Source organism: Carassius auratus, chromosome 18, assembly GCF_003368295.1.
Source record: "Carassius auratus strain Wakin chromosome 18, ASM336829v1, whole genome shotgun sequence".
Classification (NCBI taxonomy): domain Eukaryota; kingdom Metazoa; phylum Chordata; class Actinopteri; order Cypriniformes; family Cyprinidae; genus Carassius; species Carassius auratus.
Genome location: NC_039260.1, coordinates 12,261,759 through 12,534,626, shown reverse-complemented (window position 1 = coordinate 12,534,626; position 272,868 = coordinate 12,261,759). Strand labels below are relative to the sequence as shown.

The 272,868-nt window shown below is 38.0% G+C and overlaps 1 protein-coding gene across 1 annotated transcript; it reads left to right on the top strand.

Moving 5' to 3' along the window:
- Positions 1-89,119: 89,119 nt before the first annotated feature.
- Positions 89,120-224,637, top strand: LOC113118476 (leucine zipper protein 2). The gene is made up of 12 exons (XM_026287688.1): positions 89,120-89,655; positions 173,578-173,689; positions 190,675-190,745; positions 194,719-194,800; positions 197,915-197,977; positions 200,956-201,018; positions 202,402-202,464; positions 205,707-205,781; positions 206,000-206,167; positions 213,348-213,452; positions 221,725-221,796; positions 223,168-224,637. Exons 1-12 carry the CDS (start codon positions 89,594-89,596, stop codon positions 223,270-223,272), a joined length of 1,041 nt encoding a protein of 346 aa, XP_026143473.1. The 5' UTR covers positions 89,120-89,593; the 3' UTR covers positions 223,273-224,637.
- Positions 224,638-272,868: the final 48,231 nt, after the last annotated feature.

Here is a 272,868-nt window from a genome sequence, read left to right as displayed (position 1 = left end):
GAGCGAGCGCGCGAGAGAGATTATTATTGCTATTATTGCCTATTATTGTTATTATTGTTTTTCTTTCTGTATAAGTATTCTAAGCTTTGGCGATGTTGTATCATTTACATTCATGTCAATAATCCAATATTGAATTGAATTGAATTGAATTGAGAGAGAGAGAGAGAGAGGCTAAATAAGCTTATAGATCAGTGGTAAGAACCGAATATGTTCTCCCATATTTTCCAGTTTGTAAGTTTTTGTATGAAGTAAACGGTGAGTTAGTGCAGTTTTAGTCCGTTTTAAATATTTTCCTCGTATATTTTGATTAATCACTCACTACCTCTCCTCCCAGTATATTAAATTACTATATTAAATTTAATACAATTTTATACAGCGCTTTTTACGATACAAATCGTTGCAAAACAACTTTACAGAAAAGTATGTTTCTACAATATTTAGCAGTAGTTTATAAGTGATGACTGTCAGTTAATGCACATATGGCAGAAATGTACGGAAAAATAAACTAAGATGTAATCAAACAGATGATGAACACTATTAACAGCAATTATTATATGATGCAATCAAAATTAAAGAATCATTTTGTTGTTCTGATTGTTGCTTCAGGGTTGGCATCATCTAGGGTCATCTGAGGGGTGGGCATCATCTCTTCTCAGGTGTTCTGGATCCAGAGCTTGTGTAAATCCTGGTTACCACGGGATGTCAATCCCATTGTACAAGTAATTAGCAAAGCTGCTGTTCCAACCAAGTAAAATTAATTACTTTAACCCAAGCTAAAGAATAATAATTCACATTTGATCAGATATAACTGCAGTCCAAGATGATGAGATGCATTATTTGAATGCTTGGCCAAAGATATGTGTCTTTAATCTAGATTTAAACAGAGAGAGCGTCCCTCAGAAACTATTTAGGATTAAAAGAGCATAATGCACCTGTTAAATGTCTTGAAATGTAGACATCTGAAGTAGACTAAGGAATTAAATCCACGAAGGTTTTGTTTCGTTGTGTATTTGTGTGTGACATACAGCTAGATTAGACAACTATATAGATTGGTTTTAAAAAACTTAAACACAGCTCAATATAACACTCAGTTCTAGACCAAATCAACATAGCCTAAGTTAAATATGGCTTTTATAGTGATTGCATTGTAGTCTGTTGCTGTATCCTTAGATAATGGGAGGGTTCGTTATAAAATATTTCCGTATCATTTGCAATGTATACATCTAGCCATTAGATGGCACTTTAAGTCTACCAATGAAATACCGCAGTTTAAACATGAGTAGATACAGTATCAAGCGCTTGTCAATGTTTATGTAACTGAAAGTAAAGGCACATACAAGTTTAAGTTTTTCTTTTCAAAAGGTCATGAAACCATAAACGTTAAATCTGAGATTTTAACCGAGGTATATGTGTTGAACATCACTGAATACAATGTTAGATTTAATTGTAGGGGAAAGTGGTCAATTTTGCGATTTCCCCCTCTATTTTCGATGAAGCGTCCGTGTGTCTATTATTAATGAGACTGAGTTTTCTTATCTTCTATCAGAAGACATCAGTCTCTTAATTATTCAACTATTCTTTCAAATGACAGACATGTAAAACTGTTAGATTGTGCAGTAGAATAATGGCTTGAATCACCATGAAATATATAATGATTTAAATGGCATACTTAAAAAAAGTAGATCTGTTTAACAGGATTTAGAAGGTTTATTTTTATTTATTCATTGATTGATTGATTTAGTTCTTCCCATTCCATCAATGGTCCACACTCCAGTCCGTAGATAGCGGGAATGCACCTGTCGTTTGTTTGCCAACCGCCATAAAACTCCAAAAGAAGAAGAAGAAGAAACAGCTTGCGCAGTAGATGAGAGAGGCGGTCATGGGGCGCAAGTGTTTGTTTTCGTGGTGTAAAAGTTCGGGTGTGTTGCATGGCTTTCCCCACGATGCTGCTAGGGCTAGACTGGCTGCGGGAGGTTGTTTGGCCATCAGCTACCGACACATCGAAATAGTTTGTCTGTAACAAGCATGTCTCTCGGTAGAGCTGCGAGAACATCAGAAAGGTGGACTTTGGCCTTATTTATTTGAGCAGTTTGCGTCTTATGAGTGATGCTGTACCAAGTCTCGAGGACTTTTCTATCCTTTCAAATGAGGTCTGTCTAAAATTCAAATAAGCACTCGTTATACAAATCTTTATATTTTGATAATACCTCAATTGTATGGATCAATCAAACTTTTAATACAGACTCAAGGTACCAAAAAAAAAAAAAAAAAAATCCACTATGGGAGAACATACAACCCATAGCAAATAGCACACAGAATAAAGAGTTCCACAATACAGCAGTACCAATGTCTCCACAGCTGTGGCTGATACCATGTAGTACTAACTAAAAACTTTATAGAAGCATTAAGTCGGCAGATAAATCTATACATAAGATTTCATAACAGCATTTTAAGAGTGATTACTCTTGCAATCAGAAACATTTCACCTGCGCTATGCCAGGGTCAAGTTCGGTTTTAGAGACGCAGATCTCAGCTTCAACCCTAATCAAACACAACTGAACAAGCTCATCAATAATGTCTTCAGGATTACTAAGTTTTTTTTTTTTTAAGGGTTGGAGCTGAACTCTGCAGAACTACGTCTCTCCAGGACCTAACTTGCCTACCCCTGCGTTATACCATCTAGGTATCGTTAGTAAAATTCTCATTGCGTCATTTTAAGCTACTTGCAGCTTCGGTAAACTGGATGTTCTATAGTTGAGCCACAAATGAGCCGTATAAATTGTACGGTATGCTTTAAAAAGTGACACCTACACCTCATCTGAACAGAAACTAAACTTACCTAAAAGTATATTCGCCTGCATATGCATCATCTGGCGTTGCCTTTCAATATCATAACCTGTCATGAGTTCAGTGATAAAATGTCCAAGGTATTTTACTTTCGCACACACAGTGAGACTCTTATTAGGCAAATTGAAAACCAGAAAATTTTTAGTTTTATTTTGGGGACACTATTACAAACCCCAAAAGAGCCATTATATTGGGGGCATACCAATAAACCAGGATTCTCACAATGTATTCTGGCACCCCTCTTTGTCTCATGTAAAGAAAATCATTGGAGCGTTTGCTAATTAGTGTAATTACTCGTATAGTCCTATATATATTTAATATATTTTACATTTGTTTGGGAAATATGTCTTTGGAAAATAATATAACTGTACTGTCAGCCTAAAGTGTGTCTGATATGTATTGTCAGTCTGAGATGTGTTGTGAGATGGCATGTCAGACCGAGGAGCCCGCCAAAAAAAGATGCTGCATGTCAAACCCATGCAGACATAAAGCACATGTCAACGCAACACCACTGGAAACCCGATCGAAGGAGCAAGAGTTTATTGTACACTTTACAGTATTTAACAACAAAAATCGTAACCAGTTACATAGTATTTAAGATTAAAATATATTGGGCACTAATGTATTTATTTTATTTTGAAATATCTAATATCATAGGCACTCAGCTGAAGAGAAAAGGCATGTCGGTTGCAACACTCATTCCACATCATTCATAGCACTAGAGAAAGGCCCTCTTGCTAACCCTACCCCTTCGAAAAGGCCCAGAAGAGAGGTGTGTGATTCTGATCCTTGTTTTCAACCAGGAGTGACTGACAGCTAGGGATGGGGAGTTGACTCCAAATGAGTCGATTCCTCAACTCTGAATAGCAGTGGGATCGATTCTTGTTGTCGACTCCGAAATCGCGGATGTCTTCACTAATTCTCAAATCTCTATATAGTGTCTGACAATTAAGTGCAGTATATCAGCAAAGAGTGAACAACATTAAAGTGAAGATCCGTTTGCAGTGTAGTCGGTGAGTGGAGCAGAATCAGCAGTGTGGGTTCATTGTGCTTTCACAGAAAGACACTTAATTTTAGTGCGCTATGATTTGTGGCTGCTTGAAATGGACCATGCAAGTGTTTTTCGGATAACTGGCAAAAAAATAAATATTTTCCCCATTCTTTTATCTTTCGGAAGGTTACTTTTGAAATAAATAACAGTCATAGTAAATTTAGTTTGTAATTATACATGCTTCTGTGATAGCTTTGTACTGTAGTTTAATTGAATCTTTGTTATGCAATGTTATGTTTAATGAAATGCAATTTGGTTTTCTGTGGTTAACTTAGGCTATTTGTGTTCATTCATTAACCTTAAATCTCTAAAGTTACATTCTTAGACATTTACTAATTTACTAACTAGGCTACTTGTTTTCTTATCTTTTTGTATTCTACTTGTTTTCTTTTTATTTATTGTACAATTAACAAAAGCAACAAAGCCCTCTAACACCAGCTTGCTCTTTTCTTTTTCTATTCTATATATTTTCTTTCTATTGTGTAATAAAAAAATTCTACGTGTACTGCATCAAGCTAACTGAGACTTGTAATAGCACTTGCATATCATTGCTGTTTTATTGTTTTTAATTGCTTCCATTGTTCCAATTTGTAAGTGCTAAATGACTAAACTTAAGTGCATTTTATTTATTTTTTTAATAACAATGCTGTTTAAGACAATAGCGCCATCCCCTGACTGTTATAATGTGAGGAGTCAATTCCATCGACTCCTATGTTGCGTGTCAGAGTCGACTCAGAAAAACCTGGTACTCATAGAAAATTCATGCTTTTTAAAATAAATTTATTTTAAAACAATTATTAATAAATATTTATTCTTAATAGCATTTATTTAAATCTCTACTGGTGTACCACTTTAATTACAACACCACCCCAAAACATGAAGAAATTAATTGTTTATGAGGAGAACTTCATGGAAGTGTTCCAAAATTGCCCCGTGCAATTCAGAGTAGAACAGTGGGAACAGTGTAGATGTGGACCAGATGTGTGCTCATTGCGACCATCACAAAAGTTGGGGCAGCCAGCCGTATGTCGAGATCATAACAGCTGGAAATCTACAGCTTGCTGTGCTCTTTAGTGGCTCATCCTTTTGCAAGTCACTAAGGTAAGATTTTTTTTTCTTTTTTAATTGCATATGTTTATTTCATTGGATCTCAACTTTGCTAGCTATAAAAATCTTCAATTTCCCAGATTTTTTTTTGTGAGAGTTGGCCTGAGTCACTGAAAGATGACAGTTGCTTGTCCGCCTCCCTTTTTCTCCCCTGCATTGCCTTGCCAAACTCACTCCCCTCCATTGTCTTCACAGCCATCCTCGCCCATATAAGTTGTATTTTTTTAAAGGGATGGTTGATTGAGATTTCACTTTTTTAAGTTACAAAGCTAAAAGTTCAATGCAAACCAGGGTTGCCAGTTTTTCACAAGAAAACCCTCCCAATCATTACTCAAAACTAGCCCAATCACATTTGAAGGGGGGTCTCCAGTTAAAAATTGCATTCCTGGGGGTAAAATAAAAAGTTTTTTGGCGTGGTTACCCTGCTAATATTCACATTCCATGGGGATAAATATCAAGTTATATAGCATTCCAGGGGATAACTATCATGTTATTGGAGTCGCTTCAACCCACGGACATGGAAAAACAACCAGCGGCTACAGTGTTAAAGTAGCCCAATTCTGCTGCAAAAAAAAAAAAAAAAAAAAAAAAAAAAGAAAAAAAAAAAAAACAACAACCTTGGACTTTGCAACACTAATAGAAATGTAGAGATCTTTTAAAATTTTTTAATTCATTTTATTGCCTACAAAAATGGTTGGTAGGGACTACAAGATTTTTTTTATGATGTAACAAACATAAATAATCACCGCCCACGGGAAAAGGCAACAAAGGGGGCGATAATTCTATTCATATATGAATTGTGATTCTTTCTTTAACAATTCTAATTGAAGTTTCAAAATCAGTGTTCTAAAGCAGCGGTTCTTAAAACTGTTCCTCGCGTCACCCGGCTCTGCACAAGCTTTGCATCTCTCTCTCTCTTTCTCATATCTAAAAGTCCATCCATCCATCCATCATCTTCCGCTTATCCGGGGCCGGGTCGCGGGGGCAACAGTCTAAGCAGAGACGGCCAGACTTCCCTCTCCCTAGCCACTTCTTCCAGCTCTTCCGGGGGGACCCCGAGACGTTCCCAGGCCAGCCGGGAGACATAGTCCCTCCAGCGTGTCCTAGGTCTTCCCCGGGGCCTCCTCCTGGTGAGACGTGCCTGGAACATCTCCCTGGGAAGGCGTCCAGGAGGCATCCGAAATAGATGCCCGAGCCACCTCAGCTGGCTTCTCTCGATGTGGAGGAGCAACGGCTCTACTCTGAGCTCCTCCCGAGTGACCGAGCTTCTCACCCTATCTCTAAGGGAGCGCCCAGCCACCCGACGGGGAAAGCTCATTTCGGCCGCCTGTATCCGGGATCTTGTCCTTTCGGTCATGACCCACAGCTCATGACCATAGGTGAGAGTAGGAACGTAGATTGACCGGTAAATCGAGAGCTTTGCCTTACAGCTCAGCTCCTTCTTCACCACGACAGACCGGTACAGCGACCGCATTACTGCAGAAGCTGCACCGATCCGTCTGTCAATCTCACGTTCCATCCTTCCCTCACTCGTGAACAAGACCCCAAGATACCTGAACTCCACCACTTGAGGCAGGAACTCTCCACCAACCTGAAGTGGGCAATCCACCCTTTTCCGACTGAGAACCATGGCCTCGGACTTGGAGGTGCTGATTCTCATCCCAGCCGATTCACACTCGGCTGCAAACCGTCCCAGTGCACGCTGAAGGTCCTGGTCTGAGGAGGCCAACACGACAACATCATCCGCAAAAAGCAGCGACGAAATCGTATGGTCCCCAAACCGGACACTCTCCGGCCCTTGGCTGCTCCTAAAAATTCTGTCCATAAAAATTATGAACAGAACCGGTGACAAAGGGCAGCCCTGCCGGAGTCCAACATGCACCGGGAACAGGTCTGACTTACTGCCGGCAATGCGAACCAAGCTCTTGCTCCGGTCGTACAGCGACCGAACAGCCCTAAGTAGGGAGCCGCCGACCCCATACTCCCGGAGCACCCTCCACAGGATGTCACGAGGAACACGGTCGAATGCCTTCTCCAAGTCCACAAAACACATGTGGACTGGTTGGGCAAACTCCCATGAACCCTCCAGCACCCTGGAAAGGGTATAGAGCTGGTCCAGTGTTCCACGACCAGGACGAAAACCACACTGTTCCTCCTGAATCCGAGGTTCCACTATCGGCCGAATTCTCCTCTCCAGTACCTTGGCATAGACTTTCCCAGGGAGGCTGAGAAGTGTGATCCCCCTATAGTTGGAACACACTTTCCGGTCCCCCTTCTTGAAAAGAGGGACCACCACCCCGGTCTGCCAGTCCAGAGGTACTGTCCCCAACCGCCATGCGATGTTGCAGAGGCGTGTCAGCCAAGACAGCCCCACAACATCCAGAGACTTGAGGTACTCGGGGCGGATCTCATCCACCCCCGGTGCCTTGCCACCGAGGAGCTTTTTAACTACCTCGATGACTTCAGCCCGGGTGATGGACGAGTGCTCCTCCGAGTCCCCAGCCACTGCTTCCTCAACGGAACACAAGTCGGTGGGATTGAGGAGATCCTCGAAGTATTCCTTCCACCGCCCGACGATATCCCCAGTTGAGGTCAACAGGTGCCCATCTCTACTGTAAACAGTGTTGGTAGGGCACTGCTTCCCCCTCCTGAGGCGTCGAACAGTTTGCCAGAATCTCTTCGAGGCCAACCGATAGTCTTTCTCCATGGCCTCACCGAACTCTTCCCAGGCCCGAGTTTTTGCCTCCACGACTACCCGGGCTGCATATCTAAAAGTATGAAACAAAAACAAACAAGATACATAGTCCTACCAATAAAAGTCTTGCTTGCACAGGTTCTGCACGATCCTCTTCAATAATCTTCTCAATCGGGCTCAAATTGATAAGCGATATTAAGGATACCATTGTTTACAATACAATCTGAGCACCTGCTGGGGGGGGGGGGGCATTAATCCAGATACATTAAAAAAAAGGCATTTTTGTTTTAAAAATGTTCTCCATCCACACTTGATTATCATCAAATGTTTCTAAAATGCTTCTAAAATGTGCAACAACCTTTTTAGGAATACTTTGTGGCTTGGTCCTTTGTTAGTGACTTCCTAACCTTTCACAGATTTAGGAGTTAGTTTTAGAGCTAAAACACTTAGTGAACTACTCTTAGAACAAACATTTAGGAATCCTAAAGTTAGAATTGACATGGCCATTATTTTAAAGATTGTCTCCTAAATCGGCGAGTTATGAGCTTCTTTTAGCCTTAAGATGTTTTGTGAATAGGGGCCCGGGTTAGTTGAAAAGCAGGCTGTATTTTTTTTTTTTTTTTTTTTTTTTGACATTTTAAGTGTAATATTATTTGTATTTTTATAATGCGTTTGACTTTTGCTGATTTTTTTGTTTTAATTTAATTTATTTATTTTAAATGCGTTACTTCTTAGGTAATATAGTCAGGAAAATCAGCTTTATTAATTGTATTTAGAGTCAGATTATTTTCAAAACATTATTACAGGTCCTGCTTCTGTAATACTGCATTTGGCCATCATCTAGAACAGTATCACCATTCTTATTTGTTCTCACCTTGACTAACCCTGAGCATATGGTGTTCTCATAACCTCCTGAAAACAGCTGCTGTTTAAAGAATTGTATCTACAGATAAAGTCAGTAGAGCCATCTGGTGGTTCTTTGTATGTTTAATCTACAAAACAACAAAGACATTTGAGTAATATAATTAAACTGGCTGTTTCTGTGTTTGGAAATACATGAATAAAATTAATACTAGAATATAAAATCCACTGGTGAAAATCCTTCAGTTTTACATATTTCTAATTTAATATATTTAAATTATATAAAAACTTATATACATTCTTATTGCAAATCTATTATGTGAATGTATATAATTTAATACAAACATAAATACTATATCATACTATAAATATATATGTATATATGTATATATATATATATATATATATATATATATATATATATATATATATATATATATATATATATATAGTACTTTTCAAAAGTTTGTCATTGAGATCAGTTTGAATAAATTAATGGCTACTTTTGAACTAATAATTAATTAATTATAATTAAAAAAATTGTCATAGATACAGTGAAGACTTTTTACAATGTGAATGCTGTTCTTTCTATTCATAAATACATTTTGAATTATGGTTTCCAAAAAAAAATAAGCAGTACGTAGTACATAGCATGATAAAAATAAATGTTGAGCAGAAAATCTGCATTTTCCAAATGATTTATGTGACACTGAAGACTGGAGTAATGGGTGCTAAAAATCCAGCTTTGCCATCACAGCTATAAATTACATTTTAAAATATATAAAAAACAGAAAACAATCAATTTAAATCGTAGTATATATGTATTTAACATTGTTACTGTTTTTATTGTTCAGATAAATTAATCATTAATACATTTGATCAAAGAAATGTATTGGTGATCATGAGATACATATTTCAAAACATTAAAAAAATTGTCTACATTTTTGGAAAGGTTGTATATACGTAATAAATTTTTAAGTATAACAATTTTGAGTGAAAAGCTGAATGCAGAATCTGAAATATTTCCCCATTATAACAAATGTTCAAAATCCTGAAAACTTTATTTCCAGTTTTAAATGAGATTATGATTTACAGGCTCTGTGATCTTATATTTATGACCCCTATTGTATTTATTGTTCAGTAGTGACAATTCAGCAATTCATATACATATACATTATTATAAATGAATAGAATAAGGCCTATAAAACATTTTGAATCAAAGAGCAAAAATAGTGGGAGTTTAGTGGGAAGTTCTAAGTTTCTGTACTGACACACTTTAATAATACACCGAAGACCAAAAGTGTGGCATATCCCTGCAGTACCGCTCCAGCGCTTCAAGGTGCAGGAATCAACCCATATTTCCATAACTAGACGGCCTCTGTGATGTTGCATGGCTGTAGCAATTTACCACTAAACACCCCACACAGATGCAAAAGGTGCTGTCTGTGCAGGCGTATAAATAAGGCATAAGCCTTTGTGATTGGAATGAATATATACATGTGGGTCTGAGGAGTCGCAGAAGTACCTCTGTGTGAAGTGCTGACAAGGCTGTGGGGCCAAACGGACGGCAAGAACTCCACAATGCAGATGGATAGAGGAGGAGTTCTGCTTCAGCTAGGCTATGATTTATAGGCCCTGAGAGGAGACTGTGCATCTTTTTGTCTGTGTGTGTGTGTGTGTGTTTGTGTGTATACTGTGTTGTTGTGAGCAAGATTTATGAATTCTAACTTGTTGATGTGACAAACGTTACTTTTCCCTACAAGCTTCTTTAAGAGATATACTAGAAGGGGTGTTTAAGGTAGTGTATACGCTGCTAGCCAAAGGTTTGGAAGAGTTATGATAAAAACAAAATAAATAAATTGGGATAAAGTCTCTTGTGCTCACCAAGGCTAAATTCATTCAAATACATTCCAAAAATATACAGTAAAAACAGTACTACTGTAAAATATTTGTGTGATGGCAAAGCTGAAATTTCAGCAGTCCTTGTGCTAATTTTCAGTGTCACATCCTTCAGAAGTAATTGCAGTGTGGTGATTTGGTGCTCAGTTTTTAATATAAATTATTAACAATGCTCCTTATAATTAATGGTTCATATATGGTTCATATATATATATATATATATATATATATATATATATATATATATATATATATATATATATACATACATATATATATATATATATATATATATATATATATATATATATATATATATATATATATATATATATATATATATATATATATATACACACATTATAAGAGAAAACAGTTTCAGGGGCATGTGATTGATATTACGATATGATGTGCCTATTTTGCACATTAACATTTTTTTTTTTTTAATTGACTTACAAATGCAACATGGGCAATTAATTAAACTTTCTGGAAATTGCAAATCCTATATCCCAGTCAAGACATATCAAACAAAAAAAAACAAACAAACAAATAAATAAATAATAAAAGCTGTTCAATTTTCAAATAAAATATTAGTAAAATAGTAGAATGCTCACTAGTGAAATAACATGAGTTTAAATATAAAAAAATAGATTTATATGATCAATGCAACAATTCATATCGATATATCCCAAAACCCAATATATGACCATGGACCACAAAACCAGTCAAGTGTAAATTGATACATCATCTGAAAGCTGACTAAATAGGTTTTCCATTGATGCATGGTTTATTATAATCAGACAATATTTGGCCAATATACAACTATTTGAATATCTGGAATCTAAGAAAAAAAATTGAAATACTGAGAAAATCGCATTTGAATTTGTCCAAATGATATATTTACGGTAGGAAATTTACAAAATATCTTCATGGAACATGATCTTTGCTTAATATCCTAATGATTTTTGTCATAAAAGAAAAAGTGATAAATTTGACCCATACAATGTTTTTTTGGCTATTGCTAAAAATATACCCCAGCGACATAAGACTGGTTTTGTGGTCCAGGGTGACATATGTATTTATATTTGTATGCTTTTGAAGGAGGAGAGAGATTTATTTTTCAAAACTGTTTGATTTATGAATACTGGTCTGTAAAGTGTTGTTTAATACCTTTTTTATATTAGTACAGGCGTCAGAAGTCTATTATTGTTTACAGGATTAAAGATGTTCATTTTCAGCATCTAGATTTTCCAGCACTCCAGAACTCTTCCTGCTAAATGGTGTCTCTGTCTTTAATGGACTTCTTTCGTGTGCCAACAGGTCTGTTTTCCCATCATGCATTTGCCGTTCTGTTTGGTGTTCCTTTAAAGTAAACCACTTCTGCTTTCCCAAGCAATACCTCAAACAAATCAAACTCAATATACAAAGAGCCACAGTGGATGCTGCTGCTTCTTCAGTTTGTGCCAACCCATGATTGACTATTTGAGGTAATTGATTGTAGACTACTGTGTATCCTCTCTCATCTGGACTGCTTGATCAGCATGAGGTGGACAAATCTGGCAATAAATAGTAAACATACCATGAAAACAGCTATCCTGAAATGCTTTGCTAGCATTTAAATGACATTAATCAGATATATACACAACATTAAAGTATTTATATAAAAGTATTATTATTATTATGGAAATGCTGAATTCTTATTTTGAATGAAATGAGACTCTAAATAAGAAAATAAAACTTCCATCAGGTTGCAGTCAATGTCTTAATGAGTGAGTCATTCATTCATTCGATTCGTTCAAATGGCTGATTCATTCAGCAATTAAATAAATGACTGTATAGGCCATTGAATCATTGGTTCACCCAATTCCTTTTATATAAATGTTTTATATAATTGCATTAAGGTGTGCTTTGATCTGTTAATTCATTCACTAGGAATTGAACCATAATCTTGTGTTTGATTCCCAAGACCTTATCATGTTGAATGAACTGGAAAATCTCAATACGTAAAAAACCTCCAAAAGTGATTTTAGATGTAGGCCTACTTGATTTTTTTTTTTTTTTTATTCAACCTTTTAAATGAAGCTTTACTCTTTATGACTAGACATAATTGGATGAAAGAATTTAATTAAAGTCTCACTCACATGTCATTGCCTCCAAGTTACCTTAGAATTCACCATCTGGAGCCAAGAGGGGTGTCTACACAGCTTCAATGAGAATATCAAAGACGCTCAGAAAAGATCTGGTGTCTTACAATAAAACAGAGAAGCTTTTGAAGTGTCACTGTTCAAATATGGCATTTGGCTTTCAAATAAAATTCAAGTGACTTGGAATGCTGCTCTCTAGGAAAGGACCGCAGTGCATTTCAAATATACGCCTTGACACTTTGCTGAGGAGTGATTTCACTTGGAAATTGGTAGGAAAATAGTCAGACCCTTTTGACAAATGGCAGTTGTCTTTGTCAGACAAGAGACAAGCATAATTTTGCCTTTCTGCTCATGCTGCAACACTGTATTGTGTTTGTATGAGAATTTCATCACCATTTAACACCAACAAAGTGATTGCGTGTGTTTCTGAAGAGAAATCTCACAGCATTGTCTTTGTCTTTTCGACAAATTGTCCAGTGTTTTATGCTTTTGATCCCCCCTCATCTCTTAATGGGATGGTGCTCTTCTGCCCTAGAGCACTGACTGTAACATTTGACACATAGTACATTAGACCTGTGTTAGCAGTGTGAGGAGAAAGAGCGAGACGGAGGGAGCATGTGCATTAAGTCCTCTCGTAATGGGTCAGGCCTCTTAAACAGTCTGGCTGTGCTTTATTCCACATTAGTTATTTGTTAGCCGCTAGAAATAGATTTCAGGCCTGCGGCATCACGGTGTGAATGCTGATTATTCTGGACAATAAAACAATCTCAAACCGTTTGCCAAGGTAAAGGCAGTGGAGATGGTCACACATACACAAACACACACCTGTGTTCTATTCATTATTGTTCCTACCAAATGCTGGAAGCACATGCAGGATCAGCAGTAGCGGTCACAGCTCCGCTCATTATTATTCCATACAAAAAGAACACCGACCTCACATCGTTCCCTTCATACACAGCCAGTCAGCTTACAAAATAGGGTCAGGCTTCGTAAATGGAAGTCTCTCCTGCACTGCCAGTATTGCCCCAGTGCAATTTGGTTGTGCACTTTTCCTTGTCCAACTGACCGTTTGCACAGGCTTTAAGTTGCAACATCTAATAAAACAAAAGAGTGATTCTAGCATATGGGGAATGTAGCTAGGCAGGCCGATAATTATATTCAATTATTAAGAAATAATTCACCTGAAAATGAAAATTAGATGAAAATTCACCCTCAGGCAATTCAAGATGTGGATATGTTTGTTTCTTCATTGGACAAATTTAGCAATAGATCACTTGCTTAACAGTTGATCCTCTCCACTGAATGAATTTTCAATGGTGAGCAAGGGATGGTCTGAGGGTGTGTACATTTTCAGAAGAGTTTCATATTTTTAAGTCAAGAGACCTTCAAATGTTAAAGGGGTCATCGGATGCCCATTTTCCTCAAGTTGATATGATTCTTTAGGGTCTTAATGAAAAGCCTATGGCATACTTTGGTTGAAATTTCTCAGTGGTAGTGTAAAACCTCTGCTCTGTTCACAGCAAGCCGTTTCAGTGCATGTCCCATTAAATGCTAATGAGCTCTGCTGCCCCTGCCCCTCTCTTTTGTGGATGATGAGCTATACTGTTTACTTTAGCTACGAAACTCGCTAACTAGCACATTATTAGGAAAGGCGATTCGCAAAAATTCATAATTAAAAAAAAAAAAAAAAAAACGTATACTCACTTCTTCTGTGGGTGAAGCTGGATCATGAATGATTTGCGCGGACATTGACGCATTTAAGTAGATTGGGGGGGGGGGTGTATTCCCTTCAAAAACAAAGGTAATCTATTGCGTCTTCACAGGAGTAAATGTCGACTGCAATGTTAATTATTACATCCAATAACAGTACACCTTAATCACTTAGAAGACATATTTGTCTACCCCTGCTCCAGCGTTGAAAACAGTGGCAGACCGTTGAAAGCTCACTCAGGGCGGGTCTAAGGTAAAACACCAGTGTCAATCAACAATCATGGGAGGGGCCTGGGTATATGTGATGTCATGCATACATACAAGAACCTGAGAATGACTTGATTTGTCAGTGAAACAACCTAATTTCTGTAGTTTATTTTTGTGACGGAAGTTAAAAATGAAATGAATAAGTTGTATACACTATTCATTTTTGTAGTGTCATTTATTTGTAAATTAGCCTTCTGTACATTTTGTATTTTGTTATGCATATTCATGTGTAAATAAAAGAATTATGTACATTGTAAAATTTTTTTAATGCATCTTATTCTTTTTCACAAAACATTCTTCTAAACATTTATTTTTTTGTCCTGTAAATAATAATAATAACATTACTGAAAATACTTTTTACAACTATTCTCAACCTAGGTTTTCACATCAGAAAAACAAAAGCCCTGCCTCCTGCCTCCATGTTTTCTGGGGTCTTCAGGAGGTGAATTACTCCTCAGTGACTCGGAGCACAATGCGGTGGACAGTGGAATGAAGCACATGTCAAACACTCTGGAGACCAGTCTGTATGATGTACCACTGGCCAGACAGAAAAAAAGACCAGGGTCTGGATTGTGGCACCCCATGGCTGTTGCCGTTCACTTCTCAGAAGATCCAGCAGCACAGTCAGGGCCTCCTTGCTCATCTGAAAACTGCTAAAAACCTGTCCAGCGCTGCCACATTCAGCTTTATCCTGCAGAACATGGGTCTGGTCTGATTTAGGGAAAGAATGAAAAGAGAAATTGCTTAGAGCTATGACAAAGTAGTTAGTAAAATAAACATTAAGGTACTTTAGTAAACTACTTTTAGTATCTACTAATAAAAAGTACTAGTCACATTTAAAACTTGAAAACTCAAACCCAAAAATGAAAACTTGAGGGTGATTTCAGGATTTTTATTTGTGGGTGAACTATCTTTTAAAGTATTATCTTGCATACTCTAATGTACTTAAGGTATTAAGAGTAGAAGTAAAGATACGTATAGTATTCTTCTGAAAAAAAATAATTAGGATGGGTTTACATTAATATTTCTGCTGCACTACTGTGTGTGTTGCATTTTACTTCTGAATATGATCAAGGTTATTAAATATCAAGTTGCCTACTACACATATTATGTTGGATAGTTTAATCTACGACAATGCATCATGTTGTAAAGACCATATTTTTGTAGTGTTGCGTTCCTGTGGAAAAATAGAAAGAAAACTTTGCACTTCACATTTGTACAAGAATATTTAAAGAATGTACTTCCTTACAGTCCACCTCTGATTTTGAAAATTAAAGTAACAACATGTATTGTCAGAATATTAACAAATTGTTGCTAATTATATCAAAGGCTGCATCTGATGGACTCAGATTTGCAAACCTGTCTACATATGATCACCATGTTCAAGACAATAAACTATATTAAATCGCACCTTTGTAAGATGTCGGTCAGCATTTGAACTGCAGTGTGTATTTTGTAGTTTTTCATATGTATGATTACATTATTCAAGCAAGTTCCATGCCAATACCTACATTTCAAGTTGATGTAGCAGACCAGTTTACCTGGTTGAGCTAAGCTCGAGGTACAGCACCAGCGCCGCTATGGATGAAACATTCCTAACGTCTCTTTGTCATTGTGATATAAAACATAAAAACACCTGTCCTGTCAGGATGGCAGCTCTCCTCTCGCACCATTGCTATGCGACAGAGCATTAATTGGGAACCCCTGGTGGCGGAATTAAAAAAAATCCTGCAAAGCCAGAGCGTCTCATGCACTTTTGAGGGATCTTATGCACTTTGGAGGCATGGCCTTCGAAGTCCATACACTTCAGAGTCTGCGCACTTCACTGTGAGATTTCCTTTAGGGGTAGGTGAAGAGGTATAAAATAGAATTGGCCTAAATGAACAGGATATTTTTTCTAAAGAAACAAAGATTTTGACTAAGTCAAAGAATTATGTAAAAAATAAACACAAAATAGAGTCAAGCTTCATAAAAGAAAGCCATGCTAGAGTCTCTCCTGCACTGCCAGTATTGCCCCAGTGCAATTTGCTTGTGCACTTTTCTGGCTGTCCAACTGACCGTTTGCACAGGCTTTGAGTTGCAACATCTAATAAAACTCCAGAGTAATTCAAGCATATGGGGAATGTAGCTTGGCAGGCACTGTAATTAATTAAGTTTCCTTTTTAATCTACATGTAGTTTTATGATGCTCTATCAGAGAACTTTGCTGAGAACGACACGGTTGGCAGAATTTTAGAGGAACTTATAAAAGAGTGATTGTAGAAAGCAAATTTGTAATAGGCCCTGTGGCCTACATTACAGAATGTTCTTTAAAAAAAAATTATATTCAATGCTCATATTTTGTGGCTCTTGATCTTCCTTCTACCTTAGTCGGTTGTTCACTTAATCATATAGTAAATTAATGTCATTTTTCACCCTGGGAAGGTTCCGTTCTCAATTAAGATAAATTACTTCCATGATGAGTCAGTTCACATGACTGTATCAATATATGTCTCTCACCATCTGTTTTCAAATGTACAGGGAATGGGTGCACTCTACTGCGCAGAGGGGGATGAAATTGAGAATAGTAATGACAGTGGGGCAACAGTTTATTGTTGAGGAGGTTTGCTTTGGGTAGCCTAATGATGTGTAAAAAATTACATTGCGTCTTTATGGAACTCTCAAGGGATGTAGTCTATCATAGTCAGGGTGCAGATGCCTCGCAATTGTGATTTAGGACATTTGTGAAGTCGGCAACTAAATGGATCAGATTATCCAAAGTACTTTTGTTCATAAAGTCTGCAGAACTTATTAAATAATATACTTAATATATTTAAGTAAGAACTGAATGTGATGTTTTCGGATACTGCATGTTTTTTAAAATGAAATCAAAATATATTATAGTTTAAATATATATGAAATGCTGTTAACTTAACAAAGTGCTTTCTTTATAATCAATTAAGTAATTCTAATGTGTTTGAAATATAGTTAGTGTGCTGCCGAATGTACTGACAAAGACTTATCAGAATTATACTTTTACGTCTTTTCTATTAAAACTTGTGTATTTGTATTTAAATATCTGTATAATAACACACTTTTACTGATGAATTTGCAATTAAGAACATATGAAATAGATTAACTTTAAATGTAATAGTTTGTTCAATACATGTGTACTTATTTAAAAGCATGTTCAAAGATGATTAAAACAATGATTTAAAATGTATTTTGATGTAAAACTTTTAATTTGAGATTATGAAGTGCAATTCTGCACAAGTGCATTTAAGTAAGCTAAGAAACATCTGTAACGACTGGGAACACAGGAGACGAGAGATCCAAAAACAGTGAGAGTTTTAATGGGTAATCCAAAATCAGAATCCAACAAGCAGGGGGTCAAAACCAAAAATCAATCCAAAACAAACAAACAAACAAACAGGGATAGGAACAGGAACTTGAAACTAGAAACGCGAGGAAACTGGGTGACGGAAAGTAAGGACTCCATGCAAACAAACAGAAAAAGACTGGTTAATTTAATATAGGCAGGGTAATGACTATCAAGTGAAGACACCTGAGTGCAATTAACAGGAGTGCAATTACTGTGATGAAGGGACAAGGCATTGTGGGAATTGTAGTGCCTGTGGTGAGGTGCCTATGGGAAAGTAAGACCACTAGTGGAGACCCAGGGAAACAGAGACCAGACACCGTGACAACATCATGAAATTGTCACAACAGTCATGAAAAGTTTTTTTCATTAATATTAAGCCATTTTCAAGTACGATTTGAAGTGCACATTCAAAACTATTAACACTTATTTTATTTGAGAGTCCTAGTCATGCCCTTAAATTGAAATTCTTGCTGATATACCAATGAGCAGATTCATTTTATTTCATACTTTAATTATAGCTAGTTGCTATTATAAATGTATACTACTTAAACTGAAAATTCTAAACAGCATTATAAGAAGAAATTAAGTGCGTATAGAGAAAGCAGCTCTGAAATGTTGGTTTATAGCAGTATACTAGGGTATTATGCAAGAAAGTGTGCGTGCTTATATGTGTGTGTGAACTGTAAAAAAAAAAAAAAAAAATTGGTAGCACTTTATTTTACAGTCCTGTTCACCATGTACATACTATGTACTTATTATAGTAAATACAATAGCTATGTAATAACTAGGTACTAACCCTGAACCTACCCCTAAACCTAGCCCTACCCCATGTAGTTACCTTGTATTACCAGAACTTTCTTAGATAAATACACTGTAAGTACACTATAAGTACATGTAAGTACACGTACTGTAAAATAAAGTGCAACCAAAAAATTTGGTTGTACTTTTAATTTTTTCAAGAAATTAACTTTTATTCACTGTTATGCACAAATGCAAAACTATCTGCTATCATAACGTATGTGTGACAACTTAGAACTGCCCTAAAGAGTACACTAAAGAAAATGAAATGAAACCCCAAACTCTCTAATTTACTCACCCTCACATTGTTAGAAATTATGTTCTTTCTCCTGTGCATCAAAGAAGAAAAACAAATGCCATGTCATATCATTTGAGACTAATTATAAAAGTGAGATTTCTAGACCTGGAAAAGTCATGCAACCGAATAAAAACTAAAACCGACATTCTGGCATTTTATGTCTTTATACTATACATCTTTAATCCTTATCCAGAGAATCAAAAACAATTGAATACATGGGACCTTTGAATAATTTTGTGGACAATGAGGGGCCAAGGAGTCAACTGAGAATTCTTTGGTATATATATCACTATGATTATAATTTAGTGCTAGATAATGGAAAAAGCTATCCAAATCTTAAAACCGGTGAAAACAATTAAATATCCAATATCTGTACAGCATGGTACTGATATATTGTGCATCCCTAGAGAGGTCTACACTCTTATTGATTGTTGAAAGCATAATAAAAACTGGCTAAAAATATGCCATAAACAAACATTCATGGTGCATGCGGGGGATGTGTAAAAATGTATGAATGCTTGGATTTCTGCAGAGATTTGCGTAGGTCTCTGTGTGGGCCTAATCAGTTAAATTTTTCATCATCTCCAACAGGCTCTCATTACAGCGCTGATACAGCAGAGTGGTGCAAGATGTAGACTTTGTCTTATTAAAACAGATATGTATATAAAAATCAACCTCATAAGTCATATACATCACAGTTTTTTTATTTTTTATTTAATTTTTGTACATATTTTTGACAATTATGTCAATGTGATGAATACTGTGCAGGTTGTCTGACTGAAGCACAGTTCCTTTGTGCTAATTAGACAATGAAATATTAATTGACAGAGATGCTGTTAATTAAAATACCTAAATGTGCACTGAAGTGTACAACTCCTGCCAAGGTTTGCTGCTATGTGTTGGCTGATGAGGTGCAGTTGGTAGCCAGTGATCTTTTTTGAAGAACAGAGCCACGGCCTCATGCTTTGATACGGTTTCATATCTAGGTATCACACGCTTCTCTGGCTCTCAGGCGGTTTGATTAGCACTTGCAAGATGTTCTATTAGATCCTCTGACTCCACATAAACAAAAGTTCTTTAACTACCGTGGGGGAGGAGGTAGATGTCGTGGGAAGATATACTACAGATGAATAAAGCGATGGTGCTGCAAGGACGCAGTAAGCAGTGCCATTCAGATCTAGATGTAAACCTAACACGATTTTCCAATTGACCCAAGCCGAACGAATGCTGCAAGTCCCAGTGCTACAGAAGTGACTCAGACATCTTTGAAATATGTCTCGCTTTAGCAGTCATAGCTGCTGCTCTGTGACATCAAACTCTCGGAGAAAGCTGATTGCAGCATGTCAGCTCTTGCTAGAGAATTTTGATGGGATAAATATGTTTGCGTTGACATTTTGGGATAAAATACCAAATCTAATGTTTGTATGGTGTATCCCGCTGTGATTTGAAAGAAAATTAACCGTGCTAGTGCAGGATGTTAGTCATCCGTGGATCTCTCACACAATTGTTTTTTCAGAACTCACACAATAAAAATGGGGACGAATCTATCTTACTATCTTGACTCCTGCTCAAAAGAATATGGCAGATTGGCCAAATAAGCCAGCGTTTTTTTTTTCTGCTTTGTGCCGAGTTGAATGATAATGATCATTTACTTCAAGTACAATAGGACGAGCAGGACGCAGGAACTGACCTGCAGTTCCTCACTGTATTGGAGGTACTGTGAGTGTTCCTCTGGGAATTAATTAAACTTCCTCTTCAAAGCTGACATGGCACAAACAATCCTGCACTGAGCTGAGCTGTTTGTAATCAACCATATAGTGTGATCTGTGTTATTTAACTGGATGGGTAAATTTAAGCATTAACCTCTGGTACAGTGACCAAGCCTCGGCCCAAACAAATATTAGTCAATATTATGGCTGAGATTCCTAAATTGTGCTTAAAATGTCTTTGTTTTCTTATTGATGTGCTTTAATAGTCTGCATACATTATGTGTATGTGTATATGCATTGCTTTAAAAATACTCTGTAGAAACCACCTTCTGCATGCCATGATTGGTCAGTTATGTCCAATGCTTGCATGCCATTGGCCAAACTATTTTTCAGTCATTACCTTTACCCAGCAAGTATTAAATATATAAAGTGATGTACAGATAGATTATTTCTCAATATTTCTTTTTAATGACCCTACAAGATCAAAATATATTGGGGGAAAGACACTGACTTGGTTAAGGTATTTAAATGACAAAATTATTTGACAAAAAGCACACAAATATTAGTTTATTTTACAATGTAAAAAACGCATAGAAATATGTAAGAATGAAATCTTACATAGAATAAAACAATATAATTAGTTAATAATTTGTTGGTTCCTTCTAGTTTTTGATTAATACTGAGTAATACTCAATAAGTTTTGCTAATGTATTCTGTGTGTAATTTCTTTGTATGTCACAATTTGTTTGATTAAATAAAACACTTTAGTTTGTGCAGTAGTTTTATGCTCCAAGCATAACTGTGCAATATGTTTACAAAATGCTTAATAATAAAATGTTTGAATAAAAGGTAAAGGATGTACATTTTCCTATGCCAGGCATCACTTTTGGCCACTGCTGTATTGTCACCCTAATTGTCAGACAATTCAATGCAATGCATTATTGCGACTAATAAGAATCACATGTTTTATAAATGCAGTTGAATCATTTATCAAACTCAGTGATTCATAAATGAGTCCGTTTAAATGATCTTTGTATTATTGCTTAGTCAGCATGCTCTTTAAAATGTGTTTAAAAAAAAAAAAAAAACAGCACATATTGTGCCGGCGTGCAATTTCCGTGCAGTTATTCAAGAACATTCTGACATGCTAAGAATTTATCCTCATTCTATTCACAGGATGTCAGAAGTGTCCCATTCTCCAGGGGCAAACAAATCTCACTCTAACATTGATTTATTGACTGAAACTGATGGAAGCTTTTAGAGGCTCAGTCCAGAGTTTAGTAAATACAGTAGAGGGATTTTCTTGAATTGCATTGACCAGTAATTGTGTTAAAAACCAGTTTGGGCCAAGGACTGGTCACTGCACTAGAGGTCAGAAGGTATGTTTACAGTACAGTCATGGTGTTCATTAATCATTGTGTATGTTTTGAGACATATTTGATATATTTAATTCAAATTAAAATGATTCAAGTTATCATTTTGGCATAATCTATTATTGAATTTTCAGTGTTTTTTGTTTTTACTTTTTGTTATTGGGGTAACACTTTAGTATAGGGACCAACTCTCACTATTAACTAGTTGATTATTAGCATGCCTATTATTAACATATTGTCTGTTTATTAGTTCATATAAAGCATATATTCTGCATGACTATATTCTACATCCCTAATCCTACCCAATACCTAAACTCAGCAACTACCTTACCAACTCTTAATAAGCAGCAAATTAGGACTTAATTGAGGTAAACATCATATTGAGTGGTGTTAATAGTGAGAACTGGATCTTAAAATAAAGTGTGATCATTATTACCTTCAATTTTTCAATTTATTTTTAATTAATTAATCATAAAATTGTATTGCCAAAATGTAACAATTTACCTTGGCTGTGCATTTTGTCATAGATGAGAAATTAACTTTCATAAATATATACAGTATATATATATATATATGAGAGTTTCAGGCCCATTCCTGTGACTCTTGGAATGTACTCGATGTATCTTATTCAAATAAGGTTTTTCAACCAAGTAAATGTGTTTCTACTGGTAGCCATCTACAAAGGATAATGGGATTTCAGTGCAGTTGTTTGGACAGAGCCCTTCTTGTGATCTGCTTTATCCCTGTCTCTATCTTCCTCTAGGGTGTCAGTTGAATAGCTCTGACTGTTATGGCCTTCCATCGCGTGTATCTCTGACTCCAGTACAATCTGTATTTCATGCATTTCAGAGCCTTTAAAGCAATGAAAGATAACCTAACTGAGGTTTACGCTGGGCCAGTGAACCCCCAGATTTTGGGCAATTTTCATGCTCCCTTAGGCGCTTCAGCATGTTTAGTGTGAAGGATGAGCGTTCCCTGTAAGTGTGCAGGTAGCTTTCAAATTTCACAAACGGTGATACTAACTCCCTTTTTACTTCAAGAAAATGTGTTTCACTTTTAGATCAGTTGTAAAATCAAAAGAGGACCAGCAGCCCATGAGCAGACATAAATAAATAACATTTTATGCATGAATTATTTATATTAACGGGTAATAAGAATACTGCGATGGAACTCAAAAGGGAAACATTCATAATCCATAACTGAAGAGGACAGAAAATGTTAATATTTTTCACAAACTCAAAAGGAAAAATGGCTCATTATTTTGGGGGACATAACGTTATTTGCCCAATAAACCCTGCTGTCCTAGATATTTCAGCAAAGATAACACCATCCATTGATTTCAGCCACATAAATCTAGCCTTCGGCCAATTACAGCCACAAAGATTTTATTTATAGCTTTGATCTGTAAATGAACACTGAACGCAAGAGGAAAAAATGCATCTGACATCCTCTTTTCAGACTGTTTCACAACAAATTACTGAGTCATTTATTCTATTAAAATTCTCACAAAAGTAAATTGCAAGCAATGCATTGTACATAATGGCACATTATTCATCTTTGTTTCAATCAATGCATACAGTCATGCGGAAAAAAAAAGTTTATTCAACATGGCAAAATATCAACACTGGACAATATCAGCTGGAATACTCCGTAGATTATTATGATACCCTTCTCTAGCTGTCCTTTTCGAGAAAACCTCAAAAAATGATTGCTATTTTCACTAAATTAATTATTCAGGATGTCATGTTCTTTTACTGCGCTCTTCATTGTATGTTGCATTTGAGAGACAGGGAACGGCCTCAGACATGAACAGTGGAAAAGGCGTTTAATTCATGGTATTACTATAGTGGAGGACTCTCTGGGGCAGCATGTAATGCTGATTGCATTTCCTGCACCTGTCAGGGAAGAGCTGTGCAGCGATGGCTTTAGATTAAAGCGGCTCTCTGGAGGAGGTGAGGAGAGGACTTCATTAAATCATTGACGCGCCTCCTCTCTCTACTGCATGGCATTAGATTCAGACATGCCAACCTTCCTCTCCAACTCTCCAAAGCACTAACCATCTGTTTTTTCTGCCCACTCTGCCTGCCTTTTTTACTGCCACCATTAGGACTTTATCTCCCTCCTACGTAAACAGCTCGGTATTTATAACCCAATCTGGTCAAGTTCGGGTAATTAGTTACAAGATGAAACATAATATAATTGTAAATTGTTCATGTTTCAGCGGCAGAAAATCAACTGAGGACAAAGCTGACTGTTCCTTGGCCTGAAAATAAAATAAACAAATAAACAAAAAAACTCTAACGTTACGGTGTACTATTTGTAATTAGTCAAAGTGTAATGAGATAATTTATACTTTCTTGTAGCACAAAAGAACACATGGTCTAATACACCAACCGTACATATGAACAAATTTGTGTGGGTAATCTGTGCACAAATGTTTTCACTTACAAATCATGAATCAGCAATAACTTATTTAAATATGTATTGTAAAATAATGAAACCACACATAAGCTCATACACAAAGTACACTGTACATAGACATTTCATCTTGAATATATTTTGCAAATGTGTGTATATGAATTTACAGATTGCTTTGCTGCAGAATTTCAACACCGTTAACATCAGTTCCATGAAACAATATTAAATCTAGAGTATAATTTTGACAATGAATAGGACCTGACATGTATTTTCTATACATGGGGTTATGCCGATCTGCTCCAATAACACTTCACAAATAAATGTTCAGACCATATGATGCAAATGCAAAAATAATATCTTTTTTTTTCAGTTACTTCCATGAATGAACAATGGCCATTTTCTCTCCTTTTTCTTAATTTATTTTTTGCTAAATAGTGACTTGATATTGATACAAATGATAAATTAATACATTAACTCTAAACATTTTCTATTTTTTCCCTTGCAATTTACGCTGTAAAGCAGTGGTCGCAGACTGTTTTACAAACGCTTGAATGCATAGCCTACTAAAACAGTAGGTAACACTTTAGTATAGGGTCCAATTCACACTAATAACTAGTTGCTTATTAGCATGTCTATTATTAACATATTGGCTGTTTATTAGTGCTTATAAAGTACATATTATGCATAACATCCATAATCCTACCCAATACCCTAAACTTAACAACTACCTTATAAACTATTAATAAGCAGCAAATAAGGAGTTAATTGAGGCAAAAGTCATAGTTAATGGTTAGTTAATAGTGAGAATTGGACCCTAAAATAAAGTGTGACCAAACAGTAACACTGACGGTTTTCCAAATTCAGTACATCCCTTATTAATAAAGTATATTTTTATAAGTAAAATAGTCCAGAATATGGAAGCACACACTGCACACTAAGTGCATTAAGCGATATATAAAAAGTGATATAAAAAGCCCAAATTCGGTATACAGTTTATTAATAAAATATAAAGCCAGATTAAACCAGATTAAACAACAATATGAACGCAACGTACTGAATGGCACGTTAAGATTTCCCCCCATACTGTATAAATAAACAAACATGGCTTTATAGAAGAAGACAGTGTTGCAAAAAGGCCAAATTCAGTATAAACATTGTTTATGTTGCAAACTATATACAGACAAGCAGCTGTGGCCGGTATATGGACGTGCAAAATCTGACATTAAGTGTTTTCCTCATATAAAAACCATTATCTAAAAATGCTTATGCATTAAGGCAGTGATATTAAAATAAGAATCTCGTAAATTCTGATTAAATATTACAACCACAATGGCTCGCACAGTAAATTTCTGACAACATTGTGAATATCATTAACAGCAACAGAATGTACTTCAACTCAGTAATGAAATGTTAGTGAATATTATCTATAGCAGCAGTAGCATAAGTATTGTTGAGTTGGCCGTATCGCACTGCATACATTGTGGCGACTACCTATCGTAACGGGTCTGTTGACTGTGTCATGTTGGATGTTGAGTCTGGCGTAGACACCATGTTAGAGTAAAATAGGCATTAGCCTAACTACTTATATGCCTAATTTATGGAGCTCTCAGCAGTTCAGTCTCTTGTGCAGTAGCAGCAGCTTGCATAGGCATTCAGTCATCAAGATTTTTCTTAGCAGCAGCATGCACAGCATTTCTATGTTGCAAATTTTAAATTGGACACAATTAATATAAAAGCAGACAACTGCATTTCAATAAAGTCACTGTAGTGTCTTGCTTAAGACCATCTTGGAGCATGCCATGGATTTAGTATTGTGTTCATACAATGCAAACATTATTGTTCTTGATATTCAATATAATTATTTTTAATTATCAAAATAAATGAGCAGCTGCTTTTGAGGCAGAATTAGTCCTGGGCATATGATATCACAACTACAGGGTGTACAGTGATTTATTCTTTCGCCAAATATTTTATTAGCTTATTAATAAGTTAAAGGTATGTATTTCCATTGCAGTAACGTTGATCAAAGTCAATGGGGGAAAAATACAAATTACAACTCTTGAATGACAAATTTAAAACTATTTGCTCAGGCCAGCCAAGCCTGAGTCAGGTGGTTGCTGGGGGTTACTTCATCTTTCAGCCTACAGTGTGATTCCCGATTGATAACACACACATCGTGCATGTTTCTACCTAGGTAAGCTTGAGGTATTGGCTCAGGCCCTGTCCATATGCGGGTATTTTCAAAACCTCAGCTTTTTCTATGCGGATTGGCCATTCGTTCACACGAAACACAGCATCAGGACTCTGATTTTATATGCTATTTGTGCAGCAGCAGTAGCCTATGTCTTAAATAATTATGGCACTGTATTGCCATATGCATTGGGAGTAGCAAGTTCCTGTACTTGTTTGCAGCAGCAGCAATAATCTACAACTAAAGCAATAACCAACAGTAGCAGCAATTCAGCAGCAGCATAGCAGATCTATTCTGCCAAGACCAAATACATTAACATGGTCATATCCATCACCATGCTAAAATCTTCAGACAGTTGTCATGATTGAAATATATTTTCTTTCTTTTTGTATTTTATATCAGTATGGTACAAAATATTCCTATTCAGCACACACACACACACACACACACACACACACACACACGCACACACAAATAGAAAGATTGATTGTCACATATTTGCTTAGAGAGATTAAAGAAGCAAAGGAATTGTTGAATGGAAAGCCATATGGAGATGGTTTGGGCATGCATTATGCAAATGACTAACCTCCTGCACTCAGGTGCTCATTAATGCTCCAAATGCATATTGAGGTTAAGAACAAATTCATGTGCATATGCACGTGTTGTTTATTATCTGATTTCCTCTTGTAAGTTCTTCTGTGCATACAAATAATCCCCACAATTTTCCTATTAGAGAAAAAACCCCACTGACTTTCTGGACTCCACTGACTTTTACTGTGGACACTATGACCGTTTTCAAAACATATTTTGAGTTGCACATACATACAGATTCATAATGACATGAAAGTGAGTAAACGTACTAGGCTACTTAACATAACCTTGGTTCTCTAAGATACGGGAACAAGTACTGCGTCTTGCTAGACGCATATGGGAAAAATCCTTTTTTCTCCAGAACTGAAGCCTTTCTTCATTCACACAGTGAAATTGCTCAGCCAGTGGTTTCTGCAGTGTGTTAAAAAAGGAACCAATGGCTAAACAACAGTGCTGCATAAACTGATGACGATGTAGTCCACCAAGACTGCCAAAGCCTGCCAGAATTGCTATACACATATTAAATTAAATTAAATTAAATTAAATTAAAGTTTATTTGTATAGCGCTTTTTCCGATGCAAATTGGTGCAAAGCAGCTTTACAGAAAATTAAGTTTCTTCAATATTTAGTAGTAGATTATCAGTGATGACTGTCAGTTTATATACATATGGCAGAAATGTATGGAAAAATCAATTAAAGACGTAATCAAACAAACGAACACTTATTGCAAAATCTGGTAGTTCTGTATGTTGTTGTATATCTGGGTTCCTCTGAGGTGTTGGCATCATCTCTTCTCAGTTGTTTTGGATCCAGACTGAAGGTTGTGTAAATCCTCGTTACCACGCGATGTCAATACCGTGGCAAAATAGAGGAATAAATAGAAACATAGTTAGCGTAGCTGCTGTTCCAACCAAGTAATATTAATTTGTTTAACCCAAGCTAAAGAATGATAATGCGCATTTGATCAGTTTGAACAGCAGTCCAATATTATGAGATGGATTATTTGAATGCTTGGCCAAATAAATATGTTTTTAATCTAGAATTAAACAGAGAGAGTTTGTATGAACCCCATTATCAGGAATTATAAGTTTGGGAGCCAAATGCTTTAAAGCTCTACCTCCTTTAGTGGACTTGGCTATCCTAGGTACTACCAAAAGAACCCAGAGTTTTGCGACCTTAGGGAGCATGACTCCAGTTGCGAAGGCATGTCAACGGCGAGTAGGCTTTCAGGATCAGCGATGAGTGTAGAGTCATCGCTGAAGGAAAATAAATTTGAGAATCCTGTGGCGAACACCCGCTTATATTGCCAGACGCCCCGCCCATTCTGGCATGCTTTGGCAGGCTTGGCGAGCTTCATCGCCATAGGCTCGTGCAGCCGTGCATGAATGAAGAAAGGCTTCAGATCTGGAGTAAAAAGGCTTTTTCCCATATGTGTCTAGCAAGACATGAGTGTAGGATCGAAAGGTAACAATGAAATTTTCTTTCTTTTTTGGTGTACTGTGACTGTACCTTTAAGTGCATTAAGTACACTGTTATCCAAACTCATTTATTTCTTTACCAGTGCAGCAGGCCTACAATTCACCTACATAAACAAAAAACAGACAAAATACTGTAGTTATCCAGGAACAATGCCACTCAACAGAAGTACAGCACTACACCAGCCTATTAACTCAGATTGCTGAGGGATCCAGGGTTAATAGCAGTGTCAAGTGCAATTTTAATGAAATGCTATATAGCCAGTGATCAATATGTGATTACCCTCAACTTAACAAAGCATAACTTAAACCCCCAAATGGTCAAGAGCTCCTGGACACATTTTTTTAGTGTTTTTAAATTACTCATACATACCAAGTGTTTAAAATCAATAATAGAACTGGAAGTAACAATGTACAAAGGAAAACAAAGTAAATATCGAGCAATATATTCAAGTCAACCAGCTGAAGGGACAGAAAAGTTTCTTTGTGTGTTGCGAGATACTACACAACACTATTTTATCTCTTTGAGATAAAATCATAAAGGCATAGTTCACCCAAAATGAGAATGGTCATTATTTACTCATCATGTTGTTCCAAACCTTAATGACTTATTTTCTTATGTGGAACATAAAAGAAGGTATTCTGAAGAATGATTTAAATGTTTTTATATACACAGTGAAAGTTAATGGGGTCCAAAACAACACAGCTTTTCCACTCTTTCCTCACTTGGTAAACTGTCCCTATATCATTACTCAGAAATTCGGCTCTGTTTTAACAGGATTTAATAGAGCTTTATCATTCTGTATTTCCAGTAGTTTTGGGTATTTTTAGAATTAACAACATGCTTAAATGCTGTGTGGGTTGTTTGAATTGCTAATAAAGCCAGTAATCCCAAATTGTATTTTTCTGCCAACCAGCTGAATAAGAAGGTTTAAAGAAGACAGCTGTGAATATAAGCCATTCAGCGAAGGTGAAAAGGACACCTGCAGAATCACTCATTTAAATGTGTCTGCAGCAGATCTTATTTAGCAAATTTAATTAACAAGGTGAAATAAATACAGGAGTTAATTCAGTCTGATGGGGTCATTGCTCCTGACAACAGTATATGACAAGCTGCAGATGATGGTACTGTATATTATCAGTATTATTGGTTATTGGGGTGTGTACACACATACACAGTGTTTTTGTGAAAAGTGGGGACTTTATCCCATAGGCATAATGGTTTTTATACTGTAAAAACTGTATATTCAATCAAACTACACCAGCCCTACACCTAACCCTAACCCTCACAGGAAACTTTGTGCATTTTTACTTTCTCAAAAAAAAAAAAAAAAAAAAAAAAAAAAAAATTCTCGGGGTCATCACATGTGCTTGGCTGCTCCTTCATCATCCACTGGCTGCTCCTTCATCGAATCCACTGACCGCGCCATTCTCAAATCCACCGGCTGTTCCTCACTCAAGCCCACCGTGTGTGATGCTGTTTATATCATTGTGAAAGTGAAAATCTATGATTAAGTTGAATTTACAACACTATTCCAGAACAGTTCAACTTAAATATTCAGATGCATTTTATGGAGTACTGTTTCCTGAACCTAGGGCTGTTTGTATAAAGTGGGGCAGTTCCAACTTTGCTAGGACAATCTGGTGCTTCTGACTGACAGCCTGGAAGTACATTTTTTATATGTAAAGAATTTGCCACTGATGATTCAAACACGAGTTTTAGGGCTTGTTGTTTGTCGTTTCTCTGATCACAAATGCAGACATGGTTTTATGTTTACGCAGTGCGATATGTAACTCATAAACCGAGTATAAGTCATTATAATCAGTAATTATGTCCTCACTGACCCATTCATGAGAGAGCAGTTTACTTCATTCCTGAACAAATCAGCCCTTGAATGAATGACTCAAAGACATTTACCACCATTTCATAAAAATGTATTTCATTAAAACAAATTATAATAATAATTAAATAAATAAATAAATGAATAAATAAATAATAAAATAATAATAATAAACATTAGAGAGATGGTTTATCCCCAAAAAATACTTCTTTCATCATTTACTCACTCTCGTGTAATTTCAAACCTTTCTTTTGTGAAACATAAGAGAAGGTATTTTTAAGATTGTAACAATTGTTTTGGGTAATAACTTTCATTCTATGAACAAAAATACTGAAATGTTTCTCAAATTATCTTCTTTTTTGTTCCATAGTTTATGTTTATGAGGTTTGTGAGAAAACTGTAGGTGGATGGTTAGTTAGATAAAAAGCTACTAAGTATGAAAATGTAAAATTAAAATAGAGAAACTACTTTTTTTATATACACCTACTAAAATAATATGAAAATGTATGTTTACCTGCATGTCATTTGACTATTAAAAACATTGGGGAATCGTGAACATTCAAAAGTGTTGTTAAATTATTGAAATATTAAGTTTAAATCCCATGGGAAATTTAAAATAAACATTTCAGGTAAAAAAAAAAGAGTTAATATTTTAGGTATTGCTTCAAACAAAAACCCATCTAGATTTAGCAAATAGGGTGAATTTTACCCATGAGACCATTATTCTGGGCTTAATCTTGTGAACTTCTTATAGCAAGGTATGTTGCCGTGGATACAAGTGATTTCTGAATGGCAGGCCTGCCATAAATGTCAGTTTTATGAAGCTCAATGTACAGTTTTTGTGGTGATTGGGTCACAGAGGACCTTATTTATTTTTGTGGTCATTTCTGAGGCTGTGATTTTGTGGCACTTAGCAACCAGGCTGTGAAGTGTCGGTCTGTCTATTGATGAGCTTTGGATTGCCACCACTGGTGCCTTTCACCACTGCTGTTTCTCCATATTTGGCTCTCTCACTGGAGGCATTAAGGGATGATTTTCTCTAAAGCTGCTGTGAAACAGTATGTATTACGGAAGCTCTATACAAATAAAATGGATTTGGCTGGAATTTGATGTCATTATTTATGAAAATGCTCTATTTATCACTGAAATAACTGGCATTTCAGGCACAGATTGTTTGTCCTCTGTAGAATAATTTTTTAGTTGCCTCATGAGGATTTGAAAACTTGCATATCAAAGTGCTAATTGTCACACTTTTTAAATTGCTGCCACATACAAATGAACCTGAAGTAATTAATGTGACTCATCTTTGCAGCTGCATTTGTAATTGTGATATAATTATTTCAATGTGAAGCTGTTGTGTTTCTGTTATTCTGTGTAGCTTCCGAATGTACTGTATATTATACATACTGCGTTTTCAGCTGCCCACTGAACAATACAGCTACAGTAACTAGCATGTAGGCTTATTATGTGTTGTTTGCTGTTGTATTCGCTTAATAAGATCACTTTTGTTGTGTTATTGTTGAACTTACTGTAAGCTACATTTGACTAAATCTTCATTCTTCTTTATCTGTTGTTCTGCATAAATCCATAAGACCTGGTATTGATGATTACTATATTAAGATAATTTCATTGTATAATAGTACAGTTCAGATGTTTGGGGACTGTAAAAATGTTTGCAATATTTTTGAAAGAAGAGTTTTGTGCTCACTAAGCCTGCATTTATTTGAACAAAAACTGAAATCTTGTGAAATATCATTACAATTTAAAATAATGGTTCAATTTTAAAAGATTGTAAAATATAAAATGTCTTCAGTGTGACATAATCCTTTGCAAATCATTCTAATATACTGAAGTATTTGTGAATGAGACCCACTGACTTTCACTAAAAACACTGTGATCATTTTCAAAATATATTTTGAGTTGCACATAAATACAGGTTCATAATGACTTGGAATTTAAATGTTTTGGTGTACTGTCCCTTTAAGCGTAAAGCATGCTGTTATGCAAACTCATTAATTTCCTTACTGGTACTATTTTAATATATTTGAAAAGGTAAAATGTTTTGGTGTCTCGAAAGCAATCCTGATGTTATGTGTTTATTTGTAAGACTGACAATAAGAGCCTTCTTTTTCTCCTAACATATGAGCTGCTGAGGATGCTTTGGATTACTTAAATTTTTCAAAAAATCTACCTTAATTCTTGTATCACTTCTGACTCCTTTGTGAATGTCATGTTGTTATAGTGCTTAGCATTTTAACTGTATTTGTGTGCGTACATTAAGTAAAAGTATTTTTTATGTTGTTCATTTGTTTATGTGGTGTAAAAGAGGGGTGGGGTGGCAAGTTCGGGAGTGAGTTCAGCTTCCTGACAGCCTGATGGATGAAGCTGTGTGACGGGTGGGTGGGATCACATGCAATGCAGAGGGCTTTGCGGGTGAGAAGGGTTCCATAAATTTCCTGGAGAGAGGGGAGATCCGGCAGGACGCGTTGCAGGTGCCATACCACACAGTTATTCAGCTCGTCAGGATGCTCTCAATGGTGCCTCTGTAGAAGGTGTACATGATGGGGGTTGGGGCTCTGGCTCTCCTCAGTTTGCGGAGGAAGTAGAGACGCTGTTGTGATTTCTTGGCCAGTGCTGCAGTGTTTTCGGTCCAGGAGAGATCCTCTATGATGTGCACACCCAGGAACTAGGTGCTGCTCACTCTCTCCACAGTCACACCATTGATGGTCAGAGGAGCATACTGAGTGTGTGCTGTCCTTTAGTCAACAACAATCTTCTCCACATTCAGAGAGAGATTGCTGTCACTGCACCACCCGGCCAGACGGCTCGCTTCTGTAGTTTGTCTCATCCTTGTTGCTAATGAGCAATGCAATGAGTCATCTGCAAACTTGATGAAGAGCTTGGAGTTGTGTGATGGTGTGCAGTCGTGGGTCAGAAGAGTGAAGAGGAGGGGGCTCAGCACACGTCCTTGGGGGGGGGGCCCTGTGTTCAGTGTGATGGTGCTGGATGTGTTGCTGCCAACCCGTACTGCCTGAGGTCTTCCAGTCAGAAAATCCAACAGCCAGTTGCACAGCAAAGTGTTGAGTCCCAGCTCGACCAGTTTGTGAATGAGCTGTTGACGGATGATTCTGTTGAATGCTGAACTGAAGTCTATGAACAACATTCTGACGTATGAGTCCTTCTTGTCTATATGTGTGAGTGTTGAGTGGATGGCAGTGGCGATGGCATCAACGGTCGACCGGTTGGACCGATATGCAAACTAGAAGGGGTCCAGGGAGGTGGGGAGGGCAGATTTGATGTGGTGCATGACTAGCCATTCAAATCACTTCATGAGGATGGGAGTGAGTGCTACAGGATGGTAGTCATTGAAGCAGGATGGAGATGGCTTCTTCAGGACTGGAATAATAGTGGTAGTTTGGAAACATGTGGGAACAACAGCCTGACTGTGAAGACATCAGTGAGTTCTGCTGCACAGTCTCTCAGTTGATCCTGCTGAAGGATCTCCTTACGCTGTCTGGGGTCAGTGTCATCACCTTGTCATCGGGAGGAGGTGGAGTCTTCTGTGCAGTGGAGTTGTTTTGTTTCTCAAAGTGAGCGATGAAGGTGTTCAGCTCATTCAGCAGAGAGATGTTGCTGTAACAGGTCCATGGTGGGGGCTTGTAGTCTGTAATAGTCTGTATCCCCTGCCACAGCTACGAGCGTTCCGCATCTCCAGGAGTCTGTAGACCTCCCCTGTCATCCACGACTTCTGGTTGGCCTGGACAGTGATGGTTTTTGTGACTGTTACAGCATCAATACACTTGGTGATGTAGGCAGTGACAGTTTCTGAGTACTTCTGGAGGTCAGTGCTGTTATTGTATGTGGGAGCATGCTTAAACATATTCCAGTTAGTTGTGTCAAAGCAGTCTTGAAGATCCTCTGACGATCCTTCCGACCACACTTGAATCTGTTTTTGAACTGGTTTGGTGACTTTAATGAGTGGTCTGTATGCAGGCATTAGCATGACAGTGATGTGGTCTGAGGCTCCAAGGTGGGGAACAGGGATGGCTTTGTGAGCTCCTTTGTGTGATGTGTAAACAAAGTCTAAAATGTTTTTACCTCATGTTGGAAAGTGCATGTGTTGATGTATTTTTGGAAACAAACTCTTTAAGTCTGCATGCTTGAATTCCCCAGCTATGATGAGAAAAGCATCAGGGTGTACTGGCTGGTGCTCACTGATGTGCTGGTGCAGTTCATTTAGTGCATTGTTCCTGTTGTAGTTGTTTTTGTTCTGGGGGTAATGTAAACCGAGACGAGCAGTATGGCAGTATATTCCCTCGGCAGATAAAACAGCCGGCACATAATAATCATAAACTCCAGCAGGGGTGAGCAGTATTTGCAGATCACAACAGCATCGCAGCACCACGCATCATTGATGTAAACACAAAGCCCGGCACCGTAGGTTTTTCCTCCCGTGACGAGAGCTCTGTCCGCTCATGTGCTGTAGTAATGTGACAATAAAACTGATTTGACTTGACTTGACTTCTTGTGCTAACAGAATGATCGTAAATAGGAATGTGGTAGTTAAAGATTGCCTTTGGAAGCAATGTGAGGTCAGTGAAATGGTTACCAGCAGTTATACCATAACACTGGTATGCTTGCGAGCATGAGCTCTTGAAGCTCAGCATTCTTCTGAAAAGGGAGGTGCAGCAGAAGCTCATTTTCATTTAAAGGGGGCAAACACAAAAATAGTGCGTTTTGGTTCATACCCTAAAAGTGGCAATTTCAGCAAGCTATAAAAAAAATCTCTGTGGTATTTTGAGATAAAACGTCACATACACAATCTGGGGCCATCAGAGAACAATTTAAAATATTGTATCAACTGAGGTAGGACGATACATGTATTCGTACTGAACCGTCACGGTTCGGTCATATCAGTTCGGTACATGAGACCTAACATCGAATACAGGCAATTCACCCCCAATCCAGAAGGGGGTGTCCGCAGCAATGCAACACAGTTTTAATAACCGGCAGAAGAACAGCGAATTAGTAATGGGAAGTTCAGATAATTTTACCGACTCAGACATTTGAGTCTCATTCAGCAATATGAATAAATCCTTTTTCGAATCATTTCGTTCATTTTATCAAATATAATTAAAATGTTACCTGTTACTTCCCTAACATCTACTAGTACTTAAGCACACGTTGATTACACTACAAACAACAAAGATTAACTCATTGTTTACCTGGGTCTTCAGTCTATGATTACCTCACTTCACCTCTTATCTGACAAGTCTTCGGGTTTGAGTTAACCAATGCAGTCTGAGCTGAATAAAGCTGGGTCTGTCACGTGATAAAGGAACAACTCAAACCCAAAAGACTCATTAGATGAACTAATCAATTCTCTTTCTGGCTCAGACTGCATTAACTGAAACTAGACTAATTCCAGTACAAATATCTAAATAGTATTTATTTACAGAGGCATATTATGTCATACTTCAAACTTTTCTCTAGTAAGTTTCGTCTGTGTGTGAAGACGCTGAGACAAATCCATGAATGAATGTTCTGAAGTGAAATAAACTTCAATGGATTTCCTCTGCTCACAGGGATTAGGAATCAATGAACACTGTGTAGGGATCATATCCATTGGAAAACAGTTCATAAACGTAGCTCACTTACGTGCTAGTTATCTGAATTGGGTGTGTTAACTAAGCGAGGAATTGGGAACCGTTGGGCTACATGTGTCATGTGTCATACACCAGTGAGAAAACTTTAAAGTACTACAATACCAGGAAGGAAGATCTGGTTGTTGATGTTTGCCTGCCATTCTCGCTCTGTCAGCACAGCATGCATGAACGCGCTGATGACGTATCCTATCTGCGCGAACTGGGTGCGCAGAGGTGTGCAGATACATACGTTGACCGGCAGGTAGGAAAGCAAATTTAAACGCTCGGACCGAGCATTTTGATTGGACGTACATTTCTTGGTCCTACACCTTCTACATAATATATAAATACAGATAAATACATTTAGATCACTTAACTTAATGATTGGTATTGGAATGTGACGACTTTCAACCAGCATAACAAAATTTTTTTCTGGAGACAATCACCTATTGCACAACAAACATTGGAGTCTTCAAGACATGCTGAGGACACAACATTGTTAAGTAAGTAACTTTAACGACTGTTGCAGTATCCACTATAGTTGTCTGTTAGTAAAAACAGTTTTATCAGTCATTATCCTTGGATCAGGAGGCCCTGACTGGTGTGACTGAGTGGAGGCAGTGCTAATTTGCATATTCATAGATCCGCATAAAGTAAATGAGGCAAAGATGTTATTTCAAGGCATGAAAATGTATTTTCACGAGAAAAAAAAAACATCTGAATATGTCATTTTGATGATCAAATATAAGTTTTAGGGGATACATATTTTGACTAAAGGTGGACCTGTATTCGCTCAGATTCACTCAGTAGCATGGTCGTGCCAATGACAGGTCTGCACGGCTCAAGCTCTGTAACACTGCACTGTGTCGTCCCACTTTTAGTGCATTTGGCTTCCTATATGATTGGATAAACCCTGGTTCTCTTACTCTCAGTTACAGTATGTTGCTTCTACTGGCTGTTGTTGCTGTAGATATGCAATGCAGAAAGATCCATTGGGTATTTTGGGCTGAAACTTCACAGACACATTCTGAGAAAATCCTAGACCAATATTATATTTTTAAAAAGGGGCATAATTGGTACTCTTTAACTAAAAAAAGAATAAAAAAAACAAATAAAATTAAAAATCTTACTGACCAAAAAGTTTTAAATGGTAGTGTATACAAAGTTTAGAATGGCATTAATAGTATTTTATGGAACTCTTTGAGTTTTGTGTATAAGGTGAATTTTATAATGAGCCTAATTTTGTCATGGTATCTGGTCTGTGTTGCCCTGGGTGTCCACTAGTGGTCTCACTTCCCAATAGGCATGCCACTGCAGGCACTACATTTCCCACAAAGCCTTGTCCCTTCATTACGGTTAATTGCACACCTGTTAATTGCACTCAGCTCGTTAATTGCACGTTCCCTCGTGTTTTGTAGTTCCTAGTTTCTTGTTTGTTTTGTTTCTGAAATGGAAGCTTTAGCATAAGTTCTGTCAGGAAGACTCAATTGTTAGCGTCACCTATTACCTTTTCAATTGTCCAATCAAGTTCTAATAATAGAAGTATAAAAGAACCTGTGCTTACACTTGTCTGAGTTTGCAGATGCTGAACGCTTCACTCAGTTGCTCGCGTTCAGTTGCCGACCAAAAATGTCTCAAAACTCGCAATATATTTGCGAATACTCCGACTCTGACAATGAAATTGTCCTGCCATCTCCTGTTACCGCTCGCCGAAGTTCGCGTTTACAGTGCCGCACTTCACCATGGGCACAGTGGTCTTCGGAAAATATATACAAAGCTCTCAAAAATGCCGGAAAACCAATAAGCCAAGGTCTCTCAAGAGAAGATATACTTTCTCTCGCCTATAACACGCTAGGCTATCCCCCGGTTCCTACCCAAGCAACTCCAAAACCTTCAAACATCGACAACTCAGACAAAACAGTCTGGAAGGAAAAGAATGGCTAAATCATCTTCACCCGTTTCCGCAAAAAGAATATCACAACCTGCCAGAGCACCATCTCACCCTCAATTCAACGAATCCACCGATACGAATCTCCATCTCATCTCTGCTGTTTAAAATCTCTCCAAAACAGTCAAAGAACTACAATCAAAAATGACTAACCTCGAACATTCTTTTACCAGTTCCCACTCAAGTACAGATCCGGCAATACACTCCTCAGCTATTCCACAATCTCGTCCTCCTCCTTCTGGAATTAGTAACTATCAGAGTATGCCATAGACTTCAGCTTCCTCGCCACCTTCTCAGCTCACTATCCAGACGCCTTTTCAAAATGTCTCCGCTTCACCGGCTTCCTCAAACTTCAACCTTTCCACAGCAACTCCAGCACAAGCATTCGGTAGGCGTTTTGTTCCACCAGCTGCCGCAACAGTGTCTAACCATTTAAGAAGCAATATCATCCAAGGTAAGGACATCAATCTTGCTACCTTACTGCTTCCTTCGCCTGCTGCCGACAGGAAAATGGTTGACTGTGGTGACATGGCAGTACTTAAAACTTCCGATCCCCGTTTACAACGAAATCTCTCGTTTGGCGAATTCGTCATTGCATTCAGTATTTACAGAGACATTCTGTGTCAAACCTACCCCGAGAGAAGGGAAGAGCTAGATCTTTATCTATCAATGATGGCGGACTTCAGTCAAAGATACAGGGGAACTCTATTTTACGAGTACCACAAGTCCTTCTCAGCGAAATCTGCCTCCTTTATCTCACTTTTTAATTCAAGACTAGACTGGTCAGTTACCGACACCGAACTGCTCGTCCGCCATTTCGGAGGCCAAAAAAGCTTAACTTGCGCCATTTGCAGCGCTCACTGCACAAGGCTTCATTTTGCCCTAAAGCGTTTGCTAGTAACGATCCAGCTGCTGTCCACGGTCCTGAAAATGTAAGCCTCTCTTCAAACTCCAGAGGTCGCTCTACTACGGCAGAATTCAATAACGTACCTCTATGTTTTCAATTTAATGAGGCCGTTTGTTCTTTACCTAATTGCAAATTTGCTCATATTTGTAGTGTCAAGGATCCACACCCGAAATCTGTTTGTCCACGCCGGTACAAACCTGCACCCCGAGGGAAAGCCCTAATTCGGAAAAAAATTTGAATAAACACCCATCTACTCCTATTAATATTCCCAACCTTTCAAGCTACCTCTCTTCTCACCCCGATCCGGTATTTGTTGATTATTTAATCACCGGTTTGTCCCAAGGGTTTCAGGTGGGTAATCCTCTCTCCTCTTTCTGCCTCTTTTAATGCAAAAAATTTGCAATCTGCTAGAGACAAACCTGATGTGGTTTCAGTTCTTTTAGATAAAGAGGTTAATAAAGGATATGTTATCGGCCCCTTCACTTCTCCTCCTTTTTCTCTTTTTTGGATTAATGCCATCGGCATCGCAACTCGCAAATATTCCGGTAAAAAACGTCTAATCTTTGATATGTCTTCTCCACATTCCTCCAACATAGCTAGCGTTAACGAAAACATTCCCCTAACACCTTTTTCTTTTCATTACGCTACAGTGGATAACGCCATCCAGTTAATTAAATTAGCTGGTCCTGGCGCTTGGTTAGCCAAAGCTGACATTACCAACGCTTTTAAAATTATTCCAATTCACCCATCTGATTGGCCGTATTTTGGAGTGAAATGGAACTCAAAATTCTACTTCGCTGAGAGGCTGACGTTCGGTTGTAGAAGTAGCCCGCATATTTTCAACAGCCTCTCAGAAGCTCTGTGTTGGATTCTACTGAACATCTGTAAGCTTCCTTTCGTTTTGCATTTACTAGACGATTTTTTGCTAGTCGACTTTCCATCTTCACAATCTTCCATCCTTAGTATTCTTAAACAAATATTTAGCGACGTCGGCGTTCCACTCTCTGCCAAAAAAACATTAGGCCCTTCTACTTCGTTAGAATTCTTAGGCATTTCCCTTGACACAGTCAAAATGCAAGCATCCTTGCTACAAGAGAAACTCCTAAGGATCAGGTAATTTCTGGAAACTTTTTCCTCCCTACGCTGCGTCACGAAACGAGACATGCTCTAACTGCTCGGTCACCTCAATTTCGCCATGAGCATCATACCACAAGGCAGAACATTTATCTCTCGGCTGTTAACTATGGCCCATTCCGTCCAAAAATTAAGCGATCCAATCCAGGTAGATGACGGTTGTCTCTCCGATATAAAATTTTGGACTCAGTTGCTTAATGATTGGAACGGTATTTCTTTCTTTTACAATGACGCCTTTGAATCCTCCGCAGACCTTCATTTATTTACCGATGCTGCCCCATCTATCGGCTTCAGTGGGTTTTTTCGAGGGCAATGGTTCGCAGAGAAGTGGCCAAACAAATTCCCTAAGAAAGAATCAGGTTCCGTGTCTTCTGCGCTCTACGAGATTTATCCTCTAGTAGTTGCTAGTGTAATCTGGGGTTCAGCGTGGTCAAGGAAACGCATTTTGCTGTTTTGCGATAACGAAGCCACTGTTGCCATAATCAATAAAGGCAGGTAATCGTGCCAAACGATCATGCCTTTTTTGAGATGTTTAATCTGGCAATCAGTCACTTTCAATTTTATTATTAAAGCTGCTCATATACCAGGGCACTGCAACGTTATTGCTGACGCGCTCTCCCACTTTCGTTTTCAGACGTTCAGACGACTTTGCCCTTCAGCCAATACAGAACCAACACCCTGCCCTCCCCTATCAGCAACTATGTTAAATTAGACGATTTGCAAAGATCAGCTAGGCATTACATGTCTAAAGGAGTTGCTCCTTCAACTTTTAAAGCTTACACTTCAGCTTGGTCTTCTTTTCTAATGTTTTGCTACTCCTTCCAGTTACCTTTATTTTCTATTTTGGTTACCACGGTTTGCTCGTTCCTTGTTTTTAATTTCGAAAATCGCAATTTAAAAATTTCCTCAATTCGCAGATTGCCCGCTGGGATTCAATTTTATGCTAAATATTTTAATCCCGATTTTCCAAGTCTCTTCACTGATTCTTCCGTTCAATTACTGCTCAAAGGCTTCGCTAAATCCTCCACGAATTCCCCCGACAAAAGGTTGCCTTTTTCTTTGCCTCTGTTGCAAAGATTAATCCTTTCCCTACGCAATGGCCTTTTTTCCATATACTCTAATATTCTGCTAGAAGCAGTGTTCTTAACTGCTTTCTATGGATTTATGCGCCCAGGCGAATTCACTTCAGCATATAAACGTTTTGATCCTGTCCGTGGTCTCTGTATCTCTGACTTACATTTCTCTCCTAACTTCTTTACACTTTTTCTTAAACACTCTAAAAATGACTCTTCTGGTTCTGGTGTTTCCATAACAATATCCAAAATAAGCAATAATTTCTGTCCCTTCACATCTATGATTAGATTCCTCAAAATTCGCCCTAGATCCTCAGATCACTCACCCCTATTCTCACTCTCTAACGGAGCTCCTCTTTATAAAACCTGGTTCAGATCTCATCTAGTTTCCGTCCCTAAAAACTGTAGCCTATCCCCTTCCCTGTATACTGGACAATCATTTAGGATAGGAGCAGCTACTACAGCAGCCGAACACAGCGTTCCTACAGCAGCTATTAAGATCCTGGGAAGATGGTCTTCCTCCGCTTTTGAGTCTTACATAAGACCTGATCTTAAGACCATCCTCGAAGCTCAGCAAGCTCTGCAATAATAATTCAGGTAAATTCCTATGCAACTACTGGTGGTGGTGCCATGCTCTATCTATCTGTCATAGTACAGTTTTCATAATGTGTGGCTCAGCGTGGCCTAGTCTATGTGTGGCTCGTCACATGTTATTAAAATATATAAATAAATAAATAAATATATATATATATATATATATATATATATATATATATATATATATATATATATATATATATATATATATATATATAATTTTTTTTTATTAATAAATGGAACCCTATTATAATCTGTTAAAACAAGAGTATTGAAGTTTTCAAGTCTATCATGCGTGTTCATTGCTAATTATTTTCTTTTTTCTTTTTAGGTACGTCAAGATAGACAGCCGGCAAGTATATTAATTTTCCATTTGTGGGGGTAGGCTCCATTCCAATAGAATTATTCTTCCACTAGTTTTTGGGGGTCGGCTGCGCCCCTGCCTTCATCTTCAGGCAGGAAATACTGAATCCGTACCCTCGGACAGCTATTTACTGATGGGGCCTACGCCAAATACAAACATACAGCTTGCTGGGTCATAAATAAATGTATGAATTGTTACAATATCTTCTCCGAGTCTTTCTGGTAGAAATGGAAGCTTTAGCATAAGTTCTGCCAGAAAGACTCAATTGTTAGCGTCACCTATTACCTTTTCAATTGTCCAATCACGTTCTAATAATAGAAGTATAAAAGAACCTGTGCTTACACTTGTCTGAGTTTGCAGATGCTGAACGCTTCACTCACCACCACCCACCCCTCCACCACCAAGATCGGCTCCTCCCTCACCAATAACAAGCATCTTCTCTCCATCTCCCTTACCACCACAGGATGTTCTTCCCCTCCAACCATCCCACCACCACCAGGATGGTCCCTCCTAAAACGTCACGGGAATTCTTGACCCTGCAGGTAGGATTTGGGTATAATGATGCGGCCTTGAATGACTTTTTCAACATCTGTCTGGACAACCCTGAGCCGGAAAGGGAAACGAAGGAGCTGGAGATCTTTGATTTTTAGGGGTTTATACTGTACCTGCAACTTCGGTCTCAGTGGGATACCCCAGCCACTGTCTCTCCAGGTGGGATGTCCGACTCTAGACCGGGGTCTCCAGACAGGAGGATCACCACTGCACAAGATGGCCGCCAGCCCAGCGCCACTGCGCAAGATGGCCGTTGGCCCAACGCCACTGCGCAAGATGGACTGCCGGCCAAGTGCCACTGCACAAGATGGCTGCCGGCCCAGCGCCTCTGCACAAGATGACAGCCACAAGTGACCCTCCAGAGTCGAGTCAGGTCCCTGTTGACCTTCCAGAGTCAGGTCAAGTCACCATTAACACTGATGAGTTAAGCACTACCACATTTTGACCTCGGGAGTCAATTCAAGTCACCGTTGATCTTCATGAGCAAAGGCAAGTCACCATTGATCTTCATGAGCAAAGGCAAGTCACCACTGATCTCAATGAGCAAAGGCAAGTCACCACTGATCTTCATGAGCAAAGGCAAGTCACCACTGATCTTCATGAGCAAAGGCAAGTCACCATTGATCTTCATGAGCAAAGGCAAGTCACCACTGATCTTCATGAGCAAAGGCAAGTCACCACTGATCTTCATGAGCAAAGGCAAGTCACCACTGATCTTCATGAGCAAAGGCAAGTCACCACTGATCTTCATGAGCAAAGGCAAGTCACCACTGATCTTCATGAGCAAAGGCAAGTCACCACTGATCTTCATGAGCAAAGGCAAGTCACCACTGATCTTCATGAGCAAAGGCAAGTCACCATTGATCTTCATGAGCAAGGGCAAGTCACCAATGATCTTCATGAGCAAAGTCAAGTCACCGTTGATCTTCATGAGTAGAGTCAAGTCACCGTTGAGTCTCTCCATGTCTCTGCTGAACTACAAGAGCTTCTCCACGTCTCTGCGGAACTTCCAGAGCCTCGTCACATCTCAGCCGAACTCCCTGAGTGCTCGACTTATCCTGTCGTGGCCATGGAGGCCATCCAGGAACTCACCGCCTGCCCTGTCATGGCCATGGAAACCATCTACCATCTCCTCAGGGCCACTGAGCCCTGTTCATGTTCTCTATTTCAGGCTTACCTAACCAGACTTGCTCTCCTGTGCCATCGATCCCACTGAACTTATCTGAATATGCTTATCTGAATGTCAATTATAACATTTGATTAAATGATGGTAAAGCAAATGTAGTCACATTACCAAAACTCTATTGTTTAAAGCTGTGAAAAATTCTGATTTTTAATTAATTTTATTTTAATTAGTTATTATATAAATTAAATGCTTCACATTTATTCTGAATTCATAATATGTTAAACTTTTTAAAGATTACACATTCAATTTAATTACATTAATTAATGGAACTTTAAATGAATCTGAGTGTTCATGATTCCATGTTATTTCAGTCCATTTAGCATTTAAGCAGTGAATATGCCATTGGTATTTAAACTGAAATCTTGTGCAGCTGGCATGGTGAATTCATTTCTGAGATATTTATCCAAAACTTAAGTGGACATTTAGAAGGAATTGCTTTCTTTCGTTAATATCACATAATTTCCATAGCACTTCAACTGCATTTTACTGCCTTAATAACAAAAACCTTGTAATGCTTCACTCTTCATTCTGCAACACCAGCTGTTTGGTCTCCCTCTCAGGGACGTTCTTCAACTCCTCCTCTGCATGCCCTCATGCAAAACTTAACATTCTGCTGCCTCTGCTGTCCCTGCATCCCTGACATTCTTGTGCTGTTCACAAGAAAGATTTCTGCAAGGTTATAAATTTGCCTAATGATTCATTACTCATCATTGTAGCTATTACAGTATTTGGGACATCAGTTGCTTGCTATGGAAGCCTGTGCCATCGAATAAATAAATAAAATAGGCAAATGCAAATTTTAATCTCAAAATTCAGGATTTACAATTCTGAGAAAGAAAGTCAAATTTGCAAGATATAAACCCAGAACTGTGAAAACAAAGATTTTTGACTTTATTTTTCACAATTCTATGTTAACATCTCACAATTCGGAGCGTACCTCTAGTTTGACTTGTTTTCTCAGAATTTTGAGTTTGCATCACACACTTGTTTTTTGTTTATGCAAAAAAAAAGTGAGTTTCTCAGAATTGCGAGGGAAAAAAGTTGTGAAATATAATTTAAAAAGGTAAAAAGGTAAAAAGACACAGTTACCCTTTCAATTTTGTTATTTTTGGCAGAAACAGTCTTCCACAATAAAGACACGCTGGCATTGTACTTTGTACTCCAGTCTCATTCCAGGACCTCTCTCACTTCTTGCTTGCTTTCTTTAGGGAACTTTATGCTTACCACAACCTTTTCCTACACAGCTGGAACTATCCTTTCTCCACTGATCAAAAGACTGCCATGCTGATAAATGGTCACTGTAAAATGCATCTCTATTAGTTATGCTCAAAGGTTGAATACCTGACTGAAAACTAGTTCCAGGAAATCCAAGGAAACATCACCTCATAGTTAGAGATTAAATACTTTTGTGGTGCTCAGATACCTTTATGGATTATGCACACCAAGCACAATTATTCATTGCAAATATGATTGTATATATCTCTGGGCAGTGTATTCTTACAGTACAAAAAAGCAAAAAAAAATTCATTAAAAAGATTGTATTTGGTTTATAAATAAAAGTATAAATTGCCATATAGTTCTGAGTTTAAATCTTTATAATATTTTACAATAAATGTTTACATTTTTTACAGCAAGCTGTCAATTTTTTTTGTAAAATTTCTTTAGTAAAATTCACACCAAAAGAGTAAAAAGATGTTCCCAGATGTTCCTGTGTGATTCATTCTGTATGATTATATTTCAATTAAAAATGTTATTAAAAGTGTATTTATTTATTTATTTTTTAATAATTTATCCTGTAAATGTGTATATGAATAAATGAACTGGACAAAAGGACACTGTAAAAAAAAATAATAATAATAATCAAAAAAAGAAAAATCCTGTTTAATTAATGTTGAAAAACAGCCAACTGTGGTTGCCAGATATTCATTGAAAAAAATAAACAAACAAAAAAACAGTGAAAGTGTTACAATATATGCGATTTCATATTGGTCCTTGTATCTTTAAATAATTCATTATTTTTATCTTGACATTAACTGGTATTTATAATAATACAGATGGTAAAGCAACATGATGAATACGGGTTCATTGTAGATGGCTTGTTCATATTAAACCATACAGTTTTTCATAGTATTCTTTATATTCTGTAACTTTTTTTTTCTTATAAAGCTTCCATGGTTTTTGTTTTGTGTCTGTCTGCGCCGATAGCCTTGTTTGCAGTTTGCAGACATACAGCACTGTTGCACAATGGGCATTCCATGTTCAAGTCCAGCTCATGATCCTGTCCCTTAGCTCTCTTCCACTTTGCTTCCTGTCAGTTATGATCATCTGTCCAGTTAAAATAAAGGCAAAATCTTAATGAATCTTAAAAAAAGGATTAAATTTTTAAACATTTAGATTTCTGTCTGATTTTTATCTGTAGACCAACAGATACCTAAGGGCCCTATGATTTCCACAATTCGGAAAACATGGACAAAATCACAGAATCCAGTCATAAAACATAATTCACAGTTTAAGGTGGAATGCCACAGAATTGGTAAAATTTTGAATGAATTAATCAAAAGTAGGTCATTGCACTTAAATTAAATCACGATATGGGCTAGTATCTGTAAATATTATGCCACAAAAGTTGATTTAAATACGAATTCTGTATTTTCGGTGTATCATTATGTTAATGAATGACGCAGACCCACGGTTTCATTCACTACACACATACTGAAGCACTCATGACACTTACTGTAATTTCAGCATCTGCCGTCTAACCAGTGTTGGGGGTAACGAGTTACAAAGTAACGGATTACAGTAACTATTTTACTTTTTGGGTAACGAAGTAAAGTAACGCATTACACTAATACAATTGGTAACTACACTTTACTAGACTATAGGAATGCTCTGTTTGCCTGTGTGTAAAGTTCTGGGTCAGGTTTCCTGATAACGATTGATCTTAGCGCTTAACAGTGTTTTCTATGAGTAATTTTACGATCATTCGTTATTGTTTGACATGCGTTTCCCAACTTTGCACGTAAAGCAATCCCACGCAGCTGTGCTTCAAGTGCTACTTAGGAGTCGTTCTCCATTTGTCAAGTGGTGAAATGTCATCTTATAGACGGTTTCATCTGCACACGCCTGGCCCTAAGTTAAGTTCCGGTCTGTGTTGTGTATATCGGTCTGGCTGCAGTGCCTTCAAACGCAATTCAAGTTAAGGTGATGAGCAGACTGAAGTTGGGCTCAGGTGGTTGTGATGTGGGATGTGTTTCCCATACATTTATTTATTTTTGGAGACTCGCCACGATTTAAAAACTAAACGATTTTCCAAAAGGCTTTGTTGAATAAACATGAGCATGCACTGCACGTTTAATAATAATAATAATTCCTTACATTTATATGTTTAAATATCAAAACGAGGCACAGGTGTTTTTATATCACTGTATTATTGAAGGAAGACTTGCATGTTATATGCCTGATAAAGCAACATTTGTGAGCTCAGCGCTGCTTTGTTTATAGCTGTTACTGGGGAAACCTCTATATCTCGCGCTTTAAAGCATCTCCTGCTTAACATTTCTTCCATGTTTTATTTTTAATAGTAAATGCCCTTTTTTACCAACAAATAAAGTTTGCTTAATGGAATTTGGAAAAAATATAATGGATTTTATAGGGCCCTAAAAAAAGTAGAGTAAGGTAAGTATTTTTCAGTATAATGTAGCTACATAGCCTACTATTAAAATGTTTTAATGTTTTAATTTGAATAGGAAATCCCCTTTGTTTGCCAAAAAAATAAAAATAAAATAAGTTTGTTTAATTTTCAATAATTAAAAGATAAATTAAATTAAAGTTTTATGCCTACACTTGATAACCAGATACACAACAAAGAATTTCTGAGAATTCTTTTAATAAAAATCATCAGGCTACTTAAAAAAAAAAAAAAAAATAGAACAAAAAGTTATAACAAATAATAAGACGAGCTAAAAACCGAATTTAGTAACAATAAAAAATATAGTGGGAAAAGAATTAAGCATTCATAGGGCCCTAAACATGTTATTTTTGTTAAACCTTTAATAAACTGTTGTGAAAATGTATACGTTTCAGCATTTTAATTAACTAGACATGGTTTTTCATTAATACAGTTTTATTTAACTAAATAAAGGAGTTAAGAAAAAAATAAAACGGAATCCAGAAAAATGAAAATGGAAAAAATGCAACGAAAAATAAAAAATAAAATTTAGGAAAAATAAATAAAACAGATTTCATAGGGGCCTAGATATTGTCACGGGAGGAGCACAAGACAGACACAGTGGGCGTGGCGTCAGGCCTCGGAGAGGCTTTTATTAACAGAAATAATAAAACACAGGGAATAAAAGTGGCCAAAGGGGAAAAGTGTCCAAAATAACAGGGGATCTGGTGTCCTCGTCGTGCTGCGGGATTTGTGTAGGTCGGGCAGTGTTCATCAAGGAAGGGTCCAGGCAAGGGGCGGAGTCCGGCGGCCGCACGCGCTCCCCTCCTTGGTCCGGGGCGCGAGGGGCGGCGGCTTCTCCTAGCGGCCGCGTCTCTCTCGTTGGCCGCGGCGCTGGTAGGGGATGGACGGCCCGGCATCCTGGCCCGTCGGCCGTGTATACGGGTGCGGTTCCCATCCGGATCGCGGGTCCGGCAGCTCACGTCTTGGTGGCGCGGGAGTCCCTCAACGCACCCTTCCTGGACCCACGAGGACACCAGTGTGCATGCACGGGGAAGAGACCGGTCTCCTGAGGAGAGGCGCGTTGGGCTTTTAAACAGCGGCGGTAATGAGGCTCCACTTCCTTCAGGTGTGCCCCATCACACGCCGCCAGCCCTGACTCGTCCAGTGCCCCTCCTCTCACACACCCACTCCAGTCGGGAGCCTGGTGAAGGGCGGCGATTTAGGACGGGGGTGCCGGTGATAATCAGGGAGGAGGCAGCTGACTCGTCACATTCCCCCTCCCAAGCGACATCCCCGTCATCAGGGCGCCGCCCACACGGGAGTGCTACCATCCTCAACCAGGCTCCAAACGGTCGGAGTGGGCGGGGCTTCCTCTCCGGGCGGTCCTCCCTCTCGCAGCGCACCAGAACAGGGACAGAGAAACCGGGTTTTAGTGACAGCCTCAACCAACCACAGGGTAAAATGACAATGGAAAAGTCACTTACCCCTTGTGTGGCTGGGAGGCTGTCCCCAGTTTTCCTCCGTCCCAGTCTGGGTTCTCACGAACATTTGCAAGCGAGAGGGGGTGACGTCACCAGACGTTTCCCAACTGCGCTGTCTAGGCTCCGCCTGCCCGCATTCTCCACCAGTGTCACGGGAGGAGCACAAGACAGACACAGTGGGCGTGGCGTCAGGCCTCGGAGAGGCTTTTATTAACAGAAATAATAAAACACAGGGAATAAAAGTGGCCAAAGGGGAAAAGTGTCCAAAATAACAGGGGATCTGGTGTCCTCGTCGTGCTGCGGGATTTGTGTAGGTCGGGCAGTGTTCATCAAGGAAGGGTCCAGGCAAGGGGCGGAGTCCGGCGGCCGCACGCGCTCCCCTCCTTGGTCCGGGGCGCGAGGGGCGGCGGCTTCTCCTAGCGGCCGCGTCTCTCTCGTTGGCCGCGGCGCTGGTAGGGGATGGACGGCCCGGCATCCTGGCCCGTCGGCCGTGTATACGGGTGCGGTTCCCATCCGGATCGCGGGTCCGGCAGCTCACGTCTTGGTGGCGCGGGAGTCCCTCAACGCACCCTTCCTGGACCCACGAGGACACCAGTGTGCATGCACGGGGAAGAGACCGGTCTCCTGAGGAGAGGCGCGTTGGGCTTTTAAACAGCGGCGGTAATGAGGCTCCACTTCCTTCAGGTGTGCCCCATCACACGCCGCCAGCCCTGACTCGTCCAGCGTGATAATCAGGGAGGAGGCAGCTGACTCGTCACAATATCCATTCCAATCTTGGTGTGAATAGACCATGGAAGCATTTTGTTTCACTTTTTAGTTTTTCATTTGGTGTGAAAAGGTCTTTATGCATAAATCAGGATATTTTTGGTATTTAAGAGCCTGCTCTACAAGTGCAGTTTGTTTATGCAGACATCTGCCTGCTTGTCACAGCTGATTATAGTCCTCAGCAGTTCGCTTTATTTAGATTCCTATAAATGTCACTGGACATTTAATGATATTTCGGGTTCAAAGTGAAAACATATCTCTGTTAAATTAGACCTGTTTTTAAAAGCACCATTATCTACTTTCATTCTCTTTCAAGCTCTATATCCTACACTTTAAAAAAATACTGTGAATTCAACAGTAAAAATGCTACAGTAAAAAAAAAAAAAGGTTAACATTAAAGTCCCTATCATACGCCTGGCACAATGCGATGCAAGGTGCAGCGCAAGTGTGTTTGCTAGTTTCAGTCCAGCACAGTTCGCATTTTCCCATCCAGCACCACGTCATTTAATTAGCACATGCATTTGCGCCCATTTGTGCTCCTGGGCGTGCTGGTCTAAAAAAGAGTTGTGTTCAGGCGCATTGCTATTGTAATGAACTGACGTGGTAAAGATGCATTGTTATGATTGTTGTGTGTGGGGGGGAGGGATTTGAGGGAAGAGGGGCTTGAGTAAATAATTGTTGCACTTGACCATTGATTAGCGTGAAGGAGAGAGAACGATAAATAGAGAGGCACAGTGAAGCGTGAGAGGGTCTGGGAAGCAGTGTTTTTGCCAAACGCAGAGCTGCACTCAAGGTTGGGGGCTGGGTGCCGTTCGCATGCTGTTTAGGGCTGCCAGGCGGTGAAAATAGTTTAGCGGGCTAACCTGTAGATAAGGCCGGGTGTAGGAGTGTGTTGGGCGGAGCGGCTTCTCAGAAAAGGGGTGCTCCGTTTTCGCTACAGTCGCGAGAGCGCTGGACTGATGTCTGCTTTTTCCCTTCTACCAACCACCGCCAAAGCCTAGACCCCGGGGGAGGGTCTCGCATCCCGGGAGACTTAAGTCTTTAACTCTTTGTGTGTGTGTAATTTTAAATCCCTAGAAGATGCAATTGATATTGCTTCAGAATTAGAGCTTCTTAGGAATATGGAGCAAACCCATCTAATGCCTGATGCAAAAGTAAAGGGAGGAGTAGAGAATAAAACTAAAAGCGAAGAACAAATGCAAAGGATGTTAGGAATGGTGAAGGAATTGAGGCAGGAAGTCAAATCTCTTCGTACAACAGTGAGTAACATTCAACAGTCTATGGTAAACCCTCCTACTTTTCAATTTTTCAGGGAACCTGTACGAGAGCCCAGGAATAGTGGTTCACAAGGGGCCGTAGATCGAGCCAGAGGGGTGGGGGGTGGTTGCTGGGAGTGTGGGTGTACCAGACATATAAAACAAGACTGCCCATACTCGCAGGGAAACTACAGGGGGCAGGTACTGTAGGCCCACTGCCTGCCCCCTGGCATGTTGGAACATATGCGGCCTCTGCAAGCAACCAGGGTGGCTCTGAATACATCGGAGCCAAAATAGGTGTGTCAGACTCCCTTCTCTTGGTAGATAGTGGGGCAACATTATTTAAGTTTATTTGGATAGGGACAGATACAATAACATAGATAAACTTTGACAGTCATCTGATGCATGTATCATAATGTTTTTAGCTAAAGCTAATTTACAACACTTGTCCCTAAGTAGGGCTTTTTGGTAAAAAAAAAAAAGGAAACAAACAAATATAGTTTCATTCACATTAACATTAATATAATAACGGAAAAGAAAAAGGCTAAAAATGCAATACAATGGGAAGTAATACAAAAGTACTAAAAGTATACATAAAGGACAATCTAAGAAGACTAAATATGAGAGCAACTTTGTTCCTGAATTAACCACAATTTGATTTTTTTTTTGAAGGTGGCTAATGTTGGGATGCATTTAAGATGATCTGGCAGAGCATTCCATAATTTTGCCCCTTTCACTGAAACAGCAACCTGGCCAAATGATGTTCTACGAAAAGGGATGTAACAATTGATTTTAGATGCAAATCTGGTGCATCTAGTACTTTGCTGTCTTGTTATTATTTTGCAGAGCAGTAGTGGAGAAGCATCATTTAAGCATTTGAAGACCAGTTTAACCAGATGCAGAGAAATAAAATTAGCAAAACTTAAGATCTTATATTTACTTAGAATTTGGCAGTGATGGTACCTTATTCTCTTCTTGTCTAGAACTTTCAAGGCTCGGTTGTAAAGACACTCTATGGGTTTGACTGATAACTGATGAGCTTGAGACCATGTGGTTAAGCCATAAGATATGTGTGAAAGAATCATAGAATTAAAAAAAATAAAAGCACAGTCGAGAGTCAGACAGTTTCTTATCATCATAAAACAGCTCAAATTGGCCCTAATGGTTTTACAGATTTTCTTAATATGACTTTTAAAATTCAACTGATAATCTATATTTATTCCAAGATACTTCACTTCAGGTACTTGTTCAATAAGTTCCCCATTAATTTTTATGTTCAAAAGTTGTGTTGGAGGTAGTTTTTGAATAGAGAAGCAGACAGAGTTTGTTTTTTTAGTATTAAGAGTTAAACAAGATGAGGCCAGCCAAGATGATATTCTTGCTAAATTAGCATTAAGTTTGTCAGCCACAGAGATACATGCATCAGCAGATGCATACACCACTGTGTCATCTGCATACATCAGTAGACCTATATCTGGACATACTACGTCTGGTAAGTCATTAATATATAGACTGAAGAGTATAGGTCCCAAGACCGTGCCTTGAGGAATGCCTGTTTTAATTTTAAGAAAAGTGGATCTCACACTATTAATCACAACACACTGTTCACGGCCCTTTACATATGATTCAAACCAGGACAATGTTTTTTTGGATAAGTTGAATTTAGCTAATTTTGAAATTAATATGTTGTGATTTACTGTATCGAATGCTTTTTTAAAATCTAGAAACACAGCACCAGCTACATTTCCCTGGTCAAGTGATTGTTTGATATTTTCAGTTAATAGACAGATTGCAGATTCTGTGGAATGGTTGTGCCTGAATCCAAATTGCATAGGACTCAGATACTGGTTTGTCTCAAGATAGTGCATGAGTTGTTCTGAAACAATCTTCTCTAAAACTTTAGATAAAGCTGGGAGAAGACTGATAGGTCTGTAATTACAAGACATTTTGTCATCTCCTGATTTAAAAATTGGTATAACTAGAGCATTTTTCCAACCATCTGGGAATTGTCCTGATTTAATGGATATATTAACAAGATAGGTGAGAGGCTGGACCAAAATGCTGCTATATTTTTTAAGAAAAGCTGTATCTAAATTAAAAATATCTTTTGAGAACGTGGTGTTAAGGTCCTGTATAGCTTTCAAAACAGCTGTCTCACTAACCTCCCTGAGCTGAAATGAGTTATCTTGACCTTCAAACAGGTCTACTTTTGTTAGGCCTATATCGTTACAGCATGGAAAGCTTGATGCTAGGTTGCTAACTGATTGTATAAAAAAGTTATTGAATTCATTAGCAACTTGTGCATTATCATTGATGGTGTGTTCACCCATTTTAAGTTCATATTTTGTTTGGGTGAGATTACCCTTTGGATTTAGTAGGCTGTTTATTTGTTTCCACATTAATTTGCCGTTCCCTTTAGCCTCTGTTAGAGCTTGAATATAATAATTTGATTTAGACATTCTAAGTTCTTTGACAACTTGGTTACGCAAACCTTTAAATAGTTTCAAATCAGTGTCCCTTCGGGTCTTAATAAAAGTTTTCAAGGCAAGGTCTCTCCTTTTCATCAGTTTTCGAATATTATCGTTCATCCATGGTAGCTGAAATTTCCTCTGGGATTTCTTTTGCTTTTTAATGTATTTATCAACAATACTCCCAATAGTAGACATAAGCTTATTACAGCAATCGTTTACTTTATCATATTGTTGAAGCTCATCCCAGTTAACACCCTTTAACTCTTTCTCAAATTCAGTCTGCTTTTTACGAGGTATTTCAAGTTTAAATAAGTACCGATTTGAATTTAAAAATCTACTCATTCTTTTCTTTGTCAGTTTTCTTGCAATTAAAATCATATTATGGTCAGATAGACCAGTAACCAAATTATATGTTTTTATGATTCTGTCAGGTTTGTTAGCGAAAATTAAATCTATTAGTGTTTGAGTATTCCTGGTGATACGCGTAGGGGTTTCAATCATTTGAATAAAATCATGTTTAGACGCAAGATTTTTCAGTTTTTTCCTGCAATGTTTGTCTATCCAATTTATATTAAAATCACCGAAGACGAGCACCTCATTCTTCTGCTTAAAATTTTTAAACATCGCATCCAAGTTTTCACAAAGCGTTGTAGTGCATGCCGAGGGAGGATTATATACCACTAAAATATAAAATTGCATACTTTGCGACAATATTACATTAATACATAGACATTCAGTTGACATATCAACAGTTGGATACATTTGCTTTGCGTTGAACGTGTCCTTAATATAGATCAGTACACCCCCACCCCTTCCCACAGTTCGGTCCCTTCTAAAACATGTATACCCCGGAACATCGATTATACTAGTTGGAATTTTATCATGCAGCCAAGTTTCGCTAATACATAGAAAATCGACGTTGGACTCAGACAACAATATCCTGATCTCATCTCGCTTGGGAAATAAGCTTCTGATATTTAAATGACCTCCTAAAATACCTTTAGGCTTTGCCGTGGAGTCCCAAACAACTCTGGCATGATTAACAGTCTGAAAGAATAAAGTTTGTCTCTGTTTAGTCAATACTTGTGTTTGGAGTGATCTTACTTTGTCGGGGACAGTTCTTATTCGCCGACCAGCACTGTTAGCTGAGCGGTTCAGGGAACTCGCAAAGGCCAGCTTGTTATCCACCGTCGCGCCGGCCCCAGTCAACCCCTCAACCGCGCAGGTCGTTCTCTCCGCCTGCTCCGCCGTCCCTCCAACATCGCGGAGCTGCACGTTCAGGTCCCCGCGCCAGGCTCCGTCCTCGCCGGCGAACAGAGACCGTCCATCCGCGAGCACTCCAGGTAGTAAGGAGCCGATCGAACCAGTGTCATCCAGGGCAAGAAACTCCACTCGCTGGCGGGGAAGGAGGCCCGCCGCGCCATCAACAGGTGCACCCACAGATGCACCCACAATGCCCGGGCCTGGATTGAGCTGCACATCTCCCGCCAGCAGTACCAGAAGGAAAAGGTATGATGCCGCATAGGATTTGTTTGCTTTAATGCAGTTGGAGTAACATTTTGTTGTGCGTAAAGTGCGCCTTGGATCAAAGATTAAAAAGGAACGGTAAATGATGAGTTGTCCATATCCGAAGTTGTACAGTTGTATTTTCTGGGGAAAAAGGCTTATTTGATAATTTCTTACAAACTCTGATTGGGTTCTGGATTTTAAGAAACCAGTCTTAGAGGCAAAAAATGTGAAAAATACCGCTGTAGTGCAGATGAACAGCAGGTAGAGACTCAAGTAGAGACTCAGATGGCATTGATTGTTTGTGTGCCGTCTCTGGCGTTCAGGTTGTTTCTGATCAAAACGCGCACATATACTTTGATTTGTGTTAGATATCAGCGGTGATTGCATCGGTGTTAAAAGCTTGACCAACCAATATTTAAGATGTGTGGATCTAACGAAGAGATGAGTAAGTCTGGAAGAAAGTGCAGCAAACACGGAGCCCCACCAACCGTGTATGCGCGCCATATTCCTGGAAACAGTTAAACCACTGTCACTATCAGTTATACCAAAACAACGTTGGCTTGAAATCACTAAAGGGGGAACAGAACTGTCTGGACATCATGGTGAGGTGTCGGCAGCTAATGGAGGGTTGATGGGGATTTTGGGAAAATGGCAAACCGTATGCCAGTTTGATATTGAATAGGCTTCATTTTCATTCAACACTACCATGCATTCATAAACATTCAGTTTCCTTAAACCTTTATTACGTGATAACTTGAGGCAACTGAATATTGATTATTTTTCTACTTGTTTAACACTGGATTTCCATCCACATATAAAATAGTCAATCAAATGTCACTCACGGGAGAATTTTTCTAACAATGAAATCAATGTGTATGAAACTGACCTGTAATTTAACATGTTTTAATAGCTCCCTGCTGTCTGTGATTAAATGTCTTTTAGCATGTACTTTGCTGCTAGGAAACGAGCATACTCTGTGTTGGTAATAAAGTGATAGGCAGTTACAGCCTTCATCTGCCCATAAAAGGTGGCGGCGAAATGGTTACACTCTAAAAAACGCTGGGTTGTTTTTTCAACCCAACTGCTGGGTTGAGGCCGTTGGATAGGACTTTGGGATGTTTTAACCCAAGTTTGGGTTGAAAATAACTCTTTTTTTTAACCCAGCGGGGTGGGTTGAGGACGCGGACGTGAAGGAGAGCACGCACGTCACGTCAAAATCGTACGTCTCCAGTGCGAGCAGCCGCCATTTTCTCAGCGTGATAGAAGCGAGAAGCGAGTGAAAGACTATGGTAAGTAACGTTAAATATTCAAAATGTAAAGTTCTCTTTTATTGTTTACCCGGTTGTATGAAAGGCGGAAGGTTTTATGAAAGGCGGAAACAAAGGAGCTTAACGTTATATATATATATATAAAAAACAGACGCGGTTTTCGCCTCGGACACGGAGGTCTTAACTGCCTCATGTAACGTTATTGAATGGAGGATGTACTTTTAATATAACGTCTGTGAATGTATTTTGTCATATTTACATAAGATTTTACATTATCTGTTCTCTTTGAGGCGTTAACAGACGGTTATGGTCACGGTTACGCTCATGTGAATTTGTCTTTTTTTTTCGCGGTTAAACTGAATGTATGTTTGTCTCCTAAATGAAACGGCATTGTGTAGTAAAGACTAGCATAATTATTTTGAGGCTGTTGAAGTGGTAACTGTTAAAAGTATGTTTTACATGTAATATTTCAGACTTGTCCAGCTCCTGTCTTCTTTGTCCTCGCGCTGAGAGTTAAAGACACAGAAGCTGTTTGTGTGAGGAGTCACAGACCTGTGTGAGGATGAGGAGGAGGTGTTCTTCTGAAGAGAGGGACAGACGGGATTAAGGAGAGTAAACTTCAGAATAACATCAAGTTATCTTTATTTTTACTAAGACTAAAATAATGTTGTTGTTTTTTTAGATGTTGCAATCCAGAGACAAGATAACTTCATTCTTTTGAGACTGATGTAAGTTAAATTATTATTACTTTTTTTTTTTTAGAAAATTAATGTTTCTGTTGTGTCCTGCCTGTTAACTTCACATTTTGATGCAAAAACAATGTGATTTTATATATGTATGTATGTATGTATATGTTAATATTTTATTGAAACCATTGATGCCCCTTCTTTGCAGAACTCAAACTAACTGGAGTTAAGGACACACAAGTCTGCTTGTGTGAGGAGGAGGTTTTCTCAGCTTCTTCTGAAGAGAGGGAAATATCGTTTAAGGCAAGTAAACTTCATATTTCATGTTATCAGTTGTTGTTTTTTTACTAAGAGTAAAATAATGTTTGTTTTTTGTTTTTGTAGATGTTAAAAGCAAGAGACATGGGAGAGCATCATTCCTTTGAGATTTTATGTAAGTTATTTTTAGAAAATAAATTTTTCTGTCGTCTCCTGCCAGTTTACTTCACATTTTGATGCAACAACAGTGTGATTACGTGCTCATTTCATTAAGACCATTGATGTCTGTGTTTTTTATTGCAGAACTCAAACCAACTTTGGAGTTGTCTGATTTGGAGAGTCATTATTCTTGGTTCGCTCTTAGAGGTAAAGTTCACACAAAAAATCATTTACTTGCCCTCAAGTCATTCCAAACCTATAAGACTTTTGTCTGTCTTTACAACATAAATTAATATATTTTTAGTTTTCTCATAATATTTGTTAATCCATTTATAGTTTAGATAATCAGTATTTTCAAGCTTCATAAATATAGAGTTATTGTAGAAGTAAATTCTGATATTTATATATGAATACATCTTAAATTATATGATAGCAAACATGTATGTTCAAAATAAAATACTGGTCTCCCAGACCAGCAATGGAGGACACAAAAAGAGAATATTAAATATATTCATACGTTTTCCAAAAAATTAGCAGATTTTGTATTATTCTGGAAAAACATGAGGAGAGTAAATTATGAACATTTTAATTATTTGGTGAACTAACGGTTTGAAGAGCAGCCCTCCATTTACATGAATATTGTGAGGTATGTGAATGTCATGTCTGTTTTAATGTTTCAGTAAAGAAGCTTTCTGAAAGCAATATTTATTCAAACAATATCGCATGTCCTCACACAAGTGCTGCCATTATAGACTTCATGAGAGCTGTGGTGGACTGAGACATTAAACAACCGCACAAAGTGTTGAAACTTTAAAACCGATTATTTACCTATCCTTACGGATGTGAATACACCTCTACCTGAAAATGGATAGTTTAATTAAATGTTTAATTTTTTCATATGTGTTTCTCTTAGGCCACTGATGAAGAACAGGCGGAGACTGGGATGAATCCTGGTCAGAGAGGAGAATCTTCTTTCCCCTAAACTGATGCAGCGGTGGTTTTAAAGGAGGACGCTGCCCTGGATGATGTAGAAGATGTCACATGCTGTGCTGATGGGGTTTCTTCATGATTACATCAGTTATGCTAAAGAGATCATGAAAATTGACCGTGATGCATGATCTGTATTCATGGACTATGAAACAAACTGTAAGTGTATAATTTGTTAAAAAAAAAAAAGTTAAATGCTTTTTCTGTGTTGTTTAGTAGAAGAGTTTACACTCTGTCATTCATACACCTGCTCACATTCTTTCACACACACACACACACACACACACACACACACACGCGTCTGTTAAATGTTATAATATCAAAGTTAATGTGATTTATTTGTGTACTGTCATGCCAGAATAGTTAGAAAAAAACCTAACTAATTGTAAATTTATTGTATGTGTTTTCGTATATTTTTATACAATATATACAATTGAACAAAGTCCAATTTGATCTTAAGTTATATTCATCAAATGTTCAATGCTTTGTTTATGAACTCTGTAGCTGTTAATGCCATCCTTTTCTGCATTTCTTCTAACATGTTACTTTTTGACTTTTCTCTTGTTTTTAATAAATATTTTCCTTTTGGTAATTATTATTTGTGTGTAAAAGTGATATTTAAAATGAACAACATTTGAAGGTTTAATGCCTAGCTCAATTTGGGTTAATTTTAACGTAGAAATGCATTGTTTCCCCACATGGCTGCACTCTGCGAGTTTATTTTCTGCCAGCAGGAGGCGCTAAGAGCGAGAGAGGTAGGTTTCTCCTGTAACGGCTGCAGAGCGGTACTGAGCTCACAAACGCTGCCTTATCAAGCACATGCTAAATGATATCGAACATTTTCTAAATACAGTAGTTTTCCTTCTGAAATACAGTGATAAAAAAACACCCGCTCTGTTTTTTTAAACCCTGCAATATAGTCATTTTAAACCATAAAAAAGGCAACCCAGCAGGCTGGGTTAAATATGATAACCCAACTGGTTGGGTTAAAACAACCCAGCGCTGGGTTCGTCCCTTTTTGACCCAGCGCTGGGTTGTCAAAATAACCCAAATTGGGTTGTTTTCAACCCAGCAGTTTTTAGAGTGTAGGGTTGCATGCGGGGCTTATTGCGATCATCCGCCAGCCCTCTCAAAGGCTTTTACGCACTGGGTTCGGAACACAAAATTGCCGCCCCCCCCTCTTTCCTGATTTTTCAACTTGCAATTAGCTGTAATTTGTCTGTTCTTTTTCTCTGCGGATGTATCATGACTGACTGACGGCCACATCCTGATGTTTTCCTATTGTCTTATGCGAAAGGCCTGCAGCGTGATGAAACAAACATTTCACACTTTGTTCTGACATGGATGACATATCCTTTGTCTGCTTTGTGTGCTGCAGTAGATTTTGATGGAATGGATTATTTTCATTTGTATGGTTGTCTGGTTGTGTTGATGTATCTGTTAGAGCGAAAGCTGTTGCAAACTTCAGTATCAGACTGCGGCAGATGGCTTCAGAAATAGAAAGCCTACAACAAGGCAGTGCTGTCTTGTTTAGCACACAAATAGTAGCGTTCATTGTTCTCAGACAGTGCAGAACTGACTTAAATGATCCTTCTTTGTCTCAATAAATTGTCTTGACATGAATCTCCTTTTGTGAAAAAGAAGAGTGCTTAATTCTATTGAATGTGCACTTGCTGTGTAGTTTAAAACTTAAGCATGTTTCTAGTATTTGAAGATATTCATTTTAATGAAATAAAATGTAATTTAAATGTAATTAAAAGAGGACACTTTAATGACCGTTTCTCAGCAAGCTTAAGTGCACTTTATGTCAGATTAAAGTTTTACTTTAAAATAAAATCAATATTTGAATCAATATGTTGTAATAATATTTTTTCATGTGTTAAAGTGGTATACTAATTTTGAAATTAAAGCATATGCATAGTACTTGATTATAATTGTTTTAAATGTAGTTTCATAACAAGGTTAGGGAGAAGCATGTCAGATACTTAGCCTAATTAGCACAGGTGGAATCACTTAAGATAATCAAACTTAGGGTATAAATACAGCTGAATCAGCCTACCAGTCTCCATTTATGGTTTATCAGCATGCTGGTTCGCTTCGTCTGTCACCTTACCACGGACCCAATTTTCGTACCAACAAAAAGAGCTTCACCGGGAATTTATAAGACCTGCTGCTTTTGCCGGACCTGCGATCTTTCCTACCCAGTCAAACACGGCCGTTGAGCAGCATTAAGCGTCATCGCGACAGCTGCTCTCCTCGTCAAGCCACAAGTCGTGGCCAATAGACCGTGCAAGCTCCGAGCTCGCCTCGCTCGACACAATGATCGTGCCGCCACGAGACCGAGCTGTCCTCGAGCTGGAATCCAACCAGCCTGGGCCGCACCCAAGTTCTCACCGCAGCAAGCCTCTCACTTCCCGCCGCGGCTCAGCCTTTCACAACGGCGTTCTGGCCAAGTGGCAGTTTAAGGCCGCTTCCTCTAGCGGCGCAGACTGCGCAACGTTAACCAACACATTTTCAGGCGAAAACGCTAAAAGCAGGTTCTTCTTCTTCATTGGATTTTACGGCAGTTGGCATACAAAGTGTTGCATCTAAAGGGAGGTTCGTGGCTAAAGTTTGTTTAATGACGTCATGATGCAGTTCCGTCTTCTACTAGTGTTTTGTGGCGGTTTTGGCAAGCCAGCGTAAAGATGCATTACGACACCTGCTGATCTGGAGTGTGGAGTGCGCATAGATTTGGACTACAGATACAAACGTAGTTCCCTCGGCTGATGATGCCACTTTTAACCACGAACATGGATTATTTCCAGTCTTCATCCACACTGAAATGTCCAAGACATTACATTTGCCTTACGGCGCATGTTTAAACCTCATTGAAAGGATACAGACATAAGTTCCATGGAGATAAAAAAAGGGCCTGAATGCACCATAAGTTGCTGGATAAAACCGTCGGCTAAATGCTTAATTTAATTTTACATTTTTATTTCCATGCAAGTTTTCTGGCAGGACCAAATTATTTAGAGAACTATTTCTACATTCACTCCCGCAGGAGCCTTTTCTGTATCTCCCCACTGCCACAGCAGCGCTTGCTCCCAGGAGCATATATTAAATAAATAAATAAATAAATAAACCCGCATTTGGTCTTGCAGCGAGAACTGTCCCAGTAGAGCTCTTACATTTTCTCTTTTGTCCAGTGAGCATTGGGTCTCACAGTGGACACAGTGTGAGAAAATCTCCCAGTCAAGCTCTCATTTTCCTCTTTCCTGTTTTCTCTTTCTGTCCAGTGAGCATTTGGTCTCACAGCGGACGCAGCGAGAACTTTCCCGGTAGAGCACTTACGTTTTCTCTTCCATCCAGCGAGCATTGGGTCTCACGGCAGACGCTGTATGAGAAAATCTCCCGGTCAAGCTCTCATTTTCTTCTTTCCTGTCGTTTCTTTTTGTCCAACGAGCATTTGGTCTCACAGCGGATGTAGCAAGAACTTGCCGGTCGAGCACTTTCGTTTTCTCTCTCGTCCAGCGAGCATTGTGTCTCACAGCGGACGCAATGTGAGAAAATCTCCCCGTCAAGCTCTCATTTTTTCTCTTTCCTGTTTTCTCTTTCTGTCCAGCGAGCATTTGGTCTCACAGCTGACGCAGCATGAGAGAATCTCCCGGTCAAGCTCTCATTTCCCTCTTTCCCGTTTTCTCTTTCTGTCCAGCAAGCATTTGGTCTCACAGCGGCACAGTGAGAACTTTCCCGGTAGAGCACTTACCTTTTCTCTTCCGTCCAGCGAGCATTGGGTCTCATAGCGGACGCAGTATGAGAAAATCTCCCGGTCAAGCTCTCATTTTCTTCTTTCCTGTCGTTTCTTTTTGTCCAATGAGCATTTGGTCTCACAGCGGACGTAGCAAGAACTTCCCGGTAGAGCACTTTTGTTTTCTCTCTCGTCCAGCGAGCATTGGGTCTCACAGCAGACGCAGTGTGAGAAAATCTCCCGGTCAGGCTCTCATTTCCTATCTTTCCTGTTTTCTCTTTCTGTCCATCGAGCATTTGGTCTCACAGCGGACGCAGTGAGAACTTTCCCGGTAGAGCACTTAACCTTTTCTCTTCCGTCCATCGAGCATTGGGTCTCACAGCGGACACAGTGTGAGAAAATCTCCCGGTCAAGCTCTCATTTCCCTCTTTCCCGTTTTCTCTTTCTGTCCAGCAAGCATTTGGTCTCACAGCGGCACTGTGAGAACTTTCCCGGTAGAGAAGTTGCCTTTTCTCTTCCGTCCAGCGAGCATTGGGTCTCATAGCGGACGCAGTATGAGAAAATCTCCCGGTCAAGCTCTCATTTTCTTCTTTCCTGTCGTTTCTTTTTGTCCAACGAGCATTTGGTCTCACAGCAGACGTAGCAAGAACTTCCCGATAGAGCACTTAATTTGTTCTCTTCCATCCAGCAAGCATTGGGTCTCACAGTGGATGCAGTATGAGAAAATCTCCCGGTCAAGCTCTCATTTTCTCTCTTTCCTGTTTTCTCTTTCTGTCCAGCGAGCAATGGTCTCACAGAGGAGAAAGGCACAAATTCGCCTGATCAGTCGCTCCAAATTACAATTGCTCCCTGTTGCAGGCCAACAGGGCCTGTCAGTCCAGGTACAGTGAGCCGCCATCACGGGCCCACTGGACAAACATTCAGACCCTTTCTCGAGATGCCAGCCCGCCAAACGTGGCACTCATTTGGGGGGGTCTTTAGTTCGGCGGCTGTCCTCTGCTCTTTAGCTTTTGGGGGGTACTCTAGGTTCGGGCCATTCCCAAGCTCGGAGCCCCTTCCCCGGACAGCACGCCAAATATGCATTCTAATACTTCAGTTAATCATATGTAAGTGTGAACTCGTGAAATGTACTAAATGACAAGCTATTATTTTTCAACACTCATTCTGACCCCCTGTCAGAAATGGAACAGTTTTAAGGGCGTGTCCTTTAGAGCTTTTCATTAAAGTGGAGCCTGTTGTGATTGGTTAACACAAAAGCATGTGGAAAAGTATGCATGTAAGTGTTTTGAAAGGGCATTATCCATATAGAATGGTAAATTTGAAATTTTAGCATTATGCATTATGAAAATGTTTGCAATGTAGCTGTTGTCAGATCCGATATAGTTGGCTGCTTCATCTTTCACCTAAAGTTTCTTTGCGACCTCTCTATTACACTGTGCCTCATTCACCAAACAATATTTTGTCAAATGCTTGAAACAAACATATAATCTTCTGACATGATCCAGCATGCCATTTAAAAGATGTCTTTCTGCGGATGAAACAAGATACCTTCTGATGTTCATTCATGTTTATTTTATGCTTAGTGAGATAGTTGTCTGTCATGACACTTTTAAAGGCAACAAAATGCTATTTATTGTTGAATTTCTTACAAACTGACAAAGTTTAAAAGCTTAACACTGTTTAATAACTAAAAAATAACCTGCTCTGTCTTGTCTGTCAGTGCATTGTCAGTGCTGTCTTTGTTGCTTAATGTATTTTTGACTATGGTATGTTGTGTGAGAGCACCATGTCGGACATACCCACATAGCAAACGGACTTGGCCCAAATGTGGCCTCAAGCTGGCACTGCTGGCCTAATGTCGGCAATGGCATATACCCTTTCAGCCAGAGCTGGGCCATGTGTGGCAATGACGGCACGGCGTGGATCCGGCAAACAATTTCCTGGCTGATTGTTGGTAGGAGGAGTGTGGCCCAGATCAGTCAGGTGATATGTGACCCAAATCAGGCTAAGATCTGGCAGCATATTATGTGACCCATGATAAACAAGATAAATACAATATTGCATGATAATGGTTAAATGATCACAGACATTTTAATGAAGTGTAGTATTGTTAAAATGAAGTCTTTGAAATGGCAAGTCAAAACAGAATGAGACATTATCATTTCAAAAAGCTGCACTTAATTATCATTTTATAAAATGTTACATTATTATTCTTGGTACAAATAATCTTAGAATCCTTACATGAAAAGTGAGAGAGAGAGAGAAAGAGAGAGAGAGAGATCATTTAACCATTATCATGTTATATTTATTTGGTTTACCATGAGACGCATCATTTTTATTAGATTGTTGTAATGCACAAGCATTAAATAAAATGATCATGAAAGTATTTTATTTTTATTTAAATCCTCTGTATCCATGTGATGCTTGGTGAGAGGAACAGACCCAAATTCAAACCTCATTCATCAGCGATATGTATCTCCTTCCTCTGTAGGTATAGTAACAATTTAAGATGTGCTGTTAAGAAGTTTTACAACAAGTTTTACGGCAGCGATATCAAACTCTCATTGGCTCTCATCGGTTTCGTCATAGATTGCAACATGCCTTGTTTTCTGGTGATGCGTGTTTCTGAATGAGAAATGCGCTCCTTGACGGAGTGGATCGGGATAGTATTTTCAGCGTTTAACAATTTTAATTATTCCCTGCTCCTCATGATTCTATTACATTCTGCCAGAGAGGACTGCAACTGAAATACATCGTCAATTTGGATTAGTGTGGTACTACTCTTTGAAACCAGATGTGGCCCTAGTCTTTAATCCAGTTCTGGGCCACTTCAGGGCCATCATTCTTTGTATGGGTAGAGGGTACTTGGGCAGAGGGAAAAGTGATTGTGTAGCCCGGATCTGGGCCAGAAGAAATTTGCTATGTGGGTAGCAACAGTCTTTGCGAAGGGGCAATTGGAGCTTGGTTAAATATGCTCTTTTTGTTCTGAGGAGGACATTTAAGCTATAAAACTTGCATGCTGTTTTAATCGTTCAAAGACCCTTATAGAGGTCTAAGATCAAGGAAAAATTTATTTCTCATGTCATAACTCCTATAATAGAAGTAATTATGAAATTTCATATAAAGATGTACTCAAGTGGGTCAAGAAAACTCTCTAAAGTTCAGCTAATTGCATTTAACACACATTTAAACAATAATACATTTCATTTAACAAACAGCATGCAATTAAATGTCAAAAAATATTAAATTCCGTTTATGCTTTATATTCTTTGAAAGTATATTATTTACTTTCTTTGAAAGTATACTTTTTTACAAGTTACCCTTTTGCTCACAAAAATCATTCTCAGGAAAAAGTGAGAAATCGAAACAGCTCAGGACCCCATTGTGGATGACGTGAGACCGAATGAAGTCACAGAGAGACCTCCTCCTCGGGGTGCAGATGGCCGTGGCAGTCAGGGACTGAGTTTTATGTCACAAGCCTTTTCCTCATGAGTCAAGGTCACATATATCAGGGCAAATACATAGGTTTATGTTTTGCTCTGTGGGGCTTTCACCATTGGCTCGCTGAGTTTGGGAAGGAGAAACAGAAGGTCGAAAGGTTGTAGTGTGAAAAGAGGATTATTGAGCTGTTTTGCTTGCTGCTTCCCAAGATGCTCTTTTCACTGACATGAAATCCATAATTAATTTGCATTATTATTTTTTTTATGTGCCATGCATTATGCACCCTAAAATCTTGGATGTTTTAATTGCACACAAGTTTAGAGACTCCGTCTCACAAAGAACATTTTAGTTTTTTTCTGTCAGCTCTTGTCATGTAGTTGCAGAAAGTTGCAGTCAAGTGAAAAGGGCAAAGGAGTAAACTGCAAGCACGACTTTTAATTTAAATTCCAGCTTATTCAAGCATTAGAGGGAGGCCTATTCCTTTTTTCTCTAACCCCTACTGAGCGACAGACCCACTTACATTTGACAGAGATCCTGGGATACTCTGTTTCCCTGACATCATCTTCACAGAAGTTTTGTTTGTTTTATTTTGAGAACATTCTTTCATTCGTCAGCTATGTGATGACACGTTACCCTTTTCAGAGCTGTTTAATTCATGCAAGGATTAGAGTTCTTTTCATCCGATGTCATTTTTTTGCACGGATCTCTCTAAATGCCAGATAACCTCTTTGATTGGACTGTGTCTGATAATGCCAGATTTAACACAATCAACCCATCATCTTCTAATGCTGTCATAATCACTGTATTTCATGCCCATCTTAAACCTCTTACACCCAGAAGGAGTGGGTGAGCAGAGCTTCTGAGTGTGGAAGAGATACACAGCACTTGTTTTCTGCAGGTAGAATGGATGACTGCTGTCTTCCACCATCTCTGAGGGTTGTGAGGGAAATATGAGTAATTGCAGTACAAAGAGGCCGACCTGTGTTGGGCACGCTTCCTGAAAGAATGAGGTGTTATTGGCTCTGCTTGCAACCCTGCGGCTTATTACAAGTTCTTGCAGTCTATAGATAGTTTAACTCCAAGTGGCTGTGTATATTAGGGTCAGTAACATGACGCTCTATTATATATGTATATATATATATATATTTATTATATATATATATGTATATATATTGTGAAGAGTCAGCTGCCTCCTCCCTGATTATCATCGGCACACGTCCTAAATCGCCGCCCTTCACCAAGCTCCGGACAGGAGTGGGTGTATGAGAGAGGAAGGCCACTGGATGAGCCAGCATGTGATGGGGCACACCTGACGTAAATAAAGCCTCATCACCGTTGCAGCTTAAAATCCCAATGCGCCTCTCCTCGAGAGACCGGTCTCTTCCCCATGCATGCACACTGTTGTCCTCGTGGGTTCAGGAAGGGTGCGTTGAGGGACTTCCGCACCCATTTACACGCCCGATGGGCCAGGATGCCGAGCTGTCCATCCCCTGCAAGCGTCGCGGCCAACGAGCAGGATGCGACCGCTAGAAAAAGCCCAAAGAGGGGAGCGCGTGCGGCCGCCGGACTCCTCCTCTTACCTGGACCCTTCTTCCATGAACACTGCCCGACCCACACAAACCCTGCAGCATGACGAGGACACCAGATCCCCTGTTTATTTTGGCCACTCTCCACCTTTGGCCTCGATTATTCCCTCCCTTGTTTTATTTTCTGTTAATAAAAGCCTCTCCGAGGCCTGACGCCACACCCACTGTGTCTGTCGTTTGCTCCTCCCACCACACTGGTGGAGAATGCGGGCAAGTTGGGAAACACCTGATGACGTCACTCCCTCTCGCTCGCAGAAGTTGGCGTAAACCCGGACTGGGACGGAGGAACGAAGGAGACGACCTCCCAGCCACACAAGGGGTAAGTGACTTTTTTTATTTTTGTCATTTTACCCTGTGATTGGTTGAGGCTGTCGACTTTAACCCGCTTTCTCTGTCCCTGTTCCAGAGAGGTGTGAGAGGGAGAACTGCTCGGAGAGAAATCCCCGCTCTGCCCACTCCGACCGTTTGGAGCCTGGTTGAGAAAGGTAGCATGGGTAGTACTCGTTTAGGCGGCGCCCGGATGACGGGGATGGTGCTTGTGGGGGGGATGTGACGAGTCAGCTGCCCCCTCCCTGATTATCATCGGCACCCTGTTCTAAATCACCGCCCTTCAACAGGCTCCCGACAGAAGTGAGTGTGTGAGAGCGGAGGGGCACAAAATAAATATATTATTATTATTATATATTTTTCAAGGGGCACAATATAAAAATACCAGCGTGATACAAATGTGCTGATATCATTACCTAAAACAGTTTTTAATGAATTTTTAATTTATGGTAAATGTATGAGCACACCCTGTGCACATAACATTAAACGAATGTGAGTTTTTTTCTTAAATCAACATAAATACAAAAAAGTATGTTTTTCAAGAGGTCAGCTTGTTTTAAGCTATTATAATAATTATGATTAATAATATTAATATTAATATTAATATTAATACATTATTATTATTTTAATCAATACAATTGCATAAAGTATCTGAATTAATTAAATTTTTTGGGGACCCAAAGTAAACCATATCACTGTCCTGATTGCATAAAAAAAAAAAAAAATTGGTGCCTTCATGGCTGCTTTCTTATACTGCTAATTATATTTTTCATTATATTTTTCAACAGATGAAATCATTCCCCTGCAGTACCTCTTGACTGTGAATCAAGGTCAATAAGTCTTTCAAAATGTATAATAATATGACCAAAAATCTAATGATTTTATTGAATTCATTCATAATACTGTACATGAAAAAAAGGATATATATACATAAACAAAAATTGTACCTTGAAAATTTATAAACGATTAAAATGATCCTTTATAATGATTAATTATTAAGATGTTTACAGTCACATTCTCAAGGTAAAAGGAAAGAGTCATGAACTGAATGTTTCTTTTTCATTTTGAAAGCTTTTCAAAACCATATGAAACTAACATGAATACAGAAAAGTACTTTTCTAAAAGTACTTTTCTTTAAAATTTTAGAGTATATTTCTCTTTTTGTTCTTAAACATTGACACACCTACTTGCCATTGACCCAATATTATGGTTGTTTTCGCTACCTGTAATTACTAAGTGATCATCTTTATTGTGAAAGGGAGGCATTCATGCAGTCTCAACAGAGGTTGTAGTAACACTACTGCCAGCAGTTGTGGAGCTAGTCATATTCTTTAATGGTCATTTGAATTCCCTCTGCAAGGATCATTGACTCTTTCTTTCCAATGAATTATTAATTCTCCCGTGGACAAGGATGGATGTAATTTTACTGCCTAATAGCGAGCAATAAAAATATAATTTGAAATTGAGCAGCCAAAGGAGTAATTGGCCCGTGATTGGTGCTTGTTCTTGGTAATGAATATGAAGGGGTTCTGGAACAGTTAAACAACATATGTTTATTTATTTTTCTGCTTATCTCTTTTGGATTATTTCTACACATTGGCATTTCTCCCTTCTTGGATTTGTTTTGACAGCCTTCACAGTTCCTCTGTTACACGCTTTCGTGGCCGAGCAGCTTTCAGCTGTCCTCTTACTCATGTCTTAGTCATACTGCTTTCCTCTCCCTCGGGGCATGTCCAGTTCTGGATGTGCAATGTGCCAGTATTTTGGGGGGTCTGATTGAGGTGACCCGTGTCTAATGATCTGTGACACTTGCAGGTCTGAAGATGGGTCTGAAACAGTATGAAGTCACAGTGGTTTTTGCCTGCAGGAAATGCAGTAAGGCTCCCTTACTGGCATAAAACAGTCTTAGAGTTTATGATAGTGTAGTTGCTGACATTCGGAAAGGCAACCAGGTGAGAAGAGAATAAGCGGAGGTGTGCCTATGATTTAACCTTTCTGCGCTGAGTGGAAGGACCCGGGCTAACATTCTCCGAGCTTTGCCAAACATTCTTGCAGGGCTCTCTTAAAGTTAGGAACTCCTGTTAACATGAACTGAATATTCGTTCCAAGTGAGCTCATAACCAATATTTTTTTTAACATTTAAAAAAAAAAACTAGACATTTTCAATGTTCAGAGAATGTTCTAAAATAGCATTTTCACTATCTAATGTGAACATTAGCAAAACTAACATATTTTTTCTTAGCTGGGACCTCATTGCGGAAATAGGTTTTAAAATATCTTCATATTTGTGATACATTTGTGCATTTTTGTGAGAAACATAGTCATTGTCATTTTTCCATGTATTAATTTCTAGATTTGTTCAATTGGATGTTAGCAAGAGCAGCATATCCCTCAATCACAGAAACGCTTCTTTATTTATAGTCATAAGGCTTAAGGAAATATGTACAGGTAGATTTAAAAACTTAATCACTGCAACCGATTCCACATTTTGTACATTCGCTGACATCCTATGCACATCATTTTCACATATTTTCCCAACCAGAAACCAAACACACAAATATAAAGCTTTTGTCAATAAGAAAACATAATACAATAATTAGTACTATTCCACACAGTTGATCCAAAATGTTTAATAATAAAACAGACCAAATATTTCTGAATTGCTTTTTATGTAAAACAAAGAGATAGCACAAAATACAGTAGTGTACAAAAGGGATTTAATCATTACTGTATTTGTTTTCCTCCATTTTCAACACTGACACAGCAGGTAGCTCGAGAACAACATCTGTTGTCGAACAGCATGAGATTGTGTGACGATCCCCTTTGATTTGGCCTATATTCACAGTACTTTGACCCTTCCTCATCCATTATGCTTAAATCAAAGGTAAAATGCCAATTATATATATAAAAAAACCTTTTCTAAAAATGACTTAATTACACAATTTACTTTACTTTGTACAGTTGCTGGTTTTTAAACAACTGTCTAAACAAGAAATACATTTAATTCATTATTTATTCATGACAATCAGTGATACAATTGTGTTTCCTCAAATTAATATTTAGCCTTCTAATGCATGTTAACAACTACAGATATGTAAGTCTCTTAAAATAAATAATTTTGAATTATTAGATATGAAATAAAAGTAATAAAAAAATCTAAACAAAAATATTTGTTCGTTTGTTCATTAATTCATTTATTCATTTGTTTGTTTATTTGTGTGTGTGGTGATATAGTGCAAAGCCATCTAAATGATTCAGAGCATCCTTCTTTTTCCTGCTCATTGTTAGTCTAAAAGCACTCTTCATTTCTCTTAAATCTGACAGGAGACATGTTTTCCTTCACCTTGTCTACTGTGACACAAACTACCGGAGGTTTGACAAAGACAAATAAGACCAGATTACTAAAAATACTTATTGCAGTCCCAAGGGCCTGGACCCCAGTCATCTGTGAGTGGCCCTGAGTGCCTATGCAACCCATGATGCTCTAATTAGACTCAAATCAAATAGGTGCAGAATTAGGAGCATGGAAAAGAACTAAGGGACAATAGACTCTAAACTCCATTAGTTGTGTAATGGAAACCATTCATCATTCTTTTATAACACGACCTCTACTGCCGACACCTCTTTCCTCTATTTCTACTGTTCTGACCATAGAACTTGAATCAGTCAGCCTTCCATGGCTAAAAGCAATGGCTATCCCTAAATCTTTTATTCTCTTTGAAGACAAAAATAGTGCAAGAGACAGGTAAAAGAGGGATGGGTGCTATCAAAAGACCCTCTATTTTTTCGTTTCCTAATGAGCTTTGGTTGTTTTCATGATGCACCGTCCCTCATATTAAAGCATTTAAAAAGTTGTCTTTTTTCGAGCATTTCACAACATTTCAGAAGATACATGATGAAGTATTCATATAAAAGGGACAGTTCACCTTAAAAAAGGAAATGTCACATGAGTTGCTTTCTTCTGCAGAACACAAAAGAAGAAGTTTTGAAAGCTCCGTGCAATTACAATAAATGAGTTCTGAAGCTTTCAAACTTAAAAAAATGATGCAAAAGCATCATTAAAGAGTTATGTGTTATATTCCAAAACACTTTGTTTATGAAACGAACCAAAAAGTGAAAATGAAGTGACATACAGCCAAGTATGGTCACCCATACTCAGAATTTGTGCTCTGCATGTAACCCATCCAAAGTGCACACACACAGCAGTGAACTCACACACACTGTGAACACACACCCGGAGCAGTGGGCAGCCATTTATGCTGTGGCGCCCGGGGAGCAGTTGGGGGTCAGTGTTAATTTTGACACGAAATTTTAATTTAGTCTTAGTCTTAGTCTTTTGACTATAATTCTTTTTAGTTTTAGTCATCTGATTTGTTTTAATTTTAGTCTTATTTTAGTCGACTAAAATTGCTTGGTATTTTAGTCGACTAAAATTGCTTGGTATTTTAGTCGACTAAAATAAGACTAAAATCAATAACAGATTTACTAGACAATTTTTTACAGCTGGTATAGGAAACAAACTTAAACAAAATATATAAAACACAAATTCAACTTTATTTCAACACAACTGTGTCTTTATTTCGATTCAAAAGCTTTTATGCAGCAACAAACACTGTCATGATAATGTAAACAATAACTAGCTGCCAATTGACCATCAATAAAAGAAAAATAAAGTTAGGTCCAGGACCTTAAAGCTTACAGCTGAGCTGAACAATAAGTGCATACATTTAAAGTAAATATTTAATAAGTTGGCAGCTAGGTGGATAAAAAAAGTAACAAGATTTTATAAGGTATTCATTTGTCTAGCAATATTGTATGTTTTAAATACTACAATATTGCTAGATTTGTATGTATAATGATAGGATGTGAACATTCATGTTTCACATGACTAATATAGAAATATTTGTGATATTGTCAACAAGTAGAACATTATAAAACATACTAAACATTAGTATTAATCAAATGTATTTATCATGATATTACGTATTAGTATTGTGCTCGCATCTAACTTGAAGAAGGGGCTATTTTACAGTACTTTTCAGTTCGTAATATTTAATGCTACAACATCTACGCACTGCACTATTCCAATTTTGCTTAGCTCAATAAACAAAAGAACATCGTTGTAAAATTACATTTGAGAAAATGTCCGGGTGGCTCGTCTGTAAATGTCTTTTCAAATTTGTTGTGTTCTTGCCACGAATGAGCGCTCTGCGTGCTTTACACTTTGTTTTGTTTTGTTCGTCGTCAAACGTGAAGTGAGCTGTGGACATTTTGTCGCTCTTTTAGACAGTAGGGACTTTAAGCAACAGCTGCGAATGGAACGGCTACAGCGACCGGAAGTTTGCCGTCACACCGCTGTAGCCAAGAACGTAAAAGTCACTAAGCAACGGTAAAACAGAACAGCGCAACGCAGCATTAATTCATTTATTGAGATCCAAAAAAATATATAATTTAAAAAAGCAAGAGAAGGATTGCTTTTGGCGTTAAATGACAATCTTTTGTCAGAAGAGGAGTTTTTAATATTGTATGATGTAAATAAGTCTAAAAACATAACATTTATTTACCTAACCTCTCACGTTGTAGCGACTCCGGCAAATCAGCTGTTCTCCCGTAGTAGACCGTTAAATTAGAACGTCACAAAGTAACAGTTAAATTCGCGCAGGCGCAATACAACGCCAGAATGGCGTTGCCGTTCCACCAGAGGCTGTTGCTTAAAGTCCCTATCACCTCTTCGAATGCCGACTTCCCGGGAGCTCATAAAAACTGAAAACCTTCGCTTCACGTCTCAATAAGTCAGGCTCTGATTGGTTCTCTTCTCTCATGCAGTCTGTTCTGTTTTGCCGGTTCTTTTGCTCATTCCTCGCATCTCTGCCGTCTGCTGATTTGATTTTCGTCACAGTCTATTTTCGTCTCGTCCTTTATTCGTTGACGATAATGTCAATCAATTTAGTCATAGTTTTAGTCTCCATCAGTGCCTTCTATTTTAGTTTTCGTTTCGTTTTCGTCGGCAAAAATATATTCGTGACGAAAATAATGACGAAAATTTAGTCAACTAAATTAACACTGTTGGGGGTTCGGTGCCTTGCTCAAGGGCACCTAAGTCGTGGTATTGCTGGCCCGAGACTCGAACCCACAACCCTAGGGTTAGGAGTCAAACTCTCTAATCACTAGGCCACAACTTCCCCAAAACGTATTCACGGAAGATCTTGACATCCGCCCCAACTCTCCTTTGGTGCAATTATGATTTGAGTTCTGTTTTAGAGTGTACAGTTTAACATCATTTAATATTTTTTGAGTCAGATATTTTGAATGAATTAGTAAATCGAGTTCACACACATTGTCTGAATGATTAGTTTGTAGGTCAACTGTCTCTGTCCTATCAAGCCGTTAACCGCAAACAAAAGGGGATTATAAGTAAAAGGTGATTAGGTAACACTTTAGAATAAGGTTCCATTAGTTAATGTTAGTTAACTATGTTCGTTAACATGAACTAAGCAAGAACAATCCTTCTACAGCATTTATAAGTCTTAGTTCATGTTAATTTCAACATTTACTAATGCATTATTTAAATCAAAAGTTGTGCTTGTTAACATGAGTTAATGCACTGTGAATTACCATGAACTAACAATGAATAACTGTATTTTCATTAACTAACATGAACCAAGATGAATAAATACAGTAATAAATGTATTATTCATTGTTTGTTCATGTTAATTAATACATTAACTAACATTAACTAATGGAACCTTATTCTAAAGTGTTACCGGTGATTACAATTTCAGTTTATTACTTACATAAAGCTTGTGGAATATAGTACAAAAGTCATATGGATTACTTTTATGATACTTCTATAGAGCTTTAGACTCCTTTTGCAAATTCTGAATGCTTCAGTTCACATTCATTGTCACCCACACCCTGGGATGTACAAGTCTACAGGTAAGTTTACTTCCTTGCATATGCACTTCTTATCACATTATGCATATAAAACAACATATATTCAAGTATAATTACACAAATCACAATATAAAAATACAACATATGAATGAACATATATAAACCTTGTTTTACAGGTACATTGGAAACCACACCCAGCATGGGTCATACGTGTCATACCCAACATGGTTTCTCCCATTCAGACGGTTTGTCCATGATGCTTAAATACTTTGGGTATTACTGCAGAACTAATAGCAATCTTACTAGCACTTCTGTGATTATAAGAAATACAACCAACAAAGGCAGTGATATGCACAGAATCTCTTTCAGCAGTAAACAGTCTGTAAAGTGGAAAATCATTAGCAAGACAAGACATGATAAATGAAGTAATGCAGAGAGTCTTTTTAGAGTAAGACAGTGTGGACTTCTGGTACATTTTGTGTGGGTTCCATCAAATATGGGTGTGAAAGGAAATGAGGAGGCCGATCATCTGGCTAAACAGGCATTAAATCATCATTAAACAATGAAAACATCAACTCAATTAAACTGCTGTAAAAATGTATCTGTAACAAGGAGTCAGAGGCGTTCGGATCCATTTGCAGAATTTTATTATGAGAATGGTCATACAGGCTAAACAAGACTTCGCAGTGAGTGAGTGTGATTGTGCTGCTTTTATGTGTGTAAATCGTGACATAGCGGCTTCCAGATGCTCAAAACAATTTAGGAGGGAGGTGGAGCGGAGGCTGAATAGGGGGAGGGACAGAGGGCCATGTCCATGTCCAGGTCCATTTTGTGTCACACAAAATGACTTATTTTCAATATAAAAGTAATTGTGGCTGGATTTTTATTTTACACACACACACACACACACACACTATAATTTGCTATTGTACTCTATATAATTCCATATACAAGCCTGAAACTAACTTTTTTTGCACAGGCTCATCTAAAGAGTTAATGGTCCCACCTAGTGATCAACTGTAAAAAAATAACAAATGTTACCTCTTCCAAACAGGGAAAAACTCCAATGATCAAGAATCTCACACACATACAAACACTATAATTTGCTATTATACACCATATAACTCTATATACAAGCCAGAAACGAAGCCTTTTTTTGCACAGGCCTATCTAAAGGGTTAATGGTCCCACCTACTGTAGTGATCAACTGTAAAAATACAAAATGACTTATTTTCAATATAAAAGTAATTGTGGCTGGATTTTTATTTTACACACACACACACACACACACACACACACACACACACACACACACACACACACACACACACACTATAATTTGCTATTGTACTCTATATAACTCCATATACAAGCCTGAAACTAACTTTTTTTGCACAGGCCCATCTAAAGAGTTAATGCTCCCACCTAGTGATCAACTGGAGAAAAATAACAAATGTTACCTCTTCCAAACAGGAAAAAACTCCAATGATCAAGAATCTCACACACATACAAACACTATAATTTGCTATTATACACCATATAACTCTATATACAAGCCAGAAACTAAGCCTTTTTTGCACAGGCCTATCTAAAGGGTTAATGGTCCCACCTACTGTAGTGATCAACTGTAAAAATAACAAATTTTACCTCTTCCCAAAAGGGAGAACCACAAACAATCAAGAATGCATGATTATATGATGTCATGGTTTAGCAATCAAAAAATGTTATTATAATGGAAGTCAATTTATACTATGGGATTGATTACTTGATTATGGTCCACCTGTGTCGATTAGGCTAAGTATCTGACGCCCTCCTCCCGAATCGTGTTAATAAAAACATAATTTAAGCATTTTCCCAAAATATGGGTCAAAATAAGATTTGTCACCAAAAACCATTCCATGAGCTCAAACACAGAGAAAGTTGTGGCCAAAACAAAACTCAACTTTACCCCCTAGTATGTATATGTATATATAAGTAATTAGCTCTTGTTTCTAAACTTACTATTCATTGTGCTCTTTACACTCCTTTCCAGTAGGTGGCAGGGGTGCACATTTTAAGTTGGTTTGCCAACTGCCATAATCCCAAGAGAAGAAGAAAAATACTTTGGGTTTAAACAGGGGGGCAGGGTTTCATATTTTTTTGAAGCACCCCTGGGCGCCGCCATTGGCTAGCGGACCCCCATCTGCTGTTAGCATTCCATTGACTCCCATTCATTTTGGCATCACTTTGACAGCGAATAACTTTACATGTGAGGCGTTTAAAGACTCCATTTGTCCATTAATTATTTCTAAAGAAACACAAAAATGTATAAAAGGCTCCATTACCTTGTATCTTATGCTATGGAACCGTATAAGCAGTTTTTGTAAAAAAAAAATAGGCTAACGATTGCATCATAACCAGCGACTCTCTGTCGCACAGTAGAGAAATTACCATATGGACAGGAGGAGAAGCTCACAGGCAATCTTTTACTGTCTATGAGGCAATCAGGGTGATGTGGAGGCATCAAGTCAAGGGAGATAATTAATCAGAATACTTACCAAAATTTGCTCCTTTTCACGCCCGCCTTCTCTGGAAGATTCGGTGGGTGATTCAGATTTCTCTTGGCACAGTGATTAGAAGATTTACAGGTTGCTCACGTGACATCTATGTCATCAAGCTCAGTTTGAGTCTGCGCAGTACGCTCGACCCCCAGGAAGTAAGTGCTTCTAATTGACTTCACTTGTCTCCATTGAATCCAATGTTACCCAACACATTGTATATGCATTACACAGAATGAACAAAATACACGTTGTACCCTCACATATCTTAAATACATAGTACACAATACATTCGAACACTCACAGGCATTATACAGGTCCATGTATACATGGTATCAGTGTATAACAGGCAAACTGACTTAATGCTGTGTGCAGTGTATGTGTGTGACAGTCCATTCATGATCATGGGGTTGTTCCCTGACAGTTGGATTCAAAGAGATAGTCTCTTTGATGGTCACAAAATCTGTTGGTCCATTGGATAACAATATTGCTGTGCCTTGTTGGTCAGGATGCTACAACAAACCACTGTATTCTTGTGTATTTTTTGGTGAAATCAAACATAATTGCAGTATTTTTAAAGAAAATATTTTAAAGATTTAACAAAGTTTACCCAAAAATGAAAATTAGCCTGTTATTTACTCACCCTCAAGCCATCCTAGGTGTATATTAATTTCTTCTTCCAGACGAATCCAACCAGAGTTATGTAAAAAATTGTTCTGGCACTTCTAAGCTCTGTTATTGCAGTGGGTGGGTGTTTCAATATGGAGTATTCGACAGTTCAAAACACATCAAATAAAGCATGTGCAACCATAATTCACTAGTTCACGCTTACATATAATTAGCTGAGGTAGAGTATGCGTATTTGGCGTGCTGTCTAGGGAAGGGCTCCGAGCTAGAGAATGGCCCGAACCTAGAGCACCCCACCTTCCCCGTCTATTTATAAAGTGAACTCAAAGTGGGGAGATGGGGTGGAGGAGGGATGCTGATAAACTGTCAATGGATAGAATATATTTATACTATGGGATTGATTATTTGATTATGGTCCACCTGTGTCGATTAGGCTAAGTATCTGACGCGCTCCTCCCGAATCTTGTTAATAAAAACATAATTTAATGCTTTAACGCGAACAATCACACCAGTGTGATTAGAACTTTCAGTTTGTCACATCATCAACTGCTGAATTTACAGATGCTTCGCAATAAATTAGAACGTTTAGGAAATGTTCATTTATTTCAGTAATTCAACTCAAATTGTGAAACTTATGTATTAAATAAATTCTGTGCACACATACTGCAGTAGTCTTTGGTACTTTTAATTGTGATGATTTTGGCTCACATTAAACAAAACCCCACAAATTCACTATCTCAACAAATTAGAATTACTATTAGAATTTAATTTACTGTACATGTACTCGATACTTGGTAGGGGCTCCTTTTGCTTTAATTACTGCCTCAATTCAGTGTGGCAATTCAGAGGTTATCGGTGTCAGGATATTCACAATAGGCAGAGGTTAGTGGATTCAAAGCACAGAGTTTATTTACAAAGGCAAGTGCAAGGTGAATAGTTGGGGTTTCAAGTGCGGGCTAAGTGCAGATCACTGGGTGCAAGGTTGAAGACAGGTGAGTACTTCTGTTGCTGGAATGTCAATGCCACACAGTCACAGATAGTTAATACTCTTTTCCTTCCCTTTCAGACGAGGAAAGTATCGAGCCGACTTGGGGAAAACACAGGAGACTATAGGGATTGTTGGATCTCAGGTAGGAGAATGTTCAGGAGTCCTGGGGGTAGTAAAACAATGACACAGGTTAGTGTTTTTAAAGGTGAGTATACTTTATGTCTTGATGTTCGGGGTGCATCGGAGGATCGGAAGACAACAGTTTATGGTCTGTTCCTGTTGGAGGCTTGATGGTGAACTGGCTTGAGGTGAGTGTTTTATAGTGCCTTGATGAGATCGTTAATGCTGAGCAGGTGTGGGTGATTAAAACTTGTGAACGTTGTGGATTGGCTGGGACCGGTCTTACCTGGTCCCTGACACTACACCCCCCCTCCCTCCAGGGTCCGCGCCATTGCTCTCCGACGTCATGGGGTTCTGCCTCGGGGCCACGGAGCGGGTCTTTCTGGAAGCTGGGCATAGAACTCTGTGAGCAGATTGGGGTCAAGGATATCTTGACGAGGTATCCAACGCTTTTCTTCTGGTCCATAGTCCTCCCAGTCCACTAGGTATTCCAGGCACCCACCACGATGTTGGGAGTCCAGAATCTCTCTTACTGTGAGTGGGTAGTCAGAGTCGGTTGGTAAATGGTTTAATCTGTCGTTCCACCGGGAATGGTCCTATGTATTTTGGACTCAGTTTCTGACATGGTTGTCTTAATCAGATGTCCCATGTAGAGAGCAATACCAGTTGCCCGGGTTGGTAGGTAGGAGTTTGTCTACGATTGAGTATTAGCAAAGCATTTGTGGTGATTTACTTCCTGATGAAAGTGGTGGTGTGCCTGGTTCCAAACCCTCTCGCTGTTCCGGAACCAGGGGTATTACCTACAAGAACTTCGGATGGCTCACTGGACCAGGGGAACAGGGGTGTCTGAAAGCCTAAGATGCACTGAAAAAAAACTATCCGTTACGATATCCTCTGGAATACCAAAGTATGAAACACATGTTCAAACAAGAGTACGGCTGTCTCAAAAGCTGTGGGAAGGGCTTTCAGGGGAATTAATTTACATGCCTTAGAAAATCTGTCTATTGCTACAGGAATGCAGGTGTTACCGTCTGAGACTGGGAGATCGGTGACAAAATCCACTCCAATGTGGGACCAAGGGCGATGGGGAACCGGCAATGGGAGTAGTTTCCCGGTAGGTAGTTGTTGAGGAACCTTAGTCATGGCACAAAGGGCACACCCTTGGATAAACTCTTGGATCTTCTCTTGCATTCTTGGCCACCAGTATTTTCGTTGCAGCGTAGTGAGTGTCTTACTGACTCCAGGATGGCCTTTTCCCACGTATGAGTGAGCATAGGAGATGAGGGACCTACAGTGATCTTTGGGTACATAGATCTTGCCACCTGGACACGTAGGTGGAATGGGCCGGTGTTGTGATTGTTTGAGGAGTAATTCATCTAGATCCCACTGGATGGGGTTGGTGAATAGTCGAGTGGGCAAGATGGACTCTGGTTCTTCCGGGGTTTCCTCAAGGGTGTGGAGGTGTGATAATGTATCGGCCCTCGTGTTCTTGGATCTGGGGCGGTAAGATATTTGGAATTGAAACTGGGTAAAGAACAAGGCCCAACGGGCCTGGCAAGGATTGAGCCTCTTAGCTTCTTTTAGGCACTGGAGATTTTTGTGGTCTGTAAACACGAGAAATGGCTGTCTGGCCCCCTCCAACCAGTGTCTTCATTCTTCCAGGACAAGTTTCACGGCAAGGAGTTCTCGATTGCCAATATCATAATTTCTCTCGGCTGTGGATAATTTTCTAGAAAAGAAGGCACATGGCATAAGCTTGGACACGCTCTCGGAGTACTGGGACAGGATGGCTCCCACACCTGTTGCAGAGGCGTCTACTTCCACAATAAATTTATTCTCTGGGTCTGGATGTTGAATCAAGTTGATGTTTGAAGGTGGTTTTTAATGTCTGGAAGGCCTGCTCAGCTTCAGGGGTCCACTGAAGTGTCTTCGGCTTTCCTTTTAGGAGAGATGTAAGTGCTGCGGTTATCATACTGTACCGGTCGATGAAGCGGTGATAAAAGTTTGTGAAACCCAGGAATCTCTGAAGTTCCTTTATTGACTTGGGAGTAGGCCAAGAAGTGATAGCCTGTGTCTTCCGGTCATCCATTTTAACCCCTTTTGCACTGATGTGGTACCCCAGGAAGTCTGATGGAAGACGCATTTCTCAGCCTTTACAAACAGGGAGAACTCTCTGAATCGATGGAGCACTTGGGAGACGTGATGCTGGTGTTCACTTTCGTTGAGAGAGTAAATGAGTATGCCATCTATGTAGATGAGGGCAAAACGGTTCAGGAACTCTCGGAGGACCTCGTCCATGAAACTCTGGAACACTGAGGGGGCGTTTACTAGGCCATACGGCAATACAAGGTATTCGTAGTGCCCTGCGGGGGTGGCGATCGGCCTTGGCCTTAGTGCGCTCCCTCACCCAGAGCAGAGTCTCACGGGCTCTGGTCCAGGTGCGGTGGCACCTCTGGACAAACGCGTGAGTGGAGGGGACCGCGACTTCAGATTCCAGACTGGGAAACGCTGGTGGCTGGTACCCTACACTACACTGAAACAGAGAGAGGCCCGTAGCTGACACTGGCAACGAATTGTGAGCGTACTCCACCATAGAGAGTTGTTGACTCCAGGAAGAAGGATTCTTGGAGACCAAACATCTCAACGTCCTTTTTAAATCTTGGTTGGCTCGCTCAGATTGTCCGTTGCTTTGGGGATGATAGCCTGACGACAAGCTAACTGACACTCCTAATAACTTGCAAAACTCTTTCCAAAATTTGGATCTGAACTGGGATCCCCTGTCTGAAACCACGTCTACCGGGAGGCCATGGAGCCAAAAGAGGTGATCTAAAACAGTCACCGCTGTCTCCTTGGTAATTTGGGCAAGGGAATGAAATGTGCCGCCTTCGAGAACCGGTCCACTACAGTCAAAACGACTGTCATGCCATTAGAGGGCGGGAGGGCGGTAACAAAATCTAGAGCAATATGTGACCAGGGTCTCGAAGGGACAGATAGCGGTTGAAGGAGCCCATCAGGAGGTCGGTTAGATGACTTACCACTGGCACAAACTGAACAAGCCAAAACAAAATCGCGGACGTCGCGAGCCATACGTGGCCACCAGAATCGTTGTCTAACCAACCCATTAGTTCTACTTATCCCTGGATGACAAGCCATGTTGGAACAATGACCCCACCGGACAACTTCGGACCTTAACTCCTCCGGCACAAATAAGCGGTTCGGTGGGCAACTGGACGGAGGTATTACCCCTTCTAAGGCCGTCTTGACCTTCGACTCAACCTCCCATAAGAGTGCTGAGACTACTAATCCCGCATAATACACTCGGGAGTAACGGGACGGGCGGAGGGATCAAAAAGACGTGACAAAGAATCGGGTTTAACATTCTTGGAACCCGGGCGGTACGATAGGGTAAATTCAAAACGGCCAAAAAAAAGTGCCCACCAAGCCTGCCTGGAATTGAGTCTTTTAGCAGTTCTAATTTACTCTAAATTCTTATGATCAGTCCAAACAATAAAGGGAACCCCTGAACCCTCTAACCAGTGGCACCACTCCTCCATCGCTAATTTGACTACCAACAACTCTCTATTTCCAATGTCATAATTACGTTCGGCAGAAAATAATCGATGAGAGAAAAATGCGCAAGGGTGGACCTTATCGTCTGAGCAGCACGTTGGTACAACACTGCTCCTACCCCCACCTCTGATGCGTCGACCTCCACCACAAACTGCCCTGTGGGATCAGGGGCGACAAGGATGGGAGCCGAAACAAAGCGGTTCTTCAGGTTAGAGAAAGCAGTCTCAGCTGCGTAAGACCACCTGAACGGAGTACTGGGGGAGGTCAAGGCTGTCAGAGGTGAGGCTAGTTGGCTGTAATTACGAATAAAACGCCGATAGAAGTTGGCGAACCCCAGAAACCACTGTAGGGCCTTACGGTAATCTGGAGATGGCCAATCTATCACAGCCTTTACCTTGTCAGGGTCCATTCGTATTCCCTCAGACGACACGATAAACCCTAGGAAGGGGACCGACATGGCATGGAATACGCACTTCTCCGCCTTGACAAAAAGCCCATTCTCTAATAACCTCTGGAGCACTCGTCTGACGTGTTGAACATGTTCCTGGAGAGATGAAGAAAAAATCAGTATGTCATCCAGGATATATAAACTGATCTACCATATCTCTCAACATGTCGTTCACGAGTGCTTGAAAAACCCTGGGCGAGTTGGAGAGCCCAAACGGCATAACCAAATATTCAAAGTGCCCTCTAGGGGTATTAAAGGCAGTTTTCCATTCATCCCCCTTCCTGATGCGGACCAAATGATAAGCGTTACGTAAATCCAATTTTGTGAATACAGATGCTCCCTGCAACCTCTCGAAAGCTGAAGACATGAGTGGTAATGGATAAGTATTCTTAATAGTAATGTTGTTCAGCTCTCGGTAATCAAAACAAGGTCGCAGAGAACCATCCTTCTTACCCACAAAAAAGAACCCCACCCCCGCTGGAGATGAGGAAGGACGGATGAACCCAGAGGCTAAGGAATCAGAAATATATTTCTCCATGGCCTCCCTCTCAGGAATAGAAAGAGAGTATAACTTGCCTTTAGGCGGAGATTTACCTGACAATAAGTCTCTGGCACAGTCGTAGGGACGATGCGGAGGAAGAGAAGCAGCCCGGGACTTACTGAACACTTCCTTCAGGTCCAGATACTCAACGGGTATGTTTGGCAACGCCATGGTTTCCTTCTGAAAAACAGAAACAGGAACAACAGGACAGGCAGAAACCAGACAAGACTCATGACAACTTTCACTCCACAATGTGATAGTGTTAGAACCCATTCCACTCGTGGATTATGTTTGAACAACCAGGGGTGACCTAAAACAATGGGAGCAACAGGGGAGTCCATGAGAAAAAAGGATATGGTTTCTTGATGGTTGCCGGATGTGATGAATGTGATGGGTTCAGTATGGTGGGTGACATGAGGCAGGAATGTTCAGATGATGTGCAAGTGAAGAATCAATGAAATTACCTTCAGCTCCGGAGTCCAGAAGAGCTTGGCATTCATGATGGTGATTCTTCCACCGCAGTTTCACCGGAAGGAGGGTCGATGATGTGGGTGAGGACTTCTCGGCGGAGATCCCACCCGATAGTAGCCTCAGGTTTACTATCAGGCTGACTATTTTACCGGACAAGAGTAGTTGTTATGATCAGAGCCTCCACAGTATAAACATAGTCCTTGGGACCTCCGCCGTTCCCTCTCCCTCCGGGACAGCCGAGCTCGACCCACCTGCATGGGCTCGTGATCGTCGACAGAACCGACCATGTTCTCTCGACTCAATCGTCCCCTACTGGGAGAGAATGGAAGTCTGGAAGGACTGTGTTGGCGGCCCTTCTTAAACCTGGCCTCCACCCGCAACGCCAGATCGATGAGTTCGTTGAGAGTAGGGGGCAGCTCGAGGAGGTAGATCTCCTGCTGAACACGGTCGGATAACCCATGCAGGAATCTATCCCAGTGCGCTGCCTTGTTCCACTGGCACGCGGCCGCCAGGGTACGGAACTCGATGGAATATTCGGTGACAGATGAATGTCTTTGTCGGAGTTCCGAGAGGCGATGGGCGGCCTCCCTGCCGGTCGCGCCCCGGTCAAAAACTCTCTTCATCTCGTCAGATAGGAGGTGGAACGAGGCACAGCACGGATGTTGATTTTCCCACACCGCCGTTCCCCATAAGACAGCCTTGCCCGATAAAAGGGTGAGCGTGAACGCTACCTTGGATTCTTCTGTGGCGAAAGTGCGGGGCTGCAGGGCAAAATGCACTTGTTGAGGAATGTTCTGCAAAAAGTTGGCTCACCAGCGTAATTCTCCGGCGCCGGAAGTCGCGGCTCTGGCTGGAAGTGGTCCTAGGGAATCCCCGGGGGAACGGTTGGCGCAGGCGGTGCGATGGGCGCAGTGGGAGACATGAGCTGATGGATCTGCTGGGTGAGCTCGGACACCTGTGCCACCAGCGGCTTGGACAGCGTGTCTGGTGTTCGAGATGCTCTCCTGCTGCTGATCCATTCTCTTGACGCTGTGGTGCATGAAATCAGTGAGGGTGTTGGTGCTCGCTGCTTCCATGCGGGTGAGATCGTTCTGTGACAGCTGGTGAAAGGACAGTCTGGAAACAATAGCGAGTAAACAAGGTTTAATGAGATGATGAGATATTGTACAAAGACACACAAAGACGTTGATACGGGAACACTCCAGAGGGATGATTAAGGCGGTGAGATGTTCAGACGGTAATGGAGTGCAGGTGAGGAGTCCGGGTGTTGACGGCGTGAGGCAGCAGGAGAGAGTGGCACAGGAACTGTGGGGAACAGAGCCGAAGGTAAGTGTCCGTGGCTGAGTGATCATGTGGAGAGTGGATGAGGTTCTGGGGAAACACAGACATCCAAACGCAAACTACACAGAAGCCAGACGGGGGTAAACACAACGACATGAAACAACGATCTCACAAACACAAGACGTGAGACAAGCCATTATATAGGAGATGAGTAATGAGTGGCAGTGATACAATTAACGGAGACGTCCACAACTAATCAGTGCAGACGCAGAACACACAGAATTCACCACAAAGTGTAAACAACCCGAGATCACGGTTTACCAACCGTGACAGAATTAAGTCAGCCAACTTCATCTTTTCTAGATTTTGGCCAAATGTTTACTACTAAAGAAACAAACAAACAAAAAAAATCTGTCAATACTAAATACATTAAAGTATTTTTAAGATATTTAATAACATTTGCTGCATTCAAAAAACAAAAACAAAAAACAATACTTATAAGTATAAGATACTTATTGCATTTTGAGAGTGAAAAAACAAAAACAAGTAGCGTCTCATATCGCATTTTATTAGCCCTATTACTTTCCGAAATAATGAAGGCTATAATTCTAATTCTAAAAACAGTTATTAGTTTCTCTTTCTCTTTTATTCCCAATGTTTCTGGATGCTAAAATATGATGTATTATATAGTGTTTGTACTTTCATCATATAAAACATCATCCTTCACATTGGCTATATCAACACAGCCGCGGTCACGCTGAATGCAACATTTTGTGCAACGGAGCAGTCCATCCATCCATCCATCGTCTTCCGCTTATCCGGGGCCGGGTCGCGGGGGCAACAGTCTGAGCAGAGACGCCCAGACTTCCTTCTCCCTAGCCCCTTCTTCCAGCTCTTCCGGGGGGACCCCGAGGCGTTCCCAGGCCAGCCGGGAGACATAGTCCCTCCAGCGTGTCCTAGGTATTCCCCCGGGGCCTCCTCCCGGTGAGACGTGCCTGGAACACCTCCCTGGGAAGGCGTCCAGGAGGCATCCGAAATAGATGCCCGAGCCACCTCAACTGGCTCCTCTCGATGTGGAGGAGCAACGGCTCTACTCTGAGCTCCTCCCGAGTGACCGAGCTTCTCACCCTATCTCTAAGGGAGCGCCCAGCCACCCGACGGAGAAAGCTCATTTCGGCCGCCTGTATCCGGGATCTTGTCCTTTTGGTCATGACCCACAGCTCATGACCATAGGCAACGGAGCAGTGAAACGTTTTATTTGTTTCTTTAACTCTATTTTATTTTGATAATGGCTTCAATATATAACAATTATGTTGTGTGTGCGCGTAAGGTCATACCAATGCTGGTTGGTTATACAGAAGCAAGACAGCTCCCAAGCTTTTACAAAATAATTCAAATTGTAAAGCTTTTGCAAAATAAAGAAAACTAGTGGCCCACTCTCGTTTTCCTTTCCGAATGCTTTGGAACGTGTCACAATGAACCATAATTTAGCACATTTTTTCATTTGTTTCGTTGATTTGTCAACATGATTTAAGTAAAATTTAGTATAGTTTAGTATAGGCCTATGTCTTCCTGTCTATGTAGTTCTACAGTTTTTCTGTTTTCTCCAGAAGCACTACAGGTGCGTATGATCTGTTGAATTCATCTCACACTATCCTCAGATAAACTCTAAGGGCGGTGTATTAGGAATTCACAGCTGAGCGGACATTTCACTCGTTGGCTTTAGTGTCACATTTGCATATGCCGTACTACTACTGGAATTCCTGATTGGTGGACAGCAAATTTTTTACTGATTAATAGAAATTTCACATTTTTGGTTCTGTTTAGAACTGTAAAATTTGATTTTGTTTCTGTTCCTGGTTCTGTTCCTGTCAAAATTTTGTTCATTTCCGGTTTTTGTTTTCATTGCTTGAACCCTTGAACCAAAATTTCTTTCAGAGCCCTGCTTATAACAGATATTTGTGAGATTGCAATGAACTGAGATGTCTTTTAGACATTATAAATGCAGCGCTCTGCTTGCATTCTACCATGCACACAGCAGCCGCTTGATTTGGTTAAAAATAACAGTGTTCTTTGAATGTTGATGCTTTAATAACAAATATTTATTGGGAGCGTGTATGCTGGGATTTCATACATTTCATAGAGAAAAATGTAATGTAACTAGTAATGTAACTAATCACTTTTGAAATAATCAGAACAGTAAAGCGATTGTCATGATTCTGCCCTTGTGTCCTTGATTTTTCCTAGTCTTGAGGCAGGATCATGGCAGACCCGTGTTTTGTGTACAAGCACATGGCCTTGTCTTTGGGCCATGTGCTTGTGTTGTCTCGTTCCCTTGGCCCGCCCCCCTTGTTATCCTTGTCTTGTTGTGATTGCCTTATCTGTGCCACCTGTTGTCTCTTGATTGTTCCCCCTATTTAGATCTCCTAGTGTGCTCTGTCTTGCGTCGGTTCATTGTGTTCATCATTCGTGATTGTACCTCGTCTGAGATTATTCCTCTAAGAAGTCTTTTGTCTTGCAGTGAGTGTTTGTTAGTAGTTGGTGTTCAGAGTCTTTGTTTGCCTTGTTTATTGAGTTTTGTAGAATTATTTTAGTGTCTACCCTAGCCCTTGTTTTCCCCCTCGTGGGTTTTTGTTTTCCCTTTTTGTATAATAAATCCTGTGTTGAGTTACTTCCTGTCTGCACCTGAGTTCCTCCCTTGCCAAACCCTGACAGCGATTACTTTTTAAAGGAGTAATCACTAATCAGATTACATTTTCAGAGTAACTTGCCCAACACTGTCCATAATTTAGTGAGCATGTATGTGAACATTTTGAATAAAACATGAAAAACGAAATAAAAGCGATCCATGTGTAATACAGATTAATTGTGACAAACATGACGCATCGCCATGGAAACAATAAGGCGATACGTTAAATAATAACGGTCGCCTAAGAAAAACTCACGCTGAGAGCTCAGTTAGAATATTTTTTATATTATAGTTGCGCATACGTTGTATGTCATCTGCCCAAAGAGCTTCCGCATATGACAGTCAGCAGAAGTGACAGAAAAGTGTTTATTACATTTGAAATATGGATACTTTTCTTACAAAAATGCATGGATTCGCTACAGGAGGCCTTTATTCATGCCCCAGAGCCATGTAAGGCACGTTTTATTATGGATGTGCAGGTTTTTTTTATGTGTTTTGGAATGTTAAACAGAAACACCCACCCACTGCAATGATAATGCTTCAAACAGCCAGGACAATTTTTAATATAACTCTGATTGGATTCGTCTAATAGAAGAAAGTCATATACATCTATGATGCCTCCAGGGTGAGTAAAACACATCAAGCTAATTTTTATTTTTGGGTGAACTAACCCTTTAAGCATTATACATTTGCAATTTAATGGAAGAAGCTGCATATTTTCTTCTAAACTGCCACATACAAATGAAACAGATCATCAAAAAAAAAAAAAGAAAAAAAAAAAAAGAAAGTATGGTTTGACTTTTCTATCCATCAATTCTTGAATGGATTGCCAAGCTTGGAAAGCTTGTGGTAGATTGTAAGAAAGGGATGGGTTTCAGCTGAGGGAAATTATTTGAGAAATAAAAAAATGTAGAAGAAAATTTTAAGAAAAGAAAAAAAAAAGCCTAATCCTTCCATAACATGCAGATCAACGGTAAATTTCATAAATTGTTTTGATGTTGATACACTTTTCATTACACCTTTGATGTTTTCTAACCTCGTGTCCAGAAACTGAACACTGGTTTGAGAAGCCGGATGGAGACATCAGATGTGGTGGAACGGCGGAAGGGTAAAGCGACTATTAAATTCATCACGATCGGTTTACCCTCTTAATCTCACAATATGAAATGGTGAGCAGGGAAATGTCTCATCAATTACTCTGACGGACAACAGAGAACAAAATGTCAAACTAATGAACCCTGCCATCAAAGTGTAATCTCCACGAAAATTGATTAATTTAGTCTTTGTGGAGTAACCCTGCACGCCGCGAGCCCAGATAATCGCCCTGCCCCGTCCCAAGGCTGCTGGTAATAACGCAGACAGATGGATATCATGTGGGACACACCAGCAGGTATTCATCTCGCCGTGGAACGCAGAAGAGAAAGACAGGGAGCCACTGGCTGTATTGATGCTGACATCACCTCACCACCTCAAATCATTTTCCAGTCTTCCTCCCCGGATCCTGGATCCCCCGCCCCTGCACCCTGGTTCCTGGCCATTAATAAATCTGTCCGTCTCCCCGTCCCAGCTATTTGAAGCTGAGGAGCCCCGCACTTTCACATACACAGACCGCTCGCAGCGTTGCATCTGTCTGCCACGGCGTGTGCACCACTAAAAGAGAGAGAGAGAGTACGGGCGAGCGAGCCAGCGAGGAGAGGGAGAGAGAACGGGAGAAGGGAGAAGGGAAAAGCGAGCAATCGAGAGAAAAAGGGGGAAAGAGACGCCGAGTGCATGAGAGCAAGACAAAGCAATGAAATTCATCGGTGCCGTATACCTCTTGTTCCTCCTCCCAGCTTTAAGCTTCAACAGCAGGTAAGAGCAGATTTACATCACTGGCTTTATCCATCAACCCCATCAGTCTGTCTGTAGGGGACACAATAGCTGATTATATTCATCTGTGATGTAGGCTACTGTTAAAGCCTCTGTCTGTGCTTAAAAATCTCTTAAGAGAGAAGGAGAGAGCGATTGAGACGGCACCGAGAGCGAGGAGAAAGATGCTTAAGAGCTCAACTTTTTCCTGCTTCTGTTCTGGGCTTGGCTAGCCGGCAGACAAAACAGAGACGTTTGCTTTTCGTGAAATGCGAAATGTGGCAGGGGTTTGTGGCATAAATGGAAAGGAGCAAGTTTTGTGGCAGTCAAAGGTTTGGGATGCCTGTGCAATTGCAGAACGTGATTGTGTGCGTGCGTGTGTGTGTGTGTGTGTGTGTATGTGTGTATGTGTGTATTATGCAGTGACGGGAGGAATCTGAGATGAGGAATAAAGAGAGAAGAATGGCTAAGCCAGGAAGAGTCTTGCAGAGTCAGGGAGTTTTCAAGGATTGATCATTAATTTAACTACTGATAAAGCCGTGCATCTTCCTCTCTGAACCCAGAGCACGGGAAAGGTCAGTGAGCACTCAGCCAATATTTCACCATTGACTTATCATCTATGGGGCATTTTTATGCTCTTTTGGGGTAAATTAAAAAGCTTGTTAATAGCAAATTTGTTCTGAAAATACTCCTGCCCTTTAGACTTGTCCAGGGAGTGGCCCGAGAGCATACAGTACATGCTTGTATTACAAACACTGATTCAGTTATTGGTAACATGCGTGCAAACACACACACACATTGTGTGCCACTAGTATGGAAGAGTTATTGCAAATCCATCAGTGAAAAAAATAACCAACTAAATAAAAGCTCTGGTTGCCAGATACTCAGCAGTGTGGTACAGCTTTTGGAGCCTGAATATTTTACAGTTTGTAACCTATAATATAATGTTAATATTGTATATCGAGCTACTTCAAGAACTAACATCTGCTCAGTACCTAAGAAATTTACACTTTTTTTTAAACTAATAAAAACATTTTGTTGTATTTTACAGCAAAAATCCAAGTATTTTATGGTTTATGAATAATAATAAAATAGTTTAAACATTAAAATATTTTTGATAAACTACTAATGAAACATGGGAGTAAATATCAGTAATTTTTGTATTATTTTATTGTTATGATATCACTTAGTTGAAAAGTATCTTACAATGTTAATGTGGTCATCTTATAACATGAAGAGAATTTAATCTCACTAATGCAAGACATTTATCAAGGCCAGTCTCTGTAAATCACATCTCCAGATTCTCATTAGACCAGTGTCAAACACACATTTGAACTACCTTTTCAAATAATACAAGGAATTTTTCAATACAAACCAAGATGCTGCTGCACTGAAACTGCCACGGGGCAATGATGCCTGTAATGTTTTACTGTACAGAGAAATCATACAAAAACTCTTTTAATTCATGTTCCTTTTACATCTCCAGACTTGTGTTTACATGGTGTCCATGTAAAATCCAAAGCGACTTGAATTGATTTCAATGTATAATTGTTTTCATTTCATGCTTTTCCTGGGAATCAAACCCATAACCTTACTGCTCTTTTGAGTGATTCTACAGATGATTTGCTTTAAATTCTTATTGACAAGAAAACAAAACAGTTTTTTAAAATGTTAACTTTTTGAAAAGTTATTATTCTATTTGTCTGTTTTTATTCAAGTCACCAGAGATGAAGTTCATACTCCCAACCATTGAGATACAGTGCAGTGGAGCATAAAAATCCCAACCAACAGTGACTCAAGTGGTACAGAAAACAAAACTTGCCCTAATTTCTCTTGATTTGCTCCAGACTGAGCATCACTACAGCTCTGTGTTAGTCATCACAAAAGTCTTACCTTTTGTTGTCTTTTGGTGATGCTCTTTTACTATTCTTTGTTTATTTTTGTGCTTATATCATTTGAACAACATATTATTCAGTTGCGAAGCACAATTTAGCACAGTACAGTATTCATAGTAAGTGGTATAAGATGAAGATGAGGCTGCCAGTTTTACCTTTCCAAAGATCACACACTCTGAGAGAAATGGTCTATAAAATTGCACTGTGTATCAATAATTGGAAGAGTTTTCTAGTACATAAAACATAGCATGTTACAGTTAATCAGGGACAGCTGCATGGAGCTCATAATGTAACACAAATCATACTTTCTCACTTCTTATGAGTATAGAAATATTGTTTTTAAATATTAAGAGTGCAGCACTACTTTTTGATGTTTCTTTCAATTTTTAAATGACTTTCTTCAGATTCGTAGATTAAAAACATGGTCATAAATTATGTTTGCGCGGCTCTCATTTAGATATCCAGAATCCCAGCTCAGCAGTAAACCACTCTCATGCCAAGAGCAAAAACGCTTTCTTACAATCTACACCAACATTTCATCAATTCTGCTTACTGGTCTGCAAAGCTCAACAGACAAGTGTATTGAACTACACATGTATAAATCAGCAAGCTGTGCTATTCAGCAGTTTATACAGAGAGATGATTACATTATGCTGCATAAGCATTTGATGTTTGGGGAAACCTACTCCAAACAGAGCTGTACTGAATAATTTCATCAGAGCCCGTAAGTATCGCAAAAATTGCTTATTGCTCTTCACTTATTTGGAGTAATTGAATTCTTCCACAGCCACATGTTCATGGCATGCCTGTGCGCTTGTTGTTCGTTAAACACTAGTTTATAGATTTTATATATTATTAAGCAGCTTTATTAATTAATTTCTTCATAAAAATGCTTAAAATTAAAGCGCTATATATATAAAGTTATACACATTTTCCAGTTTTGCTGCCAAGCCAATGTAATGTTGTAGAAACTAAAACACTAAAGCAGATGTAAAAATGATGCATTTTAAAAATGTGGAAGTTATACATACATCCATACATCTATCCGTCCATCTATCATCTTTAAAGAAAGGAAACGAGAGTGAAACAATTTTTATGGTAAAAATAATTTGGTATCAACGTCATACTAAATGCTGTTGGTTGAACTTGTCTTAAATATTTATAACAATGGAATTTAGAATATTCCTTTAATGTGCAATGTAGAAAATGACATTTAAAAATGATTATTATTTTATCTTGAACTATGTAGTATGCATTAATAAAGAATGGAGCATTTTAGCCCTTGCTGTTTTCTGCGGCCAGATCAACCATGGATGATCTGTATATGCGTATTCCTCATGCAAGGGATATTTTGTAGGACCGTTGGCTTTGATGAGATAAGCCAGTCAGAAAGGAAGATTCTCTAGATATATACAGTTGAGATGTATACTGTACATAATCTGAAAGCTGAACAAATAATCTTTTCATTGATGGTTTGTTAGGATAGGACAATATTTGGCGGAGATTCAACTATTTGAAAATCTGGAATTTGAAAAATCTAAATATTGAGAAAATCGCCTTTAAAGTTGTCCAAATGAAGTTCTTAACAATGCATATTACTAATCAAAAATTACGTTTTTATGGTAGGAAATTTATAAAATGTCTTCATGGAACATGACCTTAACCTAACATCCCAATGATTTTTGGCATAAAAGGAAAATTGACAGTTTTGACACATACCATGTATTGTTGGCTATTGCTACAAATATTCCCATGCAACAGGTTTTGTGCTCCAGGGTCACACGCGCGCACACACACACACACACACATATAATTTTGAAAGTTTTATTTAATGTTGATTTTGTCTATTATATTATCACTATTTAATTAAATTAGTTGCTTTATTTAAAATATATAAAAATGAAAAAAAAATTATAAATTACAAAAACGTATCAATGTTTCTAATAATAATAATAATAATAATAATAATAATAATAGATTAATACATATAAGAGTAAATTTAAAGTCAAATAATATTAATACACAATATTACTGCTTTAACTTTATTTTCAAATAAATGCAATCAAACAAATGCAGACTTTTGGTGTGCATAAGAAATGTTGGTAGCACTTTATTTTACAATCCTGTTCCCCATGTACATACAATGTACTTATTATAGTAATTACAATAACTATGTAATAACTAGGTACTAACCCTGAACCTACCCCTAAACCTAATCCTACCCCATGTAGTTACCTTGTATTACCAGAATTTTCTTAGATAAATACACTGTAAGTAAACTATAGGTACATGTTAGTACACGTACTGTAAAATAAAGTGCAACCGAAATGTTTTTATAAAAATTCGATTTATTCTGAAATTAGTTCTCCTAAAGTTTCAGGTTACGAAACTTTATTTTTTTTACTGGAAAAGAAGGCCTTCAAAATAAATGTCTTCTATTGTGTTCCACACATGAGTATTTTTGAAGACAGATTTTTTATTTTGTAATGAACAACCCCTTTTAAACAGAACCCTTTGATTGAGTGATCATTTCCAGAATGTGTTTCCATAAAAAAAAAATTCACACCGCTCGAGTTAAGTGTTAAACTAAGTTGTTAAACGTCTCTTTATCACATCCTCTATATTGTGGCTCTGGGTTTTGGTTCTCCGGCTCAAGTGGCTTATAGTTCACTGTTACAACTGTCAGTGCTTTTCAGTTCCGCTCGCATGCCTGCAGCGTCTCCCTCAGGATCGCAGTCTCTCTCTCTGATGACTCAAACTTTGATGTGGGGAACCGTGGCAGCCTCTTCTGCCAAAACTTTGCCTCCAGTGAAGTGAGTGAAATGTCAAAAAAGAGCATTCGCAAAGGTATAAATGTAAGACGAAAGGTGGGGATCTCCAATTTTAAATCTAGATCAAGAATGGTCATGTAATTGCTCATGTGCGTTTTCCCCCCTGCAGAAGCCTGAGTCTTTTGTTTTTATCAGGCAAAGCCTCGGAGGCAGCAGTGTCATGTCGGAAAATGACTGGGAAGACAAACTCATTGCGGTGTGGATCGATGACACAGTGGCTGGTGGGAGGGGGTCGTATGTCTCCTAGCCGTGCTCTATGGGTTTGATCATTACCCATAAATCTTTTGGTTTAATGGCTTGAACATTCGCGCTGATATCCTCACGCTCTGGCTACTCGGATGCGATGAAATATTCCATTCTTTCTTTGTGTGAATAATGACCTTGCATGATGCTTTATGGTTACCATGGCCACCCGTGATTGTTCCCTTGATAGGAATCACTCTAGTCAGTGAGCGTACTAGCAGAATTAGCTGGGAACACACTGATTAGTGAGGGTCATGCACTTTCTTTCTTTCGTGTGTTTTGCTTAGTAGTGCGAATAACACGTCGTTCTTTTAGCAAACCAAGATAATATAGTTTCCAATTCAGGTTAACCCAGTTGCGTGCGATTGAAGGTTTTTCAAAAGACGGTGGTTTGAGGTATGTTTCTTTTGCTCCTGTTTTTTTTCTTTCCTGCCTTGTGTTTTCCAGCAGCATCCTGGGGGTTAAACCTCTGAAAATGTTCTCAAAATATCCAGCCTGACGCAATGGCTTTAATCTGACAGCCTCTCCCTGTATGTTTCACTGATAGATTCTAAAGAATAAGGAACTGCTGTGGCTGTATCTCAAGCTTGCATTGAGAGTGGAGAGGAGCATGTGCCAGGCTGGAGAATAGAACAGATTTGTTGGCAGATCCAGAGGTGCCCATGCGTAACCGCACCCTGAGTGCTTGGCATCGTGAGTAGTAAATGGAAAAGGTCCAACATTATTCTGTGCTCACCTACGTGGTGCATGGCAGCCACCTTACAGACCTCTTTCTCTCCTTGGGTCGCGTCTGTTATTTGCGCCGGAAGATTTCTGTTGGAACTTGTGATTACGTTTAAGCTTTATTTATGATTTGAAATTCCTTTAATTCATATTTTACCCGACTGAAAGGAGCATGATTCATTGTATATTAAAGGAATATTCTGAGTTCAGTCCAAGTTAAACTCGATCGACAGCATTTTGGCACAGTGCTACAGTACTTAGCATAAAAATGAATTTCAACTTGTCTCTGCTTTTTTTATTTTAAATAAATCTGTCTTACAGCTTAGAGTGGAAGCGAATGAGGTCTAAGTGTTAAGGCCTTTACAATACTCAGTATTCAAACAGTATTGCAACAAGACTTAAACAATATGTGTGTTCATATAATTGTAGTGTGAAAAATAACCTTCTATGTAAATCTATACCCAGTTTCCAGTTTTGCCACCAAGCCAATGTAATGTTTTAGAAACTAAAACACTAAAGCAGATGTAAAAATGATGCATTTTAACAGTAATTAAAAATGTAAAAGTTATACATCCATACATCTATCCATCCATCTATCATCAAACGAGAGTGAAACAATTTTTATAGCAAAAAATAATTTGGTATCAACATCATACTAAATGCTGTTGGTTGAACTTGTCTTAAATATTTAGAACAATGTAATTTAGAATATTCCTTTAATGTGCAATATAGAAAATGACATTTAAAAATTATTATTATTTCATCTTGACCTACGTAGTATGCATTAATAAAGAATGGAGCATTTTAGCCCTTGCAGGTTTCTGCGGCCAGATCAACCCCATGGATGATCTGAATATGGGTATTCCTCATGCAAGGGATATTTTGTAGGACCGTGGCTTTGATGAGATAAGCCAGTCAGAAAGGAAGATTCTCTAGAGACGTTCTGAATGCACAGACAATGTCATACGTGTGAGGATGTGCATGCAGATTGGGGTAGATTGGTGGTTAGTGGGGAGAGGCGGTTGTCCTGTGCTCTTGCCTTGACAGAGTGAAAATTAAAATTCGCGAGGCATACTGTAATCAGAACGCCATGGCAACCAAGCAGGCTGTCAAATAGTCACAAAAGTAAATTAACAATAAACAGAACCTTGCTTTGCCCACGCCGAATATAAAACTAATTAAGACACCTGGTGATCTACAAGGACGATTACCACCCGGACCGTTTTTGAAAATGTCAACATCACAACTGCATCCATCCTCTGTTTAGGCCGTCGGTGTCAGGGGTGTTTTCTCCAAGGCAGTGCCTCCTTGAATTTGGATGAGAAAATATTTGGTAGCACATAAACTGGGTCGCAAATCAAGTATGCCAAACAAGCGAACAAACCACCTACTGGATATCACTATTTTTGGTCCATCGAATCAAAATCATCTCAAAATGACTTTTGAAAACAATGTGGTCCTTAAATTAAAGCTACATCTCCATGAATGTGACCCTCATGACACCTGGTGTTTTCCAAGAACCTGATGAAAAGAAGGCTGGCAAACAGTTAATATATTCAAGATAGATTTTTGTAGCAATTTAAAAATGTCCTGAAATGCATGACACTTTGTGATTTGAATGTAAACATACAAACATATATATATGGTCACACTTTACTATAGGGTCCCATTAGTTGACATTAGTTAATGCATTAACCATGAGTAATATTTTTGTTAAAGTTTTTAATAACCTTTGTTAACGTTATTTAATTAAAATACAGCTGTTCATTGCAAGTTCATGACATTAGTTCATGACTAATATAAACAGAAATAACTTTTGAATTTAAAAATGTATTAGTAAACTTTAAAATCAATATGAACTATAAAAAAATGCTTAAGAAGTATTCTTTAATGACAGTATATTAGCTAATATAGTTAACTGTTAATAAGTCTTATCAAACATAGGCCTAGGCCATTATTGGATGCAGTGTTGAGAGTCCTGAGCGTAATCTTAATGTGTTCCTTGTAAACATCTTGCTGAACAAATTTACATTGGAACAAAGACAAAAAAAGGACACAGAAACATTGTTTTATATAGGGATGGGAACAGTCACACATAATGTAACTGTAGGATTTGAAATTCATGTCCTGCTAACTAGCTTCAGTTTTATGGCATTCATGCCAACTCGAAATTGAGAGAAAAAAAGGAGGCTATTTTCCCTCTTTTCAGCAGAAAGGCTTTCATAAAGAGATGCAGACAAATTCATTGATCAGCATACATTCAGGCATGCAAATTAAGTCAGTGGTTTTATTGTATAGACGGAGCAGCAGTGTTAATGTTAACAAATTATTTTATATTATTTAAGCTTTAGTCACAGCGCGTTTTAAAAGCGTGTTTTTTTTTTGCAAGTAGCAGTCAACTTTTGCCTTGGAAGTCAGTTGCATTTTCTAAGCAAAACACAGTTGTGAAAATTTCAAGTTGTTTCAAGTAACAAAACCGGTTTTATGCTTTTAGTTTAGTTTTAATCAATGATAATAACCCTGCGGATCTTTTCAGTCAGCTTCTGAATATGAAAATGACTTGTGTGCCACTATGAAGAGTCATGAATGAATATGCAAAACCTCTTAGCAGACTTTGCAGAATTATAGCAGGAATCATAAAGCCATGTCTTATAAACACTCTAATAGGATTGTAAGGGACATATAAATAAATAAACAGCGGGAACTGTTTCAGAACAGGAAGGAGAGATGGATGCCTTTCCCAGCTAGAAGTTTGAAGCCCTGCATCGCCTGCGCTTCCACTGAATAGAGTGGGAGAGAGAGGTTGGCGATTAAGCTGTTTAAACAGAGAGCTCTACAGACTGTGCTTTAACTTAAAATTAATGCCCACAGGAAGTGAGTGGTGTGAAGTATTGCATTGGGTGCTCTGCATTTATGTTACGCAGACATTGAAGCATGTCTGTTTTTGTCGCCATAGGAGTAAATTGAACTGTCAAAAACGTAGAGTTTAAGACAGCGCACAAACCTCTCACTTGCCCTGAAAAGAATGTGGGAAGCAAGAACCTGTTATTTAGAAGCAGTTCCATTTTGGAACTGAAATGTTGTTTGTTTGGATCATGTATCTTCCAGTCCAGACGGAAAACTCAGTCAACTCAAACTATTGCTATTGAATCTACAGTCTAAAAAAAAATAGTTTTGCACATTTTCCACAACATATGAACCATTTTTTGTTAGTCAGTAAAAAACAGCACAAGTAATCTAGTCTGATTCCCAAACAAATGACTTTAATGAGATGCTTTGTAGTGAATCAAAGACAGTGGCTTCCAAACAAATTACTTTTAAAGTTACATAAATTGGTGAAATCTGTTCAAATGTTGTTTGTTTAATAATGTTGTTTAATATATGAGGCCAGTTATTGGTTAACATGTATGCAGCCCCTAAAATGACAGAATTCTAAAGTCTGTCTACCATATGCACACCATTTGACAATATATATTTTTAAAATGCTATTGTTATTATGCATCATTTCTGAATGAAGTTGCATTTCTTTTCCAAATATGTGTTGATGAAAAAAAAAAAGAAACCCTTTCTAGTACTACCAAAAACCTCAATTTCCAATCAAAGCAGAGTGGAATGAGGTTTATTTGAAAACGGGATGCCTTGGTTAAATGAATATAGCTTCCCCACCAAAAATGTTTCTCGCTGTAGCGCTGACATTACTAATTTAGATAAAAACAAAAGCACCAAGGGATAGCTGGTTACTGGGGAAGTAAAGGCAGAGATTTTGCAAGCCAGCATAGAAATGTTCTGGTGAATGGCATGATTGGCAATTTACAAAAACTGTATATTCATTAGATCTCATAAAAGACACACAGCAAATCTTGGCCTTGGTTCAGGCTGCTGCTTTCTTTTTTCTTTTTTTTCTTTTTTTTTTTTTTTTAAATAAGAGAGTTATTAAAGATGGAAGGAATGGTGCGGCAATTCATTCTTCCTGTCTCCTTTTTCATGCTCTCAGGGTCATATCTTCTCACGTCCCTCCTTGTCATTTTTTTCGCCCAGTAACTTTTGGGGTGCTGAGATGATTTTGATTTTTATATGAAATGAAAGTTCATGGACAGATAAAGGCAGAATAACCCTGAAACAAAATTTAGTTCTTCATGACTAGGCGTGTCTAACTTAAGTGATACATTTATACCAGTTCTGTTTCTCAGAAGTATTTTTTTTTTTTTTTTTTGGGGGGGATTAGTGGGAAATGCGTTTCCGGAGGCAGAAATAAAGGTCACAATATACTCTATTAAAAATAAAGGTGCTTCACGATGCCATGGAATAACCCTTTTGTTTAAATCGTTCCATAAACCTTTATGTTTTACAAAAAGTTATTTCTGGTGAAAGAAGGTTCTTCAGATTATAAAAAGGTAAGAAAGAGATGGTTCTTTAAACAACCTTTGACTGAATGGTTCTTTGTGGAACCAATACTGGTTCTTCTATGGCATCAATGTAAAGAACCTTTTGAAGCCCCTTTATTTTTAAGTGTAGGCCTCTAAAGCTTTAAACTCATGGATCTTTCATGAAATATGCTAAATATTTAAGATCTTTAATTGCTAATGGACTGGTTACTGTATAATTTAGCATAAACCATGAGATATAATTGCTTTTGTCATTTATTTCAGAATAACAATAACATTATTTATTTAACAATAATTTAACCATTAAAACGATGTTTACATTTAAAAAAAAAAAAAAAAAAATCATCTCAAAAGAAGCGACGAAAATAATGTTTATATATATAAAAAAAAAAAAAAAACGACTTTATTCAACAATTCCTTTGTCAACAGTCTCTATTTTATTCATATACAAAAGGTATTCTCATCTCTTCATAATGTTAAGGTTGAACCACTGATGCCAGATGGATAATTATGACAATGTCTTTCATACTTTTCTGGACTTTGACAGTGTAACTACTTGGCAGTCTATGGGACAGACACAAGCCTCTCAGTTTTCATCCAAAATATCTGTGTTCTGAAGACGAACTAAGGTTTTACGGGTAAGTGATTAATGACAACATTTTTAGTTTGGGGTGGAGTATCCCTTTAATATCTACCACTCTTATAAAACATTTATAGATTTGTCTCTTTTGAAATTTACAAAAACTAATTTATAATTGGGCAAAATCATAAGTCTTCATCCTGAATAATAATGAATAACATTATACAGGCTCTGTTGAGTTGCATATTTTTTTTATATAATTATAAGTAATTGTGCTTATCACAACCATATGCCCAATTCAATCACACAAATTGTCTAAAAATTATTTAGCTTTTTAAGTAGCATCTATAGTTGAAAACAACAACAAAAAAAAATGGCTATTGGGCTTATTACATGTGTGGTGTGCAAAATATGGCAATTTTCTGTCGCGACAGTTCAATAGACAGAGTTTAAAATCAGTTGGAAACCATCCTGTGGTATAAATTAATTCAATCTTTGAAGGGATTTTGTCAATATTTTTTGATGTATCAAGCAGCGTTGACCCATATAGAGAAATCACATTTTATGAGACAATGGAAACAGCAGAGATTGCACCTAAACACAGGTGAATTCCTCAAAACATGCTGCACAGAAAAAAAAATCCTTTTTCTTAAACCTTTTTCTTTCTCACTGTTGTTGACTGTTTTGTTCCATAACTCAAGAATCAGTGTGCTGTGAATCCAAAGTTGCTGTTTCTCAGAAAGAAAAAAAAAAACTTTTAGATAAAGCAGTTTAGCTTATTATATTCTCTCCCTGGTTATTTTTGATATAAGCTTTGATTATAAAGTCCTATTTCCCTAGAGGACCCTGTCTTTTTATTTTACATTTTGTGCATGATGCAGAGGAAAAGGAAAGTAACCTTGACACCCCCTTTGAGAGAAAAATGGCTGCCTGTCAGTCAAACTTGAATCTCCCAGCAGCTTTGCAACCTGAGGTGTGTCAGGACAAGGCCGGAGTGGAAAGTATGTGTGTGAGCTTGTGTGTGTGTTTATGCATGTTTTGCCGTTTGGGGATCGAGGGCGGATGAGAGTCCAAAAGTGTCCAGTCATTTGTGAGTTTTATTCAGCCATTAATCTTGTCTCCAAGGTTGATCAGAGTCCAGGGAACGGATGGGGCTTTTTTCCGCTGTATGGAGGGTGACAACACTGCAAGGCAATGACATGAGTGGTTTGCAAGGATGTCACATGGTTTGACTTGAAAAGGACAAAGTGGACATTCAGAATGACTGACTTTCAACTGACGCTGAAAGGATCTTCTGAATTATTTTAGCTGAAAACTCTTTAGCTCCCTTTCAAATGGTGTCCTCTAGCATTTGTAAAGTTGTGTGCATTTGTTTGTAGCCCATCCAGCCAAGATGTTTGAAAGCATTAGCTGATTGAGAAGACAAACTGTGAAGTCAAAGATATATGGACTTCAATTTATAAGAGCTTTCCATTGAGCATGCAGCACACCAATGTTTTTCACAGGCTCTTGGGGTAAATTGCTCTGAAACAAATGATGTCTGTAAAAAACAAAAACAAAAAAACTTGTGCTTTTGAATCTAGCCTTCAGTAGAACTAATGCACGTTAATTCTCCGCTTGCATTAGTTCCAGCATTAGGCTGATCAAACGGAGAGCAAAATAATGAGAGATTTTCAAATCTTCACACCCTGAGCTATTTCCCTAAGAAGACAGGAAAATTCGTTTACTGGCTCTCAAGCCGTCTCTCAGGAATGGTCTCGTAGGGTGTGGTGTAATGGCTCGGCTCTAAAGCCTCTATTTATGTTACCAATTTTTAGTGGAGCAGCATGAATAATTTAAGAGGGAAAAGATGGTAGGAGCAACAACAAACCATATCCGGGTGTTTATGTCAAGCAGCCATCGCACCATGGAAGCTTCTTATAAATCACGATTGCATCTCTGTCTCCGCCTCCCCATGCCTTTGTCTTGTCTCTCTCTCTTAATAGCCTGTAATTGGTCCCTCATGGAACCGAAAAGAAAGAGCAGAGATGCATAACTCACTAGTGATTACTTAGATTAAAGTGTGCGAGGAAAGACTTGGTCAGGCATGTACAAAAGAGAACTTCATGAATAAAACATGCTACAAATCTATGGCTCTGATCATGAAAGAAGGATGGCCCAGGGCCTTTGGGAGGCTCTATTTGCGTTGAATGATAGAGGGGCCCACAACCGGATGAGACAAACTGGCGTCTTGACTTGGGAAGGGAACTGTCTGGGTTTTGGTGAAATAAGATAAAAAGTTTACAGAGAACTTGGAGTGGGAACCACGCAAAACTTTTTTTGTTTGTTTTTGAAGACATATTTAGAAAAATTTAAAGTGACAATTGTAATCTGTTAAATGGTCTTAACTTTAGATTAAATAATACTAAACTTGCAAAAAAATGAAGTATTACTTGAAAAGCCCTCACAATTAGATTTGATTCACTCTAGTTTGATTGAGTAAAAAGAACTGTCTCATTAGAGATTTGTTCAGGAATCAGACTTTTACTGTTTGATTTGATTTACTGAAAACAACATGATCATACAGTTCATTTGTTCATGAATCAGACTACATTGGTTTTCTTTTATGTCTTTGATTCAGAAAAAAAGAACCATCTTAGAGACATTCATTCTGGATTCAGACTTTACTTGCTGGATTGTTCCTCAATCCAAATCCAAGATGGCGCCAAGCATGGCGGCCATGTTGCGAGCTCAGAGTAAACTTTGCAGTTTTTTTTGTTTGTTTTACTTGTTATTTTGTTGTCCTGCATGTTGGATGTTGTTTTTATAACTGTCTACGACAGACACACGCTTTTAAAAATAGGCTCCTATGTCGCGAAACACAAACCGGACTTTGAGTTCTGGTTCCAGATCCAACCATCGAGGTTCTATGTGCACCACTCTGACAGAATGAAAGAGCTCACAGAGTAAAGCAGAAGTGGGGACATTTGTTTCTTTATCAACAACTTGTGGAGTGATGAATAAACCTAGACTACAATTAAATCCTTCTGCTCCCCTGATCTGGAATTTCATATGCTTCTGTGTCGACCATTCTGGCTACCCAGGGAATTTACAGCGGTCATAATCACAGCTGTTTACATTCTCCCTCAAGCCAACACAGACCAGGCACTCAAGGAACTGTATGGGAATATAAGTGAGCAGGAAAACACGTACCCAGATGCTGCGTTTATTGTTACTTGTGCACATCAGTGCACTTTTTTTTCAGGTAGCTTTGCAGGAAGGTTCCTTCAAGCGTCTTGGAGATACGACCACAGTTCTTCTGGATTTAGTTTGTCTCAGTTTCATCTGTTTCTTCATGTAATCACAGACAGATTCGATGATGGTGAGGTCAGATCTCCATGTGGAGCACCTGCTGTTTTCAGACTGCTTGTACATTCAAAAATCTCACTAGATTATTATTAAAATGAATGGCAAAATACATTGCAGTTGCAGTCCACTCTGGCAGAATATAATAGTAGTGTGAGAAGCAGGGCATAATTTAAGTTGTTAAATGCTGAAAATACTATCCTGATCCACTCCCTTAAGGTGCGCGTTTCTCAATCAAAACACGCATCACCGGAAAGACGGCATGTCGCAATCTCTGATGAAACCGACGAGAGCCAATGAGCGTTTGGTATCGCTGCCATAAAACTTGTTGTAAGACTTCTTAACGGCACATTTTTAAATAGTTACTATAGCTACAGAGGAAGGAGACATGTCGCCAATGAATGCGGTTTGAATTTGGATCTGTTCCTCACCAAGCATCAATTGGATACAGGATTCAAGTAAAAATAAAATACTTTCATGATCATTTTATTTAATGCTTGTGCATGACAGCATACTAATAAAAATGATATGCCCCCACTCTCTATTATAGATCAGTGTGTGTCCCATAGTAAACCTAAATATTACATGATAACGGTTAAATACTCTCGTTCACTTTCTTTTCATGTAAGGATTCTAAGATTATTTGTACCGAAAATAATAATATAAAATGTAATAAAATTATAATTAAGTGCAGTTTAATGCACTTGACTGATTTGCTTAATTTTGAAATGATAATGTTTAATTCTGTTTTGACTACATTTTAACAATACTACACTTCATTAAAATGTATGTGATCATTTAACCATTATCATGCAATATTGTATTTATCTTGTTTATCATTGGTCACATGCCGGATCCCCCCATGCCATCATTGCCACACATGGCCCAGCTCTGGCTGAATGGGGTACATGCCATTGCCGACAGGAGGCCAGCAGTGCCAGCTTGAGGCAACATTTGGGCCAAGTCCATTTGCTATGTGGGATGTATGTGCATATTGCACATTGCCATCTGTTGAAATCTGTATGGTTATATGTAAATTGTTTCTGCAATTTCTGGAGCATGCTACAAAGAATTTCACTCACCAAGGCACATGTGCTGTTGTGATGTGACCGTAAAAGTGACTTGACTTGACTTGTATATGAAAAGAACGAGCTCAGTGGTGTCATTCGTTTAGGAACCGGACGTCACTTGTTTCGATGTATGTTTTTAATTCACTAAAATAACTGGTTTATTTGAATAATTTATTCAGGATTCAGACTTCACTGCTTGGATTGTGTGTTTTTGATTCAATAAAAAGAAGCATTTTATAGGAGTAATTTGTTAAGGAAAGTTCAGTTGTTTTACTGTATGTGTTTGGTTCAATAAAAAGAACCAGCCCATTAGAGTCTTAAAAAAGGACTACAATTCAAAGGTACAGCACGCACATCCAAAACCTTAAAACTGGGTGCTGGGCAGACAAGTAGTTGCAAAGTTAAACAATGAGTCCGCACACCAGAAAATGCTCCTTGGCAATTTTAATGATTGCTCACCATGTGTAACGTGTCTGTAACATCAGACATGATGAAGGGCTTGGGCCCGAAACGTTACACGTGATGAGCAATCATTAAAATTGCTAATGAGCATTTTCTGGTGTGCGGACTCATTGTTTACCTCAGTCTTAAAAAAGGAACCAGCCCTAATAAGTACCGGCTCATAAGAGTCCTTCATTTTGGTGGTGGTGTTGTGGTGCTGCTGAATAAGTATTGCAGGAAACTGTCAGTGTATTTTAATACAGTGTTCCAGTATGGACGAAGCTAAAACTGAATATTGGCTTGAACATCCACTTTGTGTCTATGTAAAGCTTTCGACTGCCACAATAATTTGGATTTAATATGTATGTATGCAGTTGATTTGATTAATCATGTAATTCATTTATTTATATAACATTTTTAACAGTCCTTGTAACAGTGCATCTGTTTAAATCATAGAACCAGTTCAAAGATGTTGAGCAGAACCTGGCACAGAGACCTTTCTCTTTTCATGACGGCTGCAAAGAAATGCGACAGAAAATTGATTTTGATGTCATACATTTTGTAACAGCCAGTGTAGCACGGTAGCACCCTTACATGGCTATCTTTTGTTCCCGGGTTCACATTAACCCCCCAATGCCTCAACCTTTATATCTGCCTCTTTTCACTGCCGTATTTCATTTCCAAAATGTCATATTTGCTCCTTTTGCTCCCTCCTTACATAAATCTGAATCCCTTATCAGGATACCCGCTACACCCCGGACGACACGGGAATGGATCCCGTTATTTTTATCTAATCTCCTTCACCAAGCATATTCTGTGTCTGCCTCCATCTCCTCTGACAGGAAAGCTGCTTGCATTAGTGCTGTATCTAGCCGCTGCGGTGCAATGTTTTGCCCTGACACCTCTCTCTGATAAGCACCCTCCTCCCCACCCCATGCGTCAGTGAAGAGGGAGTATTTTGCCACCGATGTCTCTCAAGCAAAAACTGATAAAATTCCCAGCCAATAATGCCGTAGTGGTACATTATCTTTTGGGCCGATATTTCTTTTCTCTGGGTTTGTTTTTTCTTTCTCAGGGTGGACCCGTATGGTCTATTTCCGACACACCAGGCTCTGTGCTGAAGAGTGACTTCCTTTGTTTATTCTCTGTAAATAAAATGCTGGTTCGAGCAATGAAATTGCATTGAGCAGAGCAGCAAATCTGAGCAGTTGTTTATGGGATTGTATGCGCACACACAGCGTGAAAGCAGTGCTCGGCTGGTGTTAAGTGTTACGATATGAACTCAAATGTTAAATCAAATGCCTCATTTGGTTTGAAACTTTTCTGAGAAATTATGTTTTTGCAGTTCTGCTCAACAGGAGTTTTGCTGTGAAGAGTGGCTCTTTGAAGGCGTGTTATTGGCAGTGCCCTGATGTGTCACCAACTCATTTTTGTATTTTGTGTTGAATTTAAGCAGTGAATTATTACAGAGCTTGGTAATAGAAAAGCACCCAGGTGTGTCTGGCTTTGGCAATGGCTTTATCATTGGATTTGCCAGTGCCACAGCATGTATTTGTGTATTTGCATCTGTCTAGCCATGTTTTTCCCAACATGTTTTTCAAAGTGGTGTATATAGTGGTCCCAAAAAGTATTTGGACACTTGCTTTTCCAAATTGTTGGCGTCAGTAAGATTTTTATAGTAGTTGATTTTATTCAGCAAGGATGAATTAAATTGATAAAGTTACAACAAATATATTTACCTGTATAATGTTATAAATTATCTATATTTCAATATATTTCTTATATATTTTTTCTGAATTTTTTTTTATAGTTGAACTGGTGGTAAAACTAAGGACATTATTAATTGTCTTTACATTTATTTTGAAAGATGAAGCCAGCAATTATAGAAAGGGGTGTTACAGTGCTTGCGGAGTTCAGCCAATCACAATGCACTGGATCAGCTAGCCAATCAGAGCAGACTATGCTGGTCGGTAGGAGGGACTTTGTAGAAAACTATGTGTTTGAGAGAGGCGGGGCATACAGGACCTACAATAATGTACAGTATTTGAAAAATAATTTGTTTTTTGAACATTAAAGCATGTCAAAATATTCTGTTACACCAAATACACAAAATAATGATCTTAAAAATAAAATAAAAAAATCGTATGACCCCTTTAATCAAATAAATATTCTTTAAAATATAAAATCGTGTCCACCCCAAACTTGTGAACAGTACTGTAAGTCAAACTTAAAATTTTATGGATTTCATTGCAGTAGATGCAAAATGTCAAAGCAATGAGATTTGAGTTGCTTAAATAATTGCATTCTTCCAATGAAGGAATCTTTTTAATGATATTAGTTCTGATGTAGGTGTTAAATGTGACTGAAGTGTCCAACTACTTTCTGGGGCCACTTTGTGTGCCCATATGGCTGTTTGTATGTATATTGTATTTTGTGACATTTGTTTGACAGCGTGAGCCCTGGGGGTGGTGGGAACTGTTGGTTTCTGTGGTGAGGGTTGACATGGTGCTGGTTGCTGGTCAGCAGGGCATTTGGTGAAAGGCCGTTGTTATGTTGCTGAAGTCCACAGCTCCCATTTGCCCGGTCTGTCTGTCTGGGAACTCTCCTGACTGGGCCAGCGCCTGTGACGATGCTGACAGCATGACAGCAGGGGCGCACAAGGTTGAATGTCAATGTGGGAGAGAGCAGTTTCCGCATGATCTGCAGCACATACAAACACACACACACACACACACACACACACACACACACACACACACACACATGCACGCATTGAAGTTTCTCAAAGGAGTGGGGCAACATCTGGTGATAGAGAGTGAGAAGACACATACATGCTCAAATTTCAACAGAGAATTCAGTTGGGAATTTTAATTAAGAATTCATAAGGCTTTTTCACAAAATCAATAAGGTATTAGGTGGTATTGAGTTGTTAGAGTTTGTGACAAATATATCCAGCATTTTAATAGATCTTGAAACAATACAGAACAATATATAAACACCCCTCGTGCACCTGAATGGCTGCAGGCAGGTGTGTTGGACTTGAGAAATATTACAAAGACAATAAAATTCCTGAACGCAGATGTAACATCTTGAGTATTTATTAAAACAGCAGGGTTTCAGTTTTGCAACCTTAGTCAGGCATTTGAAAGCTGAGAATGATGAACAGACAACTTCAGCGTTTAATAAGCAAACTGTTTTGTCGGCATTGTGCTGACATATCATGTTGTGGAACTTCGGGTCGTCCCAAGTTTGAATCCCAGCTCAAGCATCTTTCCTGATCTCGCTTCCCTCTATCTCTCCCACTTTGCTTGCTGTCAGCTCTACACTGTCCTGTCACTACTGTAATCCATTCTCTGCTTTTAAATAACTAATAAAGGTCACATGTCTGAATCCTGCATGCTTTTATTCAAATCAGCTTATATTACTTTCAAAAAATAACTTTAAGAAATCATTTTCTTGGGAGTTGAACCCTGACCTTTGTATTGCTAGTGTTGTGCAATTAAGCTTGAGCTTCGGGTATATTGTTGTTTCAATAATATTTTTGGAGTTCTGTGGAACCACATCACATGCACTGAAAAAGCAAGTTGTCTCATGGATACAAAGTATGTCTATGACTTGCATACAAATATGTAGCCTGAAAAGAAAATCAGTATGGGCACATATGATAGAGTAATATGTGAAGATTTGTTTGTCAAGCTGAGCAGCTCTTATTATTATGAAATGACAAGAGGTTGTGGGGTATGGCTCAGTCTGTTGCCTAGTTAGGCTGTCAGAAGATTGCCTGCAGTTGCGAGAAGAGATGCCATGAATAAGGTGTGCGCTTCAACCTAGGCCTAGGGCTGCACGGATCCAGAGCTCCAAACAGACGGCAGCTGCCCAGTCAGTCAGGCGCTCTTGTGTGAAGACTGGTTTCAGACTGGCTTCCAGGCACTGTACCATCACATCTGAAGATCTAGAACAAATTCAAATGAGATTTTGAGATCAGCAAGTGAATATTTAATCATTTTCTCAGTTATTTCACAGTAGAAATAGAATCATTGATGACATTGACTTTTTTTTATTCTTTCAGTAAGTCGCCAAATAGTTTCAGCCTCAGATGTCATGCCCACGGCCTGCTGGCTGAACGTCTGATGCATATGGCAAACTTATACAGGATTTCCGGAAGATGTGCGTGTTGCATTCTTTAACGTTCCACCTGGAAACAAAGATGCCATGATGCCACACCCCCTCATGGAAGAAGTAGACTGTCATATTTTCAACTAAGATGATGAGCGCTTCTCAGGATCAACTAAATGCTGGATTTTCAAAAGTATGTGAAATATTTAAAGTCTGCGGTATTGACTTTTTAAAATATGTCCCAGTAATACACACTGGTCTGTAATTGTTGCGACGTTTCCATGCCCCTAAACATGATGTGGCACAAAACAAAATGTGATTGCTTTACCCATCAGTCATTTGGCCTGTTGGGCAGGCCTTGACCATTTAAAGTGGCCAAGTTTCCCAGACTTTCTGCCTCCAGTCTGTAGGTCTGGCTACGCAATACTAGTCGCCAAATGGCATGCACAATGTGGGATATCTGGGGATATGTCTGAGTTTGATTTCCAAACACAAACAAATTCCAGTATTAAAAATGCAACGTACAGTATAAGACAGAATATCACAGAACTTGGCACATTTTGGATAAATAAATTAAGGGGAAGAGCTGCACTTACCCGACAAACTTAAAATCAAAATGAACTGTTACAATTTCAGTCAAATTTAAAAGATACAATTTTACTGTTTTATGACTGTTAACTGTTTTATGCTTCATTGCTATTTATTTCTATCATAACTATTAAAATCTAATAAAACTAAAATATATGTGTGTGTGTGTGTGTGTGTGTAAAAAGCAATCCAGAAAGATAAAAAAATAAGAATTTGGGGAAAAATACAACAACCAATATATCGTAGGGAGTGATGGATCTGTGCTTGCTTCTGAAATCTTGACCAGATGGAGGCATCCCATCTGACAGGAAGTAATGTGCGGATTAGATTCAAACCTGTCTTGATGCCTTCCTGTCTCTGTATGCGGTCTGATAAGGCAGTATTTGAAGATTTCGGACATAGCCCCAGAGTGTACACTGCTTCACACAGATACACTTACTGTACTCCAGAGTTTCTTTCCGTCGCTCTTTTTCTCATTTACAACACATGTTCGTTCATTCACTTACATGCCGTCTGTTGCCACATGGGTGAAATGATGTGTCACACACACATACACACCTGCAGGCTGAACACATGCCCATAATCACACTTTCCTAGGCTGTGATGTTCACATTGAATTACCATTTGTGCCAGTCATGAGGCAGGGCATCCCTCGTGAGTTTAAAATCAGTTTGTTTGTTTTTTCCTCTATCTAAAACATTTTTACACTGTAAAAAAACAATAATAAATAATACAGAATAATATTTTTGTGTTTACTTATTATTCAAACAGCCTACAGATTTAGGTAACACACAATGAAGCTTTTCAATATATATATAATAAAATACAATAAAATTTTATTTAGCTATTATTGCCATTCAATTGTCTAAGCTTGCTGGTGATCTATTGGCTACTGAATTGTTTTATTTTAGTAGCTGCGCACATACTGGTTACTCTGAAGCTGGACTTCCCAGTACACACTGGGGCATGAATTATTAAAATGGTTGTGCTGTTTGACTGTTTGCCAGTTTTATTTACACTGTTGTTGTTGATTTTGTTGTTGCATTTCATAACTTGTTCAAAACAAAAAACAAAAAATTATTATTTTTTTTTTAAATAATTGATAAACAGATTAATTCTGCTGAAGAAAAGCCATTTATAATGTTGCCTTCATTTTTAACCCTCATTTACAGTCTGCCCCTCTTCAGATGCTGAGTGAGATATATAAAATCATTTTCTGGCACATCCAGCATACTAATATTACAACTTGAACTCTACATAATCTAGCTTGAGTATACATCTTGGCAGATGTTTTGTTATGGACTTGCTCATCCTAAAAAGCAGACCATCTGAATTTTGACTCTATATGTTCGCTCAATATATCACAGTGATGTGAGTTGAATGAGGAATACTACTGTGCTTTTTTTCTTAATAAGATGATGTTGGGGCTGGGAGTGAAGTGTTAACATCTTGATTAACCATAATGGAAATGCAATTTACATGCACAACAGAAGAAGACCAGCTGTTCTTGTGGCTGTCTTGAGATTCTAATGGTTCTGAGATTTGGGAAAAGCTCCTCTGAATTTGAATGTGAAAGTCCTCCGGCTTATTTTTGTTTGTTGTCCAAAAAGATTGTATTTGAAAGTCTGTTATCTATAGTCAAGTATTGTGTTTTTCTTTAACATTAACACTCTATGATGTAGTGTTGCTGTCCATGCCAACATATTTAAAAAAAAAAAAAAAAAAGCATGCTCTGAACTAAAAAGTAAACCTTTAAAGAAAACAATTACAACAACAAAACAACTTTCAGAACTATTTGCACAATGGAACTACAATAAGCTATTTCATCAGTATTCATTTGTAAAGATAATGGCTTCAATTATGTGATTATAATTATTTATTTATGTGTAAGTGTTATAGATACATAATTGCATTTATGCATAGAAACACTATTCTAATTTATTAAGAGTTAATGATTGACAAACACACACACACACACAATATATATATATATATATATATTTCAGTCATTATCTCTTCATAAATTAGAATTGTGTTTCTATTGAAAGGAAAATAATTCTATTTCTATTGATCTAGAAAATAATACACCGTATGTCTGCCATGTAGGGCTTTCAGCAGTATTTATTTATATTAATCTTATGACTAAAATTTTTATTAACACCATCATAAAAATAACCCTCCTAATCTTAAATGGCTCTCAGAAGAATGTTTAACAACATTTCAGAATGTTCAAACATTTAATTGGGATGTTCTAATAATAACCTATTAACAGTCTTCTTCTTTTGTGAACTAATTCCAGCCCTACCCTGAATCCTCAGCTGTGCTATAACAGGATGACTTACTCTCTAAGGGCTTTGTTCAATTATATTTAAAAAAAAAAAAAAAAAAAAAAAAAAAAAAAAAAAAACATGCAACCTGCAAAACTGGATAAAACAAGAATCAATACTCTGTCCAACAGAGACAGTCTCATCAGATTACAGACTATGTCCATGTGCAACTAATCAATATTTATTCCGTATTTGTCCTTGCAATATTTGAAATCCCTCAATACCCACCTCAATTCTGATTTTGTTTGTCCTGCGTGAGTTTGGGAAATTCCAGGATATCATTCTGCATGGAGCCTGACTAAACTTTCAAATGGACGCTCATAAAAATGCAATAGGCCAGCAAAACCAAAGCAAATCCTTGGTTGGCTTTATGTGTACATTTGACCATGAAGTATTGAGACATTCATGAGACATTCTCTCTCATAAAGTACGGATATAAAATCCGTCAAAGATGCAAACTGTGGCTAGGGTCACTTTGTTTATGGCCTTTTTCTAGCCGGTTGTATGTTATTCTTCTCTATTCTCTATTATTTTTGGTGAGGAAGACATACTCTGAACAAATGAATTTTTACTAGACTTGCATAAAAAGATCTCTCAGTCTGTCACTCCCTGTAAGGTTTTATAACACTTATTATAGAACTAATTTCATTATTATATCCTGGAATGAATAACCTTGTCACGCATGCTAACAGATAATGGCAGGCCAACACCTGTTCATGTAGTCGAGTTCAGTAATCCATGTCGAAACTGAGTACTGTGCATGCTGTGATTAAGGCAAAAGGGAGACAGGCAGAATACTATCAAATTCATCTGAACGTTTCACTGAAATTGATATCCTGATCATTTATAATGAAATAAAAAGAAAGAAAAAAGAGAGAGGGAGAGAAATGCCAAATAAATACTATTTCATTAGGGTAGAAGATAATGTGGACGTAGTCTTAATGTAAACAAATAACTCTTAAAACATGCAAATAAAACATTACTGGGAAAGGCTGGAACATAACCAAGAGATTATACATTTTTGATGAAATATTATACTATACACTGTATATTTATGCTATAAAACTTGAAACCTATGCAACCCACATTAAATATGCATACAGATAAAGGGCTTTTTTCCCTTTTTTTTTTTTTTTTTTTACAGTAAAGTGAATAAATAATTTGGGGAAATGGGTGGAAAAAAGAAAGAAGGACAGTTAAATAAAAAGAATAAAAAAAATGTAATTGCTTTTTTGTTTCACCACATTCAGTTATCAATTACATGAATCTTGTAAATTACAGCCTATTTTTCAATTAAAAAAAGAAATAACTGGCAAAAAAAGTTAAAGCGATATTGCTGTTGGTCATTTAACATTTTTTCATTAGAGGATTCTTCACCTTGCACTCATTCACATGAATTCATGCATGGTTTCTGTGAACAGTAAACCCTTCCTTCTTTGATTTGATTGGCAATCATTTTGACATTAACCTTTGAGACAGAACAGCCTAAAATATATATATATATATATATATATATATATATATATATATATATATATATATATATATATATACATTTTGTAAATGTTACTTTTTTGTTACTTTTTATAATTGTAAGTTTACTACCTCATGTAGTGCAAGTCTTAGTTTCAGGTGAATGATTGGTGGTTGATCCAGAAGAGGCCTGGTTGCTTGGCCTTGGCCATCTTATCTTAACCTTGGACAATCAGACAAGCACTCCACCATTTAAACTGTCATTGAAAACAAGGACATTGTCACAGGGGGCTGTGTGGAATCTAGATTCAACTACTTGCAAGCCTTGTGGGGTTTGGACAAAGGAGGCCTTGCATATAAATGTGGTAAAAGACAGTTCTGTGCCTTGGAATAAGAATCCTGTGATCTCATATCCAATGCAAATACTGGCATTTTCTTAAGTTTAGTTCTTCAGCAATGCCTTGAACTTACTCGTGTATTGTAGAGGGTGTCAGCAACTGAGGATATAGAGAAAAATGAAAAGAGAAAGTTTGTGGGTGATGAGTTGTAGTTCTTTTTTTTTTCTATTAATATTCAACATGTAGGAATAATGCACAAGAAATGGGCTCAGCACGGATGCCTGTCAATCCACCAGCTCAGCCCCTCGTGTATGGCTTTTCTCTCTGTATGTGGAGATGACAAAAACCACCCACGTTTCCGACTGCTTCCTCTTGAACATTTGAATGGCAAGTTATGAGGAAGCTCAAAGATCAGCATTTAGGAACGAGAGTCAACAGGAAAAGAATAGTCTCTTGTTTGTAAAGAAAGTTGTCTATGTTAGTGTAACCTAAAACTTTAAATTCCCCAGTTGGACTGTATTTGTGTTGATGTTTAACAGTATTTCTGTGAAGTGCTTCTCGCATTGGCTTTATTAAATTTCCGGGAAGGTCAGACAGGCTTGAATAATCAGCTGTGTCACAGTAAGGTCTCACGGTTTCTGTTTTGCAAATATTGTTCTTTATGAAGTGGATGTCAGTAAAGAGGCCTGTTTTTGTTGTAGGCGTCTGCCAAAAAGTTTGGTTTTATGCCATAAATTTAATATCTCATTATTGCACTTGAGTGGAGACAAGGGATGGCAAAACGGCAATTAAAATGAGGGCAAAGTAGAGGAAATTGATGCTTTGAAAATGAAATGAGACTCTTGGAAATGAGAAAAAAAATGAAATGATGTGCAAAGAATAGCTATTCTACAGCCAGCGTTATCCAGATACTTTCTCCAGTATTGATAAAAAGACAATGACTGCCAGTTTCTTCATCTACTCACTGACCTCACGAAATGAGTTTCTTTTGAATGAGATTTTCCTGATTAAAATTGAAAGATACTTCTGTCGAACAAAAGATAACAAAATCACTTTTGGACATTTGTTGTAATTTGATCGCTTAAGAGACGTTCTGCTGATAAACTGTGCAATAGTGTATGAATCTTAGGCTGGAACTCATAAGTGGTGGAAAATAAACCCGTTCTCAATGTTTTATGGACTTTATTTATTCAACCCTGCTAGAGTTTCATGAAATACCTGGAAACTTTAAAGGCAGTAATCTATATGTTTTCATTAAGTTACACGGAAGTAATATGTTTCTGAGATTAGCGGAAGGTGTTTGTATTGAGAGGCTTTGATTTCACGACTCACTCTGGGCTTTGTGTAATGCAAATACGGTCCATAATGTTCCTTACAGACCGCAGTTTAAAGCAGACAGCGCAGAGTCTGCTAGCATAACAGTGTAAATCCTATTAACCTAATGGATAGGACCAATAATGCTGCATAACCTCCAACGCAACCTGATTAGCACAGATGTTGTATTTGCGGGGATTTGCCAAACTGGCTGTCTATGGTTGGCCCCTGCTAGGTAAAGCCTATAAGCTTCTTTATTTCCACCCAAGAACTGTGTGGCTTTATCTTTAGCGTAGCAGGGCGCTTCAAAGGTGAATGGAAATTACGAGCTTCTAAGTGGCAATTTACAGACACATTGCAACCCTGCAGGACACAGGCCATGATCAAAACAAGGGTCTTTCTGGGTCCAAAGTAGATTTATGGAGGACTATGTGTGTCTTTATAGCTGCACTGTGGCTTCTCCGTGTTCTAATTGGTCTATAACTTATAATGTTAATGTACGAACCCAAGGAAAGCAATGACTATGTCGCATCAATACATCAAGAGAATAATCCTGAGCAACAGAACGGACGTGCCGCAGGCTACTGTCCCTGGAGTTGCAAAATGTCAAGCATCCACTCCAATCCTGCTTAGCTATCTATCTGCATTCCCTAGATGCTCTTAGTACATTGAGCTAACACTTCTTTATGTGACTGAGCCTGTGTTGTCGGCATTGCACTGAATTCATAATATAAAACAACATAATCAAAAGTTGAATGTAATCGAAGTGGGTCTATTGTAATGTCTGTTTATTTCTGTTTAGCCTCTTACACTTCCACAGTGCAAAAAAGGACCAAAAACTTACACAAAAAAAAAAAAAAAAAACAACAAAACAAGTTTAAAACCTGAAAGTTTATTTATTATTATTATTATTTTTATATTTTTGTTAATGTAACGCATATCTTGTGGTTGATTGTCAACCTAAATGAATACAATTTCTATTTGTAACCCATTTTCTAAAATATAAAGTGTTTCGTTTTTGTTGTGCTATTTGTGTTCCATGTGTTCATTGTAGTTGTTTTTTTTTTGTTTGTTTTTTTGTTTGTTTTTTTTTTGCATTTTTTGTTTCTTTTTGTCTTGTTTTTTTGTATTTGTAAAACAAAACAAAAACAAACAAAAACTAAATTTCGTGTTTTGTTTTTGTTTTATGTTGTTTTGTTGTGTTTGTAAAAACAACAACAAACAAAACAACATTTCTTGTTTTGTTTTTTGTCAAACAAAAACAACATAAACAAAATGTTTGCTGTTTGTTGTGTTTTTTGTTTTGTTTTGTTTTCTTGTGATGTTTTTGTGGATACAGTAGATGGATGGATGTACAGTTGCATGGATGGATGGATAGATAGATAGTTTTCATTACATTTACATTTACATTTAGTCATTTAGCAGACGCTTTTATCCAAAGCGTCTAACACATTTTGCTTTTGTAAGATTTCCTCTTACAACAGCACTGAGTTATAGATCTATTTATTTTCAATTCCTTTACGTAAATATTGCATATATTACAATTTCAGATTGTTCAGATCCAGGGCCTAGAACAGATCACTTGGTACAGTTATAAAGACACAGTTTAATATATCCATGCAGACATGTCTTGAGGACAGTGTAACATTATGTCCAGTTTCACTCAACCATGACCTACAGTATCATTCTTGACCAGATTCTGCAGCAGCATTCCAGTGAGATGTGTTCTGTATGACTGAACGTTTTCTTCTGTCTGTGAATCACTTTTCTGTGGGCTGCATAGGAGACCTATAAAAATAGAGAAAGAAATAAAGCTAAAACTCCATGTTGATATCTGTCCCTTTGCCTCAAGGTCTGGCTAGCGAGCAAACAGGCAGACATATGTGTTCCTTGGCAGGGGTTAGGAAAGTTTGGCACATGCCGGTTTCCGTTACAGTAGGGGACTACACTCAGGTGTTCCCTACAGAAAGAAGGACGCTACAGGAGAAGTCATGCCACTGTCAGCCCATTGGAGTATAATCAGGAAGTACTGTGAGCTGCAATCAGCACCGATGTGCACTGTCCACAGGAGTGCCTGCTTTCCCTGCCACTTGCAGCTTGCACATTTGCCTCTTTTAAGCCACAGTGTTTTTGCATTAGGACTCTAAAATATTTCTGTATTATTTTTGTAACAACCACTGATGTGGATGCAAAACTCTAGTAATAAGGGAGATGTATACTTTTAAAGATTTTTTGTTGTCGTTGTAGAAGAAGAAGAAATGAATTATTTCCTTCACAAAGGATGCGTAAATTTGATCAAAAGTAACAGTAAAGACATCTACAATACTACAGAATATTAAAATTTTAAATAAAAAATAAAGAAAGAAAACCACAATTTCCACAATACATATTATGCAGCACAAATTTGTAATAATAAGAAAGGTTTCTTGAACACCACATCAGGACTCTGAATGATTTCTGAAGACTGGAGTAGTGGTTGCTGAAAATTCAGCTTTGCATCACATGAATAAATGGCATTTAAAATAAAAGAAAATATAAAAGAGTTATTTCAAATGTAAAAATATTTTACTATTTTAAGACTTCCAATAATAATTTAAAAATTATACTGATTCCAAAATTTTGAATGGTATTTTGCAGCATGTATGTCATTACTTACTAATGTTGTTCTAAACTCTTCTTTTGAAGAGGAGAGATATGAAGCAATATTTTTTTTTCATCTAATAAATAAATAAAAAAGAGTCTGTCAAGCTCAAAAATGAACAGTGTAGACCATGTGACTTTGGCTGCATATTCAAAGTCTTCTAACGCCATACACAACCCATTCTCACTCCAAAGGCGTCAAAAACCGAAGCATGGTCAAGCGCCCCTAGCGTCACTTTTATGACGCCAAATGTGCCTCTCGGCGTCGAATATCGAAGCACTACGACCTTCATTGCTTTCAATGGGAAACTTTTGGCGTCAGAATTCGACACGAGGACATGAGATGTTTATCGCTATGAAATCACGTTCAAGAAGTCTCAGCACACATCGCGATACTTGCTATCAGTTCCACAGTTTGGGTGAGTAGTCGTAAATATGCTCTTTTAATGCCTTTTATAAAATGTATTCTGTCTTATTTATTAATCAGATTAGTGCCATATGTTTAATCGCTGTATTATATCGGTCATCCGCGGCTGTCTTTGAGTTTCATTGCGTTTAAATAAATGAACACAGCTGCTAATTAGTCTGATTAAACTCTATCTGTCACCTGACGTGCATTAGACCTTCGATCCGATTTTTTGTAGTAAAATCATGGTAATCACGACACTTACAATAGTAATAAATGAAATGTGAAGTTAAAACACAGTAAACAGGACATTAGTAACTGTAACTGTAGTTTTACTATGGTATATTAATAATCAATACAACAATACAATAATCACCAAACCAGCTATGTTTGTATCACTGTAATGTTAGTGTTTTTATGTGCTTTTATATGACAGATATCACAGTAATCATATGTTCTGTACCATGCTTTTAATACCTTTTAATGTAAATCCAAAAAAAAAAAAAAATCAAATTAAAAATAAATAATAAAACATGTATTTTTCCATTTTGCAGTTCATTCATATCAGTTTATATTTATATATATATATATTTATATATATTTATTATATCTAAATATTTTGCTCACAGATCATTATTAACATTCTGTATATAATTCAATTTTATTTACTCTCCCCTTTTTATTATTTTTATTTTTATTTTTAGCTGAAAAGACGTAAAGGCAGTCAGCCCAGTGGTGTTTCTGGAGAGGGTTTCCTTCAGAAATGGAGAAGACAGAAAGCTGCGGAGGCAGATATATGCAGCAGTAAGTCTGTGATAGTTTGTCTCTTTTATCAAACATTCCTGCTGTTATAATTTGTACAGCATTTGTTGTTTCTTAAACTGTTGCACTGTCCAAATACCCACACTTGCCATCTTTTCACTTGACCACTTGATTACTTATTTGAAGTCTTTCCTGTATTTGGCCTAGTGTTCGAGTGAGCATGATGACCACAAGTGTGTGTCGAAACTTTTCATCACCTGATGACTGTGTTTCCCAATCCTGATCCTGGAGAACCCCAGCACTGCACGGTTTGGCGTCTCTCTTATCTAACAAACACACTTTTGAGGTCTTGGAGACTTCACTGATGAGCTGATGAGTTGAATCAGGTGTGTTTGATCAGGGAGACATCTCAAATGTGCAGTGTTGGGCTTCTCCAGGACCAGGATTGGGAGCCACTGCCTTATGGGACACTTATGTGTTTACAGAGATTTTTAATATCCAATTATCAATATTTCACATACTGTACATTGGACAGCTTTCCGTGACCTCTTGTGAGATCTCGGCAAAAAGTCTGACGATTTATTCCAAAACATGATGCATGATGGGATACACTAAGCTTTGTATAGTGCTCCGGAGCAGTATTGGAGAGGTTTAGTGTGTGTTAAGGACGCTGTGCTTTGGCATTATTAAGACCGGGGACAGTCTCGTTCACACACTGTCACGTACACACACTCTCAAGTGGCCAAGACTGCAAGTGTGGGTATCTGGACAGGGTCAAAAACTTAAAAATGATCCCTAAACACATCACAGTCTTAATAATCCAGTTTAACACATGATATTGTACAAGCCCCAGGACGGTGTCATCTGACACTATCAAAAGAATTCATATGACTATAGCTTGCTATTAATTACTTGCTTTCAATAATGGATGCATTTAACATTTAATTATACAGCATCTTTACAGAGGCTGCTTTTATGGTCTAAACAAAACACAGTGTAATGTATAAGTTGAATGTCATTTAATATTTCCTTCCTTTCTGTCTTACAGGATTGTTTGAGGATAACGCTGTAGCTCCATCATGCACAAGGACTCAACGCGTTAACTCTTTATCCCCCGCACACACAGAAATGGTCCCTGGATCAGTGATTAGACTTTGCAGTGGTTTGATTTTTGCAGAAGATGTAACTTTGTTTTAATTATAAGCTCATAATGAATACATTACAGAACCAGTGATGAAAACAATAGTTAAAAATAGCCCTCCATATTAAAAATATATTGCACACTTGACATGCATGTCTTCATGGTGTTTTTTTGTGAGTTTGAAACATTTACATTGTGTTGTATAACATTTTGGTCACAACACTTTTTCCAGTGTTCTCTGAAAGACATACTGTATTTACTGTTTTGTTTTTTAATAAAAGCATTTTCATTTGCATACTGAAAATAGTTAATGTTTACAACATAACTGCCTTTTTGTTCTTTATGGTGGCAAAAACGAGCTTGGTGACAGAGGATGCAGTGTAGTAATTTGGGCATGTTGTCTTTAAATGAGTTTGACATATAAATAAATAATGGAAGATCCTTACAAAAATATGCATGTTTATTATGCTTTATGTATTTATTTGTTCATTCATTCATTTATAATTTCAGTTTTTATTCCTAGAGTTCAAATGGTAGAGAATGGTAAATCACAGAAACACAAATGTGAACAATTTTAATTTTAAAACACAATGTAATATACAATGTAAATTTTAGAAGCACGTCATTTGATTAGTAAATATATTTGTCTTTGGTCAAAAAAAAAATACAAATCTTAAAAATGTGTCTTATATTTATTATAGAGGAATCTGTCTGTTGGATACAACTGCGACTGCTGGGCATGTGCACATCAATATTGCCCAATGTTTGTCAAGCTGAACAACGGAGGAACGTGAAGACGTTAATAAAACAGAATCTAATAAGTAGCAAGCTTAAACTATTGTTAACCGAATCTATCCCTTCAGCCGAAAAACGAAAGACGTCGGTCATACATGGATAAGGAAGTGTGACGCTGCTGCTCAGCTTTGATGTCATTGGCTATGAATTTTCAGGACAGTCTGTGGTTGGACTATCTTTTAACCCATATTAAACAGCGCATCATGTTAAAAAGTATGTTTTGCTGCTATCATCACATTAGTAATATATTAAGTCAACAATGAAGTGTTGCTATCTTGATAAAAAATGACATCTTTAGCGAGATCTTAATCCTAACCCTAAGCATAACTTCAATGAACTACAAAAAACAGCCCCCTAGTGTTGCCTTTGCATAGATAGAACGACGGAGGCTTGTGGGTAATGTAGTTTAAAACTTTTTATTAACGAAACTAAATAAATTATTTATTTTAAGGAAAACTGGATATCTAAATATGTTTATTGTGCAAACCTCTATGATATATTTGAGAGGCAGGCTGAAATGTGGTATTTTACAGTGAGCAATATTTAAAATGCCTTTATGTCAGCTTTCCATTTATTTCTGAAAACTGAGCTCAACATTATTTTATCAGCATAGCATAAGTAATAATCCTGCCCATTTTCTCTTTGATATGTTAATTGGACTCTGATTTACAGCCATTTGAAAAGTACAGTTTTGGGCTCTTCCGGGGGGTGCTACTGGGCCCCTGGGGGTTGAAGGGCAGTAAAACCTACATATATGTATTCTCCTCATAATGGACAACAAACTGAGCTGAGTCACATTTATATCTGACAGTTTTCACAGTCCTCTGTTTTCTATTCTATTCATCATGACTATTATACCTTTTGACAGGACATTGTGAGGCCATCTGATGAAACATTGAAAAATTAGAAAGAAATGATTTAATAATGAAAATAATAGATTATTTATTTGATTTTTGAAGTATATGGCAAGAAATATAATGGATGAACCTGCAACAACTTGCCTTTATCTATTCCCCACCTGTAAAGCAGTAATCAAGGACAATGTGTACACATTGTGATACTTCACTATTACATAAGGACAAATTCATGCAGTGCTAAGAATATTAATTATTAATATATATATATATATATATATAACTATTTAGCAAAAATCAGTGTAAAAATGTCTTCCTCACCCTCACCGTATCTTATTCCTCAGGTGCTGGACATCAGTAATTTGCCTGCTCTTGGTTTTAATGCAGTACAAGATCCACGTTGATCATTCCTGCTACATTCTCAGTTATCCCTCAAGTGTTTGTAACAATAAAGCCCATGGCACCATCTTGTAATGCAGAATAGTTAATCTCGTAACTTCCTTTATTTCACAAAAAAATTTGCATATTTGTTACTAAAATATAAAAAAATTACTTTCTGGTGTACTGCTGTCCCAGATGTTATTAATCCGATCAAAAATGTTTATGTCTTAAATAAAAAAATAATCTCAATAATTAAAATGTTGTTTTTCCAAGTCTAAAATAAACACATATGAGCCTACCTAGTAAAATTATGTATTTACCAAGAATCTTCAGAACACAATATTCACCATTTTCATTTTATTGAAGCATAGACTATAAAGTTGATAAAGTAGCATCAAGACGAATAAGATTCAATGAAAATAATTATCATCAAAAATACATTAACCTCATATATTAATCAGTTCACACAGATGAGTGATGAAATGTCCTTAAAAGTCACAGAGTCCCATCCAGTCAACTGTGATGCAGATCATGTGATACATATAAGACATGTGATACTGTTCCAGAAAATAAAGATTCCCATCATCACATCTAAACTGGTTTCATCTCCCCATCGTGTTCTTCTTCTCTCGTGCCTGGAAACAGTTTGTGGTTGATATCCAGCACTGATGTGCTTGTTCTCAGCCAGAGGATCTCTCAGTCCTAAGATCCCAGACCTGGTCAAAGTGAAACAAGCAATCCAGATGAAGTTGTTTAATGGACAGAGAGCTCAGCTTATGTTCTGTGTGATTTTACCCTTGTAGTACTGTACACTTACCATTCTTCAAGCTGTTTTGAGACCTTTTGAGAAGCTTTTTCTCTGAAGAGAATTTAGCACATCCTCTTCTTTCACTCCTTTCAAGAGCATCACTTGGTCAAAACCCCTCATTTGGCTGATGAGATCATCTGTACAAATTAAAATACTGCAATAAAAATTAAAGAATTAAGAAAAAGTTACAGAGGCAAAGGTCTTGCTCATGAGACTGCATTAGCATGTGTAGTTCTCAGAGACTCTAGAATTCATCTATTGTTGCAGTAAATGTATTTTCTTTCTCTAGAATCTTTCTCCAAAGTTCCTGACTTCTCTCACAAATGTGTTTTAGTCTGTGCAGTGTAAGGCCTGGCTTCAAACGAATCAACTATCAATTCACAATTTATAACATAACATTTAGAAAACAATTAAATAATGTACATTGGTGTTTATATCAACTAAACCAATTTCATGATACTTGTCTACTTTTAAAACAGGTGGTGTGTTTTTAAAAACATAATATTAAAAATGTCCAGTCACACTTTGCTAACATGCTGCAATTGTAATAGTAAAAAAAGAAATTAAGGCTGACATGACCAGTTCTGTGAGAGATCATCATAAAATGTTGTATAACACAGCATTGCTTCAACACACACATACCAGAGGACTTCTGTTTGTTTGAGCACAAGATGGCCATCTTCATTTCTCATCCAGAGCAAATAATTTCCTTGGTCTTCCTTCTCTTCTGTGAAACAAGATAATCTCTACTTACTCTGTGTGCAATTAATATTGCTCATTAAACATAATTAAGTTAATTTAAAGTAAGATTCAGACCAGAGCATTTGAGGAGTAAATGTTGATTAAAAAAAATATTCTAAACAAATGTACCTGGGAAGAGCTGATCATGGCAAGATTCGCTGAGACTCAGTAATAGCTCTTAGTTTTTAGGAAGGTTTGTGAGGGTTGGCTCTTGAGTGAGCTGTTGAGCTTGATATTTTAGACCTGAAAAAGAAGAACAGCATTAGGATTATCTGCAAAAAATCCTGTAAGACAGAAAGAAGGAAATATTATTAATTACGTGCAACTTGTACATTACACCTCTGTAAAGATGCTGTATAATTAAATGTTAAATGCATCCATTATTGAAAGCAAGTAATTAATAGCAAGCTATAGTCATATGAATTCTTTTGATAGTGTCAGATGAGACCGTCCTTGGGCTTGTACAATATCATACAAGTGTTAAACTGGATTATTAAGACTGTGATGTGTTTAGGGATCACTTTTAAGACTTTGACCCTGTCCAGATACCCACACTTGCAGTCTTGGCCACTTGAGAGTGTGTGTATGTGACAGTGTGTGAACGAGACTGTCCCCGGTCTTAATAATGCCAAAGCACAGCGTCCTTAACACACACTAAACCTCTCCAATACTGCTCCGGAGCGCTATACAAAGCTTAGTGTATCCCATCATGCATGTTTTGGAATAAATCGTCAGACTTTTTGCCGAGATCTCACAAGAGGTCACGGAAAGCTGTCCAATGTACAGTATGTGAAATATTGATAATTGGATATTAAAAATCTCTGTAAACACATAAGTGTCCCATAAGGCAGTGGCTCCCAATCCTGGTCCTGGAGAAGCCCAACACTGCACATTTGAGATGTCTCCCTGATCAAACACACCTGATTCAACTCATCAGCTCATCAGTGAAGTCTCCAAGACCTCAAAAGTGTGTTTGTTAGATAAGAGAGACGCCAAACCGTGCAGTGCTGGGGTTCTCCAGGATCAGGATTGGGAAACACAGTCATCAGGTGATGAAAAGTTTCGACACACACTTGTGGTCATCATGCTCACTTGAACACTAGGCCAAATACAGGAAAGACTTCAAATAAGTAATCAAGTGGTCAAGTGCAAAGATGGCAAGTGTGGGTATTTGGACAGTGCAACAGTTTAAGAAACAACAAATGCTGTACAAATTATAACAGCAGGAATGTTTGATAAAAGAGACAAACTATCACAGACTTACTGCTGCATATATCTGCCTCCGCAGCTTTCTGTCTTCTCCATTTCTGAAGGAAACCCTCTCCAGAAACACCACTGGGCTGACTGCCTTTACGTCTTTTCAGCTAAAAATAAAAATAAAAATAATAAAAAGGGGAGAGTAAATAAAATTGAATTATATACAGAATGTTAATAATGATCTGTGAGCAAAATATTTAGATATAATAAATATATATATATATATATATATATATATATATATATATATAAATATAAACTGATATGAAAGAACTGCAAGATGGAAAAATGCATGTTTTATTATTTATTTTTAATTTGATTTTTTTTTTTTTTTTTTGGATTTACATTAAAAGGTATTAAACGCATGGTACAGAACATATGATTACTGTGATATCTGTCATATAAAAGCACATAAAAACACTAACATTACAGTGATACAAACATAGCTGGTTTGGTGATTATTGTATTGTTGTATTGATTATTAATATACCATAGTAAAACTACAGTTACAGTTACTAATGTCCAGTTTACTGTGTTTTAACTTCACATTTCATTTATTACTATTGTAAGTGTCGTGATTACCATGATTTTACTACAAATACAACTTACATCATTAATCCTGAAATTATAATTAATAAATTATATATAATAAAACTGTTCGAAGGTCTATGGCACGTCACGTGGCAGATACAGTTTAATCAGACTAATTAGCAGCTGTGTTCATTTATTTAAACGCAATGAAACTCAAAGACAGCCGCGGATGACCGATATAATACAGCGATTAAACATATGGCACTAATTTGATTAATAAATAAGACAGAATACATTTTATAAAAGGCATTAAAAGAGCGTATATACGACTACTCACCCAAACTGTGGAACTGATAGCAAGTATCGCGATGTGTGCTGAGACTTCTTGAACGTGATTTCATAGCGATAAACATCTCATGTCCTCGTGTCGAATTCTGACGCCAAAAGTTTCCCATTGAAAGCAATGAAGGTCATAGTGCTTCGATATTCGACGCCGAGAGGCACATTTGGCGTCATAAAAGTGACGCTAGGGGCGCTTGACCATGCTTCGGTTTTTGACGCCTTTGGAGTGAGAATGGGTTGCCATACAATAGTTTTGTGTGATAAAAAAACTGAAATGTGTCCATTATTGACTAAAAATCTTCACCAGACTGGACATCATGGTGTTTGATCATGAGATATGCAAGAATATTTGATGTTATAGACATTCAGCCTGCATCATAAGCCCCATATTTGAGAGCTGTTTTCAAGCTACAGCCATTATATGGCATATTGACTATTTCATTGAGCTTTTTGAAAAGAGCCACTTCAAAACTTTCCTTTTATATTCAGTAAAAATAAATAAATAAATAAATAAATAAATAAATAATATACATTTCAATTGATGACCCTGAAGCTAAATGAAGAGAATGAAAGATATATTTGATGTGAACTATGAATCTGGTCAAAATTTAATCAATTCTACTGCTTAAAAAAAAAAAAAAAAAACCTGTTCTAATTTGAGTCATGTGTTTGTTGTCCAACAGTGATTGACAAGGATCTCTGAATGAATGGGTAACTTCCTGTCAATTCCCTCCCCTTCCGCTGCTGAGCCAATCGGAGACATTCCCTTCCATTTATTTAGAGAGAGCATTCCGGCCTTAATGTGACAGTGATCTCCCACAGGCTTATTGATTAGATCGACCCTTAAGGTACTCAGAGTACATATTTATATTTCAGGGAGCTGCTGCCTCCATCAATTTTGTCAAGAAAGACTGGCAGACGCGAAAGCCTATTCCTTTGGGTGATCATTTGACAGTCGCATCTCACCTATGTCATCCTATGAAGACTAAATTGACTGTATAAGTCGACGGAAATTGACGTTTTCAAGACAAAGCACATTTTGTATTTACAGCATGAATTAAAAATAGAGCACACTCATGGTGATTCTTAACTATTTCGACTTTTTGGACGATTTCGACTTTTTTGCAATTGCACACTTTTTTGCTTAGGTGTAGAAGTGAAACTTAATGCTTGCTTTATCTTTTCATAAAGACTCAAAACGTAATTTTTTTTAATTAATTTTTTAATCACCAAAAAATTGTCAACACGTTATAAAGTTACCTTTTTTCATGAGATTGTATTGCAAAAATCTGATTGTTTGTTGTGTTAATACCTGTACTGGACCCGAGACAGAACCAGCATAGCAGGACAGTCTTAATCAGCTTAACCTCCGACGGCACCCGCTCAAATCTCCCAGCGGGTTATGTTTGCTTCCATCCTAAAACCTGCTGATCTTTGTTACCTCACGGCTAGCTGTTGACCTGCCAGTGGAAACTTGGCAAAAAGTGTCTCTACTGATGGTCTGTGCTTTCATAAGCTTTTTTTTTTTTTTTGTCTCTTTTCATGATTGGTTTTATGGATGTGGAATGGAATGATTTACACAGATGTATTTATGCATCTGACAGTAGGCTCTCTAATCCCAAAATGATTGTCTTCCTTTGTTTTTTTGTACAATCCATTAGCTTCCCCCAGTTTGAAAATTGGATTTAACATGCCATAGCCTTCGGCAAGGTCTTGGTATGATCTCCTTATACGAAAACCAATCTTGGCTGCCCCATTCCAAACATTATCAGACTTTGTTGCATTACAAGAAACCATACAGGTGTTATAACCTACTAAAAAGCCCAGTGTTGTCTCCAAAAATGAACCATTCTCTGTCGTTTCCACTCTAATGTGATTTAAAAGACAGTTCACTTGCAGAAACTATGATATTATTTCAGTTTAAGTAAGAGAGGCAAATCAAATGACTGAAAGTATTCTTTGCCTTAGAGATATCAGATTTAATTTCAGCCGCTTTCCCTCAGTAATATCTTTCACAGTTGTACCGCGCTGAATTTAGTCTCGCTTTCTAATGATGGGGTTGTGTAAGAGAGTATGGCTTCAGATCTTACTAATGTGTTGGTTCTTGCATTTGGGTCAGACTTGGAGGTCACGATTCAACTTGGATATTTAGCCACAGCAAGAAAAGATCCGCCCACACTTTCCGAGGCGCTGCGGGATGCTGTTCTGTACTCTCGCTTATGCCAGAACTACAGAACTGATAACTGCAAGCTGACCCAGAAACGTGCAGGGTCAGAAACACAACTGCAACAGTGTGTCACAATCTCTGAGGGCCACGGGTCCAGAGCGATGAGAATTATTCGAGCCAAACAGCATCCCCAAATATGACCTCTGAGTTTAGAATAAACAGCAGTGATATTACCTACACTCCTGTGTTGATAACATCCTCCACCTCATCAATGATGACACACGCTTTGTCCTCACAACAAACAGATGAGAGCCAGAGTTCAATGCTAGTGGCAGAGAGAAAGGTGCACACAGACCGATGACTACATTTACACGGTCACATTGCCATGGGAACTCCTCCGCTCCTTCACTGACCTAGATAGGCATATACGGTCAAATTCTAAACCACAGACCAAGGCAGAAACATGACACAATCCATAAAAATGTAAAACTATGCAAATGTTTAGGAATATATTAGCCATTATGTTGGTTGATTTACAGTACATTTGAGCTCATTGATTTCAGTGTGCGTTGCGTACTGGCTTCTTTACAAAAAGAAACTCCATACAAGTCATTGCTTGCTGTACTTAAGTATTTCTGTAGGATTATCACAACAGAAGGTATATGGCTTTGCATTCCTCGCTTCCACATCCACAGCTTTGCAACATTAGTCACAGTTAGCTGCGGCAACAGCTGTTGCCTCCGAGCCTTTAGGTCCCTTCGACAGAACTAAATAAAACCCACTCACACAGAGTCCATCTTTAAGACTCGTCTTAGTCGTGATGGTCCTCCAGGCTCCGTCTCAAACCCATAAATGTCAGTCTGAAGAGGTGAGCTTGAGCTTGAGCCTGGAGGCAGAAACCGACACAGTTCTGGTGTCTGATTGGCTGTGGCGGAGCTCAGCGAATGAGACCCGTTAAATGACCTATTACTGACAGCGTTCGGAAGTGCAATCCGAGACTGAGCCCGAGTGCTGTCATAATTACGATTCTGAAGAGCCTCTGGTGAAGTGAGAGAAATGATGATATCAATAGACTAAGGCTTGACTAAATGAAGAGGATGAGGATGCACTGCAGGTCGATGGTAGAGAGGACGTTTTCTCAATTGCATTAGTCTACAGCACTCTAGGTGGTGTATGTTTAATTCATAATTTTTTTCTTGACGTCTTTCGCAGTCCTATCAGGGCTGTGAAGCCTGTACTTGATTTTGAAATTTTTTTTTAGGTTCAGAGCTAACCATTAAGGTAACTGACAATCAGCTTTAGACTGTCGGGACATGAAAATAATTACAGAGTGTCTATTTACACTAAGTGCAAATAGCCTGCCTTGTTGGCTGAAGCTATTTACACTAACTCCGCCCACCAACGTGCAAATGCCCACGTGACGTACTCATTTTGACGCGACCGACCTGGCTTCGAATTCGAAGCATTCATTTAAAATGAAAATTAAGATTATAATCAAGAAGTTGTAAATAAAGTAATGTGTAGGGTTAGGATAGGCATGGAGAGGGCTTTATTGTCCCAATAAAGTGACATTCATTTAATAATTTGAATTAAAACTACAATTTACACTCAATAAGTTAATATTGTATTTGTTTAATTGCCACTATTTGCAATAAGTAGTACAATTTTAGCATAGTGTAAATAGAATATATAGCTATATGCGCTTAGTGTACAGTAAATAGCATACCACAAAAAATGCTGCTATTTGCACTTAGTCTAAATAGCATCCATTGGTATTTGCACTTAGTTTGAATAGCATCTATTGCTAAGAAAAAAATGCTATTTCATAATTATTGCATAATAATATAATTTGACAAATTATGCATATTTTTTCCATAATTCATAATTATGGCTATACATCTTTTTACATAATTTTTTTACACATAATTATGACTTGGATTTGACAATCATTGAGTGAATGATTCAATGACTCATTCATAAAGGCTACTGTACTAGTTTAGCTAATTAATTATTCCGTATGTTGAAGGAATAGGTTAAATTAATAGTATTAATAATATTATCACTCACTCACTCACTCACTCACTCACTCACTTACTTGTCATCACCTATGGTCATAATAAGTTTAACTTTCAGAAAACTGATAAACTGAATGTCAAAGAGCTGGCTAAATTGGGGTCTTTGGATTAACTGGCTGTGTCAATTTCCAGTGTTTTCAGGTTATTCTGTATAAAGAAAAACAGTCTTTCCAGTGGTCCAGCAGTGACCAAAAAAAGAATGAAAAAGAAAAAAAGAGTTGCACAGCTGCACTATCCTAAAAAATCAGCAGGGATGCAATCCAAAAAATATAAATGCCACTGATTTCACTGATGACTTATGGTGGCTGTGTGAGCTTCTGGCATTGATAAGAGACGATCTAAATGAGTCAGAGCATGTGCTGCTCTCCTGTAAATCACAATAGGCTGATGATCTGAATAAGAATAAACACAACAACAAAGCATGATTGTTTTTTAGGACCTAACATAGCATTATTTGGAATTACCTTTAAATCAGAGTGAAAATACCTCACTGGAATTTTTATTTTATTTTTACTTCTTATGCTCTTAATTTAAAAGCCTTCTAATTTTTTTTTCTAATTCCAAGTCTGTCCTTTTCTGGCTGGTACTATAGCTTCACAGCTGTTTAGATATTGACGTCCTGTCTGGCATGGACTTACCAATCTCGTGTTCTGCTGCAAACTGCCCAGCTTATATCACATTACACGCTGACAACAAAGATGTTAAGGCCAAACTCCGGCTGCATGCAGGTGTGAGCCAGATAACATAAGGTAAAATGAGGTCCGTCACCTCAGTCCTTCAGAACACAGTAAAGATCTGTCAAAAAAACCTGAATCCTGCAAGTGGTGTCAGGTTAAGTTCAAACTCATTGACATTGTGCTTCTATAGTCTGCTGCTATCATTTGATTGTGTAGTCAGGTTTATTAACTCATTTTCATAAAACATTGTTTAAAAAAAGAGGTCTTTGAGGGCACCTACATAATAAATTGAACCAAAATATTGTTAGCTGTCATACATAAAGAGACTTTTATGCATTATTTTGAGTGTAATTTGTGGTTTTGTACTTCCTTGGAGGGCAATGCTGCAGGAACACGCAAAAACTTAAACAAATTAACTTGGTTAACGAGTTCATTCCTCTTTCTCAAAAACCAATGGCAGATTTAACTAATATACAAGCTGCTATTAATCATTAACATTCTTCCAACACCAGAATCACTTATATCGTATTAAAAAAATTACTGAATGTACAATTAACCATCTTTCCTTTATACTCAAATGATAATAAATTGTGTCCTGTTTCATGCAGTTTTTCTAACCCATTAAGCATCTCAAGAGGATGAGATTTAGTGTTAATTGGATTTCAAATCACCTTTATACAGTTAAAAAAAAGGAAAATATCTTACTAAATCAAGATAGACATTTCACCGTATTAAAACAGGCCACCCCAGAGGCCTACCATAATAAATAACTCACAAGCAAATTTTTGCCAATAGAATTCATGATTAGTTACTACATAATTGATTTGTTTTCCCGCTCAGAGGCATTAATTGGGTGTTTGTGTAAATCAGGCTAAATCACCTTTTCCTCAACTTTTTTTATATGTTTTATTTTGGTCTAACTGTCTATTTCTTTATTTAAAATAATCTAATGTGTTTCCAAATGATAGATGTATTATTTCTCAGGAGGGGAATGTATTCTCTGACAATGTTGGAATAGGTTGCTAACAAGCCACAATATTTATTGATTTATTGAATATATAGTATGTACAGTATAATTAGATGTGAATGCATAGAAGACCCACAGCACTTGCCAAAATGAGCAGTATACAAGCATATTTACTGCATGCCCAGTGCTTTTCCCCACAATTTAATGCATTCATCTTGACCTTCAGCTTTCAGTGGCAATTTTTTAACTTGCCAAAAGTTAATACATTTTCAAATAAATGTTTTAGCCAAAATTGGATGAAATATGCAAAACAACCTTGTTTGTTTCCCAGATATGCAATTTGTCTTTTATAAATTTTTTTTTTTTTTTTTACAAAGTTTATAATGATGCCTACTGCTTGACGTACTATATTTTAGTAGGCCAGATAGTATATAATGCAGATTCTACTTAACAGTGTTTCATAAGTAAGCTCGTATCGGAACCTCAGAGCTCTCTGAAAGCGAAACCGAGGGCAGAAATAAATGAAATGGTCATTACTGGAGAGCTGTTATACCATCAGCCTCTTTTCATTTGCTTTAGATTTGCATCCCTCTTGCCCTCTACTCTTTACTGTGTCTTTTATCTTACTCTTTTCTCATACTAATGTATTTATCTGGGCCTTTCGGGCCACTCCTGTTGAGTATACTCTACCATATTTGGTTCGCATCTTTCAATGCTCTCCTTAGGATTGTGTCTTTCTAATTGGGACGCAGAGTTAATTATTCTCTTGCCCACTGTTGGCAGGGAAACTGCAGCTTGTCTGGATATGGTACAGCACCTGGCACTTAGTCTTGAGAACTCATCAAAGGGGATAATCAAGAAAGGGTGTTAACTTCTCAGGCCATTTTCTATGAGAAAGAAATAAGCAATTATAGATTATGTATAGAGTGGCATCAATAACCTAATCTTTTTAATGAGTATTACACCATTAATTATGCATGCCTCTTCTTCTATGGATAAGTGGCTTCAGCCATTAAGTTGAAAGGGAATGTTAACTAGATAACATTATGATGAAAATGGAGCATAACAGGATTTTGAGACTCCAACCAAACAGGAAAGGAACAGCTGTTTTCATTTATTTATTTATTTATTTTTTACTTTGTTGCTAAGCTGCTGGACATTTTCATCAAGCCAATGAATTTCTGTAACATTAAGCTTTTGTAAACATTATGAGCCACTTAACCTTTGAAATGGCCTAGTAGTACAACCGATGGCTCTTTATAGCTGTTAATTTAGAGCAAAGTTTCACAGCAGCTGTACTGGGACAGAGGAGACCATTGAGGATTTCAGTGTCTTATTTCCACACCATGACCAAATACTGAACAAATGTGTTTGTTTAGAGCCAAATCATTGAGCAAACTCCTTGTAATCACGATGGGTTTGAGTGTACGCATGCATCCATCGCTGTAGAGCTCCTGTGAAGTTCTTTGTGTAGTCTGCATGAGGATGAGGATGATGAGTCATAGCTATCATGTAGACATCACAGAGAGATGTTTTGTTCTGTTGTATAACTATGCAGAGTTGTTGTCATGCTTTTTTAATTCAAGGAAAATATGTGCTTAGTTTGTTATATTCCTGGTAGGGCAATTTTGTAATTGAAGCCGTTCACTTAATATGCTAATATTTAAGCTATATTACAAACAAGAGTGCTGTAATTACTTTTGGAAAAACAATCCAATTGTGAGTGTAATATTGCTTTTATACAACAGTTCAATAAATAAATGTTAAAATTTAGTTGCTTAATATTTTAGACAAAATACTAATAGTTACTTTGTCTGTTTTTGTTCTTCAAAAGAAAAAAGTGCCAAACAATGCCAAAGCAGAGTTTACTGGGGATTATTTCAGAATGATGCGTTAAATACAGTCACATAATCCTTGATCTCTTGGTTTCTCTTACTCAAGGTTATCGGTTCCAAAAATGTGTTAAATTCAGTCAATCCAGCTTATGTTCACTGTGAACAACACAGACATTCTCAACATAGTGCTAAAGCCAGGAGTCACCATGGAAGCTCAAATGTTTTAAAAACTCTTACTACTTTCTTTCTTGGATTTTATATTCTTAGTGGACATTGCAATCTTCTGGGTGGCTGTGCAATCATTATTAATCTTATATCCTAATGTTTTAATCAGTTTTTACAAGAATTGCTGTATATTTTTTGTTAATTCAAAATATAAAAGTTGTGTACTGTATATAAGCTGATTTGATTTGAATCAGGGTTTATGAAAGATCCTCTTGAGTAAATTGACAGTCAATGGTTTGAAAGATTCCATGATGGTCAATTGTTTTGTTCCTAAATGAAAGATTCAGTGACTCACTTTCAAGGACACTCAGTTTTGTTCCTGCATAAATCAGTTGTTTGAATCAATCAGTTGAATGAGACATTTGTAAGGGAAACAGGTCAATTTAGCTCAAAGGGAATCATATAAGATTTTAAAGGGAATTTGAACAGAATCACTGTTTCACGGCTGATCTGCATTCCAGTGATTCATTGAACGAGCCGTATAACATCAACTCTGCAATGGATATTAAAATCCAAAGTAGTGAAAACACTTTTAATTAGCACAGTAACAAGATCGGCAGTTATGACTTTAACTTGTAAGCACAAAACACAAGATACTTCTCTTTTCAATATGAATAAGTCTTCATTACATTTTTAAGACATATAACCTATTCTAACACATTTTTACGGATGCACACAGGAAACGAGAGATCCAATCGCAGTATTTAATGAGGAATCCAAAAACAGGCAAGAGGTCATAACAAAAAAATCAGTCCAAAAACAAGAAACATGAAAAAACACCAGGGAACACGAGAAAGCCGGGTGACGGAAAACAAGGACTCCATGAAACAGATAGAAACAGACTGGTTTATATAGACAGGTGAAAACAATGAAAGTGGAGACATCTGAATGCAATTAACAGGTGTGCAGGTGTGAGTTCCTCAATGAGGCTAAAATTATATTAGATACACCAGTACAGATCCGAGTCTGGAGGTTACTTGTGTTGTCTGTGTTCAATTTGTTGTCGATGGGTTTTCCGATGTTGCTGATTGACTGGAAGTTCTGTAGTTGTTGAAGTGACGTCTTGGGAAGCCCATGGTTGGGTGTTGGCTGAAGATGCGGAGTTGTGGGCTGGTTGTAGTTGAACGGGCACTCGAGGTCAGACTCGGAGACACGGCGTTACAAAACTTAACTCAGAACACAAAACTCTCAACGGAAAAGAACAGAAGTAAAGTTTGACGAGACTGTGGTGTTTCTTCTCATCATGACTTAGCAGCAGCAGGTGTGCAGGCAAAGGCACGCTGGAACCGCGCTCAAAGAAATACTAAAAGTGATGACAAAAAGCATGACTAATAGCAAAAGCTAAGAAGCAAAATCTAAAAGCAGAGTTTGATGGTGTCCATTTTGTCACACCTCAAATGTTGTCTTGGCCAATCAGATATTGTCTTTGCTCGGGGTATCATAAATCATACGTTATCTTATCAAGCATGTGGTCCGAATTTTCCTGCTCTTGCAGGGTATCATTTTGGATATGATTCCTATAACAAGAAAATGATACATTTGATAAATAACTGATGGTCAGAAACGTTTCAAGCAACCAGATTGAAACACATACATACTACACATGAATATGCATCCTTAAGCTATTCAATAGTTATTAAAAAGACATGCACAATAAGTGATTAAACATGATAGTCAAATGTGTGGGTTTCATAAATGAAATGGAGTTAAGCAATGGACTGATATTGCTTTAGACGTCTTTTTGAGTTCATTTTGGTGCATCTACATCTGTAAAATACAGTTTCTCTGCTTTTCTTTGACACAAGGATGTTCTGTGGAGACCAGAGGCTAAAAGGTCTCCTTAAGAATTTCAGTCTGGTTCTTCTAGGTGGAGGGAAGTCAATCCAACGATCTTGTTTACTCTCATGGGTTTACATGTGATGGTCTGAATGTTGAAAGCTGTTCTGTAAAAGAGTTGGTTGGTTAGTGGACTTGCTTCTGACTTGTGGCATTAGGAATTAATTTACAACATCCTGTTGCCTTTCTGAGGAATTCGCCTCCTCATGTTTCACCCATATCCCTGATCGAATCTTTAATATGTCTGGTTCAGTTCTGATACGCTACATATTCTATCACTCTCCCTTAAGAACATAAACTTTTTTTGGTTACTTAATCAATTAATGTTTCTGAACAAATCAGTTGAATGTAAGATTTAGTGAATAGTCATTGAATGTGTCTGAAATTGCATGCCCTCTTGAGTACTGTAGGTACTACTTCCGGTAGTAAGTAATGACTGTATAACCATGAAAAAGTACGGAATATAGCATATTTGTTTGTAGTATATATGTCCTCTGGAGATAATACATTCATCATGTTTTCACTGTCATGTGGCTACCACCATTAACAATCCGTTCTTGTGGCATCATGGGACAGTAAAGTGTCAATTGATGCACACTTCAAATTTTGCCAATAGTACAGGCCATCTGGGTACTTGTTGCCTACTGTTTTATAAATATACTGTGAACAAAATGTTTGTATAAATTAATCCATGACTCACTCATAAAGACAGTGATTTGTCACCATCTACTAGTGCAGGGATCCTCAAATCTGGACCTCGAGATCCACTTTCCTGCAGAATTTAGTGCTAACCCTAATCAAACACACCTGAGCATGCTAATCAGTGTCAATCAATGTCTTTGGGATCATTCGAAAATGGCAGACAGGTAGGGCTGTGAATCTTTGGCAAGGCAGCGATTCAATTCGATTACGATTCATAGGTTTTCGATTCGATTCAAGAACGATTTTTGCACATTTAGAACGATTCAACTCGATTCGATTCACAATTAAATTTGATTCGATTCGATTATAACGATTCGATTGTGCATTCTTTAAGTGCATTCACGGGATTATTTAAATGCATCTACTAAATTCTTTAAATGCTTAGTCAGGGGGCAAATTACAGTAGCATTTATGGTTAGAGAACCATAGGTTAGAAAAAAAAAGGAGTGTAGCCATAATTTCAGAAGTGACAGAAATGTCAAACACAATCATTTTATTTATGTAGCCTATATAATAATAATAATAATAATAATAATAATTATTATTATTTTTATTTTTTTTGCAAGGAATTATCTTCTTTTTTAATTACTTTTAATTAGCTGTAATAAATCAAATACACTGCTGGACAATAATCAATTATTTGTAATCGATATTTTTTTCCTAATGGCAATTTTATGATTGTTTTATATATTAGGCTACATTTAATTAGCAATTATAAAAATGTTCTGCACAGAATAAGGTAGAAAATATACTTTATAGTTTCTGTACTGTAATAAATGTCAATTAGCACTGCATCATTCATAAATTGTTTGTGGGTTTTTAGTTTCATCAGTTCATTCTGCTTTTATTCAGATTAGCTGCAGATATAGCCTGGCACGTCTATGAGAGCAAGATCGCTTCTCTTTCAGTGTGAAAACGTCTTCATCTCTATTTAACATTTCCTCTCCATCAGCGAATGATTCGGAGAGAAAACGGCAGATGTCTGTTTTATTTCAAGGTCGTTGTTAATGCTGTGGTTAATTTTAAAAGTTTCCTTCGTATATTCGGTTCATCTGCATTGTCTAAAAACATTTATCATTCAATGGATCTGTGCGTTTGATTTAGACAATTACATTTCTGCTCCGTCCATGCAATAAATACAGCGGTCGACGGCTCCGGCACTGGCCACGAGTCCTATAGATCACACGTCAGCTGCGTCAGAGACGAACGGAGTGCGAGCGCAATCCTGTGACAGTCTCATCAGGCGGTAAACAGTGGAGCTCGTGAAGGACAGATAAGAGGCACGATTCACGAACACTCTTCAAGGTCTCCATTAATTTGTGCGTGTAGTAATTTAATGTGTATACATTTTGAAAGCATAGAATCGCTATAGAAATCGCGATTCATTCGATTCTTAGCATTTTGAATCGATTGCTGTTCAAGATCAGGAGGGGGCGATTCACGATTCAAAAATCATGTTTCAAGATCGATGCATATGAATCGACAGGGTTTGTAATCGATGCATCGAGAAAACGAGTGAATCGTTACACCCCTACAGACAGGTGACTTTAATCAGGGTTGGAGCTAAACTCTGCAGTGCATTGGACCTCCAGGGTAAGATTTGAGGAAGGGGGTACTAGTGGAATATTGTAACAGGTCCGAACTAGTGTTCAGATGGTTTGCTTTACAGATGACCCTAAAACCAGCAAATCTGGTCAGACTTGAAGACTAGCAGTTTGATTTAGTTACACCTGGGCACAAAAAGCTAAAATATAGACCAGACTTATGTACCACTGATGAAAGTCTGGAAAAAGGTGATTGAGCACAGGTGTTAATTACCAATAACAGCTCAAGATATTATCCATCCTTCAGGGCCCATGTAATCAGAGTCTATTGTCAGTGGGAAAAATTGTCTCAGGAGAAAGAAAAATGGAGTAATGTATAATATGTCATAGTTTTTGGAGTGACAGTGGATATGATTATCATGCAGTCTGATCATTACCTGTGCTGCTGGAGGATGACAAATGCAAACTCTTTGCAACAAAGGGGATGTCGATCAAACAAAGCATAGCTTTGGAAAGATGAATTCTGTGCAGAACAAGTTTCTCTCTCCAGGAAATCATTAATATAAAGGATGACACTAGAATCCCGAGGGACTCCTCATAGTCCTTATCTTTAATAACTTGTCAAGGACCAACTCATATGAATGTTTGAATACATTGGCGCATTACCTGTGAAGGGTATCTCACGCATAATTCTTATTGATAGCAGATAGTATTACTGATGTACTGTAGACTATATAGCTTTCCCCATTATTAAAAAAAAAAATACAATCTTATCTGTTTTAAAATGCAAAAAAACTTTAAATATAAATTACATTTTTTAAATGGGACTGGGTACATTTAGACAGCCGGTTTGGGTTGACACTGTGGTGAGGATTCTGGTAATGATTTTGTGTAGCTCGTACATGAAATGAGTCACTCTGATAATGGGAGCCAATTTAAAAGTGCTCCAAATTCTCAGTTGGAATGAGATCATTGGAAGTTTAATGTGCATTGCTCTTTAGAGAGCCAGTGCTTTCTGTATGCAATGAGTGGCTGCTGGAGTTTGGGAACACTCAGTATATACACAAGAGGCCTGTTTGTTTAAAATGGTTACTTTTAGCTTACATAAGGAAAAATACAACTTTTAAAAAGGCTTAGGCCAGTGGTTCTTTATAGGGCCAGTTGAGGCTCCCTGTTGTAGGTTATATAGTGTCTGCCAAAACTCAAAGAATTGGATTGAACTGCTTGGGAGCATACTGTACACTTCCCCTCACTGACAAATCAATTTGTAACATCAAAAGAAAGGGTCCTGAACAGAACTTGCTAAAGGTCCTGAGAAGTCTCTATAGTTCCCAATTAAATCAATATACAGTGTTTTATTCTCCTGCTGATGTTTGCGGGGAGAGCAGTGACAAAGTTGCTAGTTTTTAATTATTTTTTTTATTTTACAGGAACTAGGAGTGGCAGTGTTTATTAAAAGAGCTAACATAATTATTAATCATTTATATTTTTAATTATGTCATTCCAGATGCTTCAAGAACTGAATGCTCTTCAGGGTTCATACTCTTTATGACCACTGGATTTCCATGTCCTTTCCAGCCATTTGATTATTATTATAGAGCCCTATACTTGAATATACATTACAACATAATTTAAATGTTATATTGCGACTTTAAAATGATTGAAATACAAAATTATGCCATTTTATATCTTCATTGTTAGCTGTTTCTTTTTCAGGTATAGCTTATTTTAAGTCATTTTAAGCCATTACTCAGCCACTTTGGAAGTGCTCCGAGTCTTCAATTGGGTCGTGGTTCCCGCTGGTTCTTTTTTTACTTTTAACTAAGCCGAGGTTTCTAAACCATTCATCCCAGGGCCACCTCATGAGCACGTCCGACAAGAGTGCTGAAACTGTGTTGAAACTGCATTCAGAAAGAATAGGACATCAGCGTGAGGAAAATATATCCAGATCGATAGTGACATAACTTCCCCCGAGGCTATTCATGCTCAATACAACAGAGCAACATACGTACGAAGAGCCTGACATTTACATCAGACACACAGCAAACAGGACTGGCTCCCTGAGGACCAAGGTGGGCTGATGCTCTTCGGCGTACAAAAACAGCCTGTGCGATACAACCAAAAGCAATGGGTGCATTTCTGCAAGAGATGTCCGAACACAAACACTCCCATTATTGATGCCGCTGTCAGAAATCGTGGAATGAATGGGTAGATGGCTAAATAAACTTTTGAAGTAAGAGACAAGGGGAATCTTAATTGCCAGAGTTGGTTTATATTTAGTTTTGTCTTTCTAAAGACATCCAGTTATTTGGTTTGAAGCTTTCCAAACACCTTGCTTACAAATTTACAGGCTTTACAAGTTTAATTGGACTTATGAGAGGATATAGAACCAAGCGAGGTGTACATGCGAAACCCAAACCTCCTTTCTGAAATGTTTAGAGATGAAATATTCTGGTTTGATCAGAAACATTTGGCTCTATCTAGTTGGCTTGGCAGGTGACAGAAGAGACATTCTGCTCTTTCATGACCTACATGACAGCTAAGGACTCACTGATGGATTTAAATAACCAGAGGAAGTTGTATTGCAAAGGAAGCTCAAACGACGTGCTGTTCATGGAACATTAGTTACACGCTTCACACTGCTATATCCCACAGAGGCCTAACTTTAAAGCACAATTTAAATGTGATGTTGGCAGAGTGCAAATTAAAGTTAATTCATTTGGACGATATAACGTGTCAAATTGTGGACACTGGCGAAAACACATCAGTGCAGTCAAGCGAATTGGCACACTTAAGTCCTAGAAAATAACTTTTAACTAGTCAGACCTTGAACAAATTCTGTGATTTATACAGAGTAAACAAGTTGTTTGTGATAAGGCTGAAAACCTGGACTCGATATCCGTCTTCCTAGGATGCAATTTTAGAGTTTAGGCAGTATACTTATATACTTGCTGCAAAGCAATTTCTTGGACAAAACAACAAGAGTAAACTCTGAAAGTAACTCTGAAAGTGTTTTTTTTTTTTTTTTGGGTCCTTGCCCTGTTACATGAGAAGTGAAAAAGATACTACTTATGGTGCGTTTCTGTATGAGTGTAATATAAAACTTAAGTAACACTTCTCTAATTCTCACTAATCACTAGTTGCTTATTAGCATGCCAATAATTTACATATTGGCTGTTTATTAGTTCTTATAAAGTAAATATATGATGCATGACATCCATAATCCTACCCAATACCCCAAACTTAACAACTACCTTATAAACTATTAATAAGCAACAAATTAGGAGTTAATTGAGGCAGAAGTCATAGTTAATGGTTAGTTAATAGTGAGTATTGGACCTTAACATAAAGTGTGACAAACTTTTTTCTTTTTTTTTTTTTTTTTTGAATGGGATAATTTCTATTTTAGCTATATCCTTCAATATATGATCTTTTATACAAGTTTCCATAAATATAGTCAATTTTACACCTTATATGATACTTTGTGATGTAAAAGTACAGTTTCCTTAATTAATTATTTTTTTTTGATTTGTCTGTCAATTTTGTAATGCTATAAGTGAACCCAACAGAACATAGTATTCACATAATTGACTTATATAATTGTTCTGAGAGGAAAATTAGCTGCCTACCTCTTGGGGAAACTGGGATTGACGTTCCTATTCCAAAGGGTTTAAATTGTGGTTTTCAGCAAAGTGTACCCTGTCAAGTAATTCAACCATTGTAGTGCCAGTGGATCGTACAAATGTTCCCCCTACTGTTAAAGATTACAACAGGGATTCCATTCATTCTTTTCCTATTAAACTCCAAACCGGAAAAAATTGCTGGACTACAGCCACTGGCCACAGAAGTCCATCACAGTGGCAAGGTTAATGGCAAATCACTTTGAGGGATTGATCGTGGCGTGGATGATGGGCCATCTGAGATGGGAAAGCACTGAAGGGGACAGGCATTACTGATGGGGCAAACACAACTCACAAGTGAGGTCATAAAAGTTCAGCTGGGCCCTCATGCAAAACCTATTGAGTAGATGGACTTTGACGGTTGGTTTGACCAGTATTTCCAATATATTGGGCTTTTATTTTACTTTTTTTAAACAAGATTATTTTATTATTGTTGCTGCTTTTTCACAGGTCACATGGAGGTACATGTTAAACACACCATGCTAATTCATCTCAGGTCCCTGTCACAGTGGAAACATCCACAGAGGGCCAATGATAAATCAATATTAACTCATAGTGTCAGTCTTTACTTCTGAAAACAGGTCAGAAGAATCATATCTGATGAAATAAAAACCTGGGAATATTCATTGCAATTCATTAGCATATATGGGAGAAATTTAGCCAAAAATTTAAATAGGCATACTCTCAGTTTGTTGATGCAAGAGCATGAAGCGAGAAAATCCTCCATATTCATGCATGAACAAATCATCACTTTTTAAAAACATCTTAGAAAAAGCTGCTAACGCTAGAGTTTTAAGATATCGCCTCAATTACTTTCGAGTGTGCCGAGCAAGTCTTCTGAATTATAATGAAATAGACATGCAATACCGAAATGATAAGTTTTCTCACATCCAATTAAAGTCTGTCTAGTTTGTTTCTTATCATTTAGGCCATTACTTTACAAATTAGATTACTTGGACAATATTTCATTATATATATTTAGATATTTTTTTAAGGATGTTATCTCTGAACAACCAAAATTCAACCATGTTGGAGTGGATTTAATGTAGTGTATATGTGATTCCCTTAACTATAGTAAAATATAGATGCACACAGGATCTCAGGTCCATTATTAGTTTAGCAATATTATATAAGGTGATGTTTATTAAAACCCCAAGACTTAGAGTGCGATTTTTGCAATATTTCTCATCTCCAGAAAGTATAATGGCCTACCTGTGTTGTGGAGAGATGTAAACAAAGCAGCCAGGAAGGGGTAATTCGATGTCACCAGAGATTTTTCTACCCCACGTCTGTCCTCTGTGCAGAACTGCAGACAGAGTCAGCTTAAAACAGATGTTCCAAAACATGAAGTGCATCGTCAATGTGGATTTAGTCACCAGCATGTGGCCCTCACGCCGTGCTGTGTTTTGCATAATGAGCTAAGCTGAGGACCGGTGGTGTTGGGATTCTGAATGCAGAGCCGTCCTGATGCCCAGATAAGGTCTGAACCCCTGTCATTCAGTGTCCTGAGAACTCGCAGTCTTTAGAACATGTTTCTTCATGCTGTGGGTTCCTGTTCACAGCAGGGAGCCTTGACAGGTGTGACCTTACTTGTATTTCATGTTTAGATCCTAATGGGATGTGATGCAGTGTTTGCTCCCCAGGGCAAAATGCCACACCACGATACATTTCACACAATGGTTTGCTGGTTGTTTTGTAGGAATCAACCAACTGTATGCTCCGTCCTGTGTAGTCCTTTTCAGTTTGGGTATGTAATATTCTGCATTAATTGTTGAGAAAAACCACTGAATGTATGTTTTCTGCATGAGCACAATGGATATGCGTCAGAGCTCTTATGCTTCCATAAGGCACTGTAGCTGTACTATATTTGACCCTGGACCACGAAACCAGTCTTAAGTCGCTGGGGTATATTTTTAACATTAGCCAAAAAAAAAAAAAAAAAAACACAGTATGGGTCAAAATTATCGATTTAGTTTTTTTTATGCTAAAAATTATTGGGATATTAAGTAAATATCATGTTCCATGAAGATATTTTGTAAATTTCCTACTGTAAATATATCCAACCGTAATTTTTTATTAGTAATATGCATTGCTAAGAATTCATTTGGATGACTTTTTCAGATTCCAGATTAAAAACAACAACAAAGTAGTTGTATCTCGGCCAAATGTTGTCCGATCCTAATAAACCAAAATTAAATGGAAAGCTAATTTATTCAGCTTTCTCAATCTCAATTTACACTTAAGACTGGTTTTGTGGTCCAGGGTCACATATACTAATGGTTTGCTCTATGTAACCTTAGTATATGGAGACGAGGGCTAGTTGTCACACAGAGAAGGTGTCATAACGGCTTTATTTTATTATATCCAAAGTACGATTATAATCTGTTTAAATTTAGCTAAATGCACACTGTGTTCATTACAAATAAATTGATTATTACGACTACAAAAGCAGTTCAATGAAGTGCAGATTAACATTAATGAGAGAGACATCCTATACTGTAATGCACAGATTTAATATTTTCCCAACAGTTTAACACAGGACATATTATGTTTGCGTGAATACTGAAATACTGTAATTCTGTATATGTGTGTATTTATCGGGATCGCATGCCGTAATATGCACGCAGTTCGGGTGACAGTCAGCATGGGAAGCGAGCAAAGAAAATGTAATCCTCTCAGAAAATGTACAAATAAAGATCATTTTAAATGTTTAATTACTACTTGGAGCATTTTACACTTATTTTGCCTGTAGCTAAAAAAAAAACACATATGACATCATTAAACAATGGAAAAGTCCCAAATTGTCATTCACGAGTTCACCCTTACATCTAATCTGATAGCGAATAGTAAGTATATTTTGGTGTGCTGTCCTGGGATAGGGGTCCGGACCCAGAGCATAGCCCGAACCCAAAGAACTCCCCCTATCCCTAATTTCAGATAAAACAGATTAGAAGTGAGGAGTTGGGGTGTAGGAGGGATGCCGAAAAACTGTCGTAGGACAGGAGGTAGGAAGGCTTGATATATATATATATATATATATATATATATATATATATATATATATATATACTTGAGTGCTAGCTAAGATGGTTAGCCTAACAAGATGCACCTGTGCCAGATTGGATGATTATATGATCGTGCTACTCTCGAACTTGGTAATAGAACCCCATCAATTTTAATGACGTAAAGAACGCAATGGCTGAGAAAATCGGATCTGCCTATTTACATTGCATTGGCACATATCTGTTTATATCCAGGCCAGTATTTATTGGCCTGAAACCAATACTATTCGAATGCATGTGGCAACCTCCCGCTCACTCTCGTGAAGCCAACAAGGAAGTGACTGTAGTTCATCGACAGGCAACTAGAGGCTGGCTGCAAATGGGAGTCAATCCCATAGACTTCCCATGTTAAATGCCCAACTTTACAGCAGAAAAACAAAACAAAACAAAACATGTTTACAGCCTGGTTCAAAAAATTATTTTGGTCTATATAGCTTATTATGCCCTTGAGTAATCATACCTTTATGTTGCTTTTGGAGCTCAAGTTTGGCCCCTATTTTCTTCCACTGTATGGGCAAACATATCTTTATGACAATATATTAATTTGTCCTCCAAGAGAAAGTCCTGCTGGTTTGAGACAGCATAAGGTTAAGTTAAGTATAATATAATTCTGGACTGAAGGTCTTCCTCATCATCTTGGGTCTTCTGCAGTTTTTTTCCCAATTATTTTAGACACCTTTTATCTCCATTCAGCTTTGATCCTCTTTTCTGGATTTATTCCAGTATCTGAAAAGTAAGAAGAGAAAAGTTTTCACTTTCACTGGAAACATTTTCCAGTGTATAATTGAAAAACTTCTAACCAAAAACTAGTCTGTAATTAAGGGAATACACTGCATAGGTCATACATGCTGCAATTATAATAAGTGAATTCTAGTATGATGCACGTTAAGGTGGATCTTTTCCTGATAATAGAAACTGGTGTCAGTCTGGAGCATGAGCTTTGTTTTAGTGAAGCAAAATGCAGACATACAGAACTGCATCTAAAATGATATAATTACCAAGAAGGATCAAGCAAGGAGTCACAGGCAGGTTACCCATATTCTCAAGATCAGAAAGAGTGGCAGATTCTACAGAATCAAAAAGCAAAATCAAAAAAGATAATTTTCTCATAATTTACTCACCTGTATACTATATTTAATGGAGATAAGATGTCTGTTTGTCCTTAAAATGCAAAAGAAAATGGGAATCAAACTTTCAAATAGAAACAGACTTATAGTAAATGGAGGATAAAGGTAATCAATTGCATGGTTTAGCCAGCTTTCTGAAGTGATTCAGTGTATTTGTGTGAAAACAATTTTCACTGTACATTTTTCAATTACAGTCTTTCAATTTGTGGTCCCTTGGTCTGATATTTTGATACCAGACAAAATTACTGGTGATTAATCATACCTTATTTTATTTTATTATTATTTTTTTGGAGCTTGAATGTTTGGTTCCCACTGGTCTTCCATTGTATGGTCAAAACACACATAAATTTGTCCACAACAATATCTTTATTTTGTCTCCCAGGAGAAAGTCCTACAAGTTTGAGACGACATAAGGTTGAGTAAATGATTTCTAGGTGAATGATTACTTGAACAAACAGTAAGCAAAATTACACTTTCTCAAAGAATGAGTCCTTTGCTTCTCTACAAAGTCAGGGTTCAGTATTTGAACTACAAGGACAAGGAAAACATAATTTAAAGAATAGATAGCTTCTCTAGTTAACTAATTACACCCCCCTCCCCCCCAAAAAAAATAAAAATAAAAATAATAATAAATAAATAAATAAATACAAAATTATACAATTTAACAATAAAGTAAAAGTGTCAGATTCCACCTGTCCATCTGTCATGCCGCTATTTTTGCAATTGCTAGCAGTGGTTTGAATATGCACATTCACAGTAACCAGGCAAGAATTATGAATTTTTGTTCATACAAGCATATATGTTGCTTAGATAAAGACTGGGACATGTGTCCGGTGCATAAATTGTGTGACATTAGTTAATAACAAATCAAATGCAGTTTGAGTATTTGCTAACAAGCCAAAAATTCTATCATACCTTTCTTGCTTACTGCTCCATGACTAAAACACGGTATCCTGTCAACAAAGTATGCTTTGCTGGATCTTTTATGTTAATATTTAAAGTATACTCAGTAACTCACAGATAAAAATCTAAGGAGTGGTTGCAAATATACAGCAGCAGGTAATGGACGGTTTAAAGCTCACGCTAAATTTGTAACCACACAAGATAAAAAAAGAAAACAAACAAATACTTTTTTTTTCTCAAATAAAGTTTAGGATGTTAGGAACATGATAGCGAGTCCCACTTAAATCCCAAAAGCTTAATTGGATGTTTAAACTTAAATATTTAATAGTAATAAGTGCTTTACAAATAAAACAATAAAAGACAGAGCTGTAAAATGACATGCAGATCAACCAAAATGTCTTCCTATACTCACATGTACAAGGGAAAATATGGTATTATGCTGTTAGGAATGTCAGACTGTTGCTGGTCAATTTGTCCCATAATACATTGAAGAACATTTAAGGTACTGTATAGAGAGGAATTTGCATTCACAAATAAGCTCACCTTGAGGAATATTGCCAGAATAAACTGGCAAAAAAAGTTTAATTGTTTACTAAAACTATTAAAATAATTTCTGGTGATTTAAATAAAACTAATAATAAAATATAAATATTAGATGAAAATAAGTTTTTTCAATTAATAACATTTATCATTTAAAATAACACACTATTTTAATATTTTCCATTTGTATCTTACAAGGAGCACTACTGTTAAGACCATTGCATTACTATAGAATGAATTCTTCTGGTTCATTTGAGTTGTTTTGTGTGTGGGAGTGTAGCTGATGTTTTCAGCTCTTTGTTTAGTCCTTAGTGACATTTGCATATTTGCATCATTCTTAATTTGCAGTCTTCTAAATGACATCTTTAATCTTAATCTAAATCACTGGTGATTTGTTATTTCGTGGACTGAAGGTTGTTTCTTAAGCTTCAGGCATTTGTGCAGGGATAGATTTTTATTAAAACTAACAGATCTGTTGTTTTAAAAACAAAGAAAATCTAAACAGTGAGTGAAATAAACATAAACCATTTCAAAATTTAGTATGTAAACATTAATATTTGAGGATGCCAGTGCTGAGTTTATTTGGGTTAAAAAAGGTAAATTTCTCTAGGAAACAGAATTCAAACCAATGTGTAATTTTGTCAAATTATGCAGATATGGAAAGTTTGTAGGATATAAAAAGCTTGCCTTAAAATTAGCCTTAGAAAGAACATTTTAATCTAAAATGCTTTAAATATAATTTTCACCACTGTTAAGATGTGGAAGACAATATGATTTCAGATGTTACAGAAAAGAAATATGAATATATGTTCACTCTTGGACATTATTGGAATTTGGTTTTAAGTTTGCAGGAACTAAGATACCATCCAAGACAGACTTGCAACAAAATAATAACAGTATATATATATATATATATATATATATATATATATATATATATATATATATATATATATATATATATATATATATATATATATATATATATATATATATATATATATATACTATGATTTCAAGCTAGTGAGATGCTTGACCTTCACACTGTCATCGTGTGTCAGTGTGCTCCAAATCGAAGAACTCAACTGAATCTAATGCAGAGAGACAAATGCACCACTCTAGCACCTAAGCTAGCATGACTTTACACCAGTCCCTGTCCAATGCAATAAGAGCTAGTTTTAACTCACCATGCACTGAAGCAGCCTCCTTACTTATGGAGCTGGATAAAGCTAGCGGCCTCTAGCTGAAGAGTTTGTATTTAAGTTTGGAGTTTGGTGGATTTTTGCATCTCAAGTATTAGAACCACAAGCCAATCTAATTACCCTGCACTTAAAGGGATAGTACACTCAGTAATGTAAATTCTATCATTATTTACTCACCCAAATTTGTTGTTCCAAATTTGTTTGGCTTTCTTTCATTTGTGAAACACAAAATTTATGGAATTATATTTGCTTCAAAAAAAAAAAAAAAAAAAAAAAAAGTATGTAACTTTATAAAACAACGTAACTTTTTCAGAAACACCTTTACAAAAGAAGAAAAACACAATGAAAATGAAAAAAAAAAATTAACTCAGTCGCACAAATTCAACAGGCTCTTCAAATATCCTTCATTCTTTGTTAATGTTTTTCAAAGATTTGTTTTCGCTAATCGTGGATTCTGAATTCATTGCCACAGATTTCGCTTACGCTTCGTAGTTTTTCGTTTGGTGTTTTGACACAAGCCTCTCGTGGGGGCGGGCTTAACAGTGATCTACTCTGATTGGATAGTGAGCTTTTGATGGACAGGTGCTCTCTGACCTTAAAGTACAGACGTCACTAAGTGGCACGCATATTTTTTCTTAAGCAAATATAATTCCATAAAAATGTGAACGTCTAAAGAATATCCTGACCACTTTTTTTGTTGTTGTTGTTGTTTTTGTTTTACAGTGAAATAGAATGACTGTGGCTTAGCAAAACAGCACCATAAAGTAAAATGAAATTGGTCCATATGACAATATTCTAAGTCTTTTTAAGTAATATGAAGATTTTGTGATAAACAGATTAATAAACCATCGTGAATGTATTACTGAATCATTGAATCAGTTGAACTTCAAAACCATTTCAGTTTGATTCATGAATGAATGAGTAAAGCTATTTAGATTCATTATGATTTTTATTTTATTATTATTATTATTATTATTATTATTATTATTTAAATCATTTAATTAAAAAGAAGTGACATAAAATAAAATAAAATAAAATAGCGATAGTGCTTTGAAACCTTTCTTTCTTTTGGCTATATATTTACTGCTTGCTTGCTCTGTGGGATGTTCTATACTGTCTTAAGGGGGTTGTGAAATGTTTTAATTACTGTCCTTGAGCACAACATCTCTGTTCATGGTAAACAAATTCTTCGAAAGTAAGTGCCCTCTAGGCAAATACCAATAGCTTTCCACCCTGTAAATAATAACTCCTTTATCTCTTCCACATTTGAAATGCAGGATTAAAACAGGCCACAGGCTCAGCTTAAAAGAGAATATCTGATTACATTAAAACACATGATCATTTCTTTATTATTATTTAATGTAAGCAGTCCTTGTGAATATGCTGAGCATGCGATTTTGTGAAAGCTCAAAGCGTATCGATTGCTGCTTGTAAATGTGAAGCACCACTTTGTTCACACACTGAAATCGAGCACAATGAATGTCATTCCTGCCAGGTTTTGATTGGTTTCAGCCAGACATGTGAATAGGTGACCTTACACACACACACACACACACACCCACCTGGAGTGTATCAGTATGACAGCCTGAGTGTGAATTAACCCAAAAGCCCTAATAAACAGCCATCAGGTGACTGTGAATTCTTATCGGTGGCACCCAGGTATTGCCAGTTTAACACAAAGACCATTTTAAAATCGAGTGGACAGATAATTGAGGCTACATTCAGACAGACTCATTGACTGGGCTGAGTAGAGCATCATTTAAAACGCCTCTCAAAAGTTTTGGATTTCATGAGTGGTCAAAATGACTTTCGAGTTTGATCAGTTTCTGGACAAATTATGCATCAAAAGCGACGGCGCTCTGAATCCCGTTTCCAAATAGTCTCTTAATAGGACTAACCCCGTCAGTATCAGGGCAGCACACTCACATATACCAAATGACAAATGTAATTCTGCCTACAGAGGAGTATTGCCTATCTGTCACACTTCCAAATGTCAAGCCTTTACCTGTAGTTGACACCCAATCTGACCACACAGCTTTTTCGTAGACGCCAGTGGATAACCTGAAGAGATATTCTCATTTCTACATGTGAAAGACCCTGACACCTGCTTTGTGTGGCTCTAAGTGGTCACTGATTGTTCCCTTGACATCTTGTCCCTACAACTTTAATGGGATGTCTAGCACATACAAGATTAGTGAAACCATTACCCCTTCCTCCAACATTCCACCAGTCCTGACACTAGCTTTAGTGGTGATGCCTCCACAAATATCAGCCTTTAAAAGTCTGAGGATCACTTAGAGTCACTGTCAGGCATTTCAGCCGGGACATGGCTGTAGAGGATAAGGGAGAGAGAGAGAACAAAAAACATCAGGTCACAATCCTACTCTAGATCAATTGTTCTTGTTTCACTTGATCCTTAAAGATTATCATGGATCTTTTTCCTGTTACTGGGTTTAGAACTTGGAAGCAAACACTATGAGGGTAAATGGCGTACAGAAGTAAACACTGGTAAACAATGTAAGGTCACGATTAGCATATGGCATATCTCACACTGTATTTAAATAAGAGAGTTTACTAGCTAGCTAGACAACAAATAAAACAAGAAAATAACATTCACCCTTGTAATTGTAGAGACAACCCCATTTTGCTAATTAAATGTTCGCAAGGGGGATGTTGCTATTAAGCCAGTTCTGGGAAAGGTTTTGTAAAGATTTAAAAAATCAGTTTGTTAGTTTGTTGACCAGTTGTTGATTTAAAAACAAGGTTGCAGTCGGCTTTGTTAATGTTTTTAAAATAAGTCTCTTATGCTCACCAAGGATACAATTTTGTGATGAAAAATACAATATATTTTAGTCATATTTTGAAATATTTTTACAATTTAAATAATCTGATTTCTATGCCTATTTTAATACATTTTAAAATACTCTGACTCAAGTGGTCAGTGTCACGCGATCCTTCATATGTCATTCTAATATGCTGACACTTCTTATTGTAAAAGTTTAAAACAGTTGCACACCTTAATAACCTTTAAAGTTTCTTTGATTAGACCGTTCAAAATAGCTTATTTGAAATCATCAAATTAATGCATCCTTAACTTCTTAAACCAAAAACTTAATTAAACTATTTGGTTTCTGCTTTTCATCAATTGACAGTCTTTAAGACAAATAATTTAAGGCAAATTAAACTTTAATCCAATGATTTAGTCAAGTTACATTAGAAGAAGGAACTATTTTCCTTAATTTTCGGTAATTAATTTTTGCTAAATGATGCAAGATTATGAGAGTATAAAAACCTTTGCTTAAAATAATGTATATACAGTAGATGCATATTTGTCTCTATCTCTCTCTTTTAAATAAATGTGTAGAGACACTGATGCAGATGGATCAGTTGAGGTTGAGCAAGGACTGTTAAACAGTGACATCATTGGTCGGCATCAACACTTGGAATCATTTCATTTAGCAAACATTGGCAAATGCAGCAGTTGGCAGCTTATAGCATGGAGGAGTGCAGTCCATGCAGCAAGTGCTCCACTAAGACGGATGAGTGGTCAGTGTTGCTGGGAGACCTTTGACGGTCTGTATACCGGAGGAGACAACTGCCATTTGACCGTAACAGGACTTGTGAGGTTTTCTCACTCCTCTTGGCATGCATACATTGTGAAATTGGCATGACAATTCATAATGCAGGCGACCAGGGGTTAATAATTTTTCCTCACAAAGGAACCAGGTGCAAGCCCGCAGCGATATACAAACACTTTGAGTCGGCTATACTGAGGATAAATAGTCAGTACTGGCACTTCCGTAAACACATAGGTGCTAAGCAGGGATGTTTGTGCTCTGAATTAAAGCCTTGTGAGAAAACATTGCACCTGAGTCTAATTCCCTATGGGTGGTGAAGATTGGCATGCTTATTAAGTCCGGCTCCTTCTACCTACTACAGAACAATAAACAAACAAAGTATTAAAAAATCCCATTCCCACAAGTTCAAATAATTGCTCATATTATCTAACACGTAATCAAGATGCATTATCCCAACCAGCAAAGCTTTAAATCTTATTCTGTCATTTAACATCATTTTTAACCGTCCGCTCAAGAGGTCTGATTAAACGCATAGTTCATCATTAATTACTCACCCTCATGTTGTTCCAAACCCGTAAGACCTTCTTTTATCTTCAAAACACAATTTAAGATATTTTTTATTAAATCTGAGGCCTCTCTGACCCTCACATAGACAGCAAGGTAACTACCACATTCAAGGCACAGAAAAGTACCTTAAAGTTGACCTGACCCAGATCCAACGTGATGGCATTGAACACAAGGCACAAGGCACAGCATATGTGTTCAACATCATCACGTCATATCTGGGTCAGCGCCAGCGCTGTCACACGCTTGCGTCATGGTACTTTCGTGAATGTGTATCCACAAGTAAGGCAGTAGAGATGAGAATGTGGAATGTGTTTTGCACAAGAAAGTATTCTCATACTGTAGCTTCATAACATTACAGTTAAACCACTGATGTCACATGGACTACTTTGTCGATCATCTTGGTACTTTTCTGTGCCTTGACCGTGGTACTTACCTTGCTGTCTATGGGAGGGTTAGAGAGGCCTCAGATTTTATCAAAAATATCTTAAATTGTGTTCCTAAGATGAAAGAAGATTGGGAACAACACAAGGGTGAGTAATTAATGATAGAATTAATATTTTGGAGTGAATTATCCCTTTAAGGAAATGACACAATAAGCAGTTTTCAGATTTGAGCCCAGTGCTTCGTACTGTATTTAGTGCTTATCTTGGGCAGCAGCGCGGTAATGAGGCACACGCGACACGAGGAGACACAAAACACTTCATTATGGACTGTGGTGAATAATTTTTACTGCTCGCATTCATGTGGGCTTGCAGTCTGAGAACACCTTATCATTTTCATTTAATCCAAATTGATGTAAAAGGATTGAATGCTACTTGATACTGTGCATCTTTGAAATACAATTATGGATCTGACGGAATAATAATAAATAATAAAAGTCTAGTCTGGGTAACATCGGCTCTTATGGTTATGAAATGATTTTAATATTGTTCTTTCAGTCCCTAGTGTGCAAGAAGAGAGAGAAAAATATAATAATTTGGGCTTGTTTTGAATATTTTATCCTAGTACTTGAGTTTCCTCTCAAGTTAAAAAAACAAAAACAACAAGACTACTGTTCAAATGTTTGTGGTTAGTAAGAAAAGTAACACTTTAGTGTAGGGAGTGTTATGGTGTTAATCTTTTTTTCTTTTTGACCTCCTGTTACTTTCTCTACCAGTTTTCTATAGTAAAAACACTTTACATTTGAGGAGCAGATTCAGTTACGTACAGGTTCCTTTGTTGCCTCACTCGCCTGATAGTTAAATGTTTTTTCCTCTTCTTTAATAACACAATACGGCAAAAATGAAAATCAAATTAAATTTCCTAGAAGGATCACTGAACCAAGGCAGCGCTCCTAAACGCTTCGCTGGAGAAAGTGTGTACACGTGTGTCCTGAGCTTTTGAAAATTGCCTTTGGAGCGCAGAGGCCCTGAACCATCCCACAGCGACACTTTACCCTTCCTCACATTAAACCCATAAGGTCATTCTTTTGTCTTTGCAGGCTCTGTCAGATTGCTGTCTTTTCTCATATGTGAGAATGCGTAGACACTGTGAGCCAGTCAATACAGGTATCTGTGGGTAATGGAAAGAGATTGATTTTTAATGTTTCACATGCCCTTTGGAATGAAACCAAGACTCTTCTCACCATATTGGTAATCCATGCGACATAATTAAAATGCGTACCCAGTGAATTAACCAGGGATAGTTGCTCTTGCCCAACAAGATGCCGATTTTAGTCAGTTTAGTATTGTGATTGGCGATGCTTCAAGAGTTAGAAAATATGAGATATTATATATAGAGGAGAGCAATCATACTATAAGTTAATTTAAATTAAATCTAAATGCAGATTTACGAAGAAGTCAAATAGCACAAGGTGTGATTTGTGTACCTCCTGTGACTTTTTCCTTCATAATATTAGTGGAGCAATCTGTCAAGTCTGGTCAGTATGGCATATTGAGCTGTGATTTGTGGGATGAAATTGCTGCATTGCATGCTGAACTGTTCTTGGCTCAGCAAGGGGCTGGACGATTTCCAAGCATCACTCATTCTTTTTTTCTTTTTGCTGATTGATCACTGCTACAAACACCTTTGAGTTGTGAACCTAGTATTTCAGGGCCTTTTTCCCTTTCTTTCCCTTCCAATAAAATGGCTTGTTTCAAAGCATCAGATTATTTAAAGCTTGTATTTACAAAAGCTCATTGCTCAAAGCTAATTGTGATCCTGAAAAGAATATATAGAATCTGTTAATACAGGCAAAACACAAAAATTCTGCATGGATAAACAGGTCTGTGATAAAACGAAATATTGTTACTAACCGAGATTACTGGTAGCATAAAAGCTACTTTTAACTAAAGCTAATGTTTTGCTTAATGTGAATATAAACTAATTTGCTTAATAGCTTGTCCACACCGAGAATGATTATCAAAACAATACATATATATATATATATATATAAAAAAAAATTCAATGAGAATAGCAAACCAGCTACAACAATAACAACACAGAGGAATTATATCATTTGAATCATTTTTAACAATTTACCCAGCTGATGAACAATTAAAAACAGCTATTCGGCATCAGCCTGACTTTTACCTAATTTGCTGCTTATTAATAGTTAGTAAGGTAATTGTTAAGTTCAAGAATTTAGTAAGATTAGAGATATAGAATATGGTCATGCAGAATATGTGCATACTGACTTGGACCACTAAATAGACTGCTATCGTTATGTTAGTATGAGGGTTAGATTACTATTTAGTGTACAGGTCAGTTCAAGAATGATAAAGAAAAATAAATAGAAAATATTTATTTTCATGCATGTAAAATTTTAGAAACTGTGGAAACCACTTATTGCATCACACCATCTCCTGACAGCATTATTATTTGTAAAATAAGGGCTTTATGGAGAGTGTGTATACAATAAGTATAACAGTTTATAGTTCATTCATTTAACGGAAATGAAAAGTGTTTAGCACACAAAGACTATATGGCCAACACAAAGACTATTTGGCCAACCAGCTTATTCCTGCTTGAAAAGCAAAATGTCATCGATAGTGTAAAAAACATAATCTTTGAAGCACATGCTGATTGATGGACTAGCATTACTCAACATTACTTACTACCTTCCAGCAATGCTACATCCAATGATGGTAAAATAGTAAAAAAAAAAAAAAAAAAAACATAATAGTTAATTTACATGGAACCGGAATCCATTAAAAACCTGAAAATTTGTATACTGTAATATATGTTGAAAATTTGTATAATGTAATATATGTTGAAATTTGACATTGCCAACCTTCAAATTAAGTTGACAGTAAGTAATAAACAGTATCGAGTTTTGAGTATTTGAGTATTGTGCAATTTTCCTTACCACTATAAAAAAAAAAAAAAAAAGAAGTTGTTTAATGATTTTAATGGAACCATAATCAGAACTGGAACAGGTGGAGCCAGAACTGGAACCATAAAATCTTCAACGATTCCCAACCCTATAAGTGATTAAGGACAACATTTTCATTTTGGGGTGGAGTATCGCTTTAAGTGTTCATCGGATTAGAACACTTCAGAATCTTGACAGAAATAGCAAGTACTTGTTCTTTTCACCTTTATTTTTTAATACTATGAATTAGACCTTACCACTCCGTTCAGTTAGTGTTTAAGCCTATTTTATATATAGTAAGGAAGAAGGCATATTTGGTTGCTGGGACCATCTTTATTAGTAAGCCATTGAATGTACACTTAGTTGACTTGGTAGAGCAAAAACAAAGTAACAGGCAATGTTGTGTAAGCTATCTAATGTTAACTTATTGTCTACTGAACTGTTAACTACATTCAGAGCTACAGCACTCATGTGACTTTGCTTAATTGTATACAAACTGACAATTTAAATGACTGTTTTTGTGTGCAACAATGAAGGGCGATATTTGATTCTGTCTGTATTTTCAATGAGATATTTGTGTTTTAATTACACCCTTTCCAATCTAGTTGAGGTACACTGTGCCATCACACTCTCTATATGTCCACTCTAATTCTGTGAGGCAAACAAAAATAACAGTATTAGACAATGTAAAATATAGTCATAGAGTGCTTGTCAAGGACATCATTTATTGCATTATAGGACACACTAGCTTAGTGGCTCACTGCATGTATTCTGCCTAATATTTAGCAGTGTGCAGAGAGGCACAAAATGTATTCCAGGTATTAAATTGGCCTAAAAAAATCCTCCAGATCCTGTGACAACACTACCCATCTGACTGTAATACTGGGGGCTCTAGACACCTCCAGCTGGGCATTATTAAACAGCTTAACATCCCACCAGACAAGTGAGGAGCTAGAAAGAATCATATCACATGCCTAGAGTTGGAAACGGAGTCAAAACATATCTTTGGCAAACAACCCCTTTAGCTTCCAGAAATACCTCGATTAATTTGTTATTTTAAACTGGATTTAATAGGACAGGTAGGCTATGGCTTGTACCTATCTAGTCACGTCTCCATGCCTGAATGAAATGCTCAATAATACATTATGGATTATATTTCAATTTCAAGATTACGCTTGGGACAAATTATTAATGAGATATCGGGCAATTATGAGTCAACTCTGAAGCACAACTCAAGCCAATTTCAGCAAAGCAAAGCAGAGCGACGGTGATCTGAATACAGAAGCAGAGACAAAAAGGTACTCGCAAAAAAAGTGCACTGGCCGCAGGTTGTTTCCAGATGTTAGCAGGCTCAGAAATGCAGTAGAATTATAGATGAGCATTTCATTGCAACTACACACGGAATGAGAAACAACATGAAAACATTATTCGGAAATTTCATGCCCCCTTTAGTCTATGTTTCATTGAAAAAGATCATATTTGCACAGTATTCTTTAAAAAGAAAAGTGCAGTAATTTTATCTTTACATGCATAAATGATTTCAGGAAACCTTGTATTTCAAAGCTTTCTGAAATGTTGCTTCTCTTTCAGTGCAGTCTAAGCGTACACACCACACTCATTTAAAATATACTGTAGTTATTGTGCTTCACATGTGAGTTGCTTTTTACACCATTATCCTGATCAATAAACTTTATTGTGTCTGTGCTAAGAGTGGAAAAATGCACTTCAGGCTCGTTTATGTGTATTTCCTCACAGTGGCATTGAATTCATTGTGCATGCATTTGTGCGAGCTGTTGCATATTTATTTGCATTCTGCTACCGTGGAAAGGTTTTATGCATATGAATAGGCTAGAAGGTGTGGAATTTATATTGTCAGTTGCACTGCAATTTTTATTTCCATCATTCTTGTACAGTACCTTTACAGTTTTAGTCTCTGGTCACATTATCCAGCTGTCAATTCCATGCTGTCACATTTCTCTGTATCAGAGAATGACAGCTCATGAGGACTTGATATAAAACAAGGCAGTATGCAGACAAAAGACAGTGATGTCCCTGCACACAGCACTGCAGCTCTTTAAAAGAAGTAATATTGCTTTCCCCAGCTATTTTTCTTTTAGTGCTTTCCTTTTCATCTCTTTTTGCATTTGCATTTGTCTCTGTTTGAGCGCAACTATTTATAAAGGCAGTCCAGAGGTTATAAATACAATTGAGAATGAATTAGTAAAAACTTCCCCTCTATCTATCTATCTGTCCGTCCATACAGTTCCTCTGATATTCAGGGTGCTACAATTTCTTTATTGGATTATGTCATTCTGAAAGCCCATAAAATTGCACTGTAAAGCCTTTAGCTTTACAGGAAACGTTCAGTCCGTCAGTGGCTAATGGAGGATGTGGAGCGATGGGTCTTGCCTTGTTGGCTAAAGCCCAGTCACACTCCATGTGTTCTTTACATCAGCAGTGGATGCCTATACATCTATACTGAGCTGTAGCAGCGGCTCTTGTGCCCGACTTGTGAAACTCAGCACTTTTCACTTTAATGACCGGGTCTCAGCACTTCTTCATTACGGAGGAAGATCAGTTTCATATAATTCAAAGTCAAGCACAGAGACGTACTGGGTGGGTAGGGAGGTTCTGTCTAATGAGGCTGTGTGCGCGTGTGGTTGTTTCTCTGCCTGTCTTGTGCCGTTATTCAAAGCTCCCTTCATCCCGAACAATCAGTCTTTCAGACAGCATCACCACTCATGTGTGCAGATTGTTTCTGGCAGATCCTTACAGCTAACCACCTTTTCTTCAAGAAGGATTGTAGTTTATCGTCAGCTGTCACATGGTGTGGTTCTAATCAGAATTATGCGATCACTGGCATCGAGGAGCCGTAGAGTGCAGCATGCGATTATAAGCCTGTTTGTCTTACAGGCTGATTCTCATTAGAACACTTTCTGTGGTCTCTCTCGAATGAGAGCCTGCCAAAACAGCTGTGTCAAAAGAGGTCACGGCATAATTATCAACCCGTGACAGTAATGACCAATTTATTCCTCATTTGTGGAGAACAGACTCTGGTTATCTGTAACATTGTGGTGATGAAGCTGTTTGTATCTTCAGCCAAAGGAGGTTGATAATATCTGGAGAAAGTCATCTGGTAGCATTCCCGGTCATTTAATGGCAGCTGCTTGGCTGACGCAGGAAGTGTGTGATTTTAAAACTGTCCTCTTTGTTTATAGAATCATCTGAACTCTAAATGTCATGTGTACTTTGCTAAAGTGAATTGGCTGTACTGATTTCAAAGTTCTGGCTTATACTGATAAGTAGATTACTATTGTCGTGGTGTGGCATAAATGAATAAATGATAAATGATAAATGAACAATACTGAAATTCTATACTATTTTGTCTGAATAGATGAAAATAATAACAATACAAAACTAAAATCAGTTTTTAATTGCTAGTAACAGGCTTTCATGAACGTTTTTTAGCACACTGAAGTACAGTACAGCAAAAGTGCACTTTGTAATAATGTCAAATTAAAAGTTCTAATTTAAAGTAAACTTTAAATTATTGTTTTAATAACCTTTTGTCATGCTATTCATGTGGTGGCTAACATAGGAATAAATTTTAACTTATAGTATTTTTAACTGTAATGTGTAATTCAATATTACATGTAAAGTTTATATATTTTAAATGTGCTAAATTGCAAATCCATTATTATAAATGTGTAATTACAATATATTTAAATATTTGACATAGACGTTTTTAAAATAAATTGCATTAAAGTATATTTTAGTTTACCATAAATGCTTGTCAGTATATTTGGAAGTTAACTTGAACTAGATTTTAAAGACAACCGAAGTAAAGAAAATACATATAAAGATGTACTGAACTCTTGCTTTATTGAGGCAAAGAAAGCACTCTGTAGTTCAGTTAATTGCATTTTAATATAAATGTAAACCATAATACAGTTGAATTAATTGCAGTTAATGTGTCTGAAAACATTGCATTCAGTTTCTGTGACAGGAACTGTTTTTAAAAGTATGCTAAATTCTACTTCTCCTTACAAATGTTTGCATCACAGCATTTAGAAATTTATATTTTCAGTATCATTCACAGCTATTTATTTAAGATTCAGTGGGTGTTAGATGTAAAAACAAGGTTAATGTGCATATTGACTAATACCAGTGAATAATCCAAATAAAATTACTCAAAAATGTATTTGTCCCGTCACACTGAAGTGTGCAAGAGGTACGAGCAAATGAGAACTGTCTTTAATCAAGGAAACCAACATGCATAGACTAGCAGGGCCTGAATTTCGTTTTTTAAACTGGGGGGGAATTCCCCCCTTACATGGGTCACATGGGGGGGATCTAAAGATTATGGGGGGGGGAATAACTTTTGATGCATCGGTCTAATTTAATCATGTTCATTTATTAATATCTACAGATTTGTATGCATGAATTGTGCATTTCCAGTTCTCAAATCAGTAAAAAAAAAAAAAAAAAAAAAAAAAAAACTTTATACAAAATACATCATGCTCTTCAAATTGACATTAAGACCTCTGTTTAAACTACGCCTATGCTATATATTAATGTCTATTTCAGTTAATGTGTTTCAGTTCAGTTCAATTCTTTGCTTTTTTTTTTTAATTTTGATATTGATATCGTAAATTGATATTAAGAACTCAGTATAAACTATAAGTATTTATGTCTTTCATACATTTCAGTTCTATTTCAGTAATTTTTTTTCCATTTCTTTGTTTCATGTGACTTATTATAAGTTTCTCATCTGTCTCCTCATCTTCATTTCTTTCCATTTGATGATGGCTCTGTTGAAGTCAAACTGCTCAAGGGAAGGTCCAAGCTCTGAAATGATCATTAGATTTGTGAGACTTGTATTATTCAGTGAATTTCTGAATTTAGTTTTGATCCTGTTTTGTGTGCTGAATCCACGTTCACACGACACACTCGCTACTGGTATGACCATGGCTGTCTGAATGAGTTTCTCCATTTCAGTGAAAACTTTTTTCTTTGGATCGTGATCTGCATCATCCGAACTTGTCTTTCGCTTAAGCCAACGGTCCATATTTAAACTACTACGCTAACCAAACAATTCTTTGTCTGTGGCCGTGTTTGTGCGCGCGGGAAATATGCTGCGCATAATGAATAGAAAACAAGGGGAAACGCGCAGTCACATGCTCAAACAAGTGGAAAGCTCGGGCGCGCGCGCCGCAGTCTCATTTCCACAAGCGCCTGCACTCTCGTGGCGTCTGTCGTTGCCATGCAACCAACTGCGCTCTCCATGATAACAAGAAGGATCAGCAAAATATTAATTGATTTCTAGCCCTTGCGTTAACTTTATGTAGCCCAGTGGTAAACTTGGGCATATAGTGTAACGGAGACAGGGAGGGTTATGATTAATCTCTCTTACTCTCAAAAACGAGTCACATGACTATTAAAAAAGTAAACGTTTATTTACTTTAAATAATAGGGGACATCTGATTTCTAAATAAGGAAATATCAGTTCATTTTACATAATTAAAAGGAAATAAACATTTGGTAATTTTATTTCATGACAGTAATTAAAACTAAAGTTTATATTATTTAGCTGAATAATATTTCCAAAGGTTTTATGCAGTTAGCCTTTTATTATTTTATTTTTACTGTTTTTATGTGACCATTTTTATTGGTCATTTGGGTATTCACGCTGTATAGTCAATGGAGTTTGGCTGCAGGTATGTAAAAAGTAATTTACACGTGACCTGGTGAGAGACACGTGAGAAAGTGCTGGAAGTTTTTTTTTCCGGTCTTCCCCCGTACTCGTGTGGAGCGCGGGACGCGGGCACGTTGAGAAGAAAAAGAACGCTAGAAAGTGCGAGTAAAGTTGATTAATCTGAGCGGGAGGCGCACAGAAGAGCACCGCGGACTCGGGATGTTTGTGAGCCGCGAGACTGAGTGAGAAACGAAGCCGGAGACCCGTCTGACGGAGCGGGAGAGAAGAAGTGGAAGCCGTGAACGCAGATAGCCGAGATAGTTAGCAACGGTGGGCGTATGCTGGGCGGAACTGTCGTTTAATCGCACCGCACCTGATCATCCGGACCAACGTCTTTCAACGCTCTCAATTTTTTGCAAATGTCCGTTCAGCGCACTCAATGTTTTGCAAGACCAAAACAGGCCTGCAACGTTTTTTTTTCTTCGTTCAAAATGATACCGTGAGTAAACTGGAACATGTGTGAGTGGGCCCACCACAGCATTTGCTAAGACTTGTTTCAGGACACTTGGCGTGTTTTTTTTTTGTTATTGTAAAGCTCTATGTGTATTTCAGATTGTTAGGAAAGAGTAAAGGGGAGGGGACTTTTGAACCACTTATTCAGTTGTAACAAGTGTGATTGAAACTACTGGGGTTTAAGCTAAATTTTAAAGGAGTAAATATTTAAGTGTTTGGGGAATATTTTGGTTATTTATTTTTGTATATTCATTAATATTGAATTTTGGGGAAAGCTTTTATATTCTGTTTGCCAAATTATTTTATTTAATTAAACAAGAGCGTTACCCATTTTTTGCTAAACTAAAAACCATCTCTGGGTCTCATTATTTTTTATATTTTATTGTCAAAAGGTTTTAAACCTCATTAGACACTTATTAGGTGCACCTTCGTGGTATCCACCTGAACTACACCGAACCCAAGCACCCCCATTCTCACGTAAGTAACTCACAGAGTGGTTGTACGGGTGCTACATAAATAAAATGGAGGCACCGCTGGGATTAATTTAGTTTATAAGTAGTTTTAGCAGCTCTAATTTTAGTTTGACCCAGAGATTTAAATAGTTTGTTTAAAAAGTAGGCCTAGTTTAGAACCAAAACAGTAGTTAACCTACATGTAAAATCACATTAAAGATTACCTATTGTGAAAACTCTAAAACTGCCAGACTAGAGTTTTACTAAGCATCCTAAGTCAAAAATAAAAACACAGATTAAGCTTTATCTGTGTTAAAATACAACCAAAACCTACCAAATTCAGTTCTGACAGGTGATCACTGTATGTGCACAACCCGTGGGGATGGCTCAGTTGAAGAACTGGTGTGTTGGAGAAGGCATAGACCCGGTGAAAGCCTTGCTGGTTAAAGATGTACCGCCGGAAACTGAAGTTGGGTTCATTGAAGAAACGCTGCACACTGTCAAAGCACTCGGGAGAGTCAAGGTGAGAGGAAGAATGTATGACCCTCAGTCTCAAAGTTTAACTGTGCTATGTGAGTGCAGGGAGAAGGTGAATACAAAGGCCATTCCTCTTGATGTTGTTCCTGAGGGGTTTGCTATGACCTGGAGAATCTTTGGACCTTCTGAGCAGGAGGAAGAACCCCAAGCTCAGGCAGCAGGTGATGGCCACAATGTGCCACTGCCAGATTCCAGTTTTTTCTCCCCACTTCAAGCGTCCACTCCTGAAGCTATCATTCGAGCAGTTGGTGATGTCCTGCAAATGACAAGCAAGCACACTCATGGTGACAACAATCTTTACAGAAGACTGCGCACTTTCTCAGGGGTCATGCCCACACCCCCAGGAGAAGAACAGTTGGAAAGCTGGGTTGAACAAGCCAGACTTATGATTGAAGAATATGATCGCCCTGAAAGAGAAAAGAAAATGAGAATAATGGAAAGTGTAAAGGGTCCTGCACTCGAAATCCTTCAAGCTGTCCGATTCAACAACCCATCTGCATCCTCTATGGACTACATTGACATTCTCGAGACCACCTTTGGCAACCCCGAGAGTGGTGAAGAACTTTACTTTGCCTTCAGAATGTTGTGTCAGCATCCCAACGAGAAACTCTCTGAGTTCCTGAGACGCCTTGAGAGAGTCCTAAATAAAGTTGTCCAAAAGGGTGGACTCCAGTCATCGGCGGCAGACAAAGCACGTCTTGACCAACTCATTAAAGGGGCCATCAGGTCTGACATTATGATCCTAAATCTCAGATTAAGAGACCGCAGAGACAGTCCTCCCACTTTTCTCGATCTGCTGAATGAGATACGCCTGGAGGAAGAGCATGAAGTTTCACGTCGCAGACTCCATCCACCCAAAGCAGTCTACGCCAAAAGTGCTACTGTGACCTCTGACACAGAGTTAAAAGATTTGAAAGCTGAAATACACCAACTCAGAGCACAAGTAAGTGAACTCGCTGCCCCCACCGCCATGTCAAGTCATGTTTCGACGAGCACATTGCTTTCAGTCACTCCAGCAGCAGAGAACTCAGAAGACAAGAACGTTCAAGCTTTAAAGAAAGAAGTTGTCAAGCTCCGAAAGCAAGTCTCTGTCTTGTCAGTCAAGCCTAAGTATAGTTCTGCTACTGAGCCCTGCCCACAAGAGACCCAGTCACGACCCTGGCAGCCAAGACCTTCAACAGCCAGAGACCCAAGTGATTTTTTCTGCTATCGCTGCGGTGAAGACGGGCACTTTGCCAACAAGTGTGCCTTTCCCGAGAACTACCCCAAAGTTATTCAGAAACTGCTGCAAGCTCAAAGAAAGTCCAAGCAGAACAGCAAATCTGATAATGAAGCAAGAACCAAGACCACAAATGCAAGTGTCAAGAGAAGCTCGGTAAATGTACAGACCAACAGTTTGCCCGAGGGACTCGTGGGACCGCCCTCCACTGCTCAGGTCAGGATCAATGGCAACCCCTGCACCGCGCTGATGGACAGTGGATCTCAAGTTACCATCATCTTCGACAGCTGGTATGCCAAACACCTGTCACACATACAGTTAAACTCTGTGACCGGTCTAGCCATATGGGGCCTAAGTGAGTCAGAGAGCAGTTACCCGTACAAAGGTTACATCCAGGTTGAGTTGGAGCTGCCACAAAAATCTAAGTCCAACAAAGTCAAGTCTGTTACTGTTCTGGCCCTGGTGTGCCCTGATCCACGTTGCTCCGAGACTATACCTGTCCTGATCGGCACAAACGTCAGGGGGGTTCAGCCTTTCAAGTCCCAGCCTAAAAAGAAAGAAGACCTGGAGAATGTCAACTCTGTCAAAATCCAAGTTCAAGAGACAAAATATTTACCCGCTTCTGGAGGGATGTCCATAAAAGGCAACAAAGACTTGCCTGTGGCTGAAGTAAAGTGGTCTGGGCCTGGTCCTCTCAGCATCCCTCCTGGAACTGAATACGTTGCTATCTGCAAAGTTACAGAGAAACAAGACATCGGAGACAGCATACTCATCATTGAACGAGCCCACTCACCTTCTCTTCCTCCAAGTGTACTTGTCCAGCCAACTGTGTTGTTCTCCAAGATGCTAGATCCAAACAACTTCCTGGTGCTCCTGCGTAATGAGTCTCTAAAGCAAACTGCGATTCCAATGGGCACAGTGATCGCTCACCTTCACATCGCTGACATTGTGACAGATGCACCAAACCCTAAGGCCGAATCTGTTCCAGCTATGGATCCTTCTCTGTTTGACTTCAGTGAGTCACCCATCAGCAAAGAGTGGAAAGAGAGGCTGAGTCAAAAGCTTGCTAAACACTCCCGTGTGTTCTCTATAGAAGAGTGGGATGTTGGTTTGGCTAAAGGGGTAGAACATCACATCCGCTTGAACGATAACACCCCCTTCAGAGAGAGATCTCGACGTATTGCCCCTGCTGATTTGGATGATCTTCGGCGTCACCTGCAAGGTTTGTTGGCGGCTGGGATCATAAAAGAATCAAGAAGCCCATATGCTTCACCGATTGTACTTGCACGTAAAAAGAATGGTCAACTTCGTATGTGCATCGACTACCGCACCCTGAATCGGAGAACTATCCCAGATCAGTACACTGTACCTCGTATTGACGACGCTCTTGATTGCTTGTCCGGCAGTAAGTGGTTTTCAGTGCTGGATCTGCGCAGTGGCTACTATCAAATCCCAATGGCTGATGAGGACAAAGAGAAAACCGCTTTTATCTGTCCACTGGGATTCTTTCAATTTGAGCGGATGCCGCAGGGGATCACAGGGGCCCCTGCAACATTTCAACGACTCATGGAGAAGGCAGTCGGTGACATGCACATGCTTGAAGTCATAGTATATCTTGATGACCTCATTGTTTTTGGCAAGACTCTGGGGGAGCATGAGCAAAGACTCCTCAAGGTCATCGCTCGTCTTGAAGAAGCTGGACTCAAGTTGTCCCTCGACAAGTGCCAGTTCTGTCGCTCACAAGTCACCTATGTCGGGCACATTGTCTCTGAGCACGGTATTGCCACAGACCCAGACAAAGTGGAAGCAGTGACACGGTGGAAGCAGCCAACAGACCTTCCTTCTCTGCAGTCATTCCTGGGGTTCTGCGGCTACTACCGCAGGTTTATAAAAAACTACTCCATCATCGTCCGACCACTTACAGAGCTGTGCAAAGGGTATCCTCCCACCCAAAAGAAGCGAAAGTCTACCTCTTCATCAGACAAGACCTATTACAAAGTCAGTGAACCTTTTGGTGACCGGTGGGACCAGTCATGTTCAGAGGCATTCCAAAAGATCATCCACTGCCTCACAAGTGCACCTGTGCTGGCATTCTCAGACCCCACCAAGCCTTACATACTTCACATTGATGCCAGTTTTCATGGGCTTGGCGCTGTCCTCAACCAAGAGTACCCCGAGGGCTTGAGACCTGTTGCTTTCGCAAGCCGCAAGCTGAGTGCCTCTGAAAAGAACTATCCAGTGCACCAGCTCGAGTTTTTGGCACTTAAGTGGGCAGTGGTGGACAAGTTCCACGACTACTTGTATGGCGCACAGTTTACCGTGAGAACTGATAACAACCCCCTAACTTATATCCTCACGACTGCCAAACTCAATGCGACAGGTCACCGCTGGCTCTCAGCACTCGCCACATACAATTTCACATTGCAGTACAGGCCTGGCAGCAGCAACATCGATGCCGATGCCCTGTCACGCAACCCTCTTCCAACCACAGAAGAATTCTGGCAAACCATACCGACTGAAAGTGTTCAAGCTCTGTGTAAACAGATCAAGTGCCCTGAAACTCTGACAGAGCCCACAACTATTGCTGAGTCACTCGTAGTGTCACCTGACGGTATACCAGAGTGTTTTGTCTCCCCAGTTCGGTTGGATCTCGGTTCTCTAAATCAGCTTAGTCACAAAGACCTGGTAACTGCTCAAGATGAGGACTCTACTATCGCTCCAGTCAAGCAGTCAATTCATGGTGGTTCATCATTCACCAGCCCCGACAATCCAACTTCTGTTCTGTTGCACAAAGAATCAAGCAAGCTGTTCATCCAAAACAATCTGCTCTACAGAAAGGTTGAGAAAAATGGATCTGAGGTAAAGCAGCTGGTACTGCCCAGAGAGTATGTCCCGATGGTCCTGAAATCTCTGCATGATGAGTCCGGTCACTTGGGCATGGACAAGACCATCGAACTTATCCGAAATCGGTTCTATTGGCCGAAAATGGGAGTTGAGGTTGAGCAGTACATCAAGAACTGCGGTAGATGCATCACTCGCAAAGCCCTTCCCCAGAGAGCTGCTCCCTTAAAACAGATCACCAGCCAAGGCCCTCTAGACCTTGTTTGTATAGATTTTCTGTCACTTGAGCCAGACTCTCAAGGTTTTGCCAACATCCTTGTAGTGACAGACCACTTTACTCGATACGCCCAAGCTTTTCCATCCAAAGATCAGAAGGCGGCCACCGTTGCTAAGATACTGTGTGAGCGCTACTTTGTACACTACGGACTCCCTGCACGCATACATTCGGATCAAGGCCGTGATTTTGAAAGCAAACTGATCCAAGACCTTCTGATGATGTTGGGTATTCGTAAATCAAGAACAACACCTTACCACCCTCAGGGAGATCCGCAACCTGAAAGATTCAACCGTACGCTCTTATCAATGCTTGGCACACTCGATCCAAAGCAAAAACAAAAATGGAGTCAAAAGATCAGTCAGTTGGTCCACGCCTACAACTGTTCTCAAAACGATGCAACTGGTTATTCGCCTTACCTGCTTATGTTCGGCAGAGAAGCTCGCTTACCGGTAGACATCTGCTTTGGCGTGACTGAGGACGACCAAAAGACAAAATCCTATCATCAGTATGTTGTTAAGCTCAAGAAAGATCTCCAAAGAGCCTACAGTCTTGCAACAGAATCATCAGACAAGAACCACCAAAGAAACAAAAAAGCACACGACCGGCACGTCAAAGAACAAGTCCTTGACAAAGGCGACAGGGTGCTGCTGAGAAACTTTGGGGTCACAGGCAAGCAAAAATTGAAATGCAAGTGGCGATCCTCACCATATATTGTTATGGAGAAGCTACCCAACTTACCTGTCTACAAGATCAAGCCAGAGAGAGGCATGGGAGCAGAAAAGACTATTCATCGTAATCACCTGTTACCCATTGGTTATCTTGTGAGAATCCCTGTTGACGAAAGGGAAGTGGGGCCACAACAAAGACCTGTGACTAGAGCATTTCAGCAAAAGACAAAAGAATTGGTACAAACAAACTACCATGATGAAGACGTGTCCTCAGATTTAGAGTACGACGAAGTATACCCGCAAAGCCCCGTTGAGTTAGACTGGGATAAGTTGTTGACATGTTCAGAACTTTCCACAAAGCAATCCAAGCCAATCGTCACCGAGCCTGAAAGACAAACTCAAGACCTGGCTGAGATAGAGTCAGTGGTCAGTGATCTTCCCAACCTGCCTCTCAACGCTGATCCAGAAGTCAACGTTCTAGAAGAGGGAGGAGCCATCAACCCCTGTCCGGACACTAACTCTGGGATTGAACAAGTTGATCGTCCCAAAAGAGTCACCCGTCCAGTGGTCAAGCTGAGCTACGATGAACTTGGCAAGCCTCGTGATTACCCTGTGACAATCCTAAGCCATGGAGTGTTGGTGGGAAGTGGACTCTACGGAGACTCCAGAAGCAGTCGATGTCACACTCTCTGGTGCCACCCCATGGCGTTGTGTTTCACTTGTTCTAATCTGGCCTCTACCCTTGACTTTAAGACTATTAGAGTCCTCTAAGGTTTATTTTGATGAGGGCATCAAAACTGTCTAGAAGGGGGAGGGTGTAGCCCAGTGGTAAACTTGGGCATATAGTGTAACGGAGACAGGGAGGGTTATGATTAATCTCTCTTACTCTCAAAAACGAGTCACATGACTATTAAAAAAGTAAACGTTTATTTACTTTAAATAATAGGGGACATCTGATTTCTAAATAAGGAAATATCAGTTCATTTTACATAATTAAAAGGAAATAAACATTTGGTAATTTTATTTCATGACAGTAATTAAAACTAAAGTTTATATTATTTAGCTGAATAATATTTCCAAAGGTTTTATGCAGTTAGCCTTTTATTATTTTATTTTTACTGTTTTTATGTGACCATTTTTATTGGTCATTTGGGTATTCACGCTGTATAGTCAATGGTGTTTGGCTGCAGGTATGTAAAAAGTAATTTACACGTGACCTGGTGAGAGACACGTGAGAAAGTGCTGGAAGTTTTTTTTTCCGGTCTTCCCCCGTACTCGTGTGGAGCGCGGGACGCGGGCACGTTGAGAAGAAAAAGAACGCTAGAAAGTGCGAGTAAAGTTGATTAATCTGAGCGGGAGGCGCACAGAAGAGCACCGCGGACTCGGGATGTTTGTGAGCCGCGAGACTGAGTGAGAAACGAAGCCGGAGACCCGTCTGACGGAGCGGGAGAGAAGAAGTGGAAGCCGTGAACGCAGATAGCCGAGATAGTTAGCAACGGTGGGCGTATGCTGGGCGGAACTGTCGTTTAATCGCACCGCACCTGATCATCCGGACCAACGTCTTTCAACGCTCTCAATTTTTTGCAAATGTCCGTTCAGCGCACTCAATGTTTTGCAAGACCAAAACAGGCCTGCAACGTTTTTTTTTCTTCGTTCAAAATGATACCGTGAGTAAACTGGAACATGTGTGAGTGGGCCCACCACAGCATTTGCTAAGACTTGTTTCAGGACACTTGGCGTGTTTTTTTTTTGTTATTGTAAAGCTCTATGTGTATTTCAGATTGTTAGGAAAGAGTAAAGGGGAGGGGACTTTTGAACCACTTATTCAGTTGTAACAAGTGTGATTGAAACTACTGGGGTTTAAGCTAAATTTTAAAGGAGTAAATATTTAAGTGTTTGGGGAATATTTTGGTTATTTATTTTTGTATATTCATTAATATTGAATTTTGGGGAAAGCTTTTATATTCTGTTTGCCAAATTATTTTATTTAATTAAACAAGAGCGTTACCCATTTTTTGCTAAACTAAAAACCATCTCTGGGTCTCATTATTTTTTATATTTTATTGTCAAAAGGTTTTAAACCTCATTAGACACTTATTAGGTGCACCTTCGTGGTATCCACCTGAACTACACCGAACCCAAGCACCCCCATTCTCACGTAAGTAACTCACAGAGTGGTTGTACGGGTGCTACATTTATTACTAGATATATTTATAGATATATTTATGGAGATGAAAAATAATAAAGGCGTCCTGTACAGCTATGATCAGCTGTTCGGCCGAGCATTCAATGTTGTGACGCTGTAAGCTGATCAGTTGGTTCGTTGCTGCCGCGCTCTATCACTCGTACACCATAAAGAGCAAAATGTTTTTTAATGTTTCAGTTTCGTTATTACAACGACAATTTGGAAGCGGATAATTTCTTCACAAACAGGTCATTTTGACTCAAAATGTTAGAATGCTGCACCTACACTTGATAGTGTGAATCAGCGCAACACAGACCGCTGCATTGACAGCGTGAAACATGATCTGTCTACAGCAGTCTATGAGCAGAAAATGCCGATCCAGCGCTGATTGAGGAATTAAATTCGAAAATAAAAGACAATTTGACTAGACAATTTGACATATTTTTTCTCGCATCTGTGAATTTATTTTTTAATCAATTGCTCTGAGATGAAGCAAATATATTTGTGCGGGAATTTCTCGCACTATAAAAGCTAACCTTGCGGGAATGGTTTAAATTATGCGCAATCCCCGCATTCCCGCACCGAAATTCAAGCCCTGAATAGAGTATGAGTAGACCTGACAAGCAAACTGAACAGACTAGGACTTTTAAACACAGGGCAATCAGGGGAACAATCAGTGGAACACAGGTGACATCAATGGAAAATAATCAAACTAAACGAGGACAGGAACATCAAATAAGCACAAATAGGAACAAAAACCAGGGCAAAACATAACAAAACAGGTCTATAATCCTGACAGTATTGAATTGTGCATGCCTATAGAGGTCGGGATCGTTGCGTCACGTCGCAATGCATTGTGGGAATCGCGGTACAGAAGTAGATGTACTGTATAGTAGGCATTAGGTAACGTTTGTCATTTGGTCATTAATTTTGATTATTTTTTGGAAAATGGTTCAGTATTGCTGTATTGTGAACTGCTGTAATCGGTTTCATGATCGACAGGGCAAACGCCTCGTGAATCATATTAGTTTTCAACATTTTCCTACTTGGAAAAAAAACACAAGGTGTCTGAAATCACCAAGAGGCGTCAGATGGCTTGGGTCGCCGCTGTACGGAGGGAAACCATCACATTCGATAATATTATAATACATAGTTATGGTGAGACATGTTGTGTATGGTCTCTGATCGCTTTTTGATATTTTTGTGCTGACTGTATTTAACAAATTTGAACAACTAAATAAAAAAACTGGAACGAACTTCAAAATAGGAAGTTAAGCGTCTTGTTTTGGTGAATGGTGGGTTGTGTCCGAGGTGAATGTTCTTCAATATTATACCGGATTACAGAACTACCGGATGAAAACAGTGGATTTTTGCAAGTATGATAGGTGAGTAATTACTCCTGAAGTGTAACAAACCCGCATAGACAAGCTTCATAGCTCGCAGAATCTGATAAGTGTGTGTATATGTGTGTGCGTCACCACTATTTCCTTAGTGATAACGAATGTTTTCTCCACGTTTAATTTGCAGATCCATTTGTGATCTGCAGGTGAGCCTCCAGTGATTTTAAATTTTTTAATTGATTGGAGGTGTAAGCGCTCACTCCACAGACCCGGCAGGAGAAATTATTAGGGAAAATGAGGCTTGGTAAACTTTCATGTGTTCATAGGGATCGATTACAAGCTCTTTTTTTTTTTTCTTCAAGTAGCGTTGTTTGGCTTCATTATTAAGTTTGTCCATATAGGTATAGGCAACTTTTTTTGTCACGTTCTATAACTTTTTCTGGAGACCGGCTATTATCTTATTACAAACCTGCTTTGCGATGCCTCTAAAATGGCCGCCGTTACCCACAATGCACCATTCCATAACGTCTACGCCCGAGCTCTATTAGCAAAATATATGTTGCTTGTTTTTATTTTTATTTTTTCAATTTATCAGAATACAATAGGCATGAATGAAGGTTGAATAGGCATCAATGAAGAAAAATATTCTTCTTGCTGCCAGATTTTGTAGTTACAGCATTTACCAGCAGGGGCTGGGTCACATTAACCAGGCGTACCTTGACCCCTTGTTTAAGCCAGACTCTCATAGGTCTGAGCCCAACTGCACTGAATAATAATCATGTCAAGTAGCGAGATAATTATTATTATTTTTTTCTCTATCTGTCTCTTCCAGCCGCACCCTTGATCAGTTTCACAGACATCACACTGTGGGAGTTTTATAGGCAAGATGTTCTCCAGCGTGATTTATTTATTTAGCAGGTGTTGCTTTCTCATCATGGAGATCATATGACTGTGCTTTAGTTTCCCTGACATAAAGCATAAAGGTTCAGCTGTGAGCAGCACAGGATTCATTGGCAAAGAGCCCTTTGTTGAAAGCTTCTGACTGTACTCTACATAACTTATTTATGATTTGTATTTGGGACGATGACAAAAGAAATCATGGCACATTATATTTATTTAACTTTATATATATATATATATATATATATATTGTCTATGCACAGCTATGTCTGTCTTTTTGGCTTAGCAGGTGTCAATATTCTGACAGCGAAGTACGGTATAAATATGTATATATGTGTATTTATGGAGGGGAGGGTGGATGTTTTGTAGCTTAGCAGATATTATCACACAATATTTACAGTGGGATAATAGTTTGATTTACAGGTTTGTCTGGTTAGCATGACCCTGTTGCACAACCCTGTATCATATTTAATTGAATTTATTACTGTTCTATTTTTTAAAGAACTTTTTTGATACTTTAATTCAGCAAAGATACACACAAACACACACATGCAGTATATATATATATATCTCTTGATATATACAGTATATAGATTTTTTTCAATTATAATTAAAAACACTTCACTTTTAAACTTATGTAGTTATATATTGGAGAGCTTTTAAAATATGAAATATGTTTATATTTTTTCTCTGTCTGCTGCCTTTAACTTGATGAAATCCTGAAATTGAGCCTGAAATGACTTTGAGTCCAGGTCACAAGTTCTTTTTCAGAATTTTGATGATGAACTATTGGATGTTTTCCTTGAGTGCATCATCCACTTACAATAGCTTCAGATCCTCCAGGCTGCTGTAACCTGCCATGCAGAATGAATTTGCCAGGCATGCCATAGATTTAAAGAAGTCATCTTCCTATTTCTTTACTCTTCCTGTAGCTATGAGGGGCTGGAAAAGAAGCTGAAGGAGGTTTTCACAGAGAGGACAGGAATTTTACGACAACTCTCCAAAACATCAAAAGAGCTGGACAGCATAAAGGGGAACCTGCAGGTAAGACCCTTTCCTTTCTCCATTGGCCTGGCCATAGAGCATATTTGATACATAATTTAATGCTTGTACCTTTGAGGATACTCCCAAGTTTTGTACTAGTTGTTTTTTTTATATATATTTCACACTTAAAAGATTCAGATCATCAAACTATTTTAATGTAACACAAATATAATGCAAGTAAATACAAAATGCAATTTTTAAATGATAAAAATCATCCTTTAAATTGTATGAGGGAAAAAGCTGTCCTAACCTACCTGGCCCTACGTGAAAATTTAATTCCCCCCTCCTGTTAAATCATGAAAGAACTGTAACCACTTTTAATTTAAATAGCTGAGTTAAATTTTACTAGCCAACCCCAGGCCAATTACTGCCAGACCTGTTGAATGAAGAAATCACTTTAATAGAATCTGTCTGACAAAATCAAGCATGCTTCAGAGCAACACATCATGCCGCATTCTAAAGAAATTCAAGAACAGATGAGAAACAAAAAAGTTGACATGTATCAGTCTGGAAAGGGTTATAAAGCCATTTCTAAGGTGTTGGGACTCCAACAAACCACTGTCAGAGGCATTATCCACAAATAGAGAAAACTTGGAACAGTGGTGAACCTTCCCAGGAGTCCAGAATTACCAAAATTAGCAGGCCTCACTTGCCTCAATTAAGGTCCGTGTTCATGATTCAACAATAAGAAAGGGACTGGGCATAAACGGCATCCATGGGAGAGTTCCCAGGCACAACACAAAGGCTTGTCTCACGTTTGCCAAAAAAAAAAAAAAAAAAAGATTATCCCCAATACTTTTGGGCAAATATTTTGTGGCCTTATGCCACAAAAGTGTAACTTTTTGGAAGGTGTATGTCCCATTAAAACTAACACAGCATTCCATAAAAAGAACATCATACCAACAGTCAATTATGGTGGTGGTAGAGTGATTGTCTGGGGCTGCTTTGCAGCTTCAGGACCTGGATGACTTGCCATAGTTGATGGAACCATGAATTCTGCAATGTATCAGAAAATCCTGAAGAAGAATGTCTGGTTGTCAGTTTGTGGCCTCAAGCTCAAGTGCTCTTGTGTTATCCAGGAGAACAATGATCCCAAACACAACAGCAAGTCAACCTCTGAATGGCTCAATAAAAACTAAATTACATTTTTGGAGTGGCCAAATCAAAGTCCAGACTTAAATCCGATTGAGATGCTGTGGCATGACCTTAAACAGTCCATTCATGCTCGAAAACCCTCCAATGTAGCTGAATTAAAATGATTCTGCAAAGAAGAGTGGGTCAGTATTCCTCCAATGTTTATTTATTTATTGTTTTGTCTATATTTGAGCAAAACATTGTTAGTCTAATGTGTTTGTATGACTTTGTATGATTTGTTGTTTTTCCATCTGAAAGAACTGATCTCAGTCTGAATTTTGAAAGGGATAGTTCAACTAAAAATGTAAAATTCTGTCATCATTTAATCACCCTTATGTAATTCCAAACGTGTGTGACTTACTTTCTAATGTGGAACATAAATCTATACAGTCATGAGTTTCTGCTTGATGTCAGCAGAACTACATTTTTAGAGTAAAACACCACTCATGCTGAAGAACTGCCGGATCTCAGTCTGCTCTGGAGGCCTACACCATCACCGACCCCCACTACTGCATCTTGCCCACAGCGGAGAGACCACAAGCTGCTTGAGAGGAAGCAGAAGAGGGGTAAATGTGGAGGTATGCGGGCTCGGCTAATGGCTAACCCACACGAGCCAGCCATCCCCAACATTGTCGTGCCATGATTATGTTGTGGTTTGCAAACACTGCTCTCCCCTGTGGAGTTGATGATTATTATTTGCTGGCCATTCTACTGAGGGAATATACAGTCATACTGCTACATCCCTCCCAGTTCCAACAACAGCAACAGGAGCAAGGCACTAAATGAACTGTACCAGCACATCAGTGAGTAGCAGACAGCCCACCCTAATGCTTTTCTCATTTTAGCTGGGGATTTCAACCATGCAGACTTAAAGAGTGTGTTACCAAAAATACACCAACACATAGACTTTCCAACACAGGGAAACAACACTGTGGACTTTGTTTACACCACCCAGAAAGGAGCTTACAAGGCCCTACCTCTACCCCACCTCGGAGCCTCAGACCACATCACTAGCCACATTTTTACTGTCAGGCCAATGCAAGCCAGGGCTTAAAACTGGGCCAGGTGGGGCTAATAGCCTCGGGCCAGTAGCACAAAGACCAGAAGCTCCTCTGCGCGTCACTAAAACCCGACCTTTACACACCTCTCAGGAACAACGTCACGCAACCTCATAATTTCACCAACAAACAGAAGTTATCAGAAAACTAAGAAATAAGTCACTGGAACTAGCGCGTTCACAAACCTAACAGGATAAAAGCGTCTGTTTGTTTGCATGCTTTGTTAAATATTCAAACTCAAAAGCATCAAAGTTTTATTATAGAAGAAGTGATTCATTGATCATAATGAATTAATTTATCAGGACTCAAAATTTATCACACAGAAATACATTTATTTCCATTTTATTTATTTATTTTTAACGTTTATGAAAATAGCCTGCTTATTCAGTCGAGTCTGTTTCTGTTTATTTGTAGCAGCAGTAGCCTATATACGTCACCTTTAGAACGATTGATAATATTTCTATTTTTATAAATGCTCCTGAACAAAAAACATTATTATATTTTTATGATAGGCTACATGGAGCTAAACTTGGAGACGAGACTTATGACAGATAATACAAACTAAATAAATACACGATTGTGATAGAGAATAAGAAGCTGATGTCTGATTTCTTTAAATGGTCACATTTACAATTTTACTGTGCTAATGTTAATGCCTAGCGTGCAAAGTCTTTTGCATCGCTTATAAATATTTGTGTCTTTTATGGTGATTATAATCCACATCAGATCAAATTATTCCAAACACACAATGCTGACTGAAAGTGAGTTTTGAGATCAAATTATTTAAAAAAGTTTTTAATGCTGGTGTTGTTGCTGTTAGCTTTTTTATAAAAACTCCCAAACAAAAATCATTATTATATTTTGTTGACATAAGGTACGTGGAGCTGAACTCTCGAGACGAGACGACAGATAAAATACGTTACTAAATAAATACACAATTGTGATAGAGAATAAGAAGCTGACATCTGATTTCTCCAAGTGGTTGTATTTACCATGTTTACTGTGGTAATGTTAATGTTTAGTGTGTATAGTCTTTACATCGCTTCTAAATATTTCTGCCTTGTATGGTGATCATAATCCACATCGGACCAAGTTATTTCAAACACTGGCTGCAGCGCTGATGCTCTTCAGACGAGGAGAAACTCCGCCTTTGTTCATAACCACTCCTCCAGCCCCAGCTGACCCGCTTTGGCCCAAGGTTTTCGTCGGGCCAAAAAAACCTGCCCGTTGGCCCCGAGGAAGCCCCGACGAGGCACGATCAAGCCCCAGAAGTGACAGTGGAAACGCGACTGGCCCTGGCACGCACTAGCACGCCCGGTTTAAGCTCAATAGTGGAAATGTGGCTTCTGTCATGCTAATGTCTGCATACCGACCATTCGTTAAAGTTGCCAAACGAGTTCATAAACAGATACAAGTGTGGCTGGAAGGGTTGTCAGAGGTACTCATAGACTGTTTTACCACCACTGACTGGAATATGTTTAAACAGGCTGCCACATACAATAAAACCACAGACCTCCAAGTGTACTCAGAGACTGTCACTTCCTAAATCACCAAGTGTTTTGATGTTGTAACAGTCACAGAGATCATCAAAGTCCAGGCCAACCAGAAGCTGTGAATGACAGGGGAGGTCTACAGACTCCTGAAGGCTCGGAATGCTGCCTTTAGAGCTGGAGATGAGGTGGACCTGAAGACAGCTCAGGCCAATCTATCCCACAGCATCAGAGAGGCTAAGAGACAGTACTCCAGGAGGATAGCCCATCGCATCAGTGACAGCAGAGACACTCGGAGCCTGTGGCAGGGGATACAGACTATTATGGACTACAAGCCCCCACCGCGGATCTGTGACAGCACCATCACCCTTCTGAATGAGCTGAATGCCTTCTTTGCTCGCTTTGAGCAACAAAACAGCACCACTGCACAGAAGACTCCACATCCTCCCAGCAAACAGGTGATGATGCTGTCCCGAGACAGCATGAGGAGATCCCTCAGCAGCAAAAAGCTCTGGGTCCTGACAACATTCCTGGGCATGTACTGAGAGACTGTGCAGCGGAACTTAAAGATGTCATTTACAACATTTACAACATTTTGCTAAGTCAGGCTGTTGTCCCCACATGCTTCAAAGCTATCACCATCATTCCAGTTCCGAAAAAAGCTGTCTCCATCCTGCTTCAATAACCACCATCCAGTTGCACTTACTCCTATTCTCATGAAGTGCTTTGAATGGCTACTCACATCAAGTCTGTCCTGCCCACCTCCCTGGACCCCTACCAGTTTGCATATCATCCAAGCGTTCGACTGATGACACCATCGCCCCTGCAATTCCCTCAGCTCTTACACATCTAGAGAAAAAAGACTCATACGTCATAATGCTGTTCATAAACTTCAGTTCAGCATTCAACAGAATCATCCCTCAACAGCTCACTCAAAAACTGGTCCAGCTGGGGCTTAACAATTTGCTGTGCAACTGGCTGTTGGACTTTTTGACTTGAAGACCTCAGGCAGTACGGGTCGGCAGCAACACATCCAGCACCATCACACTGAACACTGGGGCCTCCCAAGGATGTGTGCTTAGCCCCCTTCTCTTTACTCATAGCATACCCATGACTGCACACCATCACACATCTCCAACCTCTTCATTAAGTTTGCGGATGACATGACTGTGTTGGGTCTCATTAGCAACAGAGATGAGACAAACTTCAGAGATGAAGGAAATTGTTGTTGACTTCAGGGGAGTGCGCACTCAGTATGCTCCTCTGACCATCAATGGTGCGACTGTGGAGAGAGTAAGAAAAACCAAGTTCCTGGATTTGCACATTACAGAGGACCTCTCCTGGACTGACAACACTGCAGCACTGGCCAAGAAAGCACAGCAACTTCTCTACTTCCTCCGCAAACTGAGAAGAGCCAGGACCCTGGCCCCCATCATGTGCACCTTCTACAGAGGCACCATCAAGAGTATTCTGACAAGCTGTATCACTGTTTGGTATTGCGAATGCAACGTGACCTCCTGCAAGACCCTTCAACACATAGTGAGTGCAGCTGATAAGATCATTGGTGTCTCTCCCCTCCCTCCAGGACATCTATGGAACCCATCTCACCTGCAAAGCCCACTGCATTGCAAGTGATCCCACCCACCTGACACAAAGCTTCTTTAGTCTGCTGCCATGAGGGAGGAGACTGAGGATTCTCCATCCCAGGACCAGCAGACTGAAGGACAGCTTTATTCATCAGGCTGTCAGGAAGTTGAACTCCCTCCTGACCTTGCCTCCCCTCCCCTTTTTGCCCCATGCCCCACTGAACTCTGACCCTCAGACGACCCCACCCCCACCAGCCCCCACATCCCCAGGTCCTTACACTCCCCCTAACACACTGTGACCTGACCCAATCACTTTACGCAGCATTGGTCTGCTCACTAACTCATTGAGCATCGAACTGACCTCACTCAACTACCTCTTCTGACAGTTTAAATAAAGAACTGCTCTCTGAGCTTTTTGTCACTTTAATCAGACCGAATAACTATCTGCACTACAATCATTACATCTGTACTATTTGTTTATTTCACTGGTTTGCACTCTAACTGCCATGTGCATTGTGCTGCTTTAATTATCTTTTTTTAAATGTCCTTATTTGTACATTGTATTGTTTATGCTCACAATTTAGATTAAACTGCCCGCACATTCTCCACCATAATAATGTAAGGGAAACAGGTCAATTTAGCTCAAAGGGAATCTTTTAAGATTTTAAAGGGAATTTGAACAGAATCACTGTTTCACGGCTGATCACTGCGATTCACTGAACGAGCCGTTTAACATCAAATCTGCGCTGGATACTAATATCCAAACTATAGTGAAAACACTATCAATTAGCACAGTAACAAGATCGGCAGTTTAAGACATTAACCTGTAAGCACAAAACACAAGATACTTCTCTTTTCAATATGAATAAGGCTTTATTAGATAAATCTAAGACATATAAACTAATCTAACACATAAACACACGCACACACACACACATTCACACAAGTTGCAAGAAGGTCGAAAGTTAGGGAAAGATGAGTTTAAGAGAATGGAAATATGGAATCCCAAGTTGACAGCAATACGTTAAATTGCATAAACATGAACAACCATCAATCACGTAATTAGCACTCGCATTGAGTTCCTCGTTGAGGTTAAAATTATATTAGATACACCAGTAAAGGTCACAGTCTGGAGGTAAAGTTACTTGCATCTCCTGTGAAGAAGGAGCCTCGATGAAAGGGCTATCCCGAGGTCGTTGATTGGCTGGAAGTTCAGTCTCTGAAGTGACGTCTTGGGAAGCCCGTGGTTGTTGGGCGTTGGCTGAAAGTGCAGAGTCGTGTGGGCTGGTTGAAGTTGAACGGACGTTACAAAACTTAACTCAGAACACGAAACTCTCAAACGGAAAAGAAAATAAATAAAGTTTGACGAGACTAGGTTGTGTTCCTTCTCATCGTGGCTAAGTAGCAGCAGCATAGCTGGAGACTAAAAACAGACTAAAAGCAAGGCATGACTGATAGCACAAGCAATGCTAGAACTAAAAGCAAAGATTTTACGATGTCCTAGGTATTTAAACTGGCCTGTTGGCCACACCTCAAATGTTGTCTTGACCAATCAGATATTGTCTTGGCTCGGGGGGTGTCATAAATCATATGTTTATCTTACCAAGCATTCAATGGGACTTGTGCAGTACTCTCATGGGTTTTCATGTGATGTCCAGCGTTGCATTTCAATTATGAACAACAAATTTGACAATCTCTTCTTCAAATTGAAATTGTAAATAATTGCTCTAGTGGTGTTCATGTTGAAAGCTGTTGTGTGAACAAGTTGGTTGGTCATCTTGCTTGGTTCTTGTGGCACTAGAACTGATTTATGACTTCCTGAGGAATTCGGCTCTCGTGTTTCAATGCATACAGCTTTGATAGACTCTTTAATTTGTCTGGTTCGACTCATTTCTGTTACAATATATTCATATTTTACTTGTAATCTGTGCTTATCTGTATCTTATACTCTACAGTTAGTGTTATCTGTATGCACCTAGGGTCTGAGAGTAATGCAATTTCAATTCTCTGTATGTGGAAGAATTGACAATAAAGCAGACTTTGACTTTGACTTTGACTTTGACAAGATATTTCTTGTGACTTAATGTTTTTATTAATATAATGGAAGTTTGGTGACTGTATGGTTACCAACCTTCTTCAAAATATCCTATGCTTTTGTGTTACAGAAGAAAGTAAGTCACATGTAATTGGTAAATGAAAGTCTCTTTAAGCATGAACCTCACTGAGCATGCATAGTGTAATCAGTTGCTCTGAAATATTCACATCTAACAAATAAATCCTATTTCATGTGCTTTGCAATGTTTGTTACTCAAGTAGATGCGTAAACACACTGGCTGAACTAGCAATTGCAAATAAAAGCACCCTATTACATGCTGTGTGAGCAAACTACTAAATCATTATGAGAACAATAATTTGTTGGATTTTGTACTGTAAATGTAAGAATCCACTAAACCAATGCACAAAATACTACTAGTTAAAATACAGTAGAATACCACCAATAATTAGTCAAGCAACTATTAAAAAACAAAAAACCAAACAAAAAAACAACAACAAAGTGCATTAGTAAACCTGGCAAGTGGACCTGCAAAGCAGTGCTGGCACATATGGAAACAGATTAGACACAAAGAGAATGCATTATTCCAGGCATCTGAGCCAGTCAATCAAATACTTGATTGCCTTGTATAATGGCATTCAACCAAGCACTGGTGTCTGAGAAAAACCATACACTCCAAATGCATTCAATCTAATTCATAAAGCGATTTATTGTTCTGCTGTAGTGCTTGGAGCGTTAATGGATAAGGACAATAACAGCGTAAATAAAATTTACAGAAATTGTTTAAAAGAGCTTTTGTTTCTCAAAAATATATCTATCACTGAAATGGGTCATCATGATTTTGATGCAGTTGTGTTTTTGGATGAACTGTTCATTGAAATTCAATTGGTCACTCTGTGAATTTTCTCCTATGATTCCTCTATGAGAATGCACAGTAATGGACAAATAAGTTTAATGGTTCTGTTAGGACGTTATGTGCCCGCTTAGTTGGATATGCAAAAGTAAAGAAACCTCAGAGGCTCGACTGCTGGACCGCAGCCGGAGACAACCTGGCCCTAAGCCGAACTGCTACATCCCTTGAGTTCAAGTCCGAAATCTCCAGTGGATTTGTTGTAAAAGCATGATCAACTATGACCTTTTTAGCATGATCAATTATGTATATGTGACTGATTAACCTTTTTGTAGAGCAGATTTACTGTCCATACTGTTTATTTTTATAATGAGATCTCCCCAGAGTGCCGCTGATCATCATTAAACTTTGCCTGATGGAGCCTGTAGTCTTGGCACGGGTTTGTGGGTTTGTGCCGGCACATTCCTGCCAGATTGGCCTGAATAGACACTGCAATGCCAATCTCAATACAACTCAACAGCTGCACAGATGGTCTTCCCCTGACAAAGCTTTGCTGCTGTTATTCACTGGAAACACAGAGCAGTCTGAATGGGAAAGCGACAAAGCAACAGTAATGGCCAATACGTGTCACATCTGAAAGTGTCCTGAAGTCAAGTGATGTGCTGATGTTTTAAGTGCTGCTACATATTTGAAATTCAGTAACGTAATTATGTGGGATAATATGTGTTAAACATGGGGATAAAGGTGATGTAAGTAATTTTTTGACAGTACTCAAGCATAAATATTGCAGACATTAGGAAACTAGGAAACATAATAAGTTCACATATTTGTTTCTTCTTTTTAAATGTGCGCTCCATGTCTGAATGTCTGTTTTTGTTTTGGTCTATGTGATTCCACCCACTGCCAATTTATTCAACACAGTATTTTGACACCCCTGGTTCCCAGTTAGTGGATAATACAGCATATTTGCAGTTATGGAAGCCAGCAAACAAACTGGGTCAGAGGTGATATATTTTACCTGTGCTAAAAAGCCTCAGCATCCAATTAAAAAACCCTATAAACCAGATACATATTAAGACATGGATTAAATTTACACTGACAAAATTATTTAGATTTTAACACGATTAAGACAATACTCTGATTAAGAATCTACCATGTAAACAGAGATTTTTTATTTCCTTAATCCGGCTAAAACCATACTCAAAGTAACCACAAATCGAATTTAGACATGAGGTATTCCTATTTTAGTCGCATTATCAAAGTGCAGTTTAGACACACCTTACAGGACATCACACTATTATCATTGTGTACCATTGTATTGTGACTTTTCGCCATTTTACGATAGGATACACACATGACAGTGGTCAACTGTTTGACGGCAAACAAAAGAGCATGTCTACAATGTTATCTTCTGTTTGCACAAATAACACTACAAAAAACATTTACTGCAATTGAAGCTTTCAGAAAATTAAAAATGAAACAGATTTTTACCCAAACTGTATATGGCATCAAAACAAAGATGAACAATATGTTTATACTGTACGTGAAATCCTGAAGGGGACGTCAGCTGCCGTTGCATGGGGATTTAATAACGATTAATCAATCTATGTACTGTAACATGTAAAATGGGAACATTAAAGGACTATTCTAAAAGCAACTCACGTAAACACCATAATCATAATATTGTATTATTTAGAATAAGTGTAAGGCTCATTGCCTACCAATAAAATGCTATTTCGTAGTTTATGAGGTGATATCATATGATGAGGTGAAGTCATATGAATTTATGTGTAAGTTTAGGGGAGCGTCCTTGCAGACAGTCCAAAATCATGGTCATCCTTTCCTATCAGAATGCTTGCTATGGATGTGAAAATGCACTTAGTGAAGAGCGTGAAGCAATGATCATGTTAAATAATCACATTCATATCTGTTGAGAGTGTGAACACAATGGCCAATCAGCTGTCTTTAAGAATCCGCTCAACAGCACTCAAATGTTAGCGGGAATCGGACATTTTTTTAAATTTCTATACTGACTGATAACCAGTGTTTGGAATAACGGCGTTTAAAAGAACGGCGTTAGGTAATGACGTTATTTTTTCAGTAACGCGGTAATCTAACTAATTACTTTTCCTGTCATTACAATGCTGTTAACGTTACTGAACGTTAAATGCGGTGCGTTACTATGAATTGATTTAATAAACTGGAATCCGAACGCTCACCTGGGCTGGGTTCACACAGCGAGTGAGCAGGTGGGTTAATAATGAGATAAGCGATTATGATTGGCTAAGGCAGAGTCATATGTTTCATGGTAGCCAATCAGAGCCATTGTTTTTACGCCCATGCCAGCACACGCGCCAGCGGCGCCTCACACAAACGCAACAGCTACACAGATTCGCAGCAGCAGAAATGGTGAGGCAGGAGCAATCCAATGAAAAGTTGGCATTTTCAAGGTGGAGATATAAGCACTACTTCAAATTCATTGTGGTCAAAGGCAAGAACGTGCATGTAATGTGTACATGTAATGTGTGACACGCATCTACAAAGCTATTGGCCAAAAACACATTTCTTACAAAGATAATACTTGAAGTGCAGGATAAAACTCTTGCTGTCTGTTGACGTGCAATAAATATCGAAAGTTATGTATGCACACCTGTCTGTTCTACTCTTTTCAAATGACTTGTGAAAACTGAAAAAAAAAAGAAAAAAAAAATTCTCCGACATATAGCTATTATTATTATTATTATTTTTTTAAAGTAACGCAAATAGTTACTTTCCCTGGTAACGAGTTACTTTTATTATATAGTAATTTAGTTACTAACTCAGTTACTTTTTGGAACAAGTAGTGAGTAACTATAACTAATTACTTTTTTAAAGTAACGTTCCCAACACTGTTTCATACAAAGATAATACTTGAAGTGCAGGATGAAACTCTTGCTGTCTGTTGACGTGGAATAAATATTGAAAGTTATGTACCTGTCTGTTCTACTCATTTCAACTGACTTGTGAAAACTGCAAAAAAAAAAAAAAAAGTACAAACTCTGACATGTAGCAACTTTTTTTTTTTTTTTTTCTTTTCTTTTTTTTTTTTTTTTTTTTTTTTTTACAGTAACGCAAATAGTTACTTTCCCTGGTAACGAGTTACTTTTATTATAGAGTAATTCAGTTACTAACGCAGTTATTTTTTGGAACAAGTAGTGAGTAACTATAACTAATTACTCTTTTAAAGTAACGTTCCCAACACTGCTGATACCAAAGTCGGTAATTTTGTCAACACAACTTACAATGCATACTAGAAACTTCCAGGTAGGTATGTTGAGGCAAGTTTGAGATAAACTGTGCAGGACAATGGCCCACTAGGAACAAGTTGGGATACCCCTGCTGTTGTGTGTCTGAGCACTGAGACTGAGGACGAGCAGACAGGAGAAACAACTCCCTCCAATATTTTTAATTTGGACTGAAGTACCCATTTAAACCACTAGTTGTCATATAACATACTGCATCATTGAAAGTGGGGTAAAAATGATGATACCAAAGCGGTTCAGCACAGGGTAAGCACATGATAGTCCACTTTAGATATTCTACTAACTATAAGTGACATGACATGACATGACATACAGCCAAGTATGGTGACCCATACTCAGAATTTGTGCTCTGCATTTAACCCATCCAGAGTGCACACACACAGCAGTGTATACACATAAACCGTGAACACACACCCGGAGCAGTGGGCAGTCACTAACGCTCCAACACCCGAGGAGCGTTTGGGGGTTTAGTGCCTTGCTCAAGGGCACCTAAGTCGTAGTATTGCCAGGCCGAGACTTGAACCCATTAGGCCACGACTAGTTATAAGTAACTTTGCACATACATGTCAGCTACCTATTAAGTTCCGTATCAGTTACAAATTATCATTACTTACCTATAAGGCCCTAAATGGTTTAGCTCCTGCGTACCTAACTAGCCTTCTACCACGCTACAACCCATCACGCACCCTAAGGTCACAAAACGCTGGACTTTTGGAAGTTCCTAGGATAGCAAAGTCCACTAAGGGAGGTAGAGCTTTCTCACATTTGGCTCCCAAACTCTGGAATAGCCTTCCTGATAATGTTCGGGGTTCAGACACACTCTCTCTGTTTAAATCTAGATTAAAAACACATCTCTTTCGCCAAGCATTCGAATAATGTATCTTTTAAATTGTGAGTGTAGTTGCATCTGATCAAAGGTGCATTTTTATTCATTAGCTTGGGTTAAACTAATTTTACTTTGTTGGATCAGCAGCTATGCTAATGATGTCTCTATTTAGTTTCTATGTTTCGCCATTTACATCCCGTGGTAACTAGGATATACACAAGCTCCAGTCTGGATCCAGAACACCTGAGAAGAGATGATGCTGACCCTCAGAGGACCTCAGATGATGCTAACCCTGAATCAACAAACAGAACTAACAATTATTGCTAAATGTGTGACTGCATCATATAATAACTTAATTAATAATATTGATAGTTCATCGTCTAGCTGACTACGACTTGTATTATTATTATTATTTTTATTTTTTCTAAAATCCTGTCAAATGTGCACAAACTACTAGCTACTACTAAATATTGTAGAAACATAATTTTCTGTAAAGTTGCTTTGTAACGATTTGTTTTGTAAAAAGCACTATACAAATAAACTTGAATTGAATTGAATTGCAGTCATTAATATTAGTAGACTGACTGCTTAATATCTTCACACACTTTATTTTGAGTGTTTTCTTACAAAGGGGTTCCCAAACTTTTCCATTCCACAACCCACCTAGACAGGTATAATCTATTTCATGACCCATCAAAGTATTTGAGATAAAAAAATAAAAAAAACAAATAAACAAATCACATTACTTTAAGCCTAATCTTTATTAAAACTTTGATATGACAGAAATTAAGTATTTAAGAAACATAACCATTTAATTTTAGAGTACATCTGTAAAATTTCACTACTAATATGTAAGTATATTTTTATTTATTTAAAGACATTAAAATATTAAACGTCCATAAAAACCTGAAACAGGCTCACTCCAGTGAACTGTAATCTGTGCTGCGAGTAAACTCATTGCGGTATTCAGCGCAGAAAATGCATTCATGGTCCTTCTGAGTGTGTGTATAGGGGAGAGCAGAGCATAATCCAAGTCTTTTTTAGAAAAGCAAACGAAGCCAAGTAAAACTATCTAAAACAGTTTTGAGATGAAAATAATTGTGAAATAGGTAAAAAAAATAAACAGATGTGTCTCATTTTAAATAAACACTCAAAACAAGATGAAAAATTTACTTCAGTCAGAATTAAAATTTTCAATGGTTAAATAAATGTTCACCAATATCTTCATACAGTAGATATGATATGCCAAGGAAAAATGTTATGTGAAACGTTTAAATCTTGTAGTGTTACAATTAACCCTGCATTTGTGCCCTTCTCACCACATACATATGAAGTGCTTTTTACAAACAGTTTTTTTTTTTTTTTTTTTTTTTTACAAAAACGGTGCAGAGTTCTCAAAACAGATGATAGAAATGAATGAACAACCTATCTGATCCCATTTTCGTAATATTAGAATTTCCTGGTGTATGCAATCTCATGCAGAATACAGTGCATTGAAGTGAGCGAGTTTTTTCTCATTAATAATGTGGACCGATTGAACCTTTTAATAATGACATTGCTTTGAGACCCTCACTGTTATTACAACTCATCCACTCCCGCGCTTCAAAACACACAACACATGTTTAAAATTGCAGACTTAATTGCAATTCGAAAATCACACTAAAGATATTGCAATTTGTAATTAATGTTGGTAGGCTATATCGTGCAGCCCTAGACTTAACTGTGTGAGTGTGTGTGTCATTGAAATGCAAATTTAGCTGCAGCCAAGTGATTTTGTGCGACCCACCTTGTTCCATTCTGGGTCGCGACCAACAGTTTGAAAACCCCTGTCCTAACAGACATTCCACTGAATATAAGTACCTTTGCAAGTACATGTCAACTTATTCTATTAACCATACCATTTTTTTAAGTAGTTACAAATTAATTAAATTTAGTTAACAAAGTTTCAAAATTACTTCTAGTTCATAGAAAGTCTAAAGGAAACTGTTGAAAAAATAAAGTGTAACCCAGCTGTCACACCCCTGGACTCATTATGTTTGTTTTTGCATTTACCCCTGTGTTGGATGAATAAAGACTCTCTAGATTATTCTCAACTCTGTGTTCCTTCTGGCAGCATAGCGTGACATAAGACCTGAACTGAAACCGTTAAAATTGCGTGTCTACCCTCCGTTTCTTTTCAGTTTTTTTCTCAGTATTGTTCATGGATCTAGGCCTCGACTCTGCCTCGGCCTGTTGACCTGTTGACTCCACCATGGCTCCTAGCTCCCTCCTCTCCTCCATGGCCCAACATTCCACAAGCTCCGCCTGGCTCCCTCGTCCCCCCGGCTCTGCCTTGGTATGGCGTTGACCATCCTGTGCCTCAGGACTCCAGTCCTCTGGCTTCGCCTCGTACCTCCGTCCTTCTGTCTCTGTCAGGCTTCTTCATACTCTCGGGTCCACCTCAGACTTCTGTCGCAAAGGCTCCACCGCTGCCTCGTCATCGGTTCAGCCTAGGACCTCCGGATCCTTCCCATCACCCTGGCTTTTCGGCTCTCCATCTCTGCTTTGGGCTCCTCCTCCACCTGCCCCGCCACCATTGGACAGCCCCCTGGAGTCGGCGTCCATTCCTCCTCCATGGCTCCTTCCACCATCAGCTCCGTTTTTATGGCTGTGGCCTGGGTCCTGCTGGGCTTCTCCTGCTCCAGATCCCTCCTGTCTCCTCCCTGGCTCCTTCCTCGGTGGTCTCTGCCTGCTGGCCCCCTCCCAGAGGTCCGTCCTCCACTGGAACCTCCTCACAAAGTTCCCACCCACACCTCCCTATGTTGTTTCTACGGTGCAAAATCGCACCCTCTGGGAGAGGGGAGTAATATCACACCCCTGGACTCATTATGTGTGTCTTTGCCCATGTGACCCAGTTTCTGTCTCCCGTGGTTGGTTAATGTGATTCCAGTTGCACCTAGTCTCTTTCCCATGTGTTCCTTGTCCACGTTAATTTAGTCATTCCTCTCACCTGTGTTCCCCCAATTTTCTTGTGTGTAAAGGTCCTAGTCTGTTCAGTCTATGTTTGTCGGGTCTACAAGTCAGTATGTGTGTCTTCCTCCTGTGTTCCATGTTGGGTTTACCCCTGTGATGGCTGAATAAAGACTGTCGATTATTCTTGGCTCTGTGCTCCTTCCGGCAGCGTATTTTGACACCAGCGGGGTATGACAAGCCTTAATGTTTTTTATTAAAGATCTTTTCTGGATTTCTTTTGTTTAAATGGCTACTTATTTGACGTCAGGTGCAAGAATAATCTAGTTCTTACGTTGACAAAAGTACAAAAAGGAGCAAAGAAAGATGTTCCTTAACTCTTTCCACGACACAGACAAGTTTTTATGCCTTTCTGTGTTTTGTGTTATACACTTGGGGGTGCTATCACACATCTTCTGAATGAGTACAAAACCTCCCGAACAAAAACACATATTAACAGGACGGAGGAACGAGTGATCTCTCATGTAAACAGATGCATATAAAAATAATGTGATCATCAGCAATACAAAGCATATAAACTGCATAATGTTATGGAGTAAAATGTTGATCCAGGCAGGGGTATATGTCTATGCAAGCTTTGGAGGTGTTGAAGTCACCTCTGTTTTGATGTCACACACTGGTTGTGTGTTTGTGGTATGTGTGTTTGTGCACTTTGGATGGGTTAAATGCAGAGCTTGAAATCTGAGTATGGGTCACTTCACTTCACTGAATATTATCCAGATGTAGTTTTTGATCAAAATGTGATTTTCTCACCTTTTTGCTCAAAATTAGGCATTTTTATGAAACCTACTTATACTCAAGCATTGATTTAAAAAAATGATCTATATTTTGGTGTATTGGATATTCAAACATTCATACAGCAAAATATACCGGAGGCCATAAAGTTTTTGTGAAAATCATAAAAATAGCTGGCAGTGGCTGACAACTTGAAAAAAAAAAAAAAAAAAAAGCTGGTGGCGAAAGAGTTAACACCAGGGGTAATGAATGGGGGTCTGGGTTGCTACAGGAAGGAGTTCTGGTGAAATTATTTTACAATATATAGATATTTAGGCCTGTTAGATATAATGTTGATGTTGATTAGGCTACAGGATTTACAGTATCTTTCTTTTTAGACTGTCTTGCTTGCAACATTAAGAAAATAAATCTTTTTTCTTTTTTTTTTAATTAGCCAACATAGCCTATGACTTTCCATTGACTTTGATAAAAAATATACATATCTTAATGACAAAATGTAATGCTCAGAAATATCAGAATTCTTAGATGTACAATTATAGGAATGATCTGAATGAGAAAGGTTTAATATCTTTTTTCTTTCGAGGTTTTGCATTTCATTATTCATAGTTTATGCTGATTGAAGAAAATGGAAATGAGGCTATAATGAGAATTAGTCAGATTTCCTCTCTCTGATCTCGCTGATGTTTCTCTTAGGAGGGAAACAGATGCTTTGGAACTGCCCCACCAAAGCACCATTCTCGAGACTTTACTGGTCTTTTCAGGCTTACTGTAAGAACCAGCATTACGGAAGGTGGTCACATCTTTACAGAGGAACAGATCTGACAGTGTCAGCCTCACCTGCCATGTTGAATCCAAAAATAAACTGCTCAAACTCACAAAACACAAATATACAATATTATAAAGCAAAACGTCACAACCACTCTCTTTTTTTCTTCTCTACAGTCTCTTAAGAATGATGATGCTGTGCCAAAGAAAGATGTTCAGAGGATCCTGGAGCTCAGTCACAAGCAAAGGTAAAGTATTTTTTTTTCTCAACTGGACAATTTTTTGCACTCTCTCCGCAGCTCCTCCTGAAGCAACTCTCACTGTGTCATTAACTCTCAGCCATTGATCGGAGCCATAGTACAAATGACTTACTTATGAAGATACAATTCTAAGAAAGACTAAGATTTAGACGCATCACCAGCAAACTAAAGCAGGCATATTTAGAAACATTTAATATATATATATTTCAGACAAAGAACTGAACCAAACAGGGAGTATAAATGCACAGAGTAAATAAGGGAACTAAACGGGAACAGATGGACAGAATTAGGCTAACCAATGAGTAACCAAGGAGATTGTGACGAGTGGGGCGGACCGAGAGCCGTGGGAATAGGTCGAGGCCGGTGGAGTAATTGGAAATGAGTTCCACCTGCGCAACTCACCGGTCTTGAGTCGCACGGTGGAGCTCCGGAAGGATAAAAAAGGAGTTACGACAGTGAAGGACGAGAGAGGACCAGGTTTTGGTTTTGTTTGTGCGTTTCGAGTTGGCTGTCGCGCTGTTTGGTGTTTATTTGGTTATTAAAGTTTGATTTGAATGTTCGCCGGTTCCCGCCTCCTCCTTCCCGTGACTATGAAGGTTTTTACTGTGTTACAGAGACTAACTAGGAATTCGAGCAGGCAAACATAATATAATACAAATATAACAATTTATATTTAATGTCAAATAACATTTTATACAGCCATTTTTTTTTTCTTCCAAAGACAGTAATATGTGAAATATTACTATATTTTTTTACAGCCATTTCCTCAGTCTTCAGAGGTTGTATTCACAAAATATTTTATCTTACCACTAAGAGCTCTCCTAAGAGTTTCCTCTTATAAACCTATTGGTTTATAAGACCAACTTCCACTAAAGAATTGGTAGAAATCTTAAATTAAGAAAAAGGATGCCACTTTTTGCCACAATCATATCAAGATTTTAAAATGTAGGCTAAGAGTCAGTGAACAAATACGTTTAGCTAATTTTCTGCCTCTTACATGTCAGCATTTCATAATCAATTAGCAGATATGCATATACTGTGCACAATATTTTAATTAACAGACTAGAATAATCATTGCTAGATGTTGTGCAAATGTAAAACAAAACCAAACCTGACACAAGCACAGCTGTTTTTTTTTTGCCCAATTTGTGCATGAAAAAGACATAAATTAAAGGACAATTATCATTAAAGGTTTCTAAAATGTTTGCTGGAAATATTTGTTCTCAGTGGCTTAGGAGTCCTCTTGAATACCCCTAACTACACATATTTAGGAACTGGTTTTAGTGCTAAAATACTTTGCAAAATAATTTATGTTTCCTCAATGTTTATAGATGTAATGCTTGTTGAAATAACAACAACAATATCCATAATATTATTAATAATAAAACAAATTACTAACATTAAACATTTGAATGCTGGTGTAAATATGCAAGTTATTTAAATGTATTATTTAATTTTGATCTTTTTCAACTGAGCAGTGCCAGCAAATAAGAAAAAAAAAACTAATATATTGCATTTTTCATTTTTAAAATGTTTGGCGACGTGTCTCAGCCCATGTGGTGTTTCAGTCAACTTTAGATGAAATGAACTGTGAAGGAAACAGTGCTTTGAGAGACTCTTTAACGAATTACTCATTCTCACACACCAACATCAGTAATTAGAGACTGTTAGCAACTGTTTACATGTGTATGGCTGTAGACAGATGCTCTGCCATTTGTCGTATACATCTAAGGCTCTCTCTGCGATTGTTATATTTCCCAGGTTCAAGAGCAACAGGGTTCTTTAACACAGCTTTTATGACCGTCTCGGTTTAAATCAGATTAAATTGTCATGGGTTTTCAGTGATAGAAAACTACAGAACATTCGTGGTGGCATCATGGCAACAGACTGGATCCGTCAAGGTTCAACCATGTTTGCTGCGGAGAGTTAGTGACAGAATTCAATTTCCCAGTGTCAGGTGTGCGTAATGGCTTCTATTTTTAACCCCAATCAACAGCAGACAGATATTGAAATTCAGGGCAGATGTGCTGAAGTTTCTGACCTTCACTCTCTTGATTAAAATGACAATACCTGGTAGAAAAAGAAATGGGCAGACCACCCCATGGACATTCGTGATTACACAAGTCAGGAGAATGACAATGGATGCTGTATTTCACCTGCAAGTTGCGAAAATCTGTGACCAAACTGAAAATCTGGGATTCAAAATCTAATAGAAACTTGCAAATAAACAAAAGGTTTTAGGATTTTAAATAAATAAGACATATTTCTGGGTTTCTTCCTTTCCACGCAAATTTATTTTCCAGCAGTTCCTTGCACAATATTTATGACCTCAGAACACTTTTACCATAGTGCACCTGGTATAGCACAGCAGGTGCAATGCTGAGTCCTTTGAAAAGAGCTCAAAGACTTGTAGAAGAAGCTAAAGCTGCCATTGTTGCTTCAGCATACTTACAACATTACTAGATTTACATTTGTGTGTTTTAGATACAGCCAAACAAATTGTCATTTTGTGCATTTCATTTTTAGGTGTGCTGTGAAATCTGCAAAAACTAAAATAATCATTTTTGCAGAGTTTGTGCCATGGGCCTGAGTTGAACATTTTGATTTCAGATAAAATACAGAAAAAAATTCTGCTTTTCATTAAAATTGTTGCCATAATCATGTAAAGCACTAGAATATTTATTCTATAATTTGCATGCTGATATAAATGAGTCATTTAACAAGCAAGACTAAGTATGGCTCTTATGTCTCATTAAACTAAAAATCAACTTTAAAATGAGGCTCTAAGCAGCAATTAATAGAATCCAGTGAGCATAAAAAGACATCATAAAGTAGATAAAAGAGAAAAGGCCTTGACCCAAATGGTGCAATTTGGTACAGGCTTGCAGTTGTGTGACTTTCACATGTCTGTGTCTGTTAAATCTGTTTAGGCTGTCCTTTTTGAGGACATTTCATGATTTCAAGGGTCCTCATAAGTACTACCCTTGTGGCTGCTACGCATTTGCTTTTTGTGACAATTTTGATTTCTAGATTTTGTAAACATATTAAAGCCATTTCCAAAGATTGCATGTCAGAAATCTCATGTGATCAATTAGATGAGTCATTCCCAAGAATGATTTAACCTCTGGTTTTGCCTTAAAATTCAAATACTGAAAAGCATCTTAATTGTGGAACTTGGTGGTCCTTGAGGCACATTTATTTTCCTATAAGGAGAGTGGCTCTCATGTGCAATATTAAGTTGTGAGCTCAAACAGTGTAGTGGGCCTGATGTTATGAATATTGCAAATTTATCCACTAGTTGCTAGGCAACCATACATCCCATCCATCCTAAAATTACAGAGAATGCAATTAGCCAGGACCCCGCATGCATGCAAAGTTTGGTGAGTTTTCACCATAGGGACAACAAGTTTGTTTATAACAAACTTGGCCCCTCATCCCTGCTTACTTATATTCAGTTATTTATTTAATTAGTCTGTTTATTTAAAGAATGATTGAAAGGACCAAATACAATTTTTGCCATTTTCTTTTCCTGCTGAGCATTTAGAGGGCTCCAAGATTACAGTGAACCGTCTATTGGAAAAAGTACAAAATTTTAGTTATAAACAATGCAGCTCGGGCTGATTAGATTGAATTCTTCAATCATTTCTTATTATAAAGAACAAAACAGCTAGTTTACAGTGTGTGGGCAAACCTTGCATAATATCATAGGATGTATTAATTTACATATTTGTCATGGACCTTTAATTATAGACATAGTTCAGGGATTTGTTATCAGTTTTGGTTGATACATTTTTATATCTTCATGTTCAAAAATTGCACTGTATGTGTTTTAGAATGTGAATATCAGAATATCATGTACTATAAAGGTAGACCATTGGAGTGGCCATTGTGACTACTATTCCCCTGTGCACTCTTATTCATTGTTTTCCGTTTTATTTTTCTCTCTCTCTCTCATTGGCAGGGATGAGATGAAGTCACTCCAGGCAGCTCTGCAGAAACAACTGGATGATGCAGCTGAACGTGCAGAGAAACAGCAGGCTACCGTGAGACCCTTTACACTGATGGGTTAAACTGTACAAATACAGTCCAGACAAACTACTAACCACATAAACTTGGCCTTTGGGGACTGTCTCAAAATACTAATGATAATGGCCTATAGCATTTTGCCACTCACTTGTTCACTGACAAAATCATTGGTTTTATTTGTCCACGAGTCATTCGTCGGTTACACTCTTAAAAATAAAGGTTCAACAGGAGTTTTTCACAGTGATGCCATAAAGAACCATGTCAGCTTCCCCCGAGAACTGTTCAGCAAATAGTACTTAAAAAGATCTTTTAAAAATATATTTTCCACCATTAAAAAAAAAAAAATATTTTGTGGAATGGAAAGGTTCCATGAATATGAAATGTTTTTCTTGGAAGCAGTTTTGCATTTAAAGAAGCATTGATTTGGGGGCACTTTTGAATGCTTTTAATCTTTAAAGAAAAGGATGCTTATCTACCCTTTTTAAAACACACAAATTGTACCTGAAAGTTAATTGAAAATAGGATTGTGAACATTTTAAAATGTACTTTTAAACAAGTACAATGTATAAATTTATTTTAAAGAGAAAGCCATGTCCGGGTTCTTGACAAGACAAATACTGTCAAATTAATATTAAAACACCCTTAAAATGCGGAAAACGAAATCAAAGAGTAACCAAAAAGTTTTACCCTTTAAAACTAAAGTAGAATGACTAAAAGACATAAGTCTATTTTTTTATTTTGAAACTATACGTCAGTACAGAAAGAGGGTCATTTAGGTTTGTTATTGCTGCATTGAACCATAATTGGACTAAATATCATGACTTCTTCATTTTGAATGTTTCATTCATTCTGCTGTGTCACCACTGCACCCTTTTTACGTATCCCTGTCTAAACTAATTACCAGGGAAACACTGGAATCCTCATTAAAGGATGACATGGAGGGGCCAGAGAGAGTCTCTTCTATTTTAGGCATTTACCTTTAGGTCTGGAAGAGTTATGTTACAGTAATTATGAAAAACTGTAGGAAGCACCTTGCTGACTCTGGAGGAGATACACAATTATCTGCATGCAACTTTTCTTGTTTCCTCTCTGTGTGTGGCTGCTCGCAGTACTGCGGGGGGATAGAGGCACAGGGGCTCGTGTTTGGAATGAGAATGAATCGCTGAGAATTAGCATTTCACCAGCTCTGGCCATTTTTTCCATTCTGCGAACAGCTCACCACCAAATGACACCAATTGCAGATAGCAAAGCCGATTCACGACCCCAGATATATTCACAAGCTGCGACAATGTGGACGTTCAGTCCGGGGAATGTTAACATTTTACACTGCCGTTGAAATTGGCCCAATGAGCTGTGACCTTGTGTTTGTCTGTAAGTGTCTGTTTTATGACAACCTTTAAATAATCAAGCTATTATGTTGAGCCGTTCGCATTATCCTGAGACCAAACTGCTTTGATTAGACAAATAAAGTCAATGTCAGCCTATTAAAACGGAATATTCAAAATTCCTGCACTAGAGAGAGTTTTAGCTTCTTAAAGAAAAATATCTTCTTAAAATTAAATATCTTACTCTATTTATTCCTTAATTGCAGAAAAACATCTGGACCCACTTTATATTAAGTGGCCTTAACTACTATGTACTTACATTTTAATTAATAATTTAGTACAATGTACTTATTGTGTACATACATGTTTTTACATTGTACTTATATTTAAAAAAATGACATGTAATTACATCTGTATTTAATTTCTGTAATTACATTTATAATTACACTGTTGACCCATACTTTACACCTTAACCCACCCTTAAACTTAGCCATACCTCCAACCCTCTCCCTAACCTTACCCCTATCCCAACTCAATAGCAGCAAAAGTGTTTTAAAATACAATATGAACACAATAAGTACATTGTACTTATTTTTTGATGTAAGAACATAGTAGTTAAGGCCACCTAATATAAAGTGGGACCAAACATCTATAAAATACAATGGTCGATACAATGACTGGCGCAGTGCTGTTTTGGCATTATCCTATTGTAAACTATAAAACCAAGATTGCAAAAAATATCTATGCATTGACTGCAGTATATCAATAGGTGAGCTTGTGGACTGAATTCAATTAAAGTGCTAATCGGAATGAATACACCCGCAGGTACGCTGCTGCCGTATTGTCTGGAACCGCGCACAGCTGCTCGACCTCAGTATTTAGATGTGTTGTTATTTTCCCACCATGTCTGCCAGGGCTGGAGGCAGGAGAGAGAGAATGAGAGTTGAGGTAGTTTGACATCCAGGGCTGAGCTGGGGGAATAAGGAATAAGGAGCAATAGTGGAACGTTCTATTTGATTGGAGCTGCGGTTCACCCTCAGGGCTATAAACACTTCTGATTCTTTTTGGGTTGTTTGTACCACGCTCTGGATTGTTTTGGGAAACCTTCACTTTCACATTTGTATTCTGTATAGGCTCGTGTTGGAATATTTTTATATGTTTCTCTTTTCATTTGAGTTCAGTTCACCAGGGGTAAACATGATTGAGGTTTTCATGAATTTACATTGCAGTCATACACAGCAAATGTACAGTAAGATCTGGCCTACCCTTGCTATTCAATTTCATTCTTTCTTTGATATTTTATTCTGTAAACCCCAAAGTCAAGCCTGCGAAACAAATAATAAATGCAATACATTAAAAGGTGTATATACAGCTCAGAATAATCTAATACATTGAATTACAAACATAACTGTACAGTTATATTTCTGTACATATTGGACATTACTGTGCAATATTTGTAATATTTTCATTCATCAAGGATACATTAAATTGATTCTTTAATTATATAAAGTTTAATAATTGAAATTTGTTGAATAGTGTAAAGAAAACAGTTATTTTAATTTGTAATAATATTACAAAATATTGACTGTTTTTGCTGTATTTTTATATACTTCAAAAACATTATACAATTTTGCCAACCCAAATTTTTAAACAGTAGTGTATATTTAACAGCATACATCATTCTTCCTAAAAATAGATCATTATGCACAATTGATGAGGGTTTTTCCAGTTTTTTTTTTTTTTTTTTTTTTTTTCAAAATGCTGCTGGGCTTTAATATGCAAAATGTTTCCCCTTTTTCCATGCAGATAAAGTTCTTAAAGATGGAGATGGAAAAGAAGACCAAAATCATCAAAGACCTTCAGCAAGAGGTACTGAAGACTATTTTTTTTTTTTTAAGGAAGGATTATGAATGTATTCATTCTTCAGAACTTTTTTTATAGTAGCATTTACAGGATATGTGAGATTAAATGCAAATAAAATAAAACAATAGTAAATGCTTGCATCCATCGAACAAGAGAACAATCACCAGCCACTGCAGTTTCTTTTTGCCAACAGCTGGTCGTAAATTAATGGAGAAAATATAAAAATGACACAATATTTTTTTTCTCAGTAGAGATTTATGTTCTAACTACTGCGACATGCAGTGTTATTTAAGGTAAAGTCTACAGTGGAATGGCATTTAATGAAAATTTAATAAAATGAAAACTGTGTCCCTTAGTTCATACTGAAGTCAAGCCGTATGATGACAGCATAATAACGATTTAATTTGTTAAAGTACTGGTTTTATCACTTACCGTGGCTGAGTGAATTTTGTTTATCACTCAGTTTAGCTTTATAGCTTTACTAAATAGGGAATGAAAAGGGAATGCGAGATTTAAAGTGATAGTTCAACCAGAAATTAAAATTTGGTCAGTATTTACTCACCCTTATGATGATCTGAAACCTATATGACATCAACTGGACACTACTGGCTTTCACTGTATGGACTAAAACCTGCTTCTTTTATGTTCCATGTGTCACACAGATTTGGAACAACATAAGGCTGACTAAATGGCGACAGAAGTCTCATTTTTGGGTGAACCGTCCCTTTAAGGCTGTAATTTTTTTCAGGGTTGTTGTTTGAACTCCACTGTGCCTATCTGCTTGTGTGGATCCTTGTGTCATTACAGTCTGTAGCAGGGCAGCCACATCACTTTTAATGACAGCTGACATTTTTCTTACAGACTTGGGTACACTTTCTTCTTCATGGAGGGGTAGAAATGCAAGTGTGTGGATTTGATACTCAGCCAATTCCACCTCATTGAATCATATTGCAATGCTATTCTGCTTCATTACCTCAAACACTCTTTCACTTGCTCTCAGAACTTTCTCCGTTCCTATTCTTTCTCTTTCACACACAGTCACTTTAATGTAACACCTCTGTGGTCCATCAGCTATTATATATTTTCCAGTCAATTTGGGCCACTGTGACTCGTTACACAGTAGGTGTTGTAATTACAGTAAAAATAGAAAAGAGCATGTTGAACTCTCAGCATTAATTTAATGATGAAAGCGACGAACATATGGTATGAAGAGCAAGTGTTCTGCTGAGATAATGGCTTTGACATTTTTAGTTGTTTTGGAATTTCTGTCAAACATCACTTGGCAGAAGGGAATGAAATGCGTTTTTGCTCCCCACATGAATGAATTCTATAGTTTGGTGCAATTCAATGAAAACATAGAAATTTTCTGCCAAAAAATACAAATTTAAAGGGAAAAGTGCCATATTAGCTAATCAACACCCTGAAATGTGTCTCATTCTGTCTCGCATGTGTGCACTCTATACAAAGACGTCACTTCCACTTAAATTTTAAGCAATGATAGCACAACAGCAAAATTCATGTTAGCAGTTAGGACAGTCGAGACAAATAAAACTTCAGCATCCAACCTGGTCTCTGTGTTCTCTCCAGTTACTCATGTTCATTTGGAATGACCCTATAAAAGGTGTCCCGTTCCTGCAGTGCCCTTCAAAATGCTATTTAAAATGTTCCTTTGATCTTCACAAAAATATCACACAGAAATGCTAAGACTAAGTCTTCCAGTCATTCTCATTTACTGACTTCATTAGATAGTAACAATAACGTCAGTAAGTTTGTAATTGTCTGTACTTTAGTGTTCAAAAGTTTGGGTTCCGTAAGATTAATGTTTTTGAAAGTCTCTGACCACTGCATTTATGTATAAAAAATAAAGATTCGATATACTTTAAAATGTGATTTGTTGCTGTAATGGCAAAGCTGAAGCCATTATTTCAGAAATGATTTAAATATGCTGATTTGCTGCTCAAGAGATTTTTCTTATTATTATAAATGTTGAAAACAGTTGATCTGCTTAATGTTTTTGTGGAAACTGTGATACTCTTTCGGGAATATAAAGTTAAAATGAATTGCATTTATTTAAAATATAAATATTTTAGAAGAATGTTATCAATTTAATGTGTCCTTTGCTGAATTGTGTTGTGTTAATGACTGAAAATGTTTCATTAACATAATCCCTCTGTGGACACATTCTTATTTTATATTATTTATTTTTTTTATGCTGAAAACAAAATACACAAATATGCAGGCTATTTCATCATTGTTGTCTTAATATTTCAATGCATACTGCATATTTAGTTATTATCCACTAAAATAAGTACAGTTGTACTTCTATTGTCACTTGCATTAATTACATGATCGTTGTTGGATTTTCACTTCAAAACAACGCCAAAAATACCACAAGTAGCATCGCAATTTTAGAGAAAAGCCCATGGAAATTCAGTCATTTTTGGAGCCGCAATTATCAGCAAAAAGTCCTGCAATATCCTGGGGGTCTGAAACTGGGTGACATTGCCACTAAAAGCGTGCACATTTGCATCTGAGACCAACACAGAGACAAAGGAAGTGAGAAATTGAAGCAGAGAGAGAGAGAGATAATGAGAGAAAAAATAAAAGCAAAAGGAAACGAACAGAGAGAAATAAAAAAGAGGAGGTGGAGGAAAGCACTAGATTAAACTCACCACCACCATCATCTCTGTATTGATTCTTAATCTACCATCATCTATTTCCATAAAGACATCCACTGCAGGTTATTACAGAAATGAGGCATATACTCCTGGGTCACCTTGAGCTTCAATAAGCTTGTGAGGGAACTGTCAAAATGAGCTCAATGGAAACAGTTGAAGCATTGCTTTTGTCTGCAGGGACAGGGGTACCATTAAATTGAGTGTATTTACCTAGATAAAACAAGACGTCGAGGCTTGTTTCATGCTTGATGTTTCAAAGCCGTCGGTACAGTATATCTCTATTTGTTGCCTTTTTTTGTCTTGCAGAATAAAAGCCTGAAGAACAAACTTCTGTCCGGGAACAAGCTCTGTGACATACATGCAGAGGAAGTACGTTGTGCTGACTGTTGTGCACTCAAACACAGTTCCAAATACAGCATAACTTTAGAATAGGGTGCTAATTTGCTGCTTATTAATAGTAAGTAAGGTAGTTGTTAAGTTTAGGTATTGGGTAGGATTAGGGATGTAGAATAATGTTATGTAGAATAAGGCATTAATATGTGCTTAATAACTACTACTAATACTAATGGCCAATATTCTAGTAATATGCATGCCAATAAGCAACTAGTTAAGAGACCCTAAAATAAAGTGTTACATGCCACCCTCAGATTTTTGAGTTTGAATGCAAAACTAATTACAAAATTAGTAAAATTCTTGACAAAAGGGTTTTATCTTACACTTTGGTGAAGAAACATTTTTTTTTTAAAATTCAGAAATGTTTAAGTATTTTTTTTACAATAATTTTGAACAAACCTTTGAAGTAGAAATTTTATTGCAAATCATACCCAAATAGTGTTTCAAAAAATAATAAAGCGAATAAAATATTACCTTATGCTTGCCAGTCTTCAGTGTCATATGATCCTTCAGAAAGAAAAAAAAATCTAATATGCTAATTTGGTGCTCAAGAAGCATTATTATGAACGTTGAAAATATTATCTTTTTTGTTGTTGTTTCCTTGATGAATATGACGTTTGAAAGATAATTTACTTGAATCAATGAATATCTATCTATGCTGTCACTTTTAAAACAGTTTATTGCATTCTTGCAGAATAAAATGTTTTTGTTACTTTTTTATAGAGAGACCCGAAACGGTATGTATTTAAACACTCATTTTCTAGGTTAGTGCTAGATTCAAGTGCAACCAACTTGATATTATAATCTCAACATTCAACTCATTCCAAGATAAAAATAAATAAATAAATAACAATATTTCAAGTGTACTGGCAATGTGATTTTGCTTCTCTAAGAGGGAGAGAGGAATTAAGTCTTATTAGTTTTGTGGAGGTGCTGTACACTTCAGTTAATAAGAGATTACTGAAGGCATTGATGCTATTGTGTAAGAAGAGTGAATGTGTGTGTGTGGAGAAATGGCATGTGTGATTCTGTAAATGTTTACAACTGTGGCAGCAATCCACAGGCAGCAAGCCAAGACAATACCATACCATGGAGTGAGTGTTACTTCGCAAGTGTGTATGCCTGGGTGTTGATGTGTTAACGTGTTTGAATCATCGAGTGGTCCCTGCAGTCCACTGAAGGGAAGAGTTTTATATTTTCTTGCTTAGTGAAGGTCTCTCCTTTGAATTGGAGCTTTGCCCAGGAAACGTATACAAAGGAACACTTCGGCGCGGCCACAAAAAGCCTGCTACACAATCTAAAACCAATTTTACTATTTGAATAAGCTAACACACGTTCTCTCTTATCTTCATTTTGCAGTCCAAAAAAATCCAATCCCAACTGAAAGAGCTGAGGTATGGCAAAAAGGATTTAATTTTTAAGGTAAGAGCCAAACAAAGAGCATGTGTCATTACTGTACCCTTGCATGGTGCACAGGGGCCTTAGCACCTCATTTAAAAGATGATTTTACCTGAGCTATTTACCCACAGTTCTGAAGCTCAAAGAAAGTCCAGTTTGGCTTACTATTGTTGTCTTGTTATTCTAACCATATACAAAATATTTCCAATTCAGTTCACTATGTCAGTCAGTCAGGACACATCACCAGATCTTTAGTTTAATTGTGCTAAGAATTTAATGTTGTGTATATTCCCAGCAGGGACACAGAGCCATAAGACGCGGATATTTGGTTTGGTTTGATATCCAATACTGGCATCAGCTCATGTTGCTATTTGTTGTTTTTATGTTATTTTTTTTTTAGTTTGAATAATCAAAATCCTATGTTAAGTCAATATAAAATTGGTGTCAAAAACTGACGTCAACCTGATTTTCATTCTTAACCAAATATGTTTTTAAAAGTGCTGTTGACATGAAATATTGACCACATGTCTGAAAAAAACAAATTAATCCATACAAACAAATAAAACAAAACAAATAAGTTCAGAAATTAAGTTATGTGTAACTATGTATATGTAATAAATGAATGACACAAGGAAAAGTATTAAACTACTGAAATGTATTTCACATTTTGTACAAAAATATCTGTTGGTATTGACTTTTATAACATTACAAATGTCTTATCACTCCTTTGTGAATTAAGTATAAATAAAAAATTAAAAAAACTACTGCTTGCCAAACTTTGGAAAGGTACCGTATAAACTTAAACCAGAACAAAATAATTCAAATTAATTTTCTAGAAGTTAGTTTTATCAACTTTTAGAAATAAGCAAGCATTTTCAGCATCCAAAATGATGTAAAAGCCACAAACCTCTAATGCTAAATGGGGTCTTTAACCGCTTTTAACCAGACTGACTTCTGAGAAGTTTTTGAAAGCAGAAACAAAGCAACGTGAATGTCACTGTCCTAAAAATCAGACATAATAATCTGCATTTCTGGCCAAAATAAAACAAACTAGGAGTAATATGTGCATTCTAATTGAATGGTTTGACCTTTTCATGTAAGATGAGAGTGAAGATTCATGTAAAAAACAGTGACCTTTCCTGCCATGCAGGTTGACCTTTCCTCTCTTATTTGCAGTGTTAGATGGGAAAATGTCAGCTGATATTTCCAGCACATTGCCCTTTGGTACCATCATATAAACACTGGGTTTTCACACAAAGTGCATCACTTTAATTGGGAAGACAGCCTAACACGTGTTGTAAAATATGTCGTGTCAATTTTTAAAAAAGAACATGAATTATTGTTTTTGTTAGTTAAGGCGCCTGCTCAATGAGGCAAACTTTTTCAAAGAGCAATTTCCAGTCTGGGCTTACCTTCCTCTAATGTGCTTTTATCTGGGCTGTACATCTATTTCTGCATCCCCTGTTTGAAATTGATGTAGGAAGATTATCCTCCCTCCTTTTATATTCATGATTAAAGAAGTTCTTTTCAGAGTTTTTATCTAGAGTTGCCTTTTAAGTATGAGTCGGTTTGAAGAGGCATTGTTCAGTAATGGGAAGCAAAGGAAGAATATTCAGAGGCTTAGGCTAGCACGGCAAAAAGCTAGAGAAGGAGAATGAGCAAGATTGCTTTGTCAAAGTATTTTCCCCAGATCTAGCCAGAATTAAATGGATTTTCTTTATTTCTAATTTAAAGTGCTGCAATTTATCACAATCATGTCTTGTTGTGTTGGAGTGGTGTCTGAATTATGCACGTCAAATTATTCATAGACTGTTACATGTTGGGTGGCACTGATGTTTAATCAAAACTTGATGATGTAAATTATTAAATTATTAAAAAAAATTTTGGTACAGTAGTTGTCCTTTATTACCTGGTCTAACATCAGTATCAATAAGTCTTTCTTGTTTAAGATTCAGCTATTGTAATCCATCGCTTTGGTAGCTCTTCTCTGTTGTGCTTGAAAGAAGTGAAAATAATCACAAATAGATTAAAGATTAAATAAATTAAATTGTGACGTCAATGGCATAATGGCTTGTTATAAGACACAATCAGAATGATTGCAATGTTCTTTCCTTTAATTATACTTTGAATACAGTTTTAATTTTCTTTTCTTTTTTTTCTTTTTTTAATCGTGAGTTGCCTTACTAGCAATTAGGATATTCCACAATTAACTGTGATTATGGTAATGCTGTATTGACTGAAAACAAACCAACTTGCAAAATAGCACACTATGCTATGAATATGCTTTATAACAAGGAACATTCATTTGTACATTTATAATTTAATACCAAATAAAATATTAAAGATTTATTTGGTTTATCCAGCCAGCGTTGTGGTTTGTTGTGTATTAAATTTGTGTAAGTCCATGCATAACCACTGAATCACTGAGAAAAACACTATCTTAGAGCTATTTTTCTTTAGACTGGTGTGTCTTCCATTGATTTGATTGTTTCTTGCTCAAAACTAAAGGCTTTAGTATTTTATAAAGGTCTCACCTCTTTCTAAAAAGCTATTCACAAACTTTTTGTATGATTTCAAGAACATTCAAACTTGTGTTTAAGATTTAAGATCATGCCCTGTTCATGCTAGATTTTAGACTACCTATACTGAAGAAACTCTGTGAACATTTGAGTTAATTCTTTAACATGAATACCAAATTTATCTCTTATATCCAAGCACTCTACTTTTTGTTTTCCCAGATAACGTGTGCTAATTATCCCAGATGGGCAATCTCTATCACCTGTTCACATCTTAATGAGTCTGTTGTTGACTGCACAAACAGCTTCACAGTCATATAGCAATATTTATGAAACTAAACTAATGACATACTGAGGGCAAGTCATTATGTAGTGCTGCCTCAAAGAAGAGTATCACACTCAATTATATAAGCATTCACAGTAGAGTTCATGCAACCAAAATTATATTAAGTATAAATAAACCTAGACAGGTAAAGATCTAAAGGTAAATCTAGAAATGATGGTTATTTGAATAGGTCATTATCCAACATTGAACATAAAAGATTGAAGTCTAATTTAAACATTGAAATAAATAGCCAATTTTGGATTTTAAGGATTTCAAAGTTTTTTTTTTATTATTATTTTTAAACAATGCTAAAGACAAGCATCTCTAGACTCTGGAAAGCACTTTAAATATAAATACACAGTTTGAACTAAGGCTCATGTCAGTTTGATAAGATGATAAGAGCCATCAATGTCTCTTCTGTGCAGGGTCAGCAACTGATGGACTTGGAGAATAAACTCAAAGTGGCCAAAGATGAACTGGAGAAGGCAGCGCTGGATAAGGTAAGTCAGGAGCTGATCCATGTCATTGATCCAATTCAGATTTAGTGTTTTTCTATTCTGCTATCTTTTAAAATGCAAACTTTACAAATGTATTCTTTTATCTTATTAGGTCAGGGATTTTGCCATTTTTACAGAGCGCGTGGAGAAAATGAACAGATGACAGCATGATAAAGATTTGCCCATTAATATCAAGTGTTGTCTCACTTAATTTGTTGCAGGAGTCACAGCTGAAAGCCCTGAAGGACACCGTGCATATTTGCTTCTCGTCTGTCCTTCACAGCCAGACAGGAAGTTTACACAGATTTCCAGCCACACCAACCAACCTTTTGAGGTACTCTGCCCTGGCCAACAATTCAAGAGTCACCTTTCAGCAGCCGCATGCAAAGGTACTAACACCCTGAAGAAAAGCCATTCTCTGAATTTAATGAAAAAGCACAGAAATAGATTTTAAATGGCCATCATATGACTAGAAAGGTTTTTTTTTTTTTTTTTTTCATGAAGTCCTTACTTCAAACAGCACAAAAGTACTGTAAATGTATGCATATAACTTGCTATATTCAGTATCTTCTGACTCCACATGATGGCTATGAGAAAAGAATAATGTGAAAGTTGTATTCACTAAAATCTGCACGTTTCAAAGTTCACAATCAAAGAATGGGGGGAGGGATGTTTGTTTTTTGTGAAAAGTGGGGACATCCCATAGGTGTAATGGTTTTTATACTGTACAAACTATATTCTATGGCCCTACACCAACCCTACACCTAACCCTAACCCTCACAGGAAACTTTGTGCAGTTTTACTTTCTCAAAAAACTCATTCTGTATGATTTATAAGTGTTTTGAAAAATGGGGACATGGGTTGCAGTATGTCCTCATAAGTCACCCTCTCCTTGTAATACCTGTGTCATACCCATGTCATTATATAAAGTGGTGTCCTGATATGTCACAAAAACACACGCACACACACACACACACACAGTTGCTGCAGATTTGTCGGCTGCACATCCATGATGTGAATCTTCCGTTCCACCACATCCCAAAGTTGCTCTATTGCATTGAGATCTGGTGACTGTGGAGGCCATTTGAGTATTTTGAACTCATGTGAGATGATTTGAGCTTTGTGAGGCCCAAAGTGTGCCAAGAAAATATCCCCCAAACATTACACAACCACCACCAGTTTGAACCTTTGAGACAAGGCAGGATGGATCCATGCTTTCATATTTTTAACGGTAAATTCTAATTCTGACCCTAGCATCTGAATGTCGAAGCAGAGATCGAGACTCAACAGACCAGGCAAAGTTTTTCCAATCTTATATTGTCCAAATTTTGGTGAGCCTGTGCGAACTGTAGCCTCCGTTTCCTGTTCTTAGCTGACAGGAGTGGCACCCGGTGTTTTCTTCTGCTGCTGTAGCCCATCTGCTTCAGGGTTAGACGTGTTGTGCATTCAGAGATGCTATTCTGCATACCTTGGTTTCAACTAGTGGTTATTTGAGTAACTGTTGCCTTTCTATCATCTCTAACCAGTCATCCACACAACAGCTTCTCTTTTTCGGACCATTCTCTGTTAACCATAGAGATGGTTGTGTGTGGAAATCCTAGTAGATTAGCAGTTTTTGAAATACTCAGAGCAGCCCATCTGGCTCCAACAACCATTTCACGTTCAAAATCACTTAAATCCCCTTTCTTCTACATTCTGATGCTCATGTTTGAACATATAGTGAATGGAGTTACAAGGAGTTTTTGGGGGGTTAACTATTCCTACAGCAATTTTACTGCCATGTCATATGCATTATGCAATTGTAAAATGAAGAAAAGGTTTTTTTTTACTTTGAGGCAACACTGTAATCTAAGGGTTGAATGCCATAATTCACAAAAGGCATCCTGTCATCCAACCTGTCAAGAAAGGAATCTCTCAGTGCATCCAGTACTGCTGAGAACACAAACCATTAACAGTGCTTGATTTATTTAGCAGGCAGTGTTGGAGCTTCTGCCTCTATTTTCTCCCCCTACATGACGCAGAAGCACTGTGTTGCTTAGAATCTCAATGCTTATATGCACTACCCAGAGGACAGAGTAGTGCTTTTTGATTATACTCCAATACTCTTATCCATAAGCAAAAAGTCTCCACAGAACAATATTAGAGAACATCAAAAGGCCTCATAAAACAAGGCTTCAGCCTTCAGCTATTTTTCCCTAAATAAGCTGATTTTTAAGAAAGAAAATGTTAGAAGGAACTTAATAAGACACTGAACTTTGGACATGGTATTCAAAATGCATTATTATTTAGCATCTATAAAGACATAAAAGAAAAAATATATTCTTAGACAATGTGATGTTTATTTTGATTTCTTCAGAATCTTGGTCTGAAATGTCTCACCTTCAGCAAGACTTTCACTGGAAACTTGACACAAACATCAACCCTGACACCAAAGTCAATATGTGTTCCCTTAAGATTAAATATGTTATTGTAAAACATCTGTCCACGTTTGTTTCTCAAGTACAAATAATTTTCTACCTCTCAAATGAAGTGGATGAGAAGAAGACATTTAGTCCTCTATACAGTGTCCCATTTAGCATTTCATTATAGCACCTATTCATCAACTGTTGAGAATGTAATGAGCCTTAATCCTTTCCAAACAGCCATGCAAAACCTTTACTGTCAGCCAGCGCACACTAGTCCCTGCTGCTGAAAGATTAATCAGTGTGAGGTTTTAACAAACAGACAGTTTTGAATGATAGTCACTTCATATTTAAGAGCCGTTGATAGATGTCATGTGCTTTAGCTTGTTAAATTTCATGTAACATTTATGTGTTTGTGCTATTTGCCTGTTAACAAATAATTTAGATTATTTCGAGATTTTTTGTTTTGCTTAAACTCAAGAGATTAGTTTTAAGTACCAATGTCAATTTATGTCAATCAATTTATAAACTTCATCATTTTTATAGCTCCACAAAGAGCATAAAAGTCAATGACTTGATGAACAAGTCAATGAGTCTATAAACATGGAAAAACCCTGCAAAACAATACAATGCTATCTCACGAGCAATCCGTACGTAATTTATTAGGTGGCTATTTCATACAAATTTGTGTGACCTCAGTTGTACAATTTTGTATGATTTGTCTAGACCCCAGTGACAAGTAGGTTTAGGGGTAGAGAATAGTGGTGGGTCATTCAATTGAATTCATACAAATTTAGCATTTACTCATAAAATACGTACAATTTAGCAAAAACCATACAAATTCATATGAGTAAGGTCATACATATTTGTACGAACCTCATTAAGTACGAGTTGCCTTGAGATCGGATTAAGCAACGATAAAATGTCAGTATGTGGGTTAAAATGCTAATAATATACATTATAGGCTTTAGAAATACAACGATTAGTTAACTCATGTGAGTAAAGGTAAATTAAATAATAGCAACAATTTTAATAATGTATTAGTAAATGTGAAATTAACATTAACTGAGGCTAATAAATGGTTTACAAGTACTTTTCATTGTTAGTTCATGTTAACTAATGTTAAATGGAACCTTTTTGTAAAGCGTTACAATCTTTTTCCCTAAAAAAATTAATCTGTTCTGGATCAGGTTAGTCATGCAGCTTTTGTTACTATGGCAACGGACACCATTAAAAACTGATTATCATTCATGAGACAAATATAGTATTTGCAAACTAAACTGTAACTAAGCCACTTTTAGACTGCCTCTTGAGACAGACCTCTCTGATTTTGATTTGTTGCAGTTGCTATATTTATGCACATGACTATCGTAATAAATGGAAGGTCAAGTGTGTAAACAATGGGGAATGAGATGGTATCTGGAAAATTTCTTCTTTTGTTCTGTGTTTGTAGTGGTACAGAAATTGCATACTTTATCCTAAAATCATGTCCGTGTAGTCACTTTACAAGCACACAGCAGTGTAAAGATCACTAAGACTAGTTTGTAAATTGGTCACCCGTGATTTTGCCAAGGAAGACATGTTCCTGGATCAACATCTTTTGATGATCCTGGATCAACATTATAATCCAAAAATATAGACTTAACCCAATCCCTACCCCTAAACCTAGCCATACCCATAATTTATTATTTAAATCAGTTGGAAATGATAGCTGATTAACAAGGGCGTAGAAGCACCTAACCTTGATTTTAAGCCTAAAACAGATATTTCCTGAAAAGTTATATCTCAGTTCTGATCGGTTGATTGGAATGTTGTTCCAGGATCAACAAGGATGTTGATCCAGGAACATGTTGTACTTGGTGAAATCACCCACACCAGTTCGTAAAGGCGTTAAATTGTCAAGATAGGCAAGAGGTCAAAAGTTACCTCTTTAAGTTTTGATCTTTCTGTCTCAACCCACCAACAGCTGACATCAACAGAGCACTGAACACCATGACGCTGGAAATCATGGAAATGGATCATGTTAGCTCTGCCGATTCACTCTGTACAGTTAAACAGAGTTAATTAACTGACAACCTGAACAAACCGAGAAGCGAAATATTTATACCGCTGCTTTCCCTGCAGGTATCTCTACCAAACATCCGCTAATTAGCTCGTCTTAAACCAAGCTGATTAATTCAAGCAGGTGTTTTGAACAAATAACTCAGACATGAAACCCTCATTTTAATAACTCTTTACAGCACTCACCCGATGGCATCTTGTCTTGATGTTGTTGGTCTTCTCATGAGAGTTGTTTGAATTGAAATATAGCACACCATTTCTGATTTAAAAACAAGACTTCTGTGGGCTTGATACAAGATTCATGGATATGTCCTGAAGTGAAATGTGCAAACTTTACAGCATAGAAGGGCTATTTAACTGCTACTTGAAATTTAACAACCACCTCAAAGCCTTCATAACCGGGATCCTCACCAACCCAAAACAACTTTTACAACCTGGTGTGTACCTGTGCATAAGATAATAAAATGGATGGTATATACACATTTTCCTTTTGGGTTTGGGCATCTTAGTACATAAATGAGCACTCAAGTCAAAACCAGATGACAATGTTCAAAAGTGGCTTGGCAAAAACTAGGCCTCTACAGATATCATGCCGATTTGCAATGGGGAAGCAATAAGTGTGTCATATTCTATTTCATTCAGTCTGAGGAGCAAAGATTCCCTAAGCAGATTATTGTTATATCATTACTCCTCCAGAGAGACGCTTCAGAGACTGTGTGAAGTTTGTTACTGTAGTATTTATTGCATCTGTCTTTGCTCAGTAAATGAGTGATAGGATGTGTGAAGAGCTTTGCTAGAAGTCTCGTCCCACACTGTGGTGTTTATTTATTTATTTATATATTTTTTAAATTCACACTAATATCGATATAACCAGTCGCCATTTCAGCACATATAAACTGAGAAACATGTCAGCACATATAAACATGAGAAACACACACTGACTTTGTGTGTGTGATACGCTACTCCTTTCATCTTTTGTAAAGAAAATATATATTTATTTGTGATTAGTTTTTTTTTTTTTTTCAAAATAAATACGAAATATATTAACATAAGTGTTATTTTCAGAAATAAATAACATGAAAATAAAAATAAAATAAAATCTACATATCACCTACCATTTAAAATATTGAAATCGCTAAGTAAATTTTTATATTAATACTGAAAAAAATACTATAAAAACAGCAATACTGTGATATTACAACTTATAACTTTTACATTTTAATTTATTCACATGATGCCAAAGCTATTGTATTATGCTAATAGTATATTGTATTATGCTAATTTCTTGATAAAAAAAAAGGGGTAGAGAAAAAAAGACTATTTACTATCAAAGCAAAACAGTTGTGCTTCTTAATATCCTTGTGGTAGTCAAGATATAACCCCCCGTGCATATATATATATATATATATATATATATATATATATATATATATATATATATATATATATATATATACGCTCACCTCTAAAGGATTATTAGGAACACCTGTTCAATTTCTCATTAATGCAATTATCTAATCAACCAATCACATGGCAGTTGCTTCAATGCATTTAGGGGTGTGGTCCTGGTCAAGAAAATCTCCTGAACTCCAAACTGAATGTCAGAATGGGAAAGAAAGGTGGTTTAAGCAATTTTGAGCGTGACATGGTTGTTGGTGCCAGGCGGCCCGGTCTGAGTATTTCACAATCTGCTCAGTTACTGGGATTTTCACGCACAACCATTTCTAGGGTTTACAAAGAATGGTGTAAAAAGGGAAAAACATCAAGTATGTGGGCGAAAACCCCTTGTTGATGCTAGAGGTCAGAGGAGAATGGGTCAACTGATTCAAGCTGATAGAAGAGCAACTTTCACTGAAATAACCACTCGTTAAAACCGAGGTATGCAGCAAAGCATTTGTGAAGCCACAACATGCACAACCTTGAGGCGCATGGGGCTACCACAGCAGAAGACCCCACCGGGTACCACTCATCTCCACTACAAATAGGAAAAAGAGGCTACAATTTGCACAGGTTCACCAAAATTGGACGGTTGAAGACTGGAAAAATGTTGCCTGGTCTGATGAGTCTCGATTTCTGTTGAGACATTCAGATTGTAGAGTCAGAATTTGGCGTAAACAGAATGAGAACATGGATCCATCATGCCTTGTTACCACTGTGCAGGCTGCTGGTGGTGGTGTAATGGTGTGGGGGATGTTTTCTTGGCACACTTTAGACTCCTTAGTGCCAACTGGGCATTATTTAAATGCCACGGCCTACCTGAGCATTGTTTCTGACCATGTCCATCCCTTTATGATCACCATGTATCCATCCTCTGATGGCTACTTCCAGCAGGATAATGCACCATGTCACAAAGCTCGAATCATTTCAAATTGGTTTCTTGAACATGACTATGAGTTCACTGTACTAAAATGGCCCACATCTCAACCCAGTAGAGCATCTTTGGGATGTGGTGGAAAGGGAGCATCGTGCCCTGGATGTGCATCCCACAAATGTCCATCAACTGCAAGATGCTATCCTGTCAATATGGGCCAACATTTCTAAAGAATGCTTTCAGCACCTTGTTGAATCAATGCCACATAGAGTTAAGGCAGTTCTGAAGGTGAAAGGGGGTCAAACACAGTATTAGTATGGTGTTCCTAATAATCCTTTAGGTGAGTGTATGTATGTATGTGTGTTTGTCTGTTTTATATTTATAAATGAAATTGAATGAAATTAAATTGTAAATATAACAATAATAATAATATAATTGATTTAAAAACAGAACCATCAAAATATATATATATTTTTAATTATGCTCTTAAGCCAAACAGTTTCCATTTACTGTAAGTCTCCTTGGATAAAAGCATTTGCTAAATGGAACACAATAACAGAAGTGTGCTTTGTGCTCTGACTTTAAAGCCACTCATGTACAGTAGATCACAATAGAAAGAGAGTTGACAACCAACTTCAAATTAACCTAAGTGGAAAATTGTCTGTGCTTTATAATAAAGCGTCTGGAGAATTTAACCCTAGCACTCTCTTGTTTTCTCTCTTTTTCTTTCTCTTCTCTACTCCTTTGTGTCTTTCATAACGTAACATTCTGTTTCTTTATGCTCTCTTCCTTAAGGACATCCCGAAAGTTCCCCGGATCACAACAACAAGTAAATTGCCTGTGAGCAGTGCGGTAATGAGGAGAGAGAGCACAGGACCGAAAGACTGCCAGATGGTGAAGGTAAATCTTTAGTGCCCTTATACGCTAATGGCCACTTCCTTACCCTTTGGATTAAATGGGGCGACTTATGTTCATTGCATCTCAGTGTATCCCTTAGCCATTTAAGATCATTTACAACTTTGCATTAAATTTCGTTCAAGAATAAGCTTTGAGGCTTCGCTCAGCAGTTTTCTCGTAATCAATGGTATATTGAACTGCTGCTGTTGCACCCTTGACAAAATATTACAGCTCCATTTAGATAAGGGTGAAGTGTGTAATTTCTGACTGTCCCTTTACGACACCAAATGGAACTAATAATAATGATGGTTTTCAAACAGATTCCTTAAATGCTCCCCTTTTCTTTTATTGGTTGGCAAAAAGTTTTATAAAAACTCCACTGGAGTTATTTTGTTGACCCTGGAACAACATTTTACTCCAAAAATATATTCTTGACCATTTCCCTATACCTAAACCTAACCCTAACCATGAGTAATCCCTTAAATCAGAGGAAATGATAGATGAATGACACTGATGTACAAGCAACAAACAGTGATTTTAAGCGTAAACTTCACAAAATCTATAAACTGGTTCTTCAAATCTGATTGGTTAATCACAATGTTGTTCCAGGGACAACAAAGATGTTGTCCCAGGAACATGTCTCACTTGGTAAAATCAGGTTCTGCATTATATACAGTTTTCTCTCAAAAAGTTAGCACATTGAAATAAACACGACATTTTGAAGTATAAAACCTTAAATATTTTTTTCTTGCAAAATATACCGTAACTGTCTGTTTTATTTTTTACTCCAATAATAAGAATAATAATTGCATAGTTATTATTATTATTATTATTATTATTATTATTTTAAAAACTAAAATAATAATTTTATAATTTTTGTTAAAAACATTATTATTATAAAACTAAAAAAGTATACAATAATAATAATAATAATAATACAATTGTAAAAATAATAATTATTATTGTTGTTGCTGTAAAAAACGAAAATATTATTTTATTGTAAAATGTACTGTAACAATCTGTTTTATTTATTATATCTATAATAATAATAACAATTTGTTAAAGAGTTACAATAGTCCAGTAGTAACACACAATTACAGTTTGTTAGACAAATAGAAGAAGTAAGAAAGAGAAGATTAGAAAAGCATTGAAGTAAGCAAGAGGAGTGTTGAAATGCAGCAATGTTTTTTTTTTTCTCCTCATTCAGTGAGCTAAGCTGGTGGAAGAAGTGTTTGTAGCAACATTTCCAGTCAAATTAAATGGAAGAGAAGGGCTGTTCCAGTGGTAGTTCTGAAAGCAAGTATCAAAACCTTAAATTGAATTCCGGCCACAACTGGAAGCCAGTGAAGTGAGATCAGAGTACAATGCATACACGGCTGTGCGCATACAATGCCTATAATAAAATATACTGTACGTCACACACACTACTGTATATGCATACTCTAGCATATGTGTAAAAAACAAAACATAGTTTGCTATTTACCCTGTTTTTTCTGTAATATATTGCCTCTAGAATAGCTAAAGATTACCTTTTTTTTCTGAATGCATTTCATAGCTCTTTGCAGTGGTAGTCGCAAAACTTCTTTTGTAAAGAATTGAAAAGGCATAATTTTTTCACAGACTGTCTTACCGGTGGTAAGATGGATGTTAGCCAAACAATTACACAGATTACTAACCCATTTTGAGAAATGCACTCACACGTTTCTCACACGGGTGGTAGACACAAAGCAACCTTACATGATCCTCAGTCATCATTGCAGTTGACACATGATGTGAGATCCTCTAGTCTGGAAGGTTTGAGACAGCGATGGGAAGATGAACACCGGGAACAATGCATTACATATATCAGCAGAGCAGAAAGGAGTACTGTAGACCAGGCCAGATACATCTCACTGCTCGCTGACATACGCTTATCACCTATAATGAAAGGATTGTGTGTGTGTGATTGTGGGTAAGTGGCTGTGTGTTACCTGAATGTTTGTGTGCAAGAGGGGAAAACAGCCACGTGATGAAGTGTGCAGTGACAAGAAACAAAGACAGAGAGGAAGAGAGGGAGAGAAACACGTGATCCCAGTGAGAAGGTGTCAGTCTTGGTAGATGACAATGCCATGAAGATTATGTAATGAAAATATTCCCAGAGCAGTTCTCATCCTGCTGATGGTACTGATGTGATGGAGCCCTGTGACAGTACTGAGAGAAAGTATCTATGGATAGATGCCTGTAGATATGTATATATCAAAGAAACGCATTTATATATTTAAAAAAATATGTTACATTTATATATTAAATATATTTATATATTATATAATTAAATTAAATGAATATAAATATATACATGTAAATACATGTGAATATTTGTAAAAAGTATATGCATGCGTATTACTAGAATATTAGCCATTTTATGTACAAAAACAGCACATATGAATGCCTTATTCTAGAAGACCTTATTCTAAATCCCTAATCCTACCCAATACCTAAACTAAACAAATACCTTACTAACTATAAATAAGCAGAACATTAGGAATTTATTGAGGGAAAAGTCATAATTAAAAGTGAATAAGTGTTCCCTATCTGTGGTGTTATGTCATGACGACATAGGGGGTTCACTTGGGATCCTCAATTCCCTCTGACTTTAAGAGAAAATGCCAATGAAATCTGGCTAGTGAATTTTGCATTCCTGAGCCACTCCCCATGCATACGGGTATAAATTGGCAACAGGTGCATCCACTCTTCAGACTTTTGCTTAGGAGCACAGTGGATGATATCCACAAAGCCCTTTACTCAACTGACTGGAAGAAGCTGTTCCTGGTTGGCATTACGGTGCAAACAACGGTGTCTCTGTCATCAGCGATTGCCCTAGGCACTTCAACTGAAAGAGCAGTTTCTGTTGTGAGGATGGGTTTGGGACGAACTCAGATGCAGACAGGATGTACTGAACACAAGATTTATTATACAAAAAGGGGAAAAACAAAACCCACGAGGGGGAAAACAAGGGCTAGGGTGAACACTAAAAGAATTCCACAAAACACAATAAACAAGGTAAACAAAGACTCTGAACACTAAATACTAACAAACACTCACTGCAAGACAAAGACTTCTTCGAGGGGTTTCTAGGACAAGGTATCTCAGGACAATGACATGTAGGAACACATAAGTAGAACAATGAACCGACGAAAGACAGAGCACACTAGGAGATCTAAATAGGGGAACTAATCAAGACACGGCAGGTGTTACAGATAGGACAATCACGACACGACTAGGATAACAAGGGGGGCGGGGCAAGGGAATGAGACAACACAAGCACATGGCCCAAAGACAAGGCCATGTGCTTGTACACAAAACACGGGTCTGTCATGATCCTGCCTCAAGACTAGAGAAAAGTCGGGACATGAAGGCAGAATCATGACAGAACCCCTCCCTTAAGGAGCGGCTTCCAGACGCTCCCCAAGGGAACATCAAACGCGGGACAAGACTGACTGGGACAGAGACAAAAACCAACAAGACATGACAAATAATAACAAAGGCAAACATGAATAGACAATGACGGGGTTAGGGTGACAAATCAAAAAAAACAAACAGGGAAGGGGAGGGGGCGGGACCACAAAGTTCATGGGGGACAGACCAGGGTGGGTGGGTGGGGTAGGAATCTTAGGAGGACAGGACGAAGGCTGACGACGGGGGGTACGGGCAGGTCTGGGTGGTGAGGGACGGGGAGGGGTCTCGGGACAACTGACAGGGGACATGACAGGAGCAGACACGGGACGCGGGGGGACAACATCTACTGGACACGGGGGGACAACATCTACTGGACACGGGGGGACAACATCTACTGGACACGGGGGGACAACATCTACTGGACACGGGGGGACAACATCTACTGGACACGGGGGGACGACATCTACTGGACACGGGGGGACGACATCTACTGGACACGGGGGGACGACATCTACGGGACACGGGGAGACGACATCTACGGGACACGGGGAGACGACATCTACGGGACACGGGGAGGCAACGACAGGACACTCGGGATTTCTGGGGACAGGGTCCGGGGACGAGACAGGACTGACGGGGACTTCTAAAATCTGAACAAGACGGGACAAATAATCAGAAAAAGACTTTACAGCTATTACAATGGGCATCTCCTTGCGAGATGAGACCGATTGTAGTAAAGCCTTGGCTGCAGAGTCGGCCGCGGCTCTCTCCTCCGCCCTCGTGACTGCTGGCTCGGGCACGCCAGCGCTCTCCGCTGCTGGCTCGGGCACGCTCACCGCTGCTGGCTCGGGCACGCTCACCGCTGCTGGCTCGGGCACGCTCACCGCTGCTGGCTCGGGCACGCTCACCGCTGCTGGCTCGGGCACGCTCACCGCTGCTGGCTCGGGCACGCTCACCGCTGCTGGCTCGGGCACGCTCTCCGCTGCTGGCTCGGGCACGCTCACCGCTGCTGGCTCGGGCACGCTCACCGCTGCTGGCTCGGGCACGCTCACCGCTGCTGGCTCGGGCACGCTCACCGCTGCTGGCTCGGGCACGCCAGCGCTCACCGCTGCTGGCTCGGGCACGCCAGCGCTCACCGCTGCTGGCTCGGGCACGCCAGCGCTCACCGCTGCTGGCTCGGGCACGCCAGCGCTCACCGCTGCTGGCTCGGGCACGCCAGCGCTCACCGCTGCTGGCTCGGGCACGCCAGCGCTCTCCGCTGCTGGCTCGGGCACGCCAGCTCTCTCCGCTGCTGGCACGGGAGGAGACAGGGTCACAGGACCGGCAGGCCCCTTCTTCCTCCTCTTCCTCCTCGGGCGCGGTGCAGAGGCTACAGCTGGGTCAGAGGCGGGTTGGGGGAGTTTGGTCTCGGGCAGGGCAGCCTCGGACGCCGAAGACTCTGAAGCTGACTCCCATGAAAGCCGTCTCCCTCGCTTGTTGGGGAGACTTAAGGTAGTGGGAGGTACCTCAGGATCTTGGGAGGGACGTAACTGATCCCCCAGGGTTGCCACGGCCAGGACACGACCCTCCGGGATCGCCGGCAGCTGGGTAGGTGGGGACCTCTGGGGGGTACCCTGCGGCGCCTCCTGGGAGAACTTCTCCCACAGCCGGGCATAATTGTAGAGAACCCACTCGTTCTCAGGCGAGTATGGCAGGGCAACCCTTTTCTTCTCGGCGGGGGACGATATCCAACACTGTTGGCGGAACTCCAATTGGGATTGAGGAGTGGGGGACATCCTGTCTGCTGAGTTCCTATTTGGTCGGTTCATTCTGTTGTGAGGATGGGTTTGGGACGAACTCAGATGCAGACAGGATGTACTGAACACAAGATTTATTATACAAAAAGGGGAAAAACAAAACCCACGAGGGGGAAAACAAGGGCTAGGGTGAACACTAAAAGAATTCCACAAAACACAATAAACAAGGTAAACAAAGACTCTGAACACTAAATACTAACAAACACTCACTGCAAGACAAAGACTTCTTCGAGGGGTTTCTAGGACAAGGTATCTCAGGACAATGACATGTAGGAACACATAAGTAGAACAATGAACCGACGAAAGACAGAGCACACTAGGAGATCTAAATAGGGGAACTAATCAAGACACGGCAGGTGTTACAGATAGGACAATCACGACACGACTAGGATAACAAGGGGGGCGGGGCAAGGGAATGAGACAACACAAGCACATGGCCCAAAGACAAGGCCATGTGCTTGTACACAAAACACGGGTCTGTCATGATCCTGCCTCAAGACTAGAGAAAAGTCGGGACATGAAGGCAGAATCATGACAGTTTCTCTAAAAGTGCAAATCACAGTCGGTTCGAGTCTGTTTAAAGATGCTGTTCCATCCTTGTTTTCTTGGTTGTGGTCATTGTCTGTCCTCTGTTAATGGGTACTATCATTATCTTCTGTGTCTGGGCATCCAGCACACTAAATCTGCGTTCTTGGATGACTCATGCATTCATTGTGAGCGTATGAGCATGTCTTCACTGCGATCTCGCCTCTCTCTCCTCATGGGGAGCGTAGCGGCACTCTCTGTCTCCAGCCGTCCCAGCTAGAGCTCTGGGATATCTGAGGGTCACAGTGAGAGCTTTTTTTTGCCAGGCACGTCCCTGTGGACCTCTCACTCCTCCCGCAGCGAATGTCCTGTGTGGCTCCTGAGTGTTTCTGCTGGCCCAGCTTGTGACTGTTCCAGCAGTTCATTCGGCACCGCTGGAGGATCGGATGTCGATTGCAGCATCACAGGATGGAGCAATCGTCCACCGAGGATTAAGATTTTGAAGGCATGTCCCCCTTGGGTGTTGTCCACCGCCGAATTGTACCCGGAGCTGACAAAGTCACTGAAAGACCCCTTTTCGTCCAAGAAGCCACTCGTCTACCCTCCTCCGTCCTCACTATCCTCGACAGCGGGGCAGCAAGAGGGTACATTGACATTCACCAGGTAGAGAGAGCGGTTGGGGTGCACCTTGTGCCTGCAAAATGCTGCCATATGGACGAATCGTCCTCATCTCCTGTCCAAAGCCTGTAAGCTGACAGCGGCACATGCCACCTAAGCTTACAGTGCTGCTGGCCAAGCAGCCTCTGCCCTGCATGCCATGGCTATCTTGCAGGTCCATTAAGCCAAGGTACTAAAACAAATGCACGAGGGTAGTACCAATCCGTGATTGATTCAGGAGTTGCACTCGGTGACTGACTCTGCCCTACTGGGCGACGAAAGTCACGGCACAGTCCCTCGGGAATAAGATGTACATGTTAGTGGCCCAAGAGCACCATCTCTGGCTCAACCTTGCTGAGATGAGAGACTTTGACAAAATTTATTTTCTTGATGCTCCCATGTCGCAGATTCCTGGTCAGCGATATTGTCAAGGACATTGGCCAGCATTTCTCGGTAGAATAGAAACAGACAAAAACAGAGGCAATCCAGCACATCCTGCCCTGACGTGATCCTCCATCGGCCATCATTCCGTCACAGGCCCTGTCTCACTCTGGCTGTTGCTAAGGGTACCTTTGTGTCCTCCAGAGCACCTCTGCCTTACGAAAACATTTTCTGTCATAGGATCAGCGGCTTGACTATCTCCAGCAGCGATGTACTCACCTTTTGGTCCCTGTGGGCGCCAAGGTCAGATAATTTGCACTGGGGCATTGGGAAGTTTACGAACTTTGTGAAGCATTAGTCTACTTAACAATTAACTTAATTTATAGCAGCAATTTAGGAGTTTATTAAGGCAAAAGTCATAGTAAATGGTTTGTAAATGCCGAGAATTGGACCTTAAAATAAAGTGTGACTATATATTAGAAAGTTATCTTAAATTATAATATATACCTCTATATTTTGAATGGAATTTAATGTATAGAATATTTTATATTGTAACTAATTAATATAATAATCTGCCAGTCATCTACCAATCTTTACATTTTTTTATTATTATTTCTTATACAGTGTACAGTATAACAACAAATTGAACTTCGTATGGCGAAGTACTGTATCACATCCATCAAAAAGACGTCAGCTGTTTTTGAGTCTTTAGTATTGCTCACACACCAGCTTGTCTAGTGCGAGTTTACACACATTGATAATTGCTATTCATTTATCTCTGCTGGCTTCAGTTCCTTGACATTCCTTCAACCAATTCTTCAAACCGTTTTTGAAGAAAGAGCACTTAGGATGAAGCAGGCTTAGGCAACGAAGGAAAATTAATAAGGTATATGGCAAGAGTTTTAGATTGTTACTCTTTACTGCCTTTATAAAGTTGTTCTTTTGGCAGGCATAGTCCTATAACACTTCCATTAACGTAACCTCACAGTTTTTTGTCCTGTCAGAATAAAATAAAAATAAAAAAACGAGGGAGTATTTTTGAGTTAGACATTGTCTCTTGTAGTCTTGTGCTCTTCTGTTAAATGCGTTGCTCTAAAAACATTTTTTTTCGAGCTTGTTTTAGAGTTCATAGAGACAAGCATATAAAACATTTCCTTAAAATACTCCATCCCTTGAGCAACATGATTAATATTTTTTCTATGCAACACTGTATAATCTCAAAGCTCAGGGCTTTTGTGGAAAATGTAAACAACAAACAATTGTAGTCCACACAGTATGTATCACTGCTATTGTGGCCACATGCATTTTTATTTATTAAAAAGACTTAAAAATACTTTCATTCAATATGTATTTCCACTTCACTCTGTGCTTGATCGTTAGATGATCTTTTTGCTCATTGAATTTGCTTTTTAAATATATTTTTTATTTTTTATTTTTTTGTAACAGGTTTGTTTTTTCTGCCTCTTTCTTTGTACCTCCAGGTGGGAGCAGACTGTTCCTACAATCAGACCGAGAGTTCATCTGAGATGAAAAAGACATTTGGACACAGTCAAGTGAGTCTTCTGATGTGCCCTACTGAAAGAATTAAAGAATTTAAAATCTGTCATAATTTGCGCACCCTCATGTCCCTTTTGTGTTCTGCAGAAGTCAATTATAGTCAACATTTGAAGGGGATCAAGAATGTCCATCAAAGTTGTCCTAAGACACATATTGGTTTTAGGTTTTAGGATAACTTTGATGAAAGGTTTTGATCCACTTCGAATGTTGACTACTGTACTGTATGGATGAATTATGCCTTTAAAAATATTTTCATTATTTTCAATTTCTTAATTTTTTTGAGTAAACTATCCCTTTAACAATAAGTGAATTCACTATAGACGTGATAGAACAATAGACGTGTGTGTGTGTGTGTGTGTGTGTGTATTACATCTGATATATTCAATTCATCAAAAGTGACAGTAAACACATTGTTACTCAAGTTCTGTGTGTGTTCAAGTAAAAAAAAAAAAGTCATCAAAAAAGTCAGAAACCACTAGTGAAAATGCTTCTACTGTTTTATTATTGTATTACTTTATTTTATACGTTTGCATTCATTACTATATGAAATGTGGGCATTACAAATTGCATTACTGCTAAAACATTTGGGATAAGAATATTTTTAAAGAAAGGAATATAAAGTGTATTTATTTACACATTAAATTGATCAGAACCGACAGTAAAGACATTTGCATTATTAAATAAATTCAGCTGTAATTATCATAAGAGACTTCTTTTAAAAACTTTTGTTAAAAAAACCAAACCCTAATTTAAGTAAAAAGTTAATGTAAACATAAAAACGTGAATTGGTAAATTAGGAATGTGCAGAATCTAAAATGTTTGTTGATAATTTAACTGTTGATAATTCAATTGGTAGAGCATTGCGCTACCGAGCGCAGGGTTGGGGGTTTGATTCCCAGGGAACACATGATAAGTAAAAATTGATAGCCTAAATGCACTGTAAGTCACTTTGGATAAAAGCGTCTGCTGAATGCATGAAATTTTAAATCCATTATTTTCAGTGTCACCCATGACCTTTCGACCCCACTGTATATTTGCTAAATTTGCATAATACATTAATATTCTCAGTGTCACTCAACTGTAATGTTCCCCATGTTATATAAGTGAGCTGTCAAGACGCAGTAAGCATAGACTTGCACACACCCTCTCACAGATAACTATTTGCTCCAGTGCTAACAAGTGTCAGCCTTGAGCTCTGCAGCAAGCGGTGACAGGTTTTGTCAAATTATAGGTCAGTCTGACAGCGACAGGGGAAATGGAGAGGAAGGTGTAAATGTCTAATCACCTGCTCTGTTTGTGCCAGACTTCGGAGTCCGCTGCACCACGGTATGCATGTATTCTCTTCTCTTGTCATCTCTGTTCTATAGGCGAAGACCCCAGAGCAGATCGGACAAGGCCAAGCAAGGACAGCAGAGGAAAGTGTGAAAACAGACGGAGACATAAAAAAGACACAAATGGACAAACACAACTGAAGGGACATTGGAAGAATTGGCAGATTTTCTGCATGGTAAAAATGATGTCAGATCTGTTTAGGCCCCTCTTTATTCACTGAGCTTATAAGCACACACACACACACACACACAAACACATACACTGTAGGCAAACACAAATAACGACAGACACTAAAACAAAATACTCAGTCTAACACTGCTAATGTAGAAAAGGAAATTCCCAACATTCGATTTTGAACTTTCTTAATAAAAACCAACCGCATAGTATGGCATGCATTATAGAGTTTTAGATATTGATTTTACAAGGTTACGATGGTACTGGTTGTTTTTAATAACTGTTACTTTTTTGTTCTCTATCTATTTTGATTCTATTTTTCTCCCAAAGTGAGGACACAGTGTTCTTTGATTTGTGTTGTTTGTAATTAAAAGCTATTTCTGGCACCTCAGACCAGAATTTCAGTGTTAAAGGTCACGCTGGGGGCCATTTGAGTTCTGTAAATTTACACGAGGTCAAATTCTAACTTTTTTCTGAGCAGCTTCTGAAAATACTGAGCCATGTCCTGAATTCAAAATAGGGCTGCACGATTTTAGGAAACAAAAAGGAATTGTGATATCAGATAAAAAGTGATTGCATTTTAAAACTTTTTTTTTTTTTTTGCTAAATAATAAATATATTAAACTGAGTAAGAAATATTACTATAGTAATTACTATAGTGATAATTCACTGTAGAATAAAAATAATAATACATATTATTAATTAACATTTTACAGTACAATTGTAAAATTACAATAATAATACTTAAATCTTATTATTTTATTTATTTTTTACAAACTTCAAAACATCAAGCTTTTATTTTGGCAGCACATGTGTAAGTTAATTAAAACCCAATACCACTTCACTCTAAAAACACATAGTGCACATATTTATTTCAATCATCTGCAGTCTTTGCGATTTGATAATCATACTAAGTCATGTCGCGATTTCGGTTTTATTCCATTTAATTGTGCAGCCCTAACTGAAATAAAATCAATCCCAACTCTGCTAAAATTACGAAAAGGAACTGTTTAACGCAGCTAAAATGTGAAGGTACGGTTTGTCTCGTGTTGTAGCAAAGATTAATTTACTCCTCCTACTTCATATTACGAGGCTCAAGTTGGCTGGCCAACTATCACTGTTGAATATTTCGGAGCTTTTGGTGCCAGAATTAAAGAGAAAAACTCGACTCACAGTGAGTCGTCTCCCTAAGAATGATGTGCCATGCACCGAGTACTTAATCTACTGCTACATCTCTCTGTTTCTCTACCTTCTTGTGTCCTTTACAATAAACCGTGATTTTCGCTAAATGTGTGAAGAATAAATGGTTATTTGTGGAGTAAAAAAACCCAGACTCGTCACTCTCCGTGAATTTCCTGTGTCCTGACTCTGCTGCTCCATTTAATTAACACCTCTGGCGCTTCAAGAAAGGCCCCGCTGTACTGTTAAAGTGCAAGGTCAATAACCTAGATCCCACGGGATCAAGCGAAAGTCCTCATTGGTGTATCCTGTACGTGAGCAGCAAATCATAATAACTTCAAAGCTCTGGTCCTTAGCCTTTTTATAGGCCTTTGATTTTTCTTTCTCCATCCTTGCTTCTCTCTTTACCCACCACTTTTTCCAGCTGAACTTTCTGTTCTCTGTTTATGTTAACACTGAACTGAAAAATGTACACATTCTAGAAAGAAATGTATTAATTATGGGGCACCAAAATTTATGATGGTTTTAAAAAAGGCCTTGACGTAAAGGCAACGGCTTTGTCTTGGAAATTAAAGCTAACATTATTGTTCTTTAAATATTATGACAATTACTCAATGCTTTTGTCTTTCTATTTTGTCATTTTATCGCATTATAAAGTACAGGCACAATCTTAATGAGGCAACAGCTTCTTTTATTCAAATTGGAGATAGCGAAAACTCTCTGCCAGTAGAAACGTCCACCTGCAAATTATGATTTCAGGCCATTTGCTACTTTGCCAATTATCATCAAAACTTCTGAGGGAGAGCATGCCAAGCATATCCCAGAGAGAGAGACGCTCCTCATAAATGTTTGAGCTGGAGGAGATGCTGTCTGAAATGTCCTGACGGACTACATGCTCGCTCTCAGATCACTACATGGGAAAATAAGACCGATAGTGACAAATCTGTGTGAAGAGCCAATTTACCTGTAGCTACACCGTGGCTTCCAAAAATATGATGTTGTCTTCCCTTGAAAAACTTGCCTCTACAAGATCTTATAAATAAAAATGAGCCATGATCAAAACCTGATTTATATCATCCTCTCTGAAAAAGCCTTGCGGAGAGGCAGAGTGTGCCTGATTTCATTTGCTGCGAATAGAGGCTGACTTGTTACAAACTTGTCAAAGTCAAGTGCTTCATACAGCACAGGGAATGAGACATTAATTTTGGATTTACATATTACCTCCAGTCTTTGAATCCTTAGCGCACAACAATCTTTGGTGATTAAAAGCATTGTTCTGCACTCACTGCGAAAATACTGGCTTAAAAGGCTTAACGATGCTAAATCGAGACGAAGTGGCATTATTTCGATGTTTTTAAGAGTTCAACATATGCCATTCGCCTCTGATCAACAATTTTTTTGCCTTCAGCCTCCATTAACACTCATATGTGGTTTGGATGATTTCGAAAAAAGTATTCTGATAGGCTAATTACAGCTCAGAAAGCCAATTTTCCCCTCTTCATACCATCTAACCCACTCAAGTCAGGGAAAAGGTGTAGGAAATAGAGCCCATCAGCAACTTCAAAGTGAATTTAAATAGCTCCATCAATACTTCCATTCAGACTCACTCTGGAAGTGCTCACGTACAGACACCTCTAGTGGTTTGGCTCTTTACACGTTGAGTTATGAGGAGGTAAAACAGTGTTTTCGGGAACAACAACAGCCAAAGAAGCTGAAGAGTCCGGGCCAGCTGTGAGATGCAGTGCCAGTGGATTCATGAAGATTCCTGGTTGCCAAAAGCAGAATTACATGGTCAAACACACAGTGAGAGAGAAAAAAAACACATTTGGACACAATGCAGACGGTGTATCTTAAGATAGAAACAGCCCACAGAAACAGACCAGCTTTTAAATCTCATCTGACATTTGGGAATAAAAACAGTTACACTATATTACACATTCTGTTCAAGATGACGCAAAATTACAGCTTTACCCTGGAGATGTTGATTTCAACATCTCCCAACATTACAGCAGTGAGAAGCGTCTTTTATTTTGTACATGGACTGTGATAGATGATTCATTAGGTTCATTTCGAAGTGAGTTACTCGTCAAGGATGGAAGAAATTTTCATGGCAACAGTATCTTCACCAGCCGGTTCAGTGACGCCAACGCTAAGAAAAACTTTAACGTGAGATGTGCGTATCTGTGCACACAGATATAAAAAGGTGGCGGCGGGCCAGCTGTAAAGTCATTGCGAGGACAGATTTTACAGTGAACAGCTGGGGCTTTGCAGTAAAGTATCTCACTGCCTCCCACACAGTGCATAAACACACAATTATTTACCTATTATCTTTCACCTCATCACATTTCACTCTAGGACTTATATAGTAGTTATTTTTACATTTAGCTAAGACCTATAGTACATTGTTTGCTAAGTAATTCCCTTTGGACTGGCCTTGTAAATACGGCTATTTGTTAAGAACTAGATAAAGGGGAAAACTTACAGCAGTTCAGATGTTAGTTATACTTGTTACTGTATATAAGATCTTTAGCCACAGCGAATAGTTGTTGACATCACTGCACATAACCTTTACTAATCGCCTCTTTAATATAGCTGAACTATGTCTGATTATTACAGAAGTATGATAGAGTGCCATGAAATGTATTAGGAATTGATTTTGCTTCTTAAATGGAGTGTTGTTACTGGCAGCAGGCCACAATCTGAAATATCCCCTCAAATATATTATGTTGTACTTGAAAAAAAAAAAAAAAAAAAGACGCTATCTCCTGCAACTAAATGATCTGTAACATGCACACAGCTTGACGGTTTAACCCCTTTGCATGCAAGGATCGGGGATGGCCCCAGATTATTATTGTTTAACTTTCTTTGCACGTTAAACATCACTTAAACAGCACGAGCAAAATTCACATTAACATTCATAAGGTAGGCTACCAACATATGCCACTCCTAACTAAATCATTCATCTTCTATTAGGCGCCACACGTTTTTCGAGATGTTGTGGCTTAAGTCAATTTAAGCTGTAAAGGTCAACAATGCAAACCAGCTAAATAGCACTCAGAGCATTCTAAGGCTAGAACCTAATTAAATACTCCCACTAATTACCCATCCTGTCCTTCTCTTCCTCCTCTAGTCTGCTCATTAAAACAAGCATGTCTACTCATTTCATGATGGATGAGATGTTTTGCCATTACTGCCACTTCTCCACTACTATATATACTTACACAGTTTAGAAGTTTGGGGTTGTTGAAAGTTTGTAAAGTTTATTTAATTATTATTATTATTATTATTATTATTATTAATTATTATGCTTACGAAAGCCTCATGAATTTATTCAAAACTACTGTAAAACATAAATAGTATCACACTACTTGAATTTAAAATATATTTTTCTTTTTTTTATATTATTATTATGTATATTATTATTATGTATATTATTATTATTATGTATATTATTATTATATAATGATCAATATTCTGATTTGCTGTTTAAGAAACAGTCAATTTAATGCATCACTGAAAAAAAAAAATTGATCTCTTAATTTCTTAAACTACATGAGTATTCCAGCAATTAATCTGTAATAAATTTATAATACTAGAAATCGAGGGTTTTATAAGTACAAATAAACAGCCAATATGCTATTAATATGCACGGTTATACGCAACTAATTAATAGTGAATAGTGTACCCTAATCTACCTTTTTAATTTGGTTATTCACTTTTTAATTAGTGATTTGAAGCTTTACAAAATGCTTTGCACCACGAAGATTTTTTAGGTTTACCTCTCAGTTAACGCCCTGGGGGCCCTCAAGAGCTCTGACACAATTTGAATGCTGATTACTGTTATTACCTATAAATGTTAAATATGAATGTGCAGTGATTTTCTATAACAAATGTAGCATTTATAAGAGTTTACTGACATAAATATTTATGTACAGTACTCACCCTGGGTTCAAAGAAACTAATTTAATAAAAAGAAAATATTAGGGGATAGGGGAAGCTGAATATTCTCTTCCCATGAAAACAGAAACTCATGCACTGAATCACTTGCTGGGGTGTAGGAATATACACTAGTAAACTAGGCAGTAGACTGCAGTTTCATGCATCATAATAATTCCAGCTATTGCATCTCAGAAGTCATCAGCAGTTTAGCCGCTTGCATTGTCTTCCTGGAATATGCACCACCAAATTAATATGATCAGTTAGCAATGAATTGGAAAAGTTCTTTATGAATTGTGTGATAATGAAAATGCTATAGGAATGAAGAGTCTTCCAGGAGAACACTGCTGAAACCGTTATCTCCTGCCGAGTTGATTTAATAAAAATGGAGGATGGTGTGATGGTTAATCTGTCTAATAGCAACCGCCCTTTCAAAGAAATATATTTCTCTCTTCATATCTTTGGTGTAAAATGGAAATCATGCTCATCTAAAGCCATAAAGGGGAGAGGGGAAAACAGCAGGTATCATAGTTTGCTGTAAAAGTGGTTTCCGATGGGTTTTATCTTACAAATAACACTGACTTGTGGAGGGATGACAAGAGCCACTCATGACAAAATGTGATGGTGCCAAAGGCTTGAGACATGAGAGTGGAAAGGAATTAGGGATGTGCCATTGTAAAGCACTACAGCTATATAATCACTAATGCTCTCCTTTTCATCTCTTCACAAAAATTGAATCTCACCACAATGACTCTAGTACCTTCACTGATATTGGTGTGAATGTTCTTTTGGGACACCTTAAATTACATAAAACAGCTGGTGAATACATCATAAAGGATATTTATGTTATCTTGGGACCCACACTTTCCTCTGAAAAAAATAATCATGTATTATGCTATATTTGTTATACAAATTCATGTATTTTTGCTTTACATTTGTTATTTGTTACATAAAATACATATTTTTTTAACCAAGACTTCTTAAGCTTATAATTATCCGTGATCACAGTGATGTCATTTAGGCCCTATTTTTCTAGGATTATATATTAAAAAATGAACTGCATCCTGCATGTAGCACAAACTGATTACTAATCTTACTTACATTTACACTTTGGCTTGTTTTGAAAGATCTCCCATGGGTTTCGCTCAAGCTGTGTTGATGCTATTAGCAGAAGCATTATTAGAAATATTGCTATTGGTAATGGTAAAACTGCTGGGATGAGAAGGAAGACAACATAAACACACCGCTTGTTACCCAACTTACTTGAAAAGTAGCATATTTGTGTGAGAAAAAAAGATAACAGATTTTTTTAATAAACAAGGTTTAACAATATGGGTGTACTCTGAATAGCATTAGGCATTAAAAAAGAAAGAAAGACATGAGGGACTTCTTGTATTCAGCTTACTGTAAACTGTCATTTTATACTATAAAATGTGTCATTTTATCTGATTTATCTGATATTAGGAGGCCTTTAATTATGCCCAAACCTCTGATTTCCGGTTAGTTTGTATATTTACCATCACCCCCACCCCCCCATGTTTGTGCTTGGACAGAGTGTAGAACAGGAATGAAAAATTGAGTGACAGTTGACTGTTTAACCCCAGTATATGAAAGCTTCTCTGTTGATAATGCAATGCTTTTCCCATTGCAGTCGCACAGTGCTGTACTCTGGAGCATGTCTCAGATATGATATTGCGAGGTACTGTAAAGCCTTGATAACGCAAGAGCTGAAAGACCCTTATGATAGCACTTGGTTAGTTGGTAGAGTCAGTCACATCACAGCTCAAGTGAATAGAGCGATGCTGCAGGTGTCAGATCTCAAGAGGACATGATTGACAGGCAATTGTCAGGAAAAAAACTGCAGAATGTGAAACAAACAGAATTGCTATTACTTGTTTATTATCTGTAGCAAAATGTAACAGGTTGGTAAAGAGTCTGTGTCAAGCATGTTATTTTCAGGATATGGGCATGTGATTGATTTTAAAGTGAAATTATTTAAAAATCCCAAAATGCCCTAGGTTGCTGATACATGGATATATGCTTTTAGCATATAAACCACATAGACCTCTTATAGATCATTAGAACAGAGTCAGCTGGAGACACCTTGGGTTCATTCCAAGCATGGTGAAACAGCGTTTAGGTTTTATGCCAACAAATGCAGCTGGAACCAGCTTCCAGAAGACCTCAGATGTGCCCCAACTGTTCAAATCTGAAACTTTTTTTCTGCTTGTTAAATTTACTTAAAATGGGTGAAAGGAACATATTTACTAAACATTTTGTTTACATAGTTGAATTGTGTCCAATACAATACTTAAAACTGCAGTTTGCAGTATGTGCAGTATGTGATTTTGTGTATGACATTTAAAATAGTTTAGTTACCAATCCTTTCTTTCCATGGTCTTAAGTAATATTCAAATTTTCTGAGATACTGAATTTGGGATTTTCCTTAGTTGTCAGTTATAATCATCAAAATTAAAAGAAATAAACATTTGAAATATATCCGTCTGTGTGTATAATGAAAGTAAAATACAATATATGCACTTTTTTAATGGAATTAAATATATCAACTATAAATAAAAACTATAAATAAATCAACTTTTTGATGATATTCTAAATATATGATGAGCACTGGTTGTTACCACTATGCTGAAAAGTGGAGCGGTTACTTGATTTAATTTATAACGTTTGATGCTTCAGTCAGTCAGCAACAAGTAATTTATTTCTTGTTCATTGCAAACATTTGCTAAAGAAGCTATTTAAAACATACAATTACAATAATTATTTCACATTACTCACAATTAACAATTAGTCAGTCCCTATACTATACCAACACTTTAACTTGAATTTTCATTTAAAATGTTGCTTGTTAGCAAGCCTATTATTAACATATTGGCTGTTTATTAGTACTTATAAAGCACATATTCTGCATAACCATATTCTACATCCTTAATCCTAGCCAATACCTACACTAACCTACTATTAATAAGCAGCAAATTATGAGTTTGTTGAGGCAAACATCATAGTTAATGGTTTGTTAATAGCGAGAATTGAACCTTTATAAAAGTGTGACCATTAGTTGCATGTACTGTATAATGTATTGACAAATCTTAGGTACACTAAGCTGTTTTATAGCTATTAAATCTTGATAGCCTTTACTCGCAAAGCGCAAATAGTTATTTCAATTGTATTGACTAGATCCAGTTTGCTTTAACAGTGGGTGTATTCTCTAAATACTGCACTTCTATTTAATTTCACTACATAATTTCATAATGTTAATTCATTTATACCTTTTCTCAACTTTTTATTCATTTTAAATGAACATTTCATTTCTTCCTCATTTATTTTGCATCATAGAGGGAACTTTTCTTAACCCCTGCAGCATTGCTTGATAGTACTTAGCAGTGCTGATGAATGCTATCTTCCACTAGTCCCTCTCGCAAATCAGATATTCAGAATGATATAAGTGTTATGTGGCTCTAATTTTATACCCTGGCTTCTCTTATTCACACTAATGCAGCCAGCATATGAGGCAGAGATAATGGTTCAAACTCGGATAATCTATAAAAGGCCTCAAACTTCTGTGCTTGTTTTTCAAAAGACATAATTTACCAGGATCCTGTCTTTGTTTTCTAGGAAAATGGATTAATTAAGGTAATTGGTTGTCATTAAGCACCACAGTGAGACTGTAATATTGATGGGAAAATGGAGTTCTTAGATTTCAAGCTTTCAATATCTTCAGGTATACAGGGAGCAGTAATGCAATTAGTATAAACATGAATTTTAACATTCTGTAATACTGCTACAGTTTTCCCAGGTGGCCAGTTTGTGGTAATCATACGCCGAAAGACTGTTTGGGGAGGGAATAATTAAAAGCGAGATGGAATAATCTGAGGTCAAATATTGTAGCAACACTGATTTTTCCCTAACTGTTGGCTTGATTACATGAAGATTAGTGATGGCTGACAGAATTTAGTTTTTTTTTCCGTTCCATTTCAAATCACGGAAGCTCCCTAACAGGGGACAATGCTGAAGAAAAAAGGCTCATTACACCCAAAACAGCTAAACAATACATTTATTTTCATTATAGGAAAAATAAGCATGCTGTTAAGGCAACTGCTGAGAATGTCCAGGATAACTATTCCTATTTTGTCTTTAGGGCGAAAGATGTACAGCCAATTTACATCAGTTCGATAGTGTCTAGAGTAGGCCTTGTGTCAGGAAGTGCAATTGTCTTTACACTGACAGACCTAGCGTAATGTGTTTAGATAAGGTTATCAATATAAATCAATAGTTGAATATATGAAGCTAGTTCTGCTCAAAGGGATTTGTTTTAAGTCATTTCGAACAGATTGCATATTCAGCTGGACTCCACTGGGGCCACATTTGACAAAGTCCTCTGTAATGCAACAAAGTCTTAGATAGGATTAAGATCTATGTTCTGACTAGTGGTTTTAAGATCTGAACGCTCTAGTCCATGCAGGCCAAATGCAGAAGAATTTGAAATGCTTTTTTTTTTTTTTTTGAAAGAGAGAGAGCATCTGCAACAGTTTTAAACCACAAACTTCTGTACACAGATGTAATGAAAATTGGGTTGTCAATCCCGTAAATAACCAAACTCATCGAGTAGGCTACAGAACAGGCCACAGCACTCAGAAAAGGATTGACAACTGCCTTTACAACTTTTGTGCTCATGGCCTTCATTTATAAACAATTCTTGTCGTAATGATTGTACTGTAATTTCAGGACACTGAATAAGTGAACTTGGAGGCATGTGAAGTCATTGTGCTCAAACCAGATTTGATGTAATTCATTCATTGTTCAGGTGCAGTCCCTAGAGTTTTGTTTTCTGAAATGGACTCTGGCGAATTAATGATTTTGTTTAATGCATTTTATGTCAACTCTAACATCAGTTGTTTGGATTAGCTTGCTTCTATTCAGGAAACATTTGACCTTGTTGTCTGTTTCGCTGTGTAGCTGCAAAGCCTGAAGGTGCGTAGACACCTGTATTGACTAGTTTACTTGTGTGGCTGGCTATGAAATCCCAGAGCCTCGTATAGTAAAAATGTGTAATTATTTGGCACAAACATAGTGGAGAGTCGAAGCTTGTCGATCCCTCAAGTTTTAAAATATGCCTTTTAAAAACCTAGTGTGCAAACAACATATGTTTTACTTCCATTTCTGCTTATAACATTTGAACTGTGAGTTCTCCGCATTTAATTATTCTTTCTTGACCCTGTTAAGTGTAACACAGCAGCCACCTTGATTTGTTAGATGATCATCAGATCAAGCCAACATGTTGTTTTTTACCTTTAATTCGTTTCATTTATTCAGTTTATTATACATTTATATTTATTTATTTATATCACAGTTTAGATTTATAAATGTATATTTGTTCATTTGTAATTTATATCATTCATGCATTTATAATCATTTAATGATTTAATTATTTCATATAATCCTATAATTTATTATAGTGCTTTTTATTGTTGTTTAGTCTGTATGGTTTCAAGTGATATTAATCTTTTTGAGTAAGAGATGAGAGAATGTCTTTATTTCAAGGTTTCATCATCACAGGAAAATCTTGTGAATCATTCATTTTCCATGACTTTTGCTTTGGTATAATAACGCCTGTCTGTTGGATTTGTGCTGTTTAAAGAAAATCTGACCATTGAAATAAATGCTTCTTATTATTCAATAATTTTTTTCACACTGGTTCATCTCCTACTTTTTGCTATTTCACAGCTTCCTCTGTTAACCTCTCAGGCAGATAGAAGTCTTTTAGGTGATATAGTTTTGGTTATCTGACAAAATACATTTTTGTTAACTCATTTTAGGTATTAGACAAGACAGAAATCTTCTGACAGGATCTGATAAAGAGAACTGATCAAATATTCCAGGCATGACATTTCAGTGCTCATAAATGCAATACTGTGTCTTTTCCTAAATTGCTGCTTGCAGCTATATTTTCCAATGTTATTATGCCTCCTGAAAGTAGAACTATTTTCTATATTCCTAGTTTTAGGCCCACAGCATCTATTGCTGGAATATGACCTGGATTTGTTACAGTAAGTCTAGAAGGTTGCACATATATCGTGAGCCTAGCTAAACAAATGATGATGTCAAAGGTAAAGATAAGGTAAAGAATAAGTATATATATATATATATATATATATATATATATATATATATATATATATATATATATATATATATATATATATATATATATATATATATATATATATATATATATATATATATGTATCTGTATCTGTATGATACAATAATGCATGTTGATAATGTCAGACATCAGGGAACAAAACTATTTTTGGCACATTATGTGCAGAACACAATAACTCTGTGAGCCAGAGCAGGCCACAACACATTCATCTCTATGGGATATAGATGATACAACGGAAGGGCTTTCACCTTTTATTAGCAGAAATATGCATGAACATTGCCCTTCAGCACTCATTATTCCATACCTCAGCTCCAGTATGAAGTTCTCTTCAGGTCTCATAAATACAATTTCAGTGTAACTATATATAATCATAAAACTTTCTATTACCACTACAGCATTGAAAAAATGCAGTGCAACCACTGTATGCACTAGTCAGTCCACAGATGGCTCATTGCTACTTTGATGGATTTTATGTCTCCCTAAAACAATACTGTATAATTTAAACACTAAATGTTAAACATTAAATGTTTATTTTTTTTAAATTACATTTACATGTTCTCTTTGGCATAAAATACAATTAATAGCCACATGCCCATCCTTTGTATAAATTGTCATTTATAAACTAAAATGTATACAAAATGATAATGGTATAATAAACAGAAAAGATGAATTCATTGTTTAGCTGGGTCTTCAATCTATGATTAGCTCACCTCACCTATCTGACAAGTCTTTGTGTTTGAGTTAACCAATGCAGTCTGAGCCGGAAAGAGAATTGATTAGTTCATCTTATGAGTCTTTCGGGTTTTTAAATCATTCCTTTATCACCTGACAGACCCATAAGCTTTGACCATGGACTGGAGTTACCCTGGCAACAAATCTGTGTGTATATTATTACCATTATTATTATTTTTCAATTTTTTGTCTTTATGATTTTAAGTGTACTGCCTTAATGTTTTAATGTTTATATTGTTCAATAATAATAATAATAATAATTATAATTATAATAATAATAAAAAGATTGTATAAAAGGCTTTAACCTATCGTTCGTTCTTTTGCATGTGACGTGACAGCATTGGATAGAGAAATTAATTTACAATCTTCTTTACAAACGCATATTCATTTATTATTTACTCTTATAGTTACTGTGTTTCTGGTCTCAAATTGTAGCTTTTTACTTCATACAGTTTCTAAATGTATGAATTTCTGTCATGATGGTTATACACTGAATGTTCTACCAAAGGTAATAAAGAGTATTTATTAATGAACACATACGATTATGGTGGGTTTAATTTCCTTGATTTCTCTTCTTTGAAACACTTTCAAAATTAATTGGATTAGACAGTTTTTGTGTAATCAAAACTCAATCTGGAATTTTATACCCAATAACTACTTTTCCAAATTAGGTGGTCTCCCTTCTCTATTGATCTGTAATTATAATATTGCTAGAATCCCTTACAATTTATCTAAATTTCATAAACAGACATTACTTCCAAGGTCATTAATTTTTTAAGCACCCCTCACCAGTACTTCATTTGGAACAATCAAGATTTTTATGTAAGAGAAAATCTTTGTTTTTTAATAACTGGTTTGATAGTATTTTCATTTTTTTTTTTTTTTTTTTTTCAGTTAACTCGGAAGGTCTTATTTTAAGTTACATAAAATTCTTATGTAAATGTAATTTTCCAGTAACTCCTAAAGAATTCTCCATTTTAATGGATGCTATTATTAAAGGAACTGTTATTCTTTTAAGGGACTCATTAGATCATCCAGCACTTTATCTTTATGAAAGTGAAAGTCGTGACATTTGCCAAGTATGGTAACCCATACTCAGAATTGGTGCTTTGCATTTAACCCATCCTAGTGCACACACACACAGCAGTGAGAAGTGAACACATCGTGAACACACACCCAGAGCAGTGGACAGCTATATATCCAGCTTCTGGGGAGCAACCGAGGGTTCAGTGCCTTGATCAAGGGCACTTCGGCCATGGGTACTGAGGGTGGACCTTCAATACATTGAAGACCTTTAACATCATTAGGCTTGTTCGACTTGAAGCAGGTCATCACCACCATACGATGTATGACATCAAAGTAGAGCTTAGAGAGCAGATGACTCCTTGTGCTTTTGAATCGCTAATATTTTCATATTTTCATTGTAATAATAATAAAATTAAGAAAATGTATTATTACAGTTATAGTTCACCCAACCATAAAATTACAATTATGTCATAATTTACTCAAATTGTCAAAAAGAGTAGGCTATATGTTACAAATTTTAATCACTTACCAGCCCTTACCATACTTACCATATATATATATATATATAGAGAGAGAGAGAGAGAGAGAGAGAGAGATTTCTATTTAATTTATTACTAAATAAATGTTAATGTTATGCTATCATGTTATTTTTAAATTTGTATTATTATTATTATTATTATTATTATTATTATTATTTTCTAGCAGTACTGGGCTTTGTTTGCATAAAATGTTCAGCCTGTTATCTACATTTTACTAGACATGAAAATGTTTATTCATTTTTTTTATTTTTTTTAAAATATATTTTACATATCTATTTCTTACAAAATGTTAAACTAAGTATGCACCTGTTGTTCTTGTCTAGCTAGTAAATGGCTTCTTTAGTTTAACAGTCAGGGCCCGTTTCCCCAATAACGCTCACTCTTAGCGCGCTAAGAAGACCTCGAAAGATATATCTTACCAAAGTTGTTTATGTTCCTAAGTGTGTTCCCCGAAGTGTCCCTTAGGAAGCTTCTTAACACGCTGCCTACGTCCGGCGTTACAAGAGCGCTGTCCAAAGTAAGGGTGCTGAATTAGTTGGCATCGATTGCTCAGGAATCGATTTTCCGCTTCACGCGAAGGTGCAATACAGCGTTAAGAAAGCCAACACGTTCTATTTAAATGAAACATTCCTCAAATTATTACAGTAACATTTATTTAAACATAGTTTAAGTTATCAGTAGAATTTAGACTAAAAATTACATTATCAAATGGTCAGTAATATGTTCACATGATATGTTGTGATGGTTAGATGAACCGGGAATCCCTCGCTAATCATCCACCCGCCTTATCCCATTGTGCCACTTGTGCTGCTTCTTGACATGGGTTTAACGACTTATACAAATTATATAATATACTTTTATATTAATGGGAAGGTACTTTACAATCAGAATTGATTGGCAAGCAGCTGCAGTTACTTCTGTTAATGTGGTATTGATTGCAATTGGTTAATGTTTTCAATAAAAAGCAACCTATCTACAATGAACAGAGAGAGAGATAGTTAGATACAGAATATGCTGGGGAAGCAACTTAAAAAAGAGCACCAAGCTTCTCGTCAGAGGAAGTTGAAGTTTTGCTGTACCTTGCCACCAAGTGGGAGATCACACTCCTATGGTGCATTAAAACCTGCATGTTTATGGCCGCATATCCCTTTCGCAATATGTACGCCTGATCAATCACTGATGGATTGGCAATAGGGATGAGTGTGCCATCCACCATGATGTAATCCCCGGCATGTCGCAGAAGGGCGTTGGTGACAGTGTGGATGCACCTCCACACCGAGGTCTTGATTAGGCCGTAGCCCTCTCCCATGACCTCAATGAAGCTCTCTGTAGCCAAAAAAAAAAAAAAAAAACTAGCGCTGCAAGCAGCTGGACTTCGGGGCTTAAAGCAAAATTCCGCCGCGTTAACCTAGCAAGCGCAGGTCTGGGAAGGTCCCGCTGCTCCATACTGAGCTGTCTTGGGAGACCATTTTTTTTAATATAGCCACTTCAGGCGAAATGTCAAAAGGGCTTAAGTTTTGCCGAATAAAACAATTGACATGGACAAAACGGCTCCGCGTCCGGCTCTGTCTTTGATTCAATATAAGGACATGTTGGATCACTGCCATAGTTGGTCTAATTCGCTTTAATTACATTACGAAAAAGCCTAGGCTAATTACCACCATATTAGTTCTGATACCACATATAGTCAACTTCATAAATAGGCCTGTATCCATTCCGAACATAATTTATTATGAGTTTTAAAATATCCATAACATAAAATCATAGTTGAGCCACAACATTGTCAACATACCATAGTTTGACTGGTACTGCGCTGATTTCTAAAGACTGCTGCACAGTGGCGGGGACTAGCGTCTTGAGCTCAAACAACGCTAAGAGAGAGCTTACGAATGGTCCAGACCAACCTTGCGAAAGTGTGACTTACAGAAGATATACTTAGCTTACGAGAGAAGGTTAAGGTTAAGAGAGAGGTTAAGGAATAGGTTAAGAACTACTTAGCGATAAGAACGTTTTGGGGAACCGGGCCAAGGGTTTTATTAGGTAATACTTGAGGCTAACACTTTGTAATAACTGCATGCTATGACTCATTAGTTAAGCATCAGTAAATATTTAGTTCATCATTTATAAAGCATTGTTCCTACATTAATAGACATTGGTAACCAGTTTATAAATACAGCTATGAATGTTTTATTCTTCATTTATAAGCATGTATAATTAAATTTTATCTACCTGCTCAGTTCAAGATCCACTAAACTCTATCAATGACCCAGCTGTCAAAAATGTTTCATATTCCTAAAATGTTTTCAAATGATCTCAGATTCTCAGCAGCGGAAAATGGAATCACTGAAATTTTCATTTTTGTAAAACAGCTAAATATATGATTGAATATGCTGAAAGCCACTGCTGTTGCTCTGTGCGCGATGCAGGGGCAATGGATGATTTACAGTGAGCAGAACAGTCCCCAGGAATCCCTGTGTGTACTCTCCTCTCCGATGTGTTTTCTGTGGATTCAATTTTCCTTATTTAGAAACATGTGAATCATCATACTAACAAGACTGGAGTTAAAAACCTCACATTTGCCTTTATTTTAAAGCATATACTGTAAGGGTGGAAGCTGAGGTCGTGCTAGCGGGTTTACATAGAGAAAAACACTATTATAGTGGAGGATTTTGAGCAAACATGGCTTTAATGGCTGCCTTTTACACTGCAGTTAGAGTTAGAGAGTTAGAGACTTCAGAGATGTGAATAAAACAGCATTACACATTGTTTACTTCCTCACAAGACATGTTTGCTTCCTATGAGTTGTGTTGTTTTCAGACCCAGATATGCATTCGAACTGTTAAATAATTCAAATCATATGTGATTGCATTGTGTCTAACAAAACTGTAGTTCACTCATGTGAAGACTTCAAAATTTTTTGGAATAACAAGTGACATTCGAATACATTATTAAATGTTTAATTGTTTATTTATACAACTGTTTTTATATATTTGTGCATGTATTCCTGTTCCAAGACAAGAACATTTCCTATAAACATTTTATTTTCTCATTCTGTTCTTTGACATTCTACCCAAATAATTTCTCTAATTGCCATTTTCCTTTTTATTATTTCTATCCAATATTGATCTATTTCTTCTCTTTGCACTGTTTGAAGCCATTGAGGCGTTGTTTGTGAAGAGGAAATGTTGCAAAAGATTACATCATCATCGGTCTGCTGTGTTTGAGGTGTTTGGATGGCCTGCAGTATTGGTTAACCAAAAGAATGGTGTGTGTTTGAGCAAGCTGGCAGAGCAGAGAAGTGGGTTTCTGAGTTAGCAAGTAGAGCGTTGTGTGTTCAAGATAGTTGTCAGTGTGCTGTGAATTTGAGTATTGATTCACATGTTCTCTCTGTCAGCCCTGTTGCTCCTCTGGCAATGGAAGTCTGTGACATACTGACATAGATGACAGTAAAAGAAGAAAAATTGTAGATCCCATTGGAATAGAGAAAACTGGTTTTGTGCGCTTGTGTCAGGTTACAGTTTAGAGGTTGGGGGATGACTGACTATTCAGGGACCTTTTTATTGAGACAGTGGGCCTGTTTACACCTGGTCATTTATATTGTTTCCTCTGGATATTGATATGATTTGTTAAAACAAATCCATTTACAGCTGGTCACATAAATGTGTCTCTGCAAAACGGATAAAAATCTGATCATCAATTTCCGTACTATATGCAAAATTAAGTTTGCGTCAAAGAAATGTCTTAAGAAATGTCCTATGTCTTACTTTCAGTTCCCTATTGAAAGGTAATTTCTCTTACATCATTGTTTGACGACTGCTTGGCGAAACTCCTGTTTACTCTATTACTGAAGCCTGATTGGTTAACGTTTGTGTATCTTCACAAACCAATGGTGCTTGAGCCCAGCAGAAGGGGCAGAGCTGACAGCTATATTAGTCTGCTCGGAGCACCATCTCATCAGAATTTTCTTCTTCAGAGATGAGATCATCTCTTCTCATGTTTGCCCTGCGATTTCACATCACGACAGCCTCAGATTTGAGTGCACCATTCACCTGGGCCACGATCACCCTCGCTATGAGAGTGTATGTCTCATTGTGTTGTGCTTGTGGCTTGCCTTCTTTCATGCAGCACATTGATCTGCCGGTGTTTACACATGAGGATCATCAACACTCCTCATTTAACTAGCGGTTTGGTATTTCTAGGCAGATTAAAAAAGCGAATACTGACAGCTTCAGATTAGACATATCTGGACAACGCCCACTCTGACGTTGCGCTCACAGTGCAAGCTGTTTGCACTGAGAGAGCACTGAGTCTAGAGAAGCAAAACTTTTGCAAGCACAAAAAAAGGATCAGTTCTCACCGAAGGTTACTTCCCAAGAAGACAGGTGGGTTACGGCCAATCCTGGACTTGCGTGCTTTGAACCGAGCTCTGCACAGACTCCCATTCAAGATGCATACTTTCATGTCTCCATTTTTCCTCGACACAGACCATTTCTTTGGTTTGCTTTCGAGGGCCAGGCATATCAGTACAAGGTTCTCGCATTCGGACTCCCCGCATCTTTATGAAGGTCGCGGAGGGAGTCCTGGCTCCTCTCAGGGAACAAGATGTCCATATCCTCAACTACCTCAATGACTGGCTGATCCTAGCTCACTCTCGAGAGCGGTTGTTCGAGCACAGGGATCTGATGCTCAGACACCTTGCCCGACTGGGTCTTCAGGTCAACTGGGAAAAGAGCAAGCTCTCCCCTTTGCAGAGGATCTCTTTTCTCGGTATGGAAACAGACTCGATCGCCATGTTCATGCGGTTTACGAACGAGCGGGCACAGTCACTGATGAGTTGCCTGAGACAATTCGAGGGCAAGAGAGCGGTTCCACTGAAACTGTTTCAGAGGCTCCTGGGGCTCTATATGAGACTGCTTCAGCACTGGCTTCACGGCCGAGTCCAGAAGATGGGCATGGCAACAGGTCACACTCCGAGTGACCATCACTCCGGCCTGCCGCCGAAACTTCACCCCGTGGTTTGACCCCTCGTCTCTATGGGCCGTTATGCCCCTAGAACCGCTGTCCAGACATGTTGTTGTGTCAACAGTTGCCTCATCGGGGAAGCCCACACAGTAACCCTAAGATCACCCTGGCCACCAGCCGAAGTAGCCCTCTTACGAGAAGAAAAGTTAGAACGAGGTGTGGCAGAGGGGACTCTATACCTTTTAAGGTAATCGAGTCTTGATCTCAACGCCGAGATGGTTATGTCCCTGCAATGAGAACATGAGCCATCCACGAAGGCAGTCTCAGCATGCTGGAAGCCCAGACACGTGACACAGCGATCGTGGCCGTCACAAGGAGTGATGTATCGACCACACCCAGAAACACACGGGCGAAATGACATCTTTAAAAAGACGGAAATCGGACGTATCTCTTTTGTGAAAGGAAATAGCTCTTTCAGAGGTGTTGAAGCACTCAGGGGAACGCGGGCGCAGTCGCAGGAAACCCAGATGAACTGCTGAATCGCGCCGTCACACCAACACCAGTGACTCTTGCTTGTAACACGCCATTGAAAGCAGCACGCGATGTACACGGCTCCGATGCGAAAGCTTGAATGCAAGTTGCTCGCACTGCTCCTTATATACCCGCTCTGCGTGGTGGAGCTCACGATGTAAATCCCGCAGACCAAGGTACTTTGTGTACCATTGGCTCGTTTTGTACCACTCGAAGGGGATTGGGCTCTCGGGCAAGATCCCATTCATAACGTCAAACGTGACCGACTGAAAGGGAACCGGAGCATTCCCTATCAAAATGTAACTCCTGTTGCGTCGTGTTTTTGGGAATGTTTCCAATAGTGCCATTCTATAAGCAGTTGTAAAACTTAGCTGCTGAAGACAACACTGTCACCGTAGCGTCCATTAACCGGCAGGGTGGTCTACGCTCCCGCCACATGACTACCATCACTTCAGCTAGAGCCGTGTCCTTGCTTTAAAGTGGAACCTATTCATCACTTGGTGTTCTTCACGGCATGAGGACCCCTGAAAATGTCCTATCGGGTAAGTACTTTCCTTTCTTCAGGAGGGGTTGGAACGAAGGCTGTCTCCTTCCACCCTCAATGTCTATGTGGCCGCCATTTCGGCTCTCCATGACCCTGTTGAAGGTAAGTCTCTTGGGAAGCATGATCTGATCATCAGGTTCCTGAAAGGAGCAAGGAGGCTCAATCCGCCTTGTCCTCAGCAAGTCCCCTCTTGGGACCTTGCAGTAGTTCTATCGCCACTGCAGAAGGCTCCCTACGACCCCTTGCTCTCAGTAAAGCTAAAGTTTTTATCTTTGAAAACTGCGCTCCTGACAGCTTTGGCTTCGGTGAAGAGGGCCGAGGACCATTTTCAGTTGATGAAGCGTGCCTGGAATTCGGGCCGGCTAACTCTTACGTTATCTTGAGACCCCGGCGTGGGTATGTGCCCAAAGTTCCCACCACTCCTTTTAGAGATCAGGTGGTGACCTTGCAAGCGCTGCCCCTGGAGGAGGCAGACCCAGCCCTGGCACTTCTCTGTCCAGTACGTGCGCTCGGCACCTACGTGGACAGAACTCAGTGCCTTAGGACCTCAGACCAGCTCTTTGTCTGTTACGGAGGCACGCAAAAGGGAAAGGCTGTCTCCAAGCAGAGGTTATCCCACTGGATAGTGGATGCTATTGTCCTGGCTTATCATGCTCAATGCCTGCCATGCCCCCTAGGGATAAGAGCTCACTCAACTAGGAGTGTAGCTTCCTCCTGTCCGCTGGCGCATAGCGCCTTGCTAACAGACATCTGTAGAGCTGCGGGCTGTTCACAGTTCCATTTGACAGACAGTTTAATGCTCAGAAATTATGAGGGCCATCCAAAGCATGGTTGCAATGTCTTCATTGACTACCTTTCAATGAATGTTGCCATTTTACATGTTAAAGTAAATAATTAAATACTAGCACACGTCATTATGTCCCCACATGATGCCACCCGACATCCCATCTGGAATTTCACAAATAAACATATAGTTCGTCTTCATGGTGATTAAATGTACAGTTGTGGGTGTTTCATTTTTTATTTTATGCGAGCTTAAAGTGCAGTTAATTATTTGCACGTGCATACCGACAATGGTGGTGTTGAAGCTCTATTATTTGGCATCAAACAAGTGAAAACTGCAGTGTGTGTATCCTGTCACAAAATGTGACAAAACCTCCTTCATGACGTTAATAATTTGATTAAGGTGTTTACATGTCTACACTGCACTTAATTAATGTGTCTAAAATAGTAATACTTTACATGTCTTAATTCGATTTCATTTTACTTTGAATTTGACTGGATTAAGGTAATGAAAAATCTGTTTACATGATAGATTCTTAATCAGAGCATTGTCTTAATCATTTTAAAATCGGATTATTGTGGTCCATGTAAATGTACACATTGTCAAACTCCAAAATCAGACAATTTTTTATTCTTAAAAAAACAACACAACGTGCCCCTCGGATGTTACGATGTCACTTCCATTTTTTTGAAGGTAAATAATGAAAAATTAAAACACTGTAATTATGAAATAAAGTGACATATTTGTTCTAGATAAGTGTGAAATTACTGTGGATAAAAAAATTATATATGTTGATTAAAAAACTGAGAAAGTCAAAAAGTGTTAGGTTGTGCCCCACTCGTCTATTCATCATGGCGATGGGTGTTACATTAAAGCCATCATATCTGACTATACAGTAAACTCATCATATAGCCTATAACACTCTTGTATATGTTTATTTTAATATTTTGAGAGGAGTAAAATTTAAGCTACATATATTGTTTGATAAACCAGATGCATTTATAGCTGTCCCGTTTCATCTGGAATGTGTCCCAGATCACATCCTGAAGAGGTTTGAGCATTCAGATTTAAATCTGTCTTGAAAGCATTTAGCAGGGCATTTACACCTGGTCTTTTCATGATTGGGTAGGTATCGGGTCAGAGAAAACGTATGAAGTAGACCTAACCAGGTGTAAACAGGCCGTAAATGATCAAACTCTTTTCTGAGTCTAAAATGTTCTCATAATATGACGATGTGTTTTGCATAAAACATGCAAAATTAATTTTTACTAGCACTGCGTTTCCATGTTCAGTGTCCTTCAGAAGTCAATATCAAGATATCAAACATTGTAGAGGAAATTATTAAGTTGCACAGAGGTAATCGTAAATTACCTGTAAATTACTTTTTCCGTGACATTTGACATTTTGAACTAACTTTAAAAGTCAAACAGTTTCGTCACCTTCTCTCATCTCCATGGAAACAAGCTTGTACGCGTTTCCACTGTTCATTTGAGCAATTGTCCTCCCTGCCAAGAGCACAGAACTGTTTTGTTTATGATAATAGGTTTACACTTTAAATGATGTATCATCATCTTTGGTCAAATGTACAAGTAAACATTAAGTGTGATTTCATATAATCAGCCTAGGTAATTGCAGTATTTACGTAGCATCCTTTTGAAGTCAGTGGTTTAGATGAAATGACAAATATAGAAGTGACTAATGCTGTGGAAAGTGAATGGAAAGGCAGAGGATTTAATCCGACCCTGATATTTTGCATATTGCTGTCACATAACCTCAGGGAAAAATCACACTAAGATGTGTCTTTCTCACAGGGTTAATCATTAGAGACCAGTAATAATTTGAGTTATTCGATAATTTAACTTAAGGCACTGAATTAGCTTAACAAATTGATTAGATATCCATGCAGTAAGATATTGTGTACATGTTAATGAACTGCTTGGCTAATTTAGAGAACATTTACAGAACAGGGTGAGAATGGTGTAATTATAATGTCTTTATGGGTCTGTGCATGGGTCTGTCTCTGTCTCTGGTCCAAAACTGCCTATGTAGGGGCACTACACTACCTACACGGTCGCAGAACCTCATTTCGGTGTCAAACTTGGTCTTCATAAATTGTCTAAATAAATTTTATGTTAGCTTATTGCACAATGAATGATGCAATACTCTAAAAAGCATCTGTAACATATTGGTTTACAGGCCAATATTTTAAATTAATGTATAAACTTGTTATACTATAAAAAAAGGGGTTGATAAGGTTTTTGGTAAATATTCTTGCAAGAAGGCTGTTATGCTCAGCAAGGCTACATTTATTTGATCAAAATGCAATACAAACAGTAATATTGTGAAATAATATTACAGTTTAAATAAACAGTTTTATAACTTAATACATTTTATTTATTTGTTTGAATAGCAGTTTTAAAGGAACAGCATTTATTTGAAATATAAATCTTTTGTAAAATTATAAATGCATACTGCCACTTTTGATAAATTAGAAGGATACTTGCTAAGTAAAATGAATAAATCTAATAATAATAATAATAATAATAATAATAATAATAATGATGATGATGATAACAAATGTAAAACATGAAGTGATCTCAAACTTTTGATCTTTAAACTGTGGCCGTGCTGTGAACTCCTCTGTACGCGTCAGCACTTTTTTTTTTCTAAAAGAACAAGATCTAAAAGACCATGGGTGACACGGCATCTTCTTAAAGATAGCCTTCCACTTGTGTGTTTCTGGATGCGGTCGCTCTCTGGCCCTGTCTGATATCATGGTCGCAGCATCTCGTGCCTGGGCTTTGAGCACACTGAGGCAGTGCTCGTGGATGATTCATGTTCTCATTATGGGAACATGAAAATTGTGATGTTATGATCAAGACTCCTCTTCATGAAATGAAGGGGAGACCCCCTTGCTATGCCCCCATCAAGTTCCTCTGTCTCTAAGCAGCAAAGGGGCCAAGTCAGAGCCAGAGCTGACTGCTATGCTATTCCGGGAGTGTTTGGTTGCAATGTGAACCCCCCCCCCCCCCCCCCCCCAATTTTCTAAGTGCTCCATGCTCAATGGTTGATTCCTGAGGGTGCCACACACTGACCCCTTCCCGGCATCCACCCCAGCACCATTCTCCCCATAAGTGCATGAAGAGGTTGCAAGATCTCGGAAGGCACCTTTTTCTGCCACTTCTGTCCTCACTTCCTTTGACAGCCGGGCAGCTGAGGTGTCCCCCCAGTCGAGCATGCTACTGCAATGCAGCTTTGCCAGCAGAGCATCACTGCCTGGTGAGGTGAGCCATACCTCCCGCTTGTAAGTTCTCATACGTGCTAAAGTCCATGGCTTATAGAGCTGCTGGATAGGCCGCCTCCATCTTGCATACCAGACCAAGGCATTGAAGCAGCTGCACGAGGGTAGTTCTGAACCAGGGGTGATGCAGGAACTGCGAAGGACTTCACCCATACAGGCAATGAAAGTCACTGTGCGGTCACTGGGTCAGACGATGTCCACCTTGGTGCTCCAGGAATGCCACCCTTTGACTTAACCTGGCATATATGAGAGAGTCTGACAAGTATCACTTCTTGGACTCCCAGATCTCCCAGGCTGGCCCCTTCGGTGATGCGGTGGAGAGCTTTGCCCAGCAATTCTCCGCCACACAGGAGCAGAGGGTGGCCATTAAGCACATCCTGCCCAAGCAGCCAGCTTCTGTCGTCAGCCCACAGCAGGCTGCAGCTCCTCTGTCCGCTTATCACCAAGGTAGCCCTTCAGCTGCCTCCACCTCTGCTCTAGCTCAGCCACAGCAGCAGCCATTACACTGGCCACAGCATGGAGAATGCAGGAGGACAGCAGTGCAGCCTGTCTCTGTCCCTTCCAGGCCTGTAAAGCATCAGAGCAAGTGTCGTTCCTGAGACAGGCAACCCTGCTCTTCAGGAGGTGGTGACCGAACCGCTCCTTCCCCTGGAGGATGGCTGGGTGGAGATTCCTTTGTTCCCTTTTTGTTTTCTTCCTTTACTAGCTCCCCAGGGAGTGGTACCCAAACATTGAGCAAAAGAGCAGTTTCCTGTTTCTCCGGGTCCCAAGACCCAAGAAGCCAATGATGGTGGTGTACGAGACACAGCCTTGACACTCCAATCCCCCTCTCCTTTCACCACTGGACAGCAGGGTCCAGTTTAAGGATGCATTGCACAAGAGAGCTAGGTAAGTCCAACCATAGAGCTAGGTAAGTGTTGCATCATGCTCTCAGACCCCATTCTGGAATGCTTTTCCTTCTGGTTCAGGTACCTGCGCTACACTTCACTGCCCCACTGCGGATACATCAGTGGTTCCCCTGGTCCCTCTTGCTTGGTTTCTGGGGGCCTGATTAGCGCTTGCTGGCTCATGAGAAAAATCTGACTCGGCTATGCAATTCAATTAGCCCCGCAAACTCCCAAGTTCAGAGGCATTCGGTTCACTTCTGTGCTGAACAAGGATGTACCTGTCTTGCGAGAAGAAATCGCAGTCATACTGGGGAAGGACGTGATAGATCCTGTCCCTATAGGCAATAGGGTTTTACAGCCCTTAATTCACTGTACCCAAGAAAGGTGACACTTGTTGCCAGAAATCGCTTTGTCGCTTGTAGTGTGAAGTGGGATTTAGACTGCGGCAACTCTCACATGAATGCTCCAGATCAAATTATTTAGGCTAAGCATTAACATTCACAAAAAAACTGTTGTTTGTAACAGAAAAAGAAAAAACATTTCCCATAAGAGGGAAATAGGAAGTTTCCGATAGTGAAGACATCAAAGAAGCGCTCTCGCTCAGCACAGCAGAGTGCATTGTTTTGTTAACTTTGTTGTTTATTATTTTGAGTTGTTTGGGACACGGTAAGACATGACACTCTCTCACAATATATTGCTTTAAAGATCTATTACTCTTGCTGCTCAGACATGTTCACGCAATCATGCAGCATGTATTATAAGTTAGCACTCACACTCACTGATCTATGTATAACTGAACCTCGCGCTGGCCCACCTCTTCTAGCCAAGCCAGGGATGGCTAATCACGCCCGAGCGTGGCACGTGTGATCACACTTCTCAAATGAACCAGGTTTTGGGGGTCAAACGTGCTTGGGTATGGTTAATATTGCCTAGTGTGAGTACACCTTCATTCTCTTGCATCCCACACACAATTGTTTACCTGCCAACACCCACACTCGCCCATCAAGTGTTGTCCAGCGCCGCACTCTGCTGCGTTAGGTCCCGCGATAGGTCTTTAAGGTGCCTGTTATGATAGAGGCTCTGGATTTCTTTTTCTATAACAAGCTATAAAATATTTTCTATAAAAATGTTAATGCCTTGGCAGTGGTAAATAGCTTGTTTTATATTCAATTTGAGATTTACAATAAATGTTTTAACTGCTACTATGTAAAATAAATACTGCTGTAAAAAAAGCACCTTATTTGTTTAAAGTGTTTGCAAACCAAATGGTATTGCACTTTTGTTCATATAGCAGTACTTTTAAACGAAAAAACTACACAATACACTACTTTTGAATGCTTTATTACATTTTGTGCATAATGCGATTAATCATGATTGAATAATTGCCCAGCACTAATATATATATACTGTATATATATATATATATATATATATATATATATATATATATATATATATATATATATATATGACAGAAATGAAAATAATTATTTACTGATTGTACAGGGTGTGCCAGTGTTTTAATATCAGCAAATGCTTAATTTAAATATTCAGAAAACAAATATGATACACAATGATGCATTTTTATTTATTATGAATCATTTAAATCCACTTTTTAAAATACAATCAAAGTGTCATTTTTTCTGCCAATTTTTTTTTTTTTTTTTTTCTCTCCAACTAATCTTATCATGGTGCATTATGGGATTGTCTCCTCTGTGAAGGATACATATGAAGGATCTTGTCCTTAAATTTGCCCCCACGAGGTGTCCGTTGCTCTACCTTTTTTAAAGGGTCGAGAAAGCTCATGTGATGCCCAAACATGCTAGGCAGCTCAACTAGGTTTTGAAACAGAGCATTGAAGATCTTCTTGTGCTTTGAACTCAAAGAAAGAAACAGTGTTGAAGTGCTTGTCTCTCTCAAAACATTTGCTGGCTGGTACCAAATGTGTTGGTGTATATCAAAACCTTTTCTTTCAGTTGAAGCCAATTCCTTTGTTTCCTTGAATGACCTCCAGAGAGACGGCCTATCCACTCAGGTCATTTGATATCCTCAACAAAGCATGAAAGCAGCCCTGCATTTCCCTTTATCTAATTTGACAAGGTGATCACTTCACCTTGTCTTACACTTTACCCAATGTGGTACTCCGCTTGCTTTATAGGAGCTAATGACAGATTCCTTTTTATGTGCAGTTTTATTCAAAGCTGCCTTCAAAGCTGTTTTGCCATCTTGCAGGCTAACTGTAAATGTGAGGATAGCAGAGATGCTGTAAGGCATGACAAACAGATTTCACGTAATAATCACACATCTTTCTGAGAATGTGTGAGTGCAATTGCATCATTTCCTTCATTTATGTTTGGACAGGAGGAAGGAAGGTGTATTACCTTTAATTTTCCTCACAAAAACACAAAGAATGCTGTCAGGTGAAGTGAAAAATCGATCCAACCCCATCCAGGGTCAGACTATGTATCATGATGCAATTATGATGTCTCTATGGGCACCATGTGTTATTTTATTTATTTATTTATTTATTTATTTGGTCTGATGGCGGATGTTCTGGAAGTAATAAAATAGTGCTGGTATCCAACCATTTGACTACAACAAACTCGAGCCAGTAAGCTAACATAGTGGGGTTTTTTTTTTTTTTTTTTTTTTTTTCTCTTTGTTCCTCTTTGAAAAATCTGGGGCATTTTAATATCAGGCATGGCATTATTCTGCTCTTAACAAATTATTTGCTGATGAAAAAGTATTTAAAAAGCCAAAAGACAAATCCGAAGAGGAGCCAGACACAATGCACAACATGATGGGAATTTGTCTCATCAACTTCTGCCTTGTCAGTGAATAAATCCAGATCTGCTGTGATAATGCCAGCCTGATGAATGACTCCATGAAAACATTATCTCTGGCGCTGCTCTTTAAATTCTGTCATGAAAAAAAAAAAAAAAAAAACTAAAATCAATGTCTTCTGATTAAATTCATTTTGCTGTGAAATACCAGCTTCTTTTTAGGAATGTTATTGCATCAAATTCAAGATTCAAGATTTTTCTTCGTCACAATCAAAGTTATATATAGCATATACAACCAGCAGTGAAATGTGAGTCAGGTCCGCTCCATGGACCGTGCAATTATTAAAGAAAACAACACAGATAAAAATATACATAAATATAGCTATGTAAGAATTTAATAAAAGTAAACAATAAAAAATAACAATAAAACATAAAAAAGATGTATATTGTAGAATTAAATATAGATTGCAAAATAATGTCCATGAAAATACAGGGATGTACAATGTGCATATGTGCATTTTACTGTAGTCTTAAATATTAAGAGACACAGGAATGTACAAGAGGCAAATGTGCAAAAAGGTTGACACTGTCAAAGTGAGGTAGTGAATGATGAATATCTTACTGATAAAGTGAACATTAAGTGGAGACATGAAGATGTTAAGAGGCTGGTTTTGAGTTTAGGAGCCCGATGGCCTGGGGGAAGAAACTCCTCCTGAGTCTCTCAGTTTCTGCCATCAGGTTACGGAAGCGCTTAAAGGTCCTGTTGTTCGTGATCCCATGTTTTAAACTTTAGTTAATGTGTAATGATGTTGTTAGAGTATAAATAATATCCGTAAAATTCTAAAGCTCAAAGTTCAATGCCAAGCGAGATATTTTATTTAACAGAATTCACCTACAAAAAAATTACCCGTTTGGACTACATCCCTCAAGTTCCTGCAGTAATGACGTCACTAAAACAGTTTTTGGTCCCACTTTATATTAGGTGGCCTTAACTACTATGTACTTACATCAAAGAATAAGTACAATGTACTTATTGTGTTCATAGTGTATTGTAAAACACTTTTGCTGCTATTGAGGTGGGATAGGGGTAAGGTTAGTGAGAGGGTTGCAGGTATGGGTAAGTTTAAGGGTGGGTTAAGGTGTAAAGTATGGGTCAACAGTGTAATTATAAATGTAATTACAGAAAATAGAAACAGATTTAATTACATGTCATTTAAAAAAAAATAAGTACAATGTAAAAACATGTATGTACACAATAAGTACATTGTACTAAATTATTAATTAAAATGTAAGTACATAGTAGTTAAGGCCACTTAATATAAAGTGGGTCCCAGTTTTTTGACTAACCTGAGAAGAGGAAGAGCTGCGTTTGTGTTTGTCGCCATGTCGTCGAAACGCTGCTATTTTCATCTCGGAGTCAAATCACCTTTGTTTGGGCTTCCCAGGGACGCTGTACTTGGAGATTAATGGTTACAATATATGTTTAACTTGGTTCCCGAAAATTATAATCCACATGTAAAACTATGTGCAGCAGATTTTGCTGGGGACAGCGAGCTTCCTCAATCTCAAACAGTTTAATGTCAGATTCGCACAAATATTAATCTTAAAAGACGGAGCAGTTCCCTCTTTGTCTGGAGAAGGCGTTGTTTATGGACAACAACCGGTAAGTGTATTTTATTTTTTAAGTTGGTGTGTTTAACAGTTTCTGTAATTTATTACACAAAGGGAAACACTCTTTGTTAACTAGATGTTAGGGCTGTTCAAAAAAAATCGAATGCGATTTTCAAGCGCATCTCATCAGTAAAATGCATCTCCAGCACGTGCGTTCTTTTACTGTCTATGGTTCAGATCAGGTTTTCAAAACAAATCCTGCCCACTTGCTAGCCCAATCGTGTTTCAAGGAGGGCAGCGTGTGCTCAGCTGCTGTCGAATCACATCACAGGAACCGCTGGCACAATCAGAACTCTTAAGTTATTTCTGAAGGAGGGACTTTATAGAACAAGGAAGTCATTTTTATGACAGTGAAAACAGCGGTATACAGATAGGTGAATTGTGTGAAAAATACTGTTTTTTTACATCCGAAACATGAACACGTTATATTGCACACTGTAACACAATCAAAGCTTTAAAAAAAGCATGAAAAACGGGACCTTTAAAATTTGACCTTCCTTAATTTGTGTAATTTTTAGCATCTATTTCAAATTATTTTGAGGGGCTGTTATGACTTTAATGGGATCATATTTAAGATTAATGTCTAATTTAAAGAAACACCAGGGCAGGTGTGTTTTTGGAATCGCTAAAAGATATTGGAGCGCATTAAAAGACTTGTCTGCAAGCCATGCTTGTTGTTTTGTGAAAAGGTGGCTGTTGAAATCTAACATCCAGATCACATCCACACATATAGAGAGTGTGACTTGGATATAATTTTCTTGAAAAACACTTTAGAAACAAGAACTACTGCTAAGTATATGTTACAGGGGAGAACATTCCTCCATAGATTACCAGGAAATTAATTAGACAAAACCTGCACGAGCCACACTTGTCATGAAAATGAAGATAAGCCTACACATGAATGAGAACAATTCTGAAATAAAATTTGACAGGTGGCATAAAAGTTACATTTATATTGGTTTGTACACATAAATCTGCTCCTAATATAAATGTCAGTGCTGTAGTTGAGATCTGAAAGGGTATGAGCTGAAGTAAGGACAAACTTAACTTGGGTCATTCATACTGAGGACAAGCCTGAAGCATTTTCATCTTAGAAAAAAAGACAGTGACATGGGAGAAGAATTTTTATTTAGCAAAACGATGAACAAGATTTTTTATTTATGGCTACAATTGGGTCATGAGAATAACAGACTGATAATAAAACTGTCTTATTGCATTTTAAAGGCTGCTTGGAGGGGTCCCACTATTTTGATTACCTTTCTTTACTTGCACGATAGGAAAACCTTCAGAAAAGCACCGAAGACTCCTCTCATTCAACATTGTTAGTGTGAAAGCGGCTTGTAGAAAGCAATTTCACCACCCTAGACTTTGATCTTGTTAGTATGGGTATTACTGGTGCAGACTTATGACGGAGCACTGAGCCTCTCTGTACTAAGAAGGATGAATTATGCATATATATATATATATATATATATATATATATTTTTTTTTTATAAAAACCACTCCTGTTAGTGAGTATTTTCTTTGGAGACATCACATCTGTTCAATACATGACAGAGGAGATACTGAATCTGACCTTTTATTCTGCTTGCACAGCTATTGGAGTCTAACCTTGGCATCACTATAAATGTCAATATTAGGCTTCTGTTCTTATTACTCAGAGACACTTAGAAAACCCAGATCTAACAAAACGAACAAAATTTGATTCTGAACAACAAATCTTGCCTGTCATTTATAGTACAGTTATCACAACTATCAACCAAAACATATCAATCAGGGCTGTGCACAGACATTTTGAGGCACAATGGCCCAAATAAAAAAGGGGCACTAAGGGGGTGGGTGGTTGTTAATACAAATTATCCAGTTGTTACAAAGGTACAGTAAAAAGAAAAGACAGCATACTTTGTAATAATTTCAGACTTTATTGTAGATGTTTTGATATGATTGGGGTCTCCCTCACTCTCTGAGCCTGCTTCTGCCTTATCTTCAATGGAAGTAGGGGAGAGTGGGGTAAGTTGAGCCAGTGGGAAAGTTAGTATCTTGGCAACTGTACACTTTTACTGTCATGTGACCAATAATTTTGGAACCACCCATCATATATGCCAGACTGTGAAAAGGAGAAACACATAAGAGGAGTGGAAGGCCATTTAATGTAAAAAAAAAACAAACAAACAACAAAAATGTTTTTAAATATTGTAAATATTGAGCATAATAAATTTAATGGTTGTTACATCAAAGCAAATTTATCCAGGTCTAAAAATATTTATGATACATATAGATAATTAACCCCTTACTAGTGACCCCCCTTTTTTGGCATGGAGACCGAAATTACATGCCCAAAATAAAAAGGTTTCTGCTCATAATTCTTTCTGACTAGATACATAATCAACCTTTGTTCACAAAGCTGACACTTTAAAGTTTACTGTTCAGGAATCAGAATCACTCAGACTTTTATGATAATAGAGATATATAAGCTCAAACATAAAAACAAAAATAAAAATATTAAAAACATATGTTTTAAATGTATTTTAAAAATTGTTGATGTAGGAAATGAGTTTGAAATCTGTAAAACTGTGAATTTTATTAAATATTTTCTAAGGCCATGTCATGTGTGTTTTTAGAGAAGGCTAATCAGATTGATGTATGGCCCTTGTCATCCCTGTAAGATCCCGCATGTAAACTCTCCTTTGTATTTTGTATGTGTGTTGGCTTTGCAAAACTCCCCGATTCATTGTTGTATTGTTCTCACCAAACGAGTCTTTCACACCTCCGCCAGGTATGACACATTATCCGCATTATTCTTTTATCATTATTCTTTTGTTTTTATTCCACCTTTATTAGCCTTTATTGTGGTTTTTCAGGCTTTACAAAGCAACAAAGCAGCGATCTCACTTCAGTCTCTCTTTGCATTTAGCCCTTATTTATCAAAAGTCTTACTATAAAAATACAACAAAACATTTTCTTACGACCTTACGTGAATTATTGAGACAAAAATGCATTATGGAGAAGAAATGTTTCAGTGTTGTTATGGCCAGATAACTACCAGGAAGTGTGCAGGAAGCATGTGACACGATGTGGCGGTGTCCGGTTATGACAATCTAAGATTGACATTGGGAAGGCCCAATCGGAGTCTGAGTGACACACAGCACGAGCTCACACCACTGCACACACACACACAGATCGCTGGGAGAGGCTGTTTATCATCAGATCGCGTAAATCCGTGGAAAATGAATAGAAATGACGATACTGTCTGAAGAAATATGAAGTAAACATCAGTAAATATATCCATATATCTCCGCAGATATGCATCTTTGGTCTATAAATTCTTATTGACCCTGTTCATTGAGTCTATGTGAACACAAATAAACCGCTGCTGATGTGACTGAATATGAGTGAGTGGTGAATTTCTATTCAAAATGTGGCATAATACGGATTTATTATTTTGCACTCCTGACATAAATCACTAAATACAGTATTGTTCAAAATAATAGCAGTACAATGTGACTAACCAGAATAATCAAGGTTTTTCGTATATTTTTTTATTGCTACGTGGCAAACAAGTTACCAGTAGGTTCAGTAGATTCTCAGAAAACAAATGAGACCCAGCATTCATGATATGCACGCTCTTAAGGCTGTGCAATTGGGCAATTAGTTGAATTAGTTGAAAGGGGTGTGTTCAAAAAAATAGCAGTGTGGCATTCAATCACTGAGGTCATCAATTTTGTGAAGAAACAGGTGTGAATCAGGTGGCCCCTATTTAAGGATGAAGCCAACACTTGTTGAACATGCATTTGAAAGCTGAGGAAAATGGGTCGTTCAAGACATTGTTCAGAAGAACAGCGTACTTTGATTAAAAAGTTGATTAGAGAGGGGAAAACCTATAAAGAGGTGCAAAAAATGATAGGCTGTTCAGCTAAAATGATCTCCAATGCCTTAAAATGGAGAGCAAAACCAGAGAGACGTGGAAGAAAACGGAAGACAACCATCAAAATGGATAGAAGAATAACCAGAATGGCAAAGGCTCAGCCAATGATCACCTCCAGGATGATCAAAGACAGTCTGGAGTTACCTGTAAGTACTGTGAAGACGTCTGTGTGAAGCTAATCTATTTTCAAGAATCCCCCGCAAAGTCCCTCTGTTAAAAAAAAGGCATGTGCAGAAGAGGTTACAATTTGCCAAAGAACACATCAACTGGCCTAAAGAGAAATGGAGGAACATTTTGTGGACTGATGAGAGTAAAATTGTTCTTTTTGGGTCCAAGGGCCACAGGCAGTTTGTGAGACGACCCCCAAACTCTGAATTCAAGCCACAGTACACAGTGAAGACAGTGAAGCATGGAGGTGCAAGCATCATGATATGGGCATGTTTCTCCTACTATGGTGTTGGGTCTATTTATCGCATACCAGGGATCATGGATCAGTTTGCATATGTTAAAATACTTGAAGAGGTCATGTTGCCCTATGCTGAAGAGGACATGCCCTTGAAATGGTTGTTTCAACAAGACAATGACCCAAAACACACTAGTAAACGGGCAAAGTCTTGGTTCCAAACCAACAAAATTAATGTTATGGAGTGGCCAGCCCAATCTCCAGACCTTAATCCAATTGAGAACTTGTGGGGTGATATCAAAAATGCTGTTTCTGAAGCAAAACCAAGAAATGTGAATGAATTGTGGAATGTTGTTAAAGAATCATGGAGTGGAATAACAGCTGAGAGGTGCCACAAGTTGGTTGACTCCATGCCACACAGATGTCAAGCAGTTTGAAAAAACTGTGGTCATACAACTAAATATTAGTTTAGTGATTCACAGGATTGCTAAATCCCAGAAAAAAAAAATGTTTGTACAAAATAGTTTTGAGTTTGTACAGTCAAAGGTAGACACTGCTATTTTTTTGAACACACCCCTTTCAACTAATTGCCCAATTGCACAGCCTTAAGAGCGTGCATATCATGAATGCTGGGTCTTGTTTGTTTTCTGACAATCTACTGAACCTACTGGTAACTTGTTTGCCACGTAGCAATAAAAAATATACTAAAAACCTTGATTATTCTGGTAAGTCACATTGTACTGCTATTATTTTGAACAATACTGTATGTCACTGCAACAATGTTTTATCAAAATATTGGTCAAATATCGAAGCTAGAGTCTTTAAACTTTCAATTGATGCACAGTTTGTCCAGATGAAGTAAGACATTGATGTTTAATGTGCTGTGAAAGTGAAACAATAATAAACTGGGTCCGTCGGCGATGTTTGCACGTAAATGAGTTAAGCAACATATAAAACCATGCAAATCATTTAGCTAAATATTTACCTGAATTAGTAAATTAGAAAAAAAAAATGTTTTTCTTTTTTTTACCAAAATGGTCTATGGGGAAAAGTGAGCTAAATGCTGTGGGGTAAATTGAGTTTGCATTTAAATTTACCCCATCTTAAGTAGGGCTGTGCAAAAAATTTTCATGCACATCTCATCGGTAAAGATGCTCCTGTAATTAGAAGTATATCTCCAGCACGTTCGTTCAGATCAGGGTTGCCAGGTTTCACAACAAATCCTGGCCAGTTGCTTCTCAAAACTAGTCCAAAACTAGCCAAAGCTAGCCCAACTAACCTTCCAGGAGGTTCCCCGATAAAAAACTGCTTCCTGGGGTTAAAATATATGTTTTTTAGTAGGGTTGCTTTGGTAAACTTTGCATTTTAGGAGTCAAATATCACGTTATTTGTATTGGGGTCGCCGACCCGCCGACTTAAAAACAACCACAGACTTGGCAACACTGGTTGGCATTTACTACACCGAGCCGTAATTCACTGACAATCTACACAAAATCGATGTTAAAATCGCAGGCTTGTAGCTTGTATGTGTTTGTAGTACACAAGCCACGGACGGTTAAGATAGTTGACTCCACTGTGTGACCCTCTCTCTCTCTCTCTCTCTCTAATACTCCGCATTTGAACAGTCAATAGTAAATACTTAAACTAATAACAAAACATACTTCCAGTTGCTGATTCATAAGCACCAGATTGTCATAACAAAGTCTGAATTACATCCTCTCCTAGTTTCATGAAACGGTCATCCATAAAATGTGTTGCTGTTCTGTTGTAAGTAACCTTAAAAATTCCTAAATGCTTCTACTTTCGGAAGGCCAAATAAAAGTGCTTTTGCTTTCACCTAGATAGACACATCATCTCCCTGACATGTTGTCCCTGATGGTTACTGAAACCTTGCCTTCTTTCTTTGCGTGAACATTTGGGCGCAATTGCGCAAATATTTCCACATAGTGACATAGACATGTGGGGCATGTTTGAATGAGCCATTTTAGGGGGGCGTGTCAGTCTTAACTTTGATAAAGAACATCTCTTTGGATTTGAGACTTTGCAGCTTTACAGATCTTCTTTATGAGCCAAGAGCATGTAACAGTCCAAAGAGAAAGGAAAAATTTAAATCGCATCATATGACCCCTTTAAATCTCTTATATTTTAAAGTGATATTACTGGTTTAGTTGATTATATAGCGTGCGTATACATATTATTTGTAGTTTATTTGATACGGTGAGTGTACAAGTGCACCAAATCCTTCTCTGATAAGAACCAGAAAATGTTTTTCATCACATTATAATCAGATATATCTTTCCTCCTGTGTTCCCCAATGGCCAACAAACTGTCTGTTTAGTCTGTTTTTAGGAAGGTTACAACTTTGGTGTTCAGCATATGGTTTCAGAAATGCAAACAATTAAATATTGAATTTTAAACTTCATTTGGTTGGTTTTATGTTGTTAAAGTTAACTTTATGAAAATAATTTGTTTGTAATAGGAAATTATTAAATTAGTATTTAAATTATTATTTCACATGGGTTTGAATCAGATTCATTCAGATGGTCATTTTACACCCAGATGGTGCATACATTGGTGTGTCATACATTCTGATAATTTAAAATGATAGGAATACTTTTATTAGGATAGGATATAATAGGTACTTTCATTGTATTTCTGCATCATTTCCTCATACCTTGAGGACCACATAAGTAAAAGATAGCTATTCCTACCCCACTCTCCCCTATAAGAATTACATTTGCATTTACATTTATTAATTTAGCAGACACTTTTATCCAAAGTGACTTACAAATTAGGACAGTGGAAGCAATCAAAAACAACAAAAAGAGCAATGATATACTGTATAAGAGATATAATAAGTCTCAGTTATGTTAACACAGTACATGTAGCATGGGCTTTTAAATAATATAATAAATAAAAATAAAACAGATAGAATGAACAAAAAGAATAGAGCAAGCTAGTGTTAGAGGTCTTTACACACACACACACAAAATTGCATAATAAATGAAAAGAAAATAGAACACAAAAAGTTAGATAGTTAAAAAAAAAAATTAAGTTAGAGGTTCAAATAAAGATGGAAGAGATGGGTTTTAAGCCGATTCTTGAAAATGGCTAAGAAATCAGCTGCTCGGATTGAGTTGGGGAGGTCATTTCACCAGGAGCGAACATTTACTTTGTGACTTTTGACTATGTGCTTCTTTGGGATGGCACAATCAAGCGACGCTCACTTGCAGAACGCAAGCTTCTAGACAGGGGCGTTGCACAAGATCCCTAGGAAGTCCATAGGAAGTCCTGATGGGCCCCCATGGCACCGCCCATGAAAATATCCAGGTAAATAAAATATATTCCAGACTTTTCAAGGGCCCTCTCTTCCTTTGGGGCCCTGGAAATCAGTACTGGTTTTACCCCCAGTCCGATGCCCCTGCTTCTAGAGGGCACATAAGTCTGACAAATTTAGGTAAATGGTTGCAGAGCCAGTGGTAGTTTTGTAGGCAAACATCAATGCCTTGAATTTTATGCGAGCAGCTATTGGAAGCCAGTGCAAATTGGTAAACCAAGGTGTGACGTGTATTATATTTGGCTCATTAAAAATTAATCTTACTGCCGTGTTCTGGATTAATTGTAAAGGTTTGATATAACTGGCTGAAAGACCTGCCAAGAGAGCATTGCAATAGTCCAGCCTGGACAGAACAAGCGCTTGAACAAGGAGTTGTGCAGCATGTTCAGAAAGAAAGGGCTTGATCTTCTTGATGTTGAATAAAAAAAAAAAAATATCTGCAGGATCGGACAGTTTTAGCAATGTGGTCTGAGAAAGTCAGCTGATCATCAATCATAACTCCAAGGCTTCTAGCTGTTTTTGAAGGAGATATGGTTGATGTGCCTAACTTGATGGTGAAATTGTGATGAAACAATGGGTTTGCTGGAATCAAAAGCAGTTCTGTCTTGGCAAGGTTGAGTTGAAGGTGATGGTCCATCATCCAGCAGGAAATGACTGTTAGACAAGCTGAGATGCGAATAGCTACCATCGGATCATCAGGATAGAATGAGAGGTAGAGTTGAGTGTCATCAGCATAGCAATGGTGGTATGAAAAGTCATGTTTCTGAATGGCAGAACCTAATGATGCCATGTAGACAGAGAAGCAAAGTGGTCCAAGAACTGAGCCCTGAGGCACCACAGTAGTTCGATGTTGTAACTTGGACACCTCACCTCTCCAAGATACTTTAAAGGACCTATCTGATAGGTAAGACTCAAACCATTTAAGTGTGGTTCCCGAGATGCATTGTGCCAGTAGGGATGATAGGAGGATCTTGGTGGTTAACCATGTCAAAAGCAGCAGACAGATCAAGCAGGATAAGTACTACTGAAGATTTGTATTCCGCTCTTGCCAGTCTTAAAGCTTCAACAACTGAGAGCAAGGCAGTCTCAGTTGAATGTCCACTTCTGAAGCTAGAGATTGGTTGCTGTAAAGGAGGATGTTGTGTGTGAGAAATGTAGAGACTTGACTGAACACATCTCGTTCAAGTGTTTTTGCAATAAAAGGAAGAAGGGAAACTGGTCTGTAGTTCACTAAAAGAGATGGGTTGAGGGAGGGTTTCTTAAGTAGTGGAGTTATACGAGCCTGTCTAAATGATGAGGGAAAAACAAAAGTGGGGAGGGATGTGTTGATGATGTTAGTGAGTGCAGGTACAACTGCAGGATAAATGGCTTGAAGGAGATGAAATGGAATAGGATCAAGCGGGCAAGAAGTAGGGTGATTAGAAAGGATTAGTTTTGAGGCTTCTGCCTCAGAGAGTGAAGAGAAGGATGTTAATGAGTGTATGTTTGCTGGTGATATGAGCTTGACTGATTGTGGTGTGGAAAATTGTGCACTGATGTGTTTAATTTTATTAATGGAAAAACGTGGCAAAGTCGTCAGCTATTAGAGATGAAGCAGGAGGGGGAGGAGGTGGACAAAGAAGTGAGGATTTTTTTTTTTTAAAGCATGCAAGAGTTAGACGAATTGTTAATTTTGTTATGGTAGTATGTTATTTTAGCGGTGGAGACATTAGCAGAGAAGGAAGATAGTGTTAAACATTTTATAGAATTAGACATTTAATTTAATATTTTACAGCATAAATGTATATTATATGCTAATGATCGACTAATTTAAAACATTTATATTATTTTTTTTACTATTTGTAGACCTACTATTAATATGGTTAAAAATTATTATTATGTTATAGATTACTGGTACCAAGACAAGTGATTATAATGGGAAATACACTTAATTACAAGAATTAAAATGTGAAAAACTGCTAAATATTTTATGATATACCTGCTGGCTTGTTGGCTTGAATCCAAGTTTGCGATGTTGAACTGCCTTTACAGCAGCCTCCCTTTTCTTTTTCTTTTATTTATTTATTTATTAAAAATTTTTTTCGTTTACAAAGTGTGCCAACAACAGCAAATTTTGTGTTATTTATATCAGCCTAGATTTGATTGTGTACAATAATTTGATCAGACATTCTAATTCTAAGAACGTGGATATTTAGTTGTAAGCACTTTTAGAAGACAGAGAGCAAATCATTACTGACAGAATTACAAAAAAAACTACCAAATTATTAATTCATCAAATCATCCACTGACTGTAATGTGGATTGTAATGCATCTACCTGTTAATGAATGAGCTTCGGGAACTGGGGCACACAGATTGCGGGAAAACATGGAGTGGATTAGCACAATCAGTTGATCTTTAGCGGAGCGGGAACATAACGTTTTGAGCTGGGGTGATGGTGGTGGAGAGTTGGTGAGGGGGCACCTCAGCTGATGAGGGCAAAAGGGCAGTGGCTCTAGCCACCGGACCACCCCCCTGATATCAATATCATACCAAAAATGAATAAAAAAATAAATAAAAAAATAAAAATACCTTGACCTGTGAGTCTATATAAAACTGCAGTCAAATTATTATAGAAATTATAAAAGTAATTATTTTTTATTTACTTGATTATTTAAATTATTAATGTATCCATTAATTTGCAGATCTAGAAATCATATTCAAAATTAGGCTTCCATCATATTTATGTAATATCTTGATTTGGTTAATTTGAATGCTTGTTTTTTACTTATTTTATGGTTTGCTTAATACACAGTAGCTTTAAAAGTACATAATATTGTTGTTTTCAGTATTTCTGTGTTGGTCTTGACACTTTGTTTCTAGAACATAGATTTTTTTATTTTTTTGGGGAATCAATAGAGGAACATGATTCATTGCTAAATGAACAGTAACATTAACAGTAGTAGTACTGCATATTTAGAGTACATACATAATATTATATTTTAGGGTTATATAAAACACAAATTCCCCATAAATTTGTCTCTGCTCTCTCACCATTTTAGTCCACAAGTGAGTTTTTAAGTTTGATTTCTAAAATATATTCTTGTTTTGTCTGTTTCAATAATATTAGCTATTTTAAAAATATTATTATATGATGACATTCATGCAAAGTCACTATTAAAAATGCATTGTGAGGCTTCTGCACTAGATTAAGTTTCCAGCCCTACTTTTTACTTTTAAATTGTTCTTCTTTCACTTGTAATTTTGGAACTAAAGTCATTGTATTATTATATCTGTGTCAGGTTCAGACCAGTAGACTCCAGAGGAAGCGAAGATGCAGAGGAGCAGCGCTAGATTTCAGTATGCACGTTTCCTTGTGGAGACACAGGAGCCTTATCACTGATGCTCTTTCAGTATGCGATCGTCTGTACGATTTCATTAAACATGCTCTTTGTCCGCTGCCTAACTCGCTGTCTCTGCCTCTCTCTCTATGCATGTGTTACTCTTCCTCCCTTTCCCCCATACTGTTTTTTTTTTTTTTTTTCTGGTGTCTGATGTTCTTCATCTGGCAGCTCTGTCATTGTCTTCTGCCCCTCGACTTTAATGGGATCCTGCATCTGCATCAAAAAGATTCATTGATGTGCCCCCAGGAAGCTCTGACAGTATCAGACTGTGTCCAGAAGATGAGGAACGGATAGGAGGACAGTGGCTTACATGACCTGAAGCCTATTGTCTGTAAACAGACGTCTGAGATGATGTCCTTCAAACCGTCATTCAGAACGGAGATACAATATATCCTTTTCTATCAAAACATATTTCAAGTAAAAGGTGAAGTGGCCGTGGTTAGTCACAGATCCCCTCTGTGAGTGTCTAGGCTGCACATGTCTGCTCATTTTTTACACCTTTAGTGATGGCCTGTTCAATTTTCATGGTCACGTCTGATGTCAGTCCTGACTCGGCTCTCGTGTAAAATCCTTTCAGCTGTTTGTCTTTGACGGCTGATCAGCAGGGACCTCAATTAAAACCCTGATAATACCTCTTAATGCTGCCTTTCCTTCCCATGAGCAAGCTGTTCTCACTTCTCAAAGATTAGGATAGACAGGAAGCGAGAGCCCAATTCACAAAAGATTTTCACCACTTCAGGGCTTTATTTAATCAATGTCACAAACCACGATTAAAAAGTGGATAAAAGAAAGTGCCCTTGTAGATTTTGTTCTTCTGCTGCACACCACGCACACAGATGCACACCTGTATTTATGCTGAAAACACACTATTTGTGCTTGTGTGGGTATGTATTTATCACAGAGGGATTTGACGATGCTGACTGGTGCGTAATGACAAAACAATATGTTGATGTGGTGTAATTATACACGGCTGCACATTACAGGAATGTATCATTCATGTGCACTGTTTAATTAATCAGTCTGAATGCCAGTACGCTGAAGGTTTTACATGATGTTCTCCCTGTGCTATTTACAGCAAGTCTGTTAGTGTCCATTTTCCTTTTCATCACTGTCTACCTGTGAGGAGCCGTTGCATGCCTGGATGTTGTTCTGAATGACTAATTACCTTTATTCAGCGAGGATGCGTTCAATTGATCAAAAGTGACAGTAAAGGCATTTAGAACGTCACAAAGGATTTTAATTTAATAATTAAAATAACTGCTGTTCTTTTGAACTTTCTATTCATCAAGAATCCTGAAGAAAAATGTTAAACAGCACAACCGTTTTTAATGCTGCTAATGAGAAATGTGTCTTGAACATCATATCAGCATATAAGAATGATTTTTGAAGGATTATGAAGTGACACTTAAGACTGGCGTAATAACAGGCATAAATTGCATTCTAAATATTTCACAATGTTTATTTATAACTGTTATATTAGGGTCACACTTGATTTTTTTTTTTAGGTTCAATTCTCACATTAATTATGACTTTTGCCACAATAAACTACTAAATTGCTGTTTATCAATAGTAAGGTAGTCGTTCAGTTCAGGTATTGGGTAAGATCAGGGATGTAGAATATGGTTATGCAGAATACCGTCAGGTCCATACATATTTGGACACTGACACAATTTTCATAGTTTGCCACCAGAATAGAATTAAAATGAAACAATCAAGATGAAATTGTGGTGCAGACTTTAAGCTTTAATTAATTCAAGGGGTTTAACAAATACATAACATAAAATGCTTAGGAATTACAACCATTTTTATACAATGAACCCCATTTTCAGGGCCTCAAATGTAATTGGACAAATAAATATAATCATAAATAAAATGTAAATTTTTTGTGTTTTGTCAAGGATCTTTTGCAGGCAGTCAAAGGACATGGACATCAGCAGAGACCGGGTTTCCTCCTTTGTGATGCTTTGACAGGCCTTTACTGCAGCTGACTTCAGTTGTTGTTTGTGGGTCTTTCTGCCGTTAATTTTGTCTTCAGCAAGTGAAATGCATGCTCAAACGAGTTGAAATCAGGAGACTGACTTGGCCATTGCAGTGAGACGATACTTGGCCAATAAATTATTTAATTTTATTACCTTCAAAAACTCCTGGGTTGCTTTTGCTGTTTGTTTTAGGTCACCGTCCATTTGTACAATGAAGTGCTGCCCAATCAAATTTGTTCTATTTGACTGACTCTGGGCAGAGAGTATATCCCTATACACTTCAGAATTCTTCTGGCTGCTTCTGTCTTCTGTCACGTCATTAATTATGACCAGTAACCCAACACCACTGGAAGCCATGCATGCTCATGCCATCACAATGCGCCACCATGTTTCACAGCTAATGTTGTATGGTTTGGATCATGAGCTGTTCCAAGCATTCTTTGTGATGGGAAGTCCTGGCCTAGTGGTTAGAGAGTTTGACTCCTAATTCTAAGGTTGTGGGTTTGAGTCTCGGACTGGCAATACCACGAATTAGGTGCCCTTGCGCAAGGCACTGAACCCCCAACTGCTATGGGTGTGTGTTCACAGTGTGTGTGTGTGTGCACTTTGGACGGGTTAAATGTAGAGCACAAATTCTGAGTATGGGTCACCATACTTTGGCTGTATGTCACTTTACTTTCATACTTCTTTATTTCTGATATTCTGGTATCTTAAAGGTCCCGTTTTACGCGCTTTTTTGAAGCTTTGATTGTTTTTACAGTGTGCAGTATAACGTGTTCATGTTTCGCGTGTAAAAAAACACAGTATTTTTCACACAATTCACCTATCTGTATACCGCTGTTTTCACTGTCATAAAAACGGGCTGATGTCTTCCTTGTTCTATAAAGTCCGTCCTTCAGAAATACGTAACAAGTTCTGATTGGGCCAGCGGTTCCTGTGTTGTGATTCGACAGCAGCTTACAGCATGCTGCCCTCCTGCAAACGCGATTGGACTAGTTTTGGTGTAGTTTTGAGAAGCAAGTGGGCAGATACATGTGCTGGAGATGTATTTATAATCACAGGAGCGTTTTTACTGACGAGATGCGCATGAAAATCGCATTCGTTTTTTTTGCACAGCCCTAACATCTAGTTAACAAAGCTAAACAGCATTGCCCTTTGTGTAATAAGTTACAGAGACTGTTAAACGCACCAACTTAAATAATAAAATACACTTACCGGTTGTGGTCCATAAACAACGCCTTCACCAGACAAAGAGGGAACTGCTCCGTCTTTCAAGAATAATCTTTGTGCGAATCAGGCATTAAACTGATTGAGAAAGTTGTCCTCAGCAAGCCGTCCTCAGCAAAATTTACTGCACATAGTTTTACATGATTATAATTTTCCGGAACCGAGTTAAACATAAATTGTAACCATTAATCTCCAAGTACAGCGTCCCTGGGAAGCCCAAACAAAGATGATTGGACTCGGAGATGAAAATAACAGCGTTTCAAACGACATGGCGACAAACACAGCTCTTCCTTCTTCTCAGTCGGAGCGCAACAAAGCCACGCCCCCCTTTTTGTGAATTCATGTGGGCGGAGGTTAATCAAAAACATTTTTTAGTGACGTCATTACTGCAGGAACTAGAGGGATGTAGTCCAAACGGGTCGTTTTTTGTAGGCGATTTCTGTTAAATCAAATATCTCGCTTGGCATTGAACTTTTAGCTTTAGAATTTTACAGATATTATTTATACTCTAACAACAACATTACACACTAACTAAAGTTTAAAACATGGAATCACGAAGAAGGGGACCTTTAATTTCAGCCATCCAAAGAATGCTTTTTAAGAAGTGGTCTGGCTTTTTTTTATCAGGCCATGTTTGGACCTTGTGGTGAAAACTCTGTATTTGTTATCCTGAAGTCTTCTCATTACTTTAGACTTTCACAGTGACACCTACCTCCTGGCGATTGTTCTTCACTTGGCTGGATGTCGTGAAAGGGTTTTTATTTACCATGGAGAGGATTCTCTGAACACTGTTTTCTTCCATGTACGTCCATGCCTGTCCATTTTTGTTGCTGAGATCACCAGTGTTAAACTGAAGATTTGGCCACTCCGAATGTTCCTGCTATCTCTCTGATGGATTTGTTTGGTCTTTTAAGCCTAACAATTCTCTGTTTCACCTGCATGGAGAGCTCCTTTGACTGCATGATGTGGGTTCACAGCAGTAGGTTCCAAATTCAAATTGCACACTTAATCAATTTCAGACCTTTTACCTGCATGAATGGTCACGTGACATGCATTTTCAGTTGTGTAGTGTAGACCGAGATCGTTTCTGAAATGCAGTGAAAACGGCAGAATAGACGAGAAAAGTTTTCAATTTAAAACGCTGTTTTGTCACCACATGAAACATGTTTTTTTAAGTTTTTAATTATGATTTAATATTTCAAAGTCTCCTTATAGTGTAACAGCAGTATCACTTCTATCAATAGTCTGGTCAGTTTATTTCTTGTTTTTATTTTCGTCTCTTTTTACACCAAACCAGCCTTGATCAAAAGACAAGTTGCTTGCAAATTCCCTATCAATCCCAAGTCACTTCCTTCTGAGCAGAAATGTTGTTCTCCTGTTCTTCTTTAAAGATTTTAGGAGCACATTTCCCCCCATGTTGTGTTTACATAGCATTTACAAAGCAATTATGGCTCTAAATTTCCCCAGCCCCTGGGGGAGTCTAACATATAAGGATTGAGAGGCGTGTGGTATAGCACCTGTGGGCTCCAGTCTTTAAATAAAACCTGAATGTAGTTAGATCATTCACTGCAGAGTAAAAATGAACTATTAATTATTGGTTAGCCTAAATCTATTAAGACTGATGTTCAGCGCTTGAAGATTTGATGAACCGTTAGGGCCTAATTTGCGATTTTACAGTTAAAACATTCGTTATTCACTCATTATGTATAAAACGCGGCTTTGTCAATATATTGACTAGACAGTAAGGATCCACCAGCAGGTGGTCTAGGTTGTTGAAGTTGTCTGAGTGAGTGGAGACCCACCTTGAGCAGATAATTAGCTGTCTCCTCAGTGAGAAAGAGGAGGATGTAATTCAATCAAAGCACAATGCTGACAGTGAGTTAGAGGGTCTCCAAGGGCATTAAATAAACGTGGATGCAAACGTTTATGTCACATTAGTTTTCAGCAGTCCGGTCCTAGTCATTAATTGTTTATTCATTTGTAATAATTAATGATGGCGCCTTTATGCACCGATTCAAGTGGACCCTGTAAAACTTCCAGGACTGTCCCATTCTTGAGGTCTGCAGACAGAGGGTCGATGGGATAATACATCTCTAGAGGAATGCTCTGTCAACACCGCCTGAGGTAATGCTCGCTCCTCACCTCCACAGGGGAGACTCGCCGCTTTGACCCTCGCGGTATTCCCCTGAAAGCCAGATTGATAACAGCAGTTTAGCCCCTTGGTGTGCAAGTCACACTAGACCTTCAGCTCGACGCACACATCATTCCTCTCAGTCTCTCTCCCAGACAGAGTGCTGGAGGGAAAACAACCCCATCAGTTTAATTACAGTTCTCGAAGGGCTGATGATCTGATGAGTTAGTTACACTCATGAATTAATGATAGCCCTCCCTTCTCACATTATTTAGGCAGTGGAGTCAAGGGGAAAGCCATTCGAAGACTCAATTTGGGACTTTTGTGGTGAACCATGGGAGAGATCCAGTTTCTCCACGAATTATGTGTCTCTGACTGTTCTGGTTTAAGTAATTCCAGGACATGTCTTATGCTTTGATCTGACTTCAATTTCCGTATTTTCAACACTCATTTTACTGTTCAAAAGTGTTTGTGTCTTTTATATTTTTTATTATTTATTATATATATATATAATGAAGAAGTTTACTTAGCAGGGATTTCAAATTCATCAAAACTTAAATTAAAGATGATTAAAATGTTTGAAAAACATTCTTTCTGTTTATTGGCATTTTTGATCTGGAAATGCAGCCTTGGTAAGCATTAGCAGTTATTAACCTACCCCAAACTTTTGAACAGTACTTTATATTATATTTGAATGTTCAAATTCTTAAAATGTTATATTAATTTAACATCCATTTTCTTTTTAATTTCCAAGTGCACCTTACTATTATAATTATACATGCAGTTTTTCTAAACTCATTAATTGAGAGACTGCTTTAAATATTTGTATCTAAATTCATAAAGGACCATTTAAAGGCAACATTTTTTTAAAGATTAAAACACACCTGATGAACATTGATAGGATCAAAGCTATAAACTTTCCCATACACATTCATAAAAATAAAAAAAACCTTCCTATCTTAAAATCTTGATGTTGATAAAGCTCATGGTCATGTTACACACTTTAAATGATACATCAGGAGTCATGATGTTATTGTGTCTCAAATGCCCCCCAGTTAAGCTGTAAAGATTTATGAGGGTTTAACCCAATACAGAATTGTAATCATTCATCACCTGGTCCCTTATACATGAATTATTTAAATTCATGTGGCATATCAAGAGGTTTTGATTGTAACAACCCCTCTCTCCAAATTCTCATTTATACTAAAAGTCTAGTAGGACTACTGAATATCACATTGAAATTCCTTCCCACCCACTTCTTGTGCAATGGCTGCTGCCACATCTCATCTAGTGTGAGGTTGAGAAGTGGCAAACAGCACAATTACCTTGTCACTTATGCATCTAGCAATAACATTCTCTCTCTTTTTTTTTTTGCTTGTTTTACTGATGATCCAGTAAGCTTAGACTGAATTGTTTATTTAAGCATTTTGTATTTTTTGTATTTCTTCAAATAATGCTTGGGGTCCAACAGCTTTTCTTACTCACAACCATTTATAGGGTTTTTATTGTTACAGAGGAGATCAAAGTATAACAATAATCTCTCCGATTTCTACAGATTTCATGAAACACATTGAAGTACAGCGTGCACAGCATGATTTGTCAGATATGTAATGAGTACTGGGTTCCAGTGTAAATTTGAAGCTGCATTGCATAGTGTCTCTGGAATGTATTTGCTTTAAAAATACATGTTTTCACACTTTTGCAAAGCTACACCTCAAGCATGGATTTTGGAGGAGCTTGAGGTACTCACACATTCAATTCAAAAACTGTGCAGAGACACAAATGTGTTGATGTGGCCTTGATGTACTTCACCTACTTCAGTGTTAAGCTGTTGAAAAGAGATTTGGCAAAAGTTAGGCTTTTCCACATCCACCTAAGCTGCCAAAAGAAGGTAGCCATAAAAGGAATATGAAAGACTTTACAGACTTTACTTGTTTTATTTATCTGTACCTAAAATGTGACACAATAAATTTTGAACCTAATCTTTTCTTATCATCTTCTATGTATGTTTACAAATTTTAATAAAGCAAAACAAACTCACTAATATTGCCTTACTGAACCTTGACCAAGGTTATCTGAATATTAGTCCAAGTTGCAGTTTATTCTGGCCATACCTGCAAACCACCTAATAAGCTATTTATGGCCATGAACCTAAAGTACAGCTCCTATGAATTGGAATGGAAAATCTTACTATTATGTCAAACATTATGCTTTTCTTTGTGTTAAATCTGGTCCAATACATGTGCAAATGTGCATTATAGAGTAAACAAAACAAATGCTTATCATCACAGTTTATCCCTGTTTCGGTTTGTGGCTAGCAAAAGTGTGCAACACAGGAGTAATCCAATAAAAAGTCTTTAATTATAATCCACAAAGCAAAAACAAGGAATCGAGGAGCACAGAAGCACAACAGGTTAACACAACTAATAGCAGACAAAGGACCAAGGGAGGACACAGGACTTAAATTAATGGAGAAAAACTAGATAATTAATAAACACAGATGGAAATGAATGAACTAATCAGAACAGAGGAAAACTATAGGTCACAGGCAGGTAGAACAGAAACACATTTGCTGACATGTGTCCAACCATGGATCGCTTTGTTTTTCTGTGTCATTTAAGATCAGATTCCTCTGAATTAGATTACACCACAATACTAAGTTGCCATGAAAACTAAAAATCAGTTAAATATTTCACAAATATGAGAGCAGAAAACACTGGAAAAATAGCTGATGCTAATGTTAAGACAGACTCACCTTGTCAGATTATCACTTGGATGACAGACAATTTCCACATTCCCTTAATTGGTAAAAGTGGCACAATATGTGTCCATCCCAAAACAGATTTAAATAAAAAAAAAAAAAGTAGAGAAGAAGGATGTTTGAGAGGCATCATCCATACTAGGTGTGGCTTACTTTGCATTTTTAATAACATAAAGAGTTAATTACAAATGTAACATTCAATGTCCCCAGAGTATTTCAGAATTATTCTCTTGCATGTTTGTCAGAGTTCATTTTCTTGAACGGCTGCACAGTTTCGTCGTCTACAGTAGGTGACTAAGAGCATGGCAGTACTCTCCTGGATCTCTTTCACGGCACATTTCGATTTATTAGGACCGCCTCAGAGCATAATATTGAAAATGGCAGGCAAGTAAAGGTCTCTTGCAGCTCAGATCGCACACGTGATGTACAAGACAATGTGTGTTTGACATGGTGTGAAATGTGATGACTTTCTCTCACTCACTCAGGTGCCAGTCCAGATTTTGTGGCTCCAGGGCAGATTTTTATCCAGTGCTAGTTTAGTACTTTTGACTCACACAGAACAATTAATAATTTCTCCACAGTTATAATTTTTTCAAAAGCTGAGAGAGTAAATACAGAGTTTTAGTAAAAGTGTTAGTATTGATTGGTCAACATCTCTCCAACAGCACCATAAAGATCTAGAGATCTCTCAGCCTGTGTTTAGTGTGAGTTTCGTGCATCTACGTTGTTTTTGTATGTGTCTATGTTCACTTGCCTATAATTGTGTTATTATATATTGCATTATTACCATGGTATTGGTATTGGTATATCTTCATTTTTATTATCTCCATTGTATCTCCTCAAAAATGTATGCCATTTTTAGATATAATGGCCAAAACTGGCCAGACAAACACATTGTGCAAACTCTGCTGCAAACTCACACCATTGATTAATTTAACATTAAGAAATTCACATTTCAGCTTTAAGAACATTGTTTTAAAAGTCACTTCGAAATAATTGATATATTACATAAGAATATATAATACTAAGGGCTTAAGACATTGCGTATAAAATTTGTATTGTCTCAGACAGTACCTTTTATATCACTGAGAGCTAACATTTGTTAAAATAGTCCTATATGTCTCTAAAGGAAGACATTTTCAAATAACAATAGAGATATTTTATTTCACATGTAAAAATGTAACGTGAGCTTGTAAATAAACCTGGGGTGCACTGTACAGTACATGACAACCTGGACACCTCCAGTATTCAGATCTCATTTCAGGGCCCATAGTTTCTGTAAGAGTGTTTTGAACCAATTTTTCTCCATTGTTGTTGTAAATTCAGCTGTAATGTCAAGTTATTTTATCTGGCTGCCTAACA

Bases quoted from the DNA above. Each gene is read 5' to 3' on its own strand.
- LOC113118476 (XM_026287688.1), top strand. From the start codon at position 89,594: ATGAAATTCATCGGTGCCGTATACCTCTTGTTCCTCCTCCCAGCTTTA. The intron at 201,019-202,401 runs GTACGTTGTGCT...TTCATTTTGCAG, and splicing joins GTGACATACATGCAGAGGAA to TCCAAAAAAATCCAATCCCA. The intron at 202,465-205,706 runs GTAAGAGCCAAA...TCTTCTGTGCAG, and splicing joins AAAAGGATTTAATTTTTAAG to GGTCAGCAACTGATGGACTT.